Source organism: Poeciliopsis prolifica, unplaced genomic scaffold, assembly GCF_027474105.1.
Source record: "Poeciliopsis prolifica strain line A6 unplaced genomic scaffold, Auburn_PproV2 SCAFFOLD017, whole genome shotgun sequence".
NCBI lineage: Eukaryota > Metazoa > Chordata > Actinopteri > Cyprinodontiformes > Poeciliidae > Poeciliopsis > Poeciliopsis prolifica.
Genome location: NW_026562392.1, coordinates 2,419,064 through 2,663,357, shown reverse-complemented (window position 1 = coordinate 2,663,357; position 244,294 = coordinate 2,419,064). Strand labels below are relative to the sequence as shown.

Genomic DNA, 244,294 nt, shown 5'->3' with positions numbered 1-244,294 from the left:
GCATAAAAACTAACCCATCTAAAAAATTGCAATCCTACTGAAAGTTCCACATATATTAAGTAAAAAATTATATAAGCTTTTATTTCTGTTAACAGTGATGATTTTCCACTTACAGGTAATAAGAACATGACATTTAAAATTTAAATATTACATCAGACCAATTAAAACTTCTTTTTTTAAAAACATAAATGTGGATTTAATGAAAAGTTTGCATCATACCTACTTCAAGGTTATTTTCAAAGGTCCATTTAATCTGACAAACAAGATCCAATGGGACATGCATTTTAATTTATTATATATGCAGTCAATAATTATGAACAAGGGTCCCAATACTGTTTGGGTTCCCAGTCAGTTTCTTTAGTAATGTGTCCCTGACAACAGTTGTGTAGATATTATATAAGAGATATTGCAGAGAAAAAAGCATGTTGTCAAATGATGCTTGTTTTGCTGCCATTTATGGTTTTGACAAATGTCTTAAACTGTAAGACCTCCACCTCAGAGGCAAGCTACTGTCAACATCCTCTATGCTTTAGCATTTTATTAGAGCAGGAGACAAATGATGATTGGTGCCAAGTCAGTGGCACTTGAGGTCTGAGGGTTGCTAAATTTAGGCAAGTCAGGTCAGGTTTCCTGATTATGGGTGTCTCCTGCAAAGAAAGCGAGGAAAACGCCCCCAAAGGGACATGTTTATAGTTCAGTGGGCCTGGGGTTTATTGTTTGGGACACAATGCTTGGTCTGTCTGGAGCCAACCCTTGACATCAAACAACAGAATTGAGTTTGCCCGTGGCTGGCAGCAAACCAGTCTGTGGGGACATTATCAGGACACCACATGCCAGCGCTGGGCAGTGTGCCGCTGGGAGTCCGGTGTGCAATCAGCTGAGGCTCAGTGAGGATGAAGCTGTTTCCAAAACTGTTTCTGCCACAAACTGTTATTTTTTCTGACATTTCTATGTAGAACAGGCGGCTGGAAAAACTCAAGAATTTAAACGTAATAGAATAGATCTGCTTACTTTTGTCATTTTTAGTTGCTGGCTCGTCTTCTCTTTTTGATGTCTCTTACTGAGTAGCAGTATGCAACTAAGTAAGTTTCATACTTACTTAGTTGTTAATTGTGATGATTTTCCACTTACAGGTAATAAGAACATGACATTTAAAATTTAAATATTACATCAGACCAATTAAAAAAAATTCAATTGGTCTACTTAGTAGACCCAAAAACTTTTAGAATAGAAATGTTCTTTATTGCTATACATTTTTGTTTGCACTAATGTTTATCTGAAGATATAAAACTATAAACAGGTTGAATCAAATTCTCAAGGGAAATGAATACCAACACACACTTTTCAGGTTTTTTTTGTAACATCTTATTTTGCGTCTTCAACTCAAAATAGCACTTTTTGTGCTGGTCTTCAATCAAATGAAATACTTTGAAATTTGTGGTTGAAACTTGACAAAATATGAAAGGCTTCAATGGGTGTGAATACTTTTGCAAGTCACTGGATATTTGATAATGCAGTAAAAAAAAAAAACAGCTTATTTAAATAAGATCTGCTTGATTAGGTTTTATTTCCCAGAAAGAATACACTTCACTCCTTTCATTTTAGTCTGAGACACTCTCACAAGTTCATGACATGACATAATTATGAAGTTTAAAGACACTCTGTCTTTTGCAGGGTGGACACAAAGGTTAAATGAGCATCATTTTTCAGACTGCGTTATTGTTTGGCTTTCAGTTACTATCTTGCCGTCTCTCCCCGCCTCTTTGATACAATTGTTGAACATGACATGTCAAGAAAATGGCTACAGATAAGGGTTGATTCAACTTTTCAGTTTATTTTTAGTTAAATTAATTGTTTGTTTTTTTTTCTCCTCGATAAATGCTTTCGGATTCTTCTTTCAAATTACATCAAAAGTGATGCTTTATGTTCGTTGCATTCAAAGCTGGACAACTGCTGCTCAATTTGGTCTTGTCACATACTCATCACATGAGCAAAAATGTGTAAAACATGGAGATTAATTTCTGACTTATTCATTGGATTTTGGAAAGAGTCTCCGGCTTGTCGACTCAGACTCTGAATGGCAGGAAAGGTCCATCCAAGTGTGTTGTTATATGGGTTCTTGGATCCAGTTGCGTTTCTTTCCCCCTGATTATCATGCAGATCATTGAGACATTTGTTTGCATTTCCTTTCTGCTTACTGGCATTCTCTGGCAAAAAGCGCAGAAACCATGTCTGTGTAACTTAACAACACCGCAGCAACTTGCATAAGGTGAGTTCATAGAGGATTTGTGCAGTTGATCATGTCCACGTGATTGATTAATAACCTATTAATTAAATATGCATTTACAAAGAAGACCTGATACCTAAACATTCATTAATATTGGTGACTAAGAGCTGCAATTTATTGTGAAAAAAAATGGTGTTTTTATATTTTTTCATCTGTTACCCTTTTAATCGGTTTTAAAAGGCCTGTTTTGTTCTGTCTGACTGGAAATTCAGTCAGACCTGATTTAGGGTCTGTCTAAATCTGTGCACTGAGGTAATCTGTTTGCAATGTTTGCAGATATGAATTCCTGCAGCACAATGCAGCCACTGGAGTATTTGGCCTGACGGTGGGTGGTACGCATGTCCCTCTGTCGCATACCCAACGGGCTGCACTGCCTATTATGAGCCAAACAATGGAAATCAGGAGCAAGCTTTACTGGAAGCCACTCTAGATGCTATGTATGATTAGCTTTATATATACATAGCCTCAGTTTGTGTCGCAGAAAACGGGTACAAAACACGGAACAGCTTTTGTGCCGCAGCCCGAGGAAAAGACGCTGCCTCTCCGGTCTTCACAATGGACTCTCAGTAATAGTTTTATTAGTGAAACAAACAAGGCCATTGTTTATCTTGCAGCAAGGCACATTCAGATCTCATCTAAGAATTTAAAGATTTTTTTTTTTTTTGAAGGAACACATCACGCCTGAACTATTGCAGGTTCTGAAATATATTTGGGTCCATCAAGGTGCCAAATTCTTCGTGGATATTGTTGTTTTTGGAAAACAAAGGATTTTCAGAGGCGATTAAGGCTTGCAGGTTCACTGGGACAAAGTTTGCTGGATTGTAGCTTTTACAGTGCGATAAGAAGCTGCTGTTTGCATGTGGGCATTCAGGATATGCATGTCTTGTTTTTGTTTTTTGGTTTTGAGTATTGTGCATCCTCTGTCTGTACAGAAAAATCTGACTTAAGAGAGCATGGAGTAGCCATGACAAGGCAGATTTCAGGAGATCTTTGCACCCAGAAAATAAAACACATAAAACAGCTTCACTCGTTTTATATATATATATATATATATAGATATAAATATTATATATATGTAGACTTTTGTTATATGTAGACATTTGGGACTAAAAGTTAATCTGCAACTTATTTTACTGTTTTATACTGGTATAATTTGAGAAAACACTTCACTTCTGTGAAGCCCAACCACAAACAGTGGTTGGGCTTTCCTTGTCGCCCTCCTCCTCCAGTGTTGAGGAGGGAGACATGCAAATTTATCTTCTCAAAAAAAAAAAAAAAAAAAAAAAAAGAAAAAAAGAGAGAGGCAGGCACAACTCAAAGTCATAGCAACTGAGGCTGTGGGACAAGAAAGTCCTGTCTCAGCTTGAGCTTTAAGAGGGAAAAAAATGAATGTAATATCTGATTATGGGATCAGGAAGATTTTGATTGATTTATAATAGGCAGAAATATTCTACAAACTTTACTGGACAACATTTGGTCCTCACTGAACAGCCATGGAAAATGCGAAGAAGACATAGCACAGGTAATTATAAAAAGTGCTGATCATCAAATGTTTGCCAGATGGGTCGGATCATAACAGATGCATTACACAATAAAAAGGAAATTTAAAAAATTAATTCAACTTCAACTGATGATATTAAAGTTAAATTCAATTCTAACAGCAGTAGCTTCTTCCAGGAGATTGCTTGTTGTGTCCTGCAGTGCAGCAAAGAAAAAAGCCTGATGTGTATATTGTATTGTATGATGTATTGTATGATGAAAATATCAAGTTAGAACAATTGAACAATCTAAAGAAGACTTGTTAATAGGACAGCTTAAGTAAAAAATGCAATTTCACTTTGTCGCAGTACCATCTCAAACATTAAATGTATTAGAGCTTTGCTCTTTTAAATGTTTTTCTGACAAACAAAAAGGCAACAATTATTGCCACCCATGCTAAAATAATCCGCTTATTTATTGTTGAAGTTATTAAAATGTATTAAATGCATTTTGTTTGTGCTACTGGAAATATTTTCATACAGCCAAATTTGTTTTTGTAGCTTAGTGAAAATGCAGTTGCCTTCTTTCAGCCAGCTGCATGGCAGTGTGAAGCACTAAGTGGTACCAGTTCACTGAAAGTCTAGTCAATCTCACATCCTTCTTGCATCTCATGAAGAGCGATTTGTAAGGAATTAGATGGAAAATTCTAATTCTTTGAATGTTTTGAAATTATTTTTTCAGAACCTGGGGGTAGCTTGGTTCCACAGTTTGCCATGCTTATTGTGTTCAAATAGTACTATGAATGAGAACTTAAAATATTTTTTGTCCTAAATTAATTTACACCGAAAAAGTTTGTTTTTAATTGCTAGGATATTTTCCACCACTTTCCATATTGGTTTAAATTTGATCATTTGAAATTAATCACGTTCTTTATACGTAAGTCTCTCTATTTCACTATTATTATTTTTGTTATTAATGTTATTGGAATGAACGCGACTACTAATTAAACAGTCTCCATACCGGTTGTCCGGATATCTTGAAACTATTTTGATATCGCTTTTATTTTGTCAAATTACCGGATGTTCGTTAATTTTGTACTTCAAGCTTTACGCTCCCCGAGTGTCGGTCACTTCCGTCGCCTTCGTTCAAACAGTTTCAATAAATGAGTGGTGCCAGCAACTAAAATACGCAACTCTCATTGTTTCTATGGCAGCTGCAGCTTTCTCTGTCAGTAAACCCAACACGCTTTAAAAATTCCGCCAAAAAGGAAAAAGCGTTCTTGTCCCAGTTTTGGGTCTTCAACCAGCGTAAGTAGCGTTAGCTAGTGCCACTGTTAGCTCCTTGCTAGCCTTCGCTTGCTGTTTGCTAAATTAAGCGGGACGGATATTTTTGCTTATGTGAATGTCTAAACACGCTGTTAACGTGACGGATATAAATCGAGTGATGGTTGTAGCTTGACTCAAATTTTATGAAAACGTTCAAATGACTGCCTTGAAGGTGGCTTCATGCGAATGCCCGATAAATGACACAGTAATAATAAGCAAAGGGAGAAATTACTAATGAATCAGTGTCGTATTAGGTGACTTAATAGTGTTTGGTGGATGAGGAGTTATATAGTTTTAAGTTCATAATGTGATTGTAGCTATCCCATTTATATTTGTGTGTTTAAAGGTATATTAATGTGCAAGTTTATGGTTTCATATGAAAATTAGTAATTGTAGGATTATACGCATGCATAGCCTATATCAAGTACTTAGCCTGTACATATATATATATATATATATATATATATATATATATATATATATATATATATATATATATATATATATATATATATTATATATATATATATATATATATATATATATATATATATATATATATATATAATATATTTTTTTTTTACTAAAAAAAAGTGATAGTTGATTTGTCAACCAAATCAACTATTAATGAGTTATTTAATTTAGCAATGTCTTAATTACTAAACTAGCTACACTAGTTTAGTAATTAAGGCATATGAGTCATATTTTATCTAAAAGGAAAACCATTATTGGGGTACTACTTGCTGTGTTTTTTTTGTCTGTTAACTTGGTCAGTAATTGTTTTGTCTTCCTCTCTGTCCTCGTCTGGTTCTCTGCAGGTGTACAACAACTACCCAGAGGATCTAGGGGCAGCTCTTTACAGAGAGCCGTTTGACTTCAACGCTGAGCCGCCTTGGGATCCTAGCTGATAGCGGACGAGTTCCTCACTGGACTCTTCCATGTTGGTACATTGATGCCTCTTATCAGAGCATACACAAATAGCATTGTCACCTACCTTTTTTTTTGTTGTTGTTTTACGCAGTGTATCTCAGTTGGAAGGCTACTTCTGTTCAGTTTCTGTATCTAAAAACTGTCCCACATAAATTGCAGAATGGCTATATTTAGATTCAAACCTCCTAGATGTATTTTTGGCTTTTTGTTGCAAAAAAAATCAATTGCACGTTTTTTTGTTGTTTTTTTTCCCCAGCTACAGACTTCCTAATTACATTTAAATATTCCCTTTTCTTCTTTAATATTTTGCTACAAAGACAATGAAGTACAAGTTGGCTTGTGTCAGCAGTAACTTCTAATGTAATATTTTCTGTTTAAAAATGTACTGGACAGACTATAAAATTGTCATTACAGGTCACAGTTAACAATAATCACCAACGTGCAACTTTATCGCAATATTTGGCAACTTTTCAAGAAAAACAATTATTATCGGCCAAAATCTTTCAGGCTTTTGAAAGATCAGTCAGTTGTTTAAGTTTTTTAATGGATTCATAGATAATGAAATTTATTTTAATAGCCTAAAAATCCAGTACAGGCATTTGTTATACCTATACTGCACTGTCTTTTCTGTTGATATTGTAGAAGAAAAGTAATAATAACAATAAAGGGAAACAAATACCAGTAATAAAGGGGGAAAATGAATCATTAATGAAGTTACTAATAGAGCTTTATGTTGCATTGATGTTTTGAAACATTCCCAGCAGATTTTGACTTTGTTTCCCTCCACAGTTTGCTGTGTAAATCTAGGACCCCAGGGGCTCGACGTGCAGCCACTGAAAACCACTCTTGACCAGCTCCATTCTTTATGCCTGTCGGATCAGAAGAGAAAGATCCAGAGGATGAAAGGCATCACAGATGAACCGCAGTATTCTGTCAGCTTACTGGATGGAGGCACCACCCTAAGTGATGTGATTAATAATCACATTGAAGAACAAACACTGGTGAGCGCTCTCCACCTTCACTGAACATGGCTTTGGAAAGTTTTTGCTCGATTCAGGGCCGAAACTGTGTTATAGTCCGTTGGTTACCGTTTCCAAACTTACCAAAGTGAACGTGAGCTGCCTGGTGCTTGGCCTGCCACCATAACAAATTTTGCTGGAATGATAACTGTTCCAGAGATTATTGGGATAAACGTTAATATTGTTGTTTTGAGACAGTTTGCAATTAATGTAATGACAGTGGCATAATAATGCAAGAAAATATTCTTGAAGATCAATAAGCTTTAAATTCTAGTGAAAGTCTAACGCTGGAACTGTTAAGTTATTTAAAAAATCCAAAATAAATGAACAAAAACAACAGAAAGAGCAAATAAAATGACTAATGAACTCTGTGTAAACAAAACCGTCCTTAAACAAAATGGCCATTTGCGAGCAAAGCAAACAGACTGAAGACCTTTTGGTAAAAAGAGAAAACGATAAATCACGCCAATGGAAATGATTGAGTGTGATAATACCTCACTTATCATGCAATTTAATTGATTTATTATTGCGACAGGCCTCGTTGGTACATCTTAATCTCATTCATATTTCTGCTCTCTCTCTTTGCAGTCTGAGAAGAGTGCTTTCTTTGTCGCTGACCTGGGAGTGATCATGAGGCAGCACATTCGCTGGCGAACTCACATGCCCCAAATTCGTCCTTACTATGCTGTCAAATGCAACAGCAGCCCGGCAGTGATTGAGGTTCTCGCTGCCCTGGGCTCCGGGTTCACGTGCTCCAACAAGGTAATGCTCACACCTTGTAGGAGTTTTGCTGTCTATCAGTTTGTCACGATGGGCGTGAAGTGTTTCATTGTAGCAGAGCATCAAGATGCCTGCATTGCTTCCTTCTCTGCTAATGTAACACAGGCCTGCTTTTGAATTCCAGTCTGAACTTGAGCTTGTGCAGAGCCACGGGATTCCCTCCGAAGACATCATCTACAGCGGTGTTTGCAAGCAAGTCTCCCACATAAAATACACGGCTAAAAATGGCATCGACCTCCTTGTGTGTGATAACGAAGCGGAGCTGCGCAAGATTTCTCGCTGCCACCCTAATGCCAAGTAAGTCAGTGCAGTATGTGTTTCCAGTCAGTGGACTGATGCACTTTGATCAGGAACTAGATGTGCTGTGTTCAGAATTTGTGGATGATTTCAGTCCCCAGTTTTGGTATTACATTATGTTATGTTATGTTACATTGATATCTTATTTACAGAGACCTAGTAATCCATTTTATCTTTAATTTTGGTTGTGTATGTTTTTTTTTATTATTCATTATATTATGTTGTTGTTTTATTTTTGATATTTAATTTTTTTTCCAGTTTCCATGTTAAGTGTTCAGTACAAACTTAAAGTTTATTAATCTTTGGAAGGCTGAATTCGCATTATTAGAACATTATTTTACAATATTGACAATGGCCTAAGTCATGTTTTTGTTTTTCTTTATTTTATGCCAAAACTGGTTTTGGTTTTTAAAAAAAAATAAAAAATCACGATTTTTCCAAATCTTTTCTTGCTAAAGATGATTTAGGAAAAAAATACACTGGACATTATTTTAGGAATGTGATTATATTGTACTTTAAATGGTCCTAAAACAACTTTATGGAAATAACTATTTGGACTATTTGTCATTTGAAAACTGTGTAGTTGTGATCACTGGGGTATTGTGTCTAGTCGGAGTAGCAATAGACTTCCTGTAGTTCATGCTAATTATCTCTTTAGCAGAGCGCTAACCAGGGTAAGTACAAGAATCCAGTTTGGTTCTGGTGTTAAAACACCTGACAGTAGTTCAGAATGTAATTGCGCCACCTTGAACACGGACATCCGATGTTATTTCTGTACCTACTGTGAAAGAAGCTGGAGATTTTGACCAAATTGTCGAGTGAATTTACCACATCAGTAACCGCTGCTCTTTCTGCCGTGCATCGACCCAGGCTGCTGCTGCAGGTGTCCACCGAGGCCTGTAACCCAGACGACGAGATGGGCATGACGTTCGGCTGCTCCCTCAAAGACTGCAGGCGCCTGCTGGAGAGCGCGAAGGAGCTCGGTGTGCAAGTTGTGGGAGTCAGGTGAGACGCACTGAAAATCATCCTGAACAAACACACTGAAGTGATTCAACAGCAGCCATTCATCCCTCAAAAAATAATATTCTGCAGTAAACCGAATAAAAGTGGACTTTGTGCGACTGTGAGGGGCGTCTTCTCCCTTTCAGGTCTCACATTTTCAGCACATGTGATGATGACCAGGTTTACAGTCATGCAATCTCTGATGCCCGCTGTATCTTTGACATGGGTGTAAGTACTGTAAATTTAAAAGTGAACTGGTTTTAGTTTCAGTTCCAGAGACATGTAAAACAGGTAATGTTTTTCTTTTGTCTCCTGCAGGAGGAGGTCGGTTTCAGCATGAACATCTTGGACATTGGAGGCGGATTCAGTGGCTCTGAGACTCAGCTGGAAATGGTCAGCTGTACTTGGTATTTGGTTACGCTTAGATTTACAGTTCCTAACTTTCTGTCATGTTTTTGTTTTTTTAGATTAACTGTGCTGTCATGTCCATGGTGGACCTTTACTTCCCATCTTCCACTGGAGTCTCCATTATTGCAGAACCCGGAAGCTTCTTTGTGTCCACTGCATTCACTCTTGCTGTTAACATCATTTCCAAAGCAGTGATGGCTCGTGACTGCCAGGACCAGAAACAAAGTAGGTGGAACGATGCTTTGTGTTTAAGATGAATAATTTAATTCATGTGTTTATGGGATTAATTAAAGCTTTCGGTCACCTTTTAGACTGTATATTTTGAAGTATTAAATAAACTCTACCTTCTTGAACAGGTGAGCTGTCTCCCAATGAAGAGCCAGAGTTCCAGTATTACATGAACGAGGGAGTGTATGGATCATTTTCAAGCAAGCTCTCAGAAACAGTGATTGCAACGCCATCTGTTCATAAGGTGAGTCTCAACATTCCGGACAAATCTGATCTCTTCCTTTGATTTCCAATGGTTTAACAATTCTGTTTGATGCCTTGTGGACAGAATGTGTCTCTGGACCTCCCAGTGTTCAGCAGCAGCTTGTGGGGTCCCTCTGGGGACGACCTGGACCAAGTAGTGGACCACTGCCTACTACCTGAGCTCAACACGGGGGACTGGCTGCTGTTTCCACAAGCCGGAGCCTACACTCTGGGTCAGCCTCTGTTCCCTTCCACTGACTCAACACCGCCCCCTGTCCACTATGTGATATCCTCAAGAGACTGGTGAGAATCTTTCTGATGTTTTTTTTTCTGCATTCAGAAGGAATCAGTTATTTTTATTTTTTCTTTACATGTTTGTTGCTTCCTTCTCTAGGGTAGAAATGCAGGATGCTGGTGTAACCAGTGAGACTACGATGAAGAACTTCTCCTGGATCCCATATTTCCTCGGCTCTTGGCAAACAGAAGCGGCTCTGTCTGTTCCAGCTTAGCAACCTGCCGACCAGGAAGGCTTTTGGGTTCTCCTACTGGTTTACGCTGCTATTGTCCTTCACCTTGACAAACTCATTAAGCCAGTTGTGCAGATATGTGTAAAAGCCCTGGGACCGGGTAGATCTAACCTTATCCTCACTCTGATGACATTACACCCTGAAAATCAAACAGTACATGTCAGTTAGTACGTAGCAGAATAATTTCAGAATTACTCAAGTATTTCATGTTATTAGCATCTTGTCGAATTGCAGTTTACTGAATTAGGTATATGTAGAATTGTTGTGATTATATATTTAACTGATGTATTTACTACTTCTGCTAGTGTTGCCAGTCTCAGTAAAGCATATGAGTGATTGAAACATTGCTCTGAAATAATTTCTTATTACACTTGTATTTATCATTTTTATTGTCTTGCATAATTTATTATATATGACGAGCTTAACTCCCCATGGGCTCATTCAAAACATAGTATTTTCAGTTATCTTTGGCGTCGCAGCGGCATCTGCTCCTTGCAGAAAACAGACTGTTTCGGCCCGGTGAGGTTCGGAAGCAAAAGTTTTAAGTGATGACCAGTTAGCTGGTGTGTTTGTGTTTTGCCAAAGTGCAGAGCGGCTTTCCGAAAAGGGCCAGCAGGTTATCATAGAGCCAGAGTATTAGACAGCATGTGCTGCAGATGGAACAGAGTAAGTGTTGATGGATAAGGAATCAGCTGCACCAGAAAGGGATATTTCAGTAACAAAACAGTACATTTGTAATTCTGTAAACTTCACAAGCTCTTATTTATACCAGACATATGTGGTGCAAGAATATTGCCAGAGTTTTTGACAATGCAAGGCTGCTTGCATTGCATGTGTCACATCTGTAAAGCTGTCTCTCAAATCTGTGTCTAAGAATAAAACTGGTAAGGCACTTGCCTTCTGTTAAGTTGCTGCTGTAGCTTGTAAAAATGAACATTAATAAACAGCTCATTGATGTGGCTGCGTGTTACTGGGTTTTGAATTTTTCTCAAAAGCAGGGCTGTCATGCATCGGTGTCTCTGGGCCCTGACCACCACTGGCAGGCAAGACGGGAGAAGTATCTTGCCCAAATAAACAACATGTGAGACAAATGGAGCAGGGTTTGAACCAGCAACCTTCCCTACTGGCTACAGGACAAACTATTATCATTACCTCAGAAACATGCAAACCCTTTACCTCAATGTTGTTGCAAAGTTTGCCTTGTAGTACTGTGTTCCTAACAAAAACTAAACATTGCACAAACATTGTTTAAAAATAATACATTTTATAAGGCACAAACACTTTGGTCAAATAAAAAAAAAAGATTGACAGAAAAACAAAAAGTTGCAGGAAAAAAAGTTCATGGAAGAGAGTTTGATTCCTCTCCTCCATACACACAGCGGTGCTTAACCTCTGTTGCACTTTTTAACTGGAAAAACATAAATATCTGCAAATTCAGCCTCAATAAGTTTTTGTTTGTTTTCGCAGTCTTTGGCCTTTCAGCAATTAGTGTCTCACGAGAGTGTTTGTAGAGGAGACTTTAACAGCAATGGATGCAGAGAGGTCTGCAGAGGGGCTGATCCCTAATGCCCAGAAGGATTTCTTTCTCGCCACAAAGTGTCGTCGAGCGTGTTTAGCCAGGTGGTCGCTGCGCATGAAGCGGCTGAGGCACATGGGACACGTAAACCTTTTCTCTCCGGTGTGTGTTCGACGATGGCGGGAAAGTTCATCCGAACGAGCAAATCGCCTCTCGCAGCCCTCCCACTTGCATTTGAAGGGTTTCTCACCTGTTGGGACAAAGACAAGAGGGGATTTGACTTTCACTGTTCTTGAATCATCAGCAAGATGGCACTTCTTGAGATTTTTCGTCTCTTACCTGTATGTGTCCTCATGTGGGCCTTGAGATGGGAGCTCTTGAAGTAAGTCTTGCCGCACTCCTCATGAGGGCAAACATGGCTGCGCACACGTGAAGACTCTCTTTGTAGAGCGGCGCTCCTTTGCTCCAGCGCGGCGCGCCCAGGACCGGGGGCAATAGGGGCAAACCTGGTGCCACCAGATGTCATGTGTGCTTGCTGAAGGTTCCAGACGGCAGGAACAGATGGTTGGGGAACAAGAAACACTACAGGGCCTTTTACCACCTGACCCTCTACTAACAGGATGTGTGGAGGGGAACCTGTTGGTATCAGTGGCGATCCAAGCTCCTGCTGTGAAGTGTGTGAGGTCGTGATTGCTAATGCAACAGACGAAGAGGTTGTGACACTGTTTTGCGGTCTCGCGGTGGATGTGGAGGACACGGGGACGATCTGGCTGAAGACTGGTACACGAGAAACGAGAGTGATTCCAGCCGGAGCTGAAGGGGCCGTGTTTGATCTGTCGTCTAGTTTTATCCCACTCATCTGGATCTGGCTGGGTTCAAAATGCGCTGATTCACTTTTGGAGGTTTTCTGTTTTGCAACAGTCTTATCAGAGTCTCTGTTAGTCCAGCTGTTAGAGGCGTCCACATTCGTTTTAGAGTCCTGCACAAGAGACGCCGAGGCTGTGACTTCTTGCAAGGGTTGATGAGTGCTACAGGAGCAGTGCTGGATATCCGCAGTGTGGCGGATCACGCTAGTGCACTGGTACTTCTGGGAAATGGCTGAATCCTCTGGAGAGTGATGCAGCTTAGGCAGTGACCCTGAAAGGGCGGCCTCACAGTGGGGTGGGCTGTCGGGTGGCGTCATGCACTGCAAGAAAGACAAAGAGTGGGACTAAGTTTTCAGTACTACTGCATGGTTTTCATTGTCTTCATTTGCAGGCCTCAAAGACACATCTCTTCACGGCTTCTTCCAGGACGGCCCAGTAAATAGTTTCATCCTTCTGCCTGTCAACTTTGACGATCTTCACTGACCCTCCCTATGAAACACCAACAGTATGACGCTGGTGCCACCCTGTTTAACTTTAGAGATAATTTGTTCATAATTTATCCACATTTGGAGGCCAAGAAACTTTTATTATCTGTTTCAGACAATCTTTACAACATTTCGCTGAGTCACTTATGGGCTTGTGGCAAGCTGGAAACGGGACCTCTAATGTGTTTCTATCAACACTGGATTCTTCTTACCGCCCTTCCATTAAGGTCCAGATTCATGGAGTGCTCCGCTAATAGTGTTAACAGATCTCCCCATCTGAGCTGTACCACTTCCTTCAGAGACACTTTGGCTTTCTTTCTCTAATCCTCTCCTTGATTCACAGAACTGCACAGTTATGCATGTTACACTTTTTGTTTTACATTTTGCTTGAGAAATTTTTCAATTTACAGATATGAACATTAAGGCCCTGAAGGTGTGAAGGTGTGAGGGATGGGGAGGCATGATTATACTTGGAAAAATGCTGAACACGACTCTCTGGAATGCTCAGAGAGTCGTGTTCAGCATTTGAACATCTTCTGGCGTTGCTTCTGGATATGTGCTAATTGGTGTTGGTCCGTCAAATGACAGCTGGCAAAGAAAACAAAGCAAACAATGTGACATTCACTGGTTCACTTACAAAAGACGACTCATGCATCGCAGAAGGACAGGGGGGCCCGGCGTCATCCTCCGAGCATTCTGAGGAGGGGGTGAGGGGTCTGGGCTGTTTGGGCCTGCAGTTCCTCATCTTCCAGTGCTCAGTCATGGAGATCAGAGCTTCCACGGCCCGCAGGTCACCTGCACCCATTGAAGAAGGCTGGAAATCAGAGAGGGTGTCCAACACCTCTCTTTGGTCCATTTCAACTTTCACTCTAGAGATCTGACAAGACAAAAACAAGAGAGAAGTGTTGAGAATTTGCACCAGGCTAATGCCTCACTGACAGTCATCCTGTGCAGGTTATTTAGTTTTCAGGTTTATTGATTCAGCTATTTCCAGGACATGGGGGAGGGAGCACGTGAAACCGGCATGATCAGCTGGTGTTCTTCACTCCCTCCCCTTTCACCTAGTTTCTTCTGGAAGCAGAGAGAGGTTACAAAACAACCAGACAACCCCTTTAGGCAGGGGTCTGGCACAGAGCACCAGAGCAGGCCATCCTTCTCCCTCCTGTCTGCCACAAGGATAAAAATGCATAGCAGGTTGCAAATAGAAAGCAATCTTGAATAGAAAGTAATCTATTCAAAGAAATGTTATGCAATATTTCTTTCTTCTTTTTTTTTAAGTGGAATTTAAAAAATCTTACTTACATCTATGGTGGATTGTTTTTTTTTTTTTGTTTTGTTTTTTTTTTGTAATTTTCCCAAGGTATCAGTCTTTAGGTTTCACCTTTAGGTCAGCCCTGTCGTCTGTGCGTGAATGTCTGAGTGCAGATTTTAATGCTGCCCGCTCTTCTCCTCTCGACCCGTTTCTCATTCATCGTCTCAAATGGAACGGGGGAGGAGCGAAGAGGGTTAAGGGGCGGGGCTCATCGCGGCGACCAATAGACCGCATAGGTGTGCTGAGGTGCCGGCCAATCGGAGGAGATCTCGGTGCGTGATCCGAGGCTGATGGGGACGTGGAGGCCGCATGGTACACAACACCTTTGACATGTGGGAACGGCAACGCAACACTCACTCTCTCATTCTTTCTCCCTCACACACACACACACACACACACACACACACACACACACACACACACACACACACACACACACACACACACACACACACACTCGCTCTGTCTGTCTTGGAATTACTCTCCTGATTCTCTGTGGATGCAGAAACATTTTTCCATCGCTCATTTGAAATGAAGATCTTATTTTATTTTGTAAGATAATAGATATTAGCCCCCTCACCCCAAAAAATATTATTCCACCAAACACTTCAGTGACTCCCATTTGACTCGCTCTCAACCGAAACAAAAAAAAACTCATGCAAGAGCAAAATATGAAGATCAATCACATTAGTGATTTTTAGTAGTTTAAACAACATTAAGATACAAATCTTAGATATTTCTTGTGTTTTGAGTGTTTTTGTGCCTTGTTTTGTGACAGAATATCACTTCATCACTTTCTGAACCCTCTTCATTGCCTTCAGAACACATTAGTACCAGATTCAATAATGGACTCAAAAAGGTGCTGGAAACATAGAATGTTTTTCTCCATGTTGACATATTGCAGTTGCTGGAGATATCACCGACGTAAATATCACGTTCCTGCAAATATCCACATTACACATCTGCTCTATTGAATTGAGACCTGGAGACAGTGGAAGTCATGTTCATAAAGCAAGATTAAGACGATTCGAGGTCTCTGACATGGTGCATTGTCCTGCTGGTAGTAGCCATCAGAAGATGAAATCTTAATGCTGGAAAGTTTCGGGTTTTTTTTAATTTTTTTCTTGTGATCCAAATCAAGTTATTCAGTAACTTGTGCTTTGAAAGAAAACAGTTAAAGTGGTTCAGGCATCTGATTAAGTAGCCTCAAAAGGGGCCTCCCTTTAGATGGGTGAGCAGATGAACATTAAATAATATGCAGTAGATTAACTCAAGGCTGGTGCCTTTTCTTTAAAACGGACGCCAACAACTCTTTCGGGGGTAAAGAAGACGGGCCAGCTTGAATAGCAGTCAACCTCTGGTCTCTTCTGTGCAAACAAAAGCTCAGAACAGCTTTTATTCGCTTGTTTATTGCACCAAACACGGAAGCTGCAACAACTCCCCTTTAAATAGTAGAATCTCTGCAAAAAAAAAAGCATGAACCTCATGCTGAAAATAAATACAAAGCTGTTTGAATTCATTTATTGATACGAAAGTGTGTGAGTTGCCGGTTTTTAATAATGAACAGAAATCTAGTCTGTAGAGGGGGTGAAAGAGTTCAGCCGACAGAAGATGGCATCAGGCAACTCTGTGGATTAGGTGAGTCTCAGCTGTCTGGATCTTCCTGCACAGCACACAGAGCCGGAACAAAAGCCTGGCTGTGGCCACACAAAGGACAAATACACACACAGACAGAGAGTGCCATTGACTGTCTCTGGCACGGTGGGATGTTCCTAAAAAGCATATCTGCTGGAAAAGAATAAAATCTGGAGGTGCATTTAGTAGGCTGAACTCCTACTAAATGCAGGAGTTGATCCTGCATTTAGTATTTCATAACTGAAAATTCGAAACATATTGGTAACAGTTTCAAAGTACCTACGATAACATGTGCACTCTGTTCTGCCTGCAAAAGTCAAACAATTTCAGCAGTTTTCAAAAATAAGTAAAATTGTCAAAACCTCAAGCGACGTGTGTTCGCAAAATCTTCTGGTGAGTTCCTCCGCATCAACCAAATTTTAAAACTCCCTAAACGTTCAGAAAAAAAATGTGGTTGGTCGAGGAGGTGAACCAAACGCAGAGGCTACGGACCTCAAAGTGGATGTACTGCATGTCTTTACCTTCTCTCTCTACCCTATTGCCTGTTCAGAGAGGTAGTCAGATGAGCCAGAGAAACCTTTGGAGTAGTAATATGACTGTATGATTGTTAGCACCTGCTAACTAAAATGTTAGTTTCAACAATATCAAAACACTAATCATGAACATCAGCTATGCTAATGCCGAGGCACTACACCAACACAGTATTTAATGAAAGCTATGCTAACGTGCTAACTTCATTTCAAATGATATCTGCCTTTGGTACTTTACCCATAGACCAACAGTTGAATTTTGACTAATTTACATGTTCTCTAATACACTTAGTTAACTGCATGTACGTTTATATCAGGTTATCTTATGTGAGTGTTCTATTTTGTTTAAAATAAAGTCATTTGCAGGTAAAAGAGAGGCAACGGAACTGCGCTTTGAAAGTTAGCAACAGCGCTAAGCCAGAAATTAGCTCCACTGTTAGCACATTAGCAAATTAGCGGGAAGTGTGCCCACCTTGGGGAGCAAGTGAGCTAGCATTTTTCCTGGAAAGAACTGGGAGACCCCCGTTTATCCTCTGGGGGCGCAATGGCTGACTTGTCTCAAACTCCCGCGTGTGAAAAACATCGTCACATTTCATGCCTTATTTACTGCTTGAGGCTGATTCTGTGAAGTTGATCCAGGAGGTTAAGTTGACCTGGGTGCACTGGAAGACGCACAGTTTTCTATTAGTTGTCCGTTTCCAAGGCCTTCATTATATTTCTCCGCCAGCAGAGACAAGTTATTTTAAACTCTTCTTCTCTAGCTAATTATCGTGTTACTCCTGCTGGTTAAGCAGCAATTTCCTGGTAGTCCCCAGACTGACAGCAGCTGGTGTGATGTTTTAACCTAATCTTTGTTTGAATTCAATTGTATTTTAAGCTTCGCCGTCGTTGAATTAGAAGTCTCGTCCAGGGATTTGAATATTTCCTCAAAGCGGCTCAAAGGTCACTCCGATGGCAGCTGAATTTCCTGGCTCTATCTCTTTGTATCCATATTTAACATCACCACAGGTCATCTGATAACCCACTGCCCAGGCAGCTAAAAATAGGACTAGATTTTAATAAAGTTTGTTTGACTTTCCTGTTAAAAAAAGGCTACAGGCTTTCACTCATGGGACGTTGACCTGATATCTCTAACCTTTGCACTAAACGCCGAACAAAAAGGAAGAAAAATGCAGACCTTAAATGGTTACATGACATGTGGAGCGTCCATGCTTACAAAGACAAAGATTAAATCATTTGAATGTAGGTTTTCCACATCTCCCTTTAATTCCACTTGGATTTTTGCTCCATCCAATCATTAGGATTTTTGCTCAATAATGTTACATCACCAAACAATTAAACAAGAGGACATAAAAACGACAATGATCACATTTCCAATATGTTTCAAACAGAAAGCTGTAACTGAAAATATGCACTTTGTACAATCTGATTTTCTTAGTTTCACACAATACTCTACTTGGCATTTGTTCAGCATTAGGTCATGAATACTAAAAAGGCATGCTGTATTGGAGAATGTTGGAGATTAAAAATAAAACACAACTTCCCCCCTATTTCTGCTTCTGATTGTCTCTTCTCCAGCAAGAAAGTCTCTCATTTAAATAAAATCCCCTCAGGACGTTTTGCCATCAGCGGTTCATTTTAAAGACCCGGTATTTGACAACTGTTATTCACCATTTGCCTCACGTGTCTCACATGGGGCAGTGCATGAAAGAAATAGCTGCCATTTCTGGCACCAATTTTTATTCCATGGAAGAAGGTAAACAGTGCCACCTAGTGGTAAAATATATATAAAACCCAGTATGAATTGTCCATATGACAAAGTGGACTTTTTAAAATAAAGGTAAGAATATAACACAAATATCTTCCTGGAGATATATTCATTTGAAAATATAAATATATAAATCTGTGTAACTCAAACCACTTCCATTCATAAAGGAGTGCCCTAATGTACAAGCTACTTTTGTACTGCAAATTCTTTTTTCTTTTTTTTTTTTTTTTTTTTGAGGTCCAGTAAAAATGTCCTTGTTTCACTATGTCCTCTATATATTTAGTGCATTCTCTGTTTTGATTCTAGCTTTTTTTTATTGACGTGGATGACTTCTCAAATACAGCTCAGTCAAATTTTTGGGTTTATTAGAGCACAACATGTACCTTTACAGCTCTCTCTGAATTAACTCCAACAGAACAAAAAAACAGTTGGAGTTTTAGTTCTTTTTTAATTACTGTTTTTGTTCTGAACAGTTCTGTATTTTCACAGACCCTGCGTTGACCTGGAGATGCCCAGGCGTTTTTGTTTTGTTTCTTTGAAATGAATGTGACCCTGGGTGAGCCACTGCTCCACCTTGTCATAATTTCACAAAGAAAAAAATGTGTTTTGTAGAACCTGTCTTTGGTGTAGAAACAAATACAGATGTTTTTTTTTGAAGTGTGATGTTTTTGTCAACACTTCCTTCAATCTATGTTGGACATGAGTGACACAAAGAAAATGAGATCTCCAAACTGGGTTTGGTTCACAGTTGAATAATCTAGTATAGATTTGACCAATCATGAAAAGTACAACAAAACTAGTTTGTGAACAAATACTCTAGAAGTGAGTTGCAGTTTAGAGAACTTTTTAAAACGACTGGTAACTTGTACCACTCTTTGGCTGTATGACACCCTGTGTGGGAAGCCATACCCGCCATATCAAAAACTATGAATGTCTAAATGTGTTGTTGGGAAATCTGCGGTAGATATTTCACTGTTCTTATTCAGTGACTCTTTTTAAATGAAAGTGTTCTACTCTAATAATACAGATTTATGATAAATCCAGTAGGGCTTCTGTTGGCATTTTCAGAAAGTATCAACAGTTTGCCATTTAACTCAGTTGAATCAATTGAGTTAACATGCTTTTAGAATATGCACTGACTACATTTCTAAGGTTCCATGTTTTTTTTAAGGGTTTACAGTGAATTGACAGGACAGTGGATAATGAGAGAAGGGGAAAGGCAGGCGGTAGGGGTCACCAGGTCAGGAATTGAACCTGCGACAGCCGTATCGATGACTAAGGCCTCCATATGTGGGTGAACCCCTGGACCAAAACAGCAACTCCATGTTTCATGTATTAATATAAGACACTTAATCCTAGAAACACAATTGCAGTATTGGGCAAAGGTAACCTGCTGTTGCAAATTGCTGCAACTTCTGCTATTTTATTCAATTTAGTTACATGTAAAACATTTTCTGAGCTGCACTGAATTAAAATGACTGAATTTAAAAGAGATCAAAATGAGGGTACCGTGCATCTTTTTTTTATATAATGGAACCCAGGCTCCTTGTCCTTTTCCCCATGTAGATCTAGAATTTTAGGAGGCGTTTCATTTTCTCTCTTTGCTAAAAACTTTCATTTTTAGTTTGTTTACTGTCGATAGGGTTGTCCTATTGAGAAGAGAGGCGTCTTTTGAAGGATAGACTTAGTCAAGATAGCAGCAAATCCAACAATCACACAAAAAAAGTAGAAAATTATATAGTTGCCATAGAAACATGTGTGGTTTGTCAGCACTCCAGAGGTCTTTGGCAGGTCTTTAAATTTAAAGACCCAATTTAGGAGGAAGCTAGAATTAAACCCACAACTTTCAGACTGCAAGTTGTGGATTTGACTTACAATCTCTTTCCACTCAGAGATGTTGTCATAATTATATTGCGATTGTATTGTTGCCCTTATAAGATTTTCACGATCTATTAAGAGACTTAAGAGTATATTCTTTATGCCGCCTCATAGTTACTTTTCAACCATATTTTTTTTTAGATAACTCTAAAGCTGAAAAGACCTGAATTAATTAGGATAGTAATCTGATCTTGAATTGAAAAGTTCAAACACTGTTGTCCGTTTTCAAAATAAATAAATTAAAAAACAACAAGAGCTTTTTCTTGTACCGTTTTATGGGTATCTGAGTGATGGAGACCAGGGGTTCCATCCCTAATAAATGACGATTGATATGATATTATGTTGAATGTATTTACAGACCAAATGCATTTTGTTTCAGTTCTTTATTTCAGTTGCACTGTGACATTCAGTTGAACACTGGTTTTGGGTAGGGAGGCTGGCCAAATTTCCTGATCCGCAGGAATGTGGGGGGAAAATGTCAGTTCCTGATTCCTACTGGTTTAATTTGAATTTGCTAATTGTTTGAGTCTTACCTTTCGGGTATGTCTCCTCAGCAGGTTGGAGCAGTTTGGGAGACAAAGGCTCCAGGTGCTGCTCAATGGCCCCTGGTGCATACCATTTTCAAGTCAGTGGGGTAGTGCTCTGAGGTGTTAAGTCAAATTTATTCTTTGGTTGATCTTAGGTTGGTCCTAATCATTTGCATGCATGCAAATATTTATCGGTACATTTTATTGTTTTGTGTTAGGTTTGTGCATATAATTATTTCTTTTGTCTTGTCACCCCATTTACCTGGTGTGACTGTTGGAATTGCCCAAAGTATAAAAGCCAGATTCTTTGCCTCTCTGCAACTTCAAATAAATCCATCTTGACTGCATTTTGTTGCCTTGCCTCCTTTTCTGAATGCAGAGGCTCAAAACCATTGTAGGAGTAGGGCAGCAAGTTACAGTATCAGTATCAGTAGCATAAAAATGAAAAAGCCGAGTACAAGTCCTCCGTCGGTTTACTCACACAGAGAATTAAAACACCAGTGGGCCGAGACATGAGCTTTGTTTTATCCCTCCATGCACTTGCAGAACCTGAGGTAGAACCATCTACCTGAATTGCCTAGGTCAGGGGGAGGAAACTCCAGGCCTCGAGAGCCGGTCTCCTGCAACTTTTAGATGTGTTTCTACTTCAACACACCTGATTTGTGCTGATATTATCTATTAAGAAACTGTAACTGCTCGGGTTATGTGTGATGCTTTTCTAAATTTTTGTCAAGTATGTAGTTTTTTTTTCAACCTTAATGGAGAAAACTATAAAAAAGGAAGCAAGCGTTATATTAAAAAGCCTTAAAATAATCAGTTTGCAAACTACTACCACTATACTAATGTTTACAACAAATGTTCATTGTAGTCTCTTCGATAGACTGTATGGATATTGTCTTTATTCTGCTGTTCTGTCTTTTCAAGAGAGAAATTATATATATATATATATATATATATATATATATATATATATATATATATATATATATATATATATATATATATATACAGTGGGCTGTTCAAAGACAGCTGCCCACTGTCCACTGTCTTTGAACTTCTGTCTTTTATTTTGTTTTGTTTTTTAGTTTAGCCCTTACATACCATCGAGAACTAAATGCACGAGAACTAAGACGGAGTATATGCCTTGGTTAGAACCGACACGTTGAAGCTCGATGGTGTTCCTTTCTGCAAAATTGCTCCTGTGGCAATTTTCGAGGCTCCTCCGATCCAATTGAACACATTTCCTGTTTGTGCTGGAGCTCGGAGCAGCGGAGCGGCTGCATGTGCACTTATCAACACTAACAGAAGAAGCTCGCTAGAGTTAAGATGGCGGCATGTGGGTGAGGAGGCAGGGATCCAAACTCTTGGGGTTTTTCTTTTCGCAATTAAACGATTCCCGTGAACGCACATGCGTACGGCATTTGAAGGAATAACAGTTTCCACACCGTTCACGCATCTGTGTGAGGATTTTGGACCGACTCCATGACATCTATTCACTTCGTTGTTCACCCGTTGCCGGGGACCGAGGATCAGCTCAATGACAGGTATTTTGTTGCAGTACGCGAACAAGAACAAATGAAGTCGCTATTTATGGGCTGGTTGCGTTAAAGTGCGCTCTAGGTTGTGTTCACCGCCGACGTGGAGACTGTCATGTGTTTGCTTTTGGGTTTTAGCGATTAAAACGTGAGCCCTTTGGGATGATAGAAGGCCCGGCATTTTGAGCAGTCCTCGTTAGCTAGCTGCTAACTGTGAAACGCTAGCAGGACGTTTCTTGGTTCTTTGGACGGATTGGCTCGCACTCAAAGTTGAGATAGACAATGCGGGTTGGGGGATGGGGGCAAGAGGGGGGGAAATGTTGGACTTTTAACACAACCATTTTTAAAATGTCCACCCTTTTGGCATAAATTGCGTGTATCCACTCGGGGCATGGGTATTAATTTGTTTTGTAGGCGTTCGGAGGATTATTATGATCAATGAAGCAGCTAACGCCTGCTAACTGTTAGTTAGCCACGAATGCTAGCTGGCTCGGTTTTCTCAGCCACGCGCGTAACAAAGGCAAATATTCTTACTTCAGAGTTTTAGGTTCATCATTTTTTTATTTCCTAATCTCGTAACGTAGTTACACATTTCCTCACTAATATTTGAGGAAAAATGACTCCATCTTTTGTTGCTAACGTTGCGCACTGAGATGCATATCTATAATCTGCGGCGAAGCAGAGCTAGCAACATTACATTTACATGAATCTTGTTATCGTCTTTATAACGGTGGAGAGCCCAGGGTTTCAAACTGCTTATTTTTTTTTATTTTATATATATCCGAGCACTCAATCAAGTCAAATTTTTTTTATACTAGCTTCATTTTAAAGGCAAAGTTCCTCAATAACACGGTGCTGTTACATATTCTGTCCTCTTGATTCTTACTAGTGTATTTTTACATTCGTAAACAAGAAGAAGTCATTAATCGATAGTATTTGCGTTAAAGCGAGCCTAGAATGTGGGTGAACTCTGAGTAGTTCGACTCAACATGTGATTTATGTTGGATCTATTTATACTATCCTTCGAGATCGAACTGATTAATGAGCTGTTCCACTTAGAGACAAAGAGGTGAGAAGTCAGGCTTTTGCTTTTTCTTTTTTTTTTAACACATTGACCTTGAGATTAAAGGCTACATTAAAGCAGAGTTTAGGATTTTAACTGGGCTTCAGTCTGACATGAAAGATCAGTTTACTCTGCAGGTGAGAACAGCCACAGAAGTGTATTGGTGACATGGACCACTGGTTTCCTAAAGAGGGCATGGCAGTTCCATCCTGCCTGTCTGTCACCATGTGCTGTTGAGAGATCATCCCCCCCTCACCCTTCCAGTCTCTCTCATAGCTATCACTGAACTTCCGGTTGTCAAATCAAGTAGGTGGGCCTGCATCTGAAATAAGAAGGGATTGGTCCAGTTGAGCCGTTTGCTGTAAACATCTGGTCCGACCTCCTCCACTAGATGTCTTTTTTTTTTTTGACGCGCTGCTGCTTTGTTTTTAGTGTCACTGTTGCAGAAGGTGGAGAAGTGTAATCATGACATCTCGATTGCAGAAGACTGCGCGGACGCACCGTTCGGTGGGGTTCCTGCCCTGACTGCCTTCACGTTTTATAGATTTTAATGACATGGGCGCTGCAGCTTGCTATAGGAAATTTTCCACCAATCCGGTTCCAGCGTGTACCAAGTTGGAGGTTCTCCACCGGGCCGGAGGAAAGAAGCTGTTTTCATGAGGGGGAACCAATCAAAACTCCAGAGTTTGTGTTGCATTCCCAATCTGAAAACATAAAAACAGTTCAACGAGAATAAAATGTGAGATTGGTGTCAGGATAAAAGAAGCAGACTGTCTCTGCTTCTTCTCTCATCTCAAAAAAGAAAAAAAAGTCACTCATCCTGAGGTTTTAAGTAGGTCAGTTCGCCACTGCGCTCGCAGCTGATTTATTTTCCACTGAATTTATAAACGTTATTTCTGACTCGGTTCTCTTCAGACTGGTGTTATTTATTTATTTTTTTAATTCTACCAGGTGGTTTCAATAAATACTGCTTCATAAGCTGTGTTTAAATCCTATCTTCCAACTTCTGGTGTGGATGAGAGGTCAGCTGATCAGGATTAAGAGGCATTCACAAGCATCTCTGGTCATATAAATCGGTGTTAATAGATGAAGTTGGCAGGATCGTAGCGTCTATTTGCAGAATTTGAAAATAAATGACCGGTAATCTCATTTTTTTCCTCGCTCTCTTCTAGAGTCACAATCCCACAAAAAAATAAATAAAATCCTTCTCTAATAATGAAACACCGTTACTGAGAAGAAAGCTTCGAAATCACAATTTCTTATTTGTCATTGTGTCAGAAATGTACAAAATATAAACTCTGGAAGGTAGTAGGGACACACAAAAAAAAAAGAAAAGAAAGAAGTTGCAGCCAGACTTGCTGCTGTGCGCCTGAACAGTTCACAATAATTGCTATTGATTATATTATAAAACAAACGCTGCTGCTTTAGTTGATGACCTCGTCAAACTGGTTTGTGAAAATATAGCTGGGGCTGTTTTGGGGGCTTTTCAGAGTTTACTGAAAAACTCTGATAATCACATTGTACAAATAATTTAAAAAATTGTCTTTTTCCATTCTGTACAGTTAATGTGTCATTTACAGAATGAGCGACTGGGGCCATTCACTCCTTTTAATAATTTTATTTTACTTATGGCATAAGAAATGAATACCAACACAGCGCTTGTAATTTTAAAACATAAATCTGCATTTAATTTTCTGCATACTGAATTAATTTTGAGTAACTTTCTTCAAAAACCTGCTTCCCGCACGACTGAAGCATTGCAACATTTGTGTGGGTTCATTTAAAAGAAGTGCAAGTTTACAAGTAAAAATGGAGGAATACAAATTCTGCCTTTCATTGAAGGAAATGTTTTAGTGTCTGAGATCACTGGCTGAATAAAGCTACCTTACAGGAAGATTAGAAGTATTGTTGTGACTCACCTGAAAAAACTGGTCAAACATTTGGGGGGAATGTTAAAAAAATCAACAACAAAAAATCCATCTAATGCTGGTTATGTGTGGAGCACATCATTTCCTTAATACTCTTAGATTCCAAATGACCCTAAACAGATCAACACTTGTTGGTACTTCAATTGAAACGTTTTGAAACAAGATGTTGTGACGTTATCGAAGTTGGAGGTCTTGATGACCCTGCGTTTACATTTCTGTTTTCTACGTTCTGGAACATTGTGGCTAAGAAATAAAAGATGTCTGCTCTCTTATTGCCATGACGATGCATCAGCATTCTAATAGTTTTGGGTTTTTCATCACACTGGTCAACAGCCCAAAAAATTGTGTGGGGTTTTTCAACTATTAGAGTTTTGATGTGCTGAATCCAAAACTTGCATTGGTTTTGCTCAGTTGGGTCAACTTTCTGAACTTTGGATGCAACATGAGCATCAAAGTGTATGACTTGTTTCCACATATGAATCGGTTTCCTGAAAATTTGGGATTAATAAGTGATGAGGAGGAGGAGAGATTCAAGTTTGTAACATTTAATTAACAAAACTTTGTGAGAAAACAAAATTTTTTTCTCCTAAAATCTTTTTTGGACGGGAGATATTCACGGAAATGAACTGATAATGCCAAAAAATGTCATCAATTTAGTCAGAAGATTGGATTTCTCTAAATCAAATTAGAATAAAAACCTGACCTGATTGAGAAAAATGGACGTAAGTTTTGGATTCAACGCTGCAAAATAGTCCGAGTTCAGTTGAAAAAAAAAGACAACTTCCAAAAGAGATTCTTTTGTCACCCAGTGTTACAGTTTAGTTTTATTTAGTTACATCTACAACTTCAGTATGTTTTAGCTCGTTTTAGAAATGGACAATGTAGTTCCAGTCACTTCTAGTTTTCCCCCTTTAATTATTGTTTTTATTTATTTTATTTTTAACAACACACGTTTTCTCAGTTTCCGTTGTCTCGTTCCTCGCCACAGATAATGTAGGAAGTTAGGACTGCTCAGGGTGTGTTGAATGTTGGCTAATATACTCCACTTGTAATGAACATGAATTTTTCATGCTAATGTAATATTTAGCCAGTTGGACAGTCTCACCGCAGCAGATGCTCACACCGGAGTCTTAACGACATTTCCTGAAATGTTAAAAGGTCACAGAGTGATGGAAGCTCAGACGAGAACAAGAGGAAATGAAAACAGACTTGTATAGCAACTGATACTGCAATATTTACCAATATGATCCCCACTGGAAGATTTTCTAATATCACTCAACCCGACATGCTAGGGAGTCTCAAATGAAACAGAAAATGTTGGCTTTTCATATTTGCTTTGGGGTGGGGTCACCTGACGTAAAAATTCCTCGACAGATTTGACTCGGTTTGGTTTGCACTTTGGTAGGATCTGCATGTTTAGCCGTTACATTTTGTATTTTTATCCCTCCGCACCAGAAACTCGAATCCAACCTGTGAAAAGCCGATATGTACCTCGTGTTTGTCACTTTGGAGGAAGTGAGTGAACTCAGCTGTTCTCTGAAGGCGGCTTCATGCAGAGCTGCAACAAGCACAAGTCACCTCAACCTCAGAGTGAAAGGAAAGGACGGTCAAAACCAGGGAACCTGTTGAGTCTTTATAGAAACGGGTCGTTATGTTTTCCAAGAATCATTTTCCTTGGCAATTTTAGTTGTTAGCTTCTCTTAGAAAACACTAAAAATTGTGATATAGAAACTTTTTGTCATTTCTGTCTGTTTTCTGAAAGAAAAACATAACACAGCATCATAATCTGGCGCTGTAATGTGAATCCTGTGTTCGTGCTAGATGGGTCAGACATAACAAATTTCACTGGGTGATAAATTGTCCCACAAGTTATTGCTGTAAATGATAATGTTGTTTGGAGACCATTTCCAAGTAATGTAATAGTAATGGCATAATAATGGAAGAAAACTGTCCCAAAATTCAATAAGCTTTAAATTCTAATGAAGATTTAACACTGGCACTGGAAGACGTTGCAATAAATAAACAAAAGGACAAATAAAATGAATCTTGAAGTTTCTGAAAACGCAATCGTCCTTCGTAAAAACGGGCCAGTTGAGACCCAAAAACTTTTCAAGACTTTCATCATCCAGGTTTTGGTACAAAAAGAGAAAACCAATAAAACCCTGCAAATGGAAAGTATTGAGCTCGTTTTAATTAATCATACAATTAATTGATTCATTGCTTATTTCGACAGGCTAGAACTTTTGTTTTATGAGTGTTTTGGGAATGTTGAAGTTCCCATGATGAAATCAGTTGTATTTTGCCAAAAAATTTCATACAGCGCTTTTCATAATTATATTTCTGTTACTCTCTTTAGCATTTGTATCTTGTTGAACTTGAGCTGAGTTGATGTGGGCACCCATCCACCATGGCAATCACTCAGAGTAATTGCTAAATTTGGATTTCAGCTGCTAGTGATGACAGTAATAATAATAGTTAATAAAAAAAAGTGGATTTTATACATATTTATATTTTTTGCTTTTTAAGCATCACAAGTGTGCTCCTATTTGATAAAGTCAGCTGTCTGAGGTACACGTCCACCTGTTTTGAAGGCTGAACCCCGGACAATTGTTTGTTGCTTTTCAAATTAGGTGAAACTAAAGATGGCGGCTTAAAAACCGTTTCTTCCAGGTTTTTAAGCCTGGAAAAAAATTATCTGGGAAACGATCAAAATTATAACAGCATGACCAGAAAAAACAAAAACAAAGAAAAACAAATGTCTTGTGTGGGAATACTTCAAATTTCAAGATAAATTTACAGTTATTGTTTAAAGACTAGAATGATTGGGAAAAAGCTTATATGCACCATTGTCACCAGGGTAGTTCTGCCTGAACGTGTGTGTGTGTGTGTGTGTGTGTGTGTGTGTGTGTGTGTGTGTGTGTGTGTGTGTGTGTTTATATGTATATAAAATGTCAAGAGATTTTCTTCAAGTACCTTGTAGATGCTACATATTTCCATACGGAATTTCGAGGTGAAAAAGAAATCGAGAGAGAAGTTATAAACTCCTCAAAAAACATTCCTCAAAATCCGCGTGCGCTGGTAAGGGTAAACATTCCAGGGCAAGAATGTCTGAACGTTAATAAAAGCAAAGAGTGAAGCAGTCGCTCCTTTTACATACTTGATCTTCAAAATGATGTTATTGTAGTGTGTCCTTTTAATACTCTATTTATATATTGTCTCTGTCATAGAAAATGGTTTATTTTTACTGGTCCTTTGCTTCTCTGGAGCTTTGCAGTTTTATTTAAGAAGAGAGATCGAGGTACTTTCAATTTATTAGGGGATAATGAGTGTGAGAGCTGCTAAAAGTCTTCATGAATCTCCTAACAACTCTCTGGACAATTTGAAGTTCATGAAGCTGACAGGAAGTGTAAAACAAAAACAAAAGAAAGTGGGGGGGTGTATTTATCAGGTGGTAAAGAAAGCCGTGGCTTGTTATCCTGGCAGAATGGAGTGGGTTTAACTGCAGAAAGAAGAGCAGCTATTGGCTTCCAGTTCTTTAATAATCACATAAACATGTCAGCTGAACCCTTAGTCAGCCTGCAGCTGGTAAAACAATGTAACAGATCAGGATATGACTAAAGGTTGCACACATTTGCCGAACTCCGAGGAAGGACGCCTCCTTTTTTTTTGTTGTCTCACTTATTTTCTGAACATTTTTATTATTTTGTCTTTTTTTAGTTGTTTGCTTTATGTTGATATATTTTATTTATTCTTCCAGGCTTCGGGAAGTCTCAGAGAAACTCAATAAATACAGCTACAACAGGTGAGTTGAGTCAAATTTCAATTTAGAAATGCAAAGATCTGATAATATCTGTCTGTTAACTCTAATTCTATGTTTTGTGCTCTGAGCGCCGTCACGTTTTATTAATTATTACAATATATGTAGAATTTCTAATTACACTTTGTAAACCATTTAAAAGGTTTGTTGCAGTTTTTTTTTCAAGTTTGACCAAAGTGACCAACCTTTTGTTTTTGTTAGTTCCATTATTATCTTTTTATTTTTACCTGTTATGCTTCTAATCACACTGACTGCTCAAATTAAAGTTGTATTTTTTTCCCATGTTTGACAAAGGTGAAACTATTTGGTGTATTTCAGTTTACTGTAATGGTACAGAGTACAAAACTTGATTCAGTACCATTTGAAACCATTTTTTATTGATGTTTTTTTATTTATTTATTTTTACTGAATTACAAATTTGTCATTGTAAATGTATGTAATTCAGTACATTTATGTTTGTTTCTTTTTTTTTTGTCTTTTAAAGATTCGCTTTAAATTAATTCAGCTGTTTTTCTGCATGAGATCGGTTTCTGCCAATACTAAACCTTAAATATCGGTATCGGAAATGAAAAAGCGGATTGATACATCCCTATTTAAACTGATACTACTTGCTTACTTTAAATAGTTTTGGATAGGGAACATTATTCTTCTGATTCTTGATTGTTTTTCTTGTTCTTTGCAGTCATCCACATCTTAGTTTGCTGGAGCAGGCCACCCTAAAGCAGTGTGTTGTTGGTCCGAACCACGCTGGGTTTCTCCTGGAGGTAAGCCTTGAAGGCAGACTTCCCATTGGCATTTGGCAAATATTTGGATTGCGGTTTCAATTGAGCTTTGCAAATACGTTTCAGTAACATCTTGTTCACCAGTTAGACTAGAAGAAGACTATTTAAATGCCTTCTGCATGAGATGCAGTAAATGCTTGATAAATGTCAGTAAATGTTTTAAATGAGTGACCTTTACAGCTTTAAGTGTGCAGCACTGAGAGTCCTGAATGTGCTTTAGGATGGACGGGTTTGCAGAATCAGCTTTGCTGTTCAGCCCGATCGCCTGGAGCTCAGCAAACCAGATGGCGGCGATGGGTGAGAGACTTTGTTAGGCTCTATTCTGGAGACAATTATAAAGATTATAACTTCATGTTTCTTCAATATGTTTATTAGTTTCTGTTGTAGAATTAAACCTTTTTGCTAGGATGATTTCCATTTATGTTAAAGCTATCTGTTAGCATCTTTTTAAACAATGTTAAGCTTTTCTATTTGTGCACTGAAAAAACAAGGTTATATTTCAACCGTTTATGGACTCAACTTCGGCTTCTACCTGAGTGTTTTTTATTTTGAAATATTTTCTTCTCTTGAAGCTTTTGAATTATTGTTGGGGTTTTTTGCTAGCTGCTGCCTTTTGGGTTGACTGGTTATGCATTTGGCTGAATGTCTGCTACTGATGTCTGGCCAACAGAATATTTATTGGTTATTTCTTTTGAATTAGTTGGTTTTAAACTGGCGCAGCCTTTCTGTGTTGCATGTTTGTGGTATTGTGGAAAAAGGGGAAGGACAAAATATGACTGGGTGTCTTTGGCAGGTTGGCCTGCCTGATTTCTTCTGTAATTTAATATCTTTTAAAAAAAATTTCATAAATGCAGTCAGGGTCTTAAAATCTAGTACAAAAGTGCTTTTTCTCTGTATAGTTTGATTCTTTACTCATAATCTATAGATTGTCAGGTAGTTTTTAAGAAAAAATCTTTTTGTTTAATTAACAATTTAGTCTCTAGTCTACTACAAAGCTAAATGTAGAGCAGTAATTTTTTTAGAGCAAACGATTGAAGCAGATTATGATCCATCATAAAATAGGAGAAAGCAGTCGCAGCCCCAAAACCCAAGAACTTTTTACAAAAGAGAAGTCTTGAAAGAGGAACGAGTTGCAGACAATTCTGATTCCCAAGGGTGTTGCCATGCTGGTCTCCAAAAATACCCCTCCTGTTTTCCAGAGTACATAAATAATCCTGGGCTAAACGTACCGTCAGCTGACCCAGGATTGCAAAGAAAATATATAATAATAAAAAAACACAAAACAACATTTTATCGGTCCTACTGGGACTGCTGTAGGTTTGTAACTCATCTCCCATCTTTTGTTTCCAGTTCAAAGTTGAGCAGTGGTTCAGGGACAGGAAGGAGCTCCAGGCCAGGCAGGACCAGTGATCCACCCTGGTTCCTGTCTGGTTCTGACACACTGGGCAGACTGGCAGGCAACACCCTGGGGTAAGTTCTGGCAGGGCTGGCAGACATATGGTCCTGTGAAAGGTTGGTGCTTGGAGGACAGCAGCGGGTTAGGGCTGTGTTTTCTGTCAGCTTCAGTGCTCTACTCTCCGCACAGGGAGGTGGAATCGAGAAATGTCTCCCAATAATAATAACAACCTGCAAATAAATCGGTAGCTTTTATTTTTTTATTAAAAATAACCATCTCCTTCCTCAATATTTTGGTTTTCCTCCTGATATGTTTGTTTCCACACAGAATTCAGAATTACCTTCTAAACTTGACCTCATTAAGCAACTCGTTATTTGAACTATTATAATAAATATGTCTAGAGCTAAAACAATGAATCGAATTAGTCCGATTAGTCGTCCATTAAAAATAATCTGAAACTAATTTAATGAATGATTAAACATCAACTGGGAAATACATATACTAAAATTAGCTGTTTTCTGAAAGAAAAATGCAGTCAGAGCTGTATTTAAACCAAAACTTTACAAAAATATATACATTTTGCATTTAAGATGAAAACAAAATAAAAAAAAAACCTCTGTCTGGATAGAACTCCATATAGGACTCCTTAAGTGGCAGTTTTTGCTTCATTTGCTTCAAATTTTGTCAAAAAATGTATGATCACCTTCTGAGGTGAATTATTAATCGAAAAATGATTAACAGATCAGCTGATTCATCCTTTGCTTCAAATGATGAAATGTGCAGTAAAAGAATGCTGTTATTGTATTTTAAGCAATAATATTTTCTTATTTAAAAAAATGGATTTTCACTATTTTCTTATGTGCATCTTTTAATGTATTTCTATGTTGTGTAAGAAAGGCTGAGGTGGTTAAATAAAAAGCTGCATAATGCTCAAATTTTCTAAAAATCAAATTAATGGATAGACTTTTATTAGTTGCAGCCCCATATGTCACTGTCCTCATCTAACAGGCAAAATCTTTGAGCTCAGAATAAGACCCGATTTTAATAAAAAATAACATAAAATCTGATTGTCAGGATAATCAATAGCATAATTGATTACTAATACCATTTTATTTTTGGGTTGCAGTAGATCTTGATTTTAGTGTGTGATGTGTGATTTGCATCTGCTCCAAGTTTCTGGCTGCTGTTTCTGACCGTCTCCCGCTGTGTTTGTACATCAGGAGTCGCTGGAGCTCCGGGGTGAACGGAGGCAGCGGAGGTGGTGGGAGCGGAGGAGGAGCAGGAGGCGGTGGCGGAGCAGGCGGCGGTAGCAGTGGTGGAGGTGGAGGAGGAGGGAGCGGAGGAGGAAGCGGCGGCGGAGGTGGGAGTACGTCAGGCAGGTCATCAACGGCGGCTCGAGATTCCCGCCGCCAGACCAGAGTGATCCGCACGGGAAGGGACCGTGGCTCTGGGCTTCTGGGCAGCCAGCCACAGCCGGTCATCCCAGCATCAGTCATTCCAGAAGAGCTCATTACCCAGGTTCGGCTGTTTCTGTAGCAATGTGTGTGTGTGTGTTTTTTTTAAATTAACCATGCAGATTTTATGATAAACCAGTGCTTTCCTCTAGGCTCAGGTTGTCCTCCAGGGGAAGTCAAGAAGCGTCATCATCAGGGAACTCCAACGGACTAACCTTGACGTCAACCTCGCCGTCAACAATTTGCTGAGTCGCGATGACGAAGATGGAGATGATGGAGACGACACGGCCAGCGAGTCCTATCTCCCAGGAGGTGGGAACACATTCAGCCAATTATTCCTCAGCACCGAAATGCATTCATAACTAGTCGTGATTACTTATGATCAATTTAATTATGGATATGATTGTTAATCATGATTAATCAAATTAATCTCTAGCAATTTAATTGTCCTTGGAGTCTCCATTTACAAATTGATTAATCAATTATTGTAATCCTATGTAGACTCAAAAAGGCCATTTGCTAAAATGTTACATTCAGAGCAATAATAAAGCCAAAACTGTAAAAAGAAATATGTGTCTGCATTTAAGAGAAAGGCACTTTTATTTTTTGCTTAAAGCTTTGACAAATTTCACCTGGTGAAATTTGTCAAAGCACCTGGTTCAAATTTGCTGAAGGAGTAATATGTCTTTGCATTTTAGGAAAACGTTTGTTTATAAATGGAAATGAGAATTTTATTTGCATCTTTTAAAGTATTTCTAATATTTTATAAACAAGGCCAAAGTGGATAAATGAAAAAAAAAATCAGCAGATTGTGGCAATTTTTTTATCCAACTAATTGTCAAAACAATCGATTATTAAAACAATTGTTTGTTGTTGCCCTATTTGAAACATTCCATTATTACTGCTCACAAGAACATAGTGAGATCTGTGGAAAGCATCCCATACTTCACCTCATTTAGTTATAATGATTGAGATGCTGCTAGTTTACAGCTATCCTTACACACGGACGGTTTTCTTGTTTTTTCCACGCAGAAGACTTGATGTCCCTGTTGGACGCGGACATCCACTCGGCTCATCCCAGCGTCATCATCGACGCCGATGCCATGTTCTCCGAGGACATCAGCTACTTCGGCTACCCGTCTTTCAGACGCTCCTCGCTGTCACGGCTGGGATCCTCCAGAGGTAACGCAGCAGCTCACTAATGACTAATCACAGGAAGGCTTTGGTGGCAGCACTGGTGATGGCTGGTTTCTGTCGGGGGGAGGGGCTTCAAAATCCAAAATAATAAGCAGGCTTTTCCCCATCATCAGTCAAAATGAAACACTCGAATTTTGCAGGTGTATGGAAATTTTCTTTAAAAATATAGATATGATTTGCAACGTTACTGATTAACACAGATGCATTGAAAATTTGGAATTTGACAATTTTCAGGTTGTTTGGTCTTGAACAGGTGGTAGGAGTCTCTCATGTCCGATCCTTTTCCAATCAGTGAATGCAGCATACCTAACAATCTTCAGTTTGGATGTCGTTATAGACTGAGGAAGGCACAGTCAGCGTCAGACAGGAGATTAAAACTCGAGTGAGAGAAATGGGAAGCTATTTAGAAGAAAGCTGTATTTTCTGTGGCGTTGTGACATTTCTATTATTCACTCAGGCTGCTAGAAAACCAGAATGAGCAAGGGTTTTTTAAGACAGTCGTACAGCAAAGCTGCAATGCCTTTCTTTCAGAAAACATTCTGGTTTTGAAAATGTTGACTTTTGTTCTTTTTAATTAGCATTAGCATAAGGTCTAGATTTTCAAAGATGGATATTTGTAACTCCAGAGCTAAAAGCAGGTGAGATACTGAAGTAAACTCCTGTCTTACAGGCTCTCTCACTCCAGTAGTGACTATTAGCTGCTGCCCAAGCCAAGAAGGTGTTAAGTGTGATGAATGCTGATCATTGTAGCATGAGTATAGCATGATTATAGCTTAATATCTACATATTATAGATTTTACAGAGATATTGTATCAGCCTAAAATTGGTATCAAACTTTAAAGAAACCTGAGACTAGATAGGAATGTGTCTACCAAAACTACAAAGAAAACTTGCCTGAATGTTTGTTTGCATATTTTTCTTGATTCAGTTTGTCAAGGTGAATATAAATGCTACATGTTTGGTGTTGTGTGCTGCATGGCTGTAGTGAATACTGAGCTCTCTGAGAAAGGCCCGCCAGGTCCACATGTCTTAACGGGGACCCTATTAGACAGTTTCTTTTTTTTTTTTTTCCTTTAAAAAAAGAGCCCACTTTCAGTCCATATGCATGCTTTCTTTCGTTCTTTCTCTCCTTCTCTTCACTTCCTCTTAGCTCACTCTTTAACACATGTACGTGCAGAGTGACTCACCCTTCGTATATTTTCGATTTCCCGCTCAAACCTTCCATGATTGCATCTGATTGATTTGCACTACATTGATTCTGAGCAGCAAATTTATTTTATTTATTTATTTTTTTCGACGGGTCTTTCCCAGAGAGTGGCTTACTTCTATCCCACTGGTGTGACCTTATTGCATACCAGTTCTCCTTCTTCCCTTAGAGCGTGACTCAGAGCTCTTGCGTGAGCGTGAGTCTGTGCTGAGGTTACGAGAGCGCCGGTGGCTCGACGGGGCGTCATTTGACACGGAGCGAGGTTCGACGAGCCGTGAGGGCGAGCCCAGTCTCGACAAGAAGAGCATCCCAGTCCAGAGCCCCGTCTCACTGGGAGAGGAGCTGCAGTGGTGGCCCGACAAGGTACTACTACAATCAAAGAGTGCTTTTAAAAATGAAGCTGCTCAGCTGCTTGTGATAAAGATTTCTTGCTCATGAAGCAGATTCTACCAACAGATATCACCTGTGTTGTATCCACTTTTTCTGACTTTTACTCAGTGATATTGAAGAAGTCTCCAAACAATGTTACTTGATAGTCTTATATGCACGCGCACACATTTATATGCTTAAGCTTGATCAAAATTTTACAAGAAGGTAGGTAAATGATTATTTTAGTAGTCGATTATTCCGATAATTAATTGGTTAAAAAAAAGAATTTGATATTTTTTTGCAGATTTTTAATTTAACCACTTCAATCTATTTTGTACAACATTTGAAAGACATAAAAATGAAATTAGACAAGTCCATTGCTTTGTTAAATAAGAAAATAACAATTTTCTTATTTAAAAACATGTAGTTTCATACAACTACAGCAATAAATGCATCTGCAGTTAAAATAATGGGAAAAGTTCAGCCCTTTCTGCCTGACTTGAAATCATTACATTGTAGAGCTGATCTGTTGAATTATCTTTTTATTATTATTATTATTAATCAGAGAGGAAAAGGTGCCTAATTGAAAACTGGTTTGAACCAGGTGAAGTCAGAACTATTCTACTTGGGAGTTCTGAACATAAACGATTCATCGATTACTAAATTAATTGATGATTAAATTCGTCAACTAATTGATTAATCGTGATATGTCCCATTAATCCAAGTAATGATTCCAGCCCAACGAGAAAATTAAGAAATCCTGACTCAAGCCAGTCACCTTTGAGCTGGATGTGTCACCAGGAATCAGCAAACATCCGAAGTTACTCGAAGCAGAACAGATTGTGAGTTTAAGACTGAAATATTGCATCAGAGTGGAACACCACGCCTTTACAGATTTGTCAGCATTATTTTTCCTATCAGACCTTAAAACAGAAAATCACTTTCATTTATTTCTTCATTCGCTGAATTGATCTCAAGCCAAAGATCTACTCATGTTGGATGGAAATATTGTTTTTGACTGTTAATGAAACAATGATTGTGAATGTTTGAATGTCTCATTTAACTGAATACATGATGAGAACTGAAGTTTCCTTTAACATCTACAGCTATATGGGCTGAAATGACACTTGTCTGATTTGTGATCTTCACGCTGCTCGCTCCATTGACATGTGATTGTTGTTTGAGTTAGTTGCACTAGATCTGAGCTGCTAATCTATTGATTATTACATTAATAATGCCGAGAGCTGAAACAATTATTTGGCTTAGTCATGATGAGTTGATTATTGAAATATGCATCTAATTTAGGAACTGATTAATTATTAGCTGGTGTTTACAGACTCAAAAAAGGCCACTTGCTGAAAGAACATGTTGCAGTTAAGATGAGAAAAAAAAACATTCTGTCTGCAAAAACATGTTTGAGTGTACCAATTTTTAAAAATCCAGTTAATTGATTAATCATCAGAATAATTGATCGATTAATCAGTTTTCTACCAGCCACTCAGACATTTCACCAGCCACATTGTTTTCTTTCTTTCGGTTCCAAACACCACCAGTACAAGCAAATTGTATAAAATATAATTTATTCTTAACTCTCCAGCGGGTAAAGTTTGTGCGGTTATTAACAAATCGGTTAGTTTGACATGTTTTTCTGAATGGTCTTATGCGCTTTTCAGCTTTTTTTTGTCATAGTTTTTCTGACCCGCCCCGTCTTGTATCCACTCACTTTTCTTGTACTCCAGTTTGCTGAAATGGCGCCATTTGTAACCTTAGAGGGGAGGGGCGGGCTAAGGAGGACTGAGGAATTTCATTGGATAAGCCCAATGTGCATAAATAAAATCAACCAATGGGCTGTCATGGCCGATAAAACTTACATTTAATATACTTTTATTATGAAAGCCTAGATATGGACAGTATGTGTATCAGTCTGTACTCCAGACTCTCAGTCCTCCCCTGGACAGAAGTTCAAACTGAATGGAGCTTTTTTTTTTCTTTTGTATTCTGTTCAACTGGTCAGCTCGCCCCAGTGGTCGGAGTGTTGCTCCAATTTAGAAGCCGCTTCAAACTTTTAGCCGCATTTGGCCAGTGGCAGGTGCTAACTTCCACCCCTGGTTGTAACCCTAATAACATCTGGTGTTTAATAATCTGGTACCTAAAGTTTGTCTGAGTGTTGAGTTTACTTTTTTTAGTTTTTGTTTTTGAACTAAAGCTATTTTAAAAAAATCAAGAATTAAATATTACTGAAGTCACAAGTTGTGATTAAACTGTGTCGCTTAAAAAAAGCAGGTTGTTTTAAGATATTTATTTTTTTTAAATATATTGTTGACTTTGTCAGTATGCTGTTTATAAATAAACGCAGGAACTCGATAGGTTTTGTTACATAGCCTGCACTCTGCAGCGTAATACACCCCTTAACGTAGGCTGTTGCCATGCCAACTGCACATTCTTGATGACAGTAATGGACAACGTTCCTTTAGTTTTAATGCCTTGACTTTTAGGGTGAATGCTGCCCCTAAAAGCCAAATAGCGTCACAGAATAAGCTTGTTTTTTATGTCTCGCAGCTCTGAGAAGATTCTCTTTCAGTTTATGGGTCCTTATTTCCCTTCACCTCTCATTTTCCTTCCAGGACGGTGTGAAGTTTGTGAGCATTGGAGCTTTGTTCTCAGAGTTGGTGGCTGTGAGCTCCAAAGGAGAGCTCTATCAGTGGAAGTGGAGCGAGCCTGAACCATACAGGAATGCACAGGTGGACATTAACCACCTGCATGAAAGACACTTTAAAAATAAACACTATTAAATGTGACTCTCTTGGATTTTTGTGCTAAACTTGTTTTTAACCCCTCATCTGTCACATCAGAATCCCTCCATTCACCACCCTCGTGTTTCTTTCCTGGGCCTGGCTAATGAGAAGATCACGTTACTGGCTGCTAATAGCATCAGAGCTACTGTAGCAACAGAGAGCAACAAGGTAGATTTGCCTTATCGGTGTCGATTGCACATTTAATACATTGTTTATTACATATTCAGACTGTTTATGTGCTTTATTTTTCAAAAGGTGGCCACTTGGGTGGACGACACACTAAGCACAGTGGCCTCTAAGCTGGAGCACAGTGCCCAGTCTTTCCCAGAGCTGCAGGGGGAACGCATGGTGTCGCTGCACTCATGTGCACTTTACACATGTGCACAGATGGAGAACAGCCTGTATTGGTGGTAAGATGAATCACTTTTTTTCCTTTATCTTTTATTATTGTCTGTCTGTTTTGTGGATAATAATTATTCTGTGTTAGTTACAGACATGGCCAAAAAGAATCTTTTTTTTTTTTTTTACTCATTTATACAAGTAAAAAAATCATATAAATGATTATACAATCATGAAATCATTTATATGATTTATATAATTATAAATTTAATGAATATATAATTATATGATCATTTATATGATCATAGAATCATGATGAGTACCATTACTAAGTAATGGTACTAGTAATGGTTTACTATTACTAATGTTAATTAGTAATTACCACTAAGTACCATTACTTAGTTCGAAACAAAGTACCAAACTAAGTAATGGTACTTAGTTTCATTCTTAAATTTAGATATGATAAAGTCAGTTTCTTTAATCAAAAAATATAGATTTGTTTCTAGAGATGCAGCAAATAAAATTTTTTTCTTTAATATTTCTTAATTATTTATTTTAGTTTCTAAATTGTATAAATTTAGATGTATTTTGTTTTTGTCGTTTCTAAATTTAAATATATAAATATATGTCTTAGGTTTTTAATTGTTTTTTTTTCAGTTTATTTCTCCAATATTTGCAATAAATTTCCACAGAAAATGTCTCTAAACGAACGAGTAAAATGCTTTTATATTAATGTTTCTTGCCATTAGATTGGAATATGTGCTTTAAAAAAAAAACACAACTTTTGCATAATTTTCCATCCTTCAAAAATAATCTATCCTCTTTTTTTGCCCAAATTCTAAAATTAATTTAAAAAAGGTGAATATTTAAAAATGACAATACATTATTTTACATTTATTATATTTATCTAAAATTATAATGAGTCTTTTTTCAAAAAGTCATGTGACATTTGCATCTACCTTTGCAGGTATATTTGAGAGTAAAAATGGGTTTATAACTTGATGCTACTGTTATAAAGTAACTTTTGAAACTGGTACACAATTGTATTCTCAAAGCAAAAAAATCTCAAAAATATTTTGGTTAAGAGAATTTTAAAAAGTTGCAGACCTTTGATCTGGTTTAGAGGTTTTTGATTGACTAGAAAAGTGATGTTTAAATTGAGTTAATTTACTTCTTCTCCAAGAAGCACATTATGCTTGAACAACAGTCATTGTCTGTAACCTTTTTCACATTTTGTTAGAACCTAAATAATTTTCATCTTTCTGCAGGGGTGTTGTGCCTTTTAGTCAAAGGAAGAAAATGCTTGAGAAAGCGAGAGCCAAGAACAAAAAGCCAAAGTCCAGTGCTGGCATCTCCTCAATACCCAACATCACTGTGGGAACGCAGGTGAGGGGAGGGACCATGTGATTACTTTTCAAATTTGCTCCATCTACATCTGAAAACCCACTCCCATTGTGCTGACGATCCAATGGCTGCCTTCTCCTAGGTGTGTTTGAGGAATAATCCCCTCTACCATGCCGGTGCAGTGGCCTTTTCTGTCAGTGCCGGAATCCCCAAAGTGGGCGTCCTGTTGGAGTCTGTCTGGAACATGAACGACAGCTGCAGGTTCCAGCTGCGCTCACCAGAGAGCCTCAAAAACATGGAGAAGACCACAAAGACCCAGGAAATCAAGTCAGTCCCTTCCTTCAAAATATCACTGTTAATTGATAAAGTATTATTGTGCTAACGCTAAAGCCAGAGCTAAAACTTGTCTGTGTTTTATTCCACCGCAGGATGGAAAGTAAGCCTGAGCTGGTGAAGACTGAGATGGGTCCTCCTCCATCCCCTGCATCCACCTGTAGTGATACCTCTTCCATTGCTAGCAGTGCCTCACTGCCCTACAGTATGTCTCCTCTCATGCTATCTCAACCCATAAACTTTCCACTCTTTGAACAACTCACGAGTCTCGGCTGCGCTATCTCCCGGGCACGGCACCAGTTTCTCCCTCGCAGCGCGCTCTCATTAGTCCTTTGACTTTGAAGCAGATGGTGCACAGGCTTTTATCAGCAACTTTCTCTGCTGAATATGTTCCTGTGAAGCAAATGTGGCCAGCTCACAGTATATTTGCCTACCTTTTTTTTTTTTTGTACAGCATCTTATAAGGACCATATGGCAAGCTCTCAAGTGTGATAATTAATTTTTCAAAGTTAGCCATCTGTTTTTTTAAAAATTCTTATTTAAATGGCATTTTATTTTTTAATGGATGTAATTAGGGATTTTAATTTAAAACTCTTTGCAATTTCACCCATTTATTAGCTGCACAGAATTTATCATGTCGAAGCTGTGAGGAGCAGGTATGGGGAATTTATCAAATTTACAAAAAAGGAAATATTTATTGAAAGCAGCATTTGATTTATACCTCTGCTAGACTATTTTAATATAAACATGAGCAAAATAAAATCTAGAATTATGATCCCAAGATTGTGCTTTTTTTCTTTTTCTTTTTAGGATATTTGTGTTTTTGCATTTTTGCATGATTTTGCAGTTCTACTTTAGAAATATTTGCAAGAAATTTTACTATATTTTTTCCTTTCCCTAGTCCCTTTCCGTAGATACTTGTGCTGGTTCACGACGGCGCAAAATGTTTTACGAGTTATAAATCAGGAAGTCGAAAGTTAATTTATAGTTTTTGTCGTTCATAACATAGAAAAATCTTTTTGCAGCTCACTGAAATTTCTCAGCAGATACTTAACAACTCTTAAAATGGAATAATCTGAATCCTAAAGATTATCGTTTTGATTTGTCAATGAATGACTCACGCTTTCTTGTACCAACTCGCATTTTTACCCCACGATCAATAAATCAAGCTGCATCATGATAAAAAGGTTAAAATTCTTCTGTTAAATATGTATTTTTTTCCCATGTGCGCATTGAAAATCAAACAAATGATTAGCCTAGTATTTATATGCATATCATATCGACCACAGCAATGCCATAATAGAAACAATAATTTGGACGTTTTTGCAGTGATGCGTCTTTGAAACTTAAATATCAGCATACTGGTAAACGTGCAGTGAGGGAGTCACAGGGACTTGATAATTTCCCCTCACATCCAAAGGCAGCAGGGGGGAATACGTAGGGGATGGAGGAGTGCCAGATATTCAATATGCGCAATGGAGTATTCATTTCAAATATGCTTTGGGGGAAATTGGGTAAAGTTCACCCTGTGTGTTGTTTTCAGAGCGCAGACGTTCGACCCCAGCTCCAAAGGAGGAAGAGAAGGTGAACGAGGAGCAGTGGCCTCTCAGGGAGGTGGTGTTTGTGGAAGACGTTAAAAACGTTCCCGTTGGGAAGGTGGGTGTGTCTGACAGCTGGGTGTTTAGTGAGCTGGGATTTCATGGAATCTGTTGGAAACTGCTCCAGAAGAATGTGCGTTCATTTGCTGTTCGTGCTGCGCATTTAAAAGCACATTAGTAGTCCAGTAAGAGATTGAGCTTGAATTGACTTGCGACAATATAGACTAGGTGGAGGAAAAAACAAACTTGAATGCCTTTTATTTTTTGTACTAATTCAGATGGTCGGTAATGAAATTAAGTTGAATTGAACTGAAATACTACAGTATAGGGGTGCTCTGATTAAGAATTTTCAATAATCACCACTATTTTATACTTTTATTAAAAACCCTGAAATATCGATTACAAATTTTTACATTCATATTATTAGTTTTATTGCTTCTTTTTTTTTTTTTTTTTTTTTTTTTTTGAAACTGTCAGTTGCAATACGCTTTCGGTGGTTGATAATCAGAACATAGCGGGTGTAGATGAGATCGATGGATGAGATTGGTTTCATATCCAAGTATTGTTCGATCGCCCAAAACTAAGAAGGTTGGAGCCGATCGATCAGCTGATCGATTGGAGCATCACTACGCATCAAGAAAGCATTGACTTTTCATTTAAAAATATTGACCTTTCAGTCCATTTCTGTTTTTGTTTTATTTCTCATTAGATAACCTGCAATGACTATAGAACTAACTGATTGATGACCGGTTGTTTAATGAACCAGATTCTGGCTGTTTAAGACCAAACATGCAAAGGATTAATCAGTATTGATTCCATTTCAATTGCCATTGGAAAATAGTCACTTAAAATTTTAATTTACGTATTTTACTGTGTTGTTTTGATGGCAACTGTTACTTTTTCTTTTTTTATTCTCAGTAAAGAAACTCATGCATAACATAGAAAATAAATGTTACCCGTTGTGAACTTACGTTGAAATCATAATAAATCAAGCTTCTCCTAATCATCTTTGATTCAAAGTGTTCCGTCTTCTCATCACCACCCAGGTGCTGAAGGTGGATGGTGCGTACGTTGCTGTGAAGTTCCCTGGAACATCAAGTAGCATGACAAACCAAAGCAGCGCTCCTCCTCCAGACTCGGACCCGTCCTCACTGTTACAGGACTGCAGGCTCCTCAGGATAGATGAACTACAGGTTGATGCTTCACTTCTACTGTTAACGTTTTGGGGTTTTTTCCGTCTCCAGTTTTCCAACATCAGATATATGTTGATGCTTTAACTTACAGGTGGTCAAAACCGGTGGAACCCCGAAGGTTCCCGATTGCTTTCAGCGTACGCCTAAAAAGCTCTGCATCCCAGAGAAGGCTGTAATCCTGGCTGTAAATGTTGACTCCAAAGGTTGGTTAAGTCTGCTTATGTTGTGGAAATTGGGACTAATTATAATAATACTTCAGGACAGTATTGACCCCTTTTGTTGTCTTGCAGGAGTCCATGCAGTTCTGAAGACCGGTAACTGGGTAAGGTACTGCATCTTTGACCTGGCCACAGGCAAAGCTGAGCAGGAGAATAACTTTCCTACAAGCAACCTGGCCTTCCTGGGGCAGAGCGAGTGTAACGTGGCCATCTTCACTGCAGGGCAGGTAAGGTGGCCTCTTGATCCTTCAGTCAATTTTATTCTAATTATTATGCCTCAGCATTCACACTTTTCTGGTTCCACTTTTCTGCTATTGCTATTTTCACCATTCAACCTATATACTATTAAGCTTGCTTACCTAAAGCCGGTTATATCTCTTGGTGTTCACAACCTTCATATAATATTCAGTGTTTTGTAAATTTTTTCAAAGAAATGGGGGGAAACTGCTCCATCCTGTGGCAGCATTGAGAATTACAATATAAAATGTCCGTTGTGTTTCACAGTAGATGTTTCAGGTCGTGCCTATTAATTGCAATGAATCATCCAGTTTTTGTCACGGAGGAAACAAGGCAGTGGCCATTTTGAAGTTGGGCAGTTTAACAGCTTTTATGCTGTTTAACACCTGGGAATAATTTGAGCTTTTCACGTTGCTTTTTTTCGTTCTGCATGTGGCATATTTTTTTACTATTTCTTACCTTTCTGCAAGTCTTCAGCAGTTGGCTTCCAACGCTTTTTCTATTTTTACCAAAATTATTCAGCATTCACACTTGCATTTTTATAGGAAATGCACGCTTTAAAGTCTATAATGTCCTCCCCAGGAGTCTCCCATCATCCTCCGGGACGGGAATGGCACAATCTATCCCATGGCTAAAGACTGCATGGGGGGAATTCGGGACCCTGATTGGTTGGACCTGCCTCCTATAAACAGCCTGGGAATGGGGGTGCACTCTCTGGTCAACCTGCCATCTAACTCCACCATTAAAAAGAAAGCTGCTATCATTATCATGGCTGTCGAGGTAAATATCTCCCTTGAATAATCTTTTTTTTTTTTCTGAGAAAAACCGATTGGATAATAAAAGGTGTTTAGTAGAACATTTTTTAGAATTTGAATTGGGTGAAGCTAAATCTATGCCCCTTATGGTGTTCTGGATAAAATTGTATATTTTGTATTTAAAATACAAAAAACTCTGTGAATATGTTCAACACAGAACTTCTCAGGTTGCAGATTTTGTGTCACATGGATCAAACTGTGTAAAAAATAAAATAAAAATAAATAAAAAATATATATATATAATTTCCGTGTCTAAAAATAAATTATTTGTTCATATGCATCTTTTGATGTACTTCTAATATTGTATAAAAATGAAACTGCAGAATGGGCCAATTTTTTTTTGTTTTTATCCAATTAATCGTCAGAATAATCTATAGATTAATTGATAAGTAAAATAATCATTAGTGGCACCACTAATATTTACAAAGATGCTTTTTTTTATGTCTCAAATGCAAGATGCACACATACATGTATGTATACATTTTTATAGTTTTGGCTTAACTACTTCTCTGGTGTTTTGAGTCTCGAGTTAATATTTTCAACAAATGAGCAATCATGATTGATCAGATTAATTGTTTAATGATTCTTGCAGAAACAGACGCTGATGCAGCACGTCCTGCGCTGCGACTACGAGGCGTGCCGGCAGTACCTGATGAACCTGGAGCAGGCCTTCCTCCTGGACGAAGGTGGCCAGGGCCTCGGGGCGCTGCTGGGCCATCGCTGCGACGGAAACCGCAATATTTTCCACGCTGCTGTCTCCGTCTGCTTCCCTGTTAGCAACAAAGAGACCAAAGAGGAAGAAGGTTAACCTTTTCTCACATGGCTCTGGTTTTCCGTTTTAATGTGCAATATTTGTTTTATTCTGAAACGGCAATCTTTTAACACTACTGAAGGCTAAAATCTGCTCCCGTCACTTTAAAATCCATTTCTTCCTGCATCCATTTCCTGCAAATGTGACTGACGAAGCCGTTTTGCCTTTCAGAAGCCGAAAGGTCAGAGAGAAACACATTTGCAGAGCGTCTGTCTGCTGTGGAGGCCATCGCCAATGCCATCTCTGTGGTGTCGAGCAACAGCTCTGGAAACAGGACTGGCTCCTCCAGTAGCAGAGGGTACGCTACCGCTAAATCAGTATTAGCGCAGAATAAACAAGTGAAGAGCAACTTCATGCTGTAAAAATGAATTCAACTCATCCTGCTGTGCGTTGCTGACAGGCTCCGTCTACGGGAGATGATGCGGCGGTCTCTTAGAGCAGCAGGTCTTGGCCGCCATGAGTCTGGGCCGTCTTCCGGTGACCACCAGGACCCCGTCTCCCCACCCATCGCCCCATCCAGTTGGGTCCCAGACCCTCCGCCTATGGACCCTGGTGAGTTCATCTAGACAAGAGTTAATAATTGCTCTCTGAAAGATAAGCTTATAACAATCTTAAATCATTTTTTTCTTCTCATCCACAGATGGTGACATTGATTTCATTCTTGCACCAGCAGTTGGTTCACTCACCACAGCTTCTTCTGGTTCTAACCAGGGCCCCAGCACCTCCACCATACCAGGTTTGTTATTTCCTATGGAACAAAAGAAAAAAGCACAGGTAGTAGGGCTGGGCATTTATCATATCATTTATCATTTATCATGATAAGAATTTAGATTTATTGTCTCAATGATTCCAATTAAAAAGCTCCAAAACTGTCTGTATTGTTTAAATATTTTTAAGCCATACTCCCATTCTGCCTTGCTGCAGGACCGTCAACAGAGACATCAGTGGTGGAGTCTAAAGACAGGAAGGCCAACGCTCACCTCATCCTGAAGCTGATGTGTGACAGTGTCGTTCTGAGGCCACACCTATGGGAACTGCTCTCCGCAAAGTAGGAGTTTTCAACCGCGTGTTCTCCTATAAGGAGATAAACGATCCGCTTCACAGCCGGTGTCGTTCCTGTATTTGTCTTTCTGAATTTCTTGCCCATGTTGCTGTTCCTGTCTGACAGGGATGCCAGAGGAATGACCCCCTTCATGCTGGCTGTCAGTGGAAGAGCCTACCCAGCTGCTATCACTGTGCTTGAGGCCGCTCAAAAAATAGCCAAGAGTAAGTCAGCTGCTTTAAGAAGTGGAGATGAAAAAAGTGGATCAGTGCATCCCTATTTTACACTACAAACTACGGCAGGGATGAAAACTCATTATCCTTAAAGTGATAATCCTATTTTAAGGAGTTGGGTAATATCTGGAGCATTTCAGTGTTATGAGTTAAACAAAGTCTGAACAATGTTTTGTTGGGCTTTGTTCCAGTTGCCTCATATTGTGTGTTTCGACTCTTATTTCCTCGCTTTAATTTTTTACTTTGGTTCGAATGTCTTGAACACAGTGGCCGACCCGGAGAAAGACGATGCAGATTCTATGTTCATGGAGATGATTTGCCCTGCGGGAACCAACCCAGATGATTCTCCGCTTTATGTCCTCTGCTGCAACGACACCTGCAGTTTCACTTGGACCGGAGCGGAGCACATTAACCAGGTCAGCTATGAAGGACAGAGGGAAAAGCATTACAGGAGGGACAGTTTGTCTTTTTTCTTTTTTATTTGTTTTTTTCTTATTTTCACTTTTATGCCTTCGTATATAATGTTTGTTTATGAATAGAATTTTTTTCTAATTATGATTTTAGGACATATTTGAGTGTCGAACATGCGGCCTCCTTGAGTCGCTCTGCTGCTGCACTGAGTGCGCTCGAGTGTGTCACAAAGGACATGACTGCAAGTAAGTCCTTGTTTTCACTTCAGCTCTGCAGGGACCTGAGAAACATTTTCCTCCTTGCTCATAATAAATTATTTTTATTGTGATTTTAATTTATTCTGCCTCAGGTTGAAAAGGACTTCCCCTACAGCTTATTGTGACTGTTGGGAGAAATGCAAGTGTAAAACACTGATAGCTGGCCAGAAGGCTGCCCGCCTGGATTTGCTCTACAGGCTGCTAACGACAACAAACCTGGTCACAACACCAAACAGCAGGTCAGGTTTTTAAAATTTATATATTTATTTTTTAAAACAAGACAATGGCCCTAATGTGTAAGTGCACATTAAGAAGTCTTACATTCATGTCTGAATTTTAAGGCCTAAAATGTCTCATTAAAAAGAAAAAGTGAGTTGGTCTTAAAATAGATTCATCGTAAATCTTTGAATTTTGCCATGTATGGGCTATTTTACCTCGTATGCTTGTGTTTTTTTTGGTTTTTTTTCTTGTGGGAAATTTTTTTGTCTTAACATTGAATTGCAGACAATTTTTATTGTGTTCTGTGACTCTGGGTAGTTGAGGCTATTGGTAGCTACCTGCTAAAGTACCCTTGTTGGCCATTAAGCTAACAAGGGTATACTCGCAAGTAGGCATCTGGTTAGGTTTTTTTTTGTGTGCGTTTTCAGCACCGGCTCACTTCTGTTGCCAACTTACACAAGGTTAGGTACTTTCCTGGTAAAAACAAAAAACAAAAAAACAACAAAAAAAAAAACCCAAAGAGCACAAACAAACAAAAAAAAACTGTTACATTTGGTACTGGGGGTGTTAAGGCTGCAGGGAGCTGCGTAAGAAGCACAATTCTGCTGCTGCCAAAGGCCACAGACACCCCAGAAATGTAGGTTTTTGCTATGCTTGGCTATGATACAATAGAATCCCCCAACTATGCCTGATATTTATAGTTTTTTGGTGTTAAATTTCATTCAGCTTTAAAAAGGTCTCTGTATTAAATATAAAATCTGCTGATATCCTGTAGAAATCTCTTTCCTTCCTCTTTTTTTTTATGCTAAAAATAGCTAAATTTGAGTCGTCCTTGCTCAGTAATAGCCTCCACATTGAAGAGTATCGCCAGCGAGACATAATAGGTCATAGATGCGGTGCATTTATCGATCCTAAAAGGACCAGAGTTTTCAGCTTCCGTATGGCTGGTCACTAGTGAAGCTGAAAACTCATCCAATCCACCTAAAGAGCCATTACCACAAGTTTGGTTTTTACACATTTGACTTGAAATAGTGGAAAAGAAAAATGAATCTATAACTTCTTTTGGTTCTTCTTGCAGGGGAGAGCATATATTACTGTTCCTGGTTCAGACTGTAGCCAGGCAAAGTGTTGAGCACTGTCAGTACCGACCGCCTCGCATCAGAGAAGACCGGAACCGTAAGGCTACTAATGCAGAGGGTGGGTTTCACCAATGGTTTAGTTCTTCTACATACAATTTTGTGCATCCTGTGGGATAAACTGTGCTTTATCCCACAGTTTATCCCACAGGACTATGTCCCTAAAACAACCGCTGTCGTCTTCTTTAAGACTCTGACATGCCAGACCACGATCTGGAACCTCCTCGCTTCGCTCAGCTGGCCCTGGAGAGAGTCCTACAGGACTGGAACGCCCTCAAATCTATGATCATGTTTGGTTCTCAGGAAAACAAAGATCCGTACGTATTAAAGCAGAAAGTTGTTTGGGTTTTTAGAGTGACTTGGCCTGTGTGAGACATATTATAGTATGCAGGGCACAAATGCTATTCTGTATTAACAGCTGTGGTTTTTAACTTTGTCTTTACTTTAGCTATAGAAATGTCTTGAAATGGGTGAAGGCAAATCTGATTGCAAAATAATTGCAGGGCTGTCTAGTGAATAATGGAAAAATAAAGCAATAGCTTTCACATTAGCCAGATGGGCTAACCTCTTGTTAGTTATTTATTATTTGTGTAATTTTCATAGTATTTTTACCTTTTTTTTAATTGAGTAATTTTCAGAATATTTCAGTCATTTTCTTTTTTTTCCATTTGTAATGAAAAAAATTATCATGAAATTGTCATAATGACAATCTTTACAGAGACCATTAGTTTTAATTATGCGATCAATGAAGTTTATTTGTATAACACATTTCAGCAACAAGGCAGTGCTTTACATTATAAAAACACAAAAATAAATCTGCCAAAAATATTTAAGTTCTATGGCGTTTTGGTGCAAGGCAGTGGTGTCCAAACTCTTTGTTCTCTATTTTGTTGGCATTTTTTATCATTCTTGACTTGTTTTCCACTTTGGGCCCCCCTTGTGTTTAGAGCACAACATGTTAACATGTTGCCTCTAAACGTTTTTTTTCCCCCTATGTGTCAGACTTAGTGCCAGCAGCAGAATTGCCCACCTCCTGCCTGAAGAACAGGTGTACTTGAACCAGCAGAGCGGCACCATTCGCCTCGACTGTTTCACACACTGCCTCATTGTCAAGTGTGCTCCTGACATCACCGTGAGTCTATATGCTCTTCCTACGTTCAGATATAGTGTGTTCAGCTTAGATTTAATGCAAAAGCTATTGAAATGTTTTTTCAAACAATGGTCATCTTTGAAACTGTTTTTTTCCCCCGCTTTAGTTCATTGACACTCTACTGGGGACTCTGATAAAGGAGCTGCAGAACAAATACACGCCGGGCAGGAGGGAGGAGGCGGTGGCCGTCACTAGAAGGTTCCTGCGCTCCGTCGCGCGTGTGTTTGTCATCCTCAGCGTAGAGATGGCTTCCTCCAAAAAGAAAAAGTAAGACCAAAGCTTACGGTTTCGGGCGCAACCCTTTGAGAATTCACTTTGTAGGTTTTTGCTCTGAAAACGGGTTTCTGTGTCTTTCCCCTGCAGCAACTTCATCCCGCAGCCCATCGGGAAGTGTCGGCGTGTTTTCCAGGCTTTGCTGCCGTACGCGGTGGAGGAGCTGTGCAACGTCGCAGAATCCCTCATCGTCCCGGTCAGGATGGGGATAGCGAGGCCTACGGCTCCGTTCACGCTGGCCAGCACCAGCATAGATGCAGTTCAGGGCAGCGAGGAGCTTTTCTCCGTAGAGCCGCTTCCTCCCAGGCCGTCTCCAGACCAGTCCAGCAGGTGGGCCGAAAGCCGTGAAACACATTGCTGTTTCAGCTTCTGTTCTCCACAAACCATTTGAAGAACCTTTGGAGAAGATGAGGCTGGATTTTACTTGCTGATACATCTTGAAGATTTTTTTTTTGTGTGTGTGTTTTATTTTATTTTATTTTTTTCAGCTCCATCCAAACAGTTGCTTCTTACATCATAAGGAACCCTCAGCCCAGACGGAGCAGCCAGTCTCAGCCCGTCAGGGGGCGGGACGAGGAGCAGGACGACATCGTGTCAGCCGATGTGGAAGAGGTGGGTAGCCATGTTTGACCTGTTTACATATATTAAATCCAGAACCTTGATTCAATCCAGAAAAATGTCTTTTTATGCTTATCGTAATATGAATACTACATCAAGGTGCAGTTTTGAATTTTGTTCTTCTTCTTCTTCAGTGTAATGACAATAATTCATCTTTCTAATTAATTTTTTTGCACTAATATTCAGAAACAATTGGAACAATTTGTACTTTTGGTTTTTGGTAACTAAAAAAAGGAGAATGTCTGCATTTTGTTTTAGTTCTGGCATTCTCTTTATGTGCAGCTCAAAAGTAACTGCAGACCAATAAATATTTTTAAATCATAATTAGTAGAATATTATGCCAGTGTGCTAGTTCCATTGTAGACAGAAGACAATTTTTGTTTTTTACATACTCGACAGTAAACTAAACATGAACTCTTTCATTTCAGCTATCAAAACAGAATCTTGTTCAGTATTCATTTAGAGAAGAATTGCTGTATTTTAGCCAAGTTTTAATAGAGCAATTAGAAGCAGATTGGGTGCAGCAAGGTGGACTTTAGAACACAGGTTAATGAGTAATGTTATTTATGATACTTATGAAAATAGAAGGAAATCAAAACATTTTGGAGAGATGATGACTTTGTGTTGCATCTAAAGTAGATTTTAATTTGAAAGCTGTCATTTTGTCCTAATTTATTTAATTTATTCTTGGAATTGTGGTCAGGGAGCCACAAAAACCAACCCGACAGTGAAATAATGAACGTTTTCACATGCGTTACTTTGTAAAGTTAGATTAATTGCATCACACTTTGTTTTTGTTGTTTTTTTTCTGTTGGGATCTGACTGGTTTTTGTTCCTCAGGTTGAAGTTGTAGAGGGAGTAGCTGGTGAGGAAGACCATCATGATGACCAGGAGGAGCAGGGGGAGGAAAACGCCGAAGCAGAAGGTCAACATGATGAGCACGATGAAGATGGTGAGACAGTTTTAGTTCATTTCTTTGTTACTTTTTTGTTTTCGTAGAGCTTTAATGCTATTATTTATCACGGGAAAGAAAACACCAGTCAGTTTTGTTATGTTGATTTGAATGTGCGTTCAGGAAGTGACATGGAGTTGGACTTGCTGGCAGCCGCCGAAACGGAGAGCGACAGTGAAAGCAACCACAGCAACCAGGACAACGCCAGTGGTCGCAGAAGCGTCGTCACGGCAGCGACTGCCGGCTCTGAAGCAGGTTGATCAGCGGCTTTATTTTAGCATCTTATCAACTAATACTAGATTTACTTCTGAAGTGAAAGCTTAGACTCTTTGAGACTCTGTAAATCTGTTCTAAGTGGACAATTTCCTTTATGCGGTAGATGACTCTCTTTGCATCCATTTTGCAAAAATCGAGATTGATTACAAAGGCTGAAGTAAAACAAAATTTTAACCATTTTAAAAGAAATGCAATCTCATGAAGTTTAAAATATTCTTATGCGAATGCCGTTTTACCTTTGAGGCGTTTTCAGTGTTACATCAAGTGGGAATTTACAGAGGAGCTGATGATTACTGTATTTTCTGGACTATCACACACTTTTTTTCCATACTTTGGCTGGTTCTACAATTTACAGTCCAGTGTGACTTGTACATGTTTTTTTCCTCTTCTTCATGACACTTTATTTTTATTTATTTGACTGATGCAACATACAGTATGGAAAATACAGAATTTACAATTAAATGGGGGTCCACTGGTGATATTCCTCTGTAAAAGAATGAGAATGTTATTTACTTTAAATCAGATTGACTGATTTTGAAGTGAAACAGTGTAAAAAGCAAAAACTTTCTTTTGGTTTGAATGAACAATTTTCAGTCAGCTTCATCGTAAGGAAGGACTGTTTGTCTGAACAAGAACTCTTCGTTTTGAGCGTGCATTTCACTCAGGGTGATAATATTGCCTTGTACTTTGTATTACCGATAAAAATGAGACTGCGTGTAACATTTTAGAAGTCTCACTTGGTCACCTCTCCAACTAGCTGCTAGCTGTAGCCACTGGGATCAACTAGTTTGGATTTATGGTAAATGAAGAAGCTAAGAGAGTCATCTACTGACAGTAAGATTATAATTACCCAAAACTGTTTACCAGAACCTTTTTTAAGAATTCTCGACTATCACATTAAATTTTTCTTTTCTAGGAAACACCGCCCCCTGCATTCATTTTAGTTTTTTACCTTTGTGTTTTATGAGAGAAGTAAAAAAAAAAAAAAAAAAAAAAGATTGCATTTAAACAATTTCTATATTTTATTCCTGATTTAAAGAAGAGGCCTGTCCTCTGGGAAACAGTTTGGTTTGTGGGATTCTGTTTAAAAGAGCTGATGATACAGCGGACCAAACTACCCCTGGCTGAATACCCCGTGTATTTCATTTGCAGGCAGTAGGGTGTCCTTGGCATTTCCTATTTTTGGTATGAGCTCCTCTTTATTTCAATGCACACACAGATTTCAGGGCGAGAGTGACTTTGCAAGCTGCACACACAGTTTCCTTCTGAGAGTTCGTTCAGTTTGACCCCTTTTTGATACGTCCCGACTATTGCCCCATGTGTGCTAAAGAGCGTCTCTCATCACAAGCGTCGTCTTGTCGACCTTTCACCTAAATAACATAATAATTAACTCTGTTTTTGCCGGTGGTTTGTGATGATGTTCCTCCCACCCCCACCTAAATTTTGTACAGTATATATGTTCTCTGATGTATCAGGACCATTGTAGATGGGGGAAAGAAGTAAATCTCTCAACAAAAAAAAAAATTATTTTTCTAGAAAAAACTTGGAAATTCCTGAGATTGAAGTGTCTCAATTTTGCTTGAAATTTTTTTTAGATTGTCAGAAATTTTCTTTAAAAAACAGACATTTCTGAGTTTCAGGAGTAAAAAAACACCTATCATTTTTAGATTAATTTAAGATATTTTTTAGAAAAGGTTGGAACTTTTAAACTCAGAAAATATCCATGTTTCTTTCTCAAAAATTCTTAAGTTTTTTTTCTAGCAAATTGTCAACTTTTCAAACTCAGAAATGTCCTTTTCTGAAATATTTCTGAGATCAATCTCAAACTTAGAATTTTTAGATGGACATTTACTTAATTTTTCAATCTTTCTTCTATCTACAATGGAACTAATACATTGCCATAATATTCTACTAATATTGCTGATGCTTTTTCTTTTCAGATTCTGATCAGATTAGTCTTAATATTTCTCTCTAGGTACAGTTTTTATGTGGGGGAAAAAAAAACTAAAACCACAGTTTGTTTAACCCAAGTTTTATTAGACATTATGCTTTTCTTCCTGTCATATTTGCAGTGTTTTGCCTTGTAGTGGTGTGATTCACTCATGTGCATTTCAGTCTGCGTAAATATGAGTGAATGAAAAGCTAGAGATTTACATGTAACAACTGAACTTGTCTTCTTTCTCTCTCCCTTCGTCTTTCTTTCTGCTGAAGGTGCTAGCAGTGTCCCTGCCTTCTTTTCAGAGGACGACTCTCAGTCAAACGACTCGAGCGACTCGGACAGCAGCAGCAGTCAGAGTGACGACGTCGACCAGGAGACATTCCTGCTGGACGAGCCGCTGGAAAGGACGACGAGCGCCTCCCACGCCAACACTGCCGCCCAGGCTCCCCGCTCCATGCAGTGGGCTGTTAGGAACACCCCGAGCCAGAGAGCGAGCGGCAGCGGCCCCTCCGCCTCCTCAACACCTGCTGGTCTGTAGCTCACCAGCAGTGAAACAAGTATGCTCTTGCTTCTAAAGAATTGGTCAATTTCAACTGTGTTTTCATACAGCGAGCTCTACCGGCTTGATATACATCGACCCGACAAACCTGCGGCGCTCCAGCGCAATCAGCTCCAGTGCAGCGGCAGCGGCGGCGGCGCTGGAAGCCAGCAATACCAGCAGCTACCTGACTTCGGCCAGCAGCCTGGCCCGCGCCTACAGCATCGTCATCAGGCAGATTTCTGACCTTATGAGTTTGATTCCCAAGTACAATCATCTCGTCTACTCGCAGTATCCCGCAGCTGTCAAGCTCTCCTACCAGGACGCAGTCAACCTGCAGGTAATGGGAATAAAAGCATTGCATCCCTGGGTTTTACACACAAGTTCACCGCAGCCAGGCAGTTAGTGTATATATTTTTACATGGGTTTATAATGTATATGTTTCTGATTTACCTTATAAATTGTAAAATATTTAATTAGAAGATTAAATAATACATACTTGAAATATTTAAAATGAAACCAATGAAAGCTCTGAGTAGGGAGCCTTGGGGAATCCCACAAGTTGAATAAACTTTGACAGAGTAGGGCAAAAGTAACCCATCCGATTGTTGAACACACTCAATTTGGGTTCAATTCTGACTAAAGAGTTGTTGTTTGTCACTAGAACTATGTGGAGGAAAAGCTGATTCCCACCTGGAACTGGATGGTGTCCATCATGGACTCCACCGAGGCCCAGCTGCGGTACGGCTCGGCTCTGTCGTCTGCCGGAGACCCCGGCCACCCCAGCCACCCGCTTCACGCCTCACAGCACTCGGCTCGCCGCGAGCGCATGACGGCCCGGGAGGAGGCCAGCCTCCGCACTCTGGAAGGACGGAGGTAGCAGAGTCTCCCAGTGGATTTATCTGTTTAAAAAAAAACTAAAACGTACAATTGGAATGAAACGATTTCTATTTGAATTTCAGGAGAGCAGCCACACTGTTGACTGCTCGCCAGGGCATGATGTCGGCGCGGGGGGACTTCTTGAACTACGCGCTGTCTCTGATGCGCTCCCACAACGACGAGCATTCAGACGTGCTTCCTGTTCTGGACGTGTGCTCACTGAAACACGTGGCCTATGTGTTCCAGGCCCTCATTTACTGGATAAAGGCCATGAATCAGCAGACCACCCTGGACACGCCACAGATGGAAAGAAAAAGGTGAATTTACACGAAAAGGGCTGCCCACATTGGACTCTGTGTATTGCTTTGACAAAAAGTCGTTTTTCAATTTAAAATCTTAACATTTGCAACTCCCGGCCCCCTTTCTTTTAGGAATCGGGAGATTCTGGAGCTCGGTTTGGACAATGAGGACTCTGAGCACGAGAACGACGAAGACACCAATCAAAGTAGGGGGGAAAACTCACTGAATTTTAAATACTGCAAAAATACAACTTCTTACAAAGTATTTTTGATCTAGTTTCTTACCTGTTTTAAATAAATAATTCCTTAGTATTAATAAAAATTTGCAGATTATTTCACTTTTTAGTACTTTTTGTCAACATTAAGAAATTATTTATTTAAAACAAGCTTCTGTATACCACTGAAAAATTACTTGTAAATTAGTTTTGTCGTTGTTTTTTAAAGCGAACTAACATATTTACTCTAAAGCTTAGACCAAATGTAATTGGTGATATTTTGTGTTTTTTTCCAGATACAACTGTGTTTTAATCTGTCACACCTGCTGTATTCTCAGCTGATGTCTCTTTCTCTCTTACCACAGGCTCGACTCTGCAGGACAAGGACGAGGACTCGGTTCCCGCGGAAACAGGTCAGAACCACCCGTTCTTCCGGCGCTCGGACTCGATGACCTTCCTGGGCTGCATCCCACCCAACCCCTTTGACGTTCCGCTGGCCGAGGCCATCCCACTGGCAGACCAGCCCCACCTGCTGCAGGTCAGACTTCCAAACGTGAAAAGTAACCAGGCTCCTCTCCTGTACGGCTGATCTGGGTTCTGTTCACAGCCAGTCTACAGCTGATTTGGAGGGTTCTTGGAACAACAGCCAATTATTGGCCTGATTAAAGTGTGTAGCTAGTCATTCGAAGTCTTGGGTAAACTCTTGATGGTTAAAACTGGCTGCAAGCGATATAGCTTTAGATTTTTTTTTTTTCATGAATCAGAGAGTGCCAAGTAATGTGTTTGCATTAGTGTGACTTTGATTACTCAAATCTCCCCAAAGGACAGTTCAAAGCGATGACAAAGACATTACAGACGTTAACCACACTCAGAAGTTCATGTCTGCCGTAGTGCCGTAAATCTGGGGAATTATTCTCCGTGGCTTTAACTCTGTTTTGGTTCTTCACCAAACAGCCAAACGCCAGAAAGGAGGATCTGTTTGGGCGTCCCTCTCAGGGCTTGTACGCTTCGTCTTACATGACAACCAAAGGCCTGGCTGAGACGAGCATGGACAGGAACTGCTTGGAGGTAAACCACCAGCCCCTTTCTACCCTGCCCCTCCCCCCACATCAGTCATACCGCCCCCAGCTTCACTAGACAAATACTTGCAGTTGTGTTTCTTTTAATTTATGTCTGGGACTGCATGATGTGTTGAGTCAAAATTTTCATTGCATATCCAACATCACAATCACAAAGTACTGCATATTGTGGTAGACTGTTACCTCAAAGGGCAATGCTTATAAGGTTTCCATGACAATAATACATCTGGGCTGCTGGACGGACTTTCTTCGCCCCGATGCTAACAACTAATTTAGATTTTAATTACCACAATGCTGCTGGACTGCTGTTGACTACACATGGATTAGTTACTGGGTAAAGACACTTGGATGGTAAAAGTTACACCTTGTTAACACATTGAGATTGTTATGCTGATTTTTGTCCTGATTTCAGTCTTAGAGACTCTGATTATTGGGATGGCTCTGAAAATAATCATAATTGAGATTCCTGCCGTGTGTGTTAAGAGTGATCTGGTTTGGTTGGAAGAATTTAAAATCGACAGTCAAAATGTTGGTTTGTTTTGGCCCGATGTCACAACATATATGGTGAACGAGAACGCAGCCTGTTGAATGTGACGTGTAGCTAATCAGAAAACAAGGTGGCGGAAACACAGAGGGGACACAGAGGGGAGTTTTTGATAAAGAAGACAAAACAACTGTCATGGTGCGCCTGAAAGTCCAGTAGACTTTGGAGACGTCTTTTTCTTTTTCTGTTTCTGGCGTTTTGTCTGTTCCTACGCTTTTAAACCTTTAACAAGACGTTAATTGTAGCTTTCTCCAGCTGCTTGAAGCATTGTGTGACACAGACTTCTCCATTCCTCACATTTTGCTGTGCACTGCTGGTCAGCTGGCGGCAATCAGGCTACTACTTTTCACTTGCTTCTAATAAGAATTAATGCGGATGTTTACAATTGTTAATTTTTTTTTCAGTTTTTTTTTTTTATTAAAATCTTAGTTCATGCTATAAATGTTTTAAGTTCTGTGACGCTATGATATTTTTTACTCCTGTTTATTATTTTATTAATATCCCATATCAGCCCATGTCATATCATGTGGTTAAATTCTAACCGGTATTGTCATCATAACCTTCAGCAATAATAAAACAAAACATTTTCTAATAATACCAGCCATATTCAGAACCAAATTTATACAGTCTATAAAACTACTGTTTTATAGACTGTAGTTGCTATGGATATATTTGCATAATTTAAATGTGGATGTTTGAAGCAGTTATGATTGACTCAGTGTTATAGCTGCAGATTCTAACTTTCATTTAAAAAAAGTTTTCCATATTTATTAAAACTGTCACTATTCGGTTAGAGTACAATGCAAGACAGATAATCTGCGGAGAAAATAATGAGTTCCTCTGCCTTCTCCTAGTATTAGCTGCACAAATCCACTTGGTCAGAAACAACCAGTCAGAACCAGGAGGAGGTCCCACTAACGCTTTGCTTAGATGCACCTGGTTTATCGCTACAGAGCCTGCTTGAGTTCTGATGCTAGTTAGCATAGCCACTGATGATGACTGATAAATGGTTTTCCTAGAAAGGCGGGTTGTTTTTCCACCATTAGCACATTGAGCAGCGTACAGGAGGGTGATTGACAGCGCTGGAACCGCATTGGCTCCTCCTGGCTCCGATTGGCTGTTTTTTGACTAAACAGCAGACCAGACAAGTAACACTGGGAGGAGAAGAGAATCCCCACTGCTTTTAAACAAGTTGTTTTTTTAATATCATACATTTATGTCACGGTGAAAGTTTTAATAAATATGAAAATGACATATTTTTGTAAAAAGTTACAAAAATAACTGTACATACTACAATCTTATCTCCTAAAATGTGTGACGTTACTGAAGAGCCTCTCATTTCCTCACTTGAACAGATTCTGCCTACAAAGATGTCGTACACCGCCAACCTAAAAAACGTCATGAGTATGGAAAGTGGCCAGCGGAGCACAGAGAACCAGACGCTGGGCGAGCAGGAAATGGAAACTTCGAAAGCGGGTCCGTCTCCCCGCGACCTCGCCGCCCAGCTGAAGAGCAGCCTCCTGGCTGAGATCGGCCTCACAGAGAGCGATGGGCCTCCTCTTCCGTCGTTCAGGCGAGCTGCTACAATTCCCTTCAAAAAACGCATCACGAATGTGAAGGTTTAAATGAAAACGCATCTCATTTTTAATTTTTTCCCCGTCTCTTGCTGTCGAGACCGCAGTGCAGTTTTATGGGGATGATGATTTCACACGACATGCTGCTCGGCCGCTGGCGCCTGTCACTGGAGCTCTTCGGTCGCGTATTCATGGAAGACGTAGGAGCTGAGCCTGGATCAGTAAGCCTCATTTAAGTTTTTATGAAGCTAGCCAAAATGAGGTAAAACTGGAAAATTCTTTCATTTTAATGAGGTATTTTCAAGGTTTTGTGAAGCGTTTGATTTCTGCAATAAGTGGTTGGTATTCAAACTGCAATTTAATGCAATGTAATGTTTCATGTTTCATTAAATGCAATGTAACGTTTCATTAAATTAGGTGTATGAAACAGTTGAAACCATGTTTTTCATACACCTAATAAAAAAGCAAATACGTTGTTTTCTCAGCATATGAAGTCTAAATCGGATCAAATTTCTCTTGTTTTTGGTCAGTTAGAATGACCACAATTATTTATATTTGCAAATTCTAGAAAACATGGTGAACATTTTTAGATATTTTTTTATTTTTTGAATACTGTGTTTGAAAATTTAACTTGAGCAGGACAGTCATTCACCTCAACAAAATGTGTTTGGATTGTTTCAGTGTATTAATATTTATTTCATTCCTAGTAGCTCGGTGACTTATTGATCATCGTATACTTTATATGTTAAAGTTGTTTGTGCCGTTCAGCGTCTACCATTGTAGTGGGCATCATCAAAGCATTTTTCACTGTTGGAGCTTAAGATAAGCATCCTGCTGTCTCATTTCCCCAGATCCTGACAGAGCTGGGCGGCTTCGAGGTGAAGGAGTCCAAGTTCCGGCGGGAGATGGAGAAGCTGAGGAACCTCCAGTCTCGAGACCTGGCACTGGAGGTGGACCGCGACCGGGACCAGCTGATACAGCAGACCATGCGCCAGCTCAATGGCCACTTTGGCAGGCGGTGCACCACCACGCCCATGGCCGTGCACCGGGTCAAGGTCACGTTCAAGGACGAGCCCGGGGAGGGCAGCGGCGTGGCTCGCAGCTTCTACACGGCCATCGCGCTGGCGCTGCTCTCCAACGACAAGCTGCCCAACCTGGACTGCGTTCAGAGTGTCAGCAAGGGCATGCAGGCCAGCAGTACGTGTCATCACGATTACAATTCAAGTATGCCAAACATAGAAACTATCGCATATTACGACATTTTATTCTGCAATTAATGATTCTTCAGTCATGCTGAAAATATTTCATTTTGCTGTTGCAAATGAATTTTTGGACAAAACTACCCCCACACTAAAAATGTATTTTTAAGTTTTCTTTTCTGTCTGTTTTGTTTTTTAACCCTCCAGATCTGATGCAAAGGTTAAGAAACAGAGATCGGGAGAGAGAGCGGAGAAGTGGAGGGCTTCGAGCGGGATCTCGGAGAGACCGAGACAGGTCAGTCCTGATATATAGAATATATGGAATGTTTTTCTCATTTTTGATCTCCAGTTTTTTAGTGACCTGCTGATTCTGATTTCTGTTTAAAGCTGCAGTATCTAACCTTTATAAAAATGTCCACCCGGTGCTGCTACTGCAATCTAAAAAAACGCACCGCTACTGACCAAACAACCAATCAGAGCCAGGAGGCTGATCTTAGTGCTGTCAGTCAACCTTGTATATGCTGCTAAATGTGCAAATAGCGGAAAGCAGCATACTGTTACAGGAAAACTATTTATCCACTTTCATCGGTGGCCATGCTAACTAACATAGCATTCTTGCCAAACTCTGCTGTTGGAAACCACCTGTAGTGTAGCAGAGGGTCGCATACAAGAGGATGATTGACAGCACCAATACCCTCCTCCTGACTGGTTGTTTCTGAAAGGCGGCGTATTTTTGTTGTTGGCTCTGGGAGAAGGGAGTGATGATTTTAACAAATATGTACAACACATTTTTTATGAAATGATATTCTCCTGCTTTAAGAACAAAGCATTAAGAACATTTTGGAATACTGTTTTCCAAGCTTAAGCAGGCAATTTAGAATTTATTTTAACAGCGGAGACATCTTGTGTTAAGATTAACTGCTGTAACACAATTTTTACCATTTTAAAACAAAGGCAGAATGATTCATTTCACATTAAGTCGCCAAGCTGCAAATACAGCCGATGGAAATATTAGATTGACTATCTTAGTCAAACACGAACATGTAAAAATAAACCACAACAAACCTTCTTTCAAATGGTTCAGAAAGTGACAATATATAGGAATTCTATAAATTCTAAATATAATGTAAAATGAATACCAAAGCATGATGTCACTCAGACTACAAATTATAGAATTAGAGTGAATAGATCTGTCCTTATGGTTCTGGTCCATTGTCACTGATGTCAGATCTAGATTTATTTATTTTTATAATCAAATTGGTGCTTCTGTGGTTCTGATGTTGTTTGGGTCTGTAGGGACTCCAGAAGGCAGCTGTCGATCGACACCCGGCCGTTCAGGCCTTCCTCAGAGGGAAACCCCAGCGACGAGCCTGACCCCCTGCCTGCACACAGACAGGCGCTTGGTGAACGGCTATACCCTCGAGTTCATGCAATGCAACCGGTAATAAAACATCGATTTTTGTTAAAATTTTAGTGGGATTTTAAATTTTGGAGGGATTTTAGAGTTGTGCATTATTGAATGTAATTTAGTGCGTTTTTCTCTGCAGGCGTTTGCCAGTAAAATCACCGGCATGCTCCTGGAGCTTTCTCCTGCTCAACTGCTGCTGCTGCTAGCCAGCGAGGATTCCTTGAGGGCCCGGGTGGAGGAAGCCATGGAGCTTCTCATTGCACATGGAAGGTAATTCCACCTCACCCCCCAGAGCAGGCATGTAGTGAAAACGGGGTTCGTACTGGTGCTTGAAATTCTTGAAAATGCTTCAATTCATAACTACATGTTTTCAGATTTGGAAAAAGCTTCATTTGAATTTCATATGATACTCAAACTGCACAGGTTTGCAATAAAGTACAAGTTAACGTTTGTTTGAAAACCTAAACTTGCAAAGTACTATGTACAGTTATACCAGGTTTTTATCATTTAACCAACATCAAACTCTTTTGGTTTAGGGAAAATGGTGCTGACAGCATCCTGGACCTGGGCCTCCCTGAAGCCTCTGAAAAAGCACAGGTAACCCATTTTTTCCTCCTTTTTTTCCTTCCCCCCATTTCACCATCACTTGTAAAAAAAAAAAAAAATAATAAAAAAAATAATAAAAGTGGGATTTAGCTGAGATTTCAAAATTAACAAGGTGTTTCCTTACTTACTGTTACAGCAGCAAGATAACCGGAAGCGCCACGGATCAACGCGCAGCGTTGTCGACATGGAGCTGGATGATCCAGACGATGCCGATGACAACGCCCCCCTCTTCTACCAGCCCGGCAAGCGGGGCTTTTACTCCCCCCGGCCGGGCAAGAACACAGAGGCCAGACTCAACTGCTTCAGGAACATTGGCAGGTAAATGAGAAAGGAACTGAATCCCATGACGTGAAAATGTTGCATCTGTATTAATCCTTGACTTTTATTTCCTTCCAGAATATTGGGGCTCTGCTTGCTGCAGAATGAACTCTGTCCAATCACGCTGAACAGACACGTGATCAAAGTGTTGCTCGGTAGAAAGGTAGAAAGCGTTTTGCTGTGTTTTTCTGTTTGCAGCTGCTACACATCTGTTTCTCCTTCTGGATGAAAAAACGAACATATGTGTGATCTGTCACTGCAGGTGAATTGGCATGACTTTGCGTTCTTTGACCCGGTCATGTACGAGAGCTTACGGCAGCTGATCCGCCATTCGCAGACGGGAGAAGCGGACGCTGTGTTTGCTGCCATGGATCTGGCCTTTGCTATTGACCTCTGCAAGGAGGAAGGGGCAGGACAGGTACCAGCCTCTATTGATATTGTTTGAATGAATAACCTGACTCCACCACTCGGCTCCTTCAGACTAACCAGTAGCAATTAGCAAATACCTGGTCAAACTTCAAATCAGCTGACCTCATTATAGGAGCTGCTTCTCAGTGAAATGCTGGTAAAAATGATAGAGTTATTAGATGAGCCATGTTTTAAAGACTCCCTGACGGAGTTTCAGAAGGAGCAGGATTACTTTTATGGAGACAGAGACCCAATTTCAAAGCGCTAAATTACAAAGTCAATTTTCTTCTAAGTCATATTTGAAATTTATAGCATATTGATAACTATGGAAGTCAACATATTTACTTGATTGTGCTATAAAGTGGCACCCTTTCAGTTTGGTCTAATGTTGATATTTAGATTTTTGATGTTATAACTGAGACTCCAGATAAACGCTCTTTCAAAAAAATAGGGACCATTGGCATGTAGATTGCCTTACTTTACATTGGGGTTATAATCTGGGTTCATGGTTCTTGAACCAACCTGGTGTAAACGCAAAGCAATCAAACAACTATTTTTTATATAAACTAAGGTAAAGAGTCCAAAGATGCACAAACTGCTTAAATGTAACTGAAGTTTGAAACATGATAGTTGGTTTTACTAAGTTGAAAACAAAACATTTGGTTGTTTTGCTCCTGCATCCAATTAGACTTCAGCTTTTAGTGGTTTAGTGATTGTGGAAAATAGTGGAATAAAAAGCAAATGTCTCATACTGCTAATTTAATTTAAAAACGATGATAAAATAATAATAAAAGAATTTAAGATGAATTTTTGTTGGAATCTGTAGTGTTTGGAATCTCTCAGGAAATTTCTCAGTCTGTATTTGAAAATGTGTTGATCTAAACTCATACAATGTGGAAAGGAAATCTTGAACGTTTCAAAAATGATAAAAACACTTATGCTACAAGATGAACTCAGTGAAAATAATATTTAATATATATATTTAAATTGCAGTTTAAGAATGAAATCTGAGTTTGAACTGTATAAACCGGATTAAATGATGATCTGATTAAGACATCAATAAAGACCAACTGAAACCAGTCACCTCAATAAAAACACATCTGAGATTGTTGATTTACTCCTTTTGTTTGTCGTGCAGGTTGAGCTGCTGTCGGGCGGGGTCAACATGCCGGTAACTCCACACAACGTTTACGAGTATGTGAGGAAGTACGCAGAGCACCGGATGCTGGTGGTGGCCGAGCAGCCGCTCCACGTGAGTCGGAACACTGACGTCGCCTTTGAGACCGGTGGGTTTTATTTGGTGTGATTCACCAACATTTTTTCCCTTTGTTTCTTAAGGCGATGAGGAAAGGTTTGCTGGACGTTCTTCCTAAAAACGCCCTGGAGGATTTGACGGCGGAAGACTTCCGGCTGCTGGTGAACGGCTGTGGAGAAGTCAACGTTCAGATGCTCATCAGCTTCACTTCGTTCAACGATGAATCAGGTCTTTCACTCGCTGCAGTCTACGTTGAACCCGATTCCACTCTGATGATGGCTTCCTTCTTAATGTTTCTGCCACAGCGTATTAAGCAAAAACACTTGTTGGTCTTACAGGGGAAAATGCAGATAAACTACTGCAGTTTAAACGATGGTTTTGGTCCATAGTAGAAAAGATGAGTATGACTGAAAGGCAAGATTTGGTGAGTTCTTTTTCTTTTTCTTTAAATTAACCTTGAATTAATGAATTGATTTAATGGGAGATTTACATTTTTAACAGGTTTTCTTTTCACAAATATAAAGTTTTCTTGCTGTTTTTGAAACCCTTTCTAAAATAACAATTGCTTTTGAAAAATTCTATAAAATAATGCTAAGATCAAGAGTTCAGTAAACATGAGTGAATTTCCTCAAATGTTTCTGTATCAAAAGTGAGCTTTGTGATGCACTGCAAAAACCAGCGTTCAATCTTTGTGAACCTCATTTATTCACAGCATGTGCTTAAAACAGCCTGAACAAATGTTTATTTGTTGAATAAAATAGTACAGTAGTAATATGCTAATAGGCTTTTTTTTATATAAGCAAATAAGTTGGAAAAAGATTCAAGAGAAATGTATCACCTTTGTTGACAATCTACAGAAAATGGGGAATTAATACTTGGCAGTTGAAAAAAGTGTCTGCATTTTTCTTGCCATATTTAAAGCTTTACTGGTTTGAACTTTCCTGTGAATGATTGAACTACTTAGTTATGGAACCATCATTTCTAAGAACTGCATTATAATCTGTTGACAAATAGGCCAAAGCCTGTTTGTCTTGGACACGAGTTTTGTTTTCACAAACATGGACCAAATCCACATGCAATTAAGCTTAATTACAATCTAAAGTCAAATAAAACCCATCTGAGTTAAAGCTGCTGTATGACTTATACAAAAAATCTTTTTTACAGATTTAATATTACCATGTCATGACAGTACAATATGAGACAGGTAATCTGTGAAATTGAGAATTGAGAAAGAGCTCCTCCATCTCAACAATGCTGCTATTGGGGTCTGAAAAAATGCATCTCTCCTGGTCAAAAACAACCATTCAAAGTCGGGAGGTTCTTGGCGCTGTAAATCAACCTTGTGAACGTGCTAATGGCAGAGAAATGGCTTACCATTACAGAAAAGCTGCTTATTGCCTGTCAATGATGGCCTTGCTAGCTAACCTTAACATCTGTGGCAGGCTTCTTGTAGCACAGAGTAAGGTACAAGAGGGTGATTGACAGCGCTAAGCTGTCACTCAGCAGTGAATTTCTCTGAGCAGAGAAATTCAGTTGATGGCAGGTCAATATAAGGCAGGGGAGCTCAATGTTTCCAGATTATGCATGTCATATTACACTGTCATGAGACAGTGACAAATATGTAACAAAAAACCAAAACAACATAAAATGTACATACTGCACATTTAATAACACATTGGTTTGGTTATCAGGTGTACTTCTGGACGTCCAGCCCCTCTCTGCCAGCCAGCGAGGAGGGCTTCCAGCCAATGCCCTCCATTACCATCCGGCCTCCAGACGACCAGCACCTCCCCACAGCCAACACCTGCATCTCACGTCTCTACGTGCCACTATATTCTTCTAAACAGATCCTTAAACAAAAACTCCTGCTAGCAATTAAAACCAAGAATTTTGGTTTTGTGTAGAGGTTCGACTGAAAGCTGGAATAAAATAAAGAGGGAAAAAAGGTTGTTGTGTAATATTTACCTAGTTCCATTTTTGTAGATTCATTCTTTTTTGTCCAGTTTTATTAAATTCAACATATGGTCTCTGTCTCCCCATCAGTTAATATTTGTTTGTGTTCTGAACACAAACTGCATATTTTAATTTTATATATATATATATCTTTATATATATATATATACACATATATATTATTTTATTTGTATTTTTTGTGGTAATGAAGAGGTCCATAACATTCCTGCATTGGCACTGTAAGATGTAAAGCCCACCGCTCTATTCTATTGGCTTAAACCTTTTGCTTCCCAGGAACTGGGTTTGCCAGGAAGCTGTCAGCCGAAAATCCTAGCCAAAGATGACAGCAGCAGACATATGAACAGGACGAAAAAGACACTGTGGTTACAATTTTGTTTCCTTCCCTATGAAAGTACTATCTCTTGACAGATCACTGCTGCCTTTGTGGAAAGTTTTTTTTTCTTGTACAGGGGGAGTAGGGAATTTCAAAATAAACTTGGATGTAAATAAGTTGTGTATGGTGTTTTGCTTCTTCTGATCAGAAGGTTCCTTTGCACTTTTCTACTTGTTCACATTGTGACTTTGAAATTGTGAGCTTTCAGTTTGTTCATTGGCTTGATTTAGAATGCCCACTTTTAAAATTATAACAGATTAGTATGTTTTCCCTGTCACAATATTAAAACAGTTCTGAATGAAAATATTAATTATAGCAATTCTTTTAAATATGAAGAAATAATCAACTATTTTATTGTAAACTGTGCCTCAACTAATCAGGTCCTTGCACTTTCCCATTTTACAGTTGTAGATTTTTTGTTTGTTTGAATCAATTATCAATCAATTATATTAATGTCTTTGTGTGGCAAATTTAATTTAAAAGTTATGAAAACAAAACGGCATAGTAAGTGTGGCTATTTTTGTACAATAAAAATATTGGGCTGAGGAATCCAGTGACGAATCCAGGACGAGTCTCTCATTTAACTATTTTCCCGTGTTTGTAGAAATATTTTAATGACATATTTTTTTGGGAAGAAATATCTAAAACCTATTAAATCTTTTTTTGGAATCCTACCACACTACTACGACTCGTTTATACGACGCACAGCCTGGAATGTTGATTTTCCTACCGCCTTGAACGCAGCATTTCTCCAGTCATAACGGAGCCATATGAGGTGAACTTGCTGTTCGCGCGGACACGTTAGATATATTGTGCTGCTCAGATTAAGGGGACGTGAGCTAATAATGATAACTGTTGGCTCACTGGCCAGTTAGCTGATATACTCTCTCGGCAGCGCGTTCAAGGTCCTGTGAGTCAGCAGTGTCCCCATCTTGGCCGATGGTGCTGGCTGATGATTTCATTGTTTGCCATCATGTCGGAGTTGTTCCGTTATTTTTAGCTAGCGTGGCTTGCTAGCTCCGCGAGTAGCGGTGAGCGCAGCGTGAATAATCAGTCTGTTGTCTGAAATAAAGAGGGATGGAGCAGTGGCAGGACGCGGCCTCTCAGCAGCTCAGGCTGCTTACCAGCCGTCTGAATGAATTGCTGACCAAAGGCCTGGAGTGGCTCCGCTCCGAATTCGGCGTGGACGTGGGACTGAAGCCGGAGCTTATTCCGCCATGGATAATCCTCCTTGCGGCATGCAGCGGGCTACTGCTGATGGTCGCCCTGTGGGCCTCAGTCTGCCGGACTGTCTTCAGAAAGCGAGCCGCTGTAAGTGCTGCGGACGATGGGGTCGAGGGGAAACGAGGAGCCAGTAAGCCCGTGAAAGCGGAGGAACCGAAGAAAAAGAAGAAGAAAGGAGAGAAGGTGGGTGAATGAAACCGGGCTGCGGAGCTAGTTGACAGGCTAACGGCCACTGTGACAGTTGTAGCAAACGTGACGGCTAACCAAGCTAGCCACTGGCTCAAGAGGGAGTTGGCCCTATTTGAGGCTCTTATGTCCCACTGAATGTTGGTTTGGCTGTTAAGAGACTTTATGGCGTTCTTTATTCTCCTTCTATGTTTCATTAGAAAGCTCAGCCGAATGGGAGAGCCGTTGCTGAAGCCCAGGAAGGAGCCACAGCGTGTGAGGACAGAGTGCCACATCACCAGCCTCCCCCACCGCAAGTCAAGACCGACAAGGTTGCAGAGGTAATTCTGACTGAGAAACATTTCTTTTCCCGATTAAACCTGCGTCAAACGTTGCACCCTACTAAGAAAAGCTTCGCAATTTTTGGTACATTCATAGAAACACAGAGCAGGAGAGTCCATTCCACATTGTGAAAGTCCATAGATTGAAATAGGAGGTTCAGTACATGAGCTAATTTAGGACAGTCTTTATGACTTTGAGGGATTTTTGTTTCTCTTGTCACCGTGTTATTCATGTTTTTCCTTTTTCCTATTCCTGTGTAATAAATTGTGCATTTTAGCCTTATTCATATTGCATATTTACAGACAAAGAAGTCCAAAAAGAAGGCCAAACCAGTTGTGAAGGAGACCAAGGCAGCAACTGGGGATGGCAAAGAACCAGAAGAAGGTGAAATTATAAGAAATAATTGTTTAATCAGCGGCAAATGGATGTAAATCTGTATTACATGAGTTAATCTTTTTAACAGCCGCATGTTCTTTCTGAACCATAATCGGTCCTTTAACGCTGTGAAATGCGTGTTTCAGGCACATGGGAGACCAAGGTCAGCAACAAGGAGAAACGTGAGCAGCGCAAGAAAGATAAGAACTCGAGCGACGGCTCCGCCAGTCCTGGAGGAGGAGACACACCTGTGAACGCTCCGCCGGAGCAGCTCAGAGCCTCCGCAACGCCACCTGCACCTCCTGCCAGCCAGAAGAAGAAAAAAGGTTACATTTGTTGTTATCTCGGATTTCAGATGAAATGTGAAGTTTGCCTGTGGCCCGGTTATTTTGTTTGTGTTTTTTTTGTTTTGTTCATTTGTTTGTTTGTTTTTGCCTCTCCCTGGTTAGTCTCCTGTTGATGAAGTGTACTAAAAATATGGTTACTATGGGGAATTAAATCTTCTGTGAGTGTTCCCTGAAGCGGCCGAGTGCTGTTTACCCTTTGGAAACAGCCTCGCGTGGATGGCACTCGTGACCTTTGTTGACCTTTTTCTGTTCTCAGGAGAATCTGCCAAAGCGAAGGCAGAGAAGGCTGAAGCTGCTGTCTCTCAAGGTAATTACCAGCACAAGTGTCTTCACTTTGACGACTTATTGATTCAGCCTCTCAGCCCTTTGCGATAGCAGCTTTAGTTAGGGGAATAGACATAAGTCCTTGAAATCTAAAGTTTTTTCGATGCAGTTTTCAGTGTTTTTTTTTTTTTTTATTATTATTTAATTAAATTTTTATTTATTTATTTTTGTCATTTTTATTCTTTGCTGTTAGCTAACAGCAGCGTGGTGCCGGAGGCGGCCACTGCCACTGCCGAGATGGCAGTCAAGGTCGCACCGCAGAGCGCTGCTCCAAAGACGAGCTCCTGGACAACCCAGAGGCAAACGGCCTCACTTTGGAGAGCAGGTTCAGATGGTAAACATGTTTCTTTTTTTAACTGGGTATGACATTGTTTCCGAGAGATGTTAATTGTTAGACATTTTTAGATATTACTTTTCCATTTTTTTGCACTACAAGCACAAAATAAAATATATTTCGGGGAGGATTCCCTGTAGAAATCTTAACATAAAATGTTAACTTGTTTTCAACATGTCTAAAACGTTTCACAGTCATATTGCCTTTGTTCTTATCCTCCTTACTTATATTTTATGGAATATTTGTACGATTAATCGAGGAATCGGATCTCTCTCTCTCTTACTATTCCGATCTTTCTGACAACAGAAAATCTGTTGTACTCCAACCATCGCACTGCAAAATTCAACGATCCTTCCTGATCCCCAAACCCTCACAATACACCACACCACCAACATCACCACCATCCTGCTAGCACTTCACAACAACTTGTAGGCGGAAGTAAGTGCGCTGCCCCCATAAATAACGATCCGGGTGGAATATGGTGCACTACATAATAAAACATAATTTAACGAAGCTTTGAGGCAGATACATTTTCCTCAAGGAATTTTAATAACCAAGGTACTCGAATCATTCGAGGAGTCCTTTTAGCCCTAATAAAAACATTAACCGGTGTGCTTAAGACACTTTGTAATCTTTTTTTGCTGTATGCTTTGGGTTATTGTAAATTTGGAAAACCTGTTTGAGCTTAAGATTCTTTAATATTTGTCTGTAGAGTTTATTCCTGACCCACTGGAAAATACAAACGTAGCCAAGCAGATTTTTATGTTGAGATTCAGTCAGTTAGTGACTGAATTGTCACTATGTGTGTGTGTGTTTTTCAGAATCATGGGCTGTGCCGGTCCCCTCAGCAGAACTCAATCTGGTGTCTCTATCCAGTCTGGGAGTTCCTCGTAAGTTTGCTGCTCATTTTGTAAAGTGACTCGCCACCAGATGGCGTAGTTTTCCTCCTCTGTTTATTTGATGAACTGGTTGTGTTTTGTAGAGGCCCAACCTGTGAGCGACCTGACCTGGCTCAGTCAGCCCAGAGTGGACGATGAGTGGTCTGGACTCAGTACGCTATGCTTTTATTTTTTTCCTTTCCTTTTTTTCTCTTGAAGCCTTTCTGTTGAAGTAACGTACCATGGTGGTTAAGATCCACCCGGTCATTCTGTCTGTTTTTTAGATGGAGGTTCAGCCGACCCCGGCTCTGACTGGAACGCTCCGTCTGAAGCCTGGGGGAACTACGAGGAGCCCACCGCTGAGCCGGGCGAGCCTCAGGAGCCGCCCCTCCCTGAGCCAGCCAAGGCTGCTCTGATCGCAGCGGCTGTGAGTTCACACACCGTCCTTCTTAACTTGATGGAAGTTAGCTGAATACTATGAACAACTAAATGAAAGGTGTACATTTCCATATTTTGCTACATTATAATATATAAGCTTTATTGTACACAAAAAGATTTTATTTTGGAAAAAAATGTGTTTTTTAACATCTTAATATATGGTAGGGTGTAAAGGTTGCCACAGTAATTAGAGCATTTACAGATATAATTCATTACAGCTTTGAATTCCAAAGTTGCTCAGGTCTATTCTAACTTCTTGACGAAGAAGCTAAATTGATACAACATATGACTTCGAAGACGTTCCAAGTACCTTCACAAGGAGCAGTTTTTTTTTTTTCTGTTTCGTGTTTACGGTTGTTAGACTTTTTTTTGTTTGTCCCCTTCATTGTTTGAAGGAGGAGGATGAAGATGATAAGGACAAAGGTGATGCCACTACTGATGGAGCCACCAAAACTAAAAAGAAGAAAAAGAAGAAGAAGAAGACTTCCGAGGAAGGAGGAACACTTGGCCAGGTAAAGATCAAACCTTAAGCCATAGAGGAATTCAGACGACTCTGAGGTCATTTTGGTTGTGGAATCAATCAGACGGTACCATTGAATTTGTTTGTACTTGACTAAATTTCCCAATTAGTTCAATTTAATTTCCTCCTCTGTCCTGTGAAGTTGGACGAGCCGGCGAAGGAAGCGGCACCAGCACCTGCCGTTTCGGTGAAGAAGCCGCCACCTGTTCAGGAGAATGCTGCTACCGTCCAGCCTGTTAAGGCAGCTGCTGTGGAGGTCAGTGGGGCCGCCGGGGCAGGAGGGGACGGGATCGGATAAGCCGTGTTAATGGCTCATTCCCCCATAAGCTCATCTGGGTTCAACAAACGGTTGAAATAAGATCAGATGCTGTCGCCGTCACAAGCAGAGTGGTTTTTGGTCCATCTTTATCCTGAACAGATTTTTATTGATTTTTTTTTTCAGCTTCCCTTGACCCCAACAACAATATAAAAGTTTTTCTGTCCCTTCTCTGAACAGGCGAGAGGAGATCGACCCGTGAAGGACCCCATATCCCAGAAACCCCCTGTCACACAAGTGCCACAGAAGCCAACCGATGGAGAGCCCGCTGCCAAGCAGAACAACCTTCCTGCTCTGACACAGCAAAGTAAGAACGTCACACTCGGTCCAATGCTTCTCAAGGGGGCGCTGTTTCAGGCTGTTTTGCTTATACCTACAGTGTAGTCATACTATTTTCTAAATAAAAACTAATAAATCAGTAAATTTTGTTGTCAAAGTAAACAACCAAAAATGGAATTTATTTAAATTTTTCTATTGTGTAATAAAAGAAAGTTATAAGAGGGACAGTATCATAATAAATCAACTTTTATTTTTTAGCTTTCCATTACATTATTACATATCTGGAGTGTTTCTTTAATCTCCCATGGCAACCATTCACCTGTGCCAAACACCTGGCAGGACCTAGCTCCGCCTTTCAGACGCAGCTCCTCCTCAGAGCCGCAGTTTCCAGCTTTCTGCCTCACAGAGAAGCCCTCCTTTACTTTCCATTCAGCTCCTTAAGACTAGCCAGCAGCAATTAGCCACCACCTGTTGGAACTGCTCATCTGCTGAGCTCATGATAGGAGTTGGGCTAGTTTGGTCAGATAAGTACAAAATGTCTTGGATTATGCATTTTAAATGCTGAAAAGTCAGACTTGTTCCCAAAAGATTGCAAAGTACTTAAAAACTAAAAGAAAATTACAGAAAGTTTTTGAGGTTTTTTTGTAATCCAAGAGTTCAATAGTGCTTCAACTTTTTCAAAACAACTAGTTCTCCATGATTTGACTTTCTGCCTCATACATTGAAGGTGTTCTTTGCCTTGTTTCCACAGAAAAAAACGAAGAGAGCCAAGTGCCCAAACCTGCGAAGAAGAAGAAGGCGAGGAGAGAGACATGAGACGCCTCCATATGCAAGAGACTTCACATCCTGCTTATGCAACACCTTCTCCAACAGGGATTTGGAACGACGGCCGCCGTTGACGAACTTTACCGGGGGGGAGCGGGGGACGTGTCCGAAAACAACTTTTTTTTCTTTTTTTTCTTTTTATACACATCATGTGCCAGTTTGGTGGATCCTTGAAAACTGAAATTTTAATGCAGTGCAATCTAATGTGATGAGGTGTTGATAATTTCTATGTATGCATTTGATCTTTCTGATAATGTCTTCTAATTTCACTGAATCAAATAACTGAAGGAACTGTAATTTAGTCCTTAGACCTGTAGAAAAAAACACTGATGAAGTTTAGAAATCTATGGTGGTGGCTGATGAGCGGCGCTCGCTGTGTGGAGAGTAACGGCTCCTCAACACTGGGCCGAATGGCTCGAACCAGCCCTCTTTTAACCTGCTCTGATGTCGGTGGTTTCAGTCCAGCGGTTGGAAGCTCCACCAGATGTAAACTATCGTGATGTAAATGAGCCTCGTCGGGCACAGAAAAGGGACTCGCGCCAGCTCTACGGTTCTCACTTTTTCTTCCTGTGATTCTGGAAAAAAAATGTCACCGCCTCTGTCCATCTCGTTCGTCTCGTCCGTTTTGCTGCCGTGTGTCGACAAAATGTTCTCTTGCTGTCTTTTTTACGGCTGGCTGCTGTCTTTCAGCCGCAGCAATGCTGTGGGGGTAGGGAGGGCCTCTGATGGCGAACATGTCATTGTTGTCAGCCTCTTAGTTTTTTTTTTCTTTTGTTTTCCACCTCTGCTTGATTCAGAAGTCCTCAGAATCTTTTTGTAAAACTTGTTGTAATAAAAGAAAATTAAAGCCATATGTAAAAGACTAAATAAAGGCAGTTTTTCTTATCTTTGGTCGAATAATACAATCTCATGAGAAATTGATAAAGTATATACTTTCATTTAAGTGCAAATCTTAAATTTGAGTAAATTTTGAATTGTAGCTTTTGCGTTTCTGTTCTGTTTCAAATCAAAGCATGAAAAAAAAAGTCATGTGAAATATTGGACTGTTTTTATCTTTTCAACGGTAAAGACAACAAATAAATAAACGGATCTGGGTCGAGAAGTGACCCATAAATTCCAGATTCATGTTCTGAGTTTAATCCGTTCAGCTACTCTCTCGAAATTACGCATTACATAATCGGATTTGAGCCCATCTCCTGTCGGGTGTTTGTCGTCAACATGACTGAGGGCGCACTGGTCGTTCAATCAAGACAGCATAGATTCACCGGAAGTGTTCTTCAAAATAATTTTAGCTGAAGCATATTAGACCAAAACGTGAACGGGGCCTACAAACTCAATTAATTTATGTTGTAGCACCAAAAATAGACCCTTCAATGAAAAAACAAAAACAACTATGAACATTTTGAGAAAACAAATAAAGTTGGCCTGTGTTGTTGTGTTTGTTCACCCCAAAGAAGTCAGTTGACCCCAGGGCCGTTTAATAACCAACCAATACAAACAAAATTCACAGTTTCCCCATTTACATGTTTCTGCTACAAATTACAATTAAAGTGTTGTCACTAAATTATATGGATGTCAGTCATGTTGGATTTTCAACTTGGGAAGAAACTTCATATTTTCTCACACGGACGTTTGACCTCAGGGACCCTGCCTGTTCATTTTCCTAATTAAAATGAAGATCCAGCTTCTGAGTAAAGTTCACAATTCGACCAATACCAGCTAAATAATTCCCTCCTTCGCCCGAAGAAGAAAAACTACACTGAAACTGTGTTTGTTACAAAACTTCAAAGAATTTCTTAAACTTTCCAGCTTTTAATTTGGAATCCAACTTCCGGTTTCCGCCTCAGACCGCGACGAACTTGACGCGGCAGCGCGTTTGTAACCCGCTCAGCCGACAGACCAACAGCGGGTGGCTTTGCTTCTCGTCACTTCTCAGCGAGGCTCGGCACTCGACGGACGTGCTTCGGACGACGAGGCGACTGCTTTTTCCTCCCAAACCCGACCCGTCACCGGTCCTGCGTGTAAAATGTTCACAGACAAGATGATGACGTCCCCGTGGGACCGCTGGTACTCCACGAGCTGCTGCCTGTGCTGCCATGTCCGCACAGGAACCATCATCCTGGGGGTCTGGTATATGGTGAGCATCCGTCTGTGAGCGTGGCCTCGTTGGAGGAATTCAGCTTGGATGCTGTTCTCCAACAAAAGGATGAAATATTATTTCGGGGCATTCTGGTCATGTCTGTGGGTTTGCAAGCCTATCGCAATAAGCAATTAATCAATTAATCGCGTGATAAGTTAAAAGCTATTATATATATATATATATATTATATATATATATATACATTTGAAATAAAATTCCTTGTAAGGGTAAAGTGTTCTTTACTGAAACTTATTGATCTTGCAGAGGGCTGAATTTGAATTATTATGCCGTTTTCTATACATTACGGTCTCAAATTAACGCAATAATATTTTCTTTTATTGAAATACTTTCTGTGATAATGTATCATCCAGTAAAATGTTATCGTGACAGGCCTATGTTTGTTATTGTTTACCTCTGAGATCATAAGCAGCAGATGAAATGTGCAGCCAAGTTTATGCAACTATCAGAGTTTATTCCAGGTTTTGTCTCCCAATTGAAATTAGGGGAAAATCCAGCAGCCTTTTAAATTGCATGTGGAAAAATTGTATCTCTACCTGCTATTAATAAATCAGCAGCAGGTCTATTCAGGTAGCAGGTTCGGTGTCAGGTTGCCTATTGAATGTGAGCAATGCTCCGTTGCTTCACTCCATCATTAGGGATGAATGAGTCATCAGCATAAGGTACTGCACAGGTCAGAGATTGTGTTGTACCAAAAACACAAATTTTCAAGCGGATCTTTAATGTTCCTGTGTTTCTAGTGTCCACTTTACGTCTGCACACAACCTAGAGTTCATATATGCATTCCTAGGTACACAGCGCCACTGTAATTTGCCTGTTTCTTACCCACATGTCCTCTGCTCCTCAGCTCATCAATGCCGTGGTGTTGCTCATCCTGCTCACGGCCCTCGGCGATCCAGAAAGTACCATCTGACCAGTGCCGAGTTGGCGAATGACCTGGATGTAATGGATGACGCCAGTAAGCATCCTAAAACAAAGTTCTAAGTAGAGCTTCAGTCTGTTTTCCACCCGACACACTACTATGCACTACATGTCTATCATACAGAACCCTGCTACAATACATTGAAGTTTGTTACTGTAACATAAAAAATATAGGAAAATTGAAGGGGTATTAACATTGCTGCAAGGCACTATCTACTACGCCTCTGGTACTTTTGCTGTAAGATGAATTGTTGATTAATTGATAAGTGTTATTAGCATAATCTAAAGGTAAGTGTTGTTTCTGCTCCGTTTATGGTTTCCTCAGGGAAACTAATGCAACACTTGACTGTTTTACTAGACTGTTTCTCCAACAAGTGGACAGTCAACACCTTTGTTTAACTTTAACACCCAAAAGCACAGTCATGCAAACCTACTTTCCATCTGCCCAAACACTCAGATAAATCCGTCTTAGCCCAGGAGTGCTCCGGTCTCGTTTGGTTGGAGTTTATCGGCACCATATGGCGTTCATTCAGATTCCCTGACTCAGAATGACTGTAAAGTCCCAGGATTAGAGTTGCCCTGCAAAGCCGACTGTGTTCCAGCCGGTGCAGAATCTGTCACCTCTTCTTTTGAAACGCACACGAAAACAAGAACACTTTTAAAGTGATTTATTTATCTGAGGAGTTTTTAGTGACAAAGACTGAAAGTTAGAGAGAACGTCTCTTTGTGGTGTCGGTCTGTCACTGTCTACTGATTTGAGGTCATCTTGTAATTTTACTCAATAAGAAAACCAACGCCGTCAACAAAGACCCCTCTACACAATCAATAAAAATATGAATTTTATTATGACTTATGATTACCTGCTCTACGAATGTATTTTGAATGGCAACTACATATTTTTGTAGCGACTAAGGAAACTTTTCACACAACTCCCTGATGTTTGCTTTGCACTTGTTTGAAAGTAAAGTGCGATAGTAAAGAACGTTGAGGTGATTAATGGATTTAAAATCCCCAGGAGCCAAAGAGGTTAAAAGTGACTCGTTGCATGTTGGTCAAATTTGTTGTCCGCGAATAGCAAACATGGCTCATAGCCACCAACAATCCAGCTCAGCATGTCCAGATTAGCTGGAACACAACATACTGTAGAGTGTTATTGTACAGTTGCTCTATTATGGGAAGAAAAATGTAATCACACTTATTTTCTTACATTTATGACACTTAAAGAGCAATATAGGAATATACTTTCAAACCAGAATGAAAAACAAATAAAATAAAATTGATAAGAATACTTTTTTGATCAATTGATTTTTTTTTCTTATACTTGTCTAAATAGAAACAAGATGAATTGTAAATGAGGTCTGCAGTCTCACCTTCATTTTTGGTGTTCAAAATTCTCAGGTTCTAATTCTGTCAGCTCTCTTGACATTCAGGTAAATTAGTCGCTGCACACAGAGGGACATATTTTCTGGACTGGATGTGAGTCACTGGATGACTCACAGCAACAGTTTATTAAAGAAATGCTGGATAATAAGTTATTGATCCACATGACGAGCAAGATGTTGTCTCTGTGAAACTGTTCCAGTACTGCTGCTGCTTTATCTGATTGTGCCAAGCTCTTATTTTACGTAACAGGGTTATTGGTTTTCCTTTGTTATGCTGAGGGTGATGTCAGGTAAAATAAACAGCGAGTGACCCAAAAACCGAGGTTTATCCCTTTTCTGCTTGCCGGATGAAGCGCGCCTTTATTGTTTCTATTTCTAATTTGAATTTCTAATATATATATATATATATATATTTTTTTTTTGCTATTGCAGACATGTGTATTGCCTCAGCAATTTCCCTGCTGATGATCCTTATATGTGGAATGGCAACATACGGTGCATATAAGGTAAACATGATGGTTGTTTTGTAATATCTTTTACTTTTTTCCCGGGGAAGAATTCTACCTTTCTGTCTCACAAACGTCTCTGTCGCAGCTGCGTGCCGCATGGATCATCCCCTTTTTCTGCTATCAAATATTTGACTTTGCTCTCAACGCCCTGGTGGCCGTCAGCATAGTGATGTATCCGAACACGATACAGGATTACCTGCAGCAGCTGGTAAGAGTCGTGTCATTTAAGTAAAAAAACGAGGGATGCTCCTTTACGTTTACCTCTCGGCTTAATGACGGTGTTTTCTTTTGACTCGTTTGCAGCCTGACAATTTCCCTTACAAAGAGGAAGTGACTGCGCTCAGCAACATCTGCCTGGTCCTGTTTGTGCTGCTCTTCATCGCTGCATCATCGGCTTTAAGGTAAAACCTTCTTTGACTAAGAACCCAGGCATACATTCAAAAGTGGGTTTTTGATCAGTATTAATAACATTTTATAATCTTTCTTTCACATACGTCTCATCTGGACATATTTTTAACTGAATACGACTGTAGTGAGCAGCAACAGACAGGGGAGGGGCAGCACTGCATTATTGAGCTCCACCCAGCTGGAGAAAACTTTTTCTTGGTTTGTGTGATCTACGTACCATCATCCAGATCACACTCCTGTGGAGTGCCTTCATTGTGGAACCCTCTTTAAATCACACTGGCTCGTCTAGTTGGGCGTGACAATAAGAAAGTAAATCACACTCAGAGCGGCTTTGGGCCGGGGAGCAGATGGACGGGTGGATGGACGCGGCAGATGGTGTTGTGTTTAACAGAGGGGCTCCAATGGCGATCCGCCTGCCGAGAGCAGAAAGGATTCTGTGGATAAGGAACACAACAGGAGCTTGTTTCTCCTGCTCCTGCTAAATGATGGATGGCTCTCAGGCAGACCTAGAAATCTGAGACTGAACTCCAGCCTTTCATGCGCTGCTCATTTAGTGCGGCACGCATCTCTGCATGCAGGAAGTAAATCATTTAACACGGCTTCTCTGGCGACGAGGCGACCCCACTGCAAATTCTGTCTCATGAAGACAAACACGTCTGCCTAGAATCACTGGTTATCGTCATTTTTCCCTTTTGGTGGACTTGGTAGGAGGTCGTCTGAGGTTCTCCTTTGCTTTTGTCCCACCCCGTCCCAGGCCTACCTGATCGCCTGCGTGTGGAACTGCTACAGATACGTGAGTGGCAGGGGCGGATCTGAAATCCTGCTCTACGTCACCACCAACGACACCACGTGAGTCACTGTCCACCGTCAACACACACTCAATAAATCCAATTAAATTACAAAAATTATAAATCTTTAAAACACCTGGCCTGCCGAGACCGATGTCTTCCAATACTGACTTTTTTTATCTGAAATGTTGTTAAATATAGCAAGAAATTCGCTTTGTGGGCATCAGTGGGGTGATTATTATTAACTGCAAACATGACCTGGTGGGCCAGTCTGTCAGTCAAACCTCGCTTAAAGCAAGATCAGTGAATAAGACAGCCTCCCATGTAGGCTGATCACTGATCTCTCACAATTAATTAAGGAAATCAGGGCCAATAAATCGGCTGTTTGGATTCCACCCTGTATTCATGGCTGTGGCCGCTGCTTATCGGTCAAAATGTTTTTTAGCTGCAACTGAACCTGTCAGGTTGTCCAGAAATGTAGTGTACAATAATCAACTGTAGTTTTCATGTATGCGAAGACAAAAAGTTATCAGAAGAAACTCTTCTACACTTTTTTCCTCATTTTTAAAATGATGATTATTGGCTGACCCTCTCACCCCGTCTAAATCCATTAACACGCCTCACAGCTGGAGAGAAAGAGATTATGTATTTTCTTTCTTTTCGTTCGTCCAGTCCCGGCTTGCGCTCGTGTTTTCATCATCTGCGTAGGTTTCCTTCTGCTTCAGCCAGCCTGTCCGCTGCGTAGCCAACATGTTGAAGGCAGGAAGGAAACATAAAGGCGTTCTGTGGCAGCAGGCGGTTTTACAGAGGCTCTGCTCTGCCAAAGCCATCAGCCTGCAGCCTGGATGGAGTCCTGATGCTCCGCTCCTGCCACCCACTCACTAATTAGAACCACTTATAGCAGGACAGGACGGAGGCAGAGGAAACACTGATCACCTGCTTTGACCATCAGCTCTTGATACCCGTCTCCATAGAGACCAGCATGTTTGCACGGTGTAGTCTAACGTTTGAGTCAAGAGCAGCATTTGGAAAACGTCAATTTACAGTTGAAACCAGAAATTTAAGGATAATAAAAATACACCTGCGATTTTTTTTCTTGTTTTCTGAAGTGAAATCAGATGAAGATTTTCTTGTTTTGAGTTGGTTTAAATTTCCAAAAGTTGTTTCTATTTGCCAAATGCCAGAAAACTTAAAAAACAAAACATTTTTGTGTGTGTGTGACTTTCTCAACCCAGTCAGGTGTTCAGGGTGTGTAGGAGACATTTCAAAACACAAAAAGTTGCTATATTTCAGTTTACTTGTCTTAATAATATTCTGTAAGATGTAAAAGTGGATTGAAAAAGTCCTTTTTTAAGTTAATTAGTATTTTTATTTCTAAAGTGTGGTTTGAAGACATACCTTGAAATCTTTTGAAAAGTTCTTTTGTTTTCCTGTGGGGAGGTTAATGAACCCATTTGATTTGATTTCACTGAAAAAACAGAACGAAGCTTCAACTTAAAATAAGAATGAATTTGTTACATGTAATCAAATTAACTTTGTAAAACTTTATCAACATTTGCTTTACATGACAACTTAACAAACTTACTAATGTGATTACTTGTGACAAATTAACTCGTTTTTTTTTTAAAGTTAGACCACCTGTTTTTATTATTTTTCAGTTTTCTACTTGTTCAGTTTCACACATATTTAGATGAACATGTGCTCCCCAGTCTGCAGCATTTCGAGCAAACACTCCACATATTAATACGTCGTGTGGTTTTACGCGTCGCCGTGGACGTTTAGGAAGCGGGGACGTCCATAGGGTCCTGATGAGGAAAACACCTGGCGGCGCAGAGAGGAAGTAGGAGGCCTCTCTCCTGCCTGACAGCAGGAACCTGTCCATTCATCTCCCAGCATCAGGCTCAAGGTTTCATGTTTTTCAGTAAAAGCAAGGCATGTTCAATTAGAGCCTGGCACACCCCCCCCCCACACACACACACACACACACACACACACACACACTGCGGGTCGCTCTGTGGCTTTTGGTTAACAGCCTGAGCGGTGAAACAGAAGTAAAAACGACTGTTCAGGTCAGAAGTGCACAAATAGAGTCCATGTGGGATGAATTCCTGGGCGAGCGTTAAGTGGTTGACTCCCACACAGAAGCAATAAGGTCCCCATTAAAATGCATCAGAGCGCGAAATGAGGGTAGTTTCTCTTTTTGAGGTTGAGGTGGTGGTGGTGGGGCGGGGGTCGTTTGCTAAGACTGCTTGGGTATGAATTTGATCCATTTTGTAACAAACTACATTTTCGCAGCGTTTTGTGCTGAAGTAAAACAACAGTTGTGTCCAACACAGATTGTCACATCATCTTAGCTGTGTTTCCATTGGCCGTATAATTGCGCACTTTGATTTTTCAAAAATAAATTTACCTCAAGGAAACACACAAAATTCCTCTCAGGGGACCAGTTTGTATATTTATCCCAAAGTGCAGAGAAATGGGACTCAGGTCAGTAAAGGGACGGCGAACATTTCTGCAGACCCCACACATCCTGGACTTTCATTAAAAAACAAAGGGAAATTGGTTAAAATACTAAAGTAAGCATACTGAACCCTGTAAGACTCGCTATTGCAAAACTACATTTCTGACTCAAACAAATAAAAACAAATAAAAAATATGCAAATGTTGACTTTTCTTCTGGTTATTTCTTTTTTACCCTAAATTTAACAATATACTATTAGAAAAATCAAACTTACAAAGTCACAAACTGACACAATTTGAAAAACCTTAGGCTAGGTGAGATCTCTGAAGATTTCTGTTTACTTATGCCAGACTCATTTAAAAAAAAAGTAAATAAAATGTTTTTTACGTTATTTTGGGTGATCATTATAATGTCGACAACAAATGCAATGTTTTTTTTTTTTTGCAAGACTTGCACAAAATGGAAAATTGAGAATATTTTATATAATATTTACTATTGCACTTGCAGAAGAACCTTGATTCTGATTCTGAGTTGTTCAAGCCAGACAGAGTTTTTCTCGACTGAACGTTTAGAAAAATAGAAGTGAAGTTCTTGTTTGGAAGGATGAAATAAATATGCAATGCTTTATCTTAAAATAGAAATAAAAATAATAAATCATATATGCGCAGATCAGCTTGAAGATGGCCAGTGGAATCAGCAGGTTTCTCCTGACTATTATTACCTTCTGTTAGAAATAAAATTTAGCACAGATGAAACAGAACTGCCAGAAACCACTTCACCAAAGTTTTCCAGGGAAGAAGAGGAATGACAAATGACGCACAAGTAACTTTTAACAGTTAGGCGTTTGAGGGCCAAGTCCGTTCATGTCTGTAGGAACGGACCTTCTCAATGGCTTATTGTTTAAAACATGGGGCCATCAGTGAGACACATGGTGTTGTATATGAAGCCAGCTGAACCGTTCAGGGAGCTCACGTTTTTGTCGGCCACACAAAACGAGAAGCGACTTCAGCAGGTGTCTGGTCACTGAGCTGCTGAATGAGGAAGTACAGAGGAGGCTAAAGACTCTTAGGTATTTTATTTGATGGGATCTCAGGTTTGCATCTCTGATCTCTGAAAAAACAAACTTTCTTTTGTTTTTTCGTCCTTTCATTCTTTGTTTCTTTTCTTCCTATCCTTATGTTTACACTGTATAATGTTTCTCCTTCGTGTTTTCTCATCCCTGTCGTCCCTTTGCTTCAGATTCCAGTATTACTGATATACATTTTCTCAATGTCTTACTTTTTAATTTAAGTATTCTAATTTTAGTTGTAAATTAGTCCCTAAGTTCATCTACTTAATAATTAGGCAAACATTCTGATATAGTAATGCTTACTGTAGTAAATATATACATATTTATCCCCATTTTCTGCTTTTTCTAGATGTTGCTTGTGCATTGCACCATATACTTTGTGAAAAACAAAACAATGCTGACCAAAATATTCTGTTTTTTTTTGTTGCTGTTGTTGATGTGCAGGTGCTGCTGCCTCCGTATGACGACAACATCAGCATCCCGTGCAAACAGGCTCCTCCGTCCTACATCTGCGCCGAGGCGACGGCGTGAAAACGTTCTGATGTTGGGATTCTGCAGATTGAATCCTCCTGTTTGCTCTCGATACGACACGCTCAAACAAAATGACGCACCACACTGCCTCTCCAGTTAACACTATGTTCATGAATATCTGCGACAGCACACACCGCTCAGCGATCTCCCATTCCGCCTTGGCGTTACCGACCAACTTGTAATTTGTCAGCTCTCTTCCTCTTAGGTTTATCCATGAGCGATCAGCGTTGTATGCTTTAGATTCTCGCTGAAATGACACGAAAGCTGCAGGAAGTCGCATAGATGACATATATTTTTGTGAATTCTATTTATTCTTTGTGGGTTTGTAACAGTATTATATGTGAGTCTTATTTATCTAGTCATATTTATTTTATGCTCGAATGCAACAGTAGCTGCGTTTCCATTACAAATGTGCGCAAATCTATGTAAAAAAAAAAAGAACTAAACAAAATTTTGCAATTGCGAAAAAAACTTGTTTCCGTCAATTAAGAAATTAAGCTACAGCCACACAGGAGTATGTTTGTTATTGCAATAAGTCTTTACAAAATATGGCAGTGATGGGTGGAAACAGTTACATGAGAAATATTCATAATTCATCAGAAACGTCACATGTAGAAAGCTTACGTATCCAGTGTTTTGGGGAAATAGTGGTCTCAGATTTTATAGGAGAGTTATGGATTCAAAACATTGGAGTGACACACATATTTTTATGAACTATACGGTGCTGTGAGCTCTGGTGGAGCCAGATATATGTTGTCAGAAAGGATTTGAGCAAACCATCGTCCTGCTACCACTTCCTGTCTTCTTTGTCATTTCTGCCAGCGGTAACATCCGGCTGTTGATCACATGACGCAAATAAAAGCTATGTGAAAAAGTAGCTGGTCATCTATTTTGGCTGAAATCCATGGATTTCTGCCGTATAAAATGAATTCATTTCATTTGGCTCATTGTACCTTAAAAACCTTTTTATGGAAACCAGTGAGTTTTTTTTTCAAAATTGGCACGTTTCCGTTTAGCGAATTTATTTTTAGAACTTAAATTTGTGCAATTCTATAGTTAATGGAAACGCAGCTAATGAACGGTATGGATCAGTGAGGGAATGTATGCAGAGTTATTCAGTATTGGTCTTGTCTCTGCTCATGATCAGGGTTGGATTGCCTTCTGTCTCTCTCTCTCTCTCTGTCTCTATAACGGGTTACACTTTATCTGCTCGTGTATTAAGTGTCCCCTTAACTTGAAGTTTTCCAAAGAGATGAATCTGCCTGTATTCTGACGTGATCAAAGAGCCGCCCTAATGTACATCACTGACCATATCACCTCTTTTTCTTTGTTCTTTTTGACTGAATTACTACAATCAGGAGCGCCGCGTTGTGAACTTTTAACCGCGTTTCTACCGACCGACGAAGAACGTCTTAGCTTAGCTGCTCTTTCTATTTTTAAAGCACATTAAGAGGCGCTGATCCGGAGTCAGTCTGTTGTGTGAATGAGGGGAACCTGGACTGTTGGGGAAGCAGGTCCCCGCTTGTGTTTTCTCGATCAAAGAAAAGAACACAAATGAAGCAGCTTTTTGCTCTGTGTAAACATTACACAGCCATGTTCCACCAGATGGACTTGTTGGCTTGTTGCTGCCTGAAAACAAAACCTCCTGCAAGGACGCAAAAGTCACTGTTTTATGGAAGTAATTGATGTGATATTTTTGTCTATTAAAACCAGATTTCCTGAACAGATGTTGCGTTTTATTTTGAGATTTGGCAGTAATCAGCTCAACGCTCAGCTCTTCACTTTTTCCATATTTTGTTGTGTCTCAGCAGGTGTCAAAATCCCAGGTCCGCAGGCCAAGTCCAGCCCGCCATAAGCTTTCACGTCTAACCTTTGAGATTACAGTTGTGTTTTTAAATATTATTTTGTTAATAAAATCCCAGTTTTACTGTATATGAAGGTGAAAATATATATAGTATTTAATCTCAAGAGGAAGTCCTCTAATGCAAACAGCTTTCTATTAATATTTTAATAGTGTTTTTTTTTTATAGGTAGTTTTATAAATGCTTTCTGCCTCAGGTGCTTTCTTGATCTTGATGTGGCTCAAAAGTTTTGATAATGTGTTAGAATCTTACTCTGGGTTCAAGGTTGTACACACAAACACAGCATAGAATAACGTTTGAGACATTTAATAAGAATAATTACATTTACACAGGTATTCACGCCCTTCAATGTAAAACAGATACAGATACACAAAGTATTACGCAGCTGAGAAGTGGAAGAAAAACTTTGGGTTTCAAAATATCTCACAAATAAAAATCTGAAACGTGTGGCGTGCACATGCACTATCCATGGAACGGGTCCGTTGGATGCTACGTGTGTTTGAACTTCAAACATGGCGGCTGATGCAGGCTTCTCAGCTCATCAGAGGTCAAATGAAGTGTCCCTCCACAGTGAATGATATGAGCGTCATTGTTTATCAGTTTGCCCCCCCCCCACCCTCATTATTTTTACGTCATTTATTAAAATATTGAAACGCTGTACATGAGGTCATTTTTAATTCCGCGCTATTTGCTTGGAAAGTTCGGTGACAACATGTCACTGAAACCAACACAAGCTGCAGTTGTGGGTTTGCAGGCAAGCTGAGCTGAACGAGAGGCGTCTCCAAAGTTTGAGTCAGAGAGTGTAAACAGAGAGGTGAGGCAGATGGAGGAAGGGACGGAGCGAAGCAGAGAGACACACGTCTGGGATATACATACATAGATGTGAGCTTTTACGGCGGGAGGCAGCAAGACGGGAAAAGGTATTTCCATCGAAGCTTCTCTTTTTGATTCCGTTCTGGGGAAGATTTGAGATATTGTTTCAAAGTCACTTCAGACTGATACTTCAAACTGATTCAGTTTTTCCAACAAGGTGAGTGACTTTCAGAACTTTCAATGTTAGAACACAGTTCTGTTCCCACTCTTGCGAAGGCTAATCTGGGAAACAGATTATTTAATGTTTGCTTCAAGGTCTGAGTCAGAAAACAACTGGGCTCCCTTCACCTGTCAGGAAAAGTCATCAAATACAGAGAAATGACCAAAACAGAGATCTGGCCTAATAAAAGTTGTTCAGTTCATTGTTGTTTGCTTGAGATAATAGTAAACATATTATCTTGGACTTATTTTAGAAAACATTGATACAATTTCATCATATCTGACAGAAGAAAAACATGTTTAAAACTAGATGCTTGGCTTACTGTAAGCGAGGGATGAGCATTTATCGAATCGTTCCTCATTTATCGTGATGATTTTCGCAATAAATTCCAACTGGTTTATGTTTGAAACCTCCCGACAGTCTGCATTGTTGGAATTTTTGTTTCACTACTTTCTCCATTGTTTGTTCAATAAAGCTATCAATAAATGTCAATACATTTTTGGAACTTTGTGTGCAGTTTAATGAAGCTAATTACGCTTAATGTTACTGGTGTCCTTTAGAAGTGTATTGCAAATGTTTTTCAGGAGCAGTATTTGTTATCTGTGTGGCTAGTATTGCTGTGTCATGGAGTCACAACTATATAGTCAGCTTAAAAAGAAGTAACTAATACTTTTCATTGTCACTTTTATTGTGATCACAATAAGTATTGTGATTTTTAACTCCATATCGCCAGCATATGTATTATTTCACTGTTGAACAGAAGAGGGTGAGAGTTAGATGAGTAGTAAAGAGACGTCAAAGCAAAGTGAGTTCAGAGGTCAGCTTGTTGGTGAGGTGAACTTGTGACCTCTGTTTGACCCAGGTCAGCAGCTACAGTATAAACTGTTCCTCTGTTCAGTGGTCCATGACGTCAGCTTTTCCTGCTTCATCTGAACGGTTCAGATTTACCACAATTCTGTCCTTCAGTGTGGCTGTTTGTGGTTGTAGTGATTGTTGATGCTTTTCACGTCGGTGGCAAGCTGTACAGTCTGAATATGACTATGGTAGAGAGAGAATGGCTCTCCTGGGAGCCGGATTGGGAAACAGTCTGTGCCATCTCTCAAGCTCTCTTCAATCAACTTAAACCACCTGTGTGGATAAAAATCTAGCGGCTCTGAACACACGATGCTGATGGATGACTGCGGCCCTGAAGTGTCAGCAGACGCTCAGCTGCAGCTCTGTCGGATTACGGTAGGAAGTGATCCTTATTTGAGGTTTCTCAGAATGTGCAAACTCTGTCAAGCCCATTTCCAGATCCTGCTGGTATTTTTCTTCCAGGTGAAGTCATCAGAGGTCTGCGCTCAGAGGAGCCAAACGCATTTGTTAAAACTGCCAGCATGTCATGACAGTACTTTATGAGGCAGATAATCTGTGAAGAGATCAATCTCCTTCACCTTCGTCCTGAGCTGCTACTGTTGTCTGAAGAAATGCACAGATCCCGACCAAAAACAGCCAATCAGAGCCAAGAGGAGGGACTTTGCGCCGTCAATCAATCTCACTTTCTCGCAGCTGAATATGCTAATGGAGGAGAAACATTTAAAGTTACAGGAAAGCCATTGATCCGCTGTCATCGGTGGCTATGCTAACTGGCCTTAGTGTCCATGACAGGCTGTGCAATGGGGATGAGCAGCGCCACACAGAGAGGTGGTCTCCACCAGCACTAATACCCTTCTCTGATTGGTTGATTCTAGTTAGCACTGGGAGAAGGCAGAGGAGCTCGATGTCCTTCACAGACTTTCTGTCTGACTTTCATTTTTGACTGGGAGCCGTGTTTCATGACGTACTGTCACAACACAGTGACAATAAATACGTGAAACAAATTTTCATTAAAAGTTACATTAAAGTCTGGAGGAAAACCATTTTATGATTAAAATCAGGATGATGAGGGTAGAAAAACTTTGGGATCGCATTGGGGAATCAGCGATCGTTAGCCTGCAGGAATTGATTTGAAAACACAATATTGACAATCAATCACTGTTTTTCTACTTCAGAATAAGAAGGGGGAGCAAGCAAAAAACTTGAAAGAATTCTAAAAATCTTATATTCATGTGAAATTCTGTCATGGATTTTTTTTTGGACGCCAGTTGTTAGAAACAAAATGGCCGCTGCACCAGATGGGTTCTGTCCATTCTACCCCTGCCCCGACCCTCAGGAGACTTTGGGCTCTTTGTTCATGCCGTCTGGGAATATTCAGCGATTCAAGATTTATGGACCAGAGCAATATGCTATATTTCTAAAATGGCAGGCGCTACTTCTTCACTGGAACTCTGTGTACATTTGATAAACGATGACTCAGTAGAAATTGATGGAAAGGGTTGGAAGAACCTGGCTATCTGAACCAACTGCAATGAAGGAAACCACGGATGGAGACGGAGCCTCCACACAGCAGCGCCTTCCCTTGTCGGACCAGAGTCTATGTATGTGGACGTTGCCTATCTGGAGCTATCTTCAGCAAGAATTCACGGTGAAACCCCAAATACTGTGGAAACCTGGACAGATTTAACATTTAAATTAAAGCTCAAAAATGTAGATTTACATAACACTGATTTTGATGAGGCAACAGCTTGAAGCCCTTTTTCAAGGTTTTCGATGATTTGATGTGCAGGTTTCAATGCAAAATGTTTATTGTTGAGCAGGTTAATCAAACGAATAAACGAAACCATCATAAACATCTTGGACTTTTGATTTAGTGAATTTTGAGTAGTTTAAATTAGTTCGTTTTGGCCTCCAGGATAAAAAAGTTTGAAAGCCACCTTCAACATTTCTTCATGCAATAACTATAGAACAGATTCAATATGATTTGTCTTTTTCTACTTTGTGTTGGAATCAGAAACGCCCCAAGTAAGATGCGTCGACATTTGTGGTTGCAACCGGTCAGCAAGCATCAAGACTCCCTATTTGACAGCAGAGTTCCTTGCTTGTTGCATCTTGAGTTTCTGTCATTGTCATTTCCGTTCCGACAAGCTCTCATCTTCTGATTTTATGAACCCCTGTTATGTTGCCTCTCTTCTGCAGCTGCCTCCTCTTGTCGTCATGAGGTCGCTGGCCCTGGCCTCGGCCTTCTTCTGCCTGCTGTGCTGCGGCGCAGAGCGTCCAGAGAGACGCCGTGCTAAACTCATCACGATCAAACGACGAAACGACACAACCATCCAGAACATCATACCGGGTGAGAGACTCGGTGTCAACGAGACAACTGGCACTGCAAATAAATAAATAAAAGCAAACTTCATAAGATTTTGTAGTTTTGCAGTGTGTGTCTCTCCTCTGGTCATCTTTGGACCAAAATCTGACCTCAGCCCTTTTCCTGGTTTGCAGAGAATCCATGTAAAGCCACGCCACTGGATTTCGTCTTTGTCATCGACAGCTCCAGGAGCATCCGACCCGAAGACTACGAGAAGGTCAAGACCTTCATCATCAACCTGCTGCAATTCCTCGACGTTGGCCCCAATGCCACCCGAGTGGGTTGCTGCAGTACGGCAGCGTGGTCCAGCCTGAGTTCTCTCTCAACACCTACACCGCCAAAGCCCAGGTGGAAGAGGCTGTGAGAAACATGCAGCATCTGGCCACCGGCACCATGACCGGCTTGGCCATCCAGCACACTATGGAGGTAGAGCTCACCGAGGAGCAGGGGGCCCGACCGAAGAGCCTGCAAATCCCACGGATCGCCATGATCGTGACGGACGGGAGACCTCAGGACACGGTGGAGGAGATCGCGGCTGAAGCGAGGGAGGCTGGCATCCAGATTTTTGCTATTGGAGTGGGCGGGTGGAGATGAAGACGCTGAAGGCCATAGGAAGCGAGCCTCACTCTGAGCACGTCCACCTGGTGGCCAATTTTAGTCAGATAGAAACCCTGATCTCAGTGTTCAAGTCCAAACTGTGTGGAGGTGAGCAATCCCTGACCTTGGTTTTAGTTGCTGTTATTCATTGCAGAGCGCTGTAGCGTTTACATGTATGTGTTCAATAGGATCAGACATGTGCAAAGTGGTGGAGCATCAGTGCCAGCACATCTGTGTGAGCAGTCCCGCCTCCTACAGGTGCAGGTGCAGAAAAGGCTTCTCTCTCAACCCGGATGGGAAGACGTGTAAAGGTGAGTTTCTGACTGGTAAAACACTTCCAGTGCGGCGGTTCTGAAGCGGTTAGCGACCTGCCGCCATGTTGTCTCTGCAGCTGAGGATACGTGCGCTGCGGTGGACCACGGCTGTGATCACATCTGTGTCAACCTGGCTGATGGCTACGAGTGTCACTGTCGTCCAGGATATGAGCTCACCATTGACCTGAAGACATGCAACAGTAAGAAGTCTCACTTTGACACAATCCTGCTTATTCCTGCTTATTATTTTACTTCAAAGGGACAGTACTGTATGTTTTCTAGCCATGTACAATCATTTTCTAGCAGAGTCGGTAACCTATGTTACCTTCACTTGTTATAAAATTATGGTTTGAAAGAAATTTAACATCGTAATTTAAAGCCTTATAGTTTGGCCTCCGCCTCTTTAAAAACTTCTGCTCTTTCTGAAACTCCACCTCCAGGAATTCATCCTGGAGGTGGAGGTCTGATGTTAATAGACATCTATCCGATGTCTATTAACATCAGAGAGAGTTAATAGACATGTCTGGTCTATTAACTGTCTTGCGACGTTTTTACCATTGTTGCACTGAGAAGTAGCTCATATATTCTGCTCAGCAGATGAGCAGTTCCACCAGGTGTTTGCTAATTTCTGCTGGCTAGTCTGAAGGAGCTGAGTGGGGCAGTAAGTTGGAAGCTTGTAAGATGCAGCTCTGAGGAGGAGCTTGGCCTTGAAGACGGGGCTGGGTCCACCCCGGCGTTATGCACAGCCAAAGGGTTGCCATGAGAGATTTAAGAATTTCTCAAACATGCATGAAAAAAATCAAGGCAACACTCCAGATGTCTTTGACATAAAATAACAATTCAACAGAAAAGTTGAACTGAAAACTTTGCATAACTTGTAGATTTTTTCTTGTCGGGAAAAAATCCCCATTGGAAACCATGAATCATTTTCCTTCTACTTCGCAATTATGATCATCTTTGTGTTGACTCATCACAATCATTTCTCATTAAGCGTGTTGACGTTTGTGTTCGCATTGTAACAAGTTCAAGGCACACCAACACTTTTCAAGGGTCGTAGTGTGATGGAAATCTTACTGTTTTCGCCTTCAAGGCAACGAGCGCAAAATATGACAAAGTTTTAATTATGACCACAAATGATCTGAATAAATAAGGCCGTGCAACGCATGTGGCGGACGAGGCAAAAACAGTCATGCTGAGTGGTTACTATGAGAGCATCTTTTGGAAATAAATGATCTTTGTGGCCTGCCGGCTAAAACCACAGCCAGCAGCTCTGCTACTGCTGATGTCTTGTCCACCCACTGCTGGGAAAGCTTCCCTTTGCTCTCTTTGTTGAAGGCTAACACACACACACATACATGCACATGCACACACACACACACACACACACACACACACACACACACACACACACACACACACACACACACACACACACACACACACACACACACACACACACACACAAAAAGAAAGAAAAAGCAGAGGGGATTTCCGAAGGATGTGTGTTATTGCAATCATCAGAAACGTAGACTTACATCCAGACTGAATCCAAACACATCTACCTGACTGATCTCGAATTCACTGCAGTGTCCCCGAAGGGAAGACTGAACGTTACGCCATTTTTATTTATTTTTTTAAGTCTGTTTCATTCGTAGATTTTGTGTTAGTCCTGTTGTAAGTGCAGCTGGCGGTGTGGTTATGACATTAATAATGTCTCCTCTCTCCCTCCTCAGGAATAGATTACTGTGACCTGGGAAACCACGGCTGTGAGCACAACTGTGTCACCTTACCGGGATCCTACGTGTGCAGCTGTAAGAAAGGCTTCGTCCTGAACGCAGACGGAAAGACTTGCAGCCGTACGAGAATTTTCCCTCATTTCTGGAACGAGATCAAGAGACCAAATCGACTCTGAAGCCATTCGTGAACTCCTGCTTTCAATAAATAGCGGTGTATTGGGGAGAATTTAATGTTTAAAGCGATTTTTTTGTCATTGTTGTCGTCTTTCTTCTCAGAGATTGATCACTGCGGTGCTGGAAGCCACGGGTGTGAACAAGAGTTTATGAACACAGAAACCTCCTGCGTGTGTAAATGCACAAGCGGCTACACACTCAGGTCAGACGGGAAAACCTGCCAAAGTAAGGCTCTCGCTACTCTGTTTGGTAAAAATGTTCGCAAAACAAGTGTAGTGATATGTATAAAATAAAGTCAGAAATTCACCTACGTTACGTTATAATAGATTTGTTTTATTTCTTAGTGTTTAGCATTAAATTATATTTTGTTCCAGTTTTAGATCGGTTAGGATTATCAAACTTTTCCTATTTGCTACATGTGAAGATATTTGGAGGGAGAATTTATTAGGATGCACTAATAAATAACTTCTTCTGTGAAAGGCAGAAAAACACCTGCACAAGTAGACCAAATGACTCGGCTGTCTCCAACGTTTACAGATTCTTTTCTTTTCCCCCCAAAACAAAAAAACACAACAGAACTCAAAAAGTATCAAACACATGATAACCTGACGGATGTTGAGAATGGGCTGCAGCGTTGAAACTCTCGAAAACCGACACACACTTTGTCTCTCACACACAGAGGTGGATCCCTGCGCTGACGGCAGCCATGGCTGCGAACAGGAGTTTGTGAGCGCCGGAGACTCGTGTGTGTCGATGCAGGAAAGGCTTCACACTCGGACCGGATGGGAAAACTTGTAAAAGTAAATACAATTTTATGTCTAATTGTCCACAACTTGCATTTTGGGTTTCTCCTTACAACTTAATAAAACACATTTAATGGTATTTTGGTGATAGAGTTACGGGATTGGCGGAAAGTCCTGTTGTCACTTTATTAACACTAAAGTGAGGTTTTTGGAAATCCAAATTCTGTGCATTAATCATGAGTTTACTTTCTTCATAGAAAGAGATGAAAATCATTTAATAAAGCAAAATCAGAAATCTGAACATTCATTCTCCAAACCACTTGATTCATGCAATCGAATCAATTAATTACAATTAACCAGTTAACCTGTTAAAATGTGTAATTTTTTTGATCAGGTTCAAATTTTGAAAAGCTGATTCTGAATAATAAACTCTTCACATTATGAAAGGGTTGAGAGGGATAAATATGAATATATATATATTTTTCAAAATCAACATATTAAGGCAAAGTGATGCTCCCTATGCATCATGTAAAAGTTTTATCAAAACATTCACCTCACAATACATTCAGAACAAACAGATGATTACCACCAAAACTTCAGGTAGCTGAGATGACGCCTGTTTGCGTGATGGCTTTTTTTTCCAAAGTTTTTTTCATTTCTCATAAAAACAGGTTCGCAGAACTCACATGGTTCTGATATTTGGCTTTTTCCATGTTATACTTCTTCATTTATCCAAAAATAAATTGCACAAGAAAACTCTAGGACGTCGTCATTCAAAAATGTTTGCTGTTGCTCTTTGCCCATTAGCCAACAAATCTTGAGAAGGGATATTGCTGATGAAGAGAAGAAACTTTTCAGAACTGCTGACCAACCCACACACACACACACACACACACACACACACACACACACACACACACACACACACACACACACACACACACACACACACACACACACCCACGCACTCTCTCTCTCTGTGTTTCTCACACACAGAAGTGGATCCCTGTGCTGACGGCAGCCATGGCTGTGAACAGGAGTTTTGTGAGCGCCGGAGAGTCGTGTGTGTGTCGATGCAGGAAAGGCTTCACACTCGGACCGGATGGAAAAACTTGCAAAAGTAAGTAGATTGCAGCATATTGCGGTTGAAGAAAATGTGAATTTTTTTTAGAAGGGATTTGAGAAGGGCGTGACGTTTCGGTAGCGCCTTACTAAAGTCTCCAACCATTTTGTCGCCTCATGACTGCAAACGTGAGTTTGATTGAAATTTCAAGATCTAGAAACAAAGAGGAATTGTGGAGTGAAGGGGAGAAAATCTTGTTTTTGAAATCTTTTGAAAAATAAAAATGAGAAAAATGTCTGCATTTATATTCATTAACTCTGAATCAATACATTTATTAGGTTTTTCACACTTTCCCCACAAAGCTTGTGGCAGCAAACTCTAAATGAGATCTTTTTAATCATTATGTTTTAAATGTCTGTGCTTTTTCCTTTGTCTTTTTTTTTAAATTCACCAATTAGTGCATTTAAGACAAACATCACACTCTAATAAACAGAGGAACTAATCAACAAAATATCAAATAACCAATTAGACAAGAGAACAATGAACAACAAAATAAAATAAAACAAACAGAAAAAAATACATTTTGGGAAGAAGTGAGAGAGAGAAGGGAAAAACCATCAACAAAAAGAACTAATTACTGAATGTCACGTTTTATAATACTTTTGGTAGTTTTCTCCTGTTTCCTCTTTCCTTCCCTGGTCTTTGTTTTCTTAAGAGCACTTTACATCTATATGCGAGTTTGTGAAGATTTTTGAAAGAAAAAATGAGAAAAAGTTTTCCAGGGTGTTTATATATATTTTTAAAACAGTTATAATTTCCAGCTACTTGAAAATCAGCACCCAGCGTTGCATTGTTGCATTTAATAGGCCTTCATGTCACAGAATCTTTGCTATTACAGTCCACTTTCAGTCTTATATTCAAACATTTTGATTCTTTTTAAAATGATTGAATGTTTTCCTATTTTGATGGTAAAACATATATGTCTGCATACGTCTCCTCCAGAAGAGAGCAGTGCCTTTGCGGGAATCACGGCTGTGAGCAGAAGTTCATGAATACAGAAAATTCATGTGTGTGTAAATGCATAGAAGGATACACATCAAGATAAGATGGGAAGACATGTCAGAGCGCGTAACAATAAATTCAATTGATTGATTCCTTAATTATTGTCTACATGCAAGTGATGAGAGAAGACCTAAAAAACCACAGGAATGAATTCATTTTTGAAACAAAATTGCTGATATTACTATTCTTCTAAATGTCAAAGAATATAGTAAAAGTGGGGGGGGGGGAAAAAGTCCGTACAAAACCATTAAAGAAGCATATTAATTCAAATGCACAGAGGGTATTTGAACCCAGGATCTCCTGTTAATGAGACAGGCGCTTTCACCAGCTAAGCCACAGCACCTTGGAACAGCCGATATAATGCTTTCTCTAAATGTCAGGACATATTGTGAACCTGAATTCAGATATCAAACAATTTGAACAAAAATGTAAATAGATTTAAAAGCCACATTTTCCAAATGCACTGCTGGGATTTGAACCCAAGATCCCTCTTTAATAGACAAGCGTTTTCACAAACTATCCCACAGCACCTTGATTTATGGATGTGACAGTTTCTCTAAATATGGGCACAGATTTTGAATCTGAATTCAAATATCAAATACAAAAAAGTGCATCAATTATGAATGTAATTTTTACAAAAGCAATGCTGGGACTTGAACCCAGCAGTGCTTGTTTACTAAACAGACAATGTCTGTTAAACGGTGCCTATTTACTCGAAAGGCACTTTGACGAACTAAGCCAAAACACCTTGGAACTGCTGAAATAATGTGTTTCACTTAATGTCAGGGCATTTTTTTGAAACTGAATTCAAATATAAGCCAATTTACACAACAAAAATGCATCAATTCTAAAAACAATTACTCTAAGGCGCATCTAAATTTGAACCCAAGTTCTCCAGTTTAATAGACAGGCTCTTTGACAAAATAGGCCACAGTACCTTGCAGTTGTTGATCCAACATTTTCTCTAAATGCCAGGACATATTGTAAGAGAAGGTAGCACAAAAAACTAAATTACCTCAGTCAAAAAGCCATTTTATTCAAAGGTGCTGCTGCAATTTCAACACAGGATCTCCTGCTTACTAGACAGGTATGTTGATCAACTAAGCCACAGCACCTTGCATTTGCTGTGTCATTACCTTTTCTCGACGCCTTGACATATATTGAAAATGAATTCAAATATGAAAGAAAATAAGAAAAAAACTATGTCAATTATAAATCTAATCATTTGGCAGTACTGCTGGGATTTGAACCCTGGATATGCTGTTAACTAGACAGGCACTTTGACCAACTAAGCCACAGCACCTTGTAGTTGCTGAATTATTGTCTTTTCTATATGTAAAGACAATTTGAAAATGAATTCAAATATGAGATAATTTAATCAAAAACAACACCAACTACAAAGCTGATCATTTGTAGGTACTACTGGATTTGAACCCAGGATCTCCTGTGTACTAGACAGGTACTTTGACCAACTAAGCCACAGCACCTTGTAGTTGTAATGATAACACTTTCACTAAATGCCAGGACATAATATGAAAACTGCATCAAGTAGTTGGAAAATCAAAGTGCATGAGTTGAAAACCATGTCATCCACAGGTACTGCTGGGATTTGAACCCAGGACCTCCTGTTTATGAGACAGGCACTTTGACCAACTAAGCCGCAGCACCTAGCAGTTGCTGAATTATTGTCTTTTCTTGATGCAAAGACATACTCTGAAAATGAATTCAAACATGAAATAATTTAATCAAAAAAACAATACCAATTAAAGCCGCAAGCGGCGTCGTGCGGCCCGCGCAGCCAAGCGCCGCTCCGGCCTATTGGCCACCGCGGGGTACTACCAACCGTTGCCCGATGCCAGCCACCACAGAAGCTCTCACGCAGTTTTCAGCACCTCCACCCGCACCACGGAAGCTGTTGCACAGTTTCCAATGCTGCCCACGTTCCAACACAGAGTTGTTGCGCAGTTTCCGCGCCCGTCCACCAGGCGGTACGCATCGATGCGTTCGGCGGCGCTCCTTGACGACGCACGAAAAATGTGGAGCAGATTTGTGGATTTAGCGAGGAGATATAGCTGGTTTTTAATAGATGAGATATCTGAGAAAATATTCAATATATTAAAGCAGTAGTCCCCCACCCTGGACCCCAGGGCCCACCGTCCTGCATATTTTAGGCGTTTCCCTGCTGCTGCACACCTGGGTTAAATGAACAGGTGATTAACCAGCTACTGCAACAATTTCAGGAATGCAAAGAAGGAAATGCAGTCATCTGAATTAGTTGTGTTGGAGTCCAGACTCATCAAAAACATGCAGGACAGTGGTTCCTGAGGACCAGGGTTGGTCCACTGTATTAAAGAATATTTACCGAACTCTGATCCAGAACCACACTGCATTCTGGGAAATGTAGGCTGAGAAGCAGCTTCAACCGCTCAACCCACAGGCATAATAGAAGAATAGGCTCCGCATTGACTACTTGGAGGCAGGAAACACGGTGGCCATCTTGGAGAGGTCGTCAATCCTACTTGGCTAAACCAGACGATGCCTCAGCACTGCTGCACATTTTTGTTCAAAATGACGTACTATTCATGTGAAGGCTCGGGACATGACTTTTCAGTACTAGGACAATGTTGTTAATATTTTGCATTAATATATAGGGCTTGGTGTAATACTGGAGTTCAGCTCCCGCTACGTATGCTAACAAATTATTTAGAAAACCTTCAGACCAAAAATGGAAGATCTGGGAGGTATCTTGCTCCAGCGAGAGGCGGAGTTCACCCTGGACAGGTCGCCAGCAACACAGAGACAGACAGGTGAAAAACAACCGTGTATGCACAGATTCACACCTAAGGATGGGTTTAGAGAAATCAATTAACCTAACAATCATGCTTTTGGACTTTGGGAGGAAGCCGGAGTACCCGGAGAGAACCCACACAAGCATGGGGAGAACATGCAATATTCGTGCAAAAAGACTCGGCACAAAGACCTGGAGGTCAGCCGGAGACCAACGGGGCTCCATACGAAGCCCCGGAGGTCAGCCGGAGAGTGTCCGATGACCTGGCGACAAATGGGATTAGAGAAATCAATTAACCTAACAATCATGCTTTTGGACTTTGGGAGGAAGCCGGAGTACCCGGAGAGAACCCACACATGCAATATTCGTGCAAAAAGACTCAGAACAAAGACCTGGAGGTCAGCCGGAGAGTGTCTGATGACCTGGCGACAAATGGGATTAGAGTCTGATGGTCTGGGAACTCAAGGCCTCAAGTTCCCATGGCACCGCAGTCCTGCGGGTCGCAAGCTCTCCCTTCAACATCTCCCGCCATCAGCCTAAGTGTCAAGCTCCCTTGACACCGCAGTGGTTTGTTGTAAAGCTTTTCTGCCCCAAATAATCAAGTCTGAAGTTTTCAGTTGACACTTTTTAAATCACAATTCGATCCAGTATCTCAGAGTACCATTTTCGGACATTTTCTGGTATGTATTGAGGATACCTCCGACCACACGTGCGATTACTGATGGCTGGTCTGAATCCGACTGGCTTTCTCTGTGGGTTTCCTCTTTAGGCGGCTGCTGGTTCTGCTGTTCCACTCTGACTCTCATCTTTTTGGTCAGCTTTTCCCCTTCCAAGACACTTCCGATACTTTTCAGTTTCAGGGCGGTGTTTTATCCTTTAAGGCAGTGGTTGTCTTCTCCAGGGTCTCGTTTTTCAGCTTCAGGTCGGTGCTTATTTTCATTAAGGCAGCGATTTTCTGCCTCAAGCTGGTGTTTTCCATCTCCAGCGAGCTTTTTCCCTCCTCCAAAGCAGTGATTTTCTGTCCCCGGCTGGTGATTTCCTGCTTGAGGATGGCTCTTATTTGTTCCAAGGCAGTGGTTTTTCTCTCCAAGATGGTTCTTTTCTGCTTCTCAGTTGTGCTTCTCTGCTTCAGGGTGGTGTTTTCCATCTCCAGCGAGCTTTTTCCCTCCTCCAGAGCAGTGATTTTCTGCTCCCGGACGGTGTTTTCCTGCTTGAGGATGGTGTTAATTTGCTCCAAAGCAGTGGTTTTCCTCTCCAAGATTGCACTTTTCTGCTGCAGAGCTGCGGTTCTCACCTTCAGAGTGGTGTTCTCCTCATTCAGGGCAGTCTTTTCCTGCTTGAGGGCGTTGTTTTCCTCATTCAGGGCAGTCTTTTCCTGCTTGAGGGCGTTATTTTCCTCATTCAGGGCAGTCTTTTCCTGCTTGAGGGCGTTGTTTTCCTCATTCAGGGCAGTCTTTTCCTGCTTGAGGGAGTTGTTTTCCTCATTCAGGGCAGTCTTTTCCTGCTTGAGGGCGTTGTTTTTCTCATTCAGGGCAGTCTTTTCCTGCTTGAGGGCGTTGTTTTCCTGCTTGAGGGCATTGTTTTCCTCATTCAGAGCAGTCTTTTTCTTCTCCAAAAGGGTCGTCTTCTTTGTCAAGGTTGTGTTTTGTGTTTCCAGGGCTGTGTTTTTGTCCTCCAAGTCAGTCTTTTCCTTCTCCAAGGCAGCCTTATCAATTTGTAAGGCTGCGTTTTTCTGACCCAGTGCATTATTTTTTTTCTCCAGAGTGGTCTTTTCTTCTCCAGAGCAGTGTTCTTTTTCTCCAAGTCAGTGTTTTGTGTTTCCAGCGTAGTGTTTTTCTCCTTTAAGGCGGTCTTTTGGTTCTCCAGCATAGTGTTTTTTTCCTTTAAGGCGGTGTTTTGGTTCTCCAAGATCCTGTTTTTCTGTCGCAGTGCAAAATTTTCTTTCTGCTGCGTGTAGGTCCTCTTCTCCAAGGCGTTCTTTTCAACCTCTAACGCGTTCTTTCTTCTCTCCAAGGCGGTCTTTTCTATCTCTAAGGCTGTGTTTCTCTCCTCCACAGCGGCCTTCTCCTTCTCCAAACGAGTATTTTTCTCCTCCAAGGCGATGTTTTCGTTTTCCAAGGTGATCTTTTTCTTCTCCAGAGCAGTGATATTTTTCTTCAAAGTTTTGTTTGCGTCCAACTGTTTCTTTAATTCGTCGTCTTTCTCCCGAACCAGAGCGTCTACTTCAAGCGCAGCTTTTTTCATATTTTGAACTTGGATGTTCAGCTCCTCATTTGCTTTCAGCAGAGACATTCGCTCGATGATGGCATCACGCTTACTTTTTCTACAAAATCATTGAGCTGCGCTGCGTCTGAATCGCTATGGTCTCTTGCATTTCCTTGCCTTTGAAATCAGAAGGCTTACTTATCTTATTGCTCTCACTCATTTTTAATTCGTTCTCTCTGGACAAATCTGAAAATCGATCAGAAAATTTACTATTTGCTAGTTAGTGCGATTAGTACAATACTTGTGCTTTCTCTCCAACTGCTGCAATAGCTATGACCGTAGATTCAGAAGTGATGCATTATATCTCCACATAGGGTGCATCACTCTTTGTGACATCAAATTGCGTGATGTCACAAGTTGATGTCACTATCTCAGAAGGACAACTAGAAAACTGCTGAAGTTTGAAGAAAAACAAACTTTACAGCTGAAGCTGATGGCCACTGGAGACAGTTCAGCTGGTAATACATCACCAAGGCTGAAATCCGCACTTGGGAGACAGCGGCTCTTGAGGACAATGGACTGGCACGGCAGGGTGGCAGGACCAATGGTCAAATGATGCCTGAAAACAGAAAAAGGGGAAACCCAGCTGATGCCTTGGAAGCCACCATTTCTGACTGTCTTTCTGGCCAGTGTCGTCTCACTGGATAAGACAGTGAATTTGTTGCATCTGAGGCTGAGGGTTTCTGCAGAGATGAAGGTCTGTGCCGTTCTTTGCCTGACATAAACCTGCTGGTATTCAGGTATTGTTACCCAGCAACTCACTCATTCTTTGGTTACCTAGCAACAGCCCGTTGCGTCACTTGCGCAGCAGCAGTTTCTGGTTTTGACTCAACATTCAACGGTGAGCTGAATATCACAGTGTTAGCAGTGATTTTTCTGCGAGGACAAAGACAGCTGAAAGACAATCAAGATAAGTTTCTTTTGGAGTTGAATACTTGAACACAACAATAAGACGGCAAGATAATACAACATCTTCTTATCTTGTAAATAGTGTTCGCTGCAAATCTGCAGGGATGGCGGTGATTGTGATTAAAGCTGCTGCAGCTGTTAATCTTTCCTCATTAAAAGTTAAGTTTGGTTTGTATCCTTGTCTGTTTGTGCAGCACCCTGTGGCCATTTTCACTGCAAAATCAACTTGATTAAAGTGACACCATGTGCGTTTTTTTCACAGATTTTAGAGGCGCGGATAGGTTGTTTTGACCTCCGTCATGACGGAGTGGGTCAAGTTTCAAAGACAGTGACGTCGCATGCAAAGAGTCGGTGGAGAAATTAAAAATACTTAAATATGTAGCCAGTGACTGAACCTATCACTGGACACAGTGATAGGTTCAGTTCTTCCAAATCACTTAGTTGTTATAATTCAAGTAAGAGTAGAGATACTTCCTGATCAAATTACTAAAGTAGAATTAAAAAGTACAACATAGCAAAAATATTGTTTTTCAAAAATGTCAAGTAAATGTAATTGAATAAATGCAACTAGGTTATAAAACAATAAACTGTCAGAAAAGGGTGTTTAAATATTCCCCAACAGAAACTAACAAGTCGTCCTGACTGTTTTTTGTTTATTCTTAGTCTGGTTGTTTTTTTAATAATTTTGTTTATCAGGCTGCATGTTGACGCGCAGCTCCAGTTTAACTCACCATGCTGGATTTGCATTTGTGTCTGTGACACTCACAGAGCCAAATACATTCATTTATAATAAAGAGCGAATTCTTAGTGGCTCCACTTCATAATTTAGCAACATATTATTTTAACAAAGTGGTTGTTGATGACTGGAGTTCTGAGTTTCCTGCTAGTCATTTCAGATTCACTCCCAAAGGCTGCAGGTGTTTGATAAAGATGGAGAAAGTTCATATTTTAACTGATTTTCAATTTTTAAATCTTCCAAAACATCAAGGATGTTTTGTTCCTCCTTATTTTGCATTATTTTAAAGTGAAATTTGCTAAAACTAAGCTTGCATTCACACCTGCCCTGTTTATTCCACTTTCATAAAAATCTAGTTTGTAGAAAAACGGAACGAGACTTTGGAGAAGCAAATTCTGGTTTGAATACAAACCTTGTCACTGTTCGGCTGAAGTGAACGGCTCCAAAACAAAAGCAGGAAGTGAACGACAACGCAGTGGATCCTGGGTAAATACAACCAAAACAACATGATAATCTGGTGCTAGCAGGAGAAATGACTTGATAAAACAAATATTCTACAACCGCTAAAACCTGACGCTACTCATTTTTTGGAAATGTTTTGTGAAGCAGGAAGTTGCGTTCATGTGTCGTTGGTGTAGCGCTCCCGCAGGCGAGGAGGGGAATATGTTGGTTTGAGTCAGTGTGGTGTGAAAACAAACTAACAGCTGAAAATAAAACAAATGTAGCAATTTTGGTCGGACCAAGTCTATCAGGTGTTAACATGTAAAGACTAAAACATCCAAATAAACATTTACTTTCAGTTTTTGTGATCCTGGAGAAAGTTTTCCCAACATTTGGTTGGATTGGGAGGCAGGCAGTATGTGTTTCCAACACAGCTGTGGAAACGTGCAGGTCTGGTTCGTGGAATCACAGAAGAGAGGAGGGGAGGCAGGGCTTGTTCTGCAGGAGAGACAAGGAGTCCCACAGACTGGCGTCAGCTGTCCGCCGCTCCACAGCTGCAGCAGCATATTCAGAGCCGGGTCTTTCTCCCTTCACACACACACACACATGAACTCGCAAGAGAGAGCAAGTGTGTGTTTTATGTGTTGTTCCTGGCTGTGACTAAACTGAACAGAAGCTTTCAGTGTGATGGAGAAACATCCTTCACCAGGTGTCCTCCAGTTCAGCAGCAGCTAAATCTTCTATCTTTTCCTCCGCTGTCTTGCTGTTTCTCACAAATCTTTCCTGTTTTTCTGGTTCGCGCCACGAGGTAGTGAAGGAAAAACAGGAGGCTGGATGTGGAAAAGAAAATCTCTTAGATTTTCCTTAATTCAGATGCTTTCAGACGTCATCTGTAGATGCTTTTCTCCTCTTCCATCTTCTGTTGTTATTCAGACTGTCTGGCATCAGTAAGCAGATAATTAGATATTCTGTCTACGGTGTTGTTCATCACCTGAACATATGATGGTGTGTTACAGCTGTTGTCGAAAAAAAAGGAGAAGTAAGGAGTGAATTTCAGCCAAAGACCTCAGAAATTTCTAGATTCATGTCAGACATCAACAAAATCTTGAACATTTCTGAGATTAATATTCAAAACCTGATTGAAAAAAATCCTCTGAAATTCTTAGGTTAATGTCAGTTTTTTTTTGTATTTTTAAATATAAAGAAAATTATAGAGAGTAAAAATGAATAAGTCCTGACAATTAGAAAAGGTGCTACATCAGTAAAAACGAGGTGCTGTGGCTTAGTTGGTTAAAGTGCCTGTCTAGTAAACAGATGGTCCAGGGTACAAATCCTAGCAGAACCTAAGAATGAGGTGGTCTTTGGACTGATGCACTTTAGTTTTTCCAACTATTTGAAGTTGTTTTCATACTATGTCCTGGCAATTAGTGAAAGTGTTATAATTACAGGTACAAGGTGCTGTGGCTTAGTTGGCCAAAGTGCCTGTCTAATAAACAGGAGATCTTGGGTTCAAATCCCACCAACACCTATGAATGAGTTGGTCTTTCGACCGATGTACGTTAGTTTTTCTAACTATTTGAAGTTCTTTTCATAATATGTCCTGGCATTTAGTCAAAGGTTTATAACTACATATTCAAGGTACTGTGGCTTAGTTGGACAAAGTGCCTGTCTAGTAAACAGGAGATCCTGGGTTCAAATGCCAGCAGTACCTACAAATCATCAGCTTTGAACTTGGTATCGTTTTTTAGTTATAATTATTTCATATCGGAATTCAATTTCAGAATATGTCCTGACAATAAGAAAAGGTTATAAGTCAGTAACAATGAGGTGCTGTGGCTCAGTTGGTCAAAGTGCCTGTCTAGAAAACAGAAGGTCCAGGGTTCAAATCCAAGCAGCACCTTTGAATGAGTTGGCCTTTTAACTGATATACTTTAGTTTTTCCAACTACTTGAAGTTGTTTTCATACTATGTCCTGGCAATTAGTGAAAGGTTTATAAGTACATTTTCAAGGTGCTTTGGCTTGGTTGGTGAAAGTGCCTGTCTCCTAAACAGGTAGTCCTGGGTTCATATCCAGGCAGTACCTGTGGATGAAATGGTTTTCAACTCATGCACTCTGGTTTTTCCAACTACTTGATGTAGTTTTCATATTATGTCCTGGCATTTAGTGAAAGTGTTATAATTACAACTAAAAGGTGATGTGGCTTAGTTGGTCAAAGTGCCTGTCTTGTAAAAAGGAGATCCTGGGTTGAAATCCCAGCAGTACCTACAAATCATCAGTTTATGATTGGTATTGTTTTTTTAGTTTAAATTATTTCACATCGGAATTCATTTTCAGAATATGTCCTGACAATAAGAAAGGTTATAAGTCACTAAAAATGAGGTGTTGTGGCTTAGTTGGTCAAAGTTCCTGTCTAGTAAACAGGAGATCCTGGGTTCAAATCCCAACAGTACCCACAAATCGTCATCTTAGTATTTGGTTTTTTTTGTTAAAATAATTTCATATCAGAATTCATTTTCAGAATATGTCCTGAAAATAAGAAAAGGTTATAAGTCAGCAAAAATAAGGTGCTGTGGCTTAGTAGGTCAAAGTGCCTGTCTAGTAAACAGGAGATCCTGGGTTCAAATCGCAGCAGCACCTTTGAATGAATTGGCATTTAGACTGATGTACTTTAGCTTGAACCCAGGATGTCCTGTTTACTAGACAGGCACTTTGACCAACTAAGCCACAGCACCATGTAGTTGCAGTTACAACATATTGACTAATTGCCAGGACATAGTATGAAAATAACTTCAAATACTTGGAAAAACTAAATTACATCAGTCAAAATGCCAACTAATTCAAAGGTGCTGCTGGGATTTGAACCCAGGATCTCCTGCTTACAAGACAAGCACTTTGACCAACTAAGCCACAGCACCTTGTAGTTGTAATTACAACACTTTCACTAATTTCCAGGACATAGTATAAAAACAACTTCAAATAGTTTGAAAAACTAAAGTACATCAGTTAAAATGCCAAATAATTCAAAAGTGCTGCTGGGATTTGAAACCCAGGATCTCCTGTTTACAAGACAGGCACTTTGACCAACTAAGCCACAGCACCTTGTAGTTGTAATAATAACATTTTCACTAAATGCCAGGACATATTATGAAAACAACTTCAATGGAAAAACTAAATTACACCAGTTCCTCTTCAAAGGTGCTGCTGGGATTTGAACCCAGGAGCACCTGTTTACGAGACAGGCACTTTACCCAACTAAGCCACAGCACCTTTTACTTGCAATCATCACACTTTCACTAAATGACAGGACATAATATGAAAACATCTTCAAGTAGTTGGAAAAACTAAAGTACACCAGTTAAAAGGCCAGCTCATTCAAAGGTGGTGCTGGGATTTGAACACAGGATCTCCTGTTTACTAGACAGGCACTTTGACCAACTAAGCCACAGCACCTTTTACTTGCAATCATCACACTTTCACTAAATGACAGGACATAATATGAAAACAACTTCAAATAGTTGGAAAAACTAAAGTACACCAGTTAAAAGGCCAACTAATTCATAGGTACTGCTGGGATTTGAACTCAGGATCTCCTGTTTACGAGACAGGCACTTTGACCAACTAGGCCACAGCACCTTATAGCTATAATAATAACACTTTCACTACATGCCAGGACATAGTATAAAAACACCTTCAAGTAGTTTGAAAAACTAAAGTACATCAGTTAAAAGGCCAACTCATTCAAAGGTGTGGCTGGGATTTCAACCCAGGATCTCCTGTTTACTAGACAGGCACTTTAACCAACTAAGCCACAGCACTTTGTAGTTGTAATAATAACATTTTCACTAACTCCCAGGACATATTATGAAAACAACTTCAAGTAGTTGGAAAAACTAAAGTACACCAGTTAAAAGGCCAACTCATTCAAAGGTGCTGCTGGGATTTGAACCCAGGATCTCCTGTTTACTAGACAGGCACTTTAACCAACTAAGCCACAGCACCTTTTACATGTAAGCATCACACTTTCACTAAATGCCAGAACATAATATGAAAACAACTTCAAGTAGTTGGAAAAACTAAAGTACACCAGTTAAAAGGCCAACTAATTCTAAGGTGCTGCTGGGATTTGAACCCAGGATCTCCTGTTTACTAGACAGGCACTTTGACACACTAAGCCACAGCACCTCTTACTTGTAATCATCACACTTTCACTAAATGACAGAAAGCAATATGAAAACAACTTCATGTAGTTGGAAAAACTAAAGTACACCAGTTAAAAGGCCAACTAATTCAAAGGTGCTGCTGGGATTTGAACCCAGGACCTCCTGTTTACTAGACAGGCACTTTGACCAACTAAGCCACAGCACCTTTTACTTGTAATCATCACACTTTCACTAAATGACAGAACATAATATGAAAACAACTTCATGTAGTTGGAAAAACTAAAGTACACCAGTTAAAAGGCCAACTAATTCAAAGGTGCTGCTGGGATTTGAACCCAGGATCTCCTGTTTACAAGACAGGCACTTTGACCAACTAAGCCACAGCACTTTGTAGTTGTAATAATAACACTTTCACTAAATGCCAGGACATAGTACAAAAACAACTTCAAATAGTTTGAAAAACCAAAGTACAGCAGCCAAAGGCCAACTAATTCAATGGTGCTGCTGGGATTTGAACCCAGGACCTCCTGTTTACTAGACAGGCACTTTGACCAACTAAGCCACAGCACCTTGTAGTCGTAATAATAACATTTTCACTAAATGCCAGGACATATTATGAAAACAACTTCAAGGAGTTGGAAAAACTAAAGTACACCAGTTAAAAGGCAAACTCATTAAAGGTGCTGCTGGGTTTTGAACCCAGGATCCCCTGTTTACTAGACAAGCACTTGACACACTAAGCCACAGCACCTTGTAGTTGTAATTACAATATTTTCACTAATTGCCAGAACATAGTATAAAAACAACTTCAAATAGTTTGAAAAACTAAAGTACACCAGTTCGAAGGCCAACTCATTCATAGGTACTGCTGGGATTTGAACACAGGATCTCCTGTTTACGAGACAGGCACTTTAACCAACTAAGCCACAGCACCTTGTAGCTGTAATAATAACACTTTCACTAAATGCCAGGACATAATATGAAACAACTTCAAGTAGTTGGAAAAACTAAAGTACACCAGTTAAAAGGCCAAATCATTCAAAGGTGCTGCTGGGATTTGAACCCAGGATCTCCTGTTTACTAGACAGGCACTTTGACCAACTAAGCCACAGCACCTTGTAGTTGTAATAAGAAAACTTTCACTAAATGCCAGGATATAATATGAAAACAACTTCAAGTAGTTGGAAAACTAGAGTACATTAGTTAAAAGGCCAACTCATTCATAGTTGCTGCTGGGATTTAAACCCAGGATCTCCTGTTCACTAGACTAGCAGTTTGACCAACTAAGCCACAGCACCTTGTAGTTGAATTACAACACTTTCACTAATTGCCAGGACATAGTATGAAAACAACTTTAAATAGTTGGAAAAACTAAAGTACACAGTCAAATTGTCAATAATTCAATGGTGCTGCTGGGATTTGAACCCAGGATCTCCTGTTTACTAGACAGGCACTTTGACACAACTAAGCCACAGCACCTTGTAGTTGTAATAATAACACTTTCACTAAATGACAGGACATAATATGAAAACACTTCAAGTAGTTGGAAAAACTAAAGTACACCAGTTCAAAGGCCAACTCATTCATAGGTACTGCTGGGATTTGAACCCAGGATCTCCTGTTTACGAGAAAGGCACTTTAACAAACTAAGCCACAGCACCTTGTAGCTGTATAAATAACACTTTCACTAATGCCAGGACATAATAAAACAACTTCAAGTAGTTGGAAAAACTAAAGTACACCAGTTAAAAGGTCAACTCATTACAAGTGCTGCTGGGATTTGAACCAGGATCTCCTGTTTACTAGACAGGCACTATAACAACTAAGCCAGCACCTTTTACTTGTAATCATCACACTTTCACTAAATGACAGGACATATATGAAAACAACTTCAAGTAGTTGGAAAAACTAAAGTACACCAGTTAAAAGGCCAACTCATTCATAGGTACTGCTGGGATTTGAACCCAGGATCTCTGTTTACTAGACAGGCACTTTGACCAACTAAGCCACAGCACCTTGTAGTTGTAATAATAACACTTTCACTAAATGACAGACATAATATGAAAAACAACTTCAGTAGTTGAAAAACTAAAGTACACCAGTTAAAAGGCAAGTCATTCAAGGTGCTGCTGGGATTTGAACCCAGGATCTCCTGTTTACGAGACAGGCACTTTGACCAACTAAGCCACACACCTTGTAGTTGTAATTACAACACTTTCACTAAATGCCAGGACATATATAAAAACAACTTCAATAGTTTGAAAAACTAAAGTACACCAGTTCAAAGGCCAACTCATTCATAGGTATTGCTGGATTTGAACCTAGGATCTCCTGTTTACTAGACAGGCACTTTGCCCAACTAAGCCACAGCACATAGTTGTAATAATAACACTTTCACTAAATGACAGGACATAATATGAAAACAACTTCAAGTAGTTGGAAAAAACTAAAGTACACAGTTAAAAGGCCTCATTCATGGTGCTGCTGGGATTTGAACCCAGGATCTCCTGTTTACTAGACAGGCACTTTGCCAACTAAGCCACAGCACCTTTACTTGTAATCATCACACTTTCACTAAATGACAGGACATATATGAAAACAACTTCAAGTAGTTGGAAAAACTAAAGTACACCAGTTAAAAGGCCAACTCATTCATAGGTACTGCTGGGATTTGAACCCAGGATCTCATGTTTACTAGACAGGCACTTTGACCAACTAAGCCACAGCACCTTGTAGTTGTAATAATAACACTTTCACTAAATGACAGGACATAATATGAAAACAACTTCAAGTAGTTGGAAAAACTAAAGTACACCAGTTAAAAGGCAAACTCATTCACAGGTACTGCTGGGATTTGAACCCAGGATCTCCTGTTTACGAGACAGGCACTTTGACCAACTAAGCCACAGCACCTTGTAGTTGTAATTACAACACTTTCACTAATTGCCAGGACATAGTATAAAAACAACTTCAAATAGTTTGAAAAACTAAAGTACACCAGTTCAAAGGCCAACTCATTCATAGGTACTGCTGGATTTGAACCTAGGATCTCCTGTTTACTAGACGGGCACTTTGCCCAACTAAGCCACAGCACCTTTTACTTGTAATTATCACACTTTCACTAAATGACAGGACATAATATGAAAACAACTTCAAGTAGTTGGAAAAACTAAAGTACATTAGTTAAACGGCCAACTCATTCATAGGTGCTGCTGGGATTTGAACCCAGGATCTCCTGTTTACTAGACAGGCACTTTGGCCAACTAAGCCACAGCACCTATTACTTGTAATCATCACACTTTCACTAAATGACAGAAAGTAATATGAAAACAACTTCATGTAGTTGGAAAAACTAAAGTACACCAGTTAAAAGGCCAACTAATTCAAAGGTGCTGCTGGGATTTGAACCCAGGACTTTTACTAGACAGGCACTTTGACACACTAAGCCACAGCACCTCTTACTTGTAATCATCACACTTTCACTAAATGACAGGACATAATATGAAAACAACTTCAAGTAGTTGAAAAAAACTAAAGTACACCAGTTAAAAGGCGAACTCATTCACAGGTACTGCTGGGATTTGAACCCAGGATCTCCTGTTTACGAGACAGGCACTTTAACAAACTAAGCCACAGCACCTTGTAGCTGTAATAATAACACTTTCACTAAATGCCAGGACATAATATGAAAACAACTTCAAGTAGTTGGAAAAACTAAAGTACATTAGTTAAACGGGCAACTCATTCATAGGTGCTGCTGGGATTTGAACCCAGGATCTCCTTTACTAGACAGGCACTTTGCCAACTAAGCCACAGCACCTTGTAGCTGTAATCATAACACTTTCACTAATTGCCAGGACATAATATGAAAACAACTTCAAGTAGTTGGAAAAACTAAAGTACATTAGTTAAACGGCCAACTCATTCATAGGTGCTGCTGGGATTTGAACCCAGGATCTCCTTTACTAGACAGGCACTTTGACCAACTAAGCCACAGCACCTTGTAGCTGTAATAATAACACTTTCACTAAATGCCAGGACAAATATGAAAACAACTTCAAGTAGTTGGAAAAACTAAAGTACACCAGTTAAAAGGCCAACTCATTCAAAGGTGCTGCTGGGATTTGAACCCAGGATCTCCTGTTTACAAGACAGGCACTTTGACCAACTAAGCCACAGCACCTTGTAGTTGTAATAATAACACTTTCACTAAATGACAGGACATATTATGAAAACAACTTCAAGTAGTTGGAAAAACTAAAGTACACCAGTTAAAAGGCCAACTCATTCATATGGTACTGCTGGGATTTGAACCAGGATCTCCTGTTTACTAGACAGGCACTTTGACCAACTAAGCCACAGCACCTTGTAGTTGTAATTAAAACACTTTCACTAAATGACAGGACATATATGAAAACAACTTCAAGTAGTTGAAAAAAACTAAAGTACACCAGTTAAAAGGCCAACTCATTCATAGGTACTGCTGGGATTTGAACCCAGGATCTCCTGTTTACTAGACAGGCACTTTAACAAACTAAGCCACAGCACCTTGTAGTTGTAATAATAACACTTTCACTAAATGCCAGGACATAATATGAAAACAACTTCAAGTAGTTGAAAAACTAAAGTACACCAGTTAAAAAGCCAACTCATTCATAGGTACTGCTGGGATTTGAACCCAGGATCTCATGTTTACTAGTCAGGCACTTTGACCAACTAAGCCACAGCACCTTGTAGTTGTAATTATCACACTTTCACTAAATGACAGGACATAATATGAAAACAACTTCAAGTAGTTGAAAAAAACTAAAGTACACCAGTTCAAAGGCCAACTCATTCATAGTTGCTGCTGGGATTTAAACCCAGGATCAAACTAAGCCACAAACTAAGCCACAGCACCTATTACTTGTAATCATCAGACTTTCACTAAATGACAGGACATATTATGAAAACAACTACAAGTAGTTGGAAAAACTAAAGTACACCAGTTAAAAGGCCAACTCATTCATAGGTACTGCTGGGATTTGAACCCAGGATCTCCTGTTTAATAGACAGGCACTTTGGCCAACTAAGCCACAGCACCTTTACTTGTAATTCATCACACTTTCACTAAAATGACAGAAAGTAATATGAAACAACTTCATAGTTGGAAAAACTAAAGTACACCAGTTAAAAGGCCAACTAATTCAAGGTGCTGCTGGGATTTGAACCCAGGATCTCCTGTTTACTAGACAGGCACTTTGACACACTAAGCCACAGCACCTTTCTAGTTGTAATTACAACACTTTCACTAATTGCCAGGACATAGTATAAAAACAACTTCAAATAGTTTGAAAAACTAAAGTACACCAGTTCGAAGGCCAACTCATTCATAGGTACTGCTGGGATTTGAACACAGGATCTCCTGTTTACGAGACGGGCACTTTGCCAACTAAGCCACAGCACCTTTTACTTGTAATTATCACACTTTCACTAAATGACAGGACATAATATGAAACAACTTCAAGTAGTTGGAAAAACTAAAGTACAGTTAAAAGGCCAACTCATTCATAGGAAATGCTGGGATTTGAACCCAGGATCTCCTGTTTACTAGACAGGCACTTTGGCCAACTAAGCCACAGCACCTATTACTTGTAATCATCACACTTTCACTAAATGACAGAAAGTAATATGAAAACAACTTCATGTAGTTGGAAAAACTAAAGTACACCAGTTAAAAGGCCAACTAATTCAAAGGTGCTGCTGGGATTTGAACCCAGGATCTCCTGTTTACAAGACAGGCACTTTGACCAACTAAGCCACAGCACCTTGTAGTTGTAATAATAACACTCACTAAATGCCAGGATATAATATGAAAACAACTTCAAGTAGTTGGAAAAACTAAAGTACATTAGTTAAAAGGCCAACTCATTCATAGGTACTGCTGGGTTTTGAACCCAGGATCTCCTGTTACTGACGGGCAGTGTGACCAACTAAGCGACAGCACCTTGTAGTTGAAATTACAACACTTTCACTAATTGACAGGACATAGTATGAAAACAACTTCAAATAGTTGGAAAAACTAAAGTACATCAGTCAAATTGTCAAACAATTCAATTGGGGTTGCTGGGATTTGAACCCAGGATCTCATGTTTACTAGACAGGCACTTTGCCCAACTAAGCCACAGCACCTTGTAGCTGTAATAATAACACTTTCACTAAATGACAGGACATAATATGAAAACAACTTCAAGTAGTTGGAAAAACTAAAGTACCCCAGTTCAAAGGCCAACTCATTCAATGGTGCTGCTGGGATTTGAACCCAGGATCTCCTGTTTACTAGACAGGCACTTTAACAAACTAAGCCACAGCACCTTGTAGCTGTAATAATAACACTTTCACTAAATGCCAGGACATAATATGAAAACAACTTCAAGTAGTTGGAAAAACTAAAGTACCAGTTAAAAGGTCAACTCATACATGGTGCTGCTGGGATTTGAACCCAGGATCTCCTATTTACTAGACAGGCACTTTAACAACTAAGCCACAGCACCTATTACTTGTAATCATCACACTTTCACTAAATGACAGGACATTATGAAAAAAACTTCAAGTAGTTGGAAAAACTAAAGTACACCAGTTAAAAGGCCAACTCATTCATAGGTACTGCTGGATTTGAAACCAGGATCTCCTGTTTACTAGACAGGCACTTTGCCAACTAAGCCACAGCACCTTTACTTGTAATCATCACACTTTCACTAAATGACAGAAGTAATATGAAAACAACTTCATGTGTTGGAAAAACTAAAGTACACCAGTTAAAAGGCCAACTAATTCAAAGGTGCTGCTGGGATTTGAACCCAGGATCTCCTGTTTACTAGACAGGCACTTTGACCAAACTAATCCACAGCACTTTGTAGTTGTAATTACAACACTTTCACTAATTGCCAGGACATAATATGAAAACAACTTCAAGTAGTTGGAAAAACTAAAGTACACCAGTTAAAGGCCAACTCATTCAAGGTGCTGCTGGGATTTGAACCCAGGATCTCCTGTTTACAAGACAGGCACTTTGACCAACTAAGCCACAGCACCTTGTAGTTGTAATATAACACTTTCACTAAATGACAGGACATATTATGAAAACAACTTCAAGTAGGTGGAAAAACTAAAGTACACCAGTTAAAAGGCCAACTCATTCATAGGTAATGCTGGGATTTGAACCCAGGATCTCATGTTTACTAGACAGGCACTTTGACCAACTAAGCCACAACACCTTGTAGTTGTAATAATAACACTTTCACTAAATGACAGGTATATGAAAACAACTTCAAGTAGTTGAAAAAAACTAAAGTACACCAGTTCAAAGGCCAACTCATTCAAGGTACTGCTGGGATTTGAACCCAGGATCTCCTGTTTATAGACAGGCACTTTAACCAAACTAAGCCACAGCACTTTGTAGCTGTAATAATAACACTTTCACTAATGCCAGGACATAATATGAAAACAACTTCAAGTAGTTGGAAAAACTAAAGTACACCAGTTAAAAGGTCAACTCATACAATGGTGCTGCTGGGATTTGAACCCAGGATCAAACTAGCCAAACTAAGCCACAGCACCTATTACTTGTAATATCACACTTTCACTAAATGACAGGACATATTATGAAAACAACTCAAGTAGTTGGAAAAACTAAAGTACATTAGTTAAAAGGCCAACTCATTCATAGGTACTGCTGGGTTTTGAACCCAGGATCTCCTGTTTACAAGACAGGCACTTTGACCAACTAAGCCACAGCACCTTGTAGTTGTAATAATAACACTTTCACTAAATGCCAGGACATAATATGAAAACAACTTCACTAGTTGAAAAACTAAAGTACATTAGTTAAAAGGCCAACTCATTCATAGGTACTGCTGGGATTTAAACCCAGGATCTTCTGTTCACTAGACTAGCACTTTGACCAACTAAGCCACAGCACCTTGTAGTTGAAATTACAACACTTTCACTAATTGCCAGGACATAGTATGAAAACAACTTTAAATAGTTGGAAAAACTAAAGTTCATCAGTCAAAGGTCAATAATTCATGGTACTGCTGGGATTTGAACCCAGGATCTCCTGTTTACTAGACAGGCACTTTGACCAACTAAGCCACAGCACCTTGTAGTTGTAATAATAACACTTTCACTAAATGACAGGACATAATATGAAAACAACTTCAAGTAGTTGGAAAAACTAAAGTACACCAGTTCAAAGGCCAACTCATTCATAGGTACTGCTGGGATTTGAACCCAGGATCTCCTGTTTACGAGACAGGCACTTTAACAAACTAAGCCACAGCACCTTGTAGCTGTAATAATAACACTTTCACTAAATGCCAGGACATATATGAAAACAACTTCAAGTAGTTGGAAAAACTAAAGTACACCAGTTAAAAGGTCAACCATATGGTGCTGCTGGGATTTGAACCCAGGATCTCCTATTTACTAGACAGGCACTTTAACAAACTAAGCCACAGCACCTATTACTTGTAATCATCACACTTTCACTAAATGACAGGACATATATGAAAAAACTTCAAGTAGTTGGAAAAACTAAAGTACACCAGTTAAAAGGCCAACTCATTCATAGGTACTGCTGGGATTTGAACCCAGGATCTCCTGTTTACTAGACAGGCATTTGGCCAACTAAGCCACAGCACCTATTACTTGTAATCATCACACTTTCACTAAATGACAGAAAGTAATATGAAAACAACTTCATTGTTGGAAAAACTAAAGTACACCAGTTAAAAGGCCAACTAATTCAAAGGTGCTGCTGGGATTTGAACCCAGGATCTCCTGTTTACTAGACAGGCACTTTGCCAACTAATCCACAGCACCTTGTACTTGTAATTACACACTTTCACTAATGACAGGACATAGTATAAAAACAACTTCAAATTGTTTGAAAAACTAAAGTACACCAGTTCAAAGGCCAACTCATTCATAGGTACTGCTGGGATTTGAACCTAGGATCTCCTGTTTACGAGATGGGCACTTTGCCCAACTAAGCCACAGCACCTTTTACTTGTAGTTATCACACTTTCACTAAATAACAGGACATAATATGAAAACAACTTCAAGTAGTTGGAAAAACTAAAGTACATTAGTTAAACGGCCAACTCATTCATAGGTGCTGCTGGGATTTGAACCCAGGATCTCCTGTTTACTAGACAGGCACTTTGGCCAACTAAGCCACAGCACCTATTAGTTGTAATCATAACACTTTCACTAAATGACAGAAAGTAATATGAAAACAACTTCATGTAGTTGGAAAAACTAAAGTACACCAGTTAAAAGGCCAACTAATTCTAAGGTGCTGCTGGGATTTGAACCCAGGATCTCCTGTTTACTAGACAGGCACTTTGACACACTAAGCCACAGCACCTTGTAGTTGTAATATAACACTTTCACTAAATGACAGGACATAATATGAAAACAACTTCAAGTAGTTGGAAAAACTAAGTACACCAGTTCAAAGGCCAACTCATTCATAGGTACTGCTGGGATTTGAACCCAGGATCTCCTGTTTACGAGACAGGCACTTTAACAACTAAGCCACAGCACCATGTAGCTGTAATAATAACACTTTCACTAAATGCCAGGACATAATATGAAAACAACTTCAAGTAGTTGGAAAAACTAAAGTACACCAGTTAAAAGGTCAACTCATACAATGGTGCTGCTGGGATTTGAACCCAGGATCTCCTATTTACTAGACAGGCACTATAACAAACTAAGCCACAGCACCTTTTACTTGTAATCATCAGACTTTCACTAAATGACAGGACATATTATGAAAACAACTTCAAGTAGTTGGAAAAACTAAAGTACACCAGTTAAAAGGCCAACTCATTCATAGGTACTGCTGGGATTTGAACCCAGGATCTCATGTTTACTAGACAGGCACTTTGACCAACTAAGCCACAGCACCTTGTAGTTGTAATAATAACACTTTCACTAAATGACAGGACATAATATGAAAACAACTTCAAGTAGTTGAAAAAAACTAAAGTACACCAGTTAAAAGTCCAACACATTCACAGGTACTGCTGAGATTTGAACCCAGGATCTCCTGTTTACGAGACAGGCACTTGCCAAACTAAGCCACAGCACCCTTTTACTTGTAATATCACACTTTCACTAAATGACAGGACATAATATGAAAACAACTTCAAGTAGTTGGAAAAACTAAAGTACATTAAAACGGCCAACTCATTCATAGTGGTGCTGGGATTTGAACCCAGGATCTCCTGTTTACTAGACAGGCACTTTGGCCAACTAAGCCACAGCACCTACTTGTAATCATCACACCTTTCACTAAATGACAGGAAAGTAATATGAACACAACTTCATGAAGTTGGAAAAACTAAAGTACACCAGTTAAAAGGCCAACTCATTCAAAGGTACTGCTGGGATTTGAACCCAGGATCTCCTGTTTACTAGACAGGCACTTTGACAACTAAGCCACAGCACCTTGTAGTTGTAATTACAACACTTTCACTAATGCAGGACATATATAAAACAACTTCAAATTGTTTGAAAAACTAAAGTACACAGTTCAAAGGCCAACTCATTCATAGGTATGCTGGGATTTGACCTAGGATCTCCTGTTTACGAGACGGGCACTTGCCCAACTAAGCCACAGCACCTTTTACTTGTAATTATCACACTTTCACTAAATGACAGGACATAATATGAAAACAACTTCAAGTAGTTGGAAAAACTAAAGTACATTAGTTAAACCAACTCATTCATAGGAAATGCTGGGATTTAAACCCAGGATCTCCTGTTTACTAGACAGGCACTTTGGCCAACTAATCCACAGCACCTATTAGTTGAAATCATCACACTTTCACTAAATGACAGAAAGTATATGAAAACAACTTCATGTAGTTGGAAAAACTAAAGTACACCAGTTAAATAATTCAAAGGTGCTGCTGGGATTTGAACCCAGGATCTCTGTTTACAAGACAGGCACTTTGACCTAAGCCACAGCACCTTGTAGTTGTAATAATAACACTCACTAAATGCCAGGATATAATATGAAAACAACTTCAAGTAGTTGGAAAAACTAAAGTACATTAGTTAAAAGGCCAACTCATTCATAGTTGCTGCTGGGATTTAAACCCAGGATCTCCTGTTCACTAGACTAGCAGTTTGACCAACTAAGCCACAGCACCTTTAGTTGAAATTACAACACTTTCACTAATTGCCAGGACATAGTATGAAAACAACTTTAAATAGTTGGAAAAACTAAAGTACATCAATTGTCAAATAATAATTCATGGTGCTGCTGGGATTTGAACCCAGGATCTCCTGTTTACTAGACAGGCACTTTGACACACTAAGCCACAGCACCTTGTAGTTGTAATAATAACACTTTCACTAAATGACAGGACATAATATGAAAACAACTTCAAGTAGTTGGAAAAACTAAAGTACACAGTTCAAAGGCCAACTCATTCATAGGTACTGCTGGGATTTGAACCCAGGATCTCCTGTTTACTAGACAGGCACTTTAACAAACTAAGCCACAGCACTTGTAGCTGCAATAATAACACTTTCACTAAATGCCAGGACATAATATGAAAACAACTTCAAGTAGTTGGAAAAACTAAAGTACACCAGTTCAAAGGTCAACTCATTACATAGGTGCTGGGATTTGAACCCAGGATCAAACTAAGCCACAAACTAAGCCACAGCACCTTTTACTTGTAATCATCACACTTTCACTAAATGACAGGACATATTATGAAAACAACTACAGTAGTTGGAAAAACTAAAGTACACCAGTTAAAAGGCCAACTCATTCATAGGTACTGCTGGGATTTGAACCCAGGATCTCCTGTTTAATAGACAGGCACTTTGGCCAACTAAGCCACAGCACCTATTACTTGTAATCATCACACTTTCACTAAATGACAGAAAGTAATATGAACACAACTTCATGAAGTTGGAAAACTAAAGTACACCAGTTAAAAGGACAAATCATTCAAGGTGCTGCTGGGTTTGAACCCAGGATCCCCTGTTTACTAGACAGGCACTTTGACACACTAAGCCACAGCACCTTGTAGTTGTAATAATAACACTCACTAAATGCCAGGATATAATATGAAAACAACTTCAAGTAGTTTGAAAAACTAAAGTACATCAGTTCAAAGGTCAACTAATTCATGCTGCTGCTGGGATTTGAACCCAGGATCTCCTGTTTACTAGACAGGCACTTTGACACACTAAGCCACAGCACCTTGTAGTTGTAATAATAACACTTTCACTAAATGACAGGACATAATATGAAAACAACTTCAAGGAGTTGGAAAAAAAAGTACACCAGTTAAAAGGTCAACTCATACAATGGTGCTGCTGGGATTTGAACCCAGGATCTCCTATTTACTAGACAGGCACTTTAACAAACTAAGCCACAGCACCTATTACTTGTAATCATCAGACTTTCACTAAATGACAGGACATATTATGAAAACAACTTCAAGTAGTTGGAAAAACTAAAGTACACCAGTTAAAAGGCCAACTCATTCATAGGTACTGCTGGGATTTGAACTCAGGATCTCTGTTTACTAGACAGGCACTTTGGCCAACTAAGCCACAGCACCTATTACTTGTAATAATCACACTTTCACTAAATGACAGAAAGTAATATGAAAACAACTTCATGTTGTTGGAAAAAAACTAAAGTACACCAGTTAAAAGGCAAACTATTCAAAGGTGCTGCTGGGATTTGAACCCAGGATCTCCTTTACTAGACAGGCACTTTGACCAACTAATCCACAGCACCTTGTAGTTGTAATTACAACACTTTCACTAATTGCCAGGACATAGTATAAAAACAACTTCAAATTGTTTGGAAAACTAAAGTACACCAGTTCAAAGGCCAACTCATTCATAGGTATTGCTGGATTTGAACCTAGGATCTCCTGTTTACGAGACGGGCACTTTGCCCAACTAAGTCACAGCACCTTTTACTTGTAATTATCACACTTTCACTAAATGACAGGACATAATATGAAAACAACTTCAAGTAGTTGGAAAACTAAAGTACATTAGTTAAACGGCCAACTCATTCATAGGTGCTGCTGGGATTTGAACCCAGGATCTCCTGTTTACTAGACAGGCACTTTGGCCAACTAAGCCACAGCACCTTGTAGTTGTAATCATCACACTTTCACAAAATGACAGAAAGTAATATGAAAACAACTTCATGTAGTTTGAAAAACTAAAGTACACCAGTTAAAAGGCCAACTAATTCAAAGGTGCTGCTGGGATTTGAACCCAGGATCTCCTGTTTACTAGACAGGCACTTTGACCACTAAGCCAGCACCTTGTAGTTGTAATAATAACACTTTCACTAAATGACAGGACATAATATGAAACAACTTCAAGTAGTTGGAAAAACTAAAGTACACCAGTTCAAAGGCCAACTCATTCATAGGTACTGCTGGGATTTGAACCCAGGATCTCCTGTTTAGACAGGCACTTTAACAACTAAGCCACAGCACCATGTAGCTGTAATAATAACACTTTCACTAAATGCCAGGACATAATATGAAAACAACTTCAAGTAGTTGGAAAAACTAAAGTACACCAGTTAAAAGGTCAACTCCAATGGTGCTGCTGGGATTGAACCCAGGATCTCCTATTTACTAGACAGGCACTATACAAACTAAGCCACAGCACCTTTTACTTGTAATAATCAGACTTTCACTAAATGACAGGACATATATGAAACAACTTCAAGTAGTTGGAAAAACTAAAGTACACCAGTTAAAAGACCAACTCATTCATAGGTACTGCTGGGATTTGAACCCAGGATCTCCTGTTACTAGACAGGCACTTTGACAACTAAGCCACAGCACCTTGTAGTTGTAATAATAACACTTTCACTAAATGACAGGACATAATATGAAAACAACTTCAAGTAGTTGAAAAAAACTAAAGTACACCAGTTCAAAGGCAACTCATACATAGGTACTGCTGGGTTTTGAACCCAAGATCTCCTGTTTATGAGACAGGCACTTTAACAAACTAAGCCACAGCACCTTGTAGCTGTAATAATAACACTTTCACTAAATGACAGGACATAATATGAAAACAACTTCAAGTAGTTGGAAAAACTAAAGTACACCAGTTAAAAGGTCAACTCATACAATGGTGCTGCTGGGATTGAACCCAGGATCCTATTTACTAGACAGGCACTTTAACAAACTAAGCCACAGCACCTATTACTTGTAATCATCAGACTTTCACTAAATGACAGGACATATTATGAAAACAACTTCAAGTAGTTGGAAAAACTAAAGTACACCAGTTAAAAGGCCAACTCATTCATAGGTACTGCTGGGATTTGAACTCAGGATCTCCTTTTTACTAGACAGGCACTTTGGCCAACTAAGCCACAGCACCTATTACTTGTAATCATAACACTTTCACTAAATGACAGAAAGTAATATGAAAACAACTTCATGTTGGAAAAACTAAAGTACACCAGTTAAAAGGCAACTAATACAAAGGTGCTGCTGGGATTTGAACCCAGGATCTCCTGTTTACTAGACAGGCACTTTGACACTAAGCCACAGCACCTTGTAGTTGTAATTACAACACTTTCACTAATTGCCAGGACATAGTATAAAAACAACTTCAAATTGTTTGAAAAACTAAAGTACAGTTAAAGGCCAACTCATTCATAGGTACTGCTGGATTTGAAACCTAGGATCTCCTGTTTACGAGACGGGCACTTTGCCCAACTAAGCCACAGCACCTTTTATTTGTAATTACACACTTTCACTAAATGACAGGACATAATATGAAAACAACTTCAAGTAGTTGGAAAAACTAAAGTACATTAGTTAAACGGCCAACTCATTCAAGGTGCTGCTGGGATTTGAACCCAGGATCTCCTGTTTACTAGACAGGCACTTTGGCCAACTAAGCCACAGCACCTATTAGTTGTAATCATCACACTTTCACTAAATGACAGAAAGTAATATGAAAACAACTTCATGTAGTTGAAAAACTAAAGTACACCAGTTAAAAGGCAACTAATTCAAGGTGCTGCTGGGATTTGAACCCAGGATCTCCTGTTTACAAGACAGGCACTTTGACCAACTAAGCCACAGCACCTTGTAGTTGTAATAATAACACTCACTAAATGCCAGGATATAATATGAAAACAACTTCAAGTAGTTGGAAAAACTAAAGTACATCAGTCAAATTGTCAAATAATTCAATGGTGCTGCTGGATTTGAACCCAGGATCTCTGTTTACTAGACAGGCACTTTGACCACTAAGCCACAGCACCTTGTAGTTGTAATAATAACACTTTCACTAAATGACAGGACATAATATGAAAACAACTTCAAGGAGTTGGAAAAACTAAAGTACACCAGTTCAAAGGCCAAACTCATTCATAGGTACTGCTGGGATTTGAACCAGGATCTCCTGTTTACGAGACAGGCAATTTAACAACTAAGCCACAGCACCTTGTAGCTGTAATAATCACACTTTCACTAAATGACAGAAAGTAATATGAAAACAACTTCATGTAGTTTGAAAAACTAAAGTACACAGTTAAAGGCCAACTAATTCAAAGGTGCTGCTGGGATTTGAACCCAGGATCTCCTGTTTACTAGACAGGCACTTTAACTAAGCCACAGCACCTATTACTTGTAATATCATCACTTTCACTAAATGACAGGACATATTATGAAAACAACTTCAAGTAGTTGGAAAAACTAAAGTACACCAGTCAAAGGCCAACTCATTCATGGGAACTGCTGGGATTTGAACCTAGGATCTCCTGTTCTCGAGACGGGCACTTTGCCCAACTAAGCCACAGCACCTTTAGTTGTAATAATACACTTTCACTAAATGACAGACATAATATGAAAACAACTTCAAGTAGTTCAAAAAAACTAAAGTACACCAGTTAAAAGGCAAACTCATTCATAGGTACTGCTGGGATTTGAACCCAGGATCTCCTGTTTACGAGACAGGCACTTTACCCAACTAAGCCACAGCACCTTTTACTTGCAATCATCACACTTTCACTAAATGACAGGACATAATATGAAAATAACTTCAAGCAGTTGGAAAAACTAAAGTATACCAGTTAAAAGGCCAACTCATTCATAGGTGCTGCTGGGATTTGAACCCAGGATCTCCTGTTTACTAGACAGGCACTTTGGCCAACTAAGCCACAGCACCTATTACTTGTAATCATCACACTTTCACTAAATGACAGAAAATATGAAAACAACTTCATGTATTTGGAAAAAGTAAAGTACACCAGTTAAAAGGCAACTAATTCAAAGGTGCTGCTGGGATTTGAACCCAGGATCTCCTTTTTACTAGACAGGCACTTTGACCAACTAAGCCACAGCACCTTGTAGCTGTAATAATAACACTTTCACTAAATGCCAGGACATAATATGAAAACAACTTCAAGTAGTTGGAAAAACTAAAGTACACCAGTTAAAAGGCCAACTCATTCAAAGGTGCTGCTGGGATTTGAACCCAGGATCTCCTGTTTACAAGACAGGCACTTTGACCAACTAAGCCACAGCACCTTGTAGTTGTAATAATAACACTCACTAAATGCCAGGATAATATGAAAACAACTTCAAGTAGTTGAAAAACTAAAGTACATCAGTCAAATTGTCAAATAATTCAATGGTGCTGCTGGGATTTGAACCCAGGATCTCCTGTTTACTAGACAGGCACTTTGACACACTAAGCCACAGCACCTTGTAGTTGTAATAATAACACTTTCACTAAATGACAGGACATAATATGAAAACAACTTCAAGGAGTTGGAAAAACTAAAGTACACCAGTTCAAAGGCCAACTCATTCATAGGTACTGCTGGGATTTGAACCAGGATCTCCTGTTTACGAGACAGGCAATTTAACAAACTAAGCCACAGCACCTTGTAGCTGTAATAATCACACTTTCACTAAATGACAGAAAGTAATATGAAAACAACTTCAGTAGTTGGAAAAACTAAAGTACACCAGTTAAAAGGCAACTCATTCATAGGTGCTGCTGGGATTTGAACCCAGGATCTCCTGTTTACTAGACAGGCACTTTAACAAACTAAGCCACAGCACCTATTACTTGTAATCATCAGACTTTCACTAATTGACAGGACATATTATGAAAACAACTTCAAGTAGTTGGAAAAACTAAAGTACACCAGTTCAAAGGCCAACTCATTCATGGGAATGCTGGGATTTGAACCTAGGATCTCCTGTTCTCGAGACGGGCACTTTGCCCAACTAAGCCACAGCACCTTGTAGTTGTAATAATAACACTTTCACTAAATGACAGGACATAATATGAAAACAACTTCAAGTAGTTCAAAAAAACTTAAGTACACCAGTTAAAAGGCAAACTCATTCACAGGTACTGCTGGGATTTGAACCCAGGATCTCCTGTTACGAGACAGGCACTTTGATCAACTAAGCCACAGCACCTTTTACTTGTAATTATCACACTTTCACTAAATGACAAGACATAATATGAAAACAACTTCAAGTAGTTGGAAAAACTAAAGTACATTAGTTAAATGGCCAACTCATTCATAGGTGCTGCTGGGATTTGAACCCAGGATCTCCTTACTAGACAGGCACTTTGGCCAACTAAGCCACAGCACCTATTACTTGTAATCATCACACTTTCACTAAATGACAGAAAGTAATATGAAAACAACTTTATTTGGAAAAACTAAAGTACACCAGTTAAAGGCCAAATAATTCAAAGGTGCTGCTGGGATTTGAACCCAGGATCTCCTTTTACTAGACAGGCACTTTAACCAACTAAGCCACAGCACCTTGTAGCTGTAATAATAACACTTTCACTAAATGCCAGGACATAATTTGAAAACAACTTCAAGTAGTTGGTAAAACTAAAGTACACTAGTTAAAAGGTCAACTCATTCAAAGATGCTGCTGGGATTTGAACCCAAGATCTCCTATTTACGAGACAGGCACTTTAACCAACTAAGCCACAGCACCTTGTAGCTGTAATAATAACACTTTCACTAAATGCCAGGACATAATATGAAAACAACTTCAAGTAGTTGGAAAAACTAAAGTACACCAGTTAAAAGGCCAACTCATTCAAAGGTGCTGCTGGGATTTGAACCCAGGATCTCCTGTTTACAAGACAGGCACTTTGACCAACTAAGCCACAGCACCTTGTAGCTGTAATAATCACTTTCACTAAATGCCAGGACATAATATGAAAACAACTTCAAGTAGTTGGAAAAACTAAAGTACACCAGTTAAAAGGTCAACTCATACAATGGTGCTGCTGGGATTTGAACCCAGGATCTCATTTACTAGACAGGCACTTTACAAACTAAGCCACAGCACCTATTACTTGTAATCATCACTTTCACTAAATGACAGGACATATTATGAAAACAACTTCAAGTAGTTGAAAAAAACTAAAGTACACCAGTTAAAAGGCCAACTCATTCATAGGTACTGCTGGGATTTGAACCCAGGATCTCATGTTTACTAGTCAGGCACTTTGACCAACTAAGCCACAGCACCTTGTAGTTGTAATAATAACACTTTCACTAAATGACAGGACATAATATGAAAACAACTTCAAGTAGTTGAAAAAAACTAAAGTACACCAGTTAAAAGGCAAACTCATTCACAGGTACTGCTGGGATTTGAACCCAGGATCTCCTGTTTACGAGACAGGCACTTTGACCAACTAAGCCACAGCACCTTGCTTGTAATTACACACTTTCACTAATTGCCAGGACATAGTATAAAACAACTTCAAATAGTTTGAAAAAACTAAAGTACACCAGTTCAAAGGCCAACTCTTTCATAGGTACTGCTGGGATTTGAACCTAGGATTCCTGTTTACGACGGGCACTTTGCCCAACTAAGCCACAGCACCTTTTACTTGTAATTATCACACTTTCACTAAATGACAGGACATAATATGAAAACAACTTCAAGCAGTTGGAAAAAACTAAAGTACATTAGTTAAAACGGCCAACTCATTCATAGGTGCTGCTGGGATTTGAACCAGGATCTCCTGTTTACTAGACAGGCACTTTGGCCAACTAAGCCACAGCACCTTACTTGTAATCATCACACTTTCACTAAATGACAGAAAGTAATATGAAAACAACTTCATAGTTGGAAAAACTAAAGTAAACACAAGTTACAAGTCAATATTCAAAGGTGCTGCTGGGATTTGAACCCAGGATCTCCTGTTTACTAGACAGGCACTTTGACACACTAAGCCACAGCACCTCTTACTTGTAATCATCACACTTTCACTAAATGACAGAACATAATATGAAAACAACTTCAAGTAGTTGGAAAAACTAAAGTACACCAGTTAAAAGGCCAACTATTTCAAAGGTGCTGCTGGGATTTGAACCCATGGTCTCCTGTTTACAAGACAGGCACTTTGACCAACTTAGCCACAGCACCTTGTAGTTGTAATAATAACACTTTCACTAAATGCCAGGACATAGTATAAAAACAACTTCAAATAGTTGAAAAACTAAAGTACATCAGTTGGCAATCAGTCAAATCATTCAAAGGTACTCTGGGATAAACCCAGGATCTCCTGTTTACAGACAGGGATTTGGACAACTAAGCCACAGCACCTTGTAGTTGTATTTATAACACTTTCACTAAATGCCAGGATATAATATGAAAACAACTTCAAGTAGTTGGAAAAACTAAAGTACATTAGTTAAAAGGCCAACTCATTCATAGGTACTGCTGGGATTTGAACCCAGGATCTCTTGTTTACGAGACAGGCACTTTAACCAACTAAGCCACAGCACCTTGTAGCTGTAATAATAACACTTTCACTAAATGCCAGGACATAATATGAAAACAACTTCAAATAGTTGGAAAAACTAAAGTACATCAGTCAAATTGTCAAATAATTCAATGGCGCTGCTGGGATTTAAACCCAGGATCTCCTGTTTACTAAGCAGGCACTTTGACCACACTAAGCGACACACCTTGTAGTTGTAATAACATTTTCACTAAATGCCAGGACATATTATAAAAACAACTTCAAGTAGTTTGGAAAAACTAAAGTACAGAAAAGGACAAAAAAGGCCAACTCATTCAATGGTGCTGCTGGGTTTTGAACCCAGGATCTCCTGTTTACTAGACAGGCACTTGACCAACTAAGCCACAGCACCTTGTAGTTGTAATAATAACACTCACTAAATGCCAGGATATAATATGAAAACAACTTCAAGTAGTTTGAAAAACTAAAGTACATCAGTCAAATTGTCAAATAATTCATGGTGCTGCTGGGATTTGAACCAGGATCTCCTGTTTATAGACAGGCAGTTTGACACACTAAGCCACAGAACCTTGTAGTTGAAATACAACACTTTCACTAAATGCCAGGACATAGTATGAAAACAACTTCAAATAGTTTGAAAAACTAAAGTACATCAGTCAAACTGTCAATAATTCAAAGGTACTCTGGGATTTGAACCCAGGATCTCTGTTTACAAGACAGGGATCTTGCACAACTAAGCCACAGCACCTTGTAGTTGCATTTATACACTTTAACTAAATGCAGGATATAATATGAAAACAACTTCAAGTAGTTGGAAAAACTAAAGTGAGTTAAAAGACCAACTCATTCATAGGTACTGCTGGGATTTGAACCCAGGATCTCTTTTTACGAGACAGGCACTTTGACCAACTAAGCCACAGCACCTTGTAGTTGTAATAATAACACTTTACTAAATGCCAGGACATAATATGAAAACAACTTCAAATAGTTGAAAAACTAAAGTACATCAGTCAAATTGAAATTCAAAGGTACTCCTGGGATTTAAACCCAGGATCTCCTGTTTACTAGACAGGCATTTTGACCAACTAAGCGACACCACCTTGTAGTATAATAACATTTTCACTAAATGCCAGGACATATTATGAAAACAACTTCAAGTAGTTGGAAAAATTAAAGTACACCAGTTAAAAGGCCAAATCATTCAATGGTGCTGCTGGGTTTGAACCCAGGATCTGTTTACTAGACAGGCACTTTGACCAACTAAGCCACAGCACCTTGTAGTTGTAATAATAACACTCACTAAATGCCAGGATAATATGAAAACAACTTCAAGTAGTTTGAAAAACTAAAGTACATCAGTCAAATTGTCAAAAATTCAATGGCGGCTGGGATTTGAACCCAGGATCTCCTGTTTATTAGACAGGCACTTTGACACACTAAGCACACACCTTGTAGTTGTAATAATAACATTTTCACTAAATGACAGGACATATATGAAAACAACTTCAAGGAGTTGGAAAAACTAAAGTACACAGTTCAAAGGCCAACATTCATGGTACTGCTGGGTTTTGAACCCAGATCTCCTGTTTACGAGACAGGCACTTTACAAACTAAGCCACAGCACCTTGTAGCTGTAATAATAACATTTTTCACTAAATGCCAGGACATAATATAAAAAACAACTTCAAGTAGTTTGAAAAACTAAAGTACACCAGTTAAAAGGTCAACTCATACATGGTACTGCTGGGATTTGAACCCAGGATCTCCTTTTACGAGACAGGCACTTTAACAAACTAAGCCACAGCACCTTTACTGTAATCATCACTTTCACTAAATGACAGGACATAATATGAAAACAACTTCAAGTAGTTGGAAAAACTAAAGTACACCAGTTAAAAGGCCAACTCATTCATAGGTACTGCTGGGATTTGAACCCAGGATCTCATGTTTACTAGTCAGGCACTTTGACCAACTAAGCCACAGCACCTTGTAGTTGTAATAATAACACTTTCACTAAATGCCAGGACATAATATGAAAACAACTTCAAGTTTGGAAAAACTAAAGTACAACAGTCAAAAGGCAACTCATTCAAAGGTACTGCTGGGATTTGAACCCAGGATCTCCTTTTTACAAGACAGGCACTTTGCCAACTAAGCCACAGCACCTTGTAGTTGTAATAACACTTTCAATAAATGCCAGGATAAATATGAAAACAACTTCAAGTAGTTGGAAAAACTAAAGTACATTAGTTAAAGGCCAACTCATTCATAGTACTGCTGGGATTTAAAACCAGGATCTGTTTACTAGACAAGCACTTTAACCAACTAAGCGACAGCACCTTGTATGAATAATACACTTTCACTAATTGACAGGACCTAATATGAAAACAACTTCAAATAGTTGGAAAAACTAAAGTACATCAGTAAAAGTCAAATATTCAATGTGCTGCTGGGATTTGAACCCAGGATCTCATGTTTACTAGACAGGCACTTTGCCCAACTAAGCCACAGCACCTTTTACTTGTAATTATCAGACTTTCACTAAATGACAGGACATATTATGAAAACAAGTTCAAGTAGTCGGAAAAACTAAAGTACACCAGTTCAAAGGCCAACTCATTCATAGGTACTGCTGGGATTTGAACCCAGGATCTCCTGTTTACTAGACAGGCACTTTGACCAACTAAGCCACAGCACCTTTTACTTGTAATCATCACACTTTCACTAAATGACAGGACATAATATGAAAACAACTTCAAGTAGTTGGAAAAACTAAAGTACATTAGTTAAAAGGCCAATCCATTCATAGGTACTGCTGGGATTTGAACCCAGGATCTCTTGTTTACTAGACAAGCATTTTGAACAAATAAGCTACAGCACATCTCTCTCGCTATCTTATTACCTTTTATTGATGCCAGGACATATAGGAAAAACAACTTCTGGGAGTAAGTAAAACTAAATACATCAGTCAGTAGGCCACTAATTCAGGTGCTACTAGGATTTGAACCCAGTATCCCCTGTTTACTAGATAGGCACTTTGACCAACTTAGCAACTTGTAACATTGAAATAAATCCTTTTTTTCAATATGCCAGGAAATGTTTTGAAACTGACTTCAAATATGAAAAAATTTAAGCAAAAAAATTTATCAGTTTTTTGAAGCTTTTTGTTGAATGCTACTGCTGGGATTTGAACCTATCATATTCTATTTACTTGACAAGCACTTTGACCAAATTAGCCACTGCCCCTATGAAGTTTCAGAGTACATTAAGACAACTGCACAAGAATTTCATGTTATTCTCGATGTAAAATATATTTTCACAGCCTTGTCTTATTTACTACTCTGATTGCATCGGTTCTGCTACAAACTCCTGTTAATTTTTCTATTTACATTAGTTGACCTTTATTTCAACAACAGATCAACACTTTGAATCGTTTCAAACATGTTTTTATTAAAATACAGTATGAATCAACAGGCTCATTGTTTCGCAGCAGCATCAGTAACACATGTTAAACCTCCAGGTGTTGATCTGTGTCAATCTCTGGACCACGGCTGCGAACATCTGTGTGTCAGCACCACTGACTCCTACATCTGTAATTGTAATGAGGGATTCCTGCTGGCTGACGATGGGAAAAGATGTGAAAGTAAAGTCTTAGCATCTTTTGTTTTTTTATTCTTAGATGCAACTCATGTTAAAACAAACAAACAAACAAAATCTACATCAAGACGTTTTTCATGTATTTGCGCCTGACAGGACCAGGCTGTCACGACGGAGTCATGGATTTGGTGTTTGTGATCGATGGCTCCAAGAGTTTGGGCCCCGCCAACTTTGAACTGGTCAAGCAGTTCGTCAACAGCATCGTGGACTCGCTGGAAGTCTCCAGGATGGCCACGCGCGTCGGACTCATCCAGTTCTCCACCAAGGTGCGCACAGAGTTCTCTCTGGGCCAGCACGCCGCAGCGCGGGACGTCAAGCGGGCTGAGCCAGATGCGGTACATGGGGAGGGGCTCCATGACCGGCTCGGCGCTGCGCCACATGTTCCAGTTCAGCTTTTCGGAGAAGGAAGGCGCCAGGCTGAACGTCCCGCGTTTGCGTGGTGTTCACCGACGGAAGGTCGCAGGATGATGTTTCCGAGTGGGCCAGCAGAGCAAAGACCTCGGGTGATATGAGGGACTTTGTCTTTATTCAGACTTTCTAACGAAGGCGTGATCTGTCTGATACTGAACTGGGGCCTTCGCTCTGTTTTCTGCTTCTCTCAGGGGTGACGATATACGCGCTGGGCGTTGGGAAGGCCATTGAACAGGAGCTGAGGGAAATCGCTTCAGAGCCTCCTGAGATGCATCTCTATTACGCGGAGGACTTTGAGAAAATGGGAGAAATTACAAAGAAACTGAAGTCAAGGATGTGTAAAGGTGATCACTTAGTATGAACTGATTTTACTGCAATCTCCCCAAGTGTGTTTGGTCTCATTTCTTTTAGTGCAAATATTTCATTTAATGTGCTTAAAATGAGACAAAAGGGTAACTTTTTCAGCAAGAACTAAGATTGTTTTAAGTCAATAATTCCCTAACGTTGATATAAAAGTGATGGTTACACTGGCAGGTTATTTAACTTTGTGAAAATATCTGCATGGATGCTGATATTTCATCCCCAGATGTAAAACTTGGAAGTATAAATTGTATAAATAAAGTTGTTTGATTAAGTATAACAAGATGTTTTTTTCCATGTTATCGGTGAAATAATCTAACAATTGAATTGCATTTTTTAGTCAATATTAAGAAATTAGTTCATTAAAACAAGCTTCTTTTTCTTTCTGAAAAGTTACTTGTTAGTTTTGTCTTACTTCAAGTGTACTGAAATGTTTGTAGTAGAAACCAGATCAAAAATAGTTTGCAAGATTTTCTGTTTCTGCAGCATAAAAAAAGTATAATTTTTCTAAAAAAAATAAATTGGAACAGAATGAGATCAAGAGGAAAAGAAACCCTTCTTTTTGTGTTATATCCGGAAATTTAGAGTTTCCACTATTTCCACTCTGGCATTTTGTATATAAAAAAAGGCCAGTTACAGTAACAACGTTCTTTTATGTCAGCTGAGCGTCACTCTCACCTGGTGCCTGTGGAACAAGCGGCACTCAGAACCGGTTCCTGACCGGAGCAGGACCGGGCGTTTCCCCTCACGGCCCCGTGTTGTAAACGAAAAGTCAAAAACAAGTGCTAACCATGTTCAATTTTGCCCCTACAGACAAACCGGCAGATGAAAGCTTGTGTCGGTGTGAGAGCGTGATCATGTTTCAGAACCAAGTGACAGAGAAACTGAAGAACCTGGCTCAGAGTAATATCCTTTTTTTGTTTTTGCTGGGTTGCTGCACAGCGATAATAACAGGATTTATGGTAAAACGACAAAGCTGATGAGGTGAAAAAGAAAAATTAAATAAATAAACTGCAGATGTTTTAAAATGGGGTCTCAGTGGTATTTGTGCACTTTATCTTCAGTGCACATCTAAGAGTTATGCTTATTTTTGTAATTTTTTAATCGGCAAATTGTTTCTATATTTAGCTATACTGATCTGGCACATAACTTGTTATTATTACATTAGCAAAATTATAGGTGTGGGCCATCTTACAAGGATGCCCACACATGAGAATGATGTCATGTCCAAAACCAACATCTCACAGCCTTCACCCAATCAGACTCAGTCTGTAAGCTAAACTAGCTGGTCCCACTACAACACGGTTCTGGTTTTAAAATAAAGATGACCCAGTTCATAAAAACAATCTGCTACAGTCTCTCTTGTCCTCTAGCCTCACAGAGGGAGAATATTGCTTCCGCCACGAGAATTATTATTCTTCCATACCTGTTTGTTTACCTCTTCAGACCTAGATAGCTTTCCAGAAATAAACCGTCTGGAGGTTGAAGCCGAGGACGAGACAGACATATCCTCAGCAGGGACGAGACGAGGCTGCAGAAACAGCAAGACCATTTTAATTTCACTTCATATTTGACACATTTGATTATATTCACTGTCTTGTTCTTTATGTATCTTTACATAAAAATCCTCGAGAAAGCTTTTAAAAGAGCATTTGTTATTCAGTGCTGTATTCATAAGGTGTTTCCCAACATATGTCCAGTTAATGGATGCTAGAAAAAGTATGATTTACAAAGAGGCTCTTTTTGGGGAACCTTTTTGAATAGCAGTATCTGTCATATCTTTATTTGTTTTCCAACATTGGATGTATTTCTTGTTAGCCTCTTTAACACGAGTACTTGAAGCGATGTCAAAGAAGCTGGAGACTCTGGAGAACCAAGTGGTGAACAAATGAAATTCTGGTGCTGCCTGGTTCTGATGGGATCGTCCTCAACTGTTGATGCTGTTCATTGTCTCACAGCACGATGTGACGTTTTTCCATTAGGTGGTCCTGTTTTACATCCTATATCTCAGCATGTCTGTATTTGTGGGTCATACATTAGCTCTAATAGAAACCTTATCTTCTTATGAAACAAGCCTTGTAAGATGCAACGCTGCAATAGATGGAGGTTTATATATTTAGATAAATATATAAAGTTTTGGTCCTTCTAAGGGCTGCCCTTTTGCTGCAAAGATGATTTAAAATCTAAATTTTATCAGATGCACAGGAAGCTAAATTAACTATAGAAACTTAACATGAGATATTTCAATTCAGACACATAATAAATACATAATCTAGTCATTGATTCTACTTTATTAATTAGTCTAAATCTGCACAAGATATAACCCCCCCACCCCAAAAGCATCTCCCATTTTGAGGTCTGGTTAATATTACACTGGATGAAAACAGCATTAATTTGGTGTTCAATATACCCTGATGACATTGACTAAGAAGTGTCTGGAATTTTTATGGGATTTTTTCAGCCATCATTATGCTGGTCATCAGTTCAATCTCAATCCAAACACACTAAGGCGGTCCAAATCCAGGAAAGAATCGAAAATTCTCTTTATGTGTGGTTTCACAAATAAAATGATATTTTCATGCAATTTGTTTAAGAAATTTGACCAGTCCATTCCATCAATGGATTGGAGATGTTTAAAAGTTGTCCAAAGTCCAGAAACATATTTATGTAGCTCCTTATTTTAGCAGAAAAACAAAATCCTCAAATCAGACATCAAGATCAGAACATAACACATGACTACATTTGTTCCTCCCTCGTGTTGCCCCCCTGCTCCATGCCGCCCTGGGCAGAAATCCAGGAAGTCATGGTTTTTCAACTGAAGTGCTCTCCCACTTTAGACACTTTATTTGTGAAGAAAGTTGACTATTTTATTGAAGATTGTACAGCATACCAATGAATAAACATTTAAATATCAGATTTTCTGTGCCTTGATTTTCTTTGATCCATCCATCTGTTGGCTGTACCTGCCTATCCTGGCCTCACTCTCTTCTTCTAATTTGCATTATTTGTTGTTATTTCAACTGTGAACTTTATGTTTTCTCTCAGTTACTTTATTTTTATGGAAGCTACAGCAGAACATGTATGCAGCTGGGAGCATCTTTTGGTATTTTACTCATCATTAACACAGAAAGCAATCCTCCTACATCAGCTCCTCTGTTTGTTTTCGTGTCTTAAGCCTCCAGCCGCTCGAACTGACCCAGCTTTAGTTGTGCTGGAAATTTCTTCCTGTTAAGGGGGTAGCACATTATGTAAAAATCAACTTTTTTGACCGTTACATCTTGTTATAATGTTATTACCTGGTTAAAAACAAACCTGGCGTGCTGACTATTTCATGCTTGTCTGAATCATGATTTGAATCTCCCACATCAGCCATTCAGCTGTGTTTGCTCTGCTTCCATGTCACAGAGCAGTTCTCCCCCACTCAGCTCCTTCAGACTAGTCAGCAGCAATTAGCAAACACCGGTGGAACTGCTGAGCTCGTGATAGAAGATTTTCTGTTTTTACTCAGCGTTTACCAGTGAAATGCTTGTAAAAATATCAAAGAGTTAATAGAGAAGCCATGTTGTGATGACTTCATGAAGGTGGAATATCAGAAAGATCAGGAGATTTTAAAGAGACAGAGGCCAAATTTCAAGGTGTTAAATTACAAAGTAAAATTTATTTTAAATCATATTTGATATGTAGAGTATTTTCATAATAAGTGACGTCAACACAGTAACTCGACTGTGCTACAAAATGGTACTATGTGCCTGGAAAATACACAATCCTGCCTCTTTAAAGGTTTTTTTTTTCTCTCCAGTGTCTGTGGAGATGATACTTGTCATGGAATGACGCCATACAAATGAAATGAACTGAATTCAATGTTAATCCACTGATCCACTTATAAAATTCAACTTTCTACTTTGATGTTTGTTGCATGTGCAGTTTGACACTTCACCACCAGGGGGAGGATCTGTGCCACACAGGCCTCAGAGGGGAGGACACTGACCTCACAAGTGTTTGTTTCCTCCTCCTCCTCCTGCTGCTGCTGCATGGATAGTTCTACATTAGAGCTGGAGGTAGTTAGGGGAACACTCAGCGTTGCAGCCTGAACTGCTTTGCTGCATGCACGGAGCAGATTGTAAAAGCACAGCGGAGCATGAGTGATCTCACACCATAGAGGAGAGAATGGTTCCCATCCGCTTTGAGATCTTGTGGAGAGTTTAGATGCTCCTGTTCGCACAGAAAGACAGCATCGACCTCTAAAAAAGAAATTAAGCAGGAAGCACTAAAACGTGTGGTCGCTTGTTCCTGAAGCAGCCTCCAGCTTTCTAGATTTGCAATATTTTGCCTCCAAGCATGGGCTGCTCATCATCCAGCGCGCAGACAGTGGAGCAGGAGAAGAGGCCAGGCACAAAGCCTGAGGAGAGCAACGGAGACACAGTGGGTGAGTGAAGGCCATTTGAGTGAGTATTAAAAGTGCAAGTTGCCCTTCATCCGTGCGTTTTGAAGTGTCGAGACCAGCGTATGTTCTGTCAGAGTGCAGCTGCTTGTCTAATTCTCCTTCTGCCACTAAGTCACATTTTGCCAGAGGCTGTTTGCAGCTGGCTGGTACACTCCGTGCTCTCACTCTCTGCACGGATCAAATACTTCAGGTGTAAAAATATTTCTGTTGTTCTCTTTAAACCCTACAAATCATTACTGCTTGTTTGTCCTAATCCTCCCCTGTCCTGCGTGGCTACTGCTAAGAAGAGGACTGCTAAAAACACCCGATGATTTATTGATGAAATGAGACCTGAGAGGAGTTTTTTTTTTTTTTTTAACTCTATGGACATGTCAACTTCTCTCAGTCTCTTCCCATAAAGCAAACTGAGCATTTTATGTTGGACAATGACTTTGCATGGGAGCAGCTGGGAGTGTTTAGAAATCTATCTGCTGCCGGCGGCAACATTTCCAATCTAACCTGTTTGTTACCAGTTTTCTGTAGTGATTCACGGATGTTGGATTGTTCTGGAGTGCAAAACTTTCAAAAGGACATATTTACAATACAAAAAGAAAAAAGAAAAAAGATATTTATAGACCATAAACTTTCTTACATTTTGTCTTCTACAACCAGAAAAAACAGATGCTTCATTTGGGACTTTGGATAGAACATAATCCATTGAGTTAGAAGAAAAGTAATGATTGTTTTATTTAGTTTTGGAGAACAATAATCTGGAAGTGCGGTGTGTGTTAGTATTCTGACCCCCCCACGTGTCAGTACTTTGTACTAGAATAAACTTTTGTTGCAAATCCACCAAAGTCTCCTGTGGGTTTGACTCTATGGCATCTGAAGAGGGACATTTTTGCGCATCCTGCTTTACAAATCAGACGTACCTCAGTCAGATTTGACGGTGAGAATCTCTGAACAGCAACATTCAAGTTTTGCCACGGATGCTTAGTTGAGTTTGAGTGTACTTTGACTGGACCACTCAGACACATGAATATGACTATTGAATATTCAATAACTGAGCAGATTTTCTGTTCCTGTTCATGACATGACACACTACTACTAAAAAGGTCAGATTTGTGGCGCACATTATTCATATTCTCCTAATTCTGCCACCTGAGCTGGAAATGTCTGCACCTCCCCCAGAGTTACCACTTGAAACCACCAAACACTCCACCTCATTCTAACGCAACAACGTTCTTTTCCAAAAATCTGAGTAACTTTGAAACCGCCGTGTTTCCATAAAGTGAGTTTGTTTTCGTAATTAAAATTCCTGCAGTTCTGTGGTGAATGGAAGCTCAGCTGCTCAGCCTCCTGTGTTCTGTCTGTATCTCTCAACATGTGTGACCTCTGTGTGCAGGCCTGAGCAGACACCCAGCAGAAGGTCTGACACAATCTATTACTGTCTCGTCATTGTTCCAGACGATTCACTGCCACATGGACGTGCCAGGCCAGGCACCGCTCCATGCACTCTGTGTCTCCCATCCTGGTTTGCACATGAGCAGCAGAACACTACCGCGCTAACTCTGTGTGGAACAAAAGTTACTTCAGATATCTGGGGAAAGGAAAAACTGTATATTTTTCAATCTGAAACGGACTCATTGTTTCTGTGTTCATGTTACTGTGTTGTTGTTCCTGTCAGACAGCTTTTTACACCTACTGAGAGAGAAACTCTGGTTCCCTTCTAGACTCTTGCGTCACCACCACTGAGACCATCAGTAATTGTATGCTCAGCCCGGCCAGGCTATGTTAAATGCGGCCGAATGAGGGGAGGTTTTTATTCCTACAGCGTGCCGCCTGTCTGGCACACCGGCTGGGTGACATCCTGGCCTGTGCCGGTCCCATCCCTGGTCCGGGCCCCTGATTTGTGTCCCACCTCGTCCTCCCCTCTCTTCCCTCCGCTGCAGGCCAGCCATGGCTCTGTTTTGACTGAGATCCGTGTCATCTTTGGCTGCCAAATCCTGTTGACACATGATTCATCGATGCCTGGCATGGAGGTGTCAACCTCAACTTAAACAGTCGCTTTTCAACTGAACACCGACTAGGCAGTATGGATTTACAATTTTATTGCAATATTTTGACGTACTATTGCGATAATGATCAAAATTACAATGAAAAAAGCTATGCATTACTTATTCTTTAGGTAGTCCAGCATGTCACAGCATTCATCGCGCCACAAACACAAATATTCTTGAGAGGCATTTTGATCTGGAATATGCTTCTTCACAACTTGAGTTCTGTCACTAAACTGCATTCAATCCTATTTTTGAATTGACATACATTTATTGGTGCTCTCATGGAACAAAACGTGGAGAAAATTGAACAACAAAAAACATTTCTGATCATACTGTCAGTTTTCTTTAACATCAGTTAATAAAATTTCTCATGACAAAAATCAAAATTCTAAAAGGTTTTTTAATCAATGTCAAATGATAAACAGTAAGTGCCCTAACCCTCAACTCTGGACTGCTGCTCAAACTACAAAGAAGATGACAGGAAGTCACACACTCATAAAGGAAACGCAGCTAATGATCGCAGAGTGCATGCAAAGATTAACTGTGAAAAGAAAGAGCAAAGGGATTCGTGTTGTTTAATTACTGTAATTTTCCCACTGGCTCATTTTCACACAGTCTGCCAGGCCCACACATTCCCTTCCACCCATCACTCCGATCTCTGCTTACTGCTTCCGACAGACAAATAAAATCAGAAAGCTGAAGCATCAGAGCCATCCACCCGTACAGCCAACCGAGCCGCTCCGGTCCAGCTCGTCTGTGGCCGACGTCCACACTGACTGCGACCAATCAAAAGCTTCCATCGCTACATTGGGATTCTGACTGTTGACACAACTGAGGATTTTCCTGAAATATGACTTCATTACTTCCATACACAAGTGCACTGTGTTTGCGTGTGCGCTAACCTAACTGACTGTAAAAAGCGGAGAGGATCATTTCCTCAGAATTCTCGTCCTCAGGGCTTCAGTAAATCCTATTTTCAAGTAAGGAAATGAAAGGATGCCGTTTGTGTCCTTTATTGTTTTTTCTGTCTCCTGCATCCTGTGTTCACTGAAGCTTTAAATAATTTCCCTCAAATATGTCTAATTTTCTCAAATCCCATGTACCGAAAGAAACTGAAGCACACCAGACAAAATGATAAAGTTAAGATATTTGTTCACCTTATAGTTGATTCACAAATATAATTTTATATGTATAAAACAGGTTGACAGGACAGCTGGGATTTTCACCAATGAGATCATTGTCCCAGTTTTAGTCTTAGTGTCATCATTTGTCCAAAATGTGCATTCAGTTCACTATAACTCATCCTTTTGCAAACGAGCGCCCCCCCGGCCCCTGACACAAATGTGACTGATTCAAAGTCTGAGAATTTATCTGGGAGTTTTATAATATCACTGACAACAGGAGTTTTGTCAAAGGTTCTGCCTTCAAAGGCAGTAAATCTTACAAGGAGAAGAATGTGGTTCATTCTTTTATTCCCTGACTTTTGTCATTGTTATGTCAGAGTTGCAGACAACTGGTGGTTTAGATGCAAGTTGCTAATCTTTTATTTTCCATCCTCTTTTGTCTTTATCGCAGTCAGAAACGGTATCATTGCAGAAGATGTGCGGACCATTGAGGATCAGATGCTGCTGCCTGTGCAGACCGCCTCACCAGACGATGCTAAAGAAGGACCTGAAGACGAGGCCGTGCTGGAGGCCGTGGAGGCCAAGGAGGATCTCTGGTCTGGGGAAGATATCCTAGTAGTTCCTGAGCCCCCTGCAGCTGGTGAGGAGCTGGCACCACAACCTCCAGTACAAGAAGAAGTTGCCATCACAGTAACTGAGGTATTGGCCCCAGTGGAGGAAACACTTCCTGTAGAAACTATATCAGTAGAAGCCCCTTCTGAAGTCAAAGCAGTTGAGACCCTGGAGAAGACCCCTGAAGTTCAACCTGTTGAAGCTGAGCAGACAGAGGTCCCTGTACTTGTCAAGGAAGAAATTCCAGTATTGGTTCTAGAGGAGCCAGCAGGGACCACTGGCGTTCCGGAAGAGGAAATCGCTGAAGAAGCCTCCAAAGCAGCAACTGAAGATGCTAACCCTGTCCAGGACGAAACCCCACCCGGCAGTACCTCACCGGAAACTGATTCAGAGACTCCAGCAGCAGCTGAAGCTTCAAGACCAACTACAGATTCAGTAGCCGACGAAGATGCAACACCAACCGAACCCTCAAGGCCTGAAAATGCTGTAATAGACACAACTATTGCTGCAGTGAGTATTCCAGAGATGCCTCCGGTAACTCCTGCAGCAGCTGCTGCTCAGGCTGAGCGTCACTCTGCCACCGATGAGGAGACGGAGGTTTCCACGGTCTCCTCTGATGTTGCTGCCTCACCAGAGGAGGCGTCCGGTCCTGTAGAGGTTTCAGACCCGGAGCCAGTTGAGGCTCCACCAGTCGTGGTGAATCCAGAGTCCAGTACGGAGACTGCAGTCCCAGCCGAAGTTCCTGACGGGACGCAAACTGAAGCCCCTGCAGGTCCAGAACCTGCAACTGAGCCGGTTCCTGAAACGCCACCAGAGGGTATGACATACCAACACCTAATAGACACAAGCTGTGTTTCTATTACAAATGTGCACAAAACTTTGTCAATATTCCACTAATGTCGGAAAAACACAATTTTTGTAAAAATCACACATGAATAAGTTCATTCAGGCAATAAGTCATTCCAACTCATGCCGCGCCTTCATTCTCTAACTACTTTGTTGTCCTCTTTTTTGTGGTTTGCGCCATCTTGCCCCACCTTCGAGGATGAAACTCTTCCTTGGAGTTCCTTCAGACTAGCCAGCAGCAACTAGCAAACACCTGGCAGAACTGTGCATCAGCTGAGTTCATTATAAGAGCTACTTCTCAAAGCAATCCTGGTAAAAAACTTTGTTAAAAGGTTAATAGACACTTACGTGTCTTTGTGCAACGACACTAAAATAAGTCTAAGTCCAGAGGAGCCATGCTGTGATGACTTCCTGAAGACGGAGTTATTAAAAAGACAGAGTTCCAATTTTAAGGCATTAAATGACTAAGTCAAATTTCTTTCAAGACATATTTGATATATATACAGCATTTTATAACAACTGAATGTAATGTTATTGTGATATAAAGTGGGACTATGTGCCTGTAAAACACAATACTGACCCCTTCAAGTTCATGATGGATGCCTCTGTTTTCCAGCGTCTGGCAGTTTTATTTTCCTCTCACACACACGCGCCTGTGAGCGCGCATGTCCTCACACACATGCACACACACGCTCACCATGTCGACAAAACTGTCACGCTGACAGACTCCTCAGGGAGTCACGCTGATTCAGAAGACAGTTTTCAGGCGGAGGTCATTTGTAGGAAGACTACGACTGGAATGGAATGTGACAGGAATCAATGCGAGCGGGTGTTTGGCTCCACGCGTGTGCAAACACCCAGAAACAGTTTGGAGGTGGAGCAACAAGTGAGGTTAGGTAGACTCGCTGGAGTGGATGAAATCTTGCTGACATGCAGAGAAGCACTGAATGTTCCTTCATGTGGCCAGTCGCTTCAATCATTTCAGTGATGAAGGTGAAGCCGGAGCCTGGAGTAGCTTTGCATGAATCCTTCACATGCAGCCGTGAGATGTTAGTGAGCCATTCAGCTGCATGCGCTGAGAGGGCTGAATGGGATATTGTTGGACCTTAATGTCGAAGAAGTGACATGAGCAGAGACATGAATGCTTCTCTTCTGCGTGTTGATGTTGCATTATGAACATGTTGTCAGCACAACAGCTGCAGTCAGACAGTCCTCTCTCATTGTCTCTCATTGTGAGTCGCCAGCAGACTTGTCATGGCCCGCCGCTTCCAATTAAACACAGAATTGTCTGTGGCCTTCGCTGAGGTTCGGTGGAAAACTCCATTAAGATGAGATCTGGTTTAAAGCTGTTTTAAAGCCGAAACAATGAGTCGTTTAAAAATATATATATTTCTCAGAGGGGCAGTATTATGTATTTTTCAGACAGAATGCTATTTTATAACACAAACAAACACCAAATTTACCTTCAATTATTATACAAATCAAACATATCTTAATAGAAATTTGACTTCACAATTTGACTCTGTCTCTTTAAGAAGCTCCTGCTGTTTCTTAGACTCCACCTTCAGGAAGTCATCACAACAAGGTTCCTCCATCAAGCATTTAGGATTATTTTTAGGAACACTGCACTGAGAAGTGGCTCATGTAATGAGCTTAGTAAATGTTTAGCTCCACCAGGCGTTTGCTAATTGCTGCTGGCTAGTCTGAAGGAGCTCAGAGTTAAGGTGGGAGGAGTGCTCTGTCAAGTGTAAGCTTGGTTTGGAAGCTAGCAACTCCACTGAATACTATGTAAATATACTTCTTAGTTTAAAGCAAGATGAAACAATCTTTGAAAAGAAATGTCTCATTATTCTGACAGCTTGGACGCAGAAATAAAAAAAATTACTTTTAGGAGGTCAACAATCTGCAGCATTGTGAAAAACTCAAAGAGGAATGGAAGGAAGCATGTAATACAATTCTTTTACAAGACTTTATCTGGGTGCTCTGCGTGTGTGTGCGTGTGTGTCAGAATAAATCAGCAGTGGTGCAGTTAAGGAGGCCCAGATGTAGATATGAATAACTATTAGTTCGTCAGTTCACCAGCGGCGGCTGTGTGTAACATGGTGATGATAAAATCATGTCAAATAAGCTCTGAGCCACTGGTATGATAATGACATTCCTGTGTGTGTCTCTTTGTGCGTGTGTGTGTGTGCAGTGTCATCTGTAAATGAGGCCTCTAAGGATATCGACGATGAAATAGCCAAAAAGGAGGATTAATATGGTAAGAACCAAGGCATGAAATACATTGTTTTTTGTTTGTTTTTGTTTTTTTTGTCTAGAACAAACTGCAGGATAAAACCGTCTGACTCTTGTAAATGCATTTAAATGCAGTAGGACATCTATAGATTACTGCACTATGATCTCATGGTTGTTCTTTATTCTGTCCCTGAAAGCATACAAGCATTTTGTTGAGTGTAAATTTATTGCTTGAATTGAGAGTAAATATGAAGCATCATGGTGCAAATTAACTCTAAATGTTGTACTATTTGACTCCGATTCTGTTTCTTTCACAGATCAGAGATTCACCAAGTGATGAAGCCACAAAGTGACACGTGAAGACCAGGGGAGGAAAACACCCTGAAGAAAACCCACACTCCAAAAAAAGTCTAACTTCTATTTTTTTCTCATCAACACCAAACTGCACAATACATTTATGATCATTGAATCTGCCTTAATAAGTTTTCATTCAGGATAAATGAGGATTTCCTTCTTGTTTGTACTTAAACATTTACCGCAGGGGAGAGGATACGTTTTTCTACTCGGACCACAAAGTGCCTGGAGCCACACGTTTTCTCAGACATTAAAATATGCAAAACACTTAGGCGGTGAGGTGTGTGAGGGTGCAATACTACATGGTATCTCTTGGTAATGAGGTAGGCAACTGTGGGCTGAAAGTATTTAAAAAGTATGAAGGATGCTGGCAGCACATCCTTCCTTACAGTTTTCTAAGGGACACAAGCCAAATTTCACTGTGAATAAAAAACAAATGCACAAAGCTCAAAGATGCGGAGGAACAGAACCGTCTTTGACAGCGGCTGCGTTTCCATTAGAGACGAGCGCAAAATGTTTGTCAATATTCTGTTAATGTAAAAAAAAACACCAAAAAACACTATTTCGCCATCGTGGTGGTTTTATGAAATGAAAAACACAATTAACATCAAATATGAATGAGGTTGTTCACACTATAAAGTCATTAAAAACAAACGCTCCGCCAGTAGCAACATCTGGTTGTTGATCATTTGTGTGTTGCAAAAAAAGGAAAAAGTGCTTCCTTCGCAGTTTTGCAAAATGCAATACTTTTGATCGATGTTTTTCAAAATCGGCTTTCCCATTAAGCAAATGTATTCATTGCGCAATTTTAAGGTTAATGGAAACACAGCTGGTATCATGCTACTTGCACAAGATGCTAAGCAAAAATGTACATAATCTAATTGCTTGGATTTTTAACAGAAATGCAGTTTATTCCTGCAGCTATATTAACAATTTTCACATTGTACTCCATCTTTTGCTCTTTGCAGATTAACATGAGTTGATGTTATCTGGTTAGTTATTCTGGTTTGGCTGATTAACACACCTACTGACTCTGATAGGACTGTCTGGAAATTCTTGGAGCCAGCTGACCTGCAGTGAGCAGGAATAAGAACAAGAGAGGGGGTTATTGCTATGTTTCTCCTCGACAGAGAAAAACTGGGTCACTCTGAAACAAATGACACCATGTAATGTTGGTACCAGGAACTGGCTCACGCTTCGCCTCAACACTAACAAAACAAATCCTTGGAGATTCTGTTTTTGCGCACCGGACTTTGAGACCTTGGTGGAAATAAATCACGAAACATGTTTACACGTAGCAAGTTTGATTAATAGTAACGGCATGTTCTAAACAACACTGTGCACAGCTCACATGGAAAGAGAACTTTCTTCATCTGCAGGTTGAGGATGAAGACGAGCGACTGCTGACAGGTTGTGTTATTCTAGTCGCCCCGTTCAGCTGCAGTGTGGCTGTTGCCTGTTGCTTGGCAGTAAAAGTCTTTTCAGCAGACATTTGAAGGTACTGCTGTGGGACGCTGACGTCATACTCTTGTATTTTTCAGTAAGAGTGACTCACCTGCTTCTGTAGCGCAGTTAGAAACCACAGCGTTCTATGGAGCTTTCTACTTTCTTTTGTTTATTGCAAATAATGGGAATACATTTCTGTTTGGTTGTTGTTTCATTTCTTTCCTTGGAATCGGCCACTTACTGTTTTTGTTTTTGGTCTAGGATTCTGCTAACTGGTTAGTGTACAGAATAAAGTTTCCCTTACTAAAGTGCGTGCTTTTTATTGCTGGAGTTGGATCTGTATTTTCAGCAGCAGATGCTGCAGCTGTAAGTACGCAGCACCGTGAGAAGCAGAGGCAATGTTACAGTGCGTTGCAGAACTTTTTAAAACTTTGCTATGTTACAATGTGTATTCATGGGGATTCTGTGTAGCAGGATAGTGAAGCGGAAAGGAAACACTACGACTTTAGGGGGAGAGAAAGGGGATGGGGATAACTAATCAAAGTTAAAAAAAATGGTGTAATCAGATGCAGCTTTCAGGAGTCACTGAGTTAGTAAAATACTACACTGAAAAAAGTATTTTATTTACAGGTTTTTTACTGTAAATTAGATCAATATTAGTAAAATGTAGTGGCAAAATAGTAAAAAAATAAGAAATAGTAAAGTAAAAGTAAAATACAACAAAGAATTAGGGTCTTACTTAGAAACAATGAAAAAAAAATCTGCGAAAATAAAGTCATATTTGCAGAATTTAGTCACAATATTGAAAGAAAAACACATAAGAATAAAGACATGAACAATAAAGTCAAGAATAAATTTATGTTACCAAAATAAAGTGGAAATAATATGAAAATAAAGTCGGAATATGAACAGATCAAAAACGGAAATAGAATGAGGATAAAGTCAGATTCTTACCAAAATTCAGTCAGAATATTACCAGAACAGAAGTTAAAATATTATGACTTTATCCTCACAATAATGCAACTTTATCCTTGTGGTATTAGGAATTGTTTCTCATATTATTTTGGCATTATTCTCGTAAATTTATTTTATTTTTTATGTTATTAGTATGGCTTTAATATTCCATCATCACTTGTAGCGTGCCATTTACCCAACATTCGAAAACAGGAAGAACATTGCACAGCTGCAAACCTACCAAGTGGCGTCCATCTACCGAAACTGGCACAGCGAGCATGGAGAGCATTGATCAGAGAAACAGTGGGAAGCTTCAGGTTAACTCTGAGGAAACAGGAAGGAGTTGTCCAGGTTTAGATGTGACCAAAAATGGAAGTTTTGACCCACCTCCAGTGCAAACTCCTCAAGAACAAAGAAATCTGATCTTTGTCCCACTGCTGTAAGAACAAGATGACGTCAATCTGATCTTGCAGCCTCGGTTTGCAGCTTGTTCTTGATGCGTACTCTAGGCAGACCTTTGGTGAAATATGAGGTGGCTGTGCTTCTGTGGGAGAGGCCAATGAAGAGACTTCCTGTGATTTCTTTGTTCTTCTGAAGTTTAAAATGTATTTGATGTCTAGAAATTTGTTCTTAAAACCTTGAGTAAAAGAGTTCTTGTTCTGTTGCTCTAAAATTTATAGACAACTAATACTCTGTGTGGACTAAACAAGCAGTCAGAAAGACAAAAATCTTTACGATTTGATAAAGTAATGGAATAACACTTTATTACTCTTAGGTTTGACTCAAATTTTGATTAACCAATTATGAAGATTTCCAAGATCCAGACAAAGGTAATATGCATTAGTGTAAACACGGAAAAATAAACGTTTTTTCTGTGATGTTTTTACATACGGATATTTTGTTTGTCGCTGTGGTTTCTTGGTTCTCTTTTTTTCCTTTCTGCAGGAGTAGCAGATTTCTAGGGTGCTGTATGAGCTTTCTCTTTTTCCTTTAAACATTTTTCTCATTTCTTTCCTCCTTTTTTTCCCATCTCTGTATCCGTTGAGTGAAAGACATAAAGCGCTGCTTGTGAAATTAAACCTGTTTCAAACCTGTCTTAAATCTGTCTTCTTGGCACTCAGACAACTCCGAATGACACACTGCTGGACAGGATATGTTTAAATCTAATAATAATAAAAATTTACTTTTTGTGGACCTGCTGTCTTATTCATTGTGAACCACACACCTGGGTCATCAGCTGAGGTCATCGACACACATCCACTGGTGGAGAATAAGAACACAACACAAGCAAACGTGACCACAAACATGTGTAATTGTAAATATATATATCTATAAAGTCCATGACGCGGAACAGTGAAGGAGCCTTTATTTCTGAGTCATATGTGAACGTCAATAATGAATGAGGACATACATTATGTCAAGAGTAAAATGGGTGACAACGGAGGGCGGTGGTGAAATTCGAGCCACACAGACAAGGTTAGATGCTTAACAACTATTGTAAGTGAAAGTTGATCCGTAGGAACCGAAGATCCAGTGTTGTTTCTAAACACGACGTCTCATCCATGTTAATGAGCTGAAAGTGCTTCAAGCTTGGGTGATGCTGGACTGTCAGGCAGCGACATCATGAAAACAGGAACAAATCACTTACTGGCCTTTTATTGGACTAATACACAACACCCTGCACATCCACTGGAACCTCTGGTGTGAAACGCCTGAACTATTAGTCACACTGACTATTTAAGGAGAACCTAACCTTTAGTATGGAAGCCCATTGTTTTAATTGTATTCACACAAAAATTCTCCCTTATCCCCACCAATCAAATCAAATCAAATCTTTAGGCATAAATGTGAGTGATTTTTTTAAAGCCCACCCTCCTGTTTTAAGTGGAACATGGTGTTGAGTGACTCGGAGACCAGATTCTCTTTGCCTTTCTTCAAGATGGGGAAGACAACAGAAGACAGCTCGATAGCAGGACAGCAAGATACCCGGCTACCTTCCTACAAACATTCAATATGTTAACACTGGAACAAACAAAGAAGATCATAAAGGGAACTCAATTTATGTTGCCACCAAGAACATTGAGGAGGATGTTAATTCACAGTGTCTTGAGAACCTATGATGTCCTCAGACGTACATAGGGTTTATTTGATCAGCTCTTTCCTGGATTGCAAAACATCGGCAACTGCTACCGTGTTGCTTTTATTGTTTCATCGACGTGTTTTTTAAGAAGTATCGTTCAGAGGGCCCAAAACGGCGACTGCTTCAATCTCCACCAGTCCACCCTGCAGAAACGCAGCGCAGTTGGCTTTCAGACAAATCTTAGTTTGGAATGAGCACAAATCAGTGATAGTTTGTAGTAAGTACTCACTCTGGGAAGTGCTGCTACCTGATAGGCGGCTCGGGCTGGGAAGTTGGTACTGAAAACTACAGAGGGAAGCTCAGTTAGGGCTCACATAGATGTGATCGCAATAGGTTTGATGCTTGTGTCACCAAATGAAACAGAAACAAAAACCACCATGAAATCCTAGCAACTGTGATTTTAATTTGGTTTTCATAATAAAATGACAAATTTTCTATCGTGGACTAATAAAAAAGTGTGTTTTAAGCACACCACAGTGGACTGCCAGTACTTTATATCAAAGAGAAGGAAGATTTATTTAAAGAGGGAGCCGAATATGCTTTTCAGTATTTTTCTCCAAGAACCAGTACTTTGATTTTTATGCAATGATACTGTGCCTTTCAAAAGTATTTTCCTTGATGCATATAGAAAAAAAAATCTGCATTTTTGCCTTTTTACATAACCAGATATCTTCTTTCACCTGATTTCTGTGAATTCCAAAGCAAACAATACCAATGAATGTCAAAGACATTTGTGTCAAAGTGTGGAAATGCTCATGTGGTGTAAATACCTTTGCAATGTGTGATTTTCCTCTTTTCATGACGATGAGATCTAAATACTGTCATCTTTGGGCAGAGACACGTTGGTCGGTATTTAGATGAAGCTTAATCCACTGACAGAAGCAGCTCAGATTTCACTCAGCTAAGTGGCTCGGTTCACTTCAACAGCCTGTGTGCTCGTGTTTTCTTAAGGCTACACTGCTTCACAGTAGTTCTCTCACACATATTACCTGCTTAGGAACATAATTTGCTAATTTAGAATACTTGGTGGGAAATTTATTCTCTTGTTTTCAAGGATTTGATCAAACCAAAAGGGATAAAAACAGTAAATCTGCCTGAACGATGCATTGTTTGGGTTATACTGACACCTAGTGGTCATTCGTTTTATGAACTGGAAATGAGTTTTACACTTCTAATCTTTTGCAAGGAGCTGGACTAGACTCTGCTGTCTGCTTAATATACTTACACTGCTTGTAAACATCATTAACATTTACAAAGTCGTTCATGTTGGCTAACAGTACGGTGGTTTTGACAACTGCAAAGAAAATTTAAAAAATTTAAAAAATAGAAGTGAAATTTATAATCTGGTCTCAAACAAAGGTAGACACAAATGTAACTACTCAACGAAAGTTTCTCTCACCGTTCCCATAGCCACAGCCAGCAGCTTTAAGAATTTCACCCAAATTCACTAGAGCCTGGAACAAAGTTCACAGCACAAAGTCCAGCACAGTTCACCCAGCACTTCAAATATTGATTCAACACTTAACAGTTTTATGGGAGGCAAAAACTGAAAATTGACAAATTAAAGACTTAACCAGATGTTGCTCATAAAGACCTTAAGACACAAGTATTGCTTGACAATCCATTTTAAGTGTCATGATTCCGCGCATTGAATGGATGAATGAGAAGCGGCAGGCACCTGTCTGGTCTGGGCCTGAACTCCACCTGCCACCAGCTGTCCATTGGCAGGATCCATCCCCAGCTGCCCTGATACGAACACGGTCCGATCAACCACCACTGCTTGGCTGCATCACACACAGACGACAAATAAGCGTTTCCTGGATGCTTTAAAAGGATGAGGGTGAGTCTGTCCTGCAGTAAGCTTTCTCCCAAATCAGTTTTTTGGGGTCAAAAAAAACAAACGACATGAGCAACAATCAAATCCAAATTCTGCTTTAATAATTCGTTTTTTATTTTAGTTGTTCAAGTTCAATGCATTCTATTCTAGAATGCAGCTGTGAAATCAAAATAATTGTAATGTTAAAATATGAGGTGGGTATTTGCATTCAGATAAAAGCCAGTGAAGCCCATATATTCCTGAAGGCATATTGATGCTTCTGCAAAGCACTGGACATGATCATGGATGTTCCAGCTAACCTGCACCTTTTGGAAAATAATAATAATAAAAGATAACTTATTTAAAACATGCAAAACTGTCTCAAATAATTCATTTTAAGCAACATCAGACAGAAGCACACAGTGGAAACATTTTAAGCACAAACCTATTAATAGCAGAACTTGTTAATAGCTCAACTTTTGAACAGCTCTTTAGGTAATAAGTGCAAAATGTGAAAATGTGCACTTTTCTCCCTTAAAAGAACAGGGGGAATAACATGTCTATTTACATTCACAGTGCAACTCACTACACTATTACAGTGTAATGGTCAGTGTGTTGTGTTGCTCATAAGGCACCAGCTGTGTAGATGCTGTCAGGTTTAGACTCCTCTCACCTGTACGGGCCGATGGCAGCAGGGGCTTTAGCTGTAGTGATGATCCTCCTGACCAGTGCAGCCATTTTCCCTAAACTATTCAATGACCGAACAGAGTGAAACATGCAGCTCAAAAGAGGCGAGCAGCTGACGAGAAGAGCGTCACACTTTCTGTACCGTAAACAACATAGTATCTGCGCATTGCAAAACGACAACGCGGAAAGTTTGATGGCTGCCCACACAAATGCGTTTACATGCATCGATCATTTAAATTTGATTAAAACTATTCAATTGAAGCAGACTTTTTTTCTGCGAGTGTACACTGAATGAACGAAAAGCGTGGCTGTATAATTTTTGTTGCGCTGATTCACTACATTTCCCAGAACTCCTCCTCTAAACACGCGGAAGCAAACAAGGAGGCCAACGCGCGTGAGGGAGACTCACATGGTAGCTAACAGCAGGAGCAGACATTTACAAGCCCTAAAGTAACGGTACTACAATTATGGATAACTCGTGTATTTATTGAGGAGGACAAAACATTTCAGTTTAGACAGAAATGCTAACTTTGTCTTAAGTAATGGAGCTAGTCAGCTAACACTGTGGTGTTAGGGTGCTGAGCTCAGCTGTGCCTTTCGGTTTCCTACAGAAAATGTCCGCAGCTAAAGCCAAAAGGCGTGAGAAGAAGATGAAGAGCCAGCCTGCCAGTGTGCAGTATCCATCTTCTCCTCCCGAGGAGAGGAGAGCAGAGAACGGCGGAGGAGGGGATGGCCGTCACGTCACCGGTACTCACTGTTGGTCTTCATGACTTCATCTCTGCAGAGCAGCAGTTCACTTGTCAGAGGACAGTTAAAGCTTTGGGAGTCAATTTAAGTCGGAGGGATAGATTTATGTATGCCAGGAGTCGGACGACGTTGTCAGTGGTACCAGGGCCGAACCAACAAGGATGTGGGGCCCTGGGCTGGAGCAAGATTTGGTTCCCCAGAACAGAACAAACCTTCTTTATTAGGTTGTTGGGCCTGATGAAAAAGTTAGTAGTTATATGTATATATATATATATGTATATATTTTTTCCTCCATTAGGTGATCAATCAGATTCGCATCCTTCCAGGAAGAGGGAGCAGACCCTACCCGTCAGACACGGATGGGTTCGTGGACATCAGAAAGATGGCGGTGGTTATGACACAGAGATGCCCAACCACATCACTGGTAAACATGTTTACTACAAATCAATGAAAACTCTTTCTTGCCCTTTTTTGTGTTCAATGGGTTTAATACTTCAGGCAACAGAAATAATAATAATAAACACAATGCTGCTTGTAGAAGTATTTTAACTGGGGAAATGAAGAAGTCAGTTTCCTCCACTTTCTCCTTTTCCAGCTGGAGCTTTTGCTAGGGCCAGAGCAGCAGAGGTAAAGGCCATGCTGGTAGCAGCCACCAATACGACGGCCAACATGTTTCAGGCTCTGCCCAAGCACATGAGGCGGCGGGCCATGAGCCACAACACCAAGCGGCTCCCTCGCAGGCTGAGAAACGTGGCCAACTGGATGGTAACCTGAGAGACCTGTCATACACTTATGAGGTGAAGAACGTCCGAACGCCCGTCTCTGACATTCGTTCCCTCTGAATGTTTGCCTTCAGAGGGAGAGGAGCCTCCAGGCTGGCTCGAAGAGGAGAAAGAGAAAGAAAAAAAAACAACTGGTGAAGAGCAAGAGCCGCAAAGCTCGCCGTCGCCACGGGAACCTGCTGCTGGAGTTCAACCGGCGCCAGAGGAAGAACATTTGGCTGGAGACGCACATCTGGCACGCCAAGCGCTTCCACATGGTGAAAAAGTGGGGATACTGTCTGGGGGTCAGACCCACATACAAATGCTACCGGCCATGCTACAGAGCGATGAGCAGCCACTGCCTCCTACAGGTAGCTACAGAGAACAACATGGTTTCAGTTTCTGCAGGGGGTTCAGTTTGTAACCCGTCATGTTTTTCCACCTCAGGATCTTTCTTATTACTGCTGCATTGAGTTGAAGGGGGAGGAAGACAAGCTGCTGGCTGCTCTGACTCAGCTGACATGCAAGGAGGCTGGTGAGAACAAATCTCAATCTTTCTAGCGATCTGTTCTTATTTGGGGTGCGTTCATGCCACCTCTGCTTAGTTCAAAGACAATTCATTTGTCTAGGAAGATGGTTTGATTTTTGGACCTGTAGATGCTTAATCAAACTGTGATCCGGACTACAGTGCAGGGCATTCTGGGTAAATGGTCTTTCATCAACAACAAAAGAGAAATCCTACAACTGCTGAAACCTGACACCACTCCATTTTTGTTTACATTCCTTTAAGAAAGAAGTTGTAGTCTGTCTTCTTCAGTGGTTTTTGTGTCATTTCCTTCAGTGGCTCTTGGTGCAGCACCATCTCAGACAAGAGGGGGAACAGGTTAATCTAAGAGTGGTTTGTTTAGCACAGTGCAGTGAGAAAGGGAACCACACTAGATTCAAGAGTAACAAATGTTGTAACTTTGACCCCCAATCAAAGAGTCTACTGGACTATCAGGCATGAAAATACCCTTAGTCTAAATTTCTATGTAGAAGTCCCGTTCTGGTGTTTTCCTTTCTAGGTCCTACATTTGCTGCAGCCATGTTCCTGTCAGGGGCCAGACAGGGCAGCGTCACAGTGTACCGGGCAGGTCGCTACCCTGCCGACCCCCTGGGACCTGTTACCTTCCTCTGGAGACCCCAAACACCAGGACTAATCAACCGGCAGCTGTGGATCTGGGCTCATCCTGCTTTGAAACAGGTCTGATTTCCAAGGTGTGATTGTCGGTATTGCCAGGAATGAGTCGTATAGAGGCGAGTTTGGTTCATGTGTCTTGTATCCAGGATCTGCTCCTAGAATTACAAAGCGTGTGCCAATGTTCCGAGGCCGTGGCGCCCCCTGTTGAACCGGAGGTCTTGGGTGCAGAGGCTGATCCCGCCCCTCAGCCAGAACCAAATCCTGACAATGAGCTGAAAGCTGGAGCCAAGAGAAAGCGGCGTTGTAAGGATGCCGGTGAACCTCCTGCAAAGAGAATTCTGGGAGATGGAACCAGATTGCCCACCTCCCCGGTTACCTGGAGGTCCAGCTCAACTGGACTAGTTATAAAGTCAGTCCAGCTCCAAGATTCTGAGCAAAACCAAAGTTAGGATTATGAAGTCTGTCGATGATTGTTCTGTTCTGTTATTTCTTTTCTCTAATTGTATTTCAGCGATCTCACGATGGAGATCATACGCTATCGTCTGATTGGACCACAGTCTCATTCTGTGCTGGCGGAGACTTTGGAGGCAGCTACAGTCTGTGATGTAAGCAGCATCTGAAGTGAAGTTTCAGTTTTCACACTGAGAAACTCAGTTTGTATCTTTCTGTTTCAGGAGCTGAAGTCTTCTCCCCTCTGGTGGCCTGAGCATTGCAAAGACCAGAGCAACATGAAGCTCCATCAGCAACAAACGAATGTCTTTAATGTACTGAAAGGTTTGTCTTTTTCTGTTTTTTTGTTTTGCTTATTTACTATCCCTTCAGGAAGTTGCGATCACAACTATTGACCCAAATTCAATGGTGATTAACAAATTTTTTGCAGACTTCTAATTTTCACTAGCTATTGCAACTTTTCCAAAAATCTGACCTTAATGTTTTCTGTATTTTATTATTTTCTGACCAATTCCCTTAGCCTTCTTTTAACTTAATTACTTGTTTCAATGGGTCTCTCGAACATTTTATATATATATATATATATATATATATATATATATATATATATATATAATTTTATTTTTTTTGCAAAAACCAACTGTGCTGTACAATTTCCTGTAACTGTAAGATATGGTAATGTAATTTTCCAAAGTCATGGTGCGTCCTTAAACGCACCATGAGCTGTGTCATGTTCAACAACTAGCGCCAGCCATCCTGGTGGGACTGATTTTGACCAGGTTGCTCAGTGTGTGTGTGTGCGATGAACTCATCCAGATATCTATTCAACTGGAGAGCTCCCCCCAGGAACGGTGCTGGGGTTGACCGTGGACGACCCCCGACTGACTCTACCCAGACAGAGGGTTAAAGCCGCGCCCTGTGTGAACCAGGACCAAGGTAAAAACTGTCCTGCTGGAAAGACGATGAGCTTTTTGCCCTGAATTCACCACACGCTGTGAGCTAGGGTTTATTGTCTGAAACAAAACCAACCAAAAGAAAGGATACAAACTGGTTGTAATTACCCTCTGGGTGTCTGAGCTCCAACCTGGAGGTTGCTGCAGAGAGTACACATTTGGCTCTGTGCTTTGGGAAGCCTCTGCCTGGCCATGCAGATGTTCCAGGTTCGAATCCTGGCAGAACCCTGTACTCCAAACAGAACCTCCGGGATTCAGTGGCCTTGACTAGATAAAGTGGACTTTTAAACCCATCAGCGTAATTCACATCAACAGCAAGAAACATGTGGTAACAGTTTCAAAGTAAGACAAATCTTTGTTATTCCTATTTGACCTTTATATTTATACAGCCAGTTCTCACAAATGTTCATCCATTAACTTATGGCCTGATGGTGAAAAATTGCTGAAACCCAAATTTTCTTTGGCACTTGAATACCCCAGATTGAAAAATTGCAGCTGTTGTAAATTGATTTCATTCTGGGATTTAGTGAGCAGCTTCTGTTTCCTGAGAAAGAGAAGTTTTCTCTTTCCTTCCATTAACTTACTTCCTACAGAAAGTCAGCAAAATGGAAGGGCGTTTGGCAAAAAATAATAATTAAAAACACAATGCAATCAACTTTTGAAACCACGAAGTAATCATTTGCATACAAAAGTTAAAAGTAGAAACATTTCCTACAACATGTACTGTGACTACAGGGATGTGTGAAAACACAATCTTACCAAGTAATTTTTTAGCTTCTAGTGGAAATATCTTAGTACACTTGAAATAAGGCAAAACTAACTTAGAAGTAACTTTTCAGTAAGACCTTTAGCCCAAAATTTAGAAAATCGGGAAGATTTACTGGTGCAGCCATGAACATGTGACTGATTCTATTTACCGTGATTGATTCTGTGGGTTCTGTTGCACAGGAATGTCGCGGTGCTGCCTTCACAGGACCATACTATGTGGGTGTGTGTGTGCATGTATGCGTTTTTCTTCAGTAGGTGACGAGAAGAGGAACCAGTTGATGTTGCAAGGAGTCCCACTGCAGTGCTGCCAGAGCTTCCTGTGGGAGCGGTCTGTCCGGGAAAACGTCACTGACAACAAGATATCTGAGCAGGTACCATCAGAAACATCACCACAGTCCTGTCTTAAAGGGGCAGTGTCGTGTAAAGTCTTTTTTTTTTTCAGCTTTGCATCATGTTATTTCTTCATCAAAAACATGCCTGTGTTGCCTTGATTCTTTCCAGCATATTTGAGAAATCTTTAAATCTCCCGTGGCAACCATTTAGCTGGCAGCGCTGCCTTTGAAACGTCTTTCAGGTCCTTCAGACTAGCCACTAGCAATTAGTAACACCTGGTGGGATTGCAAGTCAGCTTAGCTCATTAATTCACAAATACTTTATCAATCCCAAAGGGAAATTAAATACAGAATCATAGGAGCTACTTCTCAGTGAAACGCTGGTAAAAACGTTAAAGGTTTAGTCGAGGAGTGACGTTCTGATGACTTCCCGAAGATGGAGTTTCTGAAAGAGCAGGAGTTTATAAAGAAACTTCTGTTGGCCAGCTGCTTCTCTCCCCTGAGGAGTTTTCTGTGTTCTGGTTAAAGGAGCTGAACAGGATGAAGAGTGAACTGCTGGTTCCGGGCTCCAGGCTGGGCCCCGGGCCCCAACAGGGCCGGGTCCCCGTCCTCTTGGTTCATCAGCCTGGTAAGCAGGTGGGCGACGAGCTGGGTTCCTGGGGGGCCGGCTGGGACCTGCTGCTTCCTAAAGGCTGGGGGATGGCCTTCTGGGTCCCACTGGTAGGTAGCTCTGCTCCAACATTCTTCTTAAACACCCGATCGTTCTTCCAATGCAAATAAAACGGCCCAACATTTTTTATTGGATTTTGTTGGGGGAAACAATCTGTCATATAGGATTTTTTTTTATGAGCAGGGTTTTATGTGATAATCTCATTGCGGGGACAATAGCAGAGCAGCAACAGCTGCAGCTTGTTTTTCTTCGTTTGTGTTCTTTGGCAGAACATCCGATCTGCCAAGCAGAGCAGAATATGGCAATTTATCACCAACATTTTAACTGTTGCCTTTTAGACTGTTTATCTTTGTATCAGCTTTGTTGGAAGTTTATAAACACAGCTAAAATTTACCATCTTAATTCTTGTACAGTGTTTTCTGACAGACCGTAATGCTTCATAAGCTGCTGGAGGTTTTTACAACAGATCTGGTTTGGTTAAAACATCTTCTATTGAAGCAAACCAAGCTGATTGGATGGAGTCACTTTGAAGCAATCCCTGGTACATGTAGTGACAGTGGAGAGGAAAAACTCCCCTTCCACAAGAAGAAATCGCTGAACTTAGTGAAGAACTTAGTGTATTAATTATGGAGATTCTGAAAGAATAAAACATGAAAACTAGTTCAAAAACTATCCAAGGACTTAAATGTGTCATGATGCACAAGCTGCTATAAATATTGTTACTCGCACAGTAACAATAATGGAAGAGCTTCTGAGTGGGTGAATTTTAAATGTAGGGGACTGATCCGATGGATGTTGGCCCAACCATAAAGGGACAGCATGATCAGGTTTTAATGCTTTGATTATTAGAGCTGGGTTCTGAAAATGAGGATGAGAAAAATCAGACAGAAATCGAAGATAATCAGACAGAGGATAGTTAATCTCCATGATTTCCCAGAAACATTTGGACTGGTAGACATTGCCAGAAGTCTTCTTTGGATTATTATTATTTATATTTATTAAAAGTTAATATGTTTTCTTTTCTGTCCACCAGGTGTACAGAGGGGTTCGAGTCGCCGGTCTGCACATGAGTCTGAAACACTCTCAGAACAAAGCGGCTCCCCACTTTCCCCACGACTATCCAGATTGCCCCGCAGGATCCCGCTTTGAGGAGGAGCAGGAGGCCGAGTTCCTGGACAAATTTAGAAGGTCAGTTAAAGGTCGAGGTCCAGAGGGAAGCAAAATATCCGTGCTAATTGAATTCACAAAAAGGCTTAAGATTCTCACATATTAATATTTTGCAGTTGCAGATTCATGCTGCTGCTGCATTTTAGGCAATAAAATGTGTATTTTGTATTTAAAAAATGAATTGAATTATTTGTCTGCATCTTTTAAAATATATATTTATATATAAATAAAAGGCTTCAGTGACCAAATTAAAAAAAATCTGAATGTGATCATTTTGTTTATCCAGTTGTCAGAATAATTGACTCCTTGATTACTAAAATAACTCTAATTGCAGATGCATTTTGAATATTATCTCAAATGACTGATCTGTACACAATCACTTGGGTACAACATCTAGTTTAAATAATTAACAAAAAATAAGATGATAATCAGAATAAGTCTTTGACATTAAGCAGATATTTGTGGACATGCTGATGAAGATGCTGATGAAGATGCTGCCTGAACTCAACACTAGCTCTGTCTACCAGAACCTGGCGGGGTTTCCGCTTACTGTTTGACGAGGGCATGACCTTTCACCCTGTCCCTCAGGCGTCCGCCAGCCAAGAGGACCAATTACATAAAACATGGCTGTCTGGCTCCTTTTCGTTGCCCCTGGCAACAGCTGGCGGAGGAGTGGGAGCTCCTGGCGACGGACGGCGGAGCGGAGAGGAAAGGAGACGGGCAGACCCAGATGACCAGGAAGAGCCACGAAGTGATTGAGGAAGTGACATCACAGCAGAAAGTAGCTGCAGCTAGTCCTCCGAGCCGCTTCATTGTTCTGAGGTAAAGTTAGTTTTGATTGTGATTCTTGTCTAACTGCGTTGGAGTGGCTGCCGTGAAAAAGTAATCGTAGCTTTTTAACTTATCAACATTTGACAACTTCACTGATTCTTATTGGGAAGTGTTGACTCACAGAGGCTGAATACAAATCAATAGAATTATAAGTTTTGCTAACATGGCAAAATGTGAAAAAATTAAAGTGGTGCGAGAACCATATCAGTGCTTCCAGGAAGTTGTGATGAAAACCATCAATGCAAACTCATTGATCTTTTGTAAATTTTGTGTGGACTTGCAGTTTTCACCAATTATTAATGTTTTCCTTCTTTTCTAACCAATCCCTGCAGTCGGCTGAATTTTGACCTATCCTCCTGGTCCTCAGTTCCAGCAACTCCAACTTTTTTGTAACCATCTTATGACAGAAATATAGCTTAAAATATCGGACACATTTTGAAAATGGTGCCACAAAATTAGTAAGTTTAGGCCACAACATTCACATAAACATCGCAACATCCTGGAGAGATTATTAAATGCATAAATAAGATGAGCCCAGGAAGTCTTTTATTTTGAAGAGATCTCATAAGATGTTAAAGCTTTGGACAAGCTTGATGCATGCTGTTCCTCCAGTCTGCCTTTTTTCTCAGAATCCTCAAAGATCACTGCAATAAGGCTGCAGTGATCTACTGCAGCCTTTTTGCTGCAGTAGATCACTGATTAGCAGATGGGAAAAGTTGCATTTCCCCCCTGAAAGCAGCTCATAAGCTGAGTAAAGTCAGTGACTTCCTGAGAATAAATCAAGCAGATTTTCAGTCCCATCGGCTTCATTTTTGTTTTCTGGGTCATAAATTACAAAACATACATCTTTCTCTCTCTCTCTGCGCTCACCAGTGAATTGTATCTTGAATATTACACACCTGCTCTAAATGGATGCTGGTTATTTTGGGTTTTCCAGGAACAGAAAGTCTCTGAGGCTTCTCTCCAGCTGGTGCAGACCCCAGACATGCAGAGGACAGAGACAGGGCCGCGGGGCGGCGGCGGCACTTCCTCTCAGCGACTCGGCGGTGACGTCTTTCAACGCCACTCACAAGATGAGTATGGTGTGGGTGCGCCTGACGCTGCTGTCCAAAGGGAAACCAGAAGCCCACGCCATGGTGTGCGCGCCGACTGCAGAGGACTTGAAGCTGTTTGGCAAGAGCCCAGAAAGCTGTGGCCCTCAGGAGCCCCCCCACAAAGACCACTATAAAAGCAGAATTAAAAGCAAGAAGAAGAGCTCCAAGACGGCAACTCCATCACAAGTACCAGACGACCCAACTACATCCACAGACCCCCATTTGCCCTCTGACCTCATCCTAGGGCTCTGGCCTGACCCTCTGCCGAGCGTGGCGTCTCACTGCTCCCGGGTGACACTGGGCTGGGTCACCCAGGGGGACTTCTCCCTGTCTGTGGGGCGCGGGGAGGCTCTGGGCTTCGTCAGCGTCTCCGGTCTACTCCACACACTCCTCAAGCAACCGCCTGAGGTCAGAGGAACGCTGCTGCTGCGCAACCCCACCTCCCTGCACTATCGCTTCGTCAGGCTCAACATCGACGTATGACGTCCAACAGCCGGATCCGAACAGAACCAGCCTTCTTAAAAAAAGACTTGTGTTGTGCAGTGGCAGGTGACCGAATGGCTGGTGAAAATCATGTGCCTTCACAGAGAGCATGACTGAGGCATCCAATCAAAGGTGTGTGTATTACACACCAACAGTGTCATCAGAAATCCTTGTCTATGCAGCTCATGAGATTCTGGGATCTTTGAAAGAAATCTGATCCCTTCTGCATCCTTTGTTGATTAAAGTGTTTTATGTTGAAGAAAATACAACTGCAGCTAAGAGCTTTTGGTTTGAATAAATGCGAATAAGAAAGAAAATCAAATAAGGTATCTGTGCATCTTAAAGTTTTAAAGACTTGATTAAAAAAAACCAACTTAAGTTGGCCTTAAGTTACGTTACTCATATGTCTTAAATGTTGTGGGGGGCAGGACTATTTTAATATCTTATATGGTAATTTGTCATTTTATTTCTCCTCAGGACTTTTCCTTCAGGCAAAAGCTTGAGTCATGCATGTTCTGTGACTCTGTGCTGCTAACTAGCCAATACACCCTAGCTACCATTTAGCTAGCTATTCTGTATCTATTACAGTAAAGTGCAAATTATTGCTGGTTGGTTTGACGACATTCATCTTCACTTCTGGCTCTCTTGACAACCTGTTCAATGCTACGTGTATTCTGAGGAGGAAAGAAAAAGCTTGGCACTAAGGATACAGCTGTAAAGAGAATAGGCAAACTATGTAATTTTCTTCAGTATATTTCTGTTGTGACACAAGACTTAAATTTGAGTTTGTGCAATCTGCAGAAACCCTGAATAATTTTGACGATGATGGTTCAACATTACATCCCAAAATCCAAGAAGAAAGCCATCAAAAGTCTTGTAGCAGAAGGTGATCTGGTCAGAGGAAACTTAAGATTTGAAGTTTTGTTTTTTAAATTGCACTCCAAGAATTGCAACCACTGCAAACTACTTTTAACATACTATCTATACTGTGTAGGAGGTTTACCTTTGAGTGGGACAACCCCAAATATGAAGACATAGCTGCAATTTATTGTGGAGAATGGCCTAATTAAAGTCCAGCATGATATGAAAGTGACAATTTGTGCAAAGACTTGATGCTTAAAGATTCTATCCTATTTGAGTTTGAGCTGAAGTCCAAAGACGACTGGGTGAAATGTTTGGTCTGCAGATGTGCAAACCTGGTTGGAATCTGCCCCAAAAAGACTGCAACTATGCTCAAAAGTGGCTCGGTAGAGAAATTACTCTCTAAATCTAAATTCATTTTAAAAAATACTGTTGGTCAATTACAAAATGTCAGTAAAACACATCGTGTGTGGCTGCACCCTGACAGAACTCCTGCAAGGCTCTGCAACTGCATCCAACTACAGATACTTAAACTTTGTGCCTTCTTGCAGCAACCCTGCCATGAACTGTGGTTTCCCGCATATCCCATAATGTGTAGGTGGCAGATAAGAGTTTTGTTGCTTGGCAACACTACAGTTTGGTAGCGGCTCAGCCAGGCATGCAGTCTTGAGGTTTACTGAGGTGAAGATGGGCGGTGAAGCTTCACTCTGGTGCTTCTAAGGTGAGTTAGAAAAGAGGTTGGTGCTTTTAAACAAAGTGTTTACATTACACAAATAAAGAAAAACATGACACTGCTTTAAAGTTTACTTTTTCTCTTTTTAAATTATGTAAATTTACATTTGATCATTAAAGAATAACAAGTGCAATCAGGTGTTCTTTTCCTACCATTAGAGGGCAGCAGTGCACTTTTGATTCATAGACTATTGAGACATCAGGTCTGCAAAAACCTGCTTATATTCTTTTTTTTTTTATCTTATTGCAGCCAATGAAGGATATGACATTTTAGTGCCATCATGAAGAGTTTAATTTTCAAATAATCTTTCCTCATCAGGATATTCCAGACTGGTGACAATTATACAGAGAAATATTTCTCTTCTAGATTTGTGCTGTTTTTAATAAGACATTTTGTTGAACCCTGTAAAATGAGCTCACTCCCAAACCGAGTAAAGCAGCAGTCCTGACAGATGGAGAGGCTTCCTATCAGTCGTCTGTTTGGCCGGCTCTGTTGCACATGAGCTTGGCTGCCAGTGATCCGTATGTTTGGGTCTTTGCCTCGGGCTGCACTTTGTCTATGTTCCTTTTCCCTGTGAACATGGACGGCACAGCTCATTAGGTGAGACCCTGCTGCTAAACTCATTCTGTCTCACTGGCCTGTTTGACATCATACTGTTGATTTTTTTTCAATTTTTTTTAAACTGATCTGAGGGCAAAACTTACCAGGAATCTTGTCCATTGGAATAAAAGTGCGATCTTGTTGCTTTATCTTTGGTCTGTTTCTGGCTATCAGGAAAACTCCGATGAAGGACAGAAGACAGCTACAAGACAGATTCAGGGAGGATTAATGCCAACACCTGCTGCTATTGTTGTACAAGAAAACACAATGAGGGGTTTGCAAAACACTTACCCAAATAAGAACATAAATATATTCAGCAAAGCCAAACCTTCAAATTCCTGGTAAAATATTATCCCTGGAACATAAAAAAATAAACTAAAGTTATCTCAAGAGCTCTGATATAGAGCTACAAAAATATGAGCACATGATGGGAAGATAAGAACTCTATTATTAACCGATGTGCTTCTACAGATTGGTAGCAGAATAAACATCACTCACCATTACTATGCTGATCGCCCAGATAAGAGAAAATTTCATCCTGAATCTGCTTATGTTGCCAAAAGGCAGGCAAAGGCATTTCTTCATGCAGTTCACCAGCTCAAATTAACTGCTGTGGCAATTAGAATTTAGAAAAAATACAAACAAAACATTCATTTTCTTCCTTGTGGAACTAAACTAATCTTAAGAGCAAAATCCGCCCACGGATGTTCCTGCACTGCTGATAGAAAATAAAGAAGCAATTTGTTGTTCCATGGAGTCAATCGTGTTTTTGTGTGGGCAGACACAGCAACAGTTAGACAAAAAGCTGTGGAAGGTGAGGGTAAGTCCAAACCACACATCCTGAGACTCTTCCAGGTCCAACTAGTGACAGACCTGTCCCATTGTGAAGAAGAAGAAAAAGCTAGAGGAGAATGTCAGGCTGGTGTTTCTGATCGATTACATTTGGATCGTGAGAACACTTTAGACCAGGGGTGTCAAAGTCATTTTGGATAATGAATGTTCTTGAGGAGATTTCTTGAAATGAAATTATATTGAATGACTTTTCACATCAGTCTCTAAAGAATTTGTTTTTGTGATTTTTGTTTTTGTAATCAATAAAATTTTTCTGGTGCTAATTTAGAAATATTTTCAAGAAATCTTGCAATATTTATGCTATTTTGCAATATCTTGCAGGTTGAATTATTGTGAATTGTGTTTTCAGCAGCAGCTTTAAGTTATTTCAGTGACCATTTTTGATTGTGTCAACAATTTTGTCCATGTGTTTATTTTTTTCCCTTTGGCATTAATGAACTGCTTTTGAACTGAGGTTTTCTTGTTGCAGATGGACCAAAGGATCAATACAGCTAAAAGATGCCGTGAACAGGAAGGTTTCACACCTTTCCACCTTTGATCTCTTTGATCAATTTACTTTCTTCCTTTAACAAGAGAAGAAAAAGAGTGTTTTTGCCTACCTGCAATAATGGCACTCGCAGTGAAAAACACAAAGTTGATGGGAACCACCTCTATGGCGTCAAACATTTTCATTGCCTGATTGAGAAATCTGTGAAGATACCAAACATGGTAAGTAATAGCATACTAATAATGTAGTTTTCTCTGTTTCTTTTGTTTCTCTGGCAAAAGTAAACCTTGACTAACTTGATCTGGAAAGCGCAAGAGGCCACCATGACGACAAGCATTACGTAGAAGATGGGATAGATGAGCTGCAGCTGGCTCGTTATCGACTCTGTGATCATCCCTGACACGGCTTTGACCGAGATGACCGTAAGGGAGGCTGCAACGGCACAAAGTCAAAAGCAGCGTTTCTTCGACTTGTGTTCAAGAAATTCTCCTGTTCTTGTTAGAAGACTTGCGGAGGCGATTTATCTCTGCCAGTGTGAATAATGTTTTTCCACATAGTTTTATACTAATCTCAAACTAGCAATGAATAACAGAGGTCTGCTTTTGGTAGCCTGGCAACAAGACAACCTCTCTGCTTACTTAAAATAGCTCAATCCATAACCTCTGCCCTCGTTTGGACGCATTCTATGTGTTCGTACCGAGCAGGGCCACCAGCAGCATCACAATGACAATGTGCTTCACACCCCTCCTCTTGTACAGATAGAGCAGAATGCAGAACAGGACGACCTCGATGAACTGGGGAGAGAAAGAAAGGAGGGTCACACGAGTGAATAATGTTCATTTAATTTGCTCAGAAACAGAAAGTTGAAAATAAACTTTCTTTTGCCGTCTTATCGTTGGAAGAAATTGTGGCACACGGTCAGAAAATGACAGTTTAATTGAAATAAGTGACTGTTGCAAAAGAAAAACAAACAAAAAAAGAGATGAATTTCTTGTGTTTAATGAGAAGGGCTTGGAGCTGTCTTTGTGAGTCCGGCGGCATTCAGTCGTTCCCGACTAAACACAGATTTAATAAGGTGCAGTAAGAAAGGAGCACAGCAGCTGTATGGAGGGGAAAAAGGCCAAGCTGACCTTTAAAATGTCCCAATGCCATCCTGGTAGCATAGTGTGTATGTTAAATAAAGAGCTCATTCCAGAATGTAATTATTCTATGTGGAATGGATTACCAAAGACTCGAGTCATTACCGATAGTGCACCCACACACATCCCCCCCCCCCCCCCCCCCCACACCACACACACCCACACCACACACACACAGGGGACACCAACCAAACAGTCTCTCTACACCAGAAGATGGGATAACCTCTGTTAATGATCAAAAGTCAGCAATGATATTTCATTTCCTCTGATTAATCACCAGCTACAATTAATCCCACACTGGTTGGAGGCGGCCACTCTGAGAAAACTAATTCACTGTAATGAGGAAGAGCGTTCTGTTTTGCACACCAATGATGACAGGAGCAATCTGTCAAAACACACACAGTGAGTTGTAAAAATATCCATATGCCTCGAATGTATTTACAGTTTTCCTCACTTTAAACGCCAGAAGCCTCAAAGCATCAGTCAGTCATAAAGGTTTAAAGCTGTTCTAGCTGTAAAGCAGGGGTGTTCAAAGTGCGGCGCAGGGGCCTATTGTAGCCCCTTGACCACAAATCCAGAACGGCCCGGCACAAAGAGAAGTTTTGTAATTTCTTTTTTTTTTTGTAGGATGACATTTTCCATTCACTGTAAACAGCATCTCTTATGACTCTACATGAGATAAGCGTGTTAGAAAAGGGATGGATGGATGAGATTTTCCATGGCAAGTTTATATCTTAACCTGAAAACAACACCAGTTTCCTTCAGTTTGGTTTGTCTACCACATAAAAATAAACTGTATTTGCAAATTTGTATTTGTATTCTGCAAGTCTTAGGTTCTGCAAAAGCTAAAAAAAATAAATAAAAATTTTCAAATCGTGGTTCCACTTTAAGAATGAACAGCAGAGCACCGTAGGCCAGCTGCAGTTGGACGGCAGCAGGACGTGAACTCCCACCTTGAACAGCATCTCTGGAGTGTTTATAGACAAAGTCAAGCATTCACATCCCGAGCCAACAATATCATTTCATTTTCAGAGTATTTTTTGTTTTTCCAACTCAGCTGTGTCCTCCAGATATGTTACTATGGCAACAGCTATGTTTGTGCCCTCACTGCTTGAGGTGAAACGGGGCAAGGCTACAACACAGAGGAGCAGCAATGTTCTCAGAGGGAAGGTAGGCCTGTCGCAATAAACAATACATCGCATGATGAATGAAAATTTTCAACGTCATTTTAATGTATTGGCTTCAGCGTTTCTTCCTGCCTTTTTCTCTTTCTACTGATGACACTGGATGAAAAAAGGCTGAACTCTGCTGCTCTCCACTGACTCCTTCTTTCCTCATTTTCTTAGCATCAGGTGGTCGGATTTGCCCCTCTTTAACTGAATCTAATGATTATTGAAGGGCAATATAGAATACAGACTTCATTATCTGTACTCTTTTGGTTGAATGTAGTTTTTATTTCCACTTTGGTTTTATGTTGTGTTCAGTATTTATTCAAGAGGATTTTCTTTTGTTAACAGAAACAGAGTACATTTTATTTTATTTTTTTTTTGGTTGTTTTGTTTATTTTGTTCACTTGTTCCAGTGTTAAGTGTTTTTTATTTATTTTTGGCAGAATGTAAAAAAGCCTCACATTTTTTTGATAAAAAAACTTTTTGCACTAGGGTCAGACGGTTTTTCTGGCTGCATTGGACTTGGCATATTTTGCAAAACAGCAATGGGAACACCTTTTTCACATCACAAGTCACAAGTCATGTGACCAACAACCAGCTTTTGCCACTTGCACAAAGAAGATGGCAGGAAGTATTTGGAGGCTGTTGGCACGGCTTGTTTTATGAGGGCATGTCCTGTGGACAAACTTATACACAACTGATTGTAATTGCATTTCTTATTCAATGGAAAAACAAAATTGCGTTTTTTGCAACACTAGTGGAATATCACCAAATTTTTGTGTGCGTTTATAATGGAAACACAGCTGCAGCCATCCATCAGTTTTCTTGAGGAGGGTTACATACGAGGTAAAGCAGGAAGTGCCAGCTGATGGCATAGTACTGGACCAGATGAGCCGTGATGTGTGTGGATGCGTGAGGGGCAAAGGTCACCAGGAGGTACGTTCCAGTTATGGCCAGGCTGCCACCTGTGGGAGAAAGAGACAGGAGAGTCCAGTCAAGTTCTTGATGTGGGAACAGAGAGGGACCTCATCCGAAACTGTCCCCTTAAAATTTGCAGAAGTCAGTCTTCATCCTGAGAAGCCTGATTGGTGAATCAGCTGCAAAATCAAATTAGACACAGCATCTTTTGCATATTCATATTCTTCTTTTGTTAAAGTTAGAGAGGAAACAATACAGCTAATCTCACCAAGCACATTCCCCGGTTTGTGTGGTTTGAATGAATGTATTCTGGCTTGCTCACCTCTTTGCACACAGCACATTACTGAAAACAAAGCCAGCCTCCGTCAATGCCTCTCATTATAAATATTGCTTTTTTTTGTTTTTTGACTATGAAAATGTCTCTAAATTATTGCTGAATGCTCTGCAACAATTACAGGACTAAACCCCCCAAACTGATGCTGCTTTATTTGTGAAAGCAACAACACACAGAGCTGTGTGGTACTGATATGGATTTCCAGTTCAGCAGCTGTGACGCTCGTCATTGTGACAGCCGTGACAGTCATGCTATTTATCAGCATGCTCAAAATATTGTTGTCGAATACTAAACATTGTGATTAGATCTGAACACAGCACATCTAGTTAACATTTGAAACAAAAAAGAATTAGATTTTTTTGCAAATATTCTAAGGTAGGTACATGTTTCACCTGTAATAAATATGTGTCAAAAGCCTGAAAACATCAAGTAATAAAAAAAATCTACTTTCAATTTGAGTAATTGTATTTTCTGAGGCAAAAAAAGCAAAGTTTTTTATATAACAAAACACTGTATTAATACTTATACAACTTGTACGATCCAATTTTACCAGTGGTACTGCACTTCTTTTCTCTTAAAACATTTAAAAAATGTTAGAGCACACACAGAGACAGGGAGACACACACACAGAGAAAGAGACCTCTGAACATTTCTCTTTGAACATTTCCCCCTGGTCCTCTTTTTCTTTTTTCTCTTCAATTCAATCCAAAGGTTTTCTACAGGCTTTAGGCATTGGAACTGAGAATCACTCGGATAAAATAGATTCTATGTGTGGTGAACTAATTCTGTGTTCATCTGGCTTTATGTTTTGGTCATTATCATTCTGAAAGACCTGCCGATGGCCTCGTTTCAGTTTTACAGCCGAGTTTACCTGATTTTTATTTGAAAAATTCCTTTGAGACAAGTTCACAACAAGGTTCTAGGGCATTTTGCGGAAAAACAAGCCCACAGCATCACGGATCCTCCACCATACTTCACAATGTGCCTGGTTCCTTTTTCACACATTCATTCTTTGTTTAAGGTCAAACCAACTCAGAGCTTTTGTTGCAGAAATGATCAATGTTACACGTGTCCCAGACAAAACACAGCTCTGTTTAAAGTCCCAGTAATGTATAACAAACTTCACATGCTGTTTTTAGTGGTTGGATAGTAAAAGTTCTTTCCCAAGCAACCACTTTAGAGTGCCAATAATGCTGATTGTAATGGAGACGCTTTGTTACTTCCCTTTAAAATTCTGCAAAGTAGGAAGATAAATAAGGAAATTTGTTCAGCCTGGTTGCCAAGGGCCAAAACAAATGCACTTGTGTGAAACTTCATACTTAATCCTCAGGGAAACAGTAATTAGAACTTCCCTAGGATAAATGTGAAGAAGTGAAAATTTAAATATCTTCTTTTCCATTTCTTTTGAAGGGATTGTTAAAAATGGTAAGAATATTAATCAATGAGCCATGAGCAATTTTGCTAAAAACAATTATTTGATTTTACATCTCGGATGTTTTCATTATCTAATTTTTAAAAATGGGAGTTCTTCATCTTAAACTTTCTGCTGCACACAAGGGTACATTTTTTAAAGGCTTACATAATTTTCATAGACCAGGGGTGCCAGAAAATTAGTCTGTTTGTTCAAGTCAGTTTATTTCCTTATATTGAAGCAAAACTACATACATGCATGTATACATACACCAGAATATATCTTTGTAAAATGTTCTTCCAATGATATCACAAATATTCAAAAGATTGAATTTGTGGCCTCAAATGTATGGGCCAAGGTTAAATTAAACTAACAAAACAACACAAACTAAAATTGAAAAAACACTTTTGTTATAGGACATAAAACAGTAATTAATGGGAAAAAAATATAACTAACTGGAACTATAGTATGGATTTATAAAACTAAACATACTGAAAAAACAGACTTAATATCCATCCTTTTTGTGTTTATAAATCTGTAATAGCCTTTTGAACAGATATGAACCAGATTTTTCTCCCCCCACACAAACAGTTTATGTCGGCAAGTTATGGCACTCTATTCTCCTTCTGATACTCTGAAAATAGTGCTGAGTATTCATTACCCATATGATGTTTACATAATCAAAATACTTCGATCTTTTTGAATTCTATACCTAAAAATTAACCAGAGATTGGAAAAAAAAATCTACTACAATAACTAATAAAAAATAAGCTAAATATTTAACAACTAATACCTTTTAAAAACTAGCAAGCACACTCTAAAAAGTCATTTAAAGGAACCGAATTAGACAAACAAAAAGTCACAGCAAAATTACTGTAATAAAACACCCAAAACTATCATAACCCTGGTATGGACTTCTAGTGTTTGCTTACCAACTACATCAGAAGCTCGAACCGTCTCCTTGAGGAAAACCACAGATATAACAGCGCTGGCTGAAAAAAAAAAAATTACAAAATTTAGTCAGTCGAATGTACTTTTCTGGCATTGTATACAATTTAAAAAGTATGTTAATGTCACCATTAAGAACTTTGCTAGTCATGGGTACATTTAATTAATATACCACGCACACTACAAACTATTTGTAGTGTGCGCTATAATAAATAGCATGCTGGCATTTTTTCTTTCAGTGCTTGACATGCTTGTATGGATCCAGCGTGACTAACTGTGTCAGTCTGCTCTGACAAATGGTGCTCATTAGGACGCTGTAACACCAGCATCAAAATACGCCGTCACATCTCATGCAGCATTTTTCCTATAACCACTCATCAATATCACTGTCAAAATCTGAGACGGTGAAAAGCAATCAGCTTCACATGAGCTAAGTCACAGATTAGTCTAGCTAATGTTTCCCCGGGACGTGCATCAAACCGAGGGAGACGAACGGCGCTCGCAGTGTTTGGCTGTCACGGAGACGAATAGCGAGACAGACAGATGTGCGTGCAGACACGTAGAAGTGCTGAGTAAACAGGCAGAAACACAGATGGACAGACAAACTGACCGAGACACAAAAACAAGCAGGAAGACGTAAATATGTCTGACAGCAGCCGGGCAGGAGGTCAGCTCACATCACACTCATGGTCAAAATTCATTAATGCTTAATGGCCAGAACACATTTAGCAGATTTCTTATATAGGGAGGGCAGGGGGAATCTCTGGACTTGCAGGATTTTAAGTGTGTGTGCTGCAATGTGGATGCAGAAACTTGAATTAAATCATTAAAGTGTCAGTCACACAATGAGATGAAAATCTAGCTGGGAACTCAGAAAATCAAAATTTTTTTTCAAAGATTTTCTGGTACCAGCTGGAAATACAACAACATTGCCCCCCTGAAGACACAATTCTGACAAGAAAGTCAGAGGTCAACAAGCAGCCCTGCATCCTGCATCCGACGTTGCTGTGGGCTTTTAAAAATGTGAAAACACTTTGGAGCCAGAAGCACACACACAGAGAGCATCCATTTTCAAAAAAAAGTGTTTGAACACATGATTAGAGAGAAATACATCATTAGATGCTTGTGTTGCCAACACCTGCTGAGACTGAAACAATGAGAAAATCCCACTGGTTCCCCAACTTGCTACCCGAACATTCATAATTTAGCTGTGACGTCATTCCCAGATGAGAGCGCCGACAAACTGAACAGTCAGTCATTCACCGCTGGTAAAATGGTCACAGAAAGGAATAGCTTTTGTTAGTCCACGATGTGTTGTGCATCAACTTAACTATGATATATTCATCAATAAATGGCAGACCAATGGTTTGATAAAATATGTTACATTCAATTACAATCTACATACATTATATTTCCCAGCACTGTAAAAAACACGGGCTCTTTACAAAATGATAAGCTGCGCTAAGTGCTTACCCTCACTGAACACCTGACAGACATGATTTGTTGAACCCATTTACGTCACAGTACACAGTGTTCCAAATTATTATGCAAATTGGATTTAAGTGTCAAAGATTAAATTTGTTGTGCCATTAAATTTATAGATGGTATTGTTTGTTAGGGCTCTTTGAATTAATTTCTTTAATTAATTTCAGAGAGCTGGTTGATTAGTTTGTCTGGTGAGCTCAATTAAAGGAAATCTACTTAAGAAGGATGTTCCACATTATTAAGCAGGCCACAGGTTTCAAGCAATATGGGAAAGAGAAAGGATCTCTCTGCTGACAAAGACCATCAGTGTAGTGCAGTGTGACAAAATATGAAAACATTCGATATTTAACGGAAACTGAAGCATTATTGTACTGTGAAGAGATTTGTGGCTTATTCAGAACAAAGATGTGTTTGTACAGATAAAGGCATAATGAGGAAGGTTTTTGTTTGACAAATTCATTAAGAGAGTTTATTAAGAGAGCAGCTGTTAAAATGCCCTTACAAAGCAGCAAACAGTTATTTGAAGCTGCTGATGCCTCTGATCCTCAAGGTGGAGGATCCTCCAGAGGCTTGCAGTGCATGAACCGACTATTGGGCCCCAAACCAGTGATCACAAGCAGAAACGGTGGCAGTCGGCCCAGCCGTACATAAAGATTAATTTTCAAACAGACTTGTTCACTGATGACTGCTGTGCAACCCTGGATGGTCCAGATGGATGCAGTAGTAGATTGGTGGTTGACGGCCACCACGTCCCAACACGGCTGTGACGTCAGCAAGGAGGTGGTGGAATTATGCTTTGGGCTGAGATCATGGGGAGAGAATCATTGGTCGGCCCCTTCAGAGTCCCCAAAGGTGAGAAAATAACCTCAGCACAAGGTCAACTTTCTGACTGATCGCTTTCTTTCATGGTTCAAAAAGAAGAGCGGGTTCTTTTAGACAGAATCATCTTCATGGATGACAATGAATGCTGCAAGGAATACCTCTGTGTCATTGGCTGCTATGGGCATAAAAAGGGAGAAACTCATGGTGTGATCACCATCCTCCTCTGACCTCTGACCCTATTGAGAACCTTTGGAGTTTCCTCAAGCAGAAGATCTGAGGGTGGAATGTAGTTAATATCAAAACAGCAGCTCTGGGAAGATATTCTGACATCCTGCAAAGAAATTCAAGCAGAAACTTTCCACAAACTCATAAATTCAATGGATGCAAGTATTGTGCAGGTGATATCAAAGAAGGTTCTATCTTAACATGTAACTTGGTCTGTGAAGATGTTTTTGGTTGAAATAGCTTTTGATTTTAGTACATGTGACCACTGAATGCTGCATGTTCAAAGAATGACCGTTTGCAGTTCTTTATAATGCATAAAATGTTTAGAAAATCTGCTGTGCATATCATTTGTAACAGTGCAAATTGAAGTTTATTATTTTTGAAAAATATATTGTTCTCATGGGGAGCTTTGTTCAGTAAAATCAGATTTATGTTGTAACAGTTCATGACTTGAAAATTATACTGACCATCATTTGCATTGACCATTTAAAAAAATCCGAGAAAATATCACTTGAATAATAATTTGGAACATGATGTATATTTCATACAGTGTTCAAACTCAGTGGCCACTAGATTAGGTCCATCTGTTTAATTACTTACAAAAAACAAAACATGGCTCCAGCTCGCCTTGTAGCGATGGTTCAGCAGTGGTACTTTCTTGGTCCACTTTGAGGTTCTGTTCAACACCACAGCCTAACTAAGCATTGCTTCTGACTGGTCTCACATATATGAACACAGTGCATCTTCCTATGGCTATTTTCAGCAGCACAACGCAGCCTGTCATGAAGCTGGCTCAGGTCATGTCAAGCGGATCACTCCAGCATGACAATCGGTCCACTGCAGTTGCATCATGGAGGTGCAGCCAATAAATCTGCAGCAACGTGTGAGGCCATCATGACAATTTGAGCCAAAATCCACAAACCTTACCGAATCTCCGGTATGATGAATTAAGGCAGCTGAAAATGGGGTAAAAAAGTACTTATTGTTGCCAGTAAGCGCTGTATAAACCTAATGCCATTTGTAAGCAATCACTATTAAACCGGGAAAAAAAACAGTTTAATTGTATAATGTTGAATAAAACCTCCCAAGTTGATCACTTATCAGAGTATCATCACTTACTTTATCAGATGACAATCATAATAAGAAGCTATGTGGGACAGTATTGTGTAAAATCAACTTGTTGGAGCTTTACATCATTTTATAATGTCATTCCCTCAAAACATAAGAGTTTTGATTTGAGTTTTTCGTGCATGTTTGAGAAACTCTTTGATTTCCCGTGGCAACCGTTCTGCTGTGCAAAACACCTAGCTGGACCTAACGGCACCTTTGAGGATGAAGTTCCACTTTAGAGCTGCAGCTTTCAAGGTTCTATCTCACAGAACAGCCCTCCCTTGTAACGCTCCCACTCAGCTCCTTCAGACTAGCCAGGAGCAATTAGCAAACACCTGTTGGAACTCCACATCTTCTGAGCTCATTACACAAGCTACTTCTCAGTGCGTCACTCATAAAAATGTTGTTAAAAGGTTAGTAGAGGATGTATGTCATGATGGGTTTCTGAAGCTGGAGTTTCAAAAAATGCAGAAGATTTTTTTTACAGAGACAGAGGTCCAATTTCAAAGCGTGAAATATCAAAATCAAATTTCTTTCAAGTCATATTTGATATCGACCGCATTTTCTTAAGATAAGTTATTTTGATTGTGCTATAAAATGACACTATGTTCCTGGAGAATACACAACACTGCCCCTTTAACATTTTGTTTGGCTTTGGTTAGAGTTGGGAGCCGAGTCAGCGGTGGCAGCTCTGTGTCAGGAGATGTCACAATAATACCAGGGAGAGCAGATGGTGGCACACGGACAGAGGCGGCCTGAAAAATTGCTTGAAAATAGCAAAAACCAGACAGACGGGCCATTTGAACACGAGCTCAACAAGCCCCAGAAGGAGATTAGCTAGAGAACACAAACAGCTCAATGTCAGACACACAGTGTGGCTCACAGAAGACAGTGTGCCACCAAACACAGACACAACCCCACTTATGACACTCTAATGATAATTTTATCTGTGAATTCTATCCTAAAAGTAAAATTAGGAAATCAATAGTCCAAGACAGAGCAATTAATTTAAATAAGACAAGCTTAATTATACATGACAATCACTCACTAAATTTTATAACATTTTCTTGTGCACACAGAAGCTAGGACTGTTCACTCAGACTAAGTTTACAGCAACTCTCCTTAAAATGCAGATGAAACAGGGAGGTGTTCAATATTTCACTCTCTGAGCGTGTTTACATGCACATTTAGGACTGTCCCTTTTGCCTCTGGGACCAGCTGGATCTACCAAGTTACCATGGCAACTCACGGAAAAAGTGAGATTCGCACAGTTTGATAACATGAGAAATATGGCAACACAGGAAGCTCTGGGGGATGCAGTTGTGACAGCGCTGCTGAACACGTGTGTCAGATCAGTACACGGTCTCTCAGATGTGTCGTAATGGGGAAGCTCCCAGTGGGAAAACACACTGTGTCTGACATCTTTACACTGTAGGAATCACACATGAAGAGGTGAGTCACTGAAGCCTGGCTGTCATTTGCAAGAGAAACCTAAACATGAAAAACGTTGACCTTTATTATGAGTGTGCGTTCTTTTCCTGGGGATTGAAGCAACTGAGTGTATGCAAATGCTTTTCTTTATTGGAGTCAAGTTTATTTGTATGGCATACTTCTGCGACAAGGCAGTCCAAAGTGCTTTACACGATGAATGAAAAACAAAGCACGATGAAAAAACAAACATTACATCACTGCGTCAAAAAAAGGTTATTAGTCATAGGCTAATCTACACAGGTACGCATGTAGCCTTGATTTAAAGGAACTCACTGTTTCAACAGTTTTGAAGTTTTCTGGAAGTCGGTTCCAGATTTACGGTGCAAGAAAGCACAACAAAATAAAAAAGTAACTCTCAAAAGTAGTGCATTTAAATAAATAAATTTAAACGTATAGCAGAAACAGAAGCAACGGGGATGTTGAGATGCTTCTCTATTTTTGGTTCTGGTTCTGGGGATGCAGAGTAACTAGAACCAGAGTCTTCGATTTGAGTTTTGTCTGGAAGGTTGATACAATGTTTTTTGGTGTTGAGCAAAAATATATGAAGTGATTCATAACCTAACAGAAGTATTTTAAATAATATTTTCTAAGGTCTATCGCCCTGGTTTTAATGTGATGGTGAGCAGCATTTTAGATCAGCTTTTAGATTTTTTTTTTTTTGGTAGATTTAGTCTTATTTCAGTGGACAACTTCCCAAATTGGACTAGATGTTATTTAGGAGTATCAGAGTAAAGGACATATAAAACATATAAAAGCATCACTTTTTAGATTTGCATTTGTAAAAAAATTTTAAAGCCTTTTTATTATCATTATTATTATTTCACAATTACTTTGTGCTAGTCTTTATAACAAAATTCAAACAAAATCCATTTAAATTTGATTTTAAAATGAATAAAGGTTGATTGACAGGATCAACCTCCTGGCTGTGATTGGTTGTTTTTGGCCTTTAGTGATGCATTTCTTCAGACGGTAATCATAGCTCATGGAGGGAGACTGTTTGTTTCATAGATTGTCTCATATTTATACTGTCACCACATGGTGACAATTTTAACAAATATGTAAAAAAATATGTTTTGTAAAAGTTACTTATTGCAGTTATAAGACAGTGCTAACATCACACTTTAAGCAGTGGTATTCCTTCTGCAGCAGTTTCCACCATATCTTCCCGTTCTTTAACATGCAGTGACTTCATATCTGAGGAGGACAGCTGAATTTTGGATGATGCTGTCATTCCTAATAGAGTGAGCTCCACAGACAGGACAGCAGTAATTGCTCTCCATGGAGCGTCGCAGTGCCGGCGTGACATGCATGGGCAGCAGGATGACATCATCTACTCTCCTAATCCTCTTCTTTTCCTTCCCAACTTATGCTTGTCAACCACCTCAACACACCCAACTTCTGCCTGCTGTCCCACTCCATTAATTCATCTTCCTCTGCCATCACCTTCTTTTGTTTTTCCACTCATCCGGCTTCCTTTTTGTCTCCAACGGGACCTGCTACTCGGTTTTCTCCTGTTTACTCACCAAAAGGCATCCCACTGTCTGCATGCCTCCCCACCCCACTGAGCCGCCATGCAGCTCTAGAAAAACAGGCACAGCAGTGCAGCGGGAGGGAGAATGCATGTGTTAATCGAGGGAGCATCTCTGATCGGCAAAGACTGTCAGACCTCAGAGTTTTTACACTGGAAAACATTTGAGCCATATTTAGTCATGTCTAGTACCTACTACCATTTGAGTAAAATAAATCTAGCTAGTTTTACATTTTGAACTTAAATGTGCGTTTGTGAAAGCTAAACGTACAGTAGTTATGTTACCTTTTTTTTAAAATTAATTTGATTGTATTTCTAAGAATTGCGTAAATGGAAGTTTTCAAGTTGAACTAAAAAAAAACTGAAAGGAAAAAAAAGATGGAAGTGAGGGACCTTTTCCCAGGGTGCTTAGCAGTATGCTTTTGTATCGTGCTGAGATGGAAGTGTGTTACTATAACCTGCATCTTGTGTGTTATTAAGGAAAACATGTAGATTGAAATGGAAAAAGGATTGAAATTAAAAAGAAAAAAGTATTTTCTCCTTTTTAAGCTTTGTTCAAACTAAATATTTCTGAGCAGAATTTATTGAGATGAGTTCAGATATTTTGTTCTTGCAAGGTAAAACTAGAATTTAAGTTCCTCTAACTTAAAATTAGATATTTTAGCTTGAAAATGTGAGTGAAAAATTCTATAAACAAGTCTCCAATAAAAAAATAAAATTCAAATACATGAAGACAGTTTTCTTCTGTATTGTGAACTTCTTTTGTTTAAATTACTGAAATAAGTTATAACTACTTGCCGAAGGAGCAATCAGAATCTAAAGAGCAGTGTTTAAACAACTTGTCTCTTGCTCTTAAATCTACTTGATTAACTATAATTTCTGAGTTAAAATCAAAATAATTTTTGGCTTTAACTTAGAAACACAGTGCACACATCACCTTAAGTATGAACAAGTTGCAGAGGCATATGTGCATGCGCATGCATGTGTGTGTGCTTGCTCATTTTCCAATGTGTGAGGTGGACGTTGCGATTAGAGCAGACAACTTCCTCTCCTTGCACCTCTTTATCTCTGGTAAATTAATTAGCCTGGCAGCTCCCTTTTACACACAGCTGTGTCAAACTGTGGAATGTTATGCTAATATTTGAAAACCTGTGTTTTTTACACAGATTGAAAAGAAGCTGTAGTAAGGTCAGCTTCGTACTGACAAACGCTGCTCTCAGTGGTTCACAGCGATTAAGTCTACTAACTGTGGCAGAGACATTTTTCAAGCGGCCGCTCGCCGGAGCTAATCGAACAACAAAAATACAATGAACAAGAACTCCAGACTTCTTAACAAGATTTGTGGTTTTGTTAAGCACGTTATAAAAACCATTCATCCGCTTGCGAGACGGGGAAAATCGTTCAAGGCACCGGGTTAATAGCTGTCATTAATATCATTGACTCTCCGCCACCTCCGGGTCAGTGAGTGACGGGTGGCAGCAGGTGAGAAGTGAACCTGTTCAATATTTAACCCGCTTTTAAAGCAGCTGCCAGCAAGGCCGGCTGCTTCTGTTTTGACAGGCTAATGAATCTGGGCCCGGTTCATGACATGTTTCATTCAAACTGCTAAAAAAAAAAAAAAAAAAAAAAAAAAGAGATCATTTTGGGGCTGAATGTTAAGATTTATACAGTTGGTGGTAATTGGACTTCCTGGGTCACCGCTAAAATGTAAATGTCCAAATTAATCTTAAAAGTCACCAGAGATGGGAGAACCACTTACAGTCCAGCTGCAGAGCAACCTGCTGCAAAGCAACCTGCTGTGATTTCAAGTTTTTGCTGCATTGGTCTGACTAATTATATCAAATGTTAAAGAAGCAGTGAGCGTTTAATGTGCTCAAGGGCCATTTTCCAGAAGAATCTTTTTCGAGTTTAGAACAAATCAGTCAATAAAGCGCAGGTGAAATTTCAACATTCAGAAACCCTGGGAACATTTTTACAGTAGTTTGCAAATAATATTCATACCCACTGAAAATTTTTCATATATTCTCACATTCACAGTTTTTGAAAATGAGTTTTACAGACAGCTGTGTTGGGCATAACATGGAACTTATGGATTTTAAAGGAAACCACTTTTTTTTTTACAATATTCAAATTTAAAGAGATGCACCTGTATAAGTTTCCTACTGATTTGCGTATCAGTGTTTGAACATTTGCAAATTTCTGAGTGTGGTGATGTGATTGTAGCTACGTTTTTCTCATTGCCCTTCAGAAAAGCTAAAAGAGATTAAAAGCAGACTCACCTATCACAGACACGCAGCCCAGTGGGGCAATCAGCGATGCTGGGGCAAAACCATAGGCTGCAAAGTTCCCCAGCTCCCCGACACCCATCAGGACGACACCAGACCACCATAACCTCGACGTGTAATACGGTTTGGAGCCACGCTGAGCCTGACGGACATGGGCGTATTTCTGCCACAAGAAAAAAAGGGTGGGATGGGGGAGCGGAGGGGAACCATTGTGGAAAGAAATTTAAACCAGAGAGCTACACAGCATGCAAAACTACACAACAGTTTCTCAGTCTCACTCAGGCTTAAAAAAAGGGAAACGTAATTAAATAAACAATACAGGATCCGATCAGATGTAATGTGACTGTTAATACACCATAACACCCTCAGTTGATTAGAATTGGATCCAGGAAGAAGCATGACACCAATTAGGTAAGTCAGTGAAGTGGGACTTTACATTTCTAATGACACGAACACACGCTACGCTGAACAATCATTAATAAATCAGGTTTTGGAAGCTTCCGCTGCCTAATGATGACAAACGAGCAACCTCTTCAAAAACATTTGTAATCTTAACACCTCTGTCCTGTTTCTAAAAACCACACAAACGTCTCCACATCAGCCTGCTGTCATTGCTGCTCAGAGAGCAGCTCAGCATAAAAGTTACATCGACCTGTAACTTTTAGAGAAAAACACCAGGGCACGAAATGTTTCTGGACTCCAGTCAGTACGACAGGTTAAGGGTGTGTGTGCTTGATGAACACCATTTACGGCTAATTTAGTAATCAATTAATCATTACCTAGAGTACATAGATTCAAAAAAGGACATCTGCTGAAAGGACAACATCTTGTATATATATATATATATATATATATATATATATATATATATATATATATATATATATATATATATATATATATATATATATATATATGTTCCACCTAGATCTCCTCACTTGGCAATTATTAATCGGTTATTCCAAAAATAAATTGACAGATCAGTCCAGAGATGTATTTGATCTTCAGTAAAGCAAAAGCCCCGAGATTTTACATACCGACTTCAGAAATAGTTATTCAATCTTTGCCACAAATGTTAAGCGTTCACTAAGCACATGTTATTGTACTATAGGCAATAAAATGTTTATTTTCTTATTTATTTATATTTTTGCATGATTACATCTTTTTATGTATTTCTAATATTGTATAAAAAGGCTCAAGTGGTTAAATGAAAAATCTTATAGAACGTGTCATTTACTTTTATCCGATCAATCATCAGAATAATCAATATATTAACTGATTGCTAAAATAATTGTTGGGTGCAGCCCTACCATCGTTATGTCATCAACACGTTCCAACTGTGCATCACTTCTTAACTGGTAAAAATCAGTTGGTTGCACAGATAAATCAACATAAGTGTTGATTTAAAATAAAAACAAGCTTGCAGCTTTTCTGCTGCTCAGAGCCTGAGAGGAGATGCACAGTCAGTGCCTCAGGGAAGGTTCACAAAAGTCCTCGCGAAAACAGAGAAAACTATCAGAGGAAAGCCGGTTGGGCGAGATAACCCTTCAGAGGCGCTGCGTTACTGCTATCGGCTGGCGCTCCGTACCTGTATGTTGAGTGAAACGCTGATGAGGACATTCCCACATATGGAGATGATGATTCCCAGGAGATAGTTCTGTGCAAACAAAGAGCGAACAGGCAGAAGATTAGGCAACGCTCCACTTGCCAAACAACCCATAATACTCTCTGCAGCTGTCACATCTGTTGTTTCCATGTCAACCAGTCTTTCCATTGGTATTCTGTTCAGAGGTATTAATGTGCAACCTTCTGTGGAGCCCAGGCTCCTGATCTTTAATAACATTAAAATCTTTATTCTCATACTGTACACACACAAACACACACAAGTCAGTGGTCACAAGGAAGCACCAACCACACACAAAAACACAAACACACCTCACCTTTGTAGTTTTCCCATGATGTCCGACACCTTACATGGAGGTCGGTGAACTCTTTAATACTCCAACACTTCTGGTCATAACACTGATTCAGGACTTTTTAAAAGCCCGAAAGAAGTAAAAATTATTGTAGAACCAAAACATATTTAACTGAACTTAGCAAAAAGGCGAAAGGTTACAGCTTATCAGAAATGTAAAATGGCATATGAGAGCCATTGTAGACACAATTTACATTGTGGCAGTAAATAAAAATAAAAAAAACAACAAAAAAAAACCCCCAACTTAGACATTTGAACTTAATCTCAGAAATTTTCTAGAAAATCTTGGGAATTGTTTTGACTTTTGAAACTTAGATATTTCCATGTTTTTTTCGAGAAATTTTCTGAAATTAATCTCAAAGGTTTTGAGTTTTTCCAGGAAAATTTTTGACTTTTCAAACTCAGAAATGTCCTTGCTTTTTCTAGAAAGTTACTTTCTTTTTATCCATCTACAATGCCCCTAATGTTCATTGTAGAAATATGACCTAAAAGCTATGTTTTTTTTTATTAAAGTCCTGATTTCTGCCTAAATTTTTTGCACGTCCTTTACTTTGTTGTTCAACAAACACAAATTAAATTACAATTATTTGTTGTGGAATATAATAGGCATAAGTAATCAGAAATATGTAGTGATTTTTATGGTATAGTGCTCTTTAACATTTTTCACAATGGACCACTTTTAGTACAAAAGCAATTTGCTGTTGCAGTTATATTTTAACACCTGCAGCTATTACATTTCTATTATTTATGCAGGATAATCTGTTTTCTATTCAACAGACCAAATGAAACACAATTCCTTGAGGCTGTTTCCTTAAAACGTATTAATGGAAAAAAGCTTAGGAAATGACAACTATTTAATGAACATAGAAACGTTTAAGAGAAGCAGCAAAAATGACTTTTCTGAAAACCTCCATCTATCTGTGGTTTACTGAGCCAGCCAAGCATTCATTCATAAACGAAAAAGAACATGTTGTGCTACATTTCTCACATCCCTGGAAAAATAGCTGCCAGGTGGAAAAACAGTTTCAGGTCATAAATGTACCGCTGGGTGTGGGAGGATAAACTTTATAAAGGAATCATAGGAATCCAAACAGCTTGGGGGTGGAATTTGAATGATGGAAACTAGAAACAGGAACCCAATCAGAGCAAATATGAGGAATAAAACAAAAGGACATGAAGCTGAACAAGAGAGATGCAGAGAAGAAAACAGATTAAGAAGATTAGAAATGAAGGAGAGGAGAATGTCATGTTCAGGTTCAGTGGTCCATTGGGTTGATAAGACAACCGCAATGTTGTCAGTGTGACTCTGCTAAAGGCAAAATGTTTTTTTCTGGAAGACACAAAACCTGAACTCCTACTGAACATCACAAACTAATCACTGCTGCTTGGTCAAAGCTGCTACCACACATTGTCTTGAGTTTTTGTAATTTCACATTTGTTATCTCCTTTGAAAGCCTGAAAAATTATTTAAGCCCTATGGATTTATGGGTGATCTGAAATCCACATTCAGTCTTATCTTTCTGCTCTGCTTCCATGATTTCAACCCCCTGCTCACTGCTTTCACTTTGGCACCACGTCTGATGATGAGCCCACTGACCTGGAACATACCTGAGCTGGGATGATACATCACCAGAGCACAGCAGGATTTAGACTTCAGTCTGTTTGTTGTTCTATATAAACCCCAATGATTGCAGTGTGCGAGAGGGAAACAGGATTTCTTGGAGGAGGAGGTGGGGAGCAGATGGGCAGAGTGCTGACAAGATTCCTGAGGGACCAACACCAAGTCAAGGTAAATAGTGTCTGAGTGTGGAGGGAAGGAAGGGTCCACCGCTTCATTCCAACGCTAAGCCAGAAAAATGGATAGACCATAGCAGGGCTCAAATGATTAATCATGATTAATCAAATATTGACATGATTGGTTGATTGTGATTTATTTATTATTAAACATAATAAATTAATCATGATTAATTATTCTAAACACAACCAGTTTGTTGTGATTATAATTATAATATTCCCATAATCATCAACTAATCTCGTCATTGATCAATCGTCAACTGGACTATGACGCTAAAACATGCCTTTTGCTGAAAAGGTAAACGTTATACAGTCAAGATGAAAAAGATCCTTTGTATATCAATATGTTCCACCCAGAACTCTGAGCGGTATAGTTTTAGTATCACCTGGCTCAAATTCTATTTTAAAAAATTCTGGTCTTAAGAAGCTTCTGCTATCCAATTATTAATCAGTTCATCCAAAAAAAAATAAATAAATAAAAATAACAGATCAGAACACTATATATAATCAAGCAGATGTTAAATAAGAAGGATGCATCCATAGTAATCAAGTGTTCACTAAATGAAGGCTGTTATTGGATTTTAGGCAAGAAAATGTTTAGTTTCCTAATTAAAAACAATTTCTTTATTTGTATCTTAAATGTATTTCTAATATTGTACAAAAAGGCTTAAGTAGTTTCAAATAAAAAAAATGCTGATTGTGCCAATCTATATAAGATTAATCACCAGACTAATCGACAAAATAATAGATAGTATAATTGATTACTAAAATGAGCTGCAGCCACAGATCAGGGTAGAATTTCAGTCTAAGCTGCTGATTTACAGGGAGATGTACGGCATCCTCCATCAAATGCACTCTGTTCGCTAAATCAACATCAATAACCTAGTCAGGCTTTCCAAGAGACTGCATGAGGGGTCTGAAGAGGCTGCTGGTTAATACCAAGAGGAGCCGGAGGGCAAAACGAGACCTTGTGTGAGAAGAACGAGGTGTTAGGGTAGTGGATGAACTGCCTGAGGATAGTTCATTTCACACACCTCACACCGGAGAAAGCAATTTAAAGTGTGAGCAGGGATTCATCTCTCCTTCTACTGGATTTATTCCCATCATACCAAGCGTGCCAGCGAGCAGAATTCAACTAATTACAATGAATTATGCTCTCCTTTGTTTATTTGTTGCCTGTTGATGAAGATGGGAGGTGTGCTTTTGGAGCACAGTCGGGAAAAGAGAGAGGGGGGCCTCAGCAGGAATCAAGCACCTCACTCAAACAGCAGAAGATTAATGCTCTGCTCACTGAGGGAGACAAATTCACATGAGAAAGTGGGAAAGAGAAAGCAAGCAGCGCAGAAAGACCAAGGGAGAAAGAGAAAGAGAGCAAGCTTTTTCTGTCACAGGAAGAGCAAACAAAGCAGCCGAGGCCGGTACACTGGGAGGGTCTATTACTTAGCAAACATTATAAACTTTACACACAGAGAGCAGGAGACTGGACACTGCAAAGCTCCTTATGTTGGAGGGGTGTTTTCTTCCAAACAGGACCAAGTGGGGAAGATTTAAAAACAATTTTTTATTCTCAGAATTGTGAAAATGGAGTAGATTAAACACCTACAGAACAGGACAGATGAAGTCACAATAGTGGATGAGCTAATCTGTTAAAAACACTCTGTTCTTGAAATATTTTGGTTTTGGTTTCCATTATATTTGAGCTTTCTCCAACATGGAGGCTCAAACATATGCATACACCCCCACTAATGGACTGAACACAATGATAAAGGATTATGTTGTCATTCTTAGACTTGGTTATGATTGGCTAATCCTACAGGATAATCATCCCAAACTGTTTTTGGATACATAAAAAAAGGCTAACATTAAGTTTTCATCTCAAATCTGCTGGACAATTTTTCAACTATACTTAAAGCTCGGTTTGACTGAATGCCTAATTTTGACCCTGTTTAGATTGGATCCACAATAAATAGATTAGATCCACAATAACTTTAAACTTGTGTATCTATTTCAATTGTTGCATTGCTAATCAGGTACATTGATTGTAGTTTTCACCAATGTGTAAAAAGCGTGATCTGTCAATTCTAATTTTGGTTAATAATTTTTTTGTCTAAAAGTCACCAAATATGGCAGAAAAGTCACTGAGTTGGTAACAGTGGAGTGATCATTGTTAGACATGCATGTGCAGACATAATGGTGGGCGGTGCAATCAGTCAGTCCTCTTTCACAGCAGAGCAAAAGGGAACAGCGGCTAATTTTTAGACCTTAGTGGAGGTGAATAAGATCGATTGTCCATGCAAACATCGGACAATCACTGATCACCCAAAATGAAAAAAAAAATAGGGTCAATTCATCAGTGCACCCCTAATTTCTAATAGCCCTAACTGAATGTGGCAGTGATGGTGGTTTTTGCACTGCGGACCACTCACTATGCTACAAATACCAGAGTAAACTATTCAAAGCAGGACATGGCAACAAGTGCTTAGTTAAAAGTTAAAACGGCATCACATAAATATCCTGATGGTCTTTTTACCTGGCACTTTGAAATCATACTTACACAAACGTGAGCTGTGCTCCAACTCCAACAGGCCTGAAAATCAGGATTAAAGACAAAGAAAAGAAACTGAAAATTAGTTCTTATGCTGGTTTTATTTACTGTCCCACAGGTAAAAATTAGTTCTGTGATTTCCAGACTCAACTGCAGTCTGGGTCGTCTAAATTAGATCACACACGTCAAAATAAAGTTGGATTCATTTACCTGAACCGTGTTCATAAAAATTTATAGATTAAATAAGAACAACACTTATGATGAGAAACTGCCATTCAGTCATCCTGGGGTTGAATATTATATAAATTCTTGACATTTAGCCATGTCCATGAATCATTAAAACTCAAATTTTCAAATATTAATACATCAGCAACAAATTAGTCACATTTGTAACTTTGTTGCCAAGGTCTGGAAGAACACCCAAATCTTCCCCGCTGAGATAGATGGAAATTGTTTGGGATGTTCGGAAAGACTGAAGTTTGCCATGAACTGAAAACTGCTGAAATTGTTCACAATGAAAATGTTTTTACATCATTCTGGACTGACATTGTGGCAGATGACTACATGGAGACATCAAATGCGTTCTGGGTGAAATAATAATGGACCTTCAAATGAAATCGGGAGTTAATGCTGATTGATCGTGTCACTCTATACCAGCTTAGAGATGTAAGGATAAGACAGGACTGTGGAAGAAGTCTGATAAGATAAGATACAAAGCAGAGCCAGTTCAACTTTAGAATCCTCTAGCATCCATCTAGTGAAAAAAATATGTTACTGTGGTAACACTTTCGCTTTGATCTAAGTGCTAAATGCATTTGGACAGCTACCGTGGTACAGGATAAGGAGAGTTGCCCGGCACACATTTACAGCCTGATCTCATACTGAAACTGTCTAGTTAAAGGCCCCTCGAGTCTCCAATCTAAGCCTAGTTATGATGGTGTATCAACTTGTATGTAGGAATGAGAAAATGATCAAAACACAGAGGTTCTTGATTGAACCTATGGTTTGAAAAAGTCTATAAAGTTAAACGAAGCACAGTGACATTAGCAGTATGCTTTGGGGTTCTATTGCCACCAGTGGCATTGGTGCACTACAGATGGTGGAATAAAAAATAAAAATATAAATAAATTAATTAAAATTACATTTTTAAACTTACCCTCTAGCTAACATAAAGCTTCTACGCCAGATATAAACCCTTTTGAAATGTGCTAAATGTATGTAAGATCTGTGCCAGAAAACAAAAAATTTAAATGAGCTCAACTATATTTCAGAAGCCAAAAGTATACTGGAAGGAAGCTGATAACTACAATAAATTCAAGGCACAATTTACAAAGGCACATTTAAAGAAGGATTAACGAGGATGTATGTCACGTTGGCTGAGGTTAGAATCGGATCAAATTACAGACTGAAATGGGTTGGGGAAAAGAAGCTCCAGGTTATTATAAACAGTAAACAGAAACCCTAATTTGACAAAATCAAAAACACAAACATTGAGAATAAATGAACAAACATCTTATTTCTTATGGCAAGAAATAAGATTATAAACCAGTGATTCTTGAGAAGAGAAACAAAACAGGTCCTATGGATAAAGCACAACATTTGAATAAAATATACACAAAATATAATTTTTTTCAAATATCTGACTAAACTAATCTGGGCCATGTGAGCACAACAATGCTGGTGTTTGCTGAATATTTTTCATTTTAAACATCGTATTAGGTGGATAGTGTTTGAAAAATCCCTTTTTCTGGCACAGAACTCAATACATTATAATAGTTCAAAACAAATAAAGAAATACTTTATTTATAAAGTATTTCAAATACTTTACAAATAAAGTACTTATTTGTAAATAAATACTTTTTACTAAGCTGAACGTATGACGATTACTTATTGTCATAAGTAACTGTCATACTTACTATGACAATTAAGTATAAGTATTCAAATAAATAATTATAAAAGCATCAATAAATTGAATTAAAAATATTTTTTATATATTTTCCATCTTCCAAGTCTTGTGAAATAAATGCTTAATTTTGGTATACTGTAAAGATTTCATGGACCTGATGAATTACCACATGGCCTCCTTCAAAATAATACCACATAAATTCAGGTAGTTTGGCATTTCGTCAACTTCGTCACTTTTTAACCGACAGTGTGACTCTTTAAGTGATAGTGTTGACAAATCTCGCTTAAATGTGCAGTTAATTCATTTGAATGTATTTAACATAAATGGCATTACTTCACATGTGTCAAGTATTTCTTTTTACTCACTAGTTTGTCACCACCTTCAGTTCTGCGTCAACTCCATCAGATGGACTTTATGTTATTTTTTGTTTTAAAAATATTTTTTTGTTTCTTGAGAAGCATTTGTCTGTAAAACTGAGTAAAAATATCACTAACAGGGTCATTAAAAATAATTTGATATTTTTGTCAGACAGTGATGACAACGTTCTAGGTCCGGTCCATTAATAATCAAATTTTCCCAAAAATGTTGCAACTGGGAATCTGCACCTTAGCATCTTTACATTTCTGAAACATTATTTGTCACATTTGTATACATAAGCTTGAGGAATAATTTTTAAAAAACTTTGGGAAAATTTAAACCCATTTTTTCCCACTTCTCAAGAATCACTCAAATACAGAAATGATCAAGACAGAAAATAACTGTAGCTAAATGTTTAATACAATAGAATTATGTGCATTTCTGCTTGTGTGTGTAATCAGACTTAAATTGTCAAATTTGCTGATATTTATTGATGCTTTAGTAGTGGAAGAAAAAGAGCAAAAAGAGCATTCATAAGTGAAATTTATCATGGCAAAAATGAATCTAAATTCTTATCATGATGATAAATGTTTCACAATAAATGATAAACAATACAATAAATGTCCAGCCTTATTACTAAGTGGGTGACTGAATGTAAAACTGTACAGGCTTTGAGGCAGATGAGAGGAACTGATCCCACTCCATGCTACGACACTGACCAACACTGAGACAGACAGACCAACAGACAGACTTGGAGACAGCATGGTCTTTTGTGTCCAAAGACAATAGGCAACTGTCCCTCTGTGGGACAGGCTGATCTTCTTCATTGCTGCTAAGTGCTGTGGACATGAAGAAAAACGTAGGATGAAAGAGTCAAATGAAAGAGCAAAGGGGAAGTAATGACACGCAAACTCTTGATAGTCATTGCTGGTTTTGATAATTGTTAGAAGTCGTGCACCAACATTCCTGGTGGACTTGGAAAGTACTTTTTTTCCCTCAGACTCTGAAAACATTTAACTCCCAACTACGTGTTTACTAAGCAGGGCTTTTGATCAAAATCAAGACACTGAACTAATAGCCAGTAGAGACATCAGCCAGAAGCATAAACAATGGCTATTCTTAGAAACTTAAATGAATTACAGCTCCAAATATGTAGGGCAATTAGATAATCAACATGTATTCTGTGCTTTGGGGGCACAAAAATTTGCAAATGGTGCACTAAGTGGTTGTTACATCTGAATATATTTAGCAAGATGGAAACTTTCGCTTTTTGACTTGAGTATCAGTGTATGGAATGTGAAAGTAAACTCTTAAAGTTGCTTGTAGCATTGAAGCCGACATTAATGCAAAGCATAAAGAGTTATGAAACGGAGTGAGACAGACCGATATTGTCCCCTGGTAGTTAGGGATGTTCCATGGGATGGTGGGTAGCTGGGACCATTAGGCAGCTGCTCAGGACATCGTACAGTAGATCTATTCTCTAACATCCCACCCAAGAGCCATTACTCATTACTCACGCCTCTCTCTTTCCTCCTCTGCCACTCTTTCTCTTTCTCTCCCTGGCCCCCGCTGGTAATGTCACCCAGAGGAAACATGCCAATAAAAGAAAGAAACACTTTGCAGAGGAAAATGAGCATCAGGAGAATGTGCCTCTGCGAAAAGGGCAAGAGGATATTTAGGTGGGCCAAAACACACACAGTGGGACATTAGCAAACACACAATATCAGCCACAGATGGAGAGAAAAGGCTGAATATCTGAAAATCAGATTTTATTAAAAAGACGGATCGAGGGAGTCTGCTAGTCACATTTCAGGAGATTAAAAAGAGGCTTTCAGCACAGTGTTTAGTCATGATCACTTTAGTTGAAAAGGTTGCCAACAGCAGTAGATCTCTGCCCTGTCAGCTTCCTGGTTTACACCACTCTTCATTACACAAGAAGCTTCAGAACCAAAGGTTTTAACCTACACACATGCTGCAATCAACTTAGACGTCTTTTAATCCTATTACATAAGGAACAGCTGTATCCAACATTTTGGTGAAACACCTGATATACTCTGCTGATCATGATGCACGAGAAATTGAGAACATCCTAATATTAAGTCAAGATGATTTATCAAATGTAATAACTAAGTAACTAAGTAATAACTAATTCTGCTGAGGGTAGCAGAATTAGATTCACTGACTTAATGGCAGCTGCCATTGAAAAACTAAAATGCTTGATTTAGACAAAGGGAATGTGTTTATGACGTTTGTCAAATGGCAGGAAAGAGAAGCGAAAGACTTGCAGCAAATGGTCCGAGACCGGGAATCGAACCCGGGACAACCGAGTCGAGGTAGAGGACAGCCTCACGTTACGGTGTGTGTGTGCGCGCGCCACCAACTCCGCCCGATTTAGGAAAATTTAATGACTAATATTTAATACGGTCCAAAAAAGTCTGAACCGGGAAAAATGCCGTGTTGTCTAACACGATGAATGTGTTGAGGTGGTTGGCTAATATCTTAAAACTTTAAAATGGTCTATTTAATTGGTAAGAGTTAACCTGTGTCCGTGAGACAAAGTCGGCTTTTAAAGAGGCCCCGACATATTAATTCAACAAAGTTAAGTGTAAACTTAAGTCGCATGAACACGCAATAATAAGATGGACGCATCAATTCCTGATAATTCGTCACCACGCGCCATTAATTCTCGACACTGCTCAGTCGTTTCCTTTTTCCTGCGTGAAAAGTTAAACCGACTCACCTGCAGCGGGTTCTCAACAATCTGCGCTCGCAGAGCTCCGGCGGAAATTAAAGGAGCAGTCGCGTTGAAGTCACTTGCATTCTCCATTTTTCTCTCTTATCATGTAACAAGGACGTGTTCCTCCGTTAGAACCGCCGCTCCCATCACATCCTTATCCCGCTAAACGACCCCCCAAAACATCCCACGTCCAGAGTCGCTCCAGTCGAGATTCGAGAGGAAAAGTTCACCTCTGATGTCAACCCGGATCAGGAGTTTGTGATGGGTTCAAGTGCGGCTGGGAAAAATCGAACTCTCGTACGCAAAACCGCAAATAAGACGCGATGGTCTCAATTTCTGCATCAAATGATCACGCCTTCATTCTTACGGAGAATGCAGAAGAATTTTGTGTGCATAATAAAATATTTCTTAACCATAGCAGCACATTTAGTGTTTCTAAAAGTTTCGGTGGCAATAAATTTGACATAAGCATTTCTAGTGTAGAAACGACAGGTGTTGGGGTGGGCGCGCATCACCTCCAAGAATGAGCATTGTGCAAAAGTAACTGCATACTGTGCAAGTTGCTGTTTTGCATAGTGCTTGCCTGGATGTAAGGTTATTGATCAGACCATGTTGGACGGAGATGATCAGAATGTTAAGAAGTTACTTAAAAACCCGGATTCACCCAGATTCTGTTAAGTTGTGATCAGTGCTTTTAAATCCCCTTTCAAGGTCGGATGAAGCAGTTTTATTGGCAGAAGTTTATAACGCTGAGGTTGAAAAGTAAAGCAAATTTAATTTTCTGTTTGGCACATCAGCCGGACCTCCTGGGCCTTTGGATCAGTGCATTGGTAGTGGAAGCTGTAAAGAAGCAGTAATAATCTAAGGAAACGAACATCAAGGCCTTCATAGCACCACTGTGATTTGTGGCTCTAATAAAATTTTTATATTGTTTCCATTCGGTTCTATAAAAAGTCCTAAATGGGTATGAAGTTTCACAACAAACAGACAGAACAACATTTTTTATGGAGCAGTCACGGTGGGACTGTGGACACTGTCTGCTTCCCCCATCCTTGTAAAACCACCATTAGTAACAATAATCCTCGGTAGTTATTTTTTCGTAGCCGTAACATTCACAGACTCCACTTCCAACAAATTCAAGCTGCTTGAGGTATGATAAACACTTTTTGGTCCACACTGCCCACACATATCGCTTTCAACATCCATTTCAATAAAGTGACTCCTGTCTTTTAAAGGGGCAGTGTCATGTAAAATCAACTCTTTACAGCTTTACATTGTGTTACAATATTATTTCTTTGTCAAAACACATATGGGGAGTTTTGCCTTGATTTGTGGCTGAGCAAGGTGTAACAACAAAAACAGCATAATCTAAGTAGGTTATTGAGCTCATGCATGATTCAGATATCCTTTAATCTCATGGCAACAATTCAGCTGGGTGGACTGAGTCCTGCCTTTGAGGACAAACTCCTCCTCAGAGCTACAGTTTCCGAGCTTCTGCCTCACAGAGCAGCCGCAGCCCATGACTCCCTGACCCAGATAATTCAGACAAGCCACCAACAATTGGCACTGAGAAGTATAATACCTTTAATGAATGAAGTTTAATACATTTAAAGCTCAGGAAGTCCTAGAGAAACCTGCTCCATCTGCCGGGCACATTCAGGACAGTAGGGAAATCGAAGCGACACAAGTTAGTTGCACGCACAGACCAGGCAGCAGAAAATGATTCAAAGGAGCTGCAGTGTTTCCCACTTGTTGCTAAACTGGTAATGATCTGAGCTACAGCCAGCAGGTGTGCCATTGTGGATGAGTATGCATATTCATCCCCCTCTTTCCGTTTGGGAAGCTCATCAGCAGCTACAGGGATGACAAAACAAGAAGGGGCGATTATAACAAATGAGGCTGCACACGTGGATTCAGGTGATAATATCTGTTCTGCATTTAGAATGGGTCCAGCTGCGGCTGCTGGTCAAACACCTTCGTTTGTTTTTCATGGGTTTTCATTGATCCCTGCGTTGAATAAAGGAATGATGAATGCGATTCATCTTCTCTGTGGCTGTGTTTTTAATATAAAATTCAGATCTGGTCTGTTGCAGTCTGCTACGCGGATTTTCACTAAATTGTTGTTTGATTACAAACCACAACTTCTTTTGCCGTGTACGTCAAAGTGAATAAGTATTTTTTGTTTCATAAAATCTAATTAAAAGGTGCATTAATCCATAAATTTTAATTATTTTGAGTTTGTGTTTGTGTCAGTGCTGTTCCCCTGGTTTGTGTGCAGCCATGACACATGATATTGAAACAGACAATATTTAACATTTTAAAATATGTACTTCTGCTTGTGTAAAATAGTTTCTATAAACATCTTTTTTTTTAATTTGACTTATTCAGCTATTTAACAAGATGTTGCAGCTGTTTGAATAATTTTGATGCAAAATTGACAAGTGACCAACAGGACCTTGGCAGGGTCTTCCAGTCTTTACAAATAACCCAGAGCAATGCAAATAATTGATGTTTCCCACAATTCATTGTTTCACCTGAGGGAGAGAAACTGTCAGAACAAGAGGAGCTTTCCCGAGGAAGGTCTGGCTTGTGAAAACACAGCAGATCAGCTCCGCTCTGACAGCCAAACATGCAACAAGCTGACACAAATACAGAAATCGATTGAAAAAAAAAACCTTTGCATTGCAAGAGTGTCTTCTTTTTCTTTTTAAAGATTTCCGCCTGTTGCATACGTTATGTTTCCAATTTTTTCATGGCGATGCCTCAGTTTTTGTAAGTGGACGACACATTCGATCAGAAACCAGCATAAAATCTGACTTCCCACTGAATTCTCATAATGACAAAGACAATGTTTCAGAAATGTTAAGCTATAGACCTGGTGAAAGGGAGGACTCAACAGTTTTATATTCTGTGAATCGCTTCTGAAGCCATCCAGCGAGGAAGACTCAGGATGATGAATCCAGCTGGTCTATCAGGAACAGAAGTTTGTTTGCTAGATATAGAAACAACTTCATTGTCATCTGTTCAGAAGAGAAGGCTGGGCAACCAAATATGTACTGCATGAGCTCCTTCAACACCATTAGGAAGTCACAGAAATTAAAAATCATGAATTAAAAACCACCACTTTCATTATATGTATTAAAATGTACACAAAAGCTTCCGTCATATTAAATTTAAAAGTCTGATAAAAATAGTCTTTTTAACACCATTTTAACAAAGTTTGGAAAATGCTTCAAATAAAGTTTGATTGAAATAGAAAAACCTTCAGCTTTAAACAAGCTTGAAAAAGAAAACTATTAAGAAATGCCCACTTAAACCAGACAAGGAGAACATTTATCAGGGAGCCTCTTTTTTTTCTTTTTTAAAAATAATTATTTCTCTTTATTTGCATTTTTTACATTGATTTATTGCGTAAAAAAAGGCTTATGCGGTTAAATGAGAAATCTGTATAAAACACCATTTTTACAATCTGATTAATTGATTAATAGTCAGAATAACAAATAGACTAATTGATCAGTAAAATAATCTAAGTTGCAGCCCTTCTCAGTATATGTAGGGCAGTGGGTGATTATTTTACTTGTATTGTTTTTGTTGTTGTTCTGTTTGTTTCTTATGGACCATATCTGTGGCTGAATTGTTTGATTGATCAATGAAGTGGTGAACTAAATGGGAAAAACATCTCAAAACACTTGGCTGAGCCGCTTTAGGGGCTCGCCATGCTTTCAGGATTGTAACATTGTCTCATTTTGAAGAGTAGGATCTGTGACTGAAGTCCTCCACCACCCAAACAACATCACACTGAGCCTCCAGTTAAAGCAATTAACTGAGCTTGTACTGCTCTTTTAGACATAACAGAGCAATAATTGGGTGTTATCTTCCTTTTTTATTTTAATTGTTGCAAGCGCTGCACCTGTCCAAAAGCATTGGCCTTCCTCCACTCATTAATTCAGCTCTTTTTCTCTCCCCTCCTTCAGTTCCTGCTGCTCTAAATCCAGCTGCAAGTCGAGTCGTTGCGGCTTTAAATTTCATTGTCAAAGCACATTTGATTCATGTCAAGCATGCAAACCTCAGTTAAAAGGCGGCTTTATTATTTTGATATGTTCGGTGTGTAATTGCTGTCGTTGAAAGTAACACTGGGAGTGAAGCGGCTCCTCCAGCTCCCATCTGTATTCATTCTGCACTCGGTCCTGACTGAGTCAGCCAGCTTTCTCCGCCATAATAATCAAGACCCATTTGATGTGATTACTGTGGCGTGAAGCGGAAGAGCCAAGAAGGCTGAAAGCACATTTTATTCCATATGTCAGAATAACAGGAGTAAATAGATTCCACCTTTTTATTATTTCTACAAATCTCCTAGAAGCCTGCTGGTTTGTCTGTCAGAGCTGCTCTCTGGGTGACAGTTGGAGGCTTCAGTGAGACTTCAGATGACGCTGATGTTTTCAGCCGTGAACGAGGTCAACACGTTGTTGAACCTTCACCTCTTATGGAGAAAGCCCTGAAGAGACGAGCTACACTGGGCTAAACTATTTTTTTTTTTCTTTTGCAGGTATACGGCACTCTCAGTGTGGATTTTACAGTTGAAAGTGGTGCAGGAGCCAATGTTTTAAGAAAAATTTTTTAAAAGGGCAATATGATATGTTTCCATTTTATAGCGCAATCAAGTAACTATGTTAATTTCAGTTGTAAAATCATGCTATACATATATATGTATATGAAATATGACTTAAATAAAATTTGACTTCATAATTTAATGCCTTGAAATTGAGTCTCTGTCTTTAAAAAACACAACATTTTTGCCAGCTTACTATTTAGAAGTAGCTCATTTAATGACAGATTTGTAGTTCAATGAGGTGCTTGCTAATTGCTCCTAGCTAGTCTGAAGGAGCTGAGTTGGGGAGAGCTGCTCTGTGTTGCAGAAGCTCAGAAGTTTGGAAAATGCAGCTCAAAGGAGGAGCTGCACCTCGGAGGCGGGGCTAGGTCCACCCAGGAGTTGTGCACAGCAGAATTGTTGCCATGGAGATTAAAGGGTTTCTCAAATATGCATGTAAGAATCAGGCAAAATTCAAGGTATGAAGTGTTAACATGATAACGTGATGTGAAGCTCAAAAAAGTCGATTTTACATAACACTGCCTTAACTTATGGAGGGAGGGGAAATTTTATTTTCCTAAAATGAACCTAAAAAAATCTATAAAATAAATGTACAATGTACAAATTGCAGTTTTCACCAATGAATTTATTTACAAGAACTAGTTAATGTACTTATATATATATATATATATATATATATATATATATATATATATATATATATATATATATATATATATATATATATATATATATATATATATATATATATATATGTATATATAATTATATATATATTATATATATATATATATATATATATATATATATATATATATATATATATATATATATATATATATATATATATATATATATATATATATATATATTATATATATATATATATATATATATATATATAATATATATATATATATATATATATATTATATATATATAATATATATATATATATATATATATATATATATATATATATATATATATATATATATATATATATATATATATATATATATATATATATATATATATATATATATATATACTTATTTTTTTTTTGTTGTTGTTGTTTTTACAGTGCAAGAGTAAGGAATAGAAGATATTTGTGAGGGGAAACAGAAGATGGCGTGCTTCATGTTAAAGATGGTTAAACACAGCAAAGAAAGAAAGTGAGAAAATACTTGGTGTGATAAAGGTAAAACACACACTGAAAGATTTACTCGGCAAAAATAACTCCTACACACTTTCGCCTGAGCCTGCACTCCAGGATTTAAGAGAAAGAGACCGAGCCGCAGTCTTATATTTTTGTCTCGGTGTAACTTGCTCTATTTTCCGATCTCTACCACTTTGCTTGTGCCATCCTCTATTTATGTATTCTCTCTGCTCAGTGCCTAAAATAATCCCACTAAAAGTTTAAAGAACATGAACCTCTGGAGGGATAAATGGTACGTCATATGCTGGTATGAATATTAAATGTGACACACGAACATCAAGTCTTCTAACCTTGAAATTTCAGTTTGTTATTGAACACATTTTGTCCCATTACATCCACAAAGTAGATGTATTTTATTGAAATTTCATGTGACAGATTAAGAAAAAAGTAGAGCTTTATTGTGAAATGGAAGAAAAATTTTGCTTTTCAAAACTATATATGTACACTTTGTTTGATAAAAGCATTAGTAAACTTTGGGAAGCGCATGTCAATGTCACAGAAAGTGAGGAGAAGCCAATAGTTCTTTAAAGCTGAAAAAAAACAAAACCTCCTCTGGGCCAAAACTGAACCTTTCTTATTTTCCAAGAAAAATGGTTGTTCTAAGGGTCACCATGAGAACGCCACAGCAGCAGCAGGGACCAGGAAGCTGGTCAGAGTTGGAAAACAGACAGATGGAACTACATCCAGCCAGTCCCAGAAGAAATTATTAGTATTTTTATCTTTAAAGGTCAACTTCAAAAAGCGCAAGCGGAAACTGAGTTGAGTAAATAAGCTTTTACTTAGAGGTCAATGGTTTCGTTTGAAAAGCAGCATTCAGTTTCTATGCATCACAAATCTGGAACAAACATCCAGAAAACTGCAAAACAGCTGAAACACTGAATTCCTTTAAATCTGGGCTAGACCCCACTGTTTAAAGTTTCATTTGATTCATAAGAGCTGTAATATTCAGCAAGATATTTGATGTATATTTTCTTGATAATGGCATTTGGTAAAATATAATGTTTATAGCTTATTTCATAATTCATCACTGCTGTTTTTATGTTTTAAAGCACTTTGAACTGCCTTGATGCTGATGTGTGCACTCCAAATAAACTTGAATTTGGATGTAACATTGTGGTTTATATCGTCCCTGCTCAAATCAATTTGAAATAAATTCAAGAAAACTCTGACTGTCACAGACTTGGAACTTGCGTTGAAGTTCACTTTCCGGCAAGAGAACAACACTAAACATGAATCCAATAATCATGTGCTGGCCCCGTCAAAGTGTTTGTTTTTTTCACATCCAACTGATAATATATTATAAGATCTAAACCACAGACACTTTCTGTCCAAAGTGCGATAACTCCTGGAGAAAATATAAAATCCAGCTCCAACTAGTACTTTTATTTAGTGGTTTTCCATTTGAACTCCAACAGTTTACATCCCATGAGGATTTATGAAGTAACTACAGATAAATCTAAATTGTGTTGTTGCTTAGAAACAGGTAACCAGGTTCCTTTTTGTTTAATAACTTTAAATTAAATCCACTGTCAATTCCAATGGCTGTGATTCATGTGGGCCTCATCGCCATCACGCCGGAAGAGACGGAGCCAAAGAGAAAATGAATCAGCTGGGCTCAAATATATCAATTACTCAAGCAAAAATGATGGCTCTAAAATGTTACCCTCGGTTTCTACTAATCTCAGACCAACTTTCATATTTCTAGTTCCGTCACAAACCTCCACAGATTTTCATTTTGAGTCGCATTGAAGCTGAGGATTCTAACTGTGGCTCATGCTTGGTGGACAAAACGGTTGTATCTCATTTCCTGCTGTTGTGTTGGCAGAGATGGGCTGTGAAAAGGAATAGCTGACAGTCGTGTTCTGCATCCATTCACACGGGGCTTCCTGCAAGTCCTCATCAAGAGATGAAACGTGAATGAAAGCTTGCCAAGCATGTGCAGCATATTAATGGCTTTGATTTGAGATGCAGGAGCCGCTGCGCTGAGAGAGAAAAAGGCCCTGATTACTCATTTTTCTCACCGAAGACCTCCACCCTTCCATTCATGAAAAGTGACACGTTTCATGCAGTCTTATGTACTCTAATGTTTTAAACCACATACATAAATATTGAAATATTTGTCATATTGGCCTACACAGGACATTACATCAGCACACCTACAGGTAAAACTACATTTTGATGTTGATTAGAAACAAACACATAACCTTTTGCTTCTCCCCATCTGACAGCTACTGAAAATCAAATTAATCTTCTTCTGTTTTAAACCAGTTAAAATGGCCAAAACAAGTCAATTGTTTTGAGTCTCAGAACGGGAAAGAGAGAATTTCACAGAATTTTATATTAGTCTTTTTAAAGTCAGAGATTTACATAAACTAAAGTTATTTTGGGTTTAACTTGTGGTTTCATTACTACTGATTAAAAGTAAATGTATTGTGATGAAGATTCATCCCTTTTGCAGTCATATCTATGCTGCAGTGAAACCCCGACGTCAACGCTTTCCCTCTGTTGCAACTAAACAAATTAAACATGAGATAGCAAAATGGCTGCATGAAATGCTATGCTAACAAGTAAAGTGCTGACGTCAACAAACCACCGCCAGGTTTGACAACCTGTGTTTCCACTGAAATGTTGTTCACCAGGTGTAACAGGATGCACAAAACGATCCCAAAAATCAGAATATTTTAACTATTTCTCTTTTTTCTTTTACTGACAGTTGTACTAAATTGCTTAATAATCTTTAATCATTGTCAATCAAAGTTTGACCAGTTGAAAAAGCAAAAACAGCAAAAGCAAAGGTTCACTGTAACAACTTGTCTTCTTAATTTGCTTTCAACAATAATCTCCTGGATGAAATTAGATTACCCACAACTAGCACGTCGTGACAAGGCAAGGCAGAGAAACATCGCTGGGTAATTTTCCTTCTAGAACGCCTTTGCTTTCAACATATCTACAGAGACTTTGGCAATGAGCTTTGAGGAATAGTTCCTCCTCCACAAAGAGGTGCATTAATCTCAACCATGTGGGAGAGGAATGAATCAAACGCGTTTCTACAAAGCGCAGAGAGCGAAGACCACAGCCTGTCGGCTCAAACAGTCACAAACACGCATGTAAGTCCAGGACAAAGACCTGAGCGTGTGTGTTAACTTCTTCACCAACACTAATGACATCTGAGGAGGTGTGTTCGTGTGTCATTTATGTTCACCTGAATTACATGAAGCGACACAGACAGTAATTTCCAGTCGCTCTCTAAATGTTGACAACTGAAGGCAGCTCAAGGGCGGGAAAATCCTGCTGGGAATTATATGGAATGACAAAAAGGATATTTGTATAACTTTGCAAACAATAAGTCACACAAATAAGAAGCATCTGAAGACAAAATATGTTATTTTATACAACTAATCAGGAAAAAGTAAGTTGTATGTGTGTTTGCATGTGCGTGTGCGTGTGTGTGTGTGTGTGTGTGTGTGTGTGTGTGTGTGTGTGTGTGTGTGTGTGTGTGTGTGTGTGTGTTGAAGTTCTGTCACAGCCATTTATGATAAGAATACTCAAATCATCTGAACACATCCCAACTTCCAGGATGAAGAATGATTACAGCCGCAGAGCTCCGATCCGTTAGGGCCATTTACAAGCTCTTGTTAACTTGCAATTGTTCAGAGAGAGAGAAAAAAAGAAGCGTGATGAAATATTAATGCACTGGCTGGCTGGGAGTAAAAAAAAAAAAAAGAGAGAGAAAAAAAGAGGAAGATCTTTAACTCTTCCAGCACAGCCTCTTGCTCGTGTTTATGTTTCCAAACAAGCGTTGCAGCGCAATACAGCCAGGAGAAAATTGCTTCCAATGATCCTTAATGTATTTTCCAATGACACTAAGGCCTGAAGACTTTAAATGACACCATGCGGATAAGAGTGGAAAGAGCAGGAGTCACTGCTGTGGGCTTTTATTACAAGTCCTCAGAAGTTTGTGCTGGTAATGGTTTGAGAATGTCTGCTTTCTTTAGACGCTAAAACTTCTCACATGAGCGCCGCCTGAGAGTTTAGACCAAGTGTTTGTGAATATCTGTGAATAAAAGCGGACCTAAGAAAAACTGCTCAGGATGTTTTTAGAACTGTCCAAGAGCCTCGTCTTCCTCAAACTAGAAGCAGGGATGTGAACTGAAAAAAAAAAAAGAAAAAATTAAAGCCGCAAGCGGCGTCGTGCGGCCCGTGCAGCCAAGCGCCGCTCCGGCCTATTGGCCACCGCGGGGTACTAGCGTCCGCCGCCCGACGCCAGCCACCACAGAAGCTCTCACGCAGTTTTCAGCACCTCCACCCGCACCACGGAAGCTGGTGCACAGTTTCCATCAATGCTGCCCACGTTCCAACACAGAAGTTGATGCGCAGTTTCCGCGCCCGTCCACCAGGCGGTACGCATCGATGCATTCGGCGGCGCCTCTTGACGGCGCACGAAAAATGTCGTGCAGATTCGTGGATTTAGCGAGGAGATATAGCTGGTTTATTAATAGATGAGATATCTGAGAAAATATTCAATATATTAAAGCAGTAGTCCCCCACCCTGGACCCCAGGGCCCACCGTCCTGCATATTTTAGGCGTTTCCCTGCTGCTGCACACCTGGGTTAAATGAACAGGTGATTAACCAGCTACTGCAACAATTTCAGAAATGCAAAGAAGGAAATGCAGTCATCTGAATTGGTTGTGTTGGAGTCCAGACTCATCAAAAACATGCAGGACAGTGGTTCCTGAGGACCAGGGTTGGTCCACTGTATTAAAGAATATTTACTGAACTCTGATCCAGAACCACACTGCATTCTGGGAAATGTAGGCTGAGAAGCAGCTTTAACCGCTCAACCCACAGGCATAATAGAAGAATAGGCTCCGCATTGACTGCTTGGAGGCAGGAAACACGGTGGCCATCTTGGAGAGGTCGTCAATCCTACTTGGCTAAACCAGACGATGCCTCAGCACTGCTGCACATTTTTGTTCAAAATGACGTACTATTCATGTGAAGGCTCGGGACATGACTTTTCAGTACTAGAACAATGTTGTTAATATTTTGCATTAATATATAGGGCTTGGTGTAATACTGGAGTTCAGCTCCCGCCACGTATGCTAACAAATTCATTTAGAAAACCTTCAGACCAAAAATGGAAGATCTGGGAGGTATCTTGCTCCAGCGAGAGGCGGAGTTCACCCTGGAGGTCGCCAGCAACACAGAGACAGACAGGTGAAAAACAACCGTGCATGCACAGATTCACACCTAAGGATGGTTTAGAGAAATCAATTAACCTAACAATCATGCTTTTGGACTTTGGGAGGAAGCCGGAGTACCCGGAGAGAACCCACACATGCAGAACAAAGACCTGGAGGTCAGCGGAGAGTACCCGGAGAACCCACACATGCAGAACAAAGACCTGGAGGTCAGCCGGAGAGTGTCTGATGACCTGGCGACAAATGGGATTAGAGTCTGATGGTCTGGGAACTCAAGGCCTCAAGTTCCATGGCACCGCAGTCCTGCGGGTCGCAAGCTCTCCCAACATCTCCCGCCATCAGCCCCTAAGTGTCAAGCTCCCTTGACACCGCAGTGGTTTGTTGTAAAGCTTTTCTGCCCCAAATAATCAAGTTTGAAGTTTTCAGTTGACACTTTTTAAATCACAATTCGATCCAGTATCTCAGAGTACCATTTTCGGACATTTTCTGGTATGTATTGAGGATACCTCCGACCACACGTGCGATTACCGACGGCTGGTCTGAATCCGACTGGCTTTCTCTGTGGGTTTCCTCTTTAGGCGGCTGCTGGTTCTGCTGTTCCACTCTGACTCTCATCTTTTTGGTCAGCTTTTCCCCTTCCAAGACACTTCCGATACTTTTCAGTTTCAGGGCGGTGTTTTTATCCTTTAAGGCAGTGGTTGTCTTCTCCAGGGTCTCGTTTTTCAGCTTCAGGTCGGTGCTTATTTTCATTAAGGCAGCGATTTCTGCCTCAAGCTGGTGTTTTCCATCTCCAGCGAGCTTTTTCCCTCCTCCAAAGCAGTGATTTCTGACCCCGGCTGGGTGATTTCCTGCTTGAGGATGGCTCTTATTTGTTCCAAGGCAGTGGTTTTCCTCTCCAAGATGGTTTTCTGCTTCTCAGTGGTGCTTCTGTGCTTCAGGGTGGTATTTTCCTTCTCCAGCAAGCTTTTTCCCTCCTCCAAAGCAGTGATTTTCTGCTCCCGGGCGGTGTTTTCCTGCTTGAGGATGGTGTTAATTTGCTCCAAGGCAGTGGTTTTCCTCTCCAAGACTGCACTTTTCTGCTGCAGAGCTGCGCTTCTCACCTTCAGAGCGGTGTTTTCCTCATTCAGGGCAGTCTTTTCCTGCTTGAGGGCGTTGTTTTCCTCATTCAGGGCAGTCTTTTCCTGCTTGAGGGAGTTGTTTTCCTGCTTGAGGGCATTTTCCTCATTCAGAGCAGTCTTTTCTTCTCCAAAACGGTCGTCTTCTTTGTCAAGGTTGTGTTTTGTGTTTCCAGGGCTGTGTTTTTGTCCTCCAAGTCAGTCTTTTCCTTCTCCAAGGCAGCCTTATCAATTTGCAAGGCTGCGTTTTTCTGACCCAGTGCATTATTTTTTTTCTCCAGAGTGGTCTTTTTCTTCTCCAGAGCAGTGTTCTTTTTCTCCAAGTCAGTGTTTTGTGTTTCCAGTGTAGTGTTTTTCCTTTAAGCGGTCTTTTGGTTCTCCAGCATAGTGCTTTTCTCCTTTAAGGCGGTGTTTTGGTTCTCCAAGATTCTGTTTTTCTGTCGCAGTGCAAAATTTTCTTTCTGCTGCGTGTAGGTCCTCTTCTCCAAGGCGTTCTTTTCAACCTCTAACGCGTTCTTTCTTCTCTCCAAGGCGGTCTTTTCTATCTCTAAGGCTGTGTTTCTCTCCTCCACAGCGGCCTTCTCCTTCTCCAAACGAGTATTTTTCTCCTCCAAGGCGATGTTTTCGTTTTCCAAGGTGATCTTTTTCTTCTCCAGAGCAGTGATATTTTTCTTCAAAGTTTTGTTTGCGTCCAACTGTTTCTTTAATTCGTCGTCTTTCTCCCGAACCAGAGCGTCTACTTCAAGCGCAGCTTTTTTTAATATTGAACTTGGATGTTCAGCTCCTCATTCGCTTTCAGCAGAGACATTCGCTCGATGGACATCACGCTTACTTTTTCTACAAAATCATTGAGCTGCTGCGTCTGTCTCGCTATGGTCTCTTGCATTTCCTTGCCTTTGAAATCAGAAGGCTTAATCATCTTATTGCTTTCACTCATTTTTAATTCGTTCTCTCTGGACAAATCGGAAAATTGATCAGAAAATTGACTATTTGCTAGTTAGTGCGATTAGTACAATACTTGTGCTTTCTCTCCAACTGCTGCAATAGCTATGACCGTAGATTCAGAAGTGATGCATTATATCTCCACATAGGGTGCATCACTCTTTATTACATCAAATTGCGTGATGTCACAATTTGATGTCACTATCTCAGAAGGACAACTAGAAAACTGCTGAAGTTTGAAGAAAAACAAACTTTACAGCTGAAGCTGATGGCCACTGGAGACAGTTCAGCTGGTAATACATCACCAAGGCTGAAATCCGCACTTGGGAGACAGCGGCTCTTGAGGACAATGGACTGGCACGGCAGGGTGGCAGGACCAATGGTCAAATGGTGCCTGAAAACAGAAAAAGGGGAAACCCAGCTGATGCCTTGGAAGCCACCATTTCTGACTGTCTTTCTGGCCAGTGTCGGCTCACTGGATAATTTGTTGCATCTGAGGCTGAGGGTTTCTGCAGAGATGAAGGTCTGTGCCGTTCTTTGCCTGACTAAACCTGCTGGTATTCAGGTATTGTTACCCAGCAACTCACTCATTCTTTGGTTACCTAGCAACAGCCCGTTGCGTCACTTGCGCAGCAGCAGTTTCTGGTTTCGACTCAACATTCAACGGTGAGCTGAATATCACAGTGTTAGCAGTGATTTTTCTGCGAGGACAAAGACAGCTGAAAGACAATCAAGATAAGTTTTTCTTTCGGAGTTGAATACTTGAACACAACAATAAGACGGCAAGATAATACAACATCTTCTTATCTTGTAAATAGTGTTCGCTGCATATCTACAGGGATGGCGGTGATTGTGATTAAAGCTGCTGCAGCTGTTAATCTTTCATCATTAAAAGTTACACAATAAACTGATAAGTTTGGTTTGTATCCTTGTCTGTTTGTGCAGCACCCTGTGGCCATTTTCACTGCAAAATCAACTTGATTAAAGCGACACCATGTGCGTTTTTTTCACAGATTTTAGAGACGCGGGTAGGATGTTTTGACCTCCGTCATGGCGGAGCGGGTCGAGTTTCAAAGACAGTGATGTCGCATGCAAAGAGTTGGTGGAGGAATAAAAAAAATACTTAATATGTAGCCAGTGACTGAACCTATCACTGGAAACAGGGCCTAAAAAAAAAGAGATTCTCTGAACTAACTTGGAAAATAATATAATTTGAAACAAGTGATTTTATTAGTTTTGCTCAAGCTATAACTCTAAAATCTGAATTGTTGCGCAAGCAAAACTTCTGAAACCGCCAGTCGCCTCAGTCCAACCCATGGATGGAGCTCGGGTTTATTTTGGACTTCTGTGTCCAGAGGAAACACGTGGATATGAAATTCTGAACTGCACGTCTTAATCCAGGGAGCAAGATAAAAATCGGGGTTGTACTTTGTAGTGTTCCACACATACACCTGATCATAAAACAAAGGCTATTGATGAGGGAAAAGAAGTAATTATTCATGTTCAATAATTAAATTCTGTTCATGCTGGGGGGCAATTTTGGTGCATTTAGGAAGTTCTTTGCCTAAATGAATTCCTCTGCTTAGTGCAACTACAGCTGAACCTCTAAAGCTGTGAGCTCTGGGTAGTTTTACTGCATCTGAATTATTATTACTATTGTTATTGATAAAAATGGGGAAAAAACAACAAAATAAAGTGATGAACAATTTTAGAAACTCACATTCTTTCCTGTTTGACTGTTTGATAAAACATCTTTCATGCTTTGGTCATAAATACCTGCATTTATATAGAATATGTTTCTTCTGTGGAAATTCAATTCTTACTCTTCTTTTTCAAAGATACCTCGGCTTCATGTTTTTCCCTGATGCAAGCTTCAGCATGTGTCCGTTTGTGTTGGGGCGTTTTAATCAGCAGAAGCGCCGCATCGGTGCTGTGTGACAGAAAACCTTCAGCCCTTGATCCATGAAAGCCAGGCCGCTCTGCAAGGCCACCTCTTTAGCCCCGGCTTTGTGTTCAGCCTGCCGAGGCTGCTAATGATGCTGCAGCAGCTGCAGCAGGTGGAGGTGAGAACACGTTCCTTTCTTCTCTTTTCAACACATCAGTTTCCACGTTTTTCAAGGAAGAACTGCTAAGTAGAATCTGCAGTTTGGCGTGGTCAGTTCCTGAAGCACCCTGAATGTAAATGTGATGATGGGTTGATGCATCCTGGGAAATGGAGTTTGAGGAGGTGTGGAGGATAGTCAACTAGCAGCAGAAATGTAACAGTAAGTACCTTGGGAAATATTTGTTCTCCTTAAACTTTTCCACATGTTGCCACGTTGCAACGGCAAACTACAATCTATGTGGATGATTCTGTGTTAATCATTTGCCAAGTAGCCAGCAAGCTGCTGCAGCTGTACTGTCATTATATTACACTGTGTAAGAGACAGGAGCAAGGATTGCCGTGATTTGCCAACATCTGATGTAAACTGATTGCATGTGTTGGAGGGTAGGGGGCAGGCGGGGGGTGATTTTACATCAGAAAGACTAATAAATAGATTCAGAAACACAAAAACGATTGATATTATATCCATTATTGTCAAATTGTTTTAGAGAGATTTTTCAGCTAGGCACAAGGCAATGTGAGCCAAGCGGCTGCTGAGGGCCCCCCCATGCCACTAGGGGGCCCCCAAGAGCACCAAACTACATGGTCGATCAACATACACATCTTTTAAACAACATTGAACATTGCAAACTAAATGCTATTGCACATGGAAAAACAATTTATGTATTTAAAAAAAAAACAACAACAACTAATGTTTGATCTATTTCTGTTGTTTGCTGCTACTATAAGACAAAAAATATGTTATTATATTTTGTGTTTATCAGCTAATATTACTCTCAAATAATTTTATAAAATGGCACACTTAAATACTACTCTGCATTTCAAAATCCAAATACATTTTTTTTTTACTTTGTTACTTGTGTAAGCATAAAATAAATAATTATAATAGCACTGGTACAATAGTGAGATACAGGAGCTCAAGAATGATAAATCATCTGGTGTTGACATATTGGTAAAAGGAATAAAAAGACGCTTAGTCAGGACCCCAAAATGACTTGGACCGGCCCTGGCTAGCTTTATAAACGCACAGTATAGTCCTAGCAATTTACCCCCGTTAATTACTGCTTTTATTTATTTATTTGTTTCCCAGTCAACCAAAAATGTTTTCCCTGTTTCACTTTAAGTTATTTCGTCGGGCATAGTTATCTATGATGACCTTGCAACATAAATGTTTTATTACTGATGCATTAAAGTAAAAAAAAACAAATAAATGTTGAGGTGACACTTCAAAAAAAAGAAAAGAAATCCCACCTCTTTCATTTTCGGTTGATGACCTCTGGCAGGCGCTCTGTCTGCTTTGCGCGTCGGGTTAGTTGGTGATTCCCTGCGCACCGCGCCTCGCCCCTCCAGCACCATGATGCTGAGCTCACATCGGGAGGGCGGCGCAGAGGAGAGAGACAGAGAGAGACAGAGAGAGAGAGAGAGAGAGAGAGAGAGAGGAAGCTACGTGTTGCTGCGCAGCAACAGATAGAAAGAAAGACCCAGAGAGGAACACAGAGAGGAATTCCCCACTGCTCAAACAGAAGCGGCTGTCAGGGCGTATCAGTCCTGTTTTTCTTTTCTTTTCTCTTTCTTTTTCTCTTTTGGCTCCCAGAATTCACAGAAATAAATCTACAGCCTACCTGTAGCTGGAAGCGCTGCAAGCCCCCCAACCTCACCCCATGAATGAAGGATGTGAGAGCAGAGCGCTGCAGCAGCAGCAGCAGCAGCAGCAGCAGCAGCAGCAGCAGCAGCAGCAAGCCTTCGGGTGCATTCAGACACTTCAAGGAGCAGACTGTGTTCTCTGTCTGGAGGCAACACTCTCTCCAGCAGCGGTGTCGCCCTATTTGGTAGAAGCTGGAACCGGTTTGGAGCTCGGAGGACAAAGGTCCAGAGGTCGCCCTCTGACTGCGATGAGCCGCCGCCACAAATGAAGAGTGCATCGGAGAAATCGGTGAACTGATCGACCGTTTGAAGTAAGTTCTCCGTGTTTCAACAAGCTCCAGAAACGAGCAGCTCTTTGTCTTTTGGGATAGAGGCTCGGAAAGCAGCGCGTTAGTTTCGGTGTCTCCGTGTGGAAAACAGTTCATTAAAGCGTCAAAGCTCCATCACTGCGTGCAGTTGAACTAACTCAAGCTTTCTCCTTGTCTGTGAATGTGTCTTCTTCAATGTGTTTGGCCTGACATTCTGTCTCTCTTTGTGTTTTCATTTCATCCTTTCATTTTGTGCGCCCCGCATCTGCGTGTGCGTGTGTGTGTGCGTGTTCCCCTCTTTAAAGGCATGACAGGTCAGGTCCTTAGGGATACGACCGCCGGGGCTCCCATGGACGACAACGCGGGCATCCGCATCAACGTGGGCGGCTTCAAGAAGCGTCTCCAGTCGGACACGCTCTCCCGCTTCCCCGAGACCAGGCTGGCGCGCCTCCTCCAGTGCCAGTCCAAGGAGTCCATTCTGGAGCTGTGCGACGACTACGACGACGCGGAGAAAGAGTTTTACTTCGACAGGAACCCCGCTCTCTTCCCCTACGTGCTCAATTTCTACAACACGGGGCGGCTGCACGTCATGGCCGAGCTGTGCATCTTCTCCTTCAGCCAGGAGATCGAGTACTGGGGCATCAACGAGTTCTTCATCGACTCCTGCTGCAGCAGCGCCTACCACTGCAGGAAGATGGACCAGGACCGGAACGACTGGGACGACAGGAGCGACGAGGGCAGCACCACGTCGTCGTTCGACGAGCTGCTGGAGTTCTACAACGACGCCACCAAGTTCGACAAGCAGCCGCTCGGGAGCGCGCGCAGGCGCGTCTGGTTGATGCTGGACAACCCCGGGTACTCCGTGGCCAGCCGCATCATCAGCATCCTGTCCATCCTGGTGGTGCTGGGCTCGATTGCCACGATGTGCATGAACAGCATGAGCGAGTTCAGCGTGAAGGACAGCAGTGGGGAGCCCACGGAGGACCCGCGCTTTGAGACGGTGGAGCACTTCGGCATCGGGTGGTTCACGCTGGAGCTGGTGGCCCGATTCGCGGTGGCCCCCGACCTGCTGCACTTCTTCGACCACCCGCTGAACGTCATAGACCTGGTCTCCATTCTGCCGTTCTACCTGACGCTCCTCATCAACCTGGTGGTGGAGAGCAGCCCGGCGCTCGCCAACCTGGGCCGGGTGGCGCAGGTCCTGCGGCTCATGCGCATTTTCCGCATCCTGAAGCTGGCCCGCCACTCCACCGGCCTGCGGTCCCTGGGGGCCACCCTCAGGAACAGCTACAAGGAGGTCGGCCTGCTGCTCCTCTACCTGGCCGTGGGCGTGTCGTTCTTCTCCGTCATGGCCTACACGGTGGAGAAAGAGGACAGCGAGGACCTCTCCACCATTCCCGCCTGCTGGTGGTGGGCCACCGTCAGCATGACCACCGTGGGCTACGGAGACGTGGTGCCCGTGTCCATACCGGGCAAACTGACCGCCTCGGCCTGCATCCTGGCCGGCATCCTGGTCGTTGTGCTTCCGATCACGCTCATCTTCAACAAGTTCTCCCTTTTCTACAAGAGACAAAAGCAGCTGGAGGTCGCAATGAGGAGCTGCGACTTCGACGAGGGCATCAAGGAGGCCCCCTCCGTCAACCTGAGGAACTACTACGCGCACAAGGTGAAGTCTCTCATGGCCAGCTTGTCGAACATGAGCCGGAGTTCTCCGAGCGAACAGAGTCTGAACGAGTCGTTACAGTGAAGCTCGGCTCGGAGCTGTCCGGGGTCCTGAACCCGGAGGAGGAGGAGGAGGAGTTTTGCTTTTTACAGTTTGCCTCTCTGTAGCTCAGTGCAATAACGTGTCAGTGTGTGTGTGGGTGTGTGTGTGTGGGTGTGTGTGTCAGTTCCAGTGAGACAATATAAAGATCATGTGCACTTTTTAAAGGAGCAACTCAGTTTTGTCTTAAGTGGGGTTCTGAGAAAATGTGAACCGTGATCATTTCTGTGGAAAGATGTCAGATCACAGTGAGTCTGTGGGGGAGAGGGAATCCTCAGAGCGACTGACGGCTGACAGGAAGTCACCTTTCACTAATTCAAAAACAACTGGACCCTCAAAAACGTCCACGTCTTTGAAAGTCAACACTGCGGCGTCGCTTTCTGTTGTTCTGCGTTCAGACTGTCTCCGGAGGCAGAGCTGGGAACGGCTGTGATGGGTTTCACTCTGAATGTGAGAAAATTAGATAGAAGCTGTAATATATTTCCTCCATGCTAAATTTTTAAATGCTGCATCATCACAACTCGGCGTTTTGCAGCATAGATGTGAAGTGTGTAAAAGTGGGATGTAGTAGTGAGGACTATTAAAGAAAGGCTTAAGTAAAAAAAAAAAAAAAAAAGATTGTATGACAAAAAACGTTAATTTTTACAGACCTATGCACTTGATCAGTGTGAAATTGTTCCAAAGAGAACAAACTGGTGATTTAGTTTGTTTATATGTGTGAAAGCAGCACACTCTGCACCCAGCCTCCCATATCTGGCTTCCTCATCCGTAACTCCAATCCTGACAACTCTGACGCATTCTCAAGATCTGCCTGTCTGAGGAAGACCTGCTTCCTCAGACATTGGCTCATCACAGCAAAATATGGGGGACATAGGCGCTTCAGGACAGGGGCCAAATGAGGCCCCTGTCTTCTGTTTCCCTGTAGAACAGAAGACGGGTTTCAGATGCAAGTGGCTTTCTGACTTTCACGTGATATATTAGGCTTATAATATATTATTATTATTATTTTGGTTTATTCTTTTATTCTGTGGCCTTTATGAAGTAATAATGTCTTCCCCGGGTCTAGAACCGGCACTTCTCCTCCAAACATTCCAGACTCTGCTTTCGACTTGGACACAGACCTGCTTCACTTCCTCAATGATGGACCTGTGGTGAACAAATGTAAGCATGTGAGCAAAGTCATGCATGTGTGATTTTAATGGCATTTCTAGCGTAATTGAAACATCCGCAATTGTGAAATTTGTCTGTGTTAGGCGGAGCACAGACAAGCACGCACATTTGTGAAGGAAGCTCAGCTGGTGAAGTTTTGGGTTTGTTCTCGTTCCCAGCTGGGAAAAAAAAAAAAAAATAAAAAATAAGATCAAGAAATTAAAAGTATGTATGAGGAGGGGCAGGCAGACAAATATTAATACACAGTTCCATCCCGTTGACGTAGAGATATTCAGTTTGTTTTAAATTGATAAATAAGTAAAAATCGGACTTCCTGCTTGACCTGCTGTTAACCTGTCACTCCTCTGACAACTTTTTTCTTTCCTGAAACCTCACTGTGATTTGCTATCGTTCTACTGGTAAAGAAACTGCAAATTATTCTATCTTCCTTCAACCGGCCTCCGTTGAAGTGATCCATAGTTTCCCCTGAAGGCCTCCTCATCAGCCGGATCACACCAAAACCGGTGCTCCTGTTTTTGTTTTGGACAGTCTCAGTGGTTGTGTGGGTGTTAGTGTCACAGTGTCACACTGTTACCCACCATTCAGCTGCACTTGTTCTGATTCAAAAAAAAAAAAAAAGAACCCCCTGGTGTTTCTCCGGTTGAAGGTAACTTGATGTGTAAATGTGGTGTTGCAACAGTGCTTCAGATGTTTGGTCTAAATGGAAAAACAAATTAAAAGAAGAAATCCTGTTACATTTTCACGTTTCGTTCATGTCCAGAGCAGGGAGCAGCTCACAACCTTTGACACATGTAAAAGTGTTGAACGATGACTGACTGACACAGCGTCTTCAACACACCGGCAGACGCTCAGAAGAGACATGTTGATTAAATTCCACTCGTGGGAATTTGTTAGGACTTATTTTTATTTATTTTTTTGTTGCCACATCATTACACTATAAAAGCTATTTAACAGTTTTATCTTTTTACTATCAATCTGCTGCCACTGTTCCAGTTATTCCACCTTACATCAGAATTAAAGATGTGATAGAGATTTATTGTTTTTTTAGCTGTGACATAAAGGCAGTGTGGGTTGCATCGCAGGATTTGGAGCTGGACTTGAACGCCGCAGGCGTCAGCAGGGGTTTGACTCAAAGCCACTACAGGGTTTTCTAGGTATTGAGTTATTGATGGAAAACTTTGTTGAAACTCGCAAACCATTTGAATAAAAGCCAGAAAACAGAACATATTGGCAATTTTTTCACAAAATTCGAAATAATCGATAATATTGAAGTCTGACCACTGGTGTTTTTCAGTCTTCTTCGCAAACTTTATTATTGAAAACTTTTCAAGAAATGCATGCAGTCCTCTGTGTGTACGACACAAACCTTGAAATAGGGGATAATTAACAAGAAATATGAGGACGGTTGATTTCTACCTTATTGTATGTATCTATAGGATATGATTTTGTCTGTTTATATAGTCAGCTCTGGATAGTAGCTGCAAGAAGAATAGTTGAATAGTTTAAGTTGTCTAAAGATTGTAATTTTTAGATCTGAATATCAGAGATGGAGCCAAAAAAATAATTTATTTACAGTTTTAAGCTGAGTGGGAAATATTGGCTTATTCCACTGAAAGAAAATGACGTTTTGGTTCGTTGCAGCCCTACCAGGAGTTTCTACAGCAGCTGCTCTCAATATTCAACAAAGCTCTGACTAACTGGCATTGATTTCAGTTTAAAGGATAAAGAGGCAATATCTACAAGTAGCTTGCAGCACTAAAAAGAGTCAATATCTTTTTGTCTTTTGGCATTTCATAATTTAACCTGGGTTGGCTTCACCGACTTCCCATTGGGATTTACTTCTACTTTACTGAGCGTGTGATTTTAAAACGCAATCTACTGATGCTGCAAGCAAAATCCTCTGATTAATGCTGCAGATTCTGGAACAAACATCCGTATTTATTGGCTGTTCTCTCATCTTCAATAAGTTCAGTGAAACCTGTTGCATCTTTTTTCTCTCATGTAAAATAATTTTTTGCAGTCTCCATTTGCAAACACAAATCTTCACGAAAGGAAACAGAAGACGTCAGGCTTGAAAGAGCACAACGTAATCTTGCAGTTAGATTGAAATAATCACGTATAAAGAAAGCACAACAGCCGTTTTCTGTCTTTCATTTCACTTCGAAGGTCATCCTGAGCTCTTCTTCAGTCCTAATGAGAAAATGACGGTGTTCCAAGAATGTTTTTCCACACATTTCCGGTGAGCTCGCCTCAATTGGGATTTTCCCTTAGAGTCCAATTAAATCCGCCTCCGTTTGTTTACTTCTAAACCTTTAAAGATTTTACTCCAGGGAGAAAATCCACCACGCTGCTGCAGAGCCGGACCGCAACGGAAACTCAACTTATTGACTGTGAACGAGTTCACAGGGACAAGTGGTGACATTTCACCAAATCAGAGCAGAGAAACAACAAGTGTACATTTTCAGTCTCACATATGAGAAAAATGTGGTGGAAATGGTAGACTTTTGTTCTCTGTCACCAGGATCCAAATATTCTTACAATTTCTAAGTGTGTCTGTGCAGGGGCGGTCCTAGGCTGTCTGCGCTTTGGGTGAACAACATTCAATGGCCCCCCCCCTGCCCCCCTGATCTCACTCCCGCTGCTTTTTCAAACAATCTCATCATTTAAATGTCCAATTGCACAGCACAGCTTCAATAAAAATTAATTTTACCATCTTATTGTTAGAACGTGGAGGTGTGATGAAGCACACTTTCACAGAGACTTTTACAGAGACTGACAGCGATGTTACAACGACCACATCTGTCACTGAAAGCGGCAAGATGTGGTCACTTTTAGTGCTAAATCTCTCTCAGGTGTTTGATGCGAGGGGGAAAGGCAGGTCTTCCTAAACTCACTTCATCACAGACTCCAGCTGAAGTCTCAACACGATGGGCAAAATGTTCATCTTGTTCACTGTCAGAAGAACGTTTTGACGAAGTGCCTGTTGCTGTAACAGAGACGTCGTACAGACGTTCAACGTGAGTTTATGTGGTTTATTTTTCATTAGGTGTGAACAAAGACACGCGAAAGCAGCACAAAAACAATCCTAAAAATGTGGGAAGAAAAGCATAATTATTAACAGAGGGTGGATGGGGAATAAACTAAGTTGTTGTTTTTCTGTCCAATTGCGTGTGCATGTGTGCATGTGTGTGTGCGTGCGTGCATGTGTGTGTGTGTGTGTGTGTGCGTATGTGTGTGTGTGTGTGAAAGCACTTTACACAAACACAGCAGACAGTGTGTCTAATGGGGATCTTATTAAAGCTGGCAGCACAAGCATCATCTCCAGTCTGCTCTGTATTGGTGATTTAAACTCTGTTACTAAGCAGGCGTTCCGTGTTGTTGCACATTACCATCTGCTGCCATCCCTTCGCTTTAAACAGAGTGGGAAGATTGGATCATTTCGGTGGCCTCGTCTATATTTCTCTCCCCGACACTTTTTTTCCCCCTTTGCTTTGATATCTTCCCACCGTGTTTCATTTGCCGTGGTCTCTGTCGTCACAGAGATCACGGCATTGCTAATTATCACACGTGAATCTCGTACCAACACCGAACGCAGGCAAAGCAGAGAAAACTAGACAGATTTCAGACCAGGAGCGAAACATTCAAATAAAACTCATGTTAGACGTTTAGTTATTTATTTGGTTTTTGTCCGGTTGAAGATTGTTATGATGATTCTAGGTTATTGTCCAGTTGTATTTTTTTTTTAATCGTCATACAATGCTTCAGTTTTTTCTTCTTATCATTATTAAAGATAATATGTATTTTTTTATCACTTGCCAAAATTACAATAGAAATAATAGAAATGATGTTAAAGGGGCAGCATCATGTAAAACTGACTTTGAGCTTTACATCATACTAATCTCTCAAGTTGCCTTGATTATTTAATGCATCCTCTAATTAAATAAATCCTCTAATCTCCATGGCAACCACTAAGCCCTTCAAAAGGCATGGATGGACCTAACACCGCCTTCGAGGACGAAGCTCCTCCCCTGAGTTGAAGTTTTAAAGCTTTCAAGCTTCCACCTCACAGAGCAGCCCTTGCCTGCACCCCCCCACTCAGCTCCTTCAGACTAGCCAATTCCAATTAGCCAACACCCGGTGGAACAGTGTATCTGCTGACCTCATTATAGGAGATATTTCTCAGTGAAACGCAGTAAAGAAAATGTTGTTAAAGGGTTCATAGAGGAGCTGTGTTGTGATAACGTACTGAAGGTGGAGTTTGAGAAAGAACAAGAGGGTTTAAAGAGACAGAGGACCAATTTCAAGGCATTGAAATAACAAGTCAAATTTCTTCTAAGTCATATTTGATATGTCCAGCATTTTATAACAACTAAAAGTAACATCGTTACTTGACACCGTGACAAAGCAGAACTATGTGACTGGAAAACACTAGACTGCCCCTTTAAATATTTGAATGCAGATTTCAAAACCCTTCACAGTCTTAAATCCACCAAACTATAACTTTTAAACTATTACACTTTTAAACTTTTAAACTCATATGAAACTCATTTGCTGCCACAGGTTTTGTTTTGTTCTTCAAAAATGATCCTCCACTAATCTTCACCAGCTATACCAGCTTTATTAATCAGATAATTAGACAAGGGCATTGTGAGTTTTCTTCCTGATAATCCAGAGGCTACTTATTCTGGATATATCAGATAATTCTATTCATTTCATATAATTCTGTTTGTCTACATTCATTTAAAAATGTGAACAGCATAAGTTAGATCTTTTAAATACCTCCTGGGTATTGTGAGGATTGGGTTACAATAACGTAACTAGAATACTAAAGACTTCAGCAGCTTAGCTGGGATTAGTACCTTCAATTTGACAATGAGAAATTCTAAAAACAATGCAGAGCTGGCTTTAGCTGTTAACTGGGAAGTCCAGAGTTTTTCCCTTGACAACAATTTGCATAAATCAGACATATGAGAAAAATGTATCAAGATAATTCAGCCGTAGTGGAGGAGAGAAAATAACACAACTGCATGCACAACCAGCTTAATTTACATGTATCATTTTCTATTTCACTGTGGAGGAAAATACTTTTACATGCATTTCAAACAAAATGCACACGTCCTTAAAAATTGCAGTTTCAAGATTTTCAGTTTTTTTTTTTAGCCAACTACTTTACAAATAAAATCAGGATAACTGTTTACATAAAAGCTTGGATTACAATTGAAACAAATATTATTGCAGTCAAACTGTACAGTAACCACCTGGTGTTTCAATGCTAGTATGTAAAACTGTTGGCCTTGTTCCAGAACCTCCCAGCAGGCATTGAAATATTGATGAACTGCAGTGATTGTGGACAAATTGTGACATTAATGCATCTCCATTTTAAAGCAGACATCCGTCCATTAAGTTATTCGTCCCTAGATGCAGATGCTTTTGGATCTCACTCAAAGCTGTTAAAAAATAAATAAATAAATAAATAAATAAAATTAATGGATAGAACAAAATGGCCTTGCTGGTTATAGCAGTTTCTTACACTGTATTTGGCAATCTCTCCCAGATTTTAATAAAAAATAAAAAGTAATTCTGTTTAGATTCCCTGAAAGGGTGGTAAATGTACTTTTAGTGAACATCCAAGAAGAAACCTGTTGCATTGTAGTTGCATGGATGTTAAATAATTAGTAAAGAGCAAATCAGTTCCACAAGCATGTTTTTTTTTTAACAGAACCGTTTTACTTTGAAATCCTTAAACTAAATGCAACCTTAAGAAATTAATAACTGTGTGTTGTTTAATTTCAGTATTCAGTGAAGGCCTCACAGTTTTATTACTGAAAAAAACAACAACAACAAAAAAACTTGACCAAGACGAAGGATCACAGCAGGAAGATCCAGAGGAAAGTTATGGAGGATTTTAGTACAGGGTTGGGTCATAAAAACAAGATTTAACATTACAGGGATTTTTCAATAAATCATGCAAAAATATGAAAACCATTGCACATCTGCAGGACATCCACCTAACCATGCTAGTGGAAGCATTGCATGCTGGGTTAGTGTCGCCACAGAAGAAGTGGTTCGGATTTGATGGGAAGATAATGGATGGAAGTAAAACCTGCAGAAAAAGCTGAGACTGTGGAGGAAGGACAGCAACACTAAAACACACCAACAACGCATCAGGTCAAAACACACACGTCTGGTGAAATGACCCTGATAGGTATTTTGTCAACCTACACAAAAAGAGAACCAAAGATTTTAATCAATTTTTCTGCAGAAGGAGAAGACACAGAAGAGATACTTCTTCCAGCAGCTCTCCCATGTGTTCTGCCCTTTGTCTTCAGAACTGGTCTTTCATTGAAGGAAAGAAAGGGAAACTCTCCTGATAAGGAATGGGGGAAACACAGGATGCAGCCCAGTTTTACGACTGAGAAGAATCTCAGAAGTTGTCCAAAGACCAGCTGCAAAAACATGCTGGAGGTTAAAGAAAGGTTACAAACTTTAGCAAATTCCTTTAACATTTTAGAAAAAACTAAACTAACCTTTATAGGAAGAACAAACTGGTAACTACTTATGTAAGAATAAGAAAACATAATTATTCTAACAGACCCAGTCAAAGTCCGGATTATAATCAAACTGGTATTTTCTGGTGCAACCATCCACTCTGGAAAGTTATGGTGCAACCATCCACTCTGACTCATCTTATGGTATTTTACAAAGAACAGGAATGAATTTCAGTTGAACAACGATGTAAAATCCTTTATAAAATACAGCGAAGGGTTCAACTGTGCTGTGACAAAATGTGAAAATGCTCGAGGGAAACGAGGAGCTCAGACTCTGCTGCAAGCACAAATAACAGACAGACTCAGACTGGATGGATTACTGCCCTGAGATCACAGCTGCAGGGTTTGAGTATAGAAGACAGGCAGAATAGCACGTATATTACCCAACATCAAAGTGAGTAAAAATGTGTGTGAGTGTGTCAGTGAGGTGTGATTTTGTGGTTGTATTTTTGCATGCAAATGCGTGTTAAGGGGATTTGTGGAGTGTGCGGCATGTGTGTGTGTGTAAGTGTGTGTCATCTCTTCTGCGTGGAATCAATTTTCTCAAGGATGTGCCAAGGACACTGGTGCAGAGTTTAATCAGGAGAAGTCAGAGGACTTTTATTTCTGAGCGCTTCGGGTCCAGCTGAGTTCGGCAGGATGACGTCAGAAAATACAACAAGCTCCTGACTTTAGAAATAACCTGGATGAAAAAGAAACGGAAACAACAGCAACGTGTGGAATAGCTGAAGGTGAAAGGCTGGAGCAGCAGTCACCTGCTCTTTGGGTGGAAGAACACCAACCGTGAAGTGATGCGTGTCGAATGACACGGGGGAAAAAAAGATGAATAAATTCTGGATCACAACCAGACACCAGCTGTTAGCAGTATGTGTCATCACATCCAACACACTCGCTACATGTCAGGAGGATGAAGCTGATTTCCTGGAAGATGCAGGGGTTGTGCAAACATACTGGGAGACATGAAGGGAGAATAATCACACAATGAGTCTATTTCTGCTGCTGAGAAGTCCCATTTTTCTTGCCTGATCACCCCTCTCTTCCTCCATCTATCTTCCTGAATCATTAGCTCACTAAAACACTCAGCGCCACAATCATCCTCTATGGTTCTGGTGCAGAGTGATAATTGGCAAATTTGTCATAATTGCGGTAAAATAACAAGCCTGTTGTGGATGAATAGCGTTGGGATCCACCTGGTGTTAAAATCCTGTCCTACAGCTGCTGCAGGGGGACGGTCCTCCAAATTAAACAGAAAAAAGGAGCAAACTGAGGCTCATCACAGCTCTTTGCGTCTTTTATTTGATCTAAATTCAGCAGTCAGTGGAGGCGATTTGCATTCAGAGGCAAACTTAAAGCTGCAGAGTGTAACTTTTATGAGAAATATGCTTTTTACGTATTTGTTAAGTGTCACCATGTCCTGCCAGCATATGACAGATAACTTATGAAAAGATTAACCTCCCCCAGCTCTGCTCTACGATACCATTGGTGTTTGAAGAAATGCACTGCTCCTGAGCAAAAACAGCCTATCAGAGCCAGGAGGAGGGTCTTAGTGCTGCTAATCAATCACATGTACTTGCTGCTACATGTTCTAACTCAAAGTTACAGGAAAGCTATTTATATGCCGTTATCGTTGGCTATCCTAACTAGCCTTAGCAGTCTTAACATGCTCTGCTAGATGAAGCAGACATAGTTGACAGCACTAAGCCCCGCCTGCTATATATATATATATATATATATATATATAATATATATATATATATATATATATATATATATATATATATATATATATATATATATATATATATATATATAAGTCCCATACTGCAACTTTAAAGCTGCTTGATCCATGTTAAAACTAAGTTAGTTATCCACCTTCCACTGCAAATGTAAAGTTGATTATGCAACTTTCAGAAAGACAGTAGCAGTAACAGAGCTCCACGTCTTTTTTCTTGATTTTGATAATTGCACATTCATGCAAGTGTCCTTGCAGAGCTTCAGTGCTTATTTAACTCTTCTGTCTTACACATAAGTTTTGACGTCCATTAAATGTGTCTGATTTATGCAACCAATGCAAAACTGGTTCCATCAGTTACAAAATAGAGAAGGGAGCGAGTCCAACAGGAAGTGACCTCTACAAATGCTCCTTTTGCTTTTGTTAGCAGAAAGGTCACAGAGGTCACCTGCTTTATGATTGGAATGGATCAACTGCACTGCCGAGAGAAGATCCAACTTCATTTCAGGTTTCACAAAAGGGTGAATGATGTCACGGTGATCTGTCATAGCCCAGTCTGTAATGAAACAAAGACAGGAACCTATCTTTTAAAAAAACAAACAGTCACAATTGAAATTCTCCCAGTGGATCAAAGTTCTTAGGAAATAGCAGATCAGCACTGAAGTCAATCCAAATTTCATTTTCAACATATTGCATCCTTCATCATCCTGCCAAGGTTAGAACCCAGCAGCATAAATAAAGACTGATAGCTGACATTTCAGTAAAGCACATAAACAAAGGAAGTACTGATCACAAACTGGAAACAGGTCTGATTGGACAAATTCAAGCAACCATGATTTTCTTTCAAATGTTTGTAAAACAGCAAGTTTGACACTATTTATACATCTCTTCTCTCTCAGCTCAAGGTCTCACTGTTTAGTACGTCAGACTATTGATCATGACTAATAGGATATCAGTCACTTCTAATTCTCTCAGACGACATTGTTGTTTCTCTGACGTCTCCTTAGCTGATAATTAAAGAACTCTGAGAATGTTGCCGGATTTTCAGCTCAATCTTTTCATTGTTTTTTGCCTGTTAAACTCAAACCACTTTTACTGCTCTCTTTTAAAACTGTGGAAATCTCGTGCTGACTTGGATGTTCCTCTTATTCACTGGACGTTCTTGCCAGGAAATGGATGCAGACTGCAGCTTTGTTCCATTCTCACCACCATCACAGCCAGCCTACTGGGGGAAGTCAGAACAAGTCTTGGTATGAACAATTTACCATCCTGTTTTGTAGAGTTGTTGGACAGGACACCAGCGGAGTCCTAGAAACGTGTGTGTTTTACTGAAAGAGAGGCAGCATGATGAGATAGCAGGGAGCAGAAACAGGCCAGACAGGAGGAGAGTGACGGGTTCATCTTGAAACGACTGACAGCAAACACAGGGAGGAATGAAAATTTGGACAAGGAACAGGTGAGGTACACATTCAGTAATTACTGATTGTGTACCAGCTGAGAGGGTCTCAGGGAACAAGAGGCAGCAGCAGATCTGATGGGAGAGACTGGAGGGAGAAAACACTGCAAGGAAACAAAGAGGTGGCCGAACAGAGCTTCAATCTACACTGATGTAAAACTCCATAACACAAAAACAGAAGGAAGATTCGAAAAGTAAATCTAAACTCAAAACTAACATCATTGTAGTGCTGCAGGAGCTGATCAGGCCCACTGATGTTCACATGTTAAACACAAATTAACCATGTTATAGCTGTAAGTTGGAAGATCAGAGGTATAAGTTGATTGCTGGTGACTGATGCTAATGTTACGCAAAAAAAAACATTCCTTTGCATTTTATGTATTCAAACAATAAAGAAACATGTTAGAAGGCAGAGTGTGTGCTGTTCTATGAGCATAAATAATAAATGAAAAAGTAAATCAATTCTGAAGCTTGACTATGCTGTAGTCATGGTTTTGGCGAAGTAAGGAGCCACTGTCAAACCCACAAAGATCATTCATATAACTGCCTGTTTTAATAGTTCACACCAAATATACTTAGTAATAGTGTGTATTAATAAGCTTTAATACACACTTTAAAATGTATTGGTGCTGCCACAGATGCTAACATCTAAATAACAGTCTTCTTCACACCAGTTTCAATGTTATGGAAGAGAAACGAGCAACAAAGAAGATAAATAACTCATCCAAAGAATCTTTCAATCTCTTTAATCCCTGGTTCTTCCTCTTTTAACAGCAGTGCCAGACTAGCTGTTCAGCTGCACCCCTGAGGAAGATCTGACACCTTTCAGACGCCGTGTTCAAAGGAGCAACATCTGAATGAGCCAGTTCGGTTTTTGGATGAGGAGTCTCCCATCCCGTTGGATCTGTCGTCACCCCTGTGGGTGGAACGAGGCACTTGATAGAAACTTATGGAGAATGTTTTCTAGATGTCAACACATGCTTTTGCGATCCCCGTGAAATTTAGGAGGATTTTAAGATTTTGTCGCCAAAGCTCTTGGATCCGAGTGTAGGAAAAGGAAAAACCTCCCTATTTTTAAAAGATGAATGAGATTTCTTTCTGCTAAAATGTCACATCGAGATTTCTTGCTCGAAAGACTGGATGTTATTGTATCTCTCAGAGCCACTGGGATCATTCAGAGAGGCTCATTACTCTTCAACGTGTCTCTCCAGTCTAAACACGCACACACACACACACACACACCACACACCACACACACACACACACACACCACACACACACACACACACACACACACACACCATCATCACCATGTGTGGAGTTCTCATTCCTTCATAAGGTCACCATTAATTCAGCATATCCCCCGTTGTGCAGATGGTGATGGATGTTTGAGATTTGGGGCGGAATGTCCCCTCTGGTGCCGACGCAAAGAAAAAGCCTTTCCTCCGTCAGTCAGCCAGAAAAGCGATTTCCCCTCCATGCAGAGACATGAATCCGTTTGCTCCTGTCTGCCGGTGCCTCGGCGCTGGAAGCAAAACAAAGAGAACGGCGTCTGAGTGGATGAGGAGCTAATGGCGGTCTGTCGCTGCCGACGAGGAATCAAGGACTCGAACCTCCCTGAGACGAACGACGCACGAAGTCAGGGAATGTTGAAGGAATAGTCCTCCGTCACTCTGCCGCTGTCTGCCTCGCCTTCAACTCTGCTTTATTTTTCCCTACTCTTGTTCCATCAAGTTCACTCAATGATGTATGTAATGTGCATTGTCAATTTGGAAATAAAAAACTTATTAAAAACAAACTGCAATTTTTTTTTTGTTAATAGTCAAGTTTCCCTTCAGTTTCCTCTTTGAAATAAAACGTCTGCTGACCTGCTGGGTGAACACGGTGTCAGGATTTAAATAGCTGGATTGTATTTCCCTGTTAAATCGGCGTCTTGGCGGCGATGCGGCTGGGTGCAATGACAAACAGAAAAGGCCACATTTCAAAACTGTCAGATCAGACGCATCCTCTTGTGAGCTGTCAGAGAAACGTGAATGTTGCTCCAAAAAAGGGTTCAACGGGATCAAATTTACTGCTCAGCTTTTCGCTTGCAGTTGCTGATCACAACTTGTGAGAACTGAAGCTGTGATTAGAGCGTGGAGGCTTTGACAGCTTGGTGCGTCCTGGAGGTTCAGTGCATGACTGTCAAATTGGTTGTGAGCAAACTGTGGCATTCCACTATTTCATTCTAAATGTTTTCAACATTTGAGTTAACCCCGAAATTTAAATAGAGAGACCAGCAATGACTGTCACTACTAAGAGCAAAGAGATCAATGTGCTAGATTATCATGAGGTTTGATAAATAACTCAACTTTTGGATGCGCAATCCCATAGGAAGCCGCTTTTGAAATTTTTTTTATTTTTATTTATTTTAAACATGATGAAAGTATAAAATCACACACATGAACATCTCAATGTGTGTAATTTTAGGATTACAAGTTTATCTAACATTAAGTATTCAGGTTTTCTGAATCTGTCTTGCTAAAATACAAATCTATTTTGTATCTGTATATACATAAGTATACCTCTGTATTTTAAACGGATCGTATTCCATTTTAATTTGGTGATTGATGTATTTTTAATTTGTATATGTTGTTAGTTTTGATTTATCTGCATTTTGCAAATGATAAATACATTTCCTATAGAGCAGCGAACAGTTACTGTATTTTAGCTCTTTACATGACATAAGCATGGAATGAAGCGTTCAATTAAAATCTGTTTAAGTCTCAGTGACTCACAGTTTACATTTTGAACATGTTTTCATTTCGACAGCTGTGCTAGTAAACATTAAATAGAATCAAGAAATTTCCACATTTCCCTCAGACCCCCTTAAAGCGTCACATTTGCTGTATTTATACTTTTGTGACTTTGTGATTCCTGGTTTTTCTTTGCTGCTTCCTAATTAAGTTCATGAAGATGTTAAAAAAATGTATTTATTCCTTGGGTCAGTGTGGCTAATTGGGCAGATGAATAAATAAAGAGTCTGTAATGTCCCTGCAGGCAATCAAGTTATTAACATGGGGTCTTGAAGGGTCTTGCTCAGAATTGTAATTTCCCACTGAGGGATGTTGGGGATAACTCCAGTCCCAAAGGCAAGAGAGAAACAATATGCAAAATGCATTATGATGGTGGACAGCCCTGGTCCTCTGGGGTCTGTGTCATGAATATTTGTGAACTGTCCCTGCAGGAGAGAATTTAAAACATGCAGGGCCACTGCTATCAGACTCCATGACGACTAATATGATGTGAACTGGCACATGTTTTCATTTGTGCTGCTGCCAGTAATTTGTTTTTATGCTATATTTGCATCGGTGTTCATATTTTGCAGTATTTGCTGTAATTGAAACAGTCCTTCTGAACAATGCTGCGCTTTTTATTGTTCAAAAACGCCACTTATGCGTTTATGTATTTGATAGCAAACATCGCATCCAAGGTGCAGATATATCAACAGACATGGATCATAATAGCTTTTATAATTCACTTCAATTTGTACTGCTTCTCTACTGCTGGTCTCTTAAACAGCAGCTTCATTTGGATGATTAGCATTTCCATCCTAACATTTCCCAGCAGGATTTCTCAAGGTAGCCTCGTCTTAATGAACAAAGTCCACGTTAATCTGATTGGCCTGTAATCTATAAAAAAGCTTTTCATGCTGCTGTGGTGAAAGGGATTTTTCAAACTATAAACTCAATTTGATTCACATTTCCAAACAGTTTTTAGTCTAGGTTCTATTTTAAAAATGTTAAGTATTAACAATGTGGCCATTTTCACGAACACAGTTTATATCAAAGAAACAGCGCTCACATCAGGCAGCAGGTAAAGTTATAGTAAATTTTGAGAAAGGGGCTATACAAGATAATTAGTCCGGCTTCATATTCTTGATATTATCCAGTTGTGGGAAGAAATGAAGTACGCCCTGTGACCCCCTGGCTCACTGAGCCTGTTTTAGCAGTAATTTGACATAATCGTTTCCTGTTTGACTTCAGTCAGTCTCTGACATCCTTCTGGAGCACTCTTTGCTTACTCTCTCTCCTGCTATTGCTTTAGTTTGTCATGTTTTGGAATTATGTATTTATGCACAGCATTATACAATAGAAATAAACAATTACTGGTCTGGACTTTGACTGGACCACTGAAACTTTTTTATTTCTGATTCAGCCATCACGTAGAGTTGTGGCTGATCTTGGGGTTGCATTGCTGTTGAGTCAGCCAGTTATGCGAAGTCTGTTCTCATGGTAAGTGTGCAGGGAAGTGGACTCCTGGAAAGATCAATTAGCACATTTGAATAATCTGTCTCTCTGTAGAGCGTTGCACTTCAAATAGTTTAGAAACCGACTTTTAACCCTTCCCAGACTGATGTGCAGGAAACATGTGCTCTCCATCCAGCCATTAACTTCCACTTATCCAGACTCCCGGAAACCCTGCAGAGGAAACTCATTTCTGTCGCTCGTGTCCTTGACCCCGTTATTTGGTTCACCATCAAACGATCACAACTACAGGTGAAGAGATGAACAAGGAAATCTTCCTCTACAACAAGCCAGTAGCGCCGGCATCACTGCAGATACACCGGTCCACCCATCGATCTCCCAATCCATTTTTTCTTCATTGGAGCTTAAGAACCAAGACCAGGAGATACTGAAAATCCTCCAAGTACTTGGAAGAGTACTAATGATCCTGAGGCCACCAAAATGGATTCCAACACCCTGTCTGCACCTGGTAACTATGTTAATAAAGGTTTTGAATAGAATTGGTGTCAAAGGGCAACCACAGCGGAAATGACCCCGACTTACTGCCGGGCAATTCGACTTCTAGACCATGGATTGACCTCTTAGTCTGATTTAACTAAAAAAATGTGTTCCAATAAGTATACTTTTCTTTTCCCACTTGTACAAAGCTATTGCCCAGATAGAAATATTTGCTGTCTGTAGTGGTGTGTAAAAATAAGACACATTTTTGAATAACCCAGAGCATTTATTTAACCTAACAGATTAGGCATGAACTAAGAAGGAGCCCAGTCAGTATTCTTCATCATCATCGGATTCATTCTTACTCTTCCTACCGTTTTTCTTTTCCCACTTACTGCTCGTCGGCAGCTCCACCTAGTGGTGTGGAGTGATATAATTCTACATAACAACAGTCCCAGTGTGTCTTTCAGTGCCTTGAGTCGCCTTCATGGCTGTGAATTTCATAAATAGGATCAATCTGAATAATTCTCTGGTGCAACAGATGAGAATGGTGCACATGATGAAAGTGGCGTAACTCATGCTGCTGTAATCCAGCACTACTGCAGAACTGTTCATTTAGAAGTGAGTGCTTCTACTCCTGTCTCCGTGACACAGATCTTTGACAAAAAAAAAATAAAGATATTCCAGTTCAGGAACATTGATTACCAAAATGGAATAACCAATTGTTACTGGTGTCGTGATGAACTGAGCTGAAAACAGAATCACTTTAATTTGGAAACCTTTGATCAAATACAAATTACAAATTGATATCTCCTTAGGCTGGGGAAGGAGTCTATCTGAACATGGGGTTATTGAAAATGTTCATAAGTGTCTAAAAGCAGAACCACGCGGACAGGAATTCATTCGCAGACCTGTCAGGATCAACAGAAGGCTGCAAACACACACTCATACAAATGAAGCCAGAGATCACAGTCATGGTCAGACGCTGCTCAGTCAACCTGTCCACCTTTGGACACACACACACACACACCTACACACACACAGAGGCTTATTAAGAGAGAAACGTGGCACAGTTGATCACAGCGAGCGCCTGCAGATCTAATGCATTATTGACTTAGAAGTGGCAGTCGGTCACAACTCTGCCACAGCTATCGACATGCTGTCTGCTGCCGGGCGGATGTCTGCGTGCCGTCTCTAATGGGCTGCTCTGATATCCACAGAAAAGGCTATTGTGGATTGATTGCTGGTTTCAGCCATTCAGGGTTTAACAGACGCTTTCCAAACGAAGTTACAGGATTATAGTCTGGTTCCCCACAAAGTCTCAGTGAACTGGAAACCACTGCTGTCAGAATGGGATTATGTCCCCAAATGTTGTGGGTATATTTTTAACCAAACCAGACCACAGTTCTTGTGGTAATTCATGACACTAATGAAGTATGGCTAGCCAACTGAAAAGACTTTTAATTGAGGCTTTATGTGAAAAGGAAGTGCAAATATTTGATTTGCTCTTCAGTTCATGTGTAAAAGGTCGTCCATGTTAGTTACTCCAAGCTGTCCATTATGTTATAATAAATCTGATACATGTTACGTTGATGTTTGGAATATATATATATATATATATATATATATATATATTATATATATATATATATATATATATATATATATATATATATATATATATATATATATATATATATATATATATATATATATATATATATGTTTTATATATATATATATATATATGTATATATATATAATATATTATATATATATATATATATATATATATATATATATATATCAAAAAAACATAATTGTTTTTACTATGTGGCTATAATTAAGCCTTCTCATTATTGCATAAATTGTTTTGTACATTTATAAAACTTTCTACGAGGAAGGAAATCTGGGTAGTGAGGGATGACCTCAAAAAGCTCTGCTGACTTCTTTTTTAAGCCTCCTTATTTCCTTTCTATTCTGTCCGCCTGCCTTTGTGAGAAGAAAAGAAAAAAAAATCAATCTCAGCTGCACATATTGAAGGATGCACCCATTTCAAAAATATATCCAAAGCACAAAGACGAGCGGTAAGGAGAGGGAGCACTGAGTGGAGGCACCGCTCTATCTGTTCAGTTACAAAGATGGTCATTTTCTTTATCGTACACAGAGTGACTCATTATCGCACTGTGTGAAATATCACATTTGTACATTTTATGTAACTGGTGGACGTATGGTAAATAAAGGATTTTAAAGGTGTGGCGAAAGACAAAAACAAACCATCATCCTGCTACCACTTCCTGTTGTCTTCTTCATCTTCTTCATCAGCAGTAACATCTGACTGTTTGATCACGTGTCTCATCTGACATGTGAAAAGTATTTCCATTGCAGTTTTGCAAAGAAAATACCCACTTTGATAGAGCTGAAAAACCACCTCATCCTAGAACATGAAAGTTTTTTTTTAATAAAAAAAAAGCAATTTTATTTTTGCTATGGTTAATGGAAATGCAACTGCTGTGGGTTTCGAACAGGAACAGCCCTGATTACACAGGTAAATGATTGAAAATGAATCTTGATCGCCATAACATTTCTTTTTTCATTCCCGTCAACATCAGATCAGCGTTAGCCCCTTGAGCATCATCAAAGTCTAGATGGTTGTGTAATAAGTTGGTTTTCTTCATATCATGCTGGTAGTCTCTATTGATATCTCTGATTTCAACAAGGTTGATGTTCCTCATTATGTTCCACAAGGATCTGTTCTTGGTCTGCGGTTTTGTTTGCCTATGATTCAAGACGTTTCTGATCATTTTTGCACAGAAGAGAGATGTCTGTATATATGTGATTTTAAAGGCAGCATTACCTCACTGGCATCACTGATTGCTGGTTATCCAGAATTTTTCTAAAACTGAATAAGAACAAAACTGAGATTCTTCTACTGGGCCCTAATAATTTGATTAAAAACATCATTTGTTCTCAATTATTTGTTGGTTAAACCTTGTGTGTTAAAAATATTGATGTGCTTTTGCATTTGCGACTTTAATTTTCTGAAACAAATCTAGAAGGTAAGATTCTTAGAATCTCATCTAGATAATATCCACAGTCAGATCCGACCCTATCTTAGAAAAACGGGTTTCTACTGTAGAACTGTTTTTGCTGGACTGTCCAATCAGTTCTTCAGTGAACTTCAGCTGATCCAAATGTTGCTGCTGGACTTTTAACCAAAACCAAACAGTTTGAGCATCATCTCTCCCATCCTAAAGATCTGCTCACCAACTTCCAGTTAAACAGAGAACAAGTTTTCAATGACTTCTGATTGTTTTTAAAGTTTTAAATAAACTAGTTCCTTCAGAGATGCTCAGAATATCCCAGATGGCCCTTCTTGATCATTCAGTAAACATAATATTGTTCTACTCACTTCTGTTGGTCATTGTGATCCTCTCCTCTGGGATCTCAGATCAGCTTTCTCAAAACATCCTTATTTTCTTAAGCTTTTGTTAGTCTTGCGTAATGAGTTTTAGAAATTTTGTTCTTCTTGAACAATTTCTATGTCTTTCATTTTTCAGTTTTTGCAGCGTCTTATTTTTCAGAGCTTATTTTCCTAGCACATTGTCACATGAAATCTGCCTGATGAATAAAGTGGATTTGACTTGACTGTCTGATAAATCTCGCGTTCAGATGCGACATTCAGACGTCAGTTTGAAGAAAATGAAAGCACGGACATGTCCTGCCTTTTATCCTCATTTCAGACTGAAAGTGGCACATTTTGGATCTTGACTAGTGAGGATTTGAAAATGGTGCTCATCAATACCTTCACTGAATCTAAAGCGGATCGATAAGTGTCTCTTATGTAGCAAATGAAAGTCAGTTTGTGAGTGTTAGGACAACAGATCAATGGGTTTTTTTTCATAAAGTTCAAGACACAGAAAGACTGTTTACCATTGAGTTGACAGGAGAGAGAAGATTTAACATACGAGCTGAGAAATTATTAAGCAGAGACAGACGCTATGGCTTCCTCGCATAGACAGGGAGATAATCTGTCACAGCAGAAAAAGGCTTCATGTTCAACCAACCAACTCATTTTAAAGCCTCACTTCTTCCAGTGATGCGGTTTCAGGAGCTCAAGCACTCCACAGGAGCTGAGTAGATTGAAACGTTTTGCTAAGAAACAATTAGCACAGAGAGGATTGAATTGGTTAAGCAGGAGCTGGCAGTGGAAAACCTGTCCAAACAAGTGAAAACGGCTTGGAATAAAGAGATGGATGAAAGGTAATACGTTTTAGTATGCAGCGCTGCCTCAAATACAAATACAATATAGAACTTGCAAGAGCGTTTATTTTGTGCTCAGTTGCAAGCGTCGTGCGGAGAGACAGGCAGTTAATCAGCCACCTCTCTTCTTTTCACGGTTTCTCCGACAGAGATGTGCCAGGAGGCGAGTCACCCAGAGCGAGAGAGACGCTGTCTTGATTACATTTTTCATCAAAACAATCGGCTGTCTTCCAGACTCGCGGCCCAACCGCATAATTGAGAAGATTTAATATCGGCAGGTAGAGAAAGCACTCCCCTCCCCCCGAAGGTTAGAGACGGATGCAGATAAGACGAAGAGGAGCACGAAGGGACAACTTTCCGACACAAACCTATTTATGGCCTCGCTTGTTAAAAAGAAATCCAGCTCGGAAATCAAGGGCGTCTTATGACTCTGAAGATGAAAAGGCAGATTTGCACCACGTTGGACCTTAATAACTCTGATGGAAACACACCACTTTCATTTTGAATAAGCGTCATGCAATACAGCAGATTTCTGTCCTTTCAGCAGAGGCACGAATGAGCGGATGAAGGGTAAATGTTAATGGAAAGTTTTGACGCAGGATTACTGAGAGGACGGTGGCTCTGGAGGGCCGCCTGTCTGGATGAGTCACCCTGTGATATCTCCTTCCCAAACAAACTAGAGCAAAAACAAGCAATACACCAGAGCAGCTTGATGAGGTCTGTGAAATCAATATGCTCTCAATCCATCGTACCCTCTCTGCCCCCCGGTGCAACCAGTCTGACTGTTGAGGGCAGTCTGTAGATACTCACAGTGTGGTGAGTGTGTCAGTGGGTGACTGGCACACCAGCTGTGTTTCCTTTACAAATGTGTGCCAAACTTTGTTCATATTTTGCTAATGCTGGAAAAAAAACAACACAATTTTGCACATGTTAATGGTCCTAGCGCAAGCATGCTGGACCATTAGCTGTCATGTATTTCATGTGCTGAGGCAACTTGATACATACACATTTAGCTAAGCTACAGCTAACACAAAAATATTATGAACAGGAATGACTTTATATTGGTCCTCAATAGAATAGATTGAGGTTTGTGGCTTTAAAATGTGGAAAAATAGTCCAATATGCAGTGTGTGCAATATTCATCCCATTGGCTATTTCAACCTTTTTAATGATGCCATGAATCAGTCATGATCAACAATGTATATCAGTTAGATAAAATAATAATAATAATAATAATAATAATAATAATAATAATAATAATAATAATCATGTCAAAGTGACAATTAAATAAAAACATTTAGGCTTGATTACAGTTCTCAGTTTTGACTGATTTTGACACAAAGACCTTTCTTTCCCTCCTCAACCAGATTGCCATGGTTGCCAGTTAAAGAAAAAGCATGAACTGTTAAGTGAAAGCAGAATATCCACAAAGCACACAAACACAAACCATTTTATTATTTTTATTTTTATTTTTTTACCACCGCCAGCTCTTTTACAGTTTGAAAAGTCTCATCTTTGAATAAACCTCCATAAAACGAGCCGGTTACAGATGGCCTCAGTCGAGGAAAGGAGCCTGTGGAGCAGCAGACCACACCGAATGACCCCACATATATTAGATTTAAAGAAAGCAGGACTTGAACTGACTTCAGAAGCCTGAACTGACTGGCCCTCAGCTCACAACGCTTCTCTATGTTCTGCCTGTCCCTCAAGGAATTGAACTTGGACATTCATTCAGTCAGAAATAATCCTTTATGCATTCATGAGCAGCAGCAATCAGTCAGTCGGTCGGTCGGTCAGTCGGTCGGTCAGTCGGTTGCTGGATGCATGACACACATTCAATCATCCCATTTTACACCAGGAGAAAAGCCATTACAATCTGACACGTTCCCTAGGAAACAACTTTGCGCTCCCTTTCAACACCGAACCGCTTTGTTTTTCTTTTTCTTTTTCTTTTTCAGCTCTTCTTTCCTCAGGTAAAACTAACAAGTGACGCATTCCCCCTCCTCTTTAAAACTCTTACTTCTTTTTTTTTTTTAACAAAAAGTGCATCCCATAAAACATTTTGTAAAGAATGAAAGTGAGGCTCGAAAAGTGAAACAGAGTCTGAGAAGAGGAAAAAAACAAAACAGCACGTTTACATCAAGCCTTGAACGCGTGCAAATCCACAATGAAAGCACTTTTAGCCTCATCTCTTTTAAGTGTTCACCTCCATTAAGTGCGCTCTCAGTCAGTTGACTTCCAATTTGCAAATGATTCGTCTCTCAAATGAGGGACGGCAAGTGAGGCCCTTCAATAAAAGCCGAAGCGTGTGCGAGGCAGAAGAATGCTGCGGACAAGGCAGCTCATTAACTCCACAGTGCTGGTCTAAAAATGGCAAATTGTTAAGGTGATTACTACATACAGTACAACGTGTTTCCTGCCACATACGCATTATTTATTTAACTGGCTTGGTGGCGATGATCTCTGAAGGCGCTTAGCATTTATTTTACTGAGTAGCTTAAATGGAAACTCTCTTCCAACTATAAAACCGATTAGTAGACGTGATACATATATATCTTTTTCATTCCAAAGACTGACAACGGTTCATTGAAATGCTTTAACCAGTTGGAGTCTGAAATGAACTTCTGCCAGATATTCTCACCCCTGTTTCAACCTATAGCTTCACAAATGAAGCTATATTTACGAAAAGCCAACCATGAGCAGGACGCCGCATTATTTACCCCTTCCTGACACAAGAGGTGTCAGAAACAAATGTCCCAAACACATTAGCAGGCTCACCCCAGAAACAAGATGGAGCTGGATAAGAAAAAGAAAGCATTTACAGCGTAACCGCGAAGCAAAAGCCATGGCAACACTCGAACCCAGTAAAGCCTTAAGACCCGGGTTTTGGGACGTTAATCACTCGCTTTGACTGTACAGATGAGGATATTTTGGCTCCTTCTTAAAACTAATTTGTTTCTGGGAAGGGCCGTCTTAGTGTGCCGACAGAACATAATGACCGCTTTTCATTTCTGGAAAGTTGCACTCATGATTCTGCATAAATTTGCCTCGGTTGCTTCTGTCTGTTTTCAGACGGAAAAATTGGCATCAGTTGTCACCATGGTGCTGGGGAGGAAAAAAAGCCAGTTAGGAGCTAGTATAGTTATTAGAAAATATGTCTGAACACCTGCATTATTATTAATAAAAGCATAAATAAGCAATAACTGTAACAGCTCCAAATGGCTTTCAGTTTGTGTGCGTCAATCAGGGGCGATTCTAGGATTTGACCTGTAGGGGCGCTCAGCCCCCAGCTGGGCTTAAACCTGAAGATATTCATTTGTGTGTTTTCTAAATCTAACTGCTTATTTACATACGTTCACAAACAAAATTAAGAGACATGTCAGTAATTCATAGAATAAAAGAATAATGTTCATTTTACTCAAACATATACTTATAAAGAGTGAAATCAGAGAACCTTAATTTTCTCAGATTTTTTGCCGAGCCACGACGGACACATTTATTTTGTCGATCGATGTTCACAGTATCCATCCTCACGGAAATTGTTCAGCTTATAATGCGCGTCTTTTTGCTCACGTCTGTACTTTTTAAAGGGTTTTTTCTTCTAAGGACATGGAATCAGGTAGAGGATGTTTGAAAAAGATCCGGTTGATAGCAGCTCACCACGACTGCGTAGTGTCTGTCTCTAGGCAAACGTGACCTTCAGGGTCAGTCCGTAGCGTTCAGGGGTCCTTCAGCTCCCGCCAAAACAGTGTAGCTGACCTTAATATTGCCTGTGTTTTATTTTGGCCATTATTGTGGAACTTAGTATTGATGTGTTTATTATAGGCGAGTCTATCGGACAGTTATGTGTGGGTTCAATACGAAACACACACATATGGGACCAAATATGGGAAGACTCTGCATTTTCAGGGATGGGTGGCAATCCTATTCATGGGTGCTGAGAGACTGTTTTAATAGGGCTAAAGCCCCCCTAAAACAGGACTAGATACGCCACTGGTGTCAACATCAACCAATATCGGAGACTAAAGATGTTACAAATTCTAAGTTTTCGTCAAATAACAGTTGCAACAAATTGCATAAAAATTTTTTAAAAAACCTTTGAAAAAATTACAGTATAGCAATAAGGAAAAAGATCACCTCACTCACCATGTACACAATTTAAAATGTGCATTTATGTAATCTGTATGATTGTAGGTCTGTGTCTGGATGTAGGTGTAAAACTAAGGGAGAACATAAAAGGATTCAGCAGCGTGGCTCCTGACACCATAAGGTCAGTTTTGAAAGCTCATTAGATGGATATGAATATTTCTGCTGTTACGAGGTTCATTTCTGGTAAATTGTTTGTTTCTTTTCTACTCACCACTGCTGGTTCCTTAAGATGCTACAGCCACAGCAGGAGTGTGTGCGGGGCCGGCTCAGCATGTCCTGTTTACATTGGTGTGTGATGTCACAGAGTGCGCCATCTTTCTTCGGCACATTGTGCTCTGTGTTTTCTGTAAGGCAACCTTTTGAGTTGCCCTGTATGAAATTGTTTTATTTCGTGGCCCATTAAGTTACATTGTTGAGGTTGTAAATTAGATCAGTAATAGGCTTCTGATGCTGCTGCTGATGCTGCTGCTGATGCTGATGATGCTGCTGCTGCTGATGTCGATGCTGCTGCTGCTGATGTTGATGCTGCTGAGTTGATGCTGCTGCTGCTGCTGATGTTGATGCTGATGCTGCTGCTGCTGATGTTGATGCTAATGTTGATGTTGATGCTGCTGATGTTGATGCTGCTGCTGATGTTGATGCTGATGCTGCTGCTGATGCTGATGTTGCGTCTGGACCGATAAGTAACAGCAAAGCAGAATCTCAATCAATTTTTTATTTACGTTTAGTTTATAAACATGGGATAAGACATTACTTTTAGCTCTGTTGCAAACTTTTAAAGAACGTATGTGTTCTGTGGCAAGATGCCCAGCATGGCAGGATTTTTATTGGCACGGCTTCATTCTCTTCATGCTATGATCCAAAATGCTGTTTACTTCACTGAAGCTCTGGATCGATCTAAGACCTTTCTCTTTTCTTATGAGTCAGAAAATTTTTTTTATTTTTATTTTAAATCTCTGAGACTTTTGGACATGGATTAATTTCACAGGGACTGAAGCAGTTACTCAAACACACAAAATGTGCCACAGAGTTTTAAAGGTAACCCGCAGCCTGCAGTGTTTCAGCCGACAGAGGGACAACAAACAGGCAGGACTCCCACCACGTTCCTCACCAAAGGTCACGTCTGTCAGCGAGTGGTGAAATCAGTCTGCCTTCTCCAGATTATGGGCTGTGAGTTTTGTCAGATGACATGTTTGAACGTTTAGGAGCAGAGAGACGTATCATTAAGCAAAATCACGCAGGTTGTTCACATCAAACCGACGGGAGAAATCTTTCTTCAATCCTCCTTTGTGTGCAAAGGAGGATTTTCTCCTCCTTTCGCTGCTCCTCTTATTGTTCTGATTCTTTCAAGGTCAGACAATTTTTGTTTTGTTTTACATTTCTCTATTGGAGAAGTTTCAAAGGTTTGAGTCTGATTACTGAACCAGTTAATGTGCTGAAAATCCCATGCAGTACGATACAGTGTTGGTCAGGAGTTTTCATACGCTGACAATAATGTCTTTAATGTTGAGCTTTTATTGACATGGTTGAATGGTTTCTTTTTTTTTTTTTTTAGGTTGACATGATTGTACGACAAACAACCAACTGGATGAACATGTTTAAATTAACTGTGGGTGAAAGTTGTACATATAAGCTCAGATATATTCATACGGCCCAAACACAAACAAGTGCCTCAGCATGATGCCGCCACCACCATGTTTGACAGTTGACACCGTTTTTGTAGCTTTTTGAAATTCCCAGCATGAATCCTCCAAACATTTAGCTGTAGCAGAAAAATAGCTCCACCTTTATCTCATCCAACCTTAAAACAAAGTCCGGGAAGGCATTTGGCTCGTCTGTGTGAGCAGCTGCAAATTTACTTGAACAACTAAACTGATGTTCTTCCATCAGAGGTGACAGTTTTCAGTGCATGGAGCCTAAAAGCTTCATGCTTTTAGGCTCCATGGCAGGAAACCAACCCGTTTAAATGAGCACCATCATGACTGCCAAGAAAACGGGGCAGGGAATCACGAAGAAGCTTGTTGATGGCTACAAAAAAATAAATAAAAAATGTGTGTTTGTCCCCTGCAGTAGAGCGTGTGTATTTTCATAATTTTGAACCTGTGTTTGCCAATTTTCTTTTTTCTCATTTAATTCACAGAAGTTGCATTTTATATTAGCACTCCACACTAATATAAACAGAACATCTACAATTCAGAAGAAGGCCAAAATTAATTAAATTAATGTCAGTGATTAGTGTATGAATGATTTTCTCAACTTTCAGCAGATATATCTAAAAAAGAAACTCATATAATATCTATTATATATATATATATATATATATATATATATATATATATATATATATATTATATATATATATATAAAATATTTTCAAACTTATTGAAGCTCTCTTTGAACTAAGCGTCAATTATCAGAACTCATCGCAATGACAATAAATCAATGTTCTTACCGCAATGAGAAGTTTGTCACGATAAGTGATAAATGATGCGATAAATGCCGTCACTGCACTTCATTATTTAAAATGTTTTTCCTCTCAGCTCTCCTGGCTGAGAAGAGGATTTGTCCTGCTGAAATCCCTGAGACACCATGAGACCACTCTGGTGACGCTCGGCCCGGCCCAGTCAGTCCACCCACTTTTGTAACGCCCGCAAGCCAACCGTCGGGTCTCGCTCATCCCACTTTCACACTCCTCAAAAGCATTTGTGAGGAACTGTGACATGTTTTTCCTGGATCGCGGTGTCAAGAGGCTCACTCAGGCAGGTGACAACGGAGCAGGGGAGGTTGACACAGCGGCCAAGAAGGATTTGCGGGTCAAACAGAATGTCAGCAGCTGCAGTTGTTGTTAAATTAAAACACAACATTTTCATCCATCGTCCACAACTTGGGATCATTTAGAGCAAACGTGTTGCACCGAGGCCCAAAATCTCCAAGCGGAAAGTTTCCAGTCAATAACATAAAAATACTGTTCTTTTTTTTCTCTGTAACTTGCACAACAATAAATCAAACAAGTCATACTTTCACAAATCCAACAGTAGTATGGTATTTCCCTCAATGTTAATAAAGCTGGAAAAAACTTCCAGAAAACTACCAAACAGCTGAAGCACTGAAATCCCCTGAAGATTAAAATCCCACATTTTTATTGTTGCTTTTGGACAATGATGAATGAAACACTGACCAACATATTTGATGTGTGTTGATGATTTTTATGATGGCGATCATTAAAATGTAATCTGTCACTGGTTTTCTCAATTGTTGACTGTATTGTGTTTTTTTACGACTTTGTATTTTTGTGTTTTATTGATGTAAAGCATTTTGAATTGTCTCGTTGCTGAAATGTACCACACAAATAAACTTGACTGATTTATTGATATTTATTTATCTATTCTGGGACCTTTCTTTGCTTTTCTTTTTTTTTTTTTTGTCAGTAAAGTGTTTTTAAGTCTGTTCCAGCCACAAATAAATTAATTTTCCTTTAAAACCTTTGCCTGCCTTTAGCCTCGGTGTGTTTCTGGTTGATTATGACTTCCCATGACATAAAAACAAAAGCAAAGTCTGTATTTAGAACACAGACTTGCCATGAAAATCTCCTCCTGAAACAATTACAGAAACTGTCCCCCTGCATGCAAAAGTGTACTTCATGTCATGCTGCATATACGTCAATATTTTCCACAAGCTGAGGACAGGATTTCAATATGTGCATAACTTCTACTTAATGAAAGCCCTGGTTTGATTTGAATCATGGCTCTGGATAGTTTCAGTGACACAGTTTGCCCTCTGCTGTTCGCTTCATACAACTCATTCAAGTCCAACCACACAAAGAATGAGCTGATTACATCTGAGACGGGTTTTCTTTTTATTTTTTATTATCCATTTATCCGCCTTCGCTCAGGCTCGCTGTTAGCATCTGCAATTAGCTATGCTTGACCTCCTTCATGGAGCTCCTGTGGAATTTTGGCAGCAGTGGCTGCTGGGAACTTTCCTCTGCGCCTTTAGCTGACAAGAAAAGACAGGAAGGGCTGGGAGGAGACAATTTGATTTTGATGTGCGATAACTTGCCAGTGTGTTTAATCTGAATCAGAGCGCCGCAGTAATTCTACAGTAAAACACCCGAGCAGAGGAGACGGTGGGAGCACCGGGATGACAGCATCGATTGTCAGCCGCCTCACAAGCTGTCTCTGATGACTTGTTCTTTCTCATGCGGCTCCTTTTGAATCCTTTGTTTTAAGTCGCAGCACGACTAGGGCTCAGCCCACCCCTCGTTCTCAGGCTTGAACTGAACCATCTCTTCACATGTTATTGTATTTCCGTCCCCTTTCAGCTCCCCACCCCTCTCTGTTCCAGGTTCAAACTGTCTATTCTACTTTTTGTCATTGGTTTTTTTTTCTTTTAGATTATTTTATACCATGTCTTTCGTCATCAAGATGAAATGAAAGCGGTGGTAATTAGCTCGGGAGCTTTGGAAGGGGCTGGATGTGGGCTGAGGGAATGAGAGTGTCTTTTCGACAGCAGGCCAGAGATAATGAAGCGATTTCATGTTCCAATCCCCCAAACTCACTTGCTTCGAGATGATTAATTTGGAAAGGAGAAGGGAGGATTGGGCACACCTTTAAGAGATAAATGAATGCTTTCAAGTACAGGGCGGTCAAGTAGCTTTCATTTGACTTGATTTTGATGACAAGATTAGATGTAAAATTCCTGCCTGGGCTGGAAAAGAATGTGACAGTAAAAACCCCCCAAAAAATTAACACGTAACGATGAAGTAGTGAAGTTGGAGGAAAGGCTTCAGAGATTCTTTGCTCAGGTGAAAACCTCTGGGTGAGTCTCCCATGGCACAAACTGAGACTGCTTCAGCTAAGATTTGAAGAATTTTGTTGAAAGGAGGTGATAACAAATGTTTTTGTGTTTTTAGTCACACGGGACTAAAAACGCAGTAGAGAAAACGATGAACGAAGCAGGAAACGTAACGCCTCCAGTTTGGCAGCATTTCATTGATTGAAAACAAGGAACAAATGAATAACTAAAGACATTGAGAATTATTGGCATCGGCTGATATGAAATGCAAATACTGTGATAGGTTTTTCAGCCGTGTCGTCCAGCCGTCGCTGTGTTCATAAAAAATATGATATGGCGAAAGTTTTCACCGAAGGAGACGGAATAAAAACATGACGCATCGTGTTTGACTTCTTATTGTGTTGTTGTTTCCACAAAATGCAAAACAAAAACAAACAACAACAACAACAAAACAATCAACATGAGAGTAATTTGTCAAGGCATTGATAAGAAGACTGGCATTGGTCACCATTTCCAAACAGGGCTCTGCATAATCACAAAAATGGTTGATATGTTTGCTGGGAAAAGAATTATCAATAAAGGTTTGGCTGTAATATTAAATTAGCCATTGGATTAGAGTCCACAGACAAAAACAACAGACGAACAAAGTACAGGTTATAATTTCAGAAAAACACGAGACCATTTTCATTTCTGTTGTGGAGTAAAGAGAGAAGATCAAAGAATCATTATTTGTCTCCCTCCGTATTTCAGGTTTACATGACAGAACAGTTTCAGAGGCATCAGGAAATAATGATTCACCTCTGCAGACGCTTCTTTCACTGCGTGAGATGTTGATGTAAATCAAATTAAACTTTAAAGCAATGGCCTCTTTGATAAGCAGCAGCGGGATCAGTTGAACTTGGACAAATTAGACTTCATGGAAATATGGTTTTCTGTGATCCTGATGAGGTGAAGGCTGTTATGAAACAGCAGAATTACAGTATGTTCAATGAACGGAGGACTACTACAACTGATACTAAGAAAAAAAGGATATCTCTTATTACTGACATTAATTTTCACAATAACAGTATTCAGAATAGAAGACTCTAACATTATAAACGCAAAGAAAATTAAAATAAGGCATAAACCTTCTGAATTCAGAAAGTGAAAGTCAAACTGACCTGCAATTGTTGCTTCTGAGCTAAAATATCCACTGCTTATTGTTTCATTTTTTGCCTGTTGAACAAGCCGGTAAATGAGAAGGACTATTTGATCAGACATAAAAGATAAAAAAACACAAGACTTTGGGTTTATCCCAGCTAATGGTCAAACAATAAATCAATCAATTTGATTTATTTGCATAGCACGGATCAGCAACAAGGCGAAATTCTTTACATCAAAAGAACACAACACTTTTAGCCATTCAGAAATGAATGCTTCCTGGAGGCATTAAATCGAACCAGGTTTTGAATTGAACCAGTTTGACGCTATGAAGCTTGCCAGAAATTGCCTGCACCTTAAACAACCATCTTCCACTGCAAAGAGAGAAGAGCTGATCTGAATGAAGCGGCTGTTCACGCTGATACAATATTTGAAAGAGCGGCCAACACGGATTGAACAGCTTCCGTCACTTCCTCCGCTGCCTTTGCTAAATGGGTTATAGCAGACAAGCGAACTATAAGTCTAAAACAGTGCAGAAAATTGACATTGTCATTCACAACTTCACAGAGAAATCCAAGTTAATAAGAGAAAGCCCAGATAGAGTATTGAAAAGAGATGAGAATAGAGCTGATCTGCACAGGAAACCAATGTCCAGGTGAGTGAGTTTCAAATATATTGCATATTTTTAGATCAAATACATTTTGCCCATCTGTTAAGCACCTGAAACAGGAGAACACGGGCCACAAGAAATGCAAAACATTATTAGTAGATTTTCTTTTTCTTTTTTTTTTTTCGGTGAAAAGCGCAAATGTCTCTTAATGAGGAGTTTTAATCCAAACACGGCAACACCAGCGATACCATGATTACTTGATGATGATTTTCTGTTTCAGGTGTGGAGCTCAATTTCCCGAGACAAACCCAGCGTGTGATTATTTCATGCACTGCACAGTGGAAAACAATGCGATCAGCAGAAACTCCCAGGCTGGCTTGATGTGAAGAGGAAATGGCGAGATTTGTTATCACTCAGCGATGGGCATTAAGTATGCAAATCACAACTCTGAAAGCAGGGACTTGTCAACCCTTTAAAGCTTTTTCAGACACAACTCAGCTTGTCTGTTATATGACATGTTCAGCCTTTACAAGGTTCGTTGAAGTAATAACTACTAACATAACAAAAACAGAAGTTAGTAGATCCAGATGTGGTTGTTAGAGGCGAGGTCCATTCTAGTGGCTATTTAGAAAAACCAAACTACGTATTTTAACTGGTTAATTGTGAAGTGTCTTCAGAGCCTGGGTGCCAGCCTGGATGTTGTTCTTCAAACCTCCATGCTTATTTAAGGACATGCACTCTGTGCAATACAATCATCAATACACTCCCACACCATGCCTACAGTTTGACCTAATTTAAAACTGTAGCTCCTTTTCTAGATTTTATTTTATTTATTTATTTTATTTTATTTTTTTGGTACATCAACTTTCTTTTTTTTTTCCCGGTAAGACAGAACCTGGTTACTGTAACAGAGGAATATTTTTCAGTGGAGAGCTTTAGAGAAAGGGATGCAGTGACTCACCTGGCTCTGCCTAAGTCCCTTCCTTCATTACCCTGGCCTACTTTATGTCCCTTTTTCTCACCACAGATGCCTCTTTCAATTTCTAATGCTCAACTCGTTCTCTTTCCCACACACACACGCACACACTTTTTTCTCTCTCTCTCTCTCTGGCCCCCCCCCCCTCTGAATCTCATTAACTCCCACCCCTCCCCAGCCCCTCTGTCTCTGTACCCCCTCCTCGCTTTCTGTCAACTCCGGTCCCGCTTGGCTTGACTTGAGCTTTTGGCTTCAGTCTTGTTTTGTTCCAGTCGAGGTAAGAAACCTGCAGAGGTTTCCTACCTCTGGAGGGAATCTGTCGATCAGAGCTAACACTTTGACGAGGCATACAGAGTGTTTATGATGAAGACACACCTCAACTTTGTTTGAGGTTTTGTACTAAAATATTTCGACTGCAATGGCTCATGAAGACCACGTAAAAATTACAACAACAAACTGATTTTTTGTAAAGATTGACGCTAAGATTCTAAGGACTTAGCAGCGCATATCAGTGGATATGCGCTTCATCATCTCCCAATTGCCCCTTCGTGCTCAACTGGGAGAAGGAGATTGCGAAATGTATTTTCTTTTCATAGCATTTTTTTGTTTTACTGTCTTTCAAACAGCTTCAAACCAAAGAAACAAGAAAGAGAAAAGTAAGACTTCAGTTGCAATTTACATCCCCGTCACTAGATGCCGCTAAATCCAAAGCACTTATCTAACTGCAGGCTGGTGAAAGTTTTCCGACAGAGAATTATGACATATGCATTTTAACGAAAACTTCCACTGTTATGGTTCTTTTATTGTTTTTTAATGAAGGCTGCAAACAGTTGCCAGGCGTCGGGATTCAACGTTGATAATTGTGTTTCAGTTGTAAGAAAAAGAAAAAAGAAAAAAAGACTGAATGCCGAGGCTTTTGTCATAATCCCCAGAGGCTGATAAGCACAGTTACACGCACACTTTCATCTTAATGGTGGTGCTAATGAAAAACAAATTGCATAAATCTATAGGGTACTGCTTCCTGTTTTCTGTAAGGATCAGAAGATATAAATAGATCAGAAAATGTAGATGCTTACCAGTGCATGTTTGTAAGCGATCAGAATAGAAGGAATCGCTTACATTTTGAAGGTAATTTAAGCAAAACTCTAATCTGGGTTGGCATCAACCATCTTTCTAGTTGTTAGACTGACATCCGAAATAAAAGGAAAACAAAAGCCTAGCAGAAAAAGAAACCCAACCACGACAAAAAGTTTTGAGTTTGCAGGGGAGCTCACACACCACACACACACACATACACACACACAACACACACACACACACACACACACACACACACACACACACACACACACACACACAGAAGGAAATCAACTCCCATGATCAACCTGGAAGATGTCACTGTCAAATTTATTGCTGTTATTTGATCATTTTCCAGTAATGATGGATTATGGAAGCAGAGGTGTTGAATTTGAAATGTCTCAAAATGATCTCTAAGTTGATTATGTTTCAAGTTGCTGTATTATGTGTTTTCACAGACATATAAAGCCCAATCAAGTAACTATGTTGCTTTCAGTTGTTATAAAAATGCTCTATATATCAAATGTGTTTTAAAAGAAATTTGACCTTGCAATGTAAGGCCTTGAAATTGGGCCTCTGTCTCTCTGAAACAATGTTTTTACTAGAGTTTCACTGAGAAGTTGCTTGTATAATGTGTACTTCCACCAAGTGTTTGCTAATTGCTGCTGGCTAGTCTGAAGGAGCTGAGTGGGGGAGTCATGGAGGAGGGCTCCTCTGTGAGGCATGAGCTCTAAAGCCACAGCTCCAAGGAGGAGCTGCATCCTGAAGGTGGCGCTAGGTCCACCCAACAGCTACAGCAACAGCTAAATGGTCTCCATGGAGATGAAAGGATTTTGTCAAAAAGGCATAAAAAAAATCAAATCAACACGCCAGATGTGTTTTTAACATAAAAAAATATTTTGCAGAATACCGCAGAATTCAAATAATCAACTTAAATGATAAACCTCCTTTAAGTGTTAGTTGTGGAAAATCTTTGTTTGCTTCAGAGAAGTCATGTTTATTCTAATTAGATTTATTTGAAATGATTAACAATGAAAACTAACTTAGTAAACTGTACATTAAGTGTGTAATAAATGTATATAGTAATTGTTTGAAAGGTTATCAACCTGAATTTGCCATCAATTAATTGAGGAGTGAAGACAAAAAGCTGCCCAGTGCGTTCTTCCAGGTGAAGCCTTTTCCAACTCTGGGCAGAAGAAAGAAATAAGAACTAGAGAATACCAATTGCCTTGTTAGGCTGGTAGAGTTGAAAATAAAACCCTTGCATGACGCTCTTCAAATGTCATTGAGTCAGTGTGTGTTTCTCCAAAGCCTGTGATCATCGTCACCAGATGAAGGTACAACATTCTTGTAAAACCTTAGCAGACTGTTGTGAATCATTAACAAGGGATTTTCCTAGGGCGGGGATCAGCCCAGCACAGAAGGTGTGAGTAAGGCAGGCCACCAACCCTCTCAGGGAGGAACATCTATACCGTTTCCTCAGCCTTTTGGCACCGGCTCTTTAAAAGATGACTCAGACCGGCAGGGGCAGAGGAACGGCAGAGCTGATGATTCCTCACAAAGTGAACACACAGCTGCATTCACACACAAGCCAAGAAGGCAACCGCACAGTTTTAAACACATCGGGAGCAAACGCATGAGCCGCCGTCTCGTTCACATGCAAGAACTCTGCATGAATGCACTCCTACTGTAACCTCCCCCAGGATGCTTGTGAAAAAGATGTGGGAAATTAACAAAGTGCAACAAAACAAAGCAAAATAAAAAAGAGATCGCAAACAAAATCATGCAACATGGCCACACTCGGTCTAATTTTATCTCGCTGATATAAACCTTCTTTGGGTACCAAACAAAACCGCTCTCTCAAAATGCACTTCGCATTGTTGGAACATAAACAGAGAGAGACCTGAAGTATATCAAAGGAGCACAACACAAATTAAACAGCTCTGCTGTAACCCAAACTGTTCGCCATAAAACAGGATCTTCTTTTTCCTGGCTGCTCGTGTGTGAAAAACCCATAACCATAAACAGTCCAGCTGGCAATCCGTTCAGAGGCCCCAGGGCTTTGGGCGCTGTGTCAGCGCAGAGCTGAGTGGCTTTAACAGGTCCTGGGATGCGTATGAAGGCCTGGGAGTCGCTCACCTGGATGTAATACGCCTTCGGTTGCTCGGATTCGCTGCTCTCTCAAAGGACGCCCTCCCCTCTCAAGTGACCAGGTTTAGACTCACATGTGCTGGACAGATGCAGCTCACTCATGTGACAGAAGAGAACAGCAGGAGCCCTGGTCTGACGTGATTGGTGATATTATGCTGTTATCTAGTACGCAGGTCCATCCTGTTCTTGGGTCCATCACTTTGTTCACATCAGACCTGAACCTTCAGAGTCACGTACAGATAGTTACAAAGTCGGCCTTCTGTCACCTGAAGAACATTTCCCGGATTGGAAATGTCTCAGCAAGATCTAGAGAAAGTCATCCGTGCGATTATTTTTAGTCCGCCCAGCGTCTTCACGGGTCTGCCTAAAAATATCAGTCGGCTGTAGATGATCCAGAACATTGCTGCTCACATTCTCACTAAAACCAGGTAGAAGGAGCACTATGTAGCATCACTTTACACTGAAGATCTGCTGCTGTTGTGTCCATCTTTCAGACCTCTCAAGTCTTCCACAATCTTTGGGAACCACTGCTTTATACACAGTCCATGATTGTGTCCAGTTGGTCATTGTTACTAATATACTGTGTGGTGTAAGTTGCGTCTCTATGTTGTGATGCTTATGCCGTGAAACTTATGGCTCATCCTAAATACTTGTGGCGCCCTGACTTAGCAGGAGAATGTGTTTAAGCGTTAGCGTTAGCAATAGCATGGTAAGGCGTCATCAAACCACTGGCCTTGAGTGACTGCTTAGAAAAAGTCTCATGTTTTAAATGCGGTGCAGCGTCAAACCAAATATGTAAAGAATGAACAGATCTGCTCAAATTAACTAAATCCTGAAACCAAAGTTCTTTTTAGAGAAAGTTATTGGATCTTTATGAAATTATGATGACTGAATGATATTTCTCTAAAGGTGGCCTTCTGCCACGGTAAATACATCCTGGAAGAAATAAAAAAATCACATCTGCACAAATATTGAGTCTTTGATCTCTTTCCACTGATCATCCTTGAGATGTTTCTATAACTTTGTTTACAGCAGGTGAACTTCATCTAAGCAGTTGATATGATTTAGAAAGATCACGCAATAGAGAGTGCAGGTCAGAGGTCAAACACTAAGCATGAAATCGAAGGAATTTTTGAGATAGGATTGTCCTGAGGCACAAATCTGGAGAAGGATCCATAAACATTTCTGCTGCTTTGAAAGATTCAATGACCTCAGCAGCCTCCATCACTGGTCAGTGGAGAAAGTCTGATGCTCTTCCTTCAGCTGACTGGCCGCCTATACTGAGCAACTGTAGGAGAAGGATCTTAGTCAGGAAGGAGACCAAGTACCTGATGATTCCTGGTGGCAGAATGCCAACGTTCCTCTGTAGAGAAAGGTGAGTTTTCCAGAAGGACGACCATCTCTGCTGGAGTCCACCAGGACTCAGACCAGATAGAAACAAGATTTTCTGGTCTGATGACACAAAGATTGACCTCTCTGCTGTGAATGCCAGGCGTCTTGAGGAAAACAGGCATGGCTCATCAGGTCAATACCATCCATTCCTATAGTGAATCATGCTGGAGGTAAAAACCCAGACTATCATAGCATCACTATGGTAGGCTAGTCAGAATAGAGGGACATAGGCAGAGACATCTTGGATGAAAACTTGCATCACCCCAGTCTGACCTCAGACTGGGCGGTGGTTCATTTTCCAGCAGAACGACGACACAAAGCACATGGCCAGGATCTTAAAGGCTTCAGAACCACTCTGGGAACGTCCTGGGGCGGCCAAGCCAGAGTCTAGGCTTCAATCCAATTAAACATCTTGGAGAGGTCTGAAAATGTCTGACCTCTCAGAAATCTCCCATCCAACCTGATGAAACTTGAGAAGAACTGCAAAGAAGAATGACTCAAACTGCCTATAGATAGGCGTGCTAAGCTGGCGGAAGCATGTTCAGAAAGACTTGAGGTTTACATGCTGCCAAAGGTGGCTCAACAAAGCATTAAGCAAAGGCTGTCAATGTCGACGTAAATTTGATGTCTCAGGTTTCTATTTTTAATAAATAAGCAACATTTTTTTTTAAATCCACATTGTGATATAGTGGGGTATTTGTGTGTAGCGTTTTAAGAAAGAGATGAGTTTGAGACTGTAGCGTCTCAT

The 244,294-nt window shown here is 40.0% G+C and overlaps 9 protein-coding genes, 60 non-coding genes and 2 pseudogenes across 82 annotated transcripts; 9 read left to right on the top strand and 62 right to left on the bottom strand.

Annotated features, from left to right (window-relative positions):
- The first annotated feature begins 3,596 nt into the window (after positions 1-3,596).
- LOC129367563 (antizyme inhibitor 1-like) lies at positions 3,597-11,484 on the top strand. 3 transcript variants are annotated; one of them, XM_055042106.1, is made up of 12 exons: positions 3,597-3,809; positions 5,910-6,035; positions 6,811-7,022; positions 7,629-7,802; positions 7,945-8,117; positions 8,988-9,122; positions 9,266-9,347; positions 9,438-9,512; positions 9,587-9,752; positions 9,884-9,999; positions 10,084-10,301; positions 10,393-11,484. In XM_055042106.1, exons 3-12 carry the CDS (start codon positions 6,921-6,923, stop codon positions 10,505-10,507), a joined length of 1,356 nt encoding a protein of 451 aa, XP_054898081.1. In that variant the 5' UTR covers positions 3,597-3,809; positions 5,910-6,035; positions 6,811-6,920; the 3' UTR covers positions 10,508-11,484. The 3 variants fall into 3 exon arrangements, with proteins under 3 accessions (XP_054898081.1, XP_054898080.1, XP_054898079.1); XM_055042105.1 differs by lacking the exon at positions 3,597-3,809 and adding an exon at positions 4,882-5,073 and having other exon boundaries at positions 5,910-6,031; XM_055042104.1 differs by lacking the exon at positions 3,597-3,809 and adding an exon at positions 4,882-5,073.
- On the bottom strand, positions 11,468-14,873 carry LOC129367562 (Krueppel-like factor 10). Of its 2 annotated transcripts, none has more exons than XM_055042101.1 (4): positions 14,774-14,873; positions 14,030-14,269; positions 12,381-13,227; positions 11,468-12,291 (listed from the first exon to the last, which is right to left on the bottom strand). In XM_055042101.1, the coding sequence occupies exons 1-4, from the start codon at positions 14,858-14,860 to the stop codon at positions 12,011-12,013; spliced, it is 1,455 nt and encodes a 484-aa protein (XP_054898076.1). In that variant the 5' UTR covers positions 14,861-14,873; the 3' UTR covers positions 11,468-12,010. The 2 variants fall into 2 exon arrangements, with proteins under 2 accessions (XP_054898076.1, XP_054898078.1); XM_055042103.1 differs by having other exon boundaries at positions 14,695-14,845.
- A 7,400-nt stretch (positions 14,874-22,273) lies between these two features.
- Positions 22,274-66,764, top strand: ubr5 (ubiquitin protein ligase E3 component n-recognin 5). 6 transcript variants are annotated; one of them, XM_055041840.1, is made up of 58 exons: positions 22,274-22,586; positions 29,326-29,370; positions 30,068-30,149; positions 30,388-30,464; positions 31,518-31,637; positions 32,784-33,081; positions 33,170-33,329; positions 34,050-34,199; positions 35,573-35,784; positions 38,415-38,531; positions 38,643-38,753; positions 38,841-38,995; positions 40,193-40,310; positions 40,411-40,595; positions 40,697-40,806; positions 42,145-42,257; positions 43,246-43,392; positions 43,484-43,595; positions 43,683-43,837; positions 44,430-44,627; positions 45,255-45,465; positions 45,645-45,771; positions 45,874-46,025; positions 46,114-46,209; positions 46,398-46,521; positions 46,642-46,739; positions 47,016-47,164; positions 47,313-47,404; positions 47,509-47,655; positions 48,714-48,832; positions 48,962-49,088; positions 49,774-49,903; positions 50,028-50,188; positions 50,285-50,524; positions 50,683-50,806; positions 51,653-51,764; positions 51,888-52,019; positions 54,252-54,509; positions 54,589-54,857; positions 55,182-55,393; positions 55,480-55,713; positions 55,828-55,901; positions 56,276-56,448; positions 56,865-56,978; positions 58,889-59,106; positions 59,208-59,328; positions 59,959-60,304; positions 60,514-60,601; positions 61,603-61,747; positions 61,854-61,984; positions 62,251-62,311; positions 62,460-62,638; positions 62,717-62,801; positions 62,901-63,056; positions 64,185-64,298; positions 64,385-64,529; positions 64,640-64,725; positions 65,993-66,764. In XM_055041840.1, the coding sequence occupies exons 1-58, from the start codon at positions 22,525-22,527 to the stop codon at positions 66,203-66,205; spliced, it is 8,490 nt and encodes a 2,829-aa protein (XP_054897815.1). In that variant the 5' UTR covers positions 22,274-22,524; the 3' UTR covers positions 66,206-66,764. The 6 variants fall into 6 exon arrangements, with proteins under 6 accessions (XP_054897815.1, XP_054897812.1, XP_054897814.1 ...); XM_055041837.1 differs by having other exon boundaries at positions 22,275-22,586; positions 59,959-60,331; XM_055041839.1 differs by having other exon boundaries at positions 22,276-22,586; positions 62,457-62,638.
- Positions 66,765-67,392: 628 nt separating this feature from the next.
- Positions 67,393-73,827, top strand: LOC129367435 (protein LYRIC-like). The gene is made up of 13 exons (XM_055041842.1): positions 67,393-68,055; positions 68,259-68,378; positions 68,682-68,763; positions 68,901-69,080; positions 69,358-69,408; positions 69,619-69,759; positions 70,581-70,649; positions 70,742-70,810; positions 70,922-71,064; positions 71,471-71,587; positions 71,738-71,851; positions 72,092-72,218; positions 72,942-73,827. The coding sequence occupies exons 1-13, from the start codon at positions 67,726-67,728 to the stop codon at positions 73,004-73,006; spliced, it is 1,608 nt and encodes a 535-aa protein (XP_054897817.1). The 5' UTR covers positions 67,393-67,725; the 3' UTR covers positions 73,007-73,827.
- A 1,097-nt stretch (positions 73,828-74,924) lies between these two features.
- Positions 74,925-84,965, top strand: LOC129367755 (lysosomal-associated transmembrane protein 4B-like; annotated as a pseudogene).
- A 4,169-nt stretch (positions 84,966-89,134) lies between these two features.
- LOC129367693 (matrilin-2-like) lies at positions 89,135-133,527 on the top strand (annotated as a pseudogene).
- Positions 96,641-96,714, bottom strand: trnam-cau (transfer RNA methionine (anticodon CAU)). Its single transcript has one exon. It is a non-coding gene; the product is annotated as a tRNA-Met (tRNA).
- Positions 103,640-103,713, top strand: trnai-aau (transfer RNA isoleucine (anticodon AAU)). The gene has a single exon. It is a non-coding gene; the product is annotated as a tRNA-Ile (tRNA).
- trnat-ugu (transfer RNA threonine (anticodon UGU)) lies at positions 105,028-105,101 on the bottom strand. The gene has a single exon. It is a non-coding gene; the product is annotated as a tRNA-Thr (tRNA).
- Positions 105,211-105,285, bottom strand: trnat-ugu (transfer RNA threonine (anticodon UGU)). The gene has a single exon. It is a non-coding gene; the product is annotated as a tRNA-Thr (tRNA).
- trnat-cgu (transfer RNA threonine (anticodon CGU)) lies at positions 105,380-105,453 on the bottom strand. Its single transcript has one exon. It is a non-coding gene; the product is annotated as a tRNA-Thr (tRNA).
- Positions 105,746-105,819, bottom strand: trnat-cgu (transfer RNA threonine (anticodon CGU)). Its single transcript has one exon. It is a non-coding gene; the product is annotated as a tRNA-Thr (tRNA).
- trnat-agu (transfer RNA threonine (anticodon AGU)) lies at positions 106,112-106,185 on the bottom strand. Its single transcript has one exon. It is a non-coding gene; the product is annotated as a tRNA-Thr (tRNA).
- trnat-agu (transfer RNA threonine (anticodon AGU)) lies at positions 106,478-106,551 on the bottom strand. The gene has a single exon. It is a non-coding gene; the product is annotated as a tRNA-Thr (tRNA).
- trnat-ugu (transfer RNA threonine (anticodon UGU)) lies at positions 106,661-106,734 on the bottom strand. The gene has a single exon. It is a non-coding gene; the product is annotated as a tRNA-Thr (tRNA).
- Positions 106,843-106,916, bottom strand: trnat-agu (transfer RNA threonine (anticodon AGU)). The gene has a single exon. It is a non-coding gene; the product is annotated as a tRNA-Thr (tRNA).
- Positions 107,207-107,280, bottom strand: trnat-cgu (transfer RNA threonine (anticodon CGU)). The gene has a single exon. It is a non-coding gene; the product is annotated as a tRNA-Thr (tRNA).
- Positions 107,389-107,462, bottom strand: trnat-agu (transfer RNA threonine (anticodon AGU)). Its single transcript has one exon. It is a non-coding gene; the product is annotated as a tRNA-Thr (tRNA).
- trnat-agu (transfer RNA threonine (anticodon AGU)) lies at positions 107,751-107,825 on the bottom strand. Its single transcript has one exon. It is a non-coding gene; the product is annotated as a tRNA-Thr (tRNA).
- On the bottom strand, positions 107,934-108,007 carry trnat-cgu (transfer RNA threonine (anticodon CGU)). Its single transcript has one exon. It is a non-coding gene; the product is annotated as a tRNA-Thr (tRNA).
- On the bottom strand, positions 108,468-108,540 carry trnat-cgu (transfer RNA threonine (anticodon CGU)). Its single transcript has one exon. It is a non-coding gene; the product is annotated as a tRNA-Thr (tRNA).
- On the bottom strand, positions 108,823-108,895 carry trnat-agu (transfer RNA threonine (anticodon AGU)). Its single transcript has one exon. It is a non-coding gene; the product is annotated as a tRNA-Thr (tRNA).
- Positions 109,003-109,076, bottom strand: trnat-agu (transfer RNA threonine (anticodon AGU)). Its single transcript has one exon. It is a non-coding gene; the product is annotated as a tRNA-Thr (tRNA).
- On the bottom strand, positions 109,186-109,259 carry trnat-cgu (transfer RNA threonine (anticodon CGU)). The gene has a single exon. It is a non-coding gene; the product is annotated as a tRNA-Thr (tRNA).
- Positions 109,551-109,624, bottom strand: trnat-agu (transfer RNA threonine (anticodon AGU)). The gene has a single exon. It is a non-coding gene; the product is annotated as a tRNA-Thr (tRNA).
- trnat-cgu (transfer RNA threonine (anticodon CGU)) lies at positions 109,913-109,986 on the bottom strand. Its single transcript has one exon. It is a non-coding gene; the product is annotated as a tRNA-Thr (tRNA).
- trnal-uag (transfer RNA leucine (anticodon UAG)) lies at positions 110,096-110,166 on the bottom strand. Its single transcript has one exon. It is a non-coding gene; the product is annotated as a tRNA-Leu (tRNA).
- Positions 110,276-110,347, bottom strand: trnal-uag (transfer RNA leucine (anticodon UAG)). Its single transcript has one exon. It is a non-coding gene; the product is annotated as a tRNA-Leu (tRNA).
- trnat-ugu (transfer RNA threonine (anticodon UGU)) lies at positions 110,456-110,529 on the bottom strand. Its single transcript has one exon. It is a non-coding gene; the product is annotated as a tRNA-Thr (tRNA).
- On the bottom strand, positions 111,356-111,429 carry trnan-auu (transfer RNA asparagine (anticodon AUU)). The gene has a single exon. It is a non-coding gene; the product is annotated as a tRNA-Asn (tRNA).
- trnat-cgu (transfer RNA threonine (anticodon CGU)) lies at positions 111,720-111,792 on the bottom strand. The gene has a single exon. It is a non-coding gene; the product is annotated as a tRNA-Thr (tRNA).
- On the bottom strand, positions 112,081-112,154 carry trnat-ugu (transfer RNA threonine (anticodon UGU)). The gene has a single exon. It is a non-coding gene; the product is annotated as a tRNA-Thr (tRNA).
- trnat-agu (transfer RNA threonine (anticodon AGU)) lies at positions 112,627-112,700 on the bottom strand. The gene has a single exon. It is a non-coding gene; the product is annotated as a tRNA-Thr (tRNA).
- On the bottom strand, positions 112,807-112,879 carry trnat-agu (transfer RNA threonine (anticodon AGU)). Its single transcript has one exon. It is a non-coding gene; the product is annotated as a tRNA-Thr (tRNA).
- Positions 113,347-113,420, bottom strand: trnat-ugu (transfer RNA threonine (anticodon UGU)). The gene has a single exon. It is a non-coding gene; the product is annotated as a tRNA-Thr (tRNA).
- trnat-agu (transfer RNA threonine (anticodon AGU)) lies at positions 113,529-113,602 on the bottom strand. The gene has a single exon. It is a non-coding gene; the product is annotated as a tRNA-Thr (tRNA).
- trnat-ugu (transfer RNA threonine (anticodon UGU)) lies at positions 114,053-114,126 on the bottom strand. Its single transcript has one exon. It is a non-coding gene; the product is annotated as a tRNA-Thr (tRNA).
- Positions 114,414-114,487, bottom strand: trnat-agu (transfer RNA threonine (anticodon AGU)). Its single transcript has one exon. It is a non-coding gene; the product is annotated as a tRNA-Thr (tRNA).
- Positions 114,597-114,670, bottom strand: trnat-cgu (transfer RNA threonine (anticodon CGU)). The gene has a single exon. It is a non-coding gene; the product is annotated as a tRNA-Thr (tRNA).
- trnat-agu (transfer RNA threonine (anticodon AGU)) lies at positions 114,775-114,848 on the bottom strand. Its single transcript has one exon. It is a non-coding gene; the product is annotated as a tRNA-Thr (tRNA).
- On the bottom strand, positions 115,499-115,572 carry trnat-agu (transfer RNA threonine (anticodon AGU)). Its single transcript has one exon. It is a non-coding gene; the product is annotated as a tRNA-Thr (tRNA).
- trnat-cgu (transfer RNA threonine (anticodon CGU)) lies at positions 115,863-115,935 on the bottom strand. Its single transcript has one exon. It is a non-coding gene; the product is annotated as a tRNA-Thr (tRNA).
- Positions 116,045-116,118, bottom strand: trnat-agu (transfer RNA threonine (anticodon AGU)). The gene has a single exon. It is a non-coding gene; the product is annotated as a tRNA-Thr (tRNA).
- Positions 116,228-116,301, bottom strand: trnat-agu (transfer RNA threonine (anticodon AGU)). The gene has a single exon. It is a non-coding gene; the product is annotated as a tRNA-Thr (tRNA).
- On the bottom strand, positions 117,656-117,729 carry trnat-agu (transfer RNA threonine (anticodon AGU)). The gene has a single exon. It is a non-coding gene; the product is annotated as a tRNA-Thr (tRNA).
- trnan-auu (transfer RNA asparagine (anticodon AUU)) lies at positions 118,185-118,258 on the bottom strand. The gene has a single exon. It is a non-coding gene; the product is annotated as a tRNA-Asn (tRNA).
- On the bottom strand, positions 118,726-118,799 carry trnat-agu (transfer RNA threonine (anticodon AGU)). Its single transcript has one exon. It is a non-coding gene; the product is annotated as a tRNA-Thr (tRNA).
- On the bottom strand, positions 119,454-119,527 carry trnat-agu (transfer RNA threonine (anticodon AGU)). The gene has a single exon. It is a non-coding gene; the product is annotated as a tRNA-Thr (tRNA).
- trnat-agu (transfer RNA threonine (anticodon AGU)) lies at positions 121,252-121,325 on the bottom strand. The gene has a single exon. It is a non-coding gene; the product is annotated as a tRNA-Thr (tRNA).
- On the bottom strand, positions 121,432-121,505 carry trnat-ugu (transfer RNA threonine (anticodon UGU)). Its single transcript has one exon. It is a non-coding gene; the product is annotated as a tRNA-Thr (tRNA).
- trnat-cgu (transfer RNA threonine (anticodon CGU)) lies at positions 122,332-122,405 on the bottom strand. The gene has a single exon. It is a non-coding gene; the product is annotated as a tRNA-Thr (tRNA).
- On the bottom strand, positions 122,515-122,588 carry trnat-agu (transfer RNA threonine (anticodon AGU)). The gene has a single exon. It is a non-coding gene; the product is annotated as a tRNA-Thr (tRNA).
- On the bottom strand, positions 122,694-122,767 carry trnat-agu (transfer RNA threonine (anticodon AGU)). Its single transcript has one exon. It is a non-coding gene; the product is annotated as a tRNA-Thr (tRNA).
- Positions 122,877-122,950, bottom strand: trnat-ugu (transfer RNA threonine (anticodon UGU)). The gene has a single exon. It is a non-coding gene; the product is annotated as a tRNA-Thr (tRNA).
- Positions 123,055-123,128, bottom strand: trnat-agu (transfer RNA threonine (anticodon AGU)). The gene has a single exon. It is a non-coding gene; the product is annotated as a tRNA-Thr (tRNA).
- trnat-agu (transfer RNA threonine (anticodon AGU)) lies at positions 123,418-123,491 on the bottom strand. The gene has a single exon. It is a non-coding gene; the product is annotated as a tRNA-Thr (tRNA).
- trnat-cgu (transfer RNA threonine (anticodon CGU)) lies at positions 124,323-124,396 on the bottom strand. Its single transcript has one exon. It is a non-coding gene; the product is annotated as a tRNA-Thr (tRNA).
- Positions 124,506-124,579, bottom strand: trnat-ugu (transfer RNA threonine (anticodon UGU)). Its single transcript has one exon. It is a non-coding gene; the product is annotated as a tRNA-Thr (tRNA).
- trnat-cgu (transfer RNA threonine (anticodon CGU)) lies at positions 125,050-125,123 on the bottom strand. The gene has a single exon. It is a non-coding gene; the product is annotated as a tRNA-Thr (tRNA).
- On the bottom strand, positions 125,772-125,845 carry trnat-ugu (transfer RNA threonine (anticodon UGU)). Its single transcript has one exon. It is a non-coding gene; the product is annotated as a tRNA-Thr (tRNA).
- On the bottom strand, positions 126,135-126,208 carry trnat-cgu (transfer RNA threonine (anticodon CGU)). Its single transcript has one exon. It is a non-coding gene; the product is annotated as a tRNA-Thr (tRNA).
- Positions 126,504-126,576, bottom strand: trnat-agu (transfer RNA threonine (anticodon AGU)). Its single transcript has one exon. It is a non-coding gene; the product is annotated as a tRNA-Thr (tRNA).
- trnat-cgu (transfer RNA threonine (anticodon CGU)) lies at positions 127,037-127,109 on the bottom strand. The gene has a single exon. It is a non-coding gene; the product is annotated as a tRNA-Thr (tRNA).
- Positions 127,739-127,810, bottom strand: trnat-cgu (transfer RNA threonine (anticodon CGU)). Its single transcript has one exon. It is a non-coding gene; the product is annotated as a tRNA-Thr (tRNA).
- On the bottom strand, positions 128,279-128,351 carry trnat-ugu (transfer RNA threonine (anticodon UGU)). The gene has a single exon. It is a non-coding gene; the product is annotated as a tRNA-Thr (tRNA).
- On the bottom strand, positions 128,810-128,883 carry trnat-agu (transfer RNA threonine (anticodon AGU)). Its single transcript has one exon. It is a non-coding gene; the product is annotated as a tRNA-Thr (tRNA).
- A 1,144-nt stretch (positions 133,528-134,671) lies between the features above and the next one.
- On the top strand, positions 134,672-144,021 carry LOC129367432 (fibrous sheath CABYR-binding protein-like). The gene is made up of 4 exons (XM_055041832.1): positions 134,672-135,039; positions 138,672-139,649; positions 141,873-141,938; positions 142,231-144,021. Exons 1-3 carry the CDS (start codon positions 134,952-134,954, stop codon positions 141,932-141,934), a joined length of 1,128 nt encoding a protein of 375 aa, XP_054897807.1. The 5' UTR covers positions 134,672-134,951; the 3' UTR covers positions 141,935-141,938; positions 142,231-144,021.
- Positions 144,022-146,016: 1,995 nt separating this feature from the next.
- On the bottom strand, positions 146,017-149,413 carry LOC129367433 (2-iminobutanoate/2-iminopropanoate deaminase-like). Of its 2 annotated transcripts, XM_055041833.1 has the most exons (6): positions 149,297-149,413; positions 148,486-148,591; positions 148,207-148,261; positions 148,033-148,101; positions 147,037-147,092; positions 146,017-146,950 (listed from the first exon to the last, which is right to left on the bottom strand). In XM_055041833.1, exons 1-6 carry the CDS (start codon positions 149,398-149,400, stop codon positions 146,891-146,893), a joined length of 450 nt encoding a protein of 149 aa, XP_054897808.1. In that variant the 5' UTR covers positions 149,401-149,413; the 3' UTR covers positions 146,017-146,890. The 2 variants fall into 2 exon arrangements, with proteins under 2 accessions (XP_054897808.1, XP_054897809.1); XM_055041834.1 differs by lacking the exon at positions 148,033-148,101.
- A 268-nt stretch (positions 149,414-149,681) lies between these two features.
- pop1 (POP1 homolog, ribonuclease P/MRP subunit) lies at positions 149,682-160,337 on the top strand. 3 transcript variants are annotated; one of them, XM_055041828.1, is made up of 16 exons: positions 149,682-149,766; positions 149,922-150,057; positions 150,356-150,481; positions 150,653-150,822; positions 150,914-151,189; positions 151,266-151,353; positions 151,883-152,061; positions 152,145-152,407; positions 152,510-152,603; positions 152,673-152,772; positions 153,265-153,384; positions 154,425-154,540; positions 155,030-155,221; positions 156,205-156,359; positions 156,927-157,160; positions 158,107-160,337. In XM_055041828.1, exons 2-16 carry the CDS (start codon positions 149,925-149,927, stop codon positions 158,744-158,746), a joined length of 2,886 nt encoding a protein of 961 aa, XP_054897803.1. In that variant the 5' UTR covers positions 149,682-149,766; positions 149,922-149,924; the 3' UTR covers positions 158,747-160,337. The 3 variants fall into 3 exon arrangements, with proteins under 3 accessions (XP_054897803.1, XP_054897800.1, XP_054897801.1); XM_055041825.1 differs by having other exon boundaries at positions 154,422-154,540; XM_055041826.1 differs by having other exon boundaries at positions 149,689-149,760; positions 154,422-154,540.
- A 60-nt stretch (positions 160,338-160,397) lies between these two features.
- On the bottom strand, positions 160,398-204,925 carry LOC129367431 (NIPA-like protein 2). Of its 3 annotated transcripts, none has more exons than XM_055041831.1 (12): positions 204,902-204,925; positions 183,468-183,500; positions 178,733-178,801; positions 177,139-177,307; positions 168,183-168,242; positions 165,431-165,552; positions 162,977-163,073; positions 162,576-162,711; positions 162,392-162,480; positions 161,232-161,295; positions 161,045-161,142; positions 160,398-160,911 (listed from the first exon to the last, which is right to left on the bottom strand). In XM_055041831.1, the coding sequence occupies exons 1-12, from the start codon at positions 204,908-204,910 to the stop codon at positions 160,808-160,810; spliced, it is 1,050 nt and encodes a 349-aa protein (XP_054897806.1). In that variant the 5' UTR covers positions 204,911-204,925; the 3' UTR covers positions 160,398-160,807. The 3 variants fall into 3 exon arrangements, with proteins under 3 accessions (XP_054897806.1, XP_054897804.1, XP_054897805.1); XM_055041829.1 differs by lacking the exon at positions 204,902-204,925 and adding an exon at positions 188,462-188,705; XM_055041830.1 differs by lacking the exons at positions 183,468-183,500; positions 204,902-204,925 and adding an exon at positions 188,462-188,705.
- Positions 204,926-205,098: 173 nt separating this feature from the next.
- LOC129367720 (potassium voltage-gated channel subfamily S member 2-like) lies at positions 205,099-209,268 on the top strand. The gene is made up of 2 exons (XM_055042357.1): positions 205,099-205,605; positions 205,908-209,268. Exon 2 carries the CDS (start codon positions 205,910-205,912, stop codon positions 207,347-207,349), a length of 1,440 nt encoding a protein of 479 aa, XP_054898332.1. The 5' UTR covers positions 205,099-205,605; positions 205,908-205,909; the 3' UTR covers positions 207,350-209,268.
- The last annotated feature ends 35,026 nt before the right edge of the window (positions 209,269-244,294 follow it).

Coding starts and splice junctions, on each gene's coding strand:
- LOC129367563 (XM_055042106.1), top strand. CDS start 6,921: ATGAAAGGCATCACAGATGAACCGCAGTATTCTGTCAGCTTACTGGAT. Junction 8,118..8,987: donor CGCTGCCACCCTAATGCCAA/GTAAGTCAGTGC, acceptor GCATCGACCCAG/GCTGCTGCTGCAGGTGTCCA. Junction 9,123..9,265: donor GTGCAAGTTGTGGGAGTCAG/GTGAGACGCACT, acceptor TCTCCCTTTCAG/GTCTCACATTTTCAGCACAT.
- LOC129367562 (XM_055042101.1), bottom strand. CDS start 14,860: ATGAGAAACGGGTCGAGAGGAGAAGAGCGGGCAGCATTAAAATCTGCA. Junction 14,270..14,773: donor ACGACAGGGCTGACCTAAAG/GTGAAACCTAAA, acceptor TTGTCTTGTCAG/ATCTCTAGAGTGAAAGTTGA. Junction 13,228..14,029: donor CGATGCATGAGTCGTCTTTT/GTAAGTGAACCA, acceptor TCTTTCTTGCAG/TGCATGACGCCACCCGACAG.
- ubr5 (XM_055041835.1), top strand. CDS start 22,525: ATGACATCTATTCACTTCGTTGTTCACCCGTTGCCGGGGACCGAGGAT. Junction 46,522..46,641: donor TGGGAACTGCTCTCCGCAAA/GTAGGAGTTTTC, acceptor CCTGTCTGACAG/GGATGCCAGAGGAATGACCC. Junction 61,748..61,853: donor GAGTTCATGCAATGCAACCG/GTAATAAAACAT, acceptor TTTTCTCTGCAG/GCGTTTGCCAGTAAAATCAC.
- LOC129367435 (XM_055041842.1), top strand. CDS start 67,726: ATGGAGCAGTGGCAGGACGCGGCCTCTCAGCAGCTCAGGCTGCTTACC. Junction 70,811..70,921: donor CGATGAGTGGTCTGGACTCA/GTACGCTATGCT, acceptor TCTGTTTTTTAG/ATGGAGGTTCAGCCGACCCC. Junction 71,852..72,091: donor TTAAGGCAGCTGCTGTGGAG/GTCAGTGGGGCC, acceptor TTCTCTGAACAG/GCGAGAGGAGATCGACCCGT.
- LOC129367432 (XM_055041832.1), top strand. CDS start 134,952: ATGGGCTGCTCATCATCCAGCGCGCAGACAGTGGAGCAGGAGAAGAGG. Junction 135,040..138,671: donor GAGCAACGGAGACACAGTGG/GTGAGTGAAGGC, acceptor TCTTTATCGCAG/TCAGAAACGGTATCATTGCA. Junction 139,650..141,872: donor TCCTGAAACGCCACCAGAGG/GTATGACATACC, acceptor GTGTGTGTGCAG/TGTCATCTGTAAATGAGGCC.
- LOC129367433 (XM_055041833.1), bottom strand. CDS start 149,400: ATGTTTCACTCTGTTCGGTCATTGAATAGTTTAGGGAAAATGGCTGCA. Junction 148,592..149,296: donor GCTGCCATCGGCCCGTACAG/GTGAGAGGAGTC, acceptor TGTGTGATGCAG/CCAAGCAGTGGTGGTTGATC. Junction 147,093..148,032: donor TAATGATGTTTACAAGCAGT/GTAAGTATATTA, acceptor TTCCCTCTGTAG/TTTTCAGTACCAACTTCCCA.
- pop1 (XM_055041825.1), top strand. CDS start 149,925: ATGTCCGCAGCTAAAGCCAAAAGGCGTGAGAAGAAGATGAAGAGCCAG. Junction 152,062..152,144: donor CTCATCCTGCTTTGAAACAG/GTCTGATTTCCA, acceptor TCTTGTATCCAG/GATCTGCTCCTAGAATTACA. Junction 152,773..153,264: donor TGTCTTTAATGTACTGAAAG/GTTTGTCTTTTT, acceptor GAACTCATCCAG/ATATCTATTCAACTGGAGAG.
- LOC129367431 (XM_055041829.1), bottom strand. CDS start 188,548: ATGGAGAATGCAAGTGACTTCAACGCGACTGCTCCTTTAATTTCCGCC. Junction 177,308..178,732: donor GCGTTTCACTCAACATACAG/GTACGGAGCGCC, acceptor TTCTTGTGGCAG/AAATACGCCCATGTCCGTCA. Junction 160,912..161,044: donor TCCAATGGACAAGATTCCTG/GTAAGTTTTGCC, acceptor CCATGTTCACAG/GGAAAAGGAACATAGACAAA.
- LOC129367720 (XM_055042357.1), top strand. CDS start 205,910: ATGACAGGTCAGGTCCTTAGGGATACGACCGCCGGGGCTCCCATGGAC.